Consider the following 288,358-nt stretch of genomic DNA (forward strand, 5'->3'; position numbering starts at 1 on the left):
AACCACGAGTATGGACATATTCAAACCAGAATTATATAGGAGCTTAGCGGGAAAGAATATTATGTCCTGCTGTGGTTTATCCACAAGCTGGAGGGCTGGGCCAATCCTGGAGATTCTAAGGCTGTCTTCAACCCATGAATTCCTGTTTTAGAAGAGCCAAATGACTCTTCTAAAATATTGACAGACAGACCAACTTCCTAAGGTAATGGCCCTACTGTCTGAGCCGCAGAGATGTCAGAGCAGGACTATTTTTTCAGTTTGTAGAATGCTGTGACAACAGATCTCCCCAGGTTCCTGAAATGGGTCTCGGTTCCCCCTCAGGGCAAAGACCTTCCTAGAGTTATTTAAGGATATCATTCATCTTTCATCTTTTTGTGGATTCACCATTTTTCACTCTGGTGGTTAGAAGAGTGTTGTCTGTTGTCAAATGGGCCTCAAGATTCATTGACTGAATGAGACAGTAGGTAAATTTCCCCTCTTTGCTGCTGGCAGACCCCTACCCTGCCTCCGCTCCCCACTCACCACCTCCACCTGGAAAGCTGGGAAGGTGGGCTGTGACAATACGTCTGGGATATCTTTTTGGCCACTCCTCTAAAAAAGAACTGGCTTGACATGTCTGAAATCGTTCATTCAGTATCATCTGAGGAAAGGTCACCAATACCCAATGTGTTGCCCCAGCTGGTCTGAGGCGGTAGGGAAATTCCACCAAGAGCAGTTAGCTCTCTGGGTGAGCATTACCCCATCCCAGCAGTCCTGTTTTCACATGCAACTCCGCTGAACTTCCTAAGCACCTCAGAACCCTCGGGTGTAAAGACAAATTCTTAGAATGTTTTCCTCTAGGAATCTAGGTAAGGAGTCCTTGTAGAGACTGGGCATCTGGAGAGGAGGTGTAGTCAAAGAGAAAGAAAAGTACAGAAAGGAGAAGGTCTTGGGGACAGGAAGGGTCACCTTGCCTACTGAACAATGTGGCTGGGGGAAAGCAGGATTCTGTCACTAACGAGTTTGGGAGGTTTCATTCACAAGTTCTCTGTAGCTCAGCTTCCTCATATGAAAACAAAGATAATGATGCGTGTCCTCGAGTTGTTGAGAAGATGACATGACACGATGGAGAGCTTTCTAAAAGTTTCCACTGAAGTAGGGAGGCAGACAAGGGTGGGTGGTGGGGCGCTTCCTGCAGATGTAGCCCCAAGACCTTCTGCAAAAGTAAAATTTCTTTAAAAAGTTGTATTATAAAAATGTATGGTGAGTTTGTATTCCATTAAAAAATATAGAGGCCGGCCCCGTGGCCTAGTGGTTAAGTTCACGTGCTCCGCTGTGGCGGCCCAGGGTTTCGCCTGTTGGGATCCTGGGCGCGGGCATGGCACCACTCGTCAGGCCGTGCTGAGGTGGCGTCCCGCATAGCAAGCCAGAGGCACTCACAACCAGAGTATACAACCATGTACTGGGAGGACTTTGGGGAGAAGAAGAAGGGGAAAAAAAAAAGAGATTGGCAACAGATATTAGCTCAGGTGCTAATCTTTAAAAAAAAAAAATATATATATATATATATATATATATATAGTTTTTCTCTCCAAATCTTTAAGTAAAACTTTGCCCTGAGATAGCAACTACATTTATTCTATAGCTTTGTGGCTCCCTTGGAACTCCCTGATGGGAGAATCTGGAGCATAATGCATATAAAGCTTCTGGTACAAAGTTGCTCCTCAACACAGGATAGGTGCCAGTTTTTATGACAATTACTACTATTTTTATAAACATTATTCCTTTACCGCTCTGCCAGGAGACAGACCTAGTGAGAACCGACACTTCATCATGAACCCTGGACAAACTGGTTCTGTTTTGTAGATGTTTTTTTATCTCTGGTGTTGTCTTTATCCTGTTTCACTGAGATTAGCTCTTCTTGTGTGTGGCTTTGTTATTAAAATGTAAATTCTGCAGTAGGAGCCTAGAGCTGCAGGCCCTACACTTTTTCTTCCAGTTTCTTCATTCATTCACTCACTCGATCAACCAGTTACTTATTCTGTCAAAGTAACTAAGCCCCTATTTCAGTAAGGTAATGTGAGAGGCATTATTAGAAACACAAAATATGAGATGGAGTCCTCATAATCTAAGAACTCATCATCCCAGGCCTTGTAGGTACAAAGTTGCAGAGGGAAGAAAGTCATCATAACACAAAAAACTAATAAATTGACCATTTATAAAACGAATTGACCCATTTCATCATTTCTCTTTGTTTAACTTTAATAGCTTCCTGCACTCATAATATCAATGTCTTTGTCTAATAGTTTTTTGATGACTAGCTGATATTGTAAACAGCTGAAAATGTGTTGGGAAAACAATGCAAAAACAAGAAGCAAAATTACAAATTAGAAAATATTCAGGGTTTTATAACATTGATGAAATTGATGTTGGAGGCATATTCAATAAGATGAAAGCTTTTGACAAATTAAAATCTAGCAGGGTTTGTCAGTCAATTATGGAAGAAGTGAAAATTGACAAAGGAGATGACATTTTGGCACTTCCAAAGAAAAGCAGTCCTTAGGAAAATTAATATCTCTGTGAATGTTTTTGCAAAACTACTTCTCCTATGAGCATATTGGGAAAGCTAAACATGAAGTAAAATTAATTGTATTGTGCTAGGCTGCAATTTTATTAGATAAATTATGCCCCAAATCCCCAACATTTTATTAATTCTTTATCCTAAGATTTAGCACATAGCCATGATAATAATCTAAAGTTCATTAAACATAAGGTGAATAATCTTCATAATTTTTAGTTTCAATTTTCAAAGCCAAATTCAAATTGAACCTTTTATTTCCCACCATTTCCTATGTCCACTTTTGTCCTGTTTTAGATGGACTCAGTTTAAGCTTTTTCTGGTACTAATTAACCTCAGTTAATTATATAAGAACCTCTTACATATACTCACATGTTACATTTAAACAGAGCTTTACTGTTTGCAAACACTTTTATAGATCTTGTCTCATTTAATTTTCACAAGAACCCCATTGTTAAGTTTCTGTTTTCTCCACCTTACGTAAAATAATATTTAAGATAGAGTAAATTGCCAGTTTTCTTAAATTTTGACTCTTTTAATAACCACAAAAATCTCATGTTTCCTAGAAATTCTGATCTACTCCATCCCTTAAGGTGGGGCGAGCCTTTCACCTTTGATTAAGAAACATCAATACTTAAAAAATAGAGTCAATTTCTGTAGGCACTCTGCAGTCAAGATTTGCTTAAACCTCACTTTCTGTAATTTTTGTTACAAAAATAATTTGCAATTTATTACAAAAATGTTTTGTGTTCTAAAACATAAAGTTACAATATTGAACACATGATTAAAACAATCTGTAATCCCAGGTTTCTGGCCTGTCTTCCTGAGTCATGTAGCTGCCCCTTCCCACACTGGGTTGTAAATCACTTGAGCAAGACCACAGAGCTACCAAATTGCCAAACTGGCCCTTAGACTTGGGCCTCTGACTCTGTCTCAGGGCTCTCGTCACCACAGGATCTCTCTTCAAGGTCTGTGACATGTAGGAGCCACTGTGGCCTACACTGAGAGAGTTAACCCATGGTTCCAGTAAGGCATGGAAAGCTGAGGATACATGAGCCCCTTACAGTCCATGGGTCTTCAGAGGACTGAGATATTACTATGGCCTGGAGAAATTATATAAAAGGTACTTGGACTGAATGTCAAAAGATGAGCATGATTCCAAAGGGGGCAGTGTTTCCAGGCACGAGCATAGAGAAGGCAGAAGAGAAATGTCTAGACACAGATGGAAGCATGATGAAAGCCAGGCTAAGTGGCGCAGACTTTCATTCAGCAGGCTAGGGGAACGTGGGGAGGGCCTGTTCAGGCTTTGAGCAGGATAGCGAAACAATGAAAGTGATCAGATGCTTCTATACAGTGGGGATGGTCCCCACTAGTGTGAGTAGAGACCCATGAGAAGGCTATTAAAATTCATACAGACCAGAGACCCTGAGAGCTAGAAGGGTCTTAGTGGTCTTCTAAAGCAACATTTTTCAGCGCTTGAATCCTTCTTTACTTTCTTCTGTAGGTGACAAAGACCCCAAAACTGGAAGGCACAGTAGGGATGCTGGAGTGAAAACACCAAGAATGTAATAAGTGCGAGTCTCACCACAAAGAAGAGAGAGGTGCCTTCTTTACAGCTAGCAAGGACTATCCTGTCCTCTCTTCTTGCTGCCTTCCCAGCGCCCTTCCCTAGCTCTTTGGAATTTCTCTCTAGCTTCCCCTTCCTCCCACCGGAGTAGAATCCATCCACTGAGGGGCGATCTCCCTAGATTTTTGAAGTAGGTGTTATAAACCTGAATCATACTGTCCACTGACTGAGTATATCCTGGATCTGGGAATAAAATTTGCCAAATAGTGATTGGGCCATTCTTGGAGGTTTGGGGGGGGGGGGGCAGTTGGGCCGGGCTTATCACAATCTTTGCTCACGGGGCTCTGGGCAGGGCTTAACACAATCTGGTAGCTGACATGTCCTGCTTAGATGGGATAGGTCACTAGCATCTGAAACCCCAAAGATATTCTGGAGTTGATGCTAAGAGATTACAGAGACTGCTTCCTTTGCCCACTGCTGTCCCCTGACTTTGCCCAGCTTTCGTTATTATTCTTTTTGAAATTGGAGCCATAAGGAAAAAGGGGAATTGGGCAAATAACACCTGTTTGACCTTTATCAAGCCTCTGACTCTTACTTCCAAAAGCTGTCATTGCATCATGTGTGGGCTTCTGCAGATACATGGCTAACCACATTTTTCTATAATCCTTATTCAGGCACTCGATATTTATTGGATCTTATTGCATGCCAGGGACTGGGGAGGCAAAGACAAAGAGATACCTTCCTGTTCTGAAAAGACTGAAAAACCAGTAGGAAAAAAGACATTCAGAAATGATGATATCAGCATATCGCACTGACCATAATGAAGAATACTTTTAATGTACCAAGTTCATATTTTTAGGGAAAGCCCCCTAGAGTTAAGGGGAATTTTGGTTTCTACTTTAATCTATTTTAGTTACTTGCGACTTTCTTTGGAAAAATGCTTGGGCATACCAAATTTGAGTCCAACGATATTTTTCATGTCCTTTTCTTTTCCCTCCAAGGTGATTTTTTTTTTTTTTCACTTGTAGAGGTAGCAGTGAGGGGCAGGAGGCGGTGCTGACGATGTTTCCATTGCCTTGCCTACTCCATGCGGGGAGTTACGCAACCGTGGGGACCGAGCTTTCCACTCTCCGGGTCCTTTGATCGCTTTTGGTCTTACGTAACTCCTAACAGCTGGAGCTGTAAACTTTAAAATTGGCAGGAACAGAGTTCATATTGCGAAAGGAAATTCGACCCCAGTTTGAAGAGAAACAGCTAGATATTTTAAAAGTGATTCCAGTATTTGTGTTCTTCAACATTTAGTTGAGTGTTGGTGATGTTCGCGCACATTAAGCAAAGCTCCTTGCTCAGAGACGTCGCCATCTTGCCGGACTCTATCAGCTGGGCCTGACCCAGGAGAACGGCTCCTTTCTTATCTTTCTTTTCATCGCCAAGTTCCAATCTGTGGCGGCTCCTCTGCCCACAAATGACCAAAGGAATGCTCAATGTCATATTTGGCTGGCCAGGAGTAGATTCTTACCAGTCTACTCACTCCTTTCCCAACAGCCTCATGGTGCTCACTGACTTGCTTGGAAAATATTTCTGTTCTTCTCAACATCACTTTCTTCACCTCCCTTCCCAAAGGGAACCCCACTACCTCGTTCTCAAATACCCCTTTTCATCCTGGTCTCCCTACCTCTCTTCTACTTTCTTCTCCCTCCTCCTCCTTTGTCTTTTGTATTTTTTAAAGTTTTAAATATGAGCTTGTTATCTACTAAAATGGAAAGAAATCTGTACAAAACCACACGTTCGTTGCTACAACTTTTGCATCACGATGAAAAGTAGTCATCTCAATTAAACCCTACTACTTCAGAATCAATAGCTTCTTCAAAGCTGCATTAACACTTAAAGATAATTAACACCAAATGCAGAAATCTGTTTTTTAAAATGTTATTAAACTTCTAACTTGCTTAAGTAAAATTAAAGAAAGGCAAAATATTGTTTTTCATCATGAAGCAATCCGCTGGAATCAGATACTGGATAGTCATTCAAATATTTAGAGTTTTGAGGTAACAAGAAACCCAGGCATCTAAGGTCTTTCTGTTATCCTCTCTTCCCTATCCAAGAGCCACGAGTGTGTGAAATCACACCCTCAGCAGTGATTGTTGCTTTCAGAGAAACTCCAAATTTGTATCTCCAGGAATGGCAGGTTGCAAGTGAGGAAGGTGACACTTGTCACCTTGATATATTTAGATGTGGTTGCTGGCAGTTCCAGAGCCTGTGCTCTGAGGTACTCCAGGATGTTGCTCTGTGTAGAGAGGCAGTCACCCCCCATGTCCATGGTTTCAGGAGTCAATAGGTACGTCCTATAGGCAACGAAACATGGCTCCCTGAAGTAGAAACCACCTTTGTCTTGACCTGGAGGCCTCTTCCGTCTTGCCTCCAGCCACTCTGAATTCTGCTGAAATACAAACACCAAAGATAAAGGGCTGATTCGCCAGTGGTGAGGTCTTGTTTCCTATTCCCTTGCTGCGCCATGATTCAAACTGCTTCCCCTCTGTTTTTAAGCAAAGCCAGAGTTCTTATTATCCTGAAGAAGCTTTCAGTTTTACCTGCTGCTTCTTCCAATGCCTGCCCATCTTTTTTCTTCCTTCTGTGGTCTGGAATGTGTATTTGCGCCTGCTGTAACTACTCTTCGTGATTGCGGAATGGTGCTCCGTCCGCCTCCCAGCAAGTTTGGAACGTGGAAGCTGCTGATTACAAGAAATGCCTAAGGCACCAGGGCCATCAGGCAGCACTAGGTCTTCTGAATACTGTGAATCACTTGCTAGCCTTCCAGCATCAGACCAGGCTTCTGGAAGCATCTTGAGAGGATTTTCAGGAAGGAAGACGTATGATCTCTAGGCATACATCAAGAAGTTTTTTATCCTTAGTTTTTGAAGAATTTTGATGTAATAAATAGATTAAGTTGAACAAGAGGTTTTTTTTAAGTCTAAATGATATATATATCTATATACAGATATAGATATAGCTTATCCTCGTGGTCATGAGCTGTGTATTTCTTTAATGACTGAAGAGTTAACTATTTTTGGCTATTTTTTCTTCCCAGAGAAATGTTGCAGTGCCAAGCACCGATATATTAATCAGGCATACCTTGGGGCAGAGAAATAGCTCACTAGTCAGGAAATAAACTCTTCATGAGGTTTAAACTGGCAGGTGCTCAATTACTGTTAAATATGAGTAGGAAAGAAACTGACCTCGGTGACCAAAGATGATGATACTTATCGCATAGTGGCACGTGGTGCAGATTTGGGAGCTGGTGATTGACATCACCAACGATAGTTTGCATGCAAACGCAAGGATACTTGCTGCTAGCCATTGCCCCCCACAATTCTTCTACTCAGTCTGTCTATGACTCTTTGCCAGAAATGAGCTACTACATCAGAAAGTTTGCTGGCATTGTTAGAAGTTCATTTGTGACCAGGCGACTTTTTCACAATGGTAGCATTTTTGGCTAAAGGAATAAAGAGCCCATGTGTTTAAAAAGGAAAGGGTGTGCGTGTCCTTCTTCTCACCTACTGGAGAGCTGGTGCTTACAGAAATCTTTGCCAAACATGGTTTCCTTGACGCTTTCTTTTTGTTTGAGGTGTTTTTTCTTTTTGTCCTCACTTGAAAGAATCAAAGAAAGAACTTGATGTGAAGTGAGATTTTTAATATTTTCCATGCTTTATCTTTATTTTCCTTCAAGCAACTTTTTGTTCAGTGATGATCATGATGATAATAACTGACACTCATTGAGTTCTTGTGGCCACATTGTATATTTAATCCTCATAAAACCTTATGCTATAGATACTGCTATCCCCATCTTATAGACAAGTAAACCGAGGCACTGATAAGTTTGTTAATGTGCCTGAGGTCAAATAGGTAATAAATGGTGTAGACAGATTAGACCCAGACATTCTGACTTGAAACCAAGCTCCTAACATGATGCTATGCTGCTGCCTCCCTTTTGGAGCTAACAGTAACTGTTGTTGAGTCAACAAAGATCTATGGAGCTCTCACTATGTGGCGGGTCCTGAATTAGGCACTGAGGATACCGAAATGAGCAGAGCAAGTCCCGTCACTGTCATCATAGAACTTAGAATCTAGATCAACATTAAGCTAATAATTAAACAAGTTATTATATAATTAAAAACTGTTACACATGATGAGAGCATATAACAGGGATCTGTTAGCCTTATGAATAAGTGACATTGAAGGTGAGATCTGAAATAGTATGAAACAGCAAAATGAAAGTGATGGGGGGAGGGTCCCGAAGGAGGTAACATTTGTCAAAAACAGGGGGCTGGCCAGATGGTGCAGCGGTTAAGTGTGCATGTTCTGCTTCTCGGCAGCCCGGGGTTCGCCGGTTCGGATCCTGGGTGTGGACATGGCACTGCTTGGCATGCCATGCTGTGGTAGGCGTCCCACATGTAAAGTAGAGGAAAATGGGCACAGATGTTACCTCAGGACCAGTCTTCCTCAGCAAAAAAAAGAGGAGAACTGGTGGTAGTTAGCTCAGGGCTAATCTTCCTCAAAAAAAAAAAAAACAAAGGCTGATGATTTCCACTGTTACTGTGAATATACAGTGACCACATGTGACACATAATTTCTTTCATTAATACTTCCTTTAAATTATAGAACAAAATTTGAATTTGTTTATATATACGAGATGGTTATAATTAGGTCATATTCCAGTTAGAGAGCCAGTTGTTTCGTCATAAGATTGGGAATGGGTGTCTTATGATGATGGAAGCACGTAAAGGAAGAAATGCTATCGGAATTATTCTGAACAGAAACTCGAAGGAAGCCTGAAGTGACTGCACCCACTGGGAAAAGACACCCAGAGAGAAGATGGGAGTGACACAAAAGCAAAAAGATGTTGTCACATTAAAGTTGTCACTATTTTCTCCCTGTGTCAGAGCTATAAGGTATGATTATTTTGTTTCAGAATAATGCACAAAAATCAAATATTAAATGAATTATAAAGCCAAGTAATTAAATTGTGTGGACTATATAGATTAACGAAATGAATAGGAACTCCAGAAATAGATTCAAATATGCGCAGGAACTTAGTATATGCTAAGAATGGCATTTTGAATCAGTGGAGAAAAGAGAGGGGGAAACTGACCGTCATTTGGTAAAAAAATAAAGCCAGATTCCTAATTCTTTCCTTATATCAAAATAAACTCCAGATGAAAGAAGAATTTGAATATATTTTTTAATAAAAATACTACAATAAAACATGGGTGCATATGTTTATAATCTTTGATTGGGAAATGCCTTTATTAGCATATCAGGCTCAGTTTATATACATCTCTAGATTTGCTTGGCTGTCAAATTCTGCTGAAAGTTACAGACAGCTCTCCAGCTCCAGGAAGGTTGCCTTATACCAACCACATTCTTTTTTTTTTTTTTTTTTTTTGGTGAGGAAGATTGTCACTGAGCTAACATCTGTGCTCATTGAGGAGATTTGACTTCATTGGAGAGAAGCCCATTGAGCCCTAGTACATCTTTAGTCTTGCTTCCTTTTGATTAAAAGCCCCTGCCTACCAGTAAAGCAGTAGCCTACAGAAAAGTCAGAAACTACAAAGTTAAAGTTGGACTCTATAAAAAGGTAAAATTTCTGTACAGCAAAAATCTTTATAAGCAAATGTTTTAGGGCCTTCTAAAGGGAAGTATTGGAGCATAATTCTCCTCTGACTTAACAGTAGTGGTTCTGCCCCTTGTAAAAAGGCTCTTGACTAGGCACTTGAATTCAGAATTCCATAACGTGGATGGGAAAAAATTATATCTTATTTTCTCCAACCTGCAAGAAGTCTAACTAAAACTTGGCGTGTGTTCCAACTATGAATGTAGGCAATGAACTGCATTAGTCTTAGTGTTACCTGTGCCTTTGCCACGAAGAGAACCAGATATTTTTATATTGTGTTATAGTTGTTGGAGATATTGTTCACCCTCAGCACTCAATTTCAAATGTGTTCTAGTTCTTAGACTCGTTGCTAGCTCTTGCTGTTTGATGAGGTAATCAAATATTTATATGCATGTATGTATATTTCTGTATCACAAATTTGTTGTTAGAAACTTTTGACAGGCATAATTTAACATAACTGAGTTTCTTCTGTAATCCTATGTATTTTATTTTGTGCAGCTAAAACCTAATCTGAAAAGGGGTCCGTGGGCTTCAAAGGATTGTCCAGCGTTTCTGAATCATGGGAAAGGTTAAGAACTCTGCCTTAAGGTAACGATTTACACAGGAAAGACAATTGCCCCACATAGGCGTTCTTTATGGCCAGCACCCCCACCCTAAGCTCCACACTCACTGGGTGGGTGTGGAGGGTTTTAGCACCACACGTAATACAGCACGTTTTACCCTCCCGAGGTGAGCCTGGCAGGAGCAGAGAATGCTGTGCAGGCCTGGCATCTCGCATGACAGGTAGTCAGTCCCTCTCCAGCATGAGGGGTCCAGATTCCACAGCTGAAGCTCTTCAGTGGCCTCAGAGTAGTGACTCCTTTGTTGAAGTGACTGCTCCATTTTAGTTGAGGATGAAAATGACTAATTTTCTGGAGTTTTAAGGTACTGTCTTATCCCTTAAGACACTGGCACTGAATCATGGGCTAATAGCCTGAATATACCAAAAGACTTGGAAATTGGCAAGAAAAAGAATACCCCATCAGATAAATAAACGAAATATAAATAGGCCATTAAAATGGCTAAATAAGATAAGGGAAAAAAGTATTTGTTCTCACTAAAAATCAAAGAATTGCAAACAAAAGCAAGATTTTTTAAATGCCTATCAATTTGACAACAGTTAAAAAATTGACAAAACTCAGTTTGATAAAGATATGAAGAAGTAAACAATCGTGCCTAGTTAATGGGAATGTAAATTATTATACTTTTTTTGAAGGTTTTGTTTAGCAATATTTATTAAAAATGTTACTTGTGCATATCTTCTGGCCCAATAACCTCCCTTTTAGGAATTTACCCTTAGAAGCTAATCATAAATACGTAACAAATATTTTTACTACTCCCTTCTTTACAGTAGCCAAAAAAAGTGGAGGCAGACTAAATTTCTTGCATATTGCAGCAGGGTAATTCATCAAGATATTTTGCTTTGTCTTCCTTGTATATTTCCACCGGTTCCAAGAAAATGGGCAGGCTTCCTTGTCTGAGGGAGGTGTGTGCTGTACAGCAGGAAGCAGAAGTTGCCACCTAAGAAGGTCTTCCTTGGCTTCTGCTTTTTACAAAGTGAGTTCATTTTCGACTGGTTAAGGCAGAGAGGAGAAAAGTGAGACAGAATCAGAAAGACAGGTTGGAGAAGATCCTCAGAGAGGAGACAGGGCTCTCCGGGTCCCCTGTGTTGTGGGGATTCATGCTCTGCTCCTGTGCGTTGCCCAGGGAAGGGAAGTGAGTGTGGGCACGTAAGGGCTGCTCAGTCTGAGTTAACTAACTCCACCAACCTCAGCAACAATGACTAGCTGCGAGCGCCGAGGTCACCAGACTTGGAGGAAACTTCAGGCTGAATGGATTTGCATCGCCACGGTGCCTGGAGTGGGTTAAAGATCAGGGGGAATTCTCTGAATACATAAGGTGCCTTGTGTGTGTGTGTTGGGGGAAGTCATGTGGGAGAGGAAGGGAGCTTCAATAGTGACTACGTGTGAATTTTCCCCCAGTCTGGATGGAAGTAGAGAGTAGAATTTAGTTTTCTTCAAAGAAGTAACCAAATGTGGCATTTCCTGTACACCTGAGTTTTCCAACTTGTCTCAAATCTGCTACAATGTATTTCCTACTAATGAAATATCTTTTCTGATAACTGTGGTGAGAGTGCTCACCTGAGGAGTGAGAAGCCTGTGGCTGTCCCATGATACATGCAAAGCCAGTGAGAGAGAATTTCTCCATAAAGGCAATGTTCAACAAAACTAGAAGCAGAGAGAGATAAGAAAGGTGTACTGACGTGGTGGTTACAGAAGCCACGTGAAAACCTGGAGGAAACCAAGGGGAAAATGGTATATGGTTCCAAAGAACTGGGTCTAATGATTACAGAACAGAGTACAACACCTTAGGAATAGAGGGAACAGGAGGTCTGTGGAAACTCTGCATCCACTTTTCACTCAGGAGGCAGAAATTGAGTCAGAACCTGTCCCAACCCAGCCCCCAGGTGAGGGTCTTGGTCTGCCATGGGTGTGCAGTTAGATATTGCAACCGAGCAATCTGCTCCTTTCAAACCAATGGGGCCAAATGTTTGTCTCTGGGGAGTCCGGACAAGCATTGGTTATACAAGTAGAGAGTCAGCAAGCGTTTAAAATCAGGAGACAGTGTGCCCTCTTGACACAGCTTTCTGATGCAGAATTTGAGAACCTCAAACCAGAAAATCTCTTTGGCTTGGTTCTGGAACTAGCCTTCTGGGGTTAGTTTGAACACAGACTTCATTTTCCTTTGCAAACAAAGATGGGTCACACATATCCAAGCCTAGAACCAAAGTCAGGGAACAGGAAAACCTAGTCAAAATATGAAGGATAACTAACATTGTGCTTTTATTTCTTGGTTTGGGGCTAAAGTGAGTAAAATCAGTAACTGCTTTGTTTCTTTATTTCCCATCTACCTCCACCCATGGCCACATACTCAAGCTCATCTCAGTGGAAAAGGAAAGCCACCATACAGTCCTTATGGTCAGAACCACACGTGTAAGAAAAGCTGACCTTTATTGACTTCATCTATTGTGCTAAGAACTGTGCGGGCATCATCTCATTTAATTCTCCCAACGTCTCTCTGAAGTGCATACAGCTTCTTAGAGAAGAGGAACCTGAGGCTTAGCAAGATTAGGTCATTCACACAAGATCTCAAAGCTAGCAGGTGCCGTGACTGGGATGTGAATTCATGTCAGAGCCCAGAGTTAAATCTCTTAACCATTATAGTAAATCTCTTCTAAGCTATCTTTTGGTCCCTTCAGAAAAAAAAAAAAAAAAATTGTTTGTTTTTTCTTGGTGTCCCCCAGATGACTCAATTCTTTACTATTGTGGTAATACGTAGATCTAGAGGAAATTGACTTAACGTTAACCCAGGCCCTTGTGTTTCCCATCCAGGTGCCTCTGATGGCGTACAAGTGTGCCAACGTCCTTATCTCCTCAGTCTTTATGTTGAGCTCAAAGTCAAGGAGCCCAGAGCTCTCAGGTTAGCTGCGTCCCCCGTGAGCAACCTCATCCTTATGTCTGTGTGTCATACAGTTTGATCATTTTCTGTATTTTCTATAAACTGAAAAGGCTGGAAGCCACTCCGTAGGTGAGGTGTTTGCACAAGCTTTTGTTAGGAAGTTGTTGAGATGATGCAGTTACGCCTTGTCTAATTTCTCATAGTCATCTCTGTCTCTCTTATCCCAAGCAAAAGCCCAGTAAGACGACGTTAGGCCTCTACTTTGGCTATCATGTTCCCCAGGTACTTATTGCTAATGCAAATCACAGAAAATTAGACTTCCTTTTTTCTTTCACAAACCATTTTCAATATTCTGATAAGGCAGGCAGCACATAATTTCATGAGAAACCCCACTTACCCAATAAGCTCTCACGAGATGAACTGGGTAGAGGAGTGTTTCGTAAAGATTGACTGATTATCGATTTAGGACATATGGTCATTTTCCTTCCATGTTAATTAAAAATTCCTTTGATCTGAATAGAGTAGAAAGGCAAAAAGATTTCAAACATGAGTTCTTGGTTGACTGAGAGAACCCAGGTCACATATGGGAATATAGCTTTAAACTGAAAATGTTGTAAAAGCGATTTGCATTCTGCATTCTGTCTTCAGCAGAGAAGAGATGCAGTGACGTGTGGTACTGGTGGGGTCACACCTAGGGAAGCTGAGTGACACTTGGACCTCAAGGTTATCACCTCTGTTGTCTAATAGGCAGTAAGTAATGTGGTCCCTGTTTGCTGACATGCTTGGAGATAAAAAGACAAGCCATAGGCATTTGCCACCCAACCCTTCACTTTGTACTTCTTGATTATATCATTTGGTTTTTAAGACGAATTGGCCACTGGAAAATTCAGGGGGAATCTTTGGCTTTATAACTCAATAAAGACATTATCAATGATGATAGCAACCAATTCTAGTTCTTTAGTGGTTGCTAGATACCAGGTATTCTCCTAAGCAATTTACATGTATTAATTCATTTAATTCTGTCATCAACTTTAAAAAAGGATTTATTCTAAGTTGATGATACATAAGCTTGCCCTGGGTCATATGGCCAGTGTGTGGTGGAGATGAGAATCAGCTTCACGTGTGTCTGTCACCAGAGCCTACTTTTTAAAAACCACGATACTCTAGTATCTTCTGTGGGGAATACATTAAACTCCTTCCTTTTGTTTAGGGTTCCTAGTTTCTGCAGCTTCTCTTCTTCAAGCTGTGTCTGACAGAAAAATGGAAATACAGCACTCAAAATTAAATGAGCCATAGTCACTGCTGTGCCTTTTCAGTTTTTGCACTTAAACCTTTAAAAAAAAAAATAGTGAGACAGGCTCTAACTGGGTGGAAAAGGCTTGTCAGAATGTGAGGGAGGATTGAGAGTTTCAGGACATGGACCAAGAGGCCTGTCATATGCCTTTTAGAGGCACGCCTGCTAATCTGCGGCATGTCAGAGCCTGAAGCGCAGTGTGTGACGTGCCTAATCGCTTTACTGGAAGGAATCCCGCATGCCCATCCCTGCGAGTGCTACAAGACCCCCTGCAGCCAGTTGAGCTGGGTGCCAGGCCCCGGACACCAAGGCAGTTTCTACAAGGGGAGAGGGTGACAGAAGGACAATGGTATGATCAGGCACTGGCAGTCTGTGTGAGATCTGAGATTGTCACATAGTTATGAGTGGAATCCGCAAAATGTGGCCTCCTTCACATTCATTTCTTGTAATGCTCAATGACATTTGCCCCAGTGCAGAAGTCCTCCATAAATGTTGATGATTGTGATAGATATTTACATAACAGCATGCTGCACGTGTGTAGCCCCTGCTACGTAAACAGACATGATATAACGTATTGGATAGGATATTTGGCTGAGCAATTTATAACCTCAGAGAAAGGGCTCATAAAATGTTGAGGCTCGGAGGAATATTAGAGACCATAGACACTCCATCTCCCTCATTTATGGACAACAAAACAGGTTCTACAAAATGTGATGACTTCTCCAAGGTCATATATATTTATTTAACGTGAATTTTATATAAACATAAATTTTAAAAAAACATTGGGAAGGTTAGTACTTGTTTGTAGAAAGATCTTTTTGTGGAGGTAGGATCAAATGTGTTATCTGAGGTCCATCAGTTCAGATTTTCTACTCCAGTTATGGACATTATAGGAGGAGTGTGGACATTTCCTGGAGAGTAGCCATCAGCGCTGGGCCTGGAGCAGGTAAGCATTGACAAATATTGATTATTGTTCTCCTTATTATTCCTGAGTGCCTTGCGACTATTATTAATAGAAGTATCTCCAAACATTTTTTATTTTAAAGATTGGCACCTGAGCTAACAACTATTGCCAATCTTCTTTTTTTTTTTTGCTTTTTCTCCCCAAATCCCCCAAGTACATAGTTGTATGTGTTAGTTGTGGGTCCTTCTATGTGGGATGCTGCCTCAACGTGGCCTAATGAGTGGCAGAGGATGGTTGCCTGCTCTTACGTTAGAGGGGCTGGAACTGACATCAGCATTAGTGTGTATCTTTTAGAGGTCATTCTTCCCAGGTGTGGATCAACAACTATCTGATTTTTTAACAAAGTATAGTTTCAGCCATTTTCACCATACCCTCCTGTCATCATAAAATTCTGAGTTAAATTTCTCCTTGGGTTTTATTTTCTATGGGTAGATTTGGTTCTACCTGGGTTTTAGAATCAAGATTCTAGTGGCCAGAGTGGGAAGAACACTGCCGTATGACACAGGTCCTCATGCCTCTGCATATCTCCAGGGCCTGACAAACAGCAGGTGTTTAGTGGTGTATGTTGAACTTTTGAGCTGATTCCACCAGTTCTTTGCAACTTCTCCTCTGCTCTCTGGAAGCTTTTCCACTCCTAGCGCGTGAGTCATAGCAGCCCATGAAGCTATGTGGCTTAGTCTTACTACTTCATGCTCTGCTTCAATCTGGAATGATGGTTTCTCATTCTCTTCTAGTTCTCTCTCTCTCTCTGTTCCCCAAATGCAACCTTCCTATAAATCCTTGCTCAGGACCCACCTCCTCCGGAATCTACACTGCTGGTTGCTGTATTTTGTACCCCTTTTTCTTTTAGTAGTGAATGTGCAGCACCATGCAGCCCCTACTAGTGTCACCTGTTCTCTTGTTCTCATCCCTGGTACGTAGCACGGGTGGGAGACTGTGGGATATATGTCAGCGTGGGAGCCAGGAGACCTGGGGTTTACTCTCAGCTCTTCCTCCAATTAGCTATTCAACCAGGAGTAAATCCTGTGCCTTTCCGTATAATTCTTTCCTCCTTTGTAAATAACAGGATTCTGGCTTTAAAATTCTACTCTTGCTTCCCCAACTTTATTGTGAGGTTTCTGAGGGGAGGAGCCATCTCTTTTGTTTATTTTTTTTTAATAATATCTATGCATTTGACAGGTGCTCTGTGATATTTATATAATTTTGATTTTGACCAACTAAAAATGAACTTCCGATTCTCAGTTTCAAGGTTTAGCACATTTAGTGCTGCAAGACTGTTTGGAGAAAAGGTGCTGTGAACATGTGTGAGGAGGAAGTGGGACACTGTGGCCAGAGCTGGCAGCCTGGCTCTTGTCCTGGGCCTGTCATTCCCACCTCCCTCAGGTATTTACCTCACTGGCCTCAGCCTTTTCATTGGTAAAGCCAGTTGGTTGGAGGTGACAACTACTCTCACTTTAATTTCCCCCAAGCAGCACAATCTTCTAGTCTTTGGCAGCTTCATTCTTCCGGATCTCATCCAGCCTACCCACGTTTCTGAAATCAGGAGTGTCATAATCATGGAGGACAAATGTCGCCAGTGGAGATGGTGGGGTGTGCTTAGAGATACCAGCGCTGTTCACCCAGTGCCCTGGGGGAAGTTGCAAAGTGGCAGGAAATTCGAGGAAGCAACCGAAAGGGAGGGGTGGCGCCCTGGGGGGAAGGGACGGGAACAAGACACAGCTGCTCATTTAGTCCTTCAGCAGATAGGACTGAAACATACTGTTCTGGCAGCTAAGAGGAAGGTGACAAGAAACCTGAAAACAGGAAACTTAATTATCACTAAAGCTTCCAAAGACACCTCAAACCTTCTCATGTTTTCTTCCAGCCTTGATTACACAGCTTAACACTTAGAGCCCTGGTATTGGGTGCCTTGGTTGTATCCGACCCGTAGAAAATTAGGAAAACCAGATTCTTTGTTCGCTCATAAAACCTACACTTTCTCATGAATTGAATCAATATAGAATGAAAACATAGAACTTGAATATTATACATAAAATGTTATTAAAAAAGAGGATGTGAAATGTAGACTGTATTTGGTACTTTTTGTATTTTGTGCAAAGTGAAGCCATTTCTTTATGAAGCCCCAATCCTTTGTCAATTCACTGATCAACACAAACGTTCATACATTCACCAAGCAGACTTTTTTTTTCAGTACCCGTTATGTGTCAGACACTCTCCTAAACAGAAGGGAGACCAAGATGAAAAAGTCTTAGTTGGCCCTGGAGACTCTTACAGTCCAATGAGGAGACACAACAAACAGACAATTGTGATACACTACGATGAGAAATATAATAGAGGTACGTTAGTCTCCACCCCACCCGTTGTATGCTTCTTTCACGGCACCTATCTCAGTTCGTAGTTATTTTATTTCTGTAGCTACTTTTCTATCTCCATCAAAATATAAACTCTCTGTGGGTAGGGATCTTGTCTGATGTTTCCACTCTTGTATACTTCACACCTTCACCAGGGCCTGGCAATAGTAAGCACTCAACAACAGTATTTGTTCAATGGCTGAATGAATCTGTTTGTAGCAGAATTGAGTTGTTGAGTAAGGAAGTCAACAATCATGGCTATTTTAATGGATAGCACTCACTAGAAGATTTTGAAAGCTGAAATCATTATGAACTAAAACCTGAAATTTAAAATTATAGGAGGCACGTGTCTAGATTATACTATAATGGTAGAGGGCATGTATCTGGATAATATAATATGTATACCTCTGGATAACAAATGTCTACTTTCTTTTTCTCGAAAGGAATGTTTAGAATACAAGCTTGGATTAGAGACACCTAAGGGAAGAGAGGGGAAGACCATGACACAGAGTGCGAGATCCTGCTACAAGCCTGACACCTGTTTCCCTGACCAGCTGCCTCGCTCAGCACATTTCAAGGCAGTGGGTTATACACTCTGAGAGGGAAAATGTCTTTGTAATCCTTTGCCTCCCCCCATGGAAAGCCTTTACTGGCACGACATTCATTCACAGTGGGCTTTCACATTTTTCTAGACATTTCCCTGCTTCCTCCTGCCCCACCCATGGGTTGGGGCTCCTGAGTGGGAGTTTAATAAAGCTCACGCTCTCCTGTGGGAGGGACACTGAGCCAGCCAGTCCTGTGATCATAGCCCCTCTGTCAACAGGTGCAACTGGCCTCGAAAGCTTCCTGGCCTGGGGCATGGCAGGGAGAGGACAAGTCAGGACTGCCAGCTGAGAGGCTTCAGCAAACGTGTCCCTTTGTAGCTGTGTGCTTACCACTTCCTCGGGGCGACAGAGAGCAGAGCTTCTCCTCCAGCCCAAGTGCAGGAGACTTATGACTGAGGCAGGGTTACTGCCCACTGGGCACACAGCTCGCTACTGAGGCCAGAGCCTTAGGGGAAACTGATCCTCTCCCCCAAAGCTTGTCCCCAAGCAGGGAGAGGCCAGAAATCAGGGAACCCCGGGGCTGGGGAGATCACACTCATTACTTCTTTACACCCGAGGCTGATGTTCCCACTGGATTCTGGCACAGATGGAGGAGAGCAAAGCGGAGGAAGGGAGACAGTGGGAAAATCATGGTCAAAAGCCAAAGCCAGACATTCTGTGGGGGTTCATGGAAAGCCCGTGGCTCTGCTGTTTTAGGGGCGTGGGTACTACTAGCAATGTGGGCACGGGCCCTAAGAGAATCCATGTGACTTCTCCTTCCTCCTGGTGGAGGGAGAATCTAGGAAGACTGCGTGGATTCTAAGCCCGTTCACACTTGGAACATGTGTATTCTCCAAAACAAAAAGATAAAGTCTACTTCACTGTAACACAGAAACTTCAAGAAAGGTTTTCTTTGTCGTGGATAAAAATTGCTGACAGCTTTGAAATCTGTGGCTACAGAGAAAAATAAGAGACTGAACTCAAAGGCAACTTCGCAATTCCAAGAATCCAAATATCAAATTTAATTCTTCTAAAATTTCTCATGCTTTTCTTTACTCACAGTTCCTCAAAGTTCAGACTTAAATATTTATTGACAATATGAACACTTGTTAATATACATTGGGTGACTATAAAATTGATGTAAGGCCAGATGTTAATGAAGTTGGAATGGCGCTACTCTAGAATCTCCCGCACTGTGCGCTCAAAAACCTCCGAGCAAGTTATGGTGCGTGTTTTTATACATAATAAGTATTATAAGCATCATTATCTTCAAACAGCTTCCAAATGTCCCATGGCTTTCAACTCTATTACCACTTCAGCAATGTTATAAGAAATTCTGGAGAGACTTTGTATTACAAACACCTAGCAAAGCTGCTTGAGACTTACTAACAGCCTTTTAAAAACATAGGTGGTATCACCAAAAAAAACGAGAGCGAGAGAGAGAGAGAGAGAGAGGGAGATCTATAGGGATCCAACCAGAGGGAGCTGAACCAGAGTGATAAATGTATCACAGAGACAAAGCCTGCATGGCAGGGTTCTGCCAATACGAGGAGCTTAGGATCTGGGTTTTAGCAAACGTGGAAGAATGAAAGACAAAGACTATGTCCCACAGGAATTGTGGAGAAAAAGCTGAGAGCGCCTCAAGCCCATGGCCCTGTACTTATGAAGGGTTCTAGCCACAGTGAAGAATTGGCTAAAAAAATCTGTTCCCTGGAAAAAGGAGCTGGCAAGAAATCTTGTCTGTCTAAGGTATTGACTTGGGATTAAAAAAAAATCTCTCTGGAAAATAGTAACCATAATCCTGCCCATGCACAGGTTAGGATTTAAATTTATATCACTCTTACGGCCCAGGGAAATTCAATTCAATAAATTAAATTAAAATCCTTCTGTTTCAGCGGTGCTCTAGGGTGCCTGGAAAAAGATAACACAAATCCTCTCTGGGGGAACGCACCTCCGTCTAGGTCTTCCCAAATTTGTACAGGTAGAAACAGTCAAATACGAGATCCTTGTCAGATTTTTCAAGACGAAAAATGATGGCACAAAGATGGCAGCGTAGGAGACCGCAGCCTGGGTCCCCCCACGAAGAGCAACAGACAACGAACCACAGATGAAAATAGCTATGAGAAAGCTCAGGAGTTCACCTAAGAAGCTTCAGCAACGTAGTGGAGCAAAAAACCTGAAAATAGCCACACAAGAGTAGGAAGAACAGTTTCATTGTGCCTCCAATGTCCCACCCCCAGGCCAGCACTGCTCAGTGCCAAGAGGGAACCTCCGCCCGAGAGAGTGCCCCTTGCTCAGAGAAGGAGAGCAGTGTGAGCTTCCCCAGCCTTCTGGGTTGGCCCACAAAAGACCCACTTGAGTTTCACCCCACCCAGAGGCCAGCGAAGCTGCGACGCCAGGAGACGGTTAAGAACAAGGAACAATGGGGGCTGGCCGCAGCCCAGAGGTTAAGTTTGTGCGCTTTGCTTGGGCAGCCCAGGGTTCACCAGTTCTTATCCTGGATGTGGACCTAACTACACATGGCTCATCAAGCCATGCTGTGGTGGCATTGCACATAGACGAACTAGGCAGACTTGCACCTAGGATATACAATTATGTACTGGAGGTTTGGGGAGGAAAGAAAAAAGAGGAAGATTGGCAACAGATGTTAGCTCAGGCCAATCTTCCTCACAAAAGAAAAGAAAAGAAAAGAGAAAGGAACAAGGGCAGAGGCTCCGTAACAATATAGAGATTTTAAAATATTATGAGAGATTTTTATGAAAATCTTTATGCCAACATATTTCAAATACCATAATGTAATTGACGTTTTTCCCAGAAAAATATAACTATTAAACAGATTCAAGAAAAACAGAAAACCTTAATTTAAACAATAGCTTAAAATTTACCTACTAACAAAAATCAGGTTCAGGTGGTTTTATCACAAAGCTCTGTCAAAGATTCAGATGAAAGTTTATTCTAATCTTACACAAACCAGTCTACGTGGCCCAGCATCCTTTGCTGTAGTTATGGTCACATGACTCAGTTTTTGCAATGGAATGTGGGTGGTTGCGATGTCTATGCCACTGCTGAACCTGGACCTTAGAAACTTCCTGTATGATCCATGGCTCTGTCTCTTTTGCCTTTACTGGCAGCTGGATGCAGGGTATGTAGCAGAGACTTTAGCGGATGATAGATCTACAAACAGGTGTGCACCCTACAATGATTGGACGGACTGAAGTCATTGAACAAAGAAAAACTAATCCAACTTTGCGTAAGTGAGAAACAAACTTTTACTAGATTCAACCACTAGGATTTGAAGTTCCTATGTTACAGATGTTCATATTAATTATTCCAGGTTGTATAAGTATAACGTAACAGAAAATTGTATGCCAACCTCACTCAGGTTCATAACTGCAAATAGCTGAAATAAAGTAAAAGCAATTCACTCAGAATCTGTTTGATTTCCTAGTTCAGCTATCCTGAGTTCATATAGACAGTTTACATATTGTGTATCTAAATCTATTTGATATGTTTCAAACAGAAGGTTAAAGTTTAGATAGTACACAAAAAATAACTATGAGAATTCACAGACAAATGATTAGAATATGAGATATCAATAAAACTGTTGGAAATAAGATAAAAATCAATTACACTTTCCTTCATCAACAGTGTACATTTAGTGAATGTAATTACTTATACATTATTTATAATGCAATGTGCCTAGGATAAAGAAAATTTAAAAATATACATGAGTTTGGTAGATTATATTATCGTCCAGCAAATAGTCACTCTTCTCCCTGTCTGTGAGAGGAATATCTCTTCTTGCACCATTTATGCTGGGCATTACCATGTGGCTTGTGCCTGTTTTGAGTAGAGGCTTTAAGAGTCATTGCAGATTTCCAATAGCCATCTTGTTCTCCTACCTTCTGCCATGAGAACAGCATGCCTTAGAGAGGACGTGCTTCTTTAACGGGATGCTGAAATGAGAAGACACATGGAAAAGTTTAAACTCAGTCTAAAACCTGGACCACAGCTAACCTCAAAACCTGTGGGTGAGACATACATATTGTTGTGGTGACCACCAAGGTATCAGGGTTGTTAGTTATGCAGAATTTTCACCATGAAAGCTGACTAACATATGCCTTCATTAAGAAAAATTTCACAGTTTTAAAATGACATAACATTTGGTCTGTATAATTACTTGTATCAGACCCAGAGGAAGACTCCACTAGCTCTGCTTGGATTCCATAAATACACACCACTGTGTCTAGAGAAAGGAAACAATCTGATTGTGCTAACCCACGATGTTCACTTGACGTAGGGAGTGGAGCATGTTTGATAACGTTGGTTCTCCTGATTGACTCTTTACCTAAATCATATCGAATTTGGGAGAAATTTTCCAAAGGAGAGGAGAAAAATGTGATTAGAAAACATGAGGAAGACAAAACTGTCGCTACCACACACCACTTACATAATTTGAATTTGTTTCTATTAAATCATATATTTGGACCCAGAAGATCCCAAAGTGATACTGGGTATTTAGAAAAATGCTTCATTTTGGTCTGGTGTGGCTGTGGGGGTTTTCTTAATTACCTTTTACCATCTAGTTCTGTTTTATTTAGGAAAGATTTTGTGAAGTAGATAGGATTTCAAGATTAGAAAACAGGGACAAAGAAGTACATGTGATAATATAGGATCTCTTTGGAAATGTGGTAATAGGGAACATGGTGGCTGACATTTTTTCTGTACTTGTCAATTACTTATATTTAAACTATTAGTACTCACTAGATAGGCTTGATACATTGCCTCATGAATTTACAAATATAATAAAGTGGTTAAGCAAAAATATGTTTATGATATGGCTAATAAATATAGATTTATCATGAACATGAAAGACGCAAATTGGTAAATTATTTGTTTCTCTTTGAATTGGTGTCCAAAGTGATATAGAAGAGGAGGAATACATAGTATGTTCCCTTTAGTACACTTTTCAGTCTAGCCAAGGAAAGTTCAGACCATCTTTGCGTAAAATACAAAAGGAAAAACATCAAAAGATAATTGGAGACGTGGGGCACGAAAGGAATTGATTTTATTCCAGAGGACCCAGACTAACGTACTCTGTAGGTCAGAATTAAGGCCCAATTCTCTTTTTTTTTCCTTTTTTTCCCCAAACCCCCCAGGTACATAGTTGTATATTCTTCGTTGTGGGTCCTTCTAGTTGTGGCATGTGGGACGCTGCCTCAGTGCCGTGTCCGCGCCCAGGATTCGAACCAACGAAACACTGGGCCGCCTGCAGCGGAGCACGCCAGCTTAACCACTCGGCCACTGGGCCAGCCCCAATGCCCAGTTCTTGATAGCGTCCAAAACCCAGCCCATGTGGGGATGTGCCAGGCTAAGCCCATCTTACTAAGTACTTTGGTTCCAGGAATTGTGCTGCTCCAAATCTGAGATTCCCAACTGACACAGGTTACAGCTGTGACACAAGACATCATTGTTGCTTTTATTTTTATTTGTTTTGTTGTAAAATACAATACATACAGAAAATTGCTCACACAATAGGTATGTATCTTAATAAGTTATCAAGTAAACACCTTTGTAAGTACTTACACAGGTCATGAAGTAAAGCTTTTTCGGCCACCCCAGAAGCCTTATTGTGGTCATTCTGCAGGGATAGGATAGAGGCCCCCCACCCAAAGTTTGGGGTGGATGTTGAGACTAATGATGCCAAACATGCACCAAGAGGCTTTAAGAAAACTACTCCTATAGTAGGCTTTCTGGGGACAGCAGGGCAGGTGCTCCAGCAGGTCTGCAAATGGCTTGCATAGTTTCAGCTTCCTGTTGGTACCACTGGAGAGAGTGCGTGGGTGCTCTTATCAGCTTGTCCAGATGTGGGGCAGAACAGACCGGGGAGTGGTGGGGCTTAAAAAGCTGTCAGCAGTCAAACATCAAGAGTGGAGTCAGTCTCTTTATTGCACTTCTCTGTGTGTCCAGCCCCATCACGGCCTCTTCCTTACCCACAAAAGGAACCACCACCTTGTCTTTTACAGAAATCACTTCCTTGCATTTCTTGATAGGTTCTTATCATTCAAGTATTCATCCCTAAACACCATAGTTTAGACTTGCCCATTTAAAAAAATTGTGTGTCTTTTAAATCTTTTTAAATACACATATTCTCTTTTCATCTTTCTTTTCCTTCAGTGTTTTGGTGGAGGAACTAGGGCATATGACTCGACAGTTTTCCACATGCAGGATTTTGTTGACTGTGTATTGGTTTCATATGACATGTTTTTTCATTCTCTGAATTTCCTGCAAATTGGCAGCTGGATCCAGGGGTTGGGTCAGATTCAAGTCCATCCCTTTGGCAACACTCACTCGAGGTAGGTAGGTTAAGTCCATAACAGAGGCTTGGCCTACCTAGCAGCATAGTTGCTGGAGGTGGTGTTAGGATAAAAAGAGCCTTGGGAATTCTCCTGTCTCAAGTCCTCAGTCACACCCTGGTCCCTTTGCTTTCTCCTGCATCGGTATTGAGATCATGCAGGTCCTACGGCTATCAGCTTGTACCATATCACTTGCTTCTATTTTGGAGTTTATGGTGAAACTTCTTCACCAATGGAACAGACAATGAAGCCACAGAATGCAAAACTATGCTACATAGTTTTGATGTAAAGGTCAACCATGGATTATTGGTTTTGCCATTTGTTACTCTGTCTGTTTTGACGTGGGGATTCAGAAAGATTTAAAAATTTTGCTGCTGCTGCCACCATCTTCCTGGAATTTCCTCTGAAATTATTGTTTTTAATTAATTCATGATGTTAAAAATTCTAAAACTAATTTTTAAAGCCATTTAAAAATATACAATATCTGAGTTATAATGAAATAATATTTATCTGACTCCCCTGGATACTTCCTAAAGTCAATGGTTTGAAAAATAATTCTTTAGAGCTTGTGCGAGCAATATTTAATACCTTCTATAACATTTTGTATTTTATTTCTTAACATTTTTATATGATATACAAAATGCAACGCGTTTTTTCACCAAGTCTCAAATACATTTCTCCATATCCCCCAGCTCACCCACTTTACCTGAATATGCTTCACAATGATCATTTCCTCAATGTGTACTGATTTGAAAAAAGGTTGAATAACACTTTTCAAAGAGAGTCTTAGTGTTTATCAGAAGAACAGGTTCACAGCTCTTGTCTTAGGGAAAACAATATGATCTATTTTGTTTTTTAATGGACTGTCAAGATGAGGGACACATATTGGTTAATGTGCTCTTGGTTAGGTTATGGTGGAAGGATGGACCTTTTGCAAACCTTCCATATTATAAACCTGATCCCACACACACAGAGTAAGTAAGACACACTCATTATCCTATTATGTTTGGAGAGACTCAGAGACCTTGAAATGCTGATAAAATTTTGCTTTGCTTTATTTCTTTTGATTCTGCTTTCCTTTCTTTTAAAAATAAAACAGGCAATGAAGCCACACAATGCAAATAAAAACAACTAAGCTTTCAACAAAAGACGTAATTTAACAGCCCTTCCATCTTGCCAGGCAGAATAAAAGCTCTTCAAATAAACAAAGATCCTGCAAAAATTGCTTGTCAATAGCATCCATTGGTCAGGGTCCAGAGAAGTTGAAAAATAAGCATTGGAGCTTTCTGAGTGTCCCATGATCCAGTGGCATCTTTTGAAGATGTGCACAGTGCCTTGCTTTCTGAGGCAAGGCGTGATGGATGATGCGTAGTTTCCTAGGGCCACTGTAATAAAGCACCGTATACTGGGGGCCTTAATATAACAGAAATGTATTCTTTCACAGTCCTGGATGCTAGAAGTTCAAAATCAAGGTGTCAGCAGGATTGATTCTTCCTGGAGTCTCTGCGGGAGAATTTGTTCCATACCTCTTTCCCAGCTTCTGGTGGTTGCCAGCTAGTCCTTGGCATTCCTTGGCTTATAACTGCATTGCTCCAAAATCTGCCTCTGTTGCCACGTGGTCTTCTTTCCTATGTGTCTCTGTGTGCTCTCGCTTCTTCTTATAAAGGCACTAGTCATCGAATTTAGGGCCCACTTAATCCAGTACAACCTCAAGTTAATTAATCATATCTGCAAAGCATCTATTTCCAAATAGGCCACATTCTGAGGCCCTGGGGGCGCATGAATTTGGGGAGAACACTGTTCAACCCAACACAGGTAATTTCAACTTTCTAAACAGTGTCTGAAACTTTCAGCCTTTCAAATGTCTACCCGTGGTACTCGTGTTTTGTTATAAGAAACTGAATAGCATGCAGTTTCTTTAACATCTTGCCCTTGCCTTACTTTACTTTTATTTCTTTCATTTGAAGGTCATGTTTCTTTTGTTCCTCTCATTTCTATATATTTCTATTCCCACTGAGGGATGACAAATGTCTCCTAATCAAGGATTCTGAATGATACATTAATGAAAATGCAGACAGTCCTGTTCTTGTAGTTCCACCACTTAACACCACCATTTTTGCCTTCCTACTTGCTGTGGAATGCCTGCCAGTGGCTACATTTCTAGTGGCACCAAGAAAAATGTTGAAACTGGCAAATCTCAAGCACTGAATCCAAAAAAAATCAACATTGCCCATTTGGACTAGAAGTTTATCCGTAAGTATACTGACCTGGAAAAACTTCAAGGATGTTGAAGGAATGATATATTGGTCTCTTCCTCTTATACAAGGTATCATTGTTATGAGGAACTCATTTTTACATTTCCCAAAGCCAAAGATGTTCCAAAATATTAAGTTCTTTTAATTTATCACTCTTCTTCCCACCACTTGACAGCATACTCAAAAATTATCAACAAAATATTTCTGTCAAAATGGTCATGCAACCTCTTAGATAAAATTGCTAACCCCCATGTAGATTTATGCTCAGGTCCTCCAGGCGTAGCCATTTTTTTTTTTCTGGATTGCTAGAGTTAACTTCTGAGCACTATCAAGAAGAAGACAGGGCAGGAGTTAGAAGTCCCAGGGCTTTAGCAAGGTAAATGAATCTGTCTGTATGAGTATGAGAGAAAGTCAGACAGTGAGAATCTATGTGACTGTGCGCATTCGCAGTCTTTCGAATATTCTACTTTTCCCAGATCTGTTCCACAGATTTTGATTTTGGCATGCTCACAAATCTCTAAGGAAGTAAGGCTATATCAGCTGGGACTGGATTCAACTGAATATAACAGAAAACCCCAAACAACTGTGGTTTAAATGAGACAGAAGTTTCTCTTTCTCTTTCTCTTTCTCCCTCCCTCCCTTCCTCTCCCTCTCTCTCTCTCTCTCTCTTTCGCTCCCTTAAAAGAAATTTACAAAAAGGCAACTCAGGGCTGCTATGTCAGCAGCATGATGTTGCCAAGGACCCTAGCTCCTTCTGTCTCTACCAGAGCTATGATACAGCTTTGTTTTTCACGGCCCAAGATTGCCCTTCTTCCCTTCTTCCATCACATCCTTCCCAGACAGCAGTAGGGAGGATGGGGGAGAGAAGAAAAGAGTACGCCCCTTTCTTTTAAGAAGATTTTCTGGGTACATCACTCAACATAAGTTCTCATTGGCTGGAACTTTGTCACATGGTCATATCACAGCCTGAGCCTCGGAAAGGTAGTCTTAGCTGAGTAGAAATAAGCAGTTAGTAGGGTTGCCTGACAAAATAAAGAATGGCTAATTAAATTTGATTTTCAGACTAAGTTTTTTTTTTTGAATAAGTGTGCAATATTTGGGACATACTTATGCTAAAAAAATTGTTGTTTATCTGAAATTTAACTGGACATCCTGTGTGCAATATTTGGGATGTACTTGTGCTAAAAATTTATTTGCTGTTTTTCTGAAAGTTAAGTTTATCTTGGCAATATGTATTTTTATTTACTAAATCTGGCAATCCTAGGTAGAAATCAGGGTTCTAATACTAAAAGGAAGAAGCAAATGGATACTAGCATAGCCATGCACAGTATCCATGGTCTATGGCACAGCTACTTGAAAGGACCTGATGCAATTAAATGTTGTCCAACTAGGGAATGGAAAAGTGAATGTCAAGATAGGAGATAGGAAACCTGGCAACCAGAACTTCTGAGATCGTCTTTACTATCTTTGCTAATAGATCCATACTAATAAAGTCTATGATTGGGACCACCACACAAGATAGGTCACCTCTCAAATCTAGTATTTGTTAGAGCGACTGTAGAGTACTTCATGTGATTTTCTGCAGATACAGTGAAGGATACTGACCTTAAAAAAAAAAGATCTTTGTAAGTTGACTTTACAGTTTTGTAGGTAAAAAGACATATTTTTACTTATACTGAGTCAGATTATTCTCTTCTTTGAGCCTGACACAAGGTGTGCCCATGTTCCTTTCTGAATGATCCCTTTTTACTGGTCACAGATTTTGAATGTTAATTCAGACTTACTATTTATTTAACTCATTTAGTTTACCTTGGAATATGAGGGAGCTCCCAGGGACCACTGGTTTTCTTTTTGGCATAGGCTGCCCTTCCTAAATACAGAAGCACTTTTCTGTCAGATCATAAGGTCATCTCTGAATGGACCAACCTTCGTTCCTGAATAGGTCTTCAGACATCCAGGCTGGGTCTGACTCAGCAGAAAAGGAGTGCTTTGCCTTTCTAATTACATTCCATTTGGTGGAAGCCAGCAAGCTACACCTTGAAGATAAAGCCACAATTTCCTATCTTCACATCCTAGCCCATTCACTGACTGTCAAAATTTTATCTGATAAAGATGTATTTAAACACTTTGTTTTTATTCATCTGCCTCACTTTTTTATCCTTACCTATTCTCTCCAGGATATCTGTTTCTCTAACTTCAACAAGAAAATTTTGTAGCAACTTTTCAAATATAGCACTTATTTTTTGCAAAAAGTAGAGTAAAAAAGAATGACTGGAATATTAGGGATTATTGCTTTTCTTAGCCCTTTGGATTCTGAAAGTACTGAAAGATTCATAATTCATTTCCAGGCATGAATACTATTCTTCTGGCAGCCTCTAAAGTCATGATAAGGAAAAAAAATCTCCTCAGGGAGCAAAATGAGAAGCAACATATTTGTGGCTCAAGCCAGATGAATGGAAAAGAACACTGGGTGGATTAAATAGGATACTGCAAAGCTAGGCTTAGTGATTGAATGGTTGCCCAGTTTATATTAAAGGACTTATTTTCATTTACAGAGTGATTCCCTTTGTATGGTTCAAGGCTTAATATGCTGGGCATCTTCCCAGCTCTAAGCATTTATTTTCAAAAAAGCTTTACATGTCAAGAAAATTCAGGTTCTGAAGTGATAAATTTAATGATGAGATGTCCAACTTGAAGTTCTGGCTAATTTCAGGTGTTGAACATCCTCCAACCATTTTTACTGGAATGGGAGGGATCTGTCAAGTGCCATGACTCAGTTCCAGTTGTGTTATCACTTCCAATCAAATGAAAATGCCCTTGAAGTCGAGGATATGCATTCCTGAAAGTGCTTACATTCAACATATGGCTACATGAGGCCAAACCTCAAGATGAAAGTGAAGGAAATTAGACAGTGGCCCAGAAATTTCCGAATATTGGCAATGTACCTGGATGAATGACTAAATTTTTCACTTTTTATCCACCCCTGTGTGTAACTATCTGAAATTGAAGTTATCTTGATGGGTGCCCTGACTTGGAAATAACAGGCATAACGTGCCCCCTAAGATCATGGCCTGCAGTAATGTAAATACCAATATTAACATATATATATATTTTAAACATTCCTGCTCCGATGTTCTGTAATATACTCCAGTACCACTGCTGGCATGTACTGAGCTTTCAGTGAGGGATCTGATCACTGATCATCTCCAACTCCCAGTTCTCAGTGTCAAGTTTGCCATATGGTTGGCACTCAATATGTGTCTGGTGTATGAAATGAAATGACTAACAGTGCAGTGGAAAACTTAACCACAATAGCTGTTATACTCAGAAGAAATATTTCAAAAACTAAGCCAAGAAAGAGTTTTAATAATGCAGCTCTGAAAAAAGGAGCTAAAACAGATATGAAAACCAAAACATAAAGCCAAGTAAATCGGCAACTGGGCTCCCTTCACACACCTGGTTAGTATCTCATTGAACTTGGGTTTCACTTGGAGGAGAGTGGCGTAACCCCTATAAACACAAAGACCCACATAGCAGTTAACAAGAACAGTGCAATGGGCAACTCTGGTTGGAAAAGAATTCCTGGGGGCTGGCCCCATGGCTAAGGGGTTAGGTTCACTTGCTCCACTTTGGCAGCCCAGGGTTTCGTCTGTTCAAATCCTGGGCGCAGACATGGCACCACTCATCAGGCCATGCTGAGGCGGCGTGCCACATGCCACAACTAGAAGGACCCACAACTGAAATATACAACTATATACTGGGAGGATTTGGGGAGAAAAAAATAAAAAGAATTCCTGGGTCCCACCCCGAGGCCGAGTGGTTAAGTTCATGCGCTCCACTTCGGTGGCCCAGGGTTTCACTGGCTTGAATCCTGGGCGCGGACATGGCACGGCTCATCAGGCCATGTTGAGGCGGCATCCCACAGAGCACAACCAGAAGGACCTACAACTAGAATATACAACTATGGACTGGGGGGCTTTGAGGAGAAGAATAAGGAAAAAAAAAAAAGAATCCTTTCTTTATAATTTTCTGCAAACAATATTTAAGAGGACTTCAGTCCCTATCCGCAGCAATGTTGAAATCTGTCCCTCCACTTTATTTCCTTCACTCATTCGGCCAATTCAGATTCTCCTCTACCTCTTTCAGCCATAATTCCCAAGACAGTACTATTCTTCCTCCCGTCCCCCACAGGGACTTTCTTCCTCCTTCTCCTCCTCCACAGGCTTTTCCTCAGCCCTTTACTGTGTAGATAAACTTAGAAGAACTTCTTTCCAGGCATCGAATATCGATTCCCTTCAGGGAGAGTGTAGAGAAGGGAAATTAGGTTAGAAACTGCAGAATTGTCTTTGGCATGCTAGGTGAGTGTCAAAGTCTGCGCATATTTTCAGATTAATCATTTTTGTCCCAGTGCGCTAGTATTTCCATTCACTTAACAAGAATCAGCCTTTGATGGATAAAGAGAATGAGATCCCATAATGTGTGCGCTATCCATAAACACAATTACTTTTACAGCCATCACAGATATTTCAGGGCATAGTAAAGCTCCCTCTGACAGCTGACTTAATCTGCTATAGTTTGGTAGCAAGTCAAAGAAGTAGGATTGTACAACTTTTACAGTACAGAATTGGTAAAAGGTGTTTTACAGAACCTAGCAGCCTTGAACTTAACAATTTTCAGGCTAAAGCATGTCACGCTTTAGATAGTAGCCCTTACTGGTGGAGGGTGGATTAGCAGCCCAGCTTTATGACAGCTGTAAGCACGCGGGCAAAAGGAGTCGCTCACAACTAAGCTAGGTATTTCCCATGTACTCTGTGGGAGCAGCACATATTCAATGACTATTTCCACTGAAGGCTCTTGCGGAAATTATGTGACTGAGACGTATTGGCTTGACATGTCCCTTTCCAAGGTCTTTCCGGCTCTGAATAAACAACTTCACAAAATTATCTCAACTATAGGTGGTGGAAATGTGTTATTTTTAAGTACATATGCTGTCTGGGCACTGATTGGCTGTTGTTCATACTGTGAAAGTCAGATTAATTCCCAAACAATGCAATAATGTAATAAAGCTAAGCACATAGTAGAATGAAAACCAGAACATTACGTATTCTGGAAGGAATTTCAGATATTGTTGTTTGTGTCTGAAGACTCCTGAGGCTTTAAAAAATATTCATGGATAAGGGAGTTTAGTTGCAATAATATTTCCAACATTTTCTCTCCCTGTTTCTTCTGATACCCCCTTAACTGTGCTCCCCATCTCTTGTCATGGCCATTGTATCTCTGCGGAAAATAGTTCTCACCTAACACGTTTACTTTCAAATTACAAGTGCATCCTATTGGACACTCACAGTGTTCCATTCTGGAATCCTCCTGGCCTAGCTCTTTACTCTGGCCATGGCTGCAGTGGGTGACCCGTTTCCTGCAGGCTTTGATCAGATCAGTACAGCTCTCAGCGGTAACAACCTTCCAGCACATTGTCTCTCTCCCAGTCAGCTGCCTCTTGCTTCCTCTCTAATCCACAAAACTGCTGGACGACCACTCGTACATTCACAACCAGAAGCCTGAGGGCAATGATGCCCGAGGTCTGTCCTTCAGCACTGGCGGATGGGAGCATAAATGCTTAGCTGTTTGCCCCATGAGATCAGTTCTGTGACACATTTTAGCTCTTTCCTCGAAAGGTCCCAGCAGAATGGACCACCAGTTACTTGTAGCAGAAGCCAAGTCTACCGTATATTTTTGTACAGGTTTCCCCTCCTTTTCTGCTTCACTCCCATCTCATGTACCTCTGCTCTAAAGGATTATGTTCCTAAGGAAGCTATATGGGCACATGTGTGTCTGTCTCAAGCTTTCGGGACACACACGCTCACACGTGCATATATCACACTGTTGGGAATCCTCACCTTATCCTTTGCTAAGGAAGAGTCACATAAAGATCATTTCTATGCTCCTTTATTTGTTTGTTTGTTTCGATCGCCAAAAACCATGCCTTGGAGAGGGACTCTATCAAGCTATACTGTTCCTGTTCGATCAGTAGCTACGAGGTACATGTGGATATTGAGCACTTGAAATGTGGCTAGTCCAAATTGAGACGTGCAATAAGTGCAAAATACACTTCAAATTTCAGATAATTAGTACGAAAACAAATGTAAAAGTTTTTATATAGATTACATGTTGAAATGACAATATTTAACATATATTGGTTTAAAAGAATATATTATTAAAATTAACTTGGCCATTTTTTTACATTTTAAATGTGGCTATTAAACAATTTAATATTACGTATGTAGCTCACATTCTATTCTTACTGAACACTTCTACTATAGATGAAAGGAGACCTAAGAAACATATCAGTCGGGGCCGGCCCGGTGGCACAGCAGTTAAGTGCACACGTTCTGCTTTGGTGGCCTGGGGTTCGCCAGTTCGGATCCTGGGTGCGGACGTGGCACTGCTTGGCATGCCATGCTGCGGTAGGCGTCCCACATATAAAGTAGAGGAAGATGGGCACATATGTTAGCTCAGGGCCAGTCTTCCTCAGCAAAAAGAGGAGGATTGGCAGCAGTTAGCTCAGGGCTAACCTTCCCCCCAAAAAAAAGGAAAAGAAACATATCAATCAATTGCAGTGCACTGAATTTGCATGAAGTTAATTGAAACAAAAATTATGGGACAAAGAGGAAAATTTAAAATCTGCTTGGATATTCAATGTAGAAATTATTAACTCGTTTTTAGGGCATGGTAATAGTCTTAAATTATGTGTGTGGTTTTTTTGAGTTCCTATCTTTTAACAATACACACCACAAATATTTTTGAATGAAATGATATGACGTCATGTGCTTGTTTTAAAATAATCAGTGCACAGAGTAGAGGGAAGGTGTGTAAACATATAAATGAAATGAAACTGGCTTTCAGTTGATAATTGGTAGAATAAGATAATGGTAACTGGGAGTCTATTATCCTATTGCTTCTATTTTTGTGTATGTTTAGAATTTTCTACAGTAAAAAATGATTTACCAAAAGAAGAAAAGTTTTTTTAATGTCTAGCGATAGCAGGGCAGCGACACATGGGCTACATGTGCAAGTGATAAAGGCTCCACTTCCCAGGGTTCGATTCCTTCTCAGCTCTTGGCAAGAAGGATGGTACTGCTGCGGTTTTATTACAATAGATATGCACAAAATGCTAGGCATCCTCATTGCCTGGAGACGTTAACATGACTAAGTTATGTGAAGAGAATTAATGAGTATTCAATTCCAAAGTGAACTTGGTACCCTCCAAAGAAAGGTATTTAAGTCCTTTTATATGATAAATATATCATTTAAATAATATATTTGTAAATATATTTATATATTCATTTATATTTATTATTTGTTTAGAAATATGAAATTTAACATATAAAGTATATTTAAATAAATAATATATTTATAGTAAGTATACTATTAATATATATAAATCTATGATTATAAGTATAAAAGGAGCTTCCTTTTATATTATGCCTTGTTTTCTATTCTTCTCCTGTCTCCAAATCGTTTTCATTGAAACGCTTCTAAACTGTGTACATTCATTTTCTCTCCTTGGTGTAAAACTGTTAGAATCTGATGCTCTATCGCACAAGCTTCTCAATGAGTCGATGGCCACGTCGCAATAGTTCTGAGGTAGAGCAAGATTTAATTTAACCATTAAGAAACGAGAGATGTTTGGGTTTCCCAGGCAAGTTCTGTAATAAAACATGTCTGAGCTAGTGGTACTTTGGTAGACTGATATTTCATGGCCCATTTTTTTTACCTTCCAGCATAACAACATGCAGAAGCAAGGTATGGATTGGGGAGTGGGTGAGAGTGATGAGGATGGGGTGCGTCCCTTTTTGAGCTCTGAATCAGAATAAAATGACCAGTAAAGGTCATCCATGCACAGCACTTTCCATCTGCTTTCTGATGCCTAATTGATAAAGCACACGTGACTTCACTGAGCCCCAGGCTGGGAGTCAGGACTCCATCGTGCTCTCTACACTGAGCCTTATTGCACAGACCTCTCAGGCTGCATTGTGCATATTAGATCTGCCAAGAGTAGTCTCCATTGAGATAAAATCAATAACCTATCCTTAAAAGCTGTAATTGACAACACTCCCTGTCACTTTTATCTTGCCTTTTTTGGGGCTTCTCAAAATGAAGAACGTTTTCTGGTCTAAGAACCTATTAGATTGAGTACCTCTCAAGGAATTCAAATTCCAGGACCTAGTGTCTAGTACTTAGCACATAGAAGATGCTCCAGAAATGGTTATGAGTGAAAGAATGATCCAGATTTCCTGGGTTACTGATCTCACATTTTGTACAGTAGAGAGATGTAAAAGTTCTCTACTTCTACTGTAGTACTATCGATTTATAAATTGAGCTGCATTCATATCTCAAAAGAACCAAAATCTGTTTCCCACATTAAACTCTCTACACTCTGAGATTCCTAGAATCATCATACTTCAATGCAAGAAGTTACCTTAGATAACGTCTAAGACAGGTTTTCAAATTGTGTCGTCGGGAACCCCACGATTCTATAATTGGCCTAAGAGGGGACTTCTGAGGAGACACAGCAGAAATCTCCACGTGCCTCCACCTCCGGCGTGAATTCAATTCAAACCTATGTTGGAGTTCTTTGGGAGGAGAATAAATGTGGTTCTTGGTTTTGCAGAATTAGAATATCACTGGTGTTGACCAATTGCTCCATTTTACAGAGAAGAAATTGAATTCTGGAAATATTCAGTGGTAAGCTCCAGCTCTCATTGTCAGTTAGAGCAAAACCAAAGCTAGAGCTCCTGGTCCAGGCCAAACCCCACTCAACCCTCCCCCAGTCAACCATGTTGCTCATGGTAAAAAGTTACATGACTTTTCTTCCTTTTGTGGTCACATTGACCCAAAAGTATTTGAATATGTTTGTACATTGTTTAAAGGGATCTTACATTTCCATCTTGAGTGTATCTTCTACTTCCCAAAATTGGTTGTAATATTGTTGGGGATGGGAACCGAAGCCAGTATGTTCTTTGTATCTTATCTTCTACTCCCAGTGGGGTTTCAGTAAGTATTCAGTAAGTTATTTACGGACTAACTGACTGACAGAAAATGGAATCTAAGATTCACGGAGGCTTGGGAAAACTTGGGGGCTTACCCACAGAAGGCAAAGGTAAGTTTTCTAATCTATCAGACAACGTTTTCTGCTGTTTAACTTGGAGACATGGTTTTGATAAACAGCGGCATGGGTCCATCAGTTTCCTAATGCGTTAGAAAAATTTCCAGCTTTGAGAGGGCTTGGAAAATAGATCACTGGCGTGCTTTATATACTTTAAAAAAATGAGGCCAAGTGCTCATAATTTCTCACCCACAGTGGAGAAAATAGATGAAAATTGAGTTGGTGAATTAATATAGCAATTAATGCTGACTCTGCCTGAGCTACAGTCAAGTTGCTCTCCCTGAGCTTTAAGTGGCCATTTGGATTGTTATTGTTTTCTGGCTTTTAAAACTGTTAGGGAGGAAGGGAGGGTAGAGTGGGTTCGTGGGTGTGCTTCGGAGTCAGTCTGTTTTTGAATCTCAGCTTTGTTAATTACGAGTTGCATAACCTCGGACAAGTTACTCGCCCTGGCTGAGCCTCAGTCTCCCCATCTGTAAACTAGAGATAACACTTCCTCAAAAGAGTTTATATGAAGAAGAAGTGAGATATTGCGTATGCAATGCGTGGCCCAGCACCTCACTGAGATAAGTGCTCACCAGCGGTTGTGAACATTACTACAGTGTAAACTGAGAAGTCACAGGGGGAAGGCAGACCTTTTAGGTTGCCTTTCCACCTATTGTTATTGATATTGTTTCTTAGTTTACAAATGAGGGAACTTGGAGTGGCAAAATGATGATGATTTGCTGCCTTACTTGTGTCAATTGACTTTTTAGTTTGCTACCGATGTGTGCTTGATCTCTTTAGCTACCTTCACGTGGTGTAGTGTATAGTGTGTAAGGTAGCAATGAAAATGCGCCTCTCAGATCTCTCCTGCTGCAGGAGGGCCATGGACTGAAGGCCCCAGCTGCTAAGTTCTGAAATTCATGCTGGAGTTAGTGCTGAGACCACACTTCCCACAGGCTGCTCAGCCAATGACTGAGCACATCAGGGATACTAAGGCAGGGTCATTCTTGGGCAAAGGAGGCCTCCTCTGATGGGCAGCTGTGGCTGGAGGACACCCCCCCATAGTGGCCTGGCTGAACTTCCTTAGTCCTACCCTGCAACTTAAAACTCTTTCAAGCAACCTGCCTTCCTTCCCGTCCTCCTTCACAAGGGTCAGACGTGCATTATGATCTGACAGTTCCCCCAGCATCCCCTGGCTCTCTGCCCACTGTTCCTCACAGGTGTTTGCAGTAAGAAACTATTTGCATGTCTAACCCTGTCTTGGTATCTGTTTCTCAGAGAACCTAGGCTAACTCACTGTGACCTCACAGAGAACAGGGCTAAAGAAAGTAACTTCAGTTTTCCAATACGTGGTGCATCTTGGGTAACTCACTGAGTATTATGGTGATGATCAAAGAATCCCAGAGCCATGAGGGCACCCACAGAGATGGCATGGTTTATTCAGCCTGGTTGTCTTCAGACAGCACAGATTTCAGCTCTTGGGAAGAGAAGCCTGTCTCTTGCTTCAGTCTTCTACCTTGGCCACACATCCTAGATTTGTCTCATGTTCTTAGATGGATGAAACTTCACCTGATGCTGATAACTAAAACCATCAGCTGCTGGATGCTGAGCTGAAGTTAGAAAATAGTTCTTATCAGTTTTTTATCAAAGCAAGCTCTTTCTAACTGACTGGCCAGAGTAAATGGTATTTTGCCTTAAAAATAATCTTTGAGGAAACAAAGCTTTCTTTGTGTTGGGGAGTAGGAGACAGGAAAGAAATCAATTTGCATTTATTAAATATCTTAAAGTATAAAGACATTACACATATTAGCTTTATTTAAAGAGGCCTTCCTTTATGAGGCAGACAGCCCTGAGATCTAGTGGTTAAGATCCAGCACTCTCCCCTCTGTGGCCTGAGTTTGTTTCTGGTTGGGGAGTCATACCACCCAACTGTTGGCTGTCATACTGTGGTAGCTGTGTGTTACTGTAATGCTGGAAGCTATGCCACTGGGATTTCAAATACCAGTTGGGTCACCCACGGTGGACAGGTTTTAGCAGAGCTTCCAGACTAAGGTAGACTAGAAAGAAGGACCTGGCCACCCGCTTCCAAAAATAATTGGCCATGAATACCGCATGAATAGCAGTGGAGCGTTGCCTGATACAGCACTGGCAGGGAAGAGGATGGCGCAAAAAGACTGGGCAGGGTTTTGCTCTGCTGTACACAGGATTGCTGGGAGTTGGAATCAACTCAATGGCACTAACAACAAAAAATGAAGAAGATGTTATTTCCTTTCTCTGAGTAAGGAAATTGAGGTTTAGTAACCTGCTCTAAGTCACAGGGCCAAAAAAAAGTAGTTGCTTCTGAGCACACATCTGTCTCATTCAACAGCCCAAACTGGTGCTTCTGTGTCTATGGAGCTGACTGTTGGTTATTTCCTAGTGTGGACCCAAGAAACTGGACCAGAGATCACTAATCCATGCATTGCTTTTCTTTCCCAAATAGAGAGTGTACTTGCTCATGGCAGGGTCAGCTGAGCACCATAATGATCGTAGGTACGGGAGATTACAGCATGTCTGGGAGAGTGGTGAGGCATCCTGCGTTCATGGGGAGAAATCGCTTTCTTTTCTATTCACCTTTTTCACTTTCACAAGGATTTGTGATTAGGAAGTATTTTGAAAATGTTACCCTGTGGACTGTCAGATGTCAAATATGACCAAGTCTGGATGAGCAGAGTTACAATTATTTAGTTAATTTAGGTCAACTCATGTTTGTTCCTCACTTACTTTAACATTCAGTGAGATAGTGTTTGGGCAGGCGGTAGCAGATATCAAATAATTATAGCAAAGAATACGGTGTTGTAGGAAGAGCGTTTGACTAGAGGACGTGAGCTCTCGTCTTGGCTCCATTGCTAATCATCTGGGAGACTTTGGATAAGCCACTTTCCTTCAGGCTTCAGTCTCTTCATCTAGAAAATGAGAGGGCTGGATTCAATGAATCTTTAAAGTCGTTTCTAACTCCAATATTCTATAATTTGGTGATCCTGGCCCATATTGGCTGAGGACACTTGTGACAGTCCCCGGAAGGTTGCCAACTTCCCCCTGAGCAGTGATCATTTTGGCTGAGCACGCCTCATGCCATCTGTCCTGTTCTATGCCAGTCATAGGGACTCGCCCCCAGCATGGGCCTCAGCCATGTGTCTACAACTGGATGTGCTCCAGGCAGACCCAGTTCTACCAAGACCCGTTTAAAACCTATCCAGGTGAGCAAAACTTATAGGAGCCGTAGACGAAACCATAGGAGCCTGTCAGAACATCTGGACAAATTTCTTCTGGGTACCCCTAATAAAGGTATTTTGAGTGATCACAATAGCAGTATTATTGTGAATCCCAAATTCTCACTCTCGTGTGGAATAACTTTCATGGGGTGCCCTTAATAAGAAGCTGGGGTGGCAGGTAGCGTTCCTTTTCAGGTGCTCCGAGCAAGGTTACTCAGCATCTCCAGAAGCTGCATTTCTGCTCACAGTTCCTGGCAGTGCTCTGGTGCAGAAGACACGGAAGTTGGAGGATACTTCGGTACAATGTTTGTCCCCGTTTATCCCCCTCCTACTGCCATTCGTCCTGTGGCATTTAATGGGCAGATGTGATGGTTCCAAAATCCATACTGGTTTCTTCTTCTCCTCAAATATCTCACATGTATAAGCCCTAATCAGGGGTAGTCCCTAGACACACCACTAAATCAAATGTAGAGGGATCTCAAACAAGCCCCAATGTTCCATGAAGCTCTTTACTGACAATAGGATTTATGCTCGAATCTCTTAGCCCATCACACTAATTTAAAATGCAGATCCCTTTGAATTTAGATCCTAGAACACTTCCTCATCTGCTCTCTCTCTGAAAACTATCCTAAGATCAGGAACATGGCAAAAATGTTTACTTCAATGTTTGCTTTGTTTTTTGTTCTTTTCTTTGAAGTGTACCCTTTCCACTTCGATGCCACATTGTATTGGTATCTTAGCCAGCACAATAAGGCAAGGAAAAGAAATAGAAGATGCTTGATTGGAAAGGAAGAAGTGAAGCTGTCTGTATTCTCAAAAAATATGATTGTCCATGAAGAAAATCTGATATAATCTACCAAAAAACTGCTAGAACCAATAAGTAAGTTTAGTGAGATTAAAAATACAAGACCAATACACAAAACATAATTCTATTTCTATATATTAGCAAGAAACAATCAGAAATAGAAATTTAAAAAAATATCATTTATAATAGCATCTAAAATGTGAAACATTTAGCAATACATCTGACAAAAGATGTGAAAGATCTGGGGGCCAGCCTGGTGGTGCAACGGTTAAGTTCGCACATTTCTCTTTGGCTGCCCGGGGTTCGCCGGTTCCAAGCCCGGGTGCGGACATGGCACCACTTGGCAAAAGCCATGCTGTGGTAGGTGTCCCACATATATAGTAGAGGAAGGTGGGCATGGATGTTAGCTGAAGGCCAGTCTTCCTCAGCAAAAAGAGGAGGGTTGGCGGCAGATGTCAGCTCAGAGCTAATCTTCCTCAAAAAAAAAAAAGAAAGAAAGAAAGAAAAAGATGTGAAAGATCTGTACACTAAAAACTACAAAACACTCCTGAGAGAAATAAGATCTAATTAACAGAGATATTCTCTGTTCCTGGATCAAAATATTCAATACTGTTGAGATGTCAGTTCTCCCTAAGTTGATCTATGGATTCACTGCAATTCCAATAAAAATCCTAGCAGGCTATTTTTGGGGTGGGGGAAGTAAAAATTGACAAGTTGATTCTAAAATTCATGTGAAAGTACAAAGGACCTACCATAGGCAAAACAACTTCGATAGAGAACAAAATTGGAAGCCAGCACTGCCTGATTTCTAGACCTATAATAACACTCCACTAATCAGGACAGTGTGGCACTGGAGTAATGACAGATAAATAGATCAATAGATTTAAATATAGAGCCCAGGAATAAACCCACAAATATGTGAAAAAACTGTTATTCTACAAAGATACGAAGATAATTCAGTGGAGAAAGAATAGTCTTTTTAACAAATCGTGCTGAGACAATTGGATATTCATATTAAAAATAATTTTTTTGGTCTATAGTTCACAGCTTACAGAAAAATTAACTCCAAATGGATTATGGACCTAAACGTAAGACTTCTATAAAATTTCTAGACAAATACATTAGGAGAAAACTTTTGTGACCTTAGGTTAGGTTAATATCGCTTCATCAGCATCAGCTTCAACATCAACACAGGCAACTGTAAAAGACCAAATTGTTCAACTGAACTTCATCAAACTTAAAAACTTCTGCTCTTCAGAATGCACTGTTACGAGAATGAAGACAAGCCACAACTTGGGAAAAAGTATTTGCAAATATTTATAAAAGATATATCTAGGGGCTGGCCCCGTGGCCGAGTGGTTAAGTTCGCGCACTCTGCTGCAGGCGGCCCAGTGTTTCGCTGGTTTGAATCCTGGGCGCCGACATGGCACTGCTCATCAAACCATGCTGAGGCGGCGTCCCACATGCCACAACTAGAAGGACCCACAACGAAGAATATGCAACTATGTCCTGGGGGGCTTTAGGGAGAAAAAGGAAAAAAATAAAAAATCTTTAAAAAAAAAGATATATCTAGAATATTAAAAAAACACTCTGAAAACTCAAAAATAAGAAAACAACCCAATTAAATAATGGGCAGAGATTTAAAAATACACTTTATTAAAGAAGATATACAGAGGACAGATAAGCACATGAAACAATGTTCAGCAGCAGTAGTAATTAGGGATATGCAAATTAAAATTGCAATGGGATCTCACTCCATACTTATAGAATGGCCACGATTTAAAAGACTGACCATACTAGGTGTTGGCGAGAATGTGGAGGAACTGGAACACTATTACAGTGGTAGTGAGAATGTAAAATTGTACAACTAATTTGCAATACGTTTGGCAGTTTCCTAACAAGTTAAACATTTATCTACCATATGATCCAGCCACTTCACTCCTAGGTATTTACTCAAGAGAATGAAAGCGTATGTCCAGGGGCCGGCCCTGTGGCCACGTGGTTAAGTTCGCATGCTCTGCTTCGGTGGCCCGGGGTTTCGCTGGTTGGGATCCTGGGCTTGGACATGGCACTGCTCATCAAACCACGCTGAGGCAGCGTCCCACATGCCACAACTAGAAGGACCCACAACTAAAATATACAGCTATATACCAGGGGGCTTTGGGGAGTAAGAACAAAAGGAAGATTGGCAACAGCTGTTAGCTCAGGTTCCAATCTTTTTTAAATAAAAAGAAAGCATATGTCCATACAAAGACTTGTACATGAATAGTCACAGCAACATTGTCTGTAATAGCTCCAAACAAGAAGTAATCCAAATGTCAATCACCAAGTGGATGAATAAAAAACTGAGGTAAATCCATTCAGTGGAATACTCCTCAACAACAAAAAGGAATGAACTATTGATATATGTTATAACATGGATAAACTTTGTGTAAGTGAAAGAAATCATACAGAAATGATTACGTAATGAGTCAACTGATATAAAATGCCAGAAAATGCAACTAACCCATTGTGACGGAAAGCAGATAAGTGGTTGGTCGCTTGGGAGTGGAAGCAGGAGGTGAGAAGGAGTGAAAGGGGAAAATTACAAAGGTATCTACGAATGTCTATTACCTCCAAACATTTCCTATAATGTGGAATGTTTGAGGTCACAGCTATTTTCATTCTCCTGATTGTGGTGATAATTTCCTGGGTGTATACATATGATAAAACTGATCAAACTGTATACTTTACATATGTTCAGGTTATTATAGGTCATCGATACCTTGACTAAAAAAGAAAACTATACCAACAAAAACTTGTTAAAGATCTGGAAGTTATAATAAATTAGATAAACCCCTGGCAAACTGATCATGAAATGAAGAGAATCATACAATCAATATGGTAGAAACAACAAATTAAAATTTATACTGATAAGAAACATTAGAAATTAAAAAGGTGAATGAATAAAATCAACAATTTTATAATAATACATTTGAAAGCACATAAAATAGATAGCTTTGTAGAGAAATATATATTATAAAATTTACTCAAAATAGAATACTTCATTAGATCAATAATTATTAAATACATGGAGTTATTAATTAAAAATCTCCACATCCAACCCAAAAAGTACCAGGTCCAGATTGTTTTAAGGATAACTTCTTTTGCCAAAAGTTGAAGGAACGAGTCATTTTAATTACTTTTTCCAGAGGACAAAAAAAACAGAGAAAGCTCATTTTACATGCTTTTCTTATCTCGAATAGTAGAGCCAGAAAAGAAAATATAGATAAATCTCACTTAGAGACAAAGGTTAAAATTCTATATGAAATAACAGTAAAACAAATTGTTTTAAGAGATATTTTATCATGACCAAGTAAGGTATATCTTGGGAATGGAACAATTATTCAATATTTGAAACTCTATTTCACCACATTAAAAGATTAATAGAAAAAATCTTATGATCAGCTCAACTGCTACTGAAAAGTCTTTAACAAAATTCGGCATACTGCGGTCCTTTTTTATCCATAGAGGATACCCTCCAAGACTCCGAGTGGATGCCTGAAACCACAGGTAGTATCTAACACTATATATACTTTTTTTTCTATATGTATCTAAGATAAAGTTTAATTTATAAATTAGGCACAGTAAGAGAGGAACTACAATAACTTCTCTTTGGGATATCCAAATTGTCAGCATCACCACTCTTGCACTTTGGGGCCATTATTACATAAAATAAGGGTTACTCGAACACAAGTACTGGATACCACAACAGTCCACCTGATAACTAAGACGGCTACTAAGGGACGACTGAGCAGGTAGCATATACAGCGTGGATACACTGGACAAAGGGATGATTCACCTCCCGGTGGGGCAGAGCAAGATGTGAGAGATTTCAGCATACTGCTAACAATGGCGTGCAAATTAAAACTTATGAATTGCTTATTTCTGGACTTTTCCATTTAATACCTTTGGATGGCAGTTGACTGGGGGTGACTGAAACTGGGAAAGTGAAACTGCAGATAAGGGGGGCTGGCTGTACATTTATGATGAAAAATTTTAGCAAATTAGGTAAAGAAGAGAATATCCTTATTCTAAATCATAAACCTAGGGTTAATGTCATATTTAATGGCAAAACTTCAGAAGCATTCTCTTTCAAGTAGGAACAAGATAAGCATGCTTGCTATCATCTTTATTACTCAATATTGTGCTGGAGGTCCTAGAAACCTCAACAAAACAAGAAAAAGAAATGAAGTATAAAGATCCAAAAAGAAATAATTGAAAATTGTCATTATTTGCAAGCAATAAGTGTACATAAAAAAATCAAAGTGAATCAACAAATTATTAAAACTAATAAGAGACCCTGAAAAGTTTGTAGGATACAATATCAACATTTAAAAACAATAGCTTTTTGGTACATGTAAAATAATCAGGTAGAAAATGAAATAGAAAAGAAGAAGCTAGTCATAAGAGCAAGAAAAAGTATCAGGTACCAAATAATAAACTTATTAAAAATTTTTGTAAGATTGTTATGGAGAAACCTATAAAGCTTTATTCAAGGTTGAAAGAAAAATTTGCATTATTAAAGAGATATATCATATTGAGGTTTGGAAAGACTCAGTATCATAGAGATGTCACCTCTTGCTAAACTCATTTGTAAATTTCATGCAATGTCAGTTAAACTCATGAAAAGATTTTTCATGAAATTAACAATTTAATATGGGAGGATAGCCTAGGCACTTGTGAAAATGAACAACAGGAAAGAGGGAATTGGTTTTTGGTTATTAAGATAAAGCAAGAATAATTAAATCAATATTACTTTGGCATAGAGATAGAAAAATAAACCAGTGGAATAGAATAAAGATCCAAGAAGTATGTATCGAGCCAAGATCCATATATTCCCAGTCAATGGCCTAATTTCAATTATGCTTTTGATAGGAGTGATTCCAAAAAAATAATTTCATTTAATGAAAAATGCACTTTTTGTGTTCAAATGTAACTTGAGTGTGCATGGGAATATTCAATAGCTAGTATCATCCTTATTAGGATAAAGTGCTTGTATCTAATGACCACATCCACCTTCCTAAAAAACTTCAAATTAAGGGAGCTTACTTAGGCTATTTCTTGAGGGCGGTAGATCTCAAACTTTAGGGTGCATCAGAATCATTTGGAAGATGTTAAAACACAGATTGCTGGACCCCCCCCCCCCCCCCCCGAGTTTATAACTGAGTAGGTCCAGGGTGTGAGGTCGGAGAATTTGCATTCCTAGGTAGTTCTCAGTTTAGAATTGCTGCTGGTTGGTGAACCACTGCCCTAAGGTAACATCAGATGCCCAATGGAAGTCAGTACTAATGCACATGACATTATTTTCTAGTTTTAAACAAGCCTAAAATGCAATTAACTAGTATATCCTAGTGGACTACCTAGACAGATGTTAGTACACTCCTTAGAACTTAATATTAGTCATTATTTCTTTGTGAATGGTGCTCTGCTGAGTACTATATATTCAATTTAACTAGTTTACAGCCTGAGGATCTTTCAACTCCTCGAGGCCAGGGGTCATGTTTTGTACTCTATTTTTCTCTCATTTTGCCCCGCCCAGAAGTCAACAAATTAATATCTATTGGGAACCCACTGTGTTTCATGAACTATACTAGACATAAGATATAAGTGCAAAATTAATATGCTCACGGTCTCATAGGAGCTACCAACACATAAAGACATGATTTCAATGTCATATGGTGAATAGTTAGATCACTTGTATAAGAGCACACTGATGAAGAAAGTTAGCCCAACTCAGCCAAAAGACTGAGTCTTAAAGGATGGCCAGTTAAAATGGGACATTAAGAGGGCAGTCTTGGCAAAGGGAATAACATAGATAAATAAGAGATGTGCAACGACCTACGCATAGGGTATCCATAGGACACCGAAAACAATTTGGTGTGAGTAAATTAAAGATCCAGGCAAGTTGGTGAAGGATATGAAGGAAATCACCAGGTCTTAAGGGATTATATATGCTGTTAGAGAGTTCGGAATCTATTCCACAGACAGTGGGAGTCTTCAAAGGATTTTAAGCATGAAAGTGGTATAGTCATATTTGAAGTTTTGATAGCTGCCTTAGTTACAAGGTGGAGGATGATTCATTCAGAAGGGAACAGAAGGCAGGCAAAGAGATCAAGTTATTGCAAAGAAAGTGTGATAAAGTGGATAAAGAAGAAAGAGAACTTTGGATGTATTTTAAAACTAAAACTAGCAGTACCGGATCATTGATTAGATGTCAAGATTGATGGAGAAGGAAGAGTCTAAGATGTTTTCAAGGTTTGGGCTTGAGTAACTACAGATAGTGAGAATGGGAATACAGAAGAATGAGCAATTTGGGAGAGAGCTTGATATACTCCATTTGGGACATTTAGAGATACCATCAAAGTATCTATATGGTTATGTATCTGTTCATTAGATGATTATTGAACGCAGGAATGGATTGTCTTAAATTATTTAACAAAGCAGAAGGCAAGATTGTCTTCTGACAGTGAGGGGGTGTGTTGGGGGGGTGGGGACTTAAGAAGAGGAGTCAGAGGTGAGGCAGAGAAGAAGTTGACCAAGGGCAGGTAAAGGGATAAGCAAGGTTGAAGACCATAGATCTGTGGTGGCATCAATCAACTCAACTGGCTGATTTATGGAAATGAGAATTCTATAAGCATTTAGTGACTAAATAAGTGAGAGGTCAATGGGTTTGCTTGGAATGCAGATGAGGAATCGTCACTCAGGTCCCTTTAGTCGGGACATCTTCTAGGAGAAGGTGGGATTTTTCCAAAAGCTCTAAAGAGAAACAGAAGGCTTGAAATCCAAGAATAGGAAAAGTTTCTGGTGTTTTACCTATGTGAGAAAAGGCATGCACAGGGAAGAGGAAATTCAGATAAAGGAGCAATGAATATGACCATCTAGGAGGCGGTGCAGACCAATGAAAAGCAAGGACTTTGGAGGCAGAAAGTGTAAGTTCAAATCCTTGTTCTACCACTCACTGGCTGCACAGCTTTGGCCCAGTTACCTGCTGCCTTTAAGCTTCACTTGCTTCTTCTGTGAAATAGAAATAATACCATCTCCTTTGTGGCATGGTTATGAGGATTACATGTGCAGTGTTCTTAGCCCAGTGGCTGCCCCATGACAAGGGGTCAATGAAGGTTATATGACGGCTCTCTGGACGGAGGGAAGATTGGCAGGGCTGGAGGAAAGGCTTATCCTGGCCAATGTTACTCAGGGCCTTGAATTAGAGGGCACTGAAATTCATGGCAGCATTTCTGGGAGGGTAGAGATGATTTTGAAGTGCCTAACTTATGTTGCTTCTATTGGTATTTCACTATTGAAAAAAAATTTATCCTATTTTCCATAGAATTTCAAGTTCTTCTAGGGTATGGACAGGGTTGTATGACCTTGGTGGTTCCTATACTTGATGGACACCCAAGGCATTCTTGAGGTCAGGGAGGCTGAGGTGGCGGCAGAGAGGAAGGAGCCAGGGCGAACATTAGCATTCAGGACTTCCTGTAGTCGTGACGGTCTGAAGGAGGGCTCACGGTTGTCCGTTGGCAGTGATGAGAGCAGAGTAAAGAAATCAAATACGAGACTGAATTGAATTGAATACATATGGCTTCTGAAGGGCAGGAGATGGATACGGGGACGGGGGGAGGGGAAGCTTCAGAACTCTATAAGGCTTAGATTTGAGGAGGGAAGGAAAAAAAGGGTGTCTTAATCTGTTTTTCCTTCTTGGAAAAGGTGAAATGGCAGCATCACCCACAACGAAATGGAGCTTGGAGGAGGTGTGTGCTTGAGATTAACGTGGCCGGCTTAGCCTCCACTCTGTGTATCCACTCCCAGACACTCAGGGTCTGCACATCATAATTACAAAAACATTTGTGGAATGTCGTCAGTTCAGATGCAGTGTTGCTCTTCAAAGCAGTCAGTGAAATTCAAGTAGCGTAAATCTTTTACAGCCTATTTTGTACTTGGCAAAAAAGTTCACTTCTTATAATCATAATAGTTATTTCCTCAGCCCTTCCTATGTCCTAAGCTCTAGGCTAAGTACTTTATAAACATCATCTATAATCCTCAAACTGCACTGAAAGTGGGTATTGTGATGTCCATTTTACAGAAGGGAGACCCAAGATTAAGGAGTTTTCCCAAGGCATACACCCAATACATGAAAGGCATGAAATCAGACAGAATCTGCCTGCCACCAAAGCTCCTGCACTCTTCATCACACCTGGCTGCCAATGCCTGCCATCTTTGACCTTAAGATCTAGGCTCTGCATTGTGACTCCCTTAGTACTTACATTTTATGCCTTCGACCCATGATCTTCTTGACTTCTCTGTAATTAATTTTTCCATCTATTTTGGACCTCTCATTTGAATAGATGAACTTTATCCATCCAGAAATCTTCTTTTGAACCTGAGCAGGAAAACATGAATGGGGATGGTGCCACCCCCATATGTATTTTTTCTGGGTCCTGGCTTGTGCTGGCCTTTTCCAGAGGCAGAGAAAGGGGCTCCTAGCCATTTGACAGTGAGAAGCAACAAGGTCAACTTGACAAAAAAATCTTTCTTTGGCAGTTTTCTCTTCCGTAACAATTCATCAAATTTGGCTATAACTTAACTCTCTTGGATTATGATGCTAACAACCCATACAACACAAAGCTCATCTAGAAGTGGTAATTCAATAGTCCATCGTCAGCAATCTAAAAACCTACCTGGAAGTAGTTTGCAGGCTAAGAGGAAGATTCTGAGAAATGTGCAACAATGTCCACATGGTTTGTTAGGAGAGAGGTGAGAGAAAGCCTCGAGCTGGAGACCCCACAAGGGCAAGCCACGGCAGCTCACCTCAGTGCCCAGCTGAGTTGTTGGTCACTGCGTCAGCACGAAGCCTTGGGCTTCCAGAAGGAAGAGAAATAGAAGTGTGCAGACAGGGTCTGGGGGCACCAAAGTCAAGCTTCCCCTCAGGCCAGCCCCGCACTTTACTCCTACACCCCCAACCTCTCTCCCATTAAGAGCTGTTTCTCTTCAACGAGTTTCGTCAGAGTCAAGCAAGAAATGAAATCTAGGGAGCAGGAAAAGCCAGAGGAATGGGAAAGATGGAGAAGGAGAATTTGCAGCCCCTCCCTCCATGCCTTCTTAATAGTTCTCTGTACTTACAGGAACACTTCAAACACGTGCATTTTAACATACAAATACTGAAATGTGTGAAAAACCTCACTGCCAAGGAGAAGGGGAAACGGTCCGGCGGAGTGTGTCTGAGTGAGAATCACAGCCACCACAACAAGGCCACAGACCTGTGAGGGCTTACAAAAGGCTGTGTGATAACAATCCTGACAACGAGGAGGCTATGCGTGTAATCAGAACTGAGTTACAGGGAATTGTGAGGTTTACTGAGCATCAGTCTACCCAGAATAACAAAAGAGAAGAAGGGTGTAAAAAATCAAGACCGTAGACAATGCGGACCTGTGGAGAAGAATCTTTCCTGTCTTTCTGGAATTGTGTGGATCAGCTGTACAGTCCATCCAGGCACAGAAATAGGTGAACGGAAGGCCCAGGCTGGACTCTCCATCACAGAACCCTGACTAAGGGAGCCTGCGGAGCACCATCGATGGGGAACATTCTTTAGGCTTCAAGTGAACTAGACCTGGAATGCCCAAACTAAAGAGAAGAAATGAGCTTAATTTTTATAAAGATACTCAGGAAGGCTAAAACCACAGATAGCCTGAGGGACTCTTTTCACTGGAAGATAATTTACATTATTAGGAAAGTCTTTCCTATTATTATCTCAAATTCTTCCCATTATGGATTGAACCCACATAGATTTAGGCAATAGTAATTCAAGAAGAGCAGTTATAACCCTGTCTTTGAGATGATACTCCTATTATGAGGAGGGGAAAAAAATGGCGTCAAAAAACAGTCTTGTTTTTACCTGGTACCGTGATTATATTTCTAGGTAAGTGAAGGCTTTAAGTGAGAGAGAGGTCTCATAACCTCATGAGATTTATTTTGTTTGTATTCTGTCTCTCTCCACTAGCTTCAGGAGGGAGGGAATTTTTTTTTTCTGTTTTGTTACTGCTATATTTCCAGAGTCTAGATATAGTGCCTGACAGATAACAGATATTCACTAAAACTTTATTGAAATAATGAATTAGACTTTCAGTATCATCTAATCACTCTCCTTGCTTCCCATCTTACTCTTCTACAGTCTACCCTGATCTCTGAAGTGAGTAATTTTTCTGAAGTATGAATCTTGATGACAGTACTCTTCTTTTCCAGACTTTTCAAAGGATGCCCATGGTCTAGGATAAAGACTTTATCCTTTAATAAGCTATTCCAGGGCCTCTGTGATCTGGCACCTGCTTGTGTCTCTAGATTCATCTCCATAGCCTTGGACCTCCTGCACGGGACTGAGATTGTCCTGGCTGATGCATCCTCTCTGCCCAGGACACACTCTCCCCAATTCCCTTCTTCTCTTGGTAAATTCTTATTTGTCCTTCAAGATTCAGAAAGCATGTCCCTCCTCCTGGGAAGTCTTCTCAGACTAACCCCAAATCTGGGTTATTTTGGCACATGCTACATAAATACTTCTAGAAACATGTTTATAATATATTGGGGTGATGGGCTTGTATGCTTGTGTTCCCCTATGACTATGTTCCCTATAATTTCTTCTGGTTAGACACTATGGCTTAGTCAGTCACTTTTGTATCCCCAGTGCCAGATAACGTGTTTGTGCCAAATCAGCGCTCGATAAGTATTTAGGGATGAGAACACTGAAAAGGGACTGTGGAATTAATGGCATTTAAAATTTTCCTTAACCAATTTTTTATTTTGGCTTGTAAATCTTGATGTTATTTTAAAAATTATGTTGATGATCAGTTACTACAGTCTTTCTTCAGAAGGCATTAGTCTTCACTTTTTTATTGTGGTAAAATATACATAAAATTTACCTTTTAATCTTTTTTTTTTTTTGAGGAAGATTAGCCCTGAGCTAACATCTGTGCCCATCTTCCTCTACTTTATATGTGGGACGCTTGTCACAGCATGGCTTGACAAGCAGTGCGTAGGTCCTCACCTGGGATCCAAGACGACAAACCCTGGGCCGACAAAGCAGAGTCTGAGAACTTAACTGCTGTGCCACTGGGCCCGTCCCCCTAACCATTTTTAAGTATACAATTCAGTGGCGTTAAGTATATTCACAGTGCTGTGCTACCATCACCATTACTCATTTCTAGAATTTTTTTCATCACCTCAAGGGGAAATGCTTTACCCATTAAAAAATAACTCCCCATTCCCTCCTGCCTCCAGCTCCTGGCAACCTCTATTCTACTTCCTGTCTCTACGAACTTGCCTATTCTAGGTACCTCACACAAGAAGAATTATGCAGTATTTGTCCTTTTGTGTCCGGCTTATTCACTTAGCATAATGTCTTTAGGGTTCATATACGTTGTAGCGTGTATCATTATTTCATTTCTTTTTGGGGCTGAATGATATTCCATTGTATGGATACACAACATTTTGTCTATCTGTTCATCTATTGATAGACATGTTGGTTGTTTCCACATTTTGGCTATTGTGAATAAAACTGCTATGAAAATCACTGTACGAATATCTGAGTCCCTGCTTTCAATTCTTTTGAACATATATCCAGGAATAGATTGATGAATCACAAGGTAATTCTATGCTTAACTTTTTGAGGAATGGCCAAACTGTTTTCCACAGCAGTTGCAACATTTTGCATTCCCATCAACAATGTACAGGAGTTCCAATTTCTACAGGTCCTCACTAACACTTATTTTTCATCCCCCCCCCGCCCGGCCACCATACATAGTTGTATATCTTAGTTATGGTCCTTCTAGTTGTGGCATGTGGGACGCTGCCTCAGCGTGGCCTGATGAGCAGTGCCATGTCCGCGCCCAGGATCCGAACCAGCGAAACCCTGGGCCGCCGCAGTGGAGCGCAAACACAACCACTCGGCCACAGGGCCAGCCCCTTATTTTTCATTTTTAATAATAGCCATCATAATGAGTGTGAATCAGTGGCATTTTGATGACATGGAAACTTAGGTTCTTACTATATTTATATTTTCAACTTTGAGAATGAAATTTGAGTGATAAATTGTACGCTTAAATTGTGAAAAATTAGAAATCCACTGTTATTTACAAAACTCTATCCCCAGTCTAGGAATAGCTTTGAAAAAAGCGAAAACATAATATAGAAAGTAAGGAGGGAAAATGATCATATTCTCTTGACTTGCTGTTCAGCAACTTCCTTTGGGTTAATAACCTTCACAATGTGGTCCACAGGCGCTTCTGAAAACATATTTAATTGACAAACGTATGAAGCAGGACCATCCTGGTAATCATCTTCAGTGAAATTAGTTCCATATTTTTGCATTGGTTTGAGTATTTTTATGATTTCAAGGATGGAAAAGAGCTCACAGAAAACCACATATCCACAAATTCTGTGAATGTGAAAATATGCATAGAAAATGATGCTTATTTTTATAAAACTTTTTTACAGCATATTAAGGAAAACCAATGTTATGGCAGCATTAAAGTTCAGAATTTCAGCAATCTCTTAAGGCCCCTAGAGGAACATTAGTTACAGCAGGGAACTCCAGCACTTCAGAGGGTTGCCAGTGGAGAAAGACTGTTCTCTCACAGACAACTAAGGGAATCATCTAATAGAAGGCACTTTATAAAAGTGACTTTACAGCATTCTTTGAAGGCAATCAAATACTCAGAATTGATTGAGTTATAGAAACTTAGCCTTGGTATCGTAAAATGAGTCATCAGCAGACAGCAGCATTCCCATGAGACAAGCAGTAGGAAGATGACCATCCCTCACAGTATATGCTGGTACCATATATGCACCACCTCAGTTGTAAGATTCTGTGAATTTCCTACACAGTGTCTAACGAAATTCTCCCTAACTGATCCTGTGAAGTAGTCATTGCTGAGACTATCTCAACTTGTGCAAAGCAAAGCAGACCCTGAAGCCTAGAGATGGTGAGTATCTTCCCCTAGCTAGTTCATGGGCTGTGTAGTATAATAGGAGATGCATGGGCCTTGGAAAGAGACACGGTGATGTTCAAATCCCAGCCCTGGTTTTTCCAGTTGTTTCCTTAGACAATCTCGTTGAGTTCTTTCAGTTTCAGTCTTATCTTCTGTAAAATGGGATTAATATAATCTATGCCACAGGGTTGTTTTGAGAATAAATATTTAATAGGGGGAGTTATTCTGTTACATTTCTCCCACCCATGTCCATGTCAGACATCATTAGTCAATCACAGCACACTTCACACGGAGCACAGAGCAACCTCAGAATCTTTCTCAAGCTAGCATTCTGGGCAGCTGTACCAACTGAACAGGGTAGGCAGTAGAGGTGTGACTTATTTGTCACCTTGGTCCTCAGAGCTTCACTCACTGCTGCCTGTGTTAGTCATCTGTCCCCCAGGAACATTCTTCATCAGAATGTTCCTAGGGGACAGAATGCTTACGTGGAAGTCCAAGACATTTTGTGGTTGAGTCCATATGCTTAGAACTCTCTACTCCTCCTTGCTCTCCTCTGTGGCTCCTAAGATAATCTATTCCCACCTGCCTGTGACCGAGTCTGCAAGAGACAGACAGAAGAGGATAAGTTAAATGGTTAAATGGAGGAGAAGAGTGAGACAGGAAAAAAATATCTAGACCAACTTGGGTCTTTATTATTTGTTTTCTAATTTTCTGATTCTATTGACATTTTTCATTTGAGGAGTTTTGTCCAGTAACAGTATTCGCTGAAATAGTCAAGTCCTTCAATCTGAAGGCTAGTTGTTGCACAAGGATTTGTAGAAAGAAAAATAGAGGCACTAATGTGTTCAAGGTCACCCAGTGAAACATAAATGAAAGTGGCAGACAGCTTGAGTTTGGCACCCCTGATGAATCTGAAGTTATAAAAATGGTTCTTGCATTTTAACCTCCATGTAGTTTTTGAACTAGTCAATTCTTCTTTTAGACTTTAACCTGATGACAAAAAAATGTACCTCTTATTCAATATTTCAGAATTGAAGTTTCATTTTTCCTGAGTGACACAGGGAAGAAAACATGAGTTCTTATTTGTCCTAATGGAAAACAAACAAAAGGTCCCCCCTCCAATCTCTTGGGGTCCAATGTGGCTGAAAGGATTTCACTTAAGCTGTGAAACCAAACAAAAACAGCTATCTCATTAGTTTTACCAAATATTTGTTAGCAACTGGCTTCAAAGCTTCATTTGGAGTTCTTTCAGACTCAGAATTCTTCCTGACTTAGAATCAGTGTTCGGATTATGAGCAGTTCTCTTAGGGAACCCTCACGCAGTGCTCAGTCATCTTCAACCTTACAACCATGCTTTGTATCTCACACTGTCTCTTAGATTCGTTAGTCATCAAAACTTGTCCTGGGCACATTTCCTCCAGTGGTTCCCTACAGAAAACACAGGTGGAAAGTGAATAGAATATTGTCTCGCCGTCTAGAATCATTAATCAGGTCTTCTTCCTGCTACCTATATGTTGGGATGTAGAGCCGTGGGGACAGAGTGGACTATATTGTAAGCCTTCAGTAAATGGCTATAGCTACACACTACCTGGGCTAGTCCTGAACCAACATATTTCATCTGAGAGTCTAAGCGGATTCCTGCCAATGGAAGACCCTAAGACGTCCCTCATAATCTCGAGACCACCTGTTGGGCTGCAGAACCCACTCCAAGCAGTCCTATTTGACTGCCATTTGGCTCCTGTCTACAGAGAACAGAACACTCCAGGGATAAGTAGGGTGTTTTAAAAACCTCATTCTTTTTTCTTCAATGCCGTTATGAATTGAAGGAACATTTAAAAATAAAAACAGACTTTTGTTTCTCAACAGTCACAGGTCAAAATGTCATGTACAAGTCTCCCTGTGGTCATTTTTGAACCTTAAAAAGCTGTTCATGTTGCTTTTTAAACAGAAAAGCAATTTGAAAATGAAGGAAAGCATTTAGCATTCCAAACCAGTGACCCTGAGTGTTGGCGCCCATGGAGCACTATCAAATAATCTTGGTCCACCGGCACAGAAGAGTCAGGGTCTGTGAACGTGGCGTATAGTACAAGACCCACTTTGCAGATGTGAATCAGTTCTGGTTATGATTGGGCTGGACTGGGGAAAATTAGGAAAGACGAATTTATCTTTGGCCTTTCCTGCACTGTGGCATGGTGGAAAAAAATGTGGATTTTGGAATCAGGCAGATCTGGATTTTCGTTCTAGCTCCACCATTTATTATCTGAGGGACCTTGGATAATTATTTAATGTCTTGAACTGCAATTTTTTCAGAGCTAATGGATGAAATTATGATACTTACTTTGCATTCTTTGTGTTACATGAGATATGAGGTACATATATAACATAACTAGCACGGGAAAGGTGCACAGTGGGTGGACATTTCTCTCCCCGGTCCTCTTCCCACCCTCCCCAGCTCCTGAGATTTCCACTCATGGAAGGCTTTTGGCCTTACTTAGCTGTATTTTAGAGTGGCATTCCCCATTAAAATTTGCCGGCACTGTGGTTTGTGTCCTCAGGTCCTGTCTCTGCCTAGTGGGCTCATCAAAACTCTCCACTGTTATATCCTTACATATAGCTCATGGATTGTCAAAATGCATGCCGATGGGTTAACCTCTTACTCCTCCCAAGTAAGCATAACATTTTACCTAGAAGCTTCAGAAAAATAGTGTCTTAATCTAAAGGAATACATGTAACGAGGGAAAATTCAGGTAAAGCAGGGAGTTAGCTTAAGAATACATGTGTATGCTTGGATAGGGTCAGTATTGACCCTCAAAGCACATACACGAGTGTCTCCCTTCTACTTCAACACACAGAGCTGAGCATTGGTGTTGGCACTCTGATATTAATGGTGACCTAATGTTAGATTGCTAAGACTAGTGACCAACTGTTTGCAACGCATATTCTGGATGTCTCGCTGACTCTAGACCACTGCTTACCCTACGCTCTTGAAGCTGGAACACTTAGGTCTCACCAGGTGGCTCAGCCCCAGCCAGGACCCAGGAATTTTCCAGAATTCTAGCAGGGCCAATAGATGAAACCCTACCTGTGGCACTCTCAGGCTCTGCATTCCTCTGGTCCAGCAGCTGGCCCTGCTCAGGCCTTATGCCAGCTTCCAGCCCTGGCCTTTTCTTTTGTTCCTGGATCACCAAGCTCTGCCCTCCCCTCACTTTGAGTGACTGAGTCCCTGTTTGGTGGCTCCACCATGAACTCAGATTCTCCCTGCTTGATATTCCAGTTCTTTCAAGGCTATCATGTCGTTTCCCTTCCTCCTAGTGCAGCCCTCCCCGCTTCCCATTCTCTTCGAGCCTAAGGTTCTGTCCTTGAATTCCACCCCTCCAATAAAGAGCACACTTGGTTGGGGAGTTTGTTGAGTCACCAATGTCAGTGAAAGCATGGGCCAGGCAGATACAAACAAGCAGTACATTGACCTAGCATAAAAATGTACACTGAAGATTGAAAAGGCAGCGTAGCTAATGGTGAAAAGCATTAGCACTGATATCAGAGAGATCGAGGGTTGCATTAGGCACAGACCTACTAGACTCAGCGATTAATTTACCTTTCCCCTCCTCTGTTTTCCTCATCTCAAAAATAGGACTCATAATATTTACCTCATAGGGTTGCTGTAAGGATGAAATCAGAAAATGAATATAAAGTAATTAGCATAATGCCAAACACAGAGTAAATGCTCAAGAAAAATCAGATATTTTTGTTAGTGTTAGCGTGAGGGTTATTTAATAATAGGCATGCGTGAACACAAAAGAGGAGACTTCTGCAGATGGACCTCAACTCTTCCAAAAATGTAGAAGGCAAAGAAAAGATAGCTTATATTCTTAAATAATCATAGCCTCTGAAGTTTGAGAGGAAAACTGGGAGTTCAGTTGACACGCAGCTTCTACAGTGACCACATCAAGAGGCAGCGGCAGTACATACTAGGAGGCTGCCTCTTAGCCGGGGAAGATGCTTCCTCCTCAATGGAGAAGATACCAAGACTAGAACCAGGGATAAAGATTTTGCTTTGGGATGAACACAAAACACAGAAAGAAAAAGAATGGACCTTTGAGATATCTGAAGATGCCTAACACTTCAGAGGAGTTTTTAGCTGTATTTTGGAAGACCACATCCTAAACTTCCAGAATTTAAGTCATTAGACATTTCTAGTCCCAGATACAGAAACTATAAATTTTACCTATGTATTAATCATGTTTTTTCTTTTCTATATTTGTGATGCTTTGATATCTTGGGACCTTGTGGACCTGGGGAGGGACTGCCTGTCTCAGGGTTAGCTAATTCCCAAAGATAGCAAACAACTTGCTGTGAGCGTGCCTTTCGTAAGCAAACCAACTAATCCTGAATCCATCCCCCTACTTCCTTCCTTTTATCAGGCCCTGCAGTCCAGGATACTATCCCTCTGCTGTAAATCACTCCAGGGTCAGAAAACTCCAGAGCACCCCAGTAGCCCAGAGCCTGCCAAAATTACACGAACTATGCAATCCTAACCCTGCTTGGCGGCTTACCCTGCCTCACCCACACAACCACAGTAAAGTTTTGTGCCCATGCTTTCTCTTGACTCCCGCCTCCTGACCAACATGAGGCCCTGCGTGGTGTGCGTGCCCCTTCCTCTTGGGAACTGTGTGTTACAATCTCTGTCTTTCGATGGCAATTGTCTCCTGATGCGTCAGCCTCCCCTTATCTGAGTAAAAACAAAATCCCAGGTACGTTTTTAAACAACCCAAAGCAAGAGAAATTTGCATTTAGAAGTCTCCGGTTTCTGGCTGGATCATCTTGGGCAAGTATCTCCACCATTTAGAGCCTTAGTTTCTTCATCCATAAAACTGAAATAACAATTTTACCTCTCAGAGCCACGGAAGGATTCATTCACACGAAAGCAGCCATCAATCATTGTTCATGTTTAACCAATGTTTCTTCCTGCATTTGTTCACTCACTCACTTATTCATTACTAGCCACCCAGAAACACAATTTATCACCTTGTCTGTGCTAGTTATCCTATAGTGAATCCTGATGTCTTTTCAAGTGTGTCTATAGTTGCCGAGCATTATCATAAAATCTCACTCTTCTTTGCCATGTTCGACCTCATTGGGTCCCCTCCCGTTGAGTCCTCTGCCTGGTTTCTGCCACAGCTGCTTGAAAGCTACGCAGTTTTGGAAAAGGCCACTCTCCCTGGTTCTGTTGACATCTATCAATCTTATCAAGCAATTTCATCTACAAAAGAGGAGCCAAAGACCTTTTGCCAAGCAACAAAAGGAATCACATTTTTGGCAGATAATTAGCAAAATATACATCCGAAAGCAGCAGACCGGCTACCGGCTTTGTGAATGTTTTACCACCTACACTCTTCTAGTTAGGAATCGGGACTGAGAAATGCTAAAGTGGAGAAAGATTTCCCCAAATCAGAAAGCCACTGCTCCCACCGGACTGAAATCACCAAGAGGATCAACAGAAGGAAGGAAGATGATCAGAAAAAAATGAATGCGGTAAAGAGTTTCAGGGTGGGGTCAGTTCTGAGACAGATGGCAAATAAGGCAACTTCCAGAGAGATAGCCAGGCCTGCAGTTTTACTTGTATTCCTGAGGGAAAAGGCCAAGGAGAAAACAGAGCACTTGCAAGAACTGTGCAAAAGGAGCTGGCCAACTGCAGGCTGGGGGCTTGGGGGAGACTGGCTGTGGACAGCCCGGACTTGCTCAAGGGCTCAGGCAGTCCTGCCCACAGTGCCGTTCCTCTGCTTACAGACACGGACGGTTCCGCTGCATTCTTGTGATGGTCATTGGAAATACTCTTTTTCAGGGAATTTTATAAACTCCAAAGAGCTATATAAAAGGGGTTATTATCAATCACAGAATTATTGTGCTTCTGTCTCCTGCTTGAAAAAGTAAGCATGACTGTTTAAAGAACAGGCCCCGGAAGCAGATTAAGTAGGTTCCGTTCTGGCTTTGCTACTTGCTCTCTGTGTGAACTCGAGCGGGTGGCCTGATCTCTTGAATCCTCTGCCTTCTCCCTGCGAAACAGATAAAATAATAGCGCCTGCCTCACTGGGTTCTTGTAAGGGTTACAGGAGGTCTGCCTGGTGCACAGTAAGTGGTCAATAAATATTGCTGATTCATATTTGCCCAGACTCCGCAGGCTCCTGTTGTAAGTAAAACTGCAGGGCTTTTCCAGAGACCCAAGCCTCTGCTGCCCAGACCAGGTTTGGAGAAGTGTGGACGGATCTGTTAACTGTAATGAGGGGTTAAGGCTGACTCGGAAATTCCCATGATGTTTGCGTGTTCCTGCAGAAGATTAGCGTCATTGTTCTAATATCGCGCCATATTTGATAGCGTTATGTTAGATCTTGGATCAGAGTCTACAGTTCCTCTTCTGTGGAGTTATTGGACTCTTGGACTCACCTAGAGATTTCTGGAGTGTTGTATGGATTCCACACCTTGCCTTGGATAATTATTACCTAATTAACAATTTAGTGAACTTTCTTTTTTTGAGTTAGTATGTACTACACGGTATAGAATTTCTCCACACAAATTTGCTTAAGCCTTTTGATGGCAAGCTTGAGGGCTGAATGCCTTCTCATTTATTTATGTTTTTGTTCTTTGTTAAAGCAACCCCCTCTCATGCACGTCTTGAGTGAAGGCCGCTGCCAGGAAGCAATGCCTTTAGTCACCATTCAACTCAATATAAATGTGAGACATTCTTTTGTGCTAATCTTCATATATGTCTCTCCAAGCTGTGCAACTATTAAGAAAAATCAGGTAAAATTCTCTCTGACTTTAAAAGAGTTCTCTACACTGTAGGATTTCACAGTCTTGGAACTTAGATCTTTAATTTCTCCAATAATCAAAAGAAAGAGTTCCTAAAAAAGTGCTTATTACTTTTTTTAAAAAAGTTCTATTCTTTTCCTGCCTTTTGAGGTCCCTAAAAATCAACAATTTTGCAATTAATGCCATCCTCACTCGGCATACTTTTTGCTGATGGAAACACACCCACTGTTAATTAGGTTGGGACAGCAGTCTCATGTGAACAGCTAAAGTGCCCCACCGCCCCCATCAGATATAACTCATTACTTATCTGTGAATAAGAACTCCCAGGACCTGGGGAACAGAACAAAATCAGTGGGTCAGGATAAATTTTGAGCCAGGGCCAGGCTCCCATGCTGCATGGCTGTTTGTGTAAGAAAACCAGGCATCACCAATACAAAGTGAAGAGATGAGAAGAGGACTGAATTTGCCTGGTACCTGGTTTTCATTTATAATGAAGAGCTTTGTGTTCAGTGGCCAAATCATACCGAATGAGATACGTGCATTAACATGCTTTGAACACTAGAAAGCTGTACATCATAAGGGACTATCAAGGCTATTTTAACTGTTGTTATTACTACTTTATTGAAAGCTGGTAGACAAGAGAATTCACAATATGGTTTAGAAGTTGTTCCAAATTCTCTCAGAATGAGGAAGTAAATTGTTATAGTTTTCCAAACATTTTGTTTTCTTTTTTTTTATTGAGGTAATGTTGGTTTATAATTTTATATAAATTTCAAGTGTATATCATTATATTTCAATTTCTTTGTAGACTACATCATGTTCAGCACCCAAAGACTAATTAAAAATATTTTAAATCCCCAAATTATTCTGAAAAATGCATCTATAAAAAAGTTGAAAAACAGTACAATGAACACCCATTTACTCTTCACCAAGATTCTGCAATTGTTAACGTTTACCACATTTGTGCCATCTCTCTCTGTTTCTCTATTTATATTTATTCACTTAAAGTATGTGCAAGTAAATAGCTAATATCATGATATCTCACTTCTAAATATTTCAGTTTATATCTCCTAAGAATATGGATATTCTTCTAGCTAACTACTGTTATCTCACTCAGAGAAATTAACATTTATTCTACATTATCTAATGTGCGGTCCAGATTTAAATTTCCCCAATCATCCCCAAGATTTACTTTATAGCAGTTTTTTTCAATCCCAGACCCAATCAAATCATCACACTGTATGTGATTATTATGTTTCTTTAGTCTCCTTTAACTTAGAAAGTTCCCATCTACTCCTGTCTTTTTGTTTTTCATGACATTGACTTTTTTTTTTTGAGGAAGATTAGCCCTGAGCTAACATCTGCTGCCAATCCTCCTCTTTTTGCTGAGGAAGATGGGCCCTGAGCTAACATCGGTGCCCATCTTCCTCCACTTTATATGTGGAACGCCTACCACAGCATGGTGTGCCAAGCGGTGCCGTGTCTGCACCCAGGATCCAAACCTGTGAACCCCAGGTCACCGAAGCAGAATGTGTGAACTTAACCGCTGGACCACTGGGCCGGTCCCAATATTGACTTGTTTGAAGAGTCCAGGAGCTGTCTTATAGGGTGTCCCATACTCTGTATTTATTTGACTGACTTCTCATGCTTACACTACTTTTAAATATTTTTGATGAAAATACTACATAAGGTGATATTGTGTATGTTTTACTGCTTCACGTGACGGGCACAAAATGTCAGGTTGTCCCTCTACTTGTACTATGATGACTTTAAGACTGAATTTTGCTGAGCGGACTCAGAGAATCCTCTAGGGAGCGTTAGCACCAAGACTCGTCATCATTCCCTTTAGCACAGTGCTCTTCCATAGCTCTCCACTGAGACATTCCCCTGGTGACAATGCTGGGGACCAGATGAGGCCAACAAGGAATGGCCAGTAAGGGTGATGCTGGAGAAACTTCCCTTTGGAGCTACCAGTTTGTATAATGACAGATTGAGCCAGTCCATCCGGGAGGAAGCTTGATTGGCATCCTACCGAGAATGGCATATGTTAAGACTTATCCCCACAGTAGTAGATTCTTCCTGTAAAGATAGCAGGCCACGTACTGGCTTGTTCCCAGTTCTGATGGTGACTAGGTGAGCAGTGATATACTCACTGTAGCATTACTGCCATTTGTTTTTAATCTTTAAAAACATTTATATATCAATCAACAATTAAAGCAACCAGATGACTAAAAGTCAGAGATCAAAACTATAGACAAAGGTGGGAGTTGACATTCTGTGGGCCACCTAGGCAAACATATAACCCGTTCACTGCCAGTGATGCAAACATGTCATTCCAACTTCTTAGCTGGGGGTTATAGAAGCTTGTCATTTTATGGGTCCCAAAGCTCAACCTGCATAAAACTTCGCCAGAACACTCTTCTCTGAAGACAGTTCCCATACAATTACTCAGGAGGGTCAGCCCAGAGAATTTTTCTCATTATGCATAATACATTGAAATGGAAGCCAAGAAGAAAGGCTCTTACTTCGATCTTCCTGAAAAAAGACAGACAAAAAGAACAGAAAATTTCACTCCACTGGAGAGAATTCATCAGAACACATTTGGACAAAGTGTGATTTTCAGGTCAGGCGAATATATGCAACAGAAGATGGGGTTTTGCCCTCCTTGCTTCTACTTGACAAATGGTGAACAAGCATAGCTGTCTTCCTCCAACTTAGCATTCCCAAGGCATCCTAAATGTTTTAATGCTGATTAGAATGGATCCAAAGAAAACACTAAGTGAGAAAAGGCTGCATCAGCACTTTCACTGAGCAGAGTAATAGTGTCTGCACTTTGCAGCTGTGTTAGTTTCCCACTGCTGCTGTAACAAATGATCACACATTTGGTTGCTTCAAGCAAGATAAGTTTATTCTCTTCTAGATCTGGAAGTCAGAATTTCAAAATCAGTTTCATTGAGTTAATGCTAAGATGTCAGCTGTGCTGGTTCCTTCTGGAGGCTCTGAGGGGAGAATCTATTTCCTTGCGTTTTTTAGTCTTTAGTGGCCACTTGTATTCCTTGGCTCGTGTCTGTGTCCTTGATCATATCATCTTGTCCTCTTCTGTACTCAAATATTCCTCTACCTCCCTCTTATAGAGACTCGTGATTATATTTAGGATCGGCCCAGATAATCTAGGATAATCTCCCCATCTCGATATCCTTAACTTAATCACACCTGTAAAGTCCCCTTTGCCATAATAAGTTAATATTACAGGTTCTGGGGATGAGAATGTAGATACCTTTGGGGGGCCATTATCCAGCTTACCCCAGTACCTCACTAATACTAAATGTACCTTTCATATGTATATGTCTTCAGATTCTCGCAACAACTTTTATGGTAGCTGATTTTATTGTCCACTTCATTTTTATGTGAGGAAATGGGAACTCAGAGAAGTTGTATGACTTCTGTTCAGGAAACGAATAGAACTTAGACTCCAACCTAAGTCTTGTGCCTCTTCATTCACTGTTCTTTTGTGCTAACTCACAGCAAAAAGGCAGGAAAATGTCATGAGAGGCAGGGGTCTCCAATAGGCTGGCGTATCAATCCAGGTCCACTCAGGGAACAGAATCCACACCCTAAACACAGAGAACTTGCTATAAAGAATTGTTAGGCAGTCTTTGCTTTGCCTTGTAATATGAGACTGTGAAAAGGATTATGCAAGCTGCAACCACACAAAGGGATCTTAAAAATCAATAGGAAAAATTATGATTGTTCTATGAACTTCAGAAATTTTTGTCAAAACATTAAAAAGTCTCTTCTTGTCAGTTATAAATACGTAAGGAAATGAAAAACATTGTCAAACTAACGTTTATTTAGTACACTGTAATTTAAAGCACTAGAAACATGGAGATTTAAAGTGTTTTATATCTTTGTAAAAAAGTTCTCAAGAATAATTTCAACATTGCTTGTCTTCTTGTCTTCTAGTTTACTATACTGAGCAAGCATCTTTTCCATGCCTTGGCAAATTGTCATAATCGTTTCTAAGTTTGGATCAACTCTCAACAATTTATCTTTCATTCCTTCAATGTCATAAAATATCTCCTAGAGTTTCTTTAACGTGAAGTGTCTTGTCAGTATCCCTCCACCTAGGACATCTTCCTCCTTTAGGTCAAACCCACTTTCCCCATTTATGTTCCTAAGTTTGCCCTCACTAACTTCCTCCGGCTATATACCCAGAGTCTCCCAAATGACGGCAATATCAATGTTCCCCATGGTCCGCTGTTTCTTCTGTAACTCCATTTATGTTCAACTTGAATTTCACTTTTAGTGGTATCACTTTTCATTTCTTCGCTGCATTTTCATCTTTACTGGCCAATTCAATCTTTCAACTACCTGCTTTTATAAAACGTCATGTGGATTTATCACTGGGAGACAGGGAGACAACACCATCACATGCTTTAGTGTTTGTGTGTGTGAACTGAAAAACAGATGCAGAGTGACTGATCCAACGGATTTGGAAAGAAATGATGTGATTGGTCCCTAATCATTATGTGCGTCTGTTACTTACACAGCGATTTGCAGACTAAAGGGCTAACAAGGAAGTTTGTACTTTATGCATTTATTCACAGTTCATATACTATGGTAACTGATATCTGACTGTGTTGTTAGGGGACTCGTCTTATTTACCTCAACTGTGGTCACTGGAACTCATGCATATTGGAACTGTGCAAAGCGAAGACTGCCTGGGTTAGAGAAGTGAAAAGGCGAGAATCTGACCCTGAGATATCACACAGGCAGGCACTGCAGGGGCAGCGGTTACACCCAGAGAGGTGGAATAAAGGGAACTTTTCATATTTTTAAAGTTTAGAGACTTGGCGGAGGGGCCCATGGGAACTGAACTTAGTCTTCTGAAGAACAGCCATGAAGCTAATTCAACTACTGGTACTGGGTAAAGAAGAGATGTTGTGAAGACACAGACCAGAACAAGAAGCAAAGAAAAAAGAGCAGGGCCCGCCTCCCTCCACAAGCCATGCAGCCTTCCTCAGGACCAGTATTAGCAGAAGCTAGCATGGAGCCAGGGGATGAAGGAGGACTGGCTGCAATTTGCAGAGCCACAGCCTCACGAAGCAGAGAATAGAAGGGTGGGTTTGAAGCTGAGACACAAAGCTGCATGATCAACTCAGTCCCCTCTTGGATGAAGATCCCTTTCATGTCCTCCCTTGTGATCGGCTCCTCCTTGAGCCCTCTGCAGAACAGAGGACGACGGAGAAGCGGCAACTGGAGCAAAGTCAGGAGTAGGCTCAGCAATGGCAGGTGGATGTTCTGCTGGCCCTACTACCTGCATGGGATGGCAACTGTGACATTCTAGTTCCATTTGCTGTCTTGAACCCTGGAATGGCAGGAGAGGAGAGGTGAAAACAGCATATATGGTGACCTCACAGGAAATAGGATTGTTGGACACACTGGATAGGGAAAACCAACACCTGGTTAATCTTCGTCATGGTGCGCTGTGTAAGAATGCTCGTGTTGCTGCTGAACATTCACACAGGACTGCTGAATACCCAGGGCAGAGTTCCTCTGTGAAGTCTCAGAGAGTCTACTGTAAATCTGACCAAGCTTCTTATGTATATCCATAATGGACTTCAACAGGTTGCTAGGGCTTGCTCTGGACTTTATTGTTTTCTAAAAATATATATGCTGGGGCCGGCCTGTGGCTGAGTGGTTAAGTTTGCACACTCTGCTTTGGCGGCCCAAGGTTTCTCCGGTTCGGATCCTGGGCGCGGACATGGCACCGCTCGTCAGGCCATGCTGAGGTGGTGTCCCACGTGCCACAACTAGAAGGACCCACAACTATGTACAGGGGGCCTTTGGGGAGAAAAAGGAAAAATAAAATCTTAAAAATATTTTGAATATTTTTATTCAAAAATAAAAGTGTCCTTTATTTTGGCCTTCCTGAAAGGAAGAACTCTATACTTTAACATTTTTACTTATGCTGGGATTTTTTTCTGTGTATCTACATACCTTGAATGACTGATACTTGGTACCTTAACTGTGAATCATCTACATTTCTAGAACCCTAGCAATTCTCTATAGAGTTAAATTAACCTAGCTCTCAATGAGCTATTATCAATGCAGAGGAAGCTTGTTCTCAAAGGGAACATTTTCTCTCAGACAAATGTCTACACCCCAAACAGAAACTACCCATGGGATCGTTAGCCATAGCATGATGCTTTATAACCATTCTAACTTTATTTCGAGCATGAAGGAAAGAGCCTGGGGTCACAAAGTCAAAGTGATAGTCCTCTTCTCTAAGCCCCAGAGTGTCCCCAAAGCACTTGGTCAAATTCTGAACAAGAAGAGAAGACAGTGATGACAATTTCAGAAAGAAGAAAAAAAGTGAAATTATCTCTCTGTTCCCACAGGCAAAGAAAGCCGCAAGGCTAACTTTTCCCAACAATTTAAACCCCACTGTTTTACAGTTTCTGGAGAAACTGCAGGGTGTCTGTGGCAGAGTCAGAAATACAAGCCAGGTGTTGGCCGCTCTGTTTAGTGCTGCCATCCCTCTGTTCCTGGATGGCACAGAGTCGGTCCTTTCCACGAGCTCCTCCTGATTCTGCAACTGTCACACCTGGCAGCCGGGTGTTAACGTGCACTGATTCTGCTGCATTTGATTCCTTTGGATACTGGGAAGGCTTTGCAGTGTGTCTGACATGTCTCCCCACCATGTGTGTGCTGCATGAATTCTGCATGTGCTTTGCATTTACCGCCGGTTCCAGGGTAGTTTTCATCAACGTAGATGCCCCTGCCATCAGAATAATTGTAGAGCTGACCATGTTCTCAGATTGCCAGATCAGCCTTTTGCTGGCCTAGACCTGAAGAGAGAGAAAATATCTGCCTCCTGGATATCTGGGTCCTGAACAGATATAGTCGGTGCACATTTCGTTATGTCAAGTGTAAAGAGCAGAGAATAAGACAGTCTGCTAAGTAAGGCTTTAAGGAAGAGATTTCTCAGGCCGCCGACAGGCAGCGATAAATCAGAGAGGGCGTGGTGATAGAATCTCGATTTCCTGCCTCTCCTCCTGGAACGGCAATCATTGTTGAACACCCTGACAGTTTTCTATCTACCATGTGCTTTCCTACTTTTCCCGCTAAATGCTGGACACTGTTGCCTATTATTCCCGTCACGATCCCTCTCTCAATAATGAAGAAGCTTGAGTGCAAGAACTGGCAAGAATCTGAGGCAATTTGGTCCGCGCCTGAATAAAGGAATCTCTTGGGTAGCAGTGGCCAGAGTAAAATCTAGCTCCCTGTTTCCTAATCAAGATCCCCTCAAACATGCTTTCCCTAGGAACCTTCCTTTTCTTCCCTGAGGATTGGTTTTTCTTCTCAATTACACACACGAGTTGTTCACTAATTTTTCTGTCTATGTAGCGATGCATCTTACCTTCAATACAGGGTCCCATTTCACCAAATCCCTTTCACCAAGTTTCTTATTCTATTTTTATAGTTATTTCATATATTTCTCTATTTTCTTAGCCTATGTGCTCCACTAAAAATGTTTGCTTGCAATTTTGTACATTCTTTGCTTAGAGTTCTGTAAAGTATGTCCTCACTCCAGCTACTGCTGCTCTCCACGACAATACATAAGCTCTAAGAAGGGAAAAATTCTTTTATTTTGACACCAAAAATGACTAGTGCCTATTACACAGTAATTCAAAAGCTTCTTGAGTGAACGACTGGATAATTTCTAAATCATCCCAAAATGTAAACTCTTGACCCGTGAGAGGAGCCAGGGCAGCCAGCCCATTGCCGTTTTTGTCTGTGGGTATGTGGTGGTTGCCTATGGGTTGATCAGCTGGAGAAAGAGTGTTCAGGCTGTCACCGTTATCTCCTCCTGAAGAATTTAGGTATATTTATTAAAACACAAGAAGCATACACACATACATATACACAAAGGATATTTACATTACCAGGGGCAAACTCTAGAGTTTCATCTGTGGACTAAAACCTATGCAATCTGCCATGCTCTCTCTGAATTTCTAAACCATTCAATGTCACTGGTACATAGTATTGACACCAATAGAAATGCATGTATCCATTTTATATGTTTTTCAAATGTTCCTTTATAACCTGACAAGGGTGATGTTTTCATGAGTACTCCGTTTAGAACGAGTAGATGCTAAGCAGATAGATGATACTCCAAATTTTTGCAAGACACCTGTCAACCATTTCAAATGAAGGGTAACTTTCAAGTTATACTTTCCTCCAATTTTCTTTTTACTTGGAATTCTTTTTGAAGCATTTTTTGAGGGGAGGAGGGGGAAGGAGGCTACTGAAATTGAATTTAAAAGAGAGTTGGGCTATTTTCTATGGCAGCATTTTATTTGGGTAAGGTCAGTGAATAGCACCTGCTTTTCCTGAGAATTTGCATGAACAGTAGAGTTATGGATTTATTCCATACCTAATGTCAACACGTTGTCTCAAAAAATGCTCATAGGGAGGGCCCCTCATCGTATGTCATCTGGGGCCTGTCTGCTCTTCTGGCTACTCTGGAAGGCCATCTGGCTACTTAATAAAACCAGTACACCTCTTGGATCTGTTCAGTGATGCCTATATGTAATTTAGCTTTTTCATAGACTTTCACAATATCTGTCTTGACAAGCATACTGTGTGGACACAGAAAATGTCCCATTCCTATTTTCTACTTTCTTTGCTCTGAGTCTCAGAGAGTGTATATAAGGGCCTTAGTGTGTATGAGCAAAAACATGTTGAGTGCATCATAATTAAGCAGTGGGTGGAAGGTATAATATTGTGTTACTGGTCATTTTTGAATATGTTAAAAGCAGAGTCTGTACTTTGTGTTCCTCTGTTCTTAACATGAATAAGACTTGGGTGGGGTGGACATTGGCTACGGAGCGAGTAACTGGTTCCAAGACACTACACAAAGCCCGACTGTACGGCCTCTTAGAGCTCCCTGCAGACTTCCTTCCTGTAAGGCTGGACGGCAACTTGCCTTCAAGGCTCAGCGTGAGGCCCATATTTATTCAATAAATATTTATTGATCCCCTACCATGTGCTACACAATAGACTAAGTATTGAGGAAACGGTAAAAAATAAGACAGAAATTTTCTGGCCCTCAGGGAACTTACATTCTGGTAGGAAATGGGAAACAGGCAAAACAATAAATTAACCAGTAAATGAACAAAACAATTACAGCAGGAACCATTTGTGCCCTCTCTTCTCTTCCCCTCCTCCCCAATTCCCCTTGGCATTTACCTCTATACACAGAGGGCTGTTTCCTGCCAACACTTATGACTCTGCCTGAGGGCTTTTTTGATGGTTAGGAGAGCCTGCTTGGCCCATGCACAGAGCAAGCTGGAAGGGCCAGTGTTAGAAGCCTTCCATCAATGCCAGACTGAAATCAATGCACAAATACTCCAGCTTCCTTGCCATTCAGGTGAGACAGCTCTGAAGCATGTCATACATTGTTGTCAGGAAAAATTGTGAAAGATTTTGAAATGGGCAAAGAATTAACTGGATGTCCTTTAAAGGCAATGCTAAGTGTGGTCTGTCTACCCTTGGAGCATTGTCTAGTCTACAAGGGTGCGCAACTTCGGGTGTCTTTGACTAAACTCTCCCAGTCTGTAGAGACAGACGTTAACTTGTAGAGCATTGAGAGCGAAGCAAATGTTTCCCACTCATGACAAAGTCAGTGGAGTTTGTCCAGCGGAAAATAAGTCAAATTTTCATTTGAACTAGAAACATCTCACTGGTTCCCTTAATAATCGATGAGTTGAACCAAATTTTTGATACATTTTCATTTTATGTTTGCATGAGAGGCATAATTTTGCCTTTTAAAAAATTTTCAATACCATCTTCCTAAGTTCCCGAGCAGGACTGAGCTCCCATTGGCTTCCTCCTTTTCCTGTCTCACTTCTTCATTCTTTATCCCTGTTTCCTGAAATTACTTCCTGAAGGAAAAGTTTCTTTACCTCAGGATCTGCTTTGGGGAGATCCGAGACAACAAGTAAGTCTTACTCGCTGCGTTCCCTAAGTAACTGACACAGCACCTCCCTGACCTTTTCTTCTGCAATACTGCAGTATTCTGTAAACCATTTTGTGTGAAAAGGAGAATATGCTGTTTACTCCAGAGGCTAGGAAACGAGACAGAAAAGGGGGGAGTAAGGAGGGTATAGCAGTGGGAGAGCAAAATATGGAGGACCTCATGATGCAATCCCTCCGCCATGACTCCTGGAATCTTCCAGGAAGTTTCTGAGCCCATGGAATGCTCAGATGTGAGTCAATTTCTGACTCTGAAGGGGCAGAGCTGTATGTTCGGTGATGGCACGGAGACAGAAGCGAAACTGCAGCAATACAGGGCAGAGAGAAGGATAAGGAAATAATCTTCATTTGGGAACCTGAGGCAAGTTCAGTAAAATCTTCCAGAACAGGAAGGTCCTAAAAGGTCAAGAAAAGTCTGGCCCTCTAATTGGTTTGTGTGCATTAATTTTTCTTCTTCAATAGACTTTAAAATGTTAGAACAGGACTATTTTATACCTTGTTCTGTCCCTTTTAGCAACTTAGCACAAAATGATGAATTAGACTGTACAATTAGCTATCAAGAGTTAGTGGTATTAATATACCAGATTAGTGCAGACAAACTAACAGGGAAACACCATTAATACATAGACTCTATGATCCAATGCTGGGCAACAATTTGACAAGGTATAATCCAAAATAAAGAAAAAACCAAAAAGTGGATTGGTTTTTCCATACAAACCAAGTCAGCTTTAAATCATTCCTCTGGAGGTGATAGAGAATATAACATTTTCTAAAAACTCCATGTCAACATTCAGTGGACGTGGGCAAACAGGGGGAGGCTGTAGATGGGAGAGTGCTAACTGCCTAGCAAAGCCAAACTACTTAAAGGATGTTTGTCCTCTTATGTGTTAAGGCAGGCAGCAGCACCAGCCCAATCTATCTAAGAAATTAATCAACTAGAAGACAAATAGAAACAGGGCATAATAAGCCGTTACTAAGTTGGAATGTCTCCCAAGATTGAACATTTGGGGCCCAGCCTCTTTCTGCTTTGGAATAAAAGGCTGACTAGAGAGTAACGAGACCGGAAGGATCTTGTTCTCAACAATATTCTCAGAGGATGAAACATCCTCATCAAGAGAGGAACATTTGGGCTTAGAAACCTGTTTATTCCTACAGTGAATTAAAGATCCAGTGTTATCATTTGGGAAAAAATAAGCTGGACGTGACAGCTGAAGGAATGTCCCACAGATTAATGGATCAGTAATATAGGGAAGAAATAGCTGGTCTCTCTCTTTTAGTCATGTTGTACTTTACTGTAGATCTATGTTGAGGAATCTCAAGAAACTAGAGAAAATATCTTGGCAAGATTGTATTACACCACTCGTGATACATAAAAGTTTTGGTTTTCAGAGAGTTTCCTTTTTCTGCTGGATACTGTCTCAAAATTAAGTGATTGATCAGAATATACAAGCAGGTGACACATTTCACTATAATGGGCCAATCAAAAACTGAGAGACCTGAAGAAATATGAAGAGCTGAAGGGACCAGCTCCTAGCTCAGAGCCTAGCACAAAGTAACATTCAACTAGTCTTTGTTGACTGACTGACAAACGCACCTTTGATCTGTTAGCTATGGAACATGGGCATCCTGACCTGGCCCACTGTTATTGTTATTCAGTCCTTGGAGCAGCATCCAGGCAGGAAATGTTTGGCAAACAGCTAGCTTCATTGCCAAATAAAGAACCATCATTCCTAGCAGGAGAAAGAGCACTTTATCTGGCAGCAGGCTCTCTCACATTCTGGCCTTCTTTCTGTCCCTTGAATAGCCGTGCTCTTCCTGCCTCTGGTGCTGCCTTGAACTTTACCCGTCTTCACTTGAAGATTCTGCTGGAGTGTCACTTCTTCAAGAAACCTTCCCTGACCTTTGACTAAGACAAATCTCCCCATATACACTCTCATAGCACTGAGCACCTCTCTGTCGTAGCACTAACACAGTTGTGATTTTGATGTTTTGGGTGTTATTTGATGTATGCCTTTTCCTTCTGCTAGCTCCATTAAGGTTGGAATTGTGCCTGCTCTTCCTCACCATTGTATATGCAGCACTTAGTATGTTGCCTAACACTTAGAAGATACTCAAATACTTGTGACTAAATGGCTTACTCAGGCTCCTCATGAACCTATCCACTCTGATGTTGCCTTGATACCCTTGAGAATCTCCCCAGATTTTATCTTCCAGCCTCCACTTCCCTTCTTTGCAACTGTTCACTTCTGTAGACCCTTGACCTGGAGTTTCTTCAAAGCTCTTTGCCTAAATGTTCTCTGGCTTCCTGACTTCCTCTTCTCTGCCATGATCAGAATTTCTCCTTAACTCAAGGAAATGCCGTTTGGAGCTAGTACTGATTGGCCAGGTCAAATATCGACCAGACTTTGAGTTTATTTTCCCCGCAATTCAGAGCCCTGCAAATACCAGCAATTTCTGTCCTCTCACCAGCCCAGCCCTCTGATCTGAGATCCCAGTGATGGTCCAAGAAGAATCCTCCTCCCAGGGAAGCTAGTTTCAAGTCCATCCATTTCTTTGTCTCTCTGTGAGTTGCTCCTGAGGTCATTGCTGCTGTCTATTTGATTTACAAGAATCGTTACAAAGAAGATCAATCACTGCCTTTTTTTCCTAGGAACTCTGAGTGTCCTGACCTGTGTTGACCTTAAACAAATAGCCAGTTCTTTCTCCAGCAAAAATGGGTTTATTCAGGATCAGAAAAGAATTGCAATTCAGGATGTGCATGCTATGGCAAATCGCAGGACAATCCTGAATGACAAAGGAAGGGGCTTGCTTTTATAGATCAAAAGGGGGAGTAGAGAGGGGCTGTCCTAAATGAAAGTCCATTGGAGGAAAGAAACAGTTCAGGGTGGCAAAAGCTTCCCATTGGCTGAGCTGCCATGCTTCTCACTGGCTGAGCTATTGCCAGGAGGGGAAAGAAATCTTCCTTCAATAGTAAAGTAGCAGCACTTCCTTCCAGAGATACAAGCTTAGTCTCTTCCTGTTTGGAGTAATTAACAATGTATGACAAGGTGTGAGAGCTCCCCCTATAGGCCTTCCCAACTCCAATTTAGTAAGGGTTTTTAAAATTAATTTCCACATTTTCCCCTTTTGATCAAGATCTTGCTCCAAAAGCATCACTGATCAACAGTCAGGTTCTCTGCATGTAGTGGTCTCCTCCTTCAATGCCAGGAAGGACCTTTCCTGGTTGTTCTGTCCCATATTTGAGGGAAAGTTACGTATTACGTATTGAGAGGTTCCTAAATATACAGGTATATCAAGAAATTTACAAATGGTCTGAGTTACATTGGCAGTCCAACAGATTTTTTGTGTGTGTGAGGAAGACCAGCCCTGAGGTAATATCTGTGCCAGTCTTCCCCTGTTTTATATGTGGGTTGCTGCCACAGCATGGCTGATGGGTGGTGTAGGTCCATGCCTGGGATTCAAACCTGTGAATGCAGGCTGCCAAAGCAAAATGCACCGAATTCAACCACTAGGCCATGGGGCCAGCCCCAACTCCTTTCCTTTTTACCTGAGTACCTGGCAAAGTTAGGTTCTTATGCAATGTGGGAATGTGCTGGGGAAGGAGGAGGAGTATGACTACTGCGTTCATACAAAAGGGCATTCTTTGCTTAGCAGTCTAGTGATAGAGCTAAATTATATAGTGACTTTGAGACAGTATGGAAAGTGGAAAAACCATTCTTACTAATTAGCAACACTCTTTTCACAACTGTAGTTGGAATAATTTTTTTCCTATTTCTACATCCTGGAGTTTATATTTAACAAGACATGATGAAAGATCTAATCACTCTTCTTTAAGGATTTTATTTATTTATTCTGTTATTGATAGGTAATAAGTTACGTGGTTCTTTGAAAAACCAGAGGGAAAAGTCTCCATTATTTCTGCCCTCATCTATTGAGTTGTCACTCTTTCTCCATTATTTGTCTATTATATCCTGAAGATATCATTTAGTTTATTCCTCTATCTCCAATATTCCCTATAAAGAAAAAGGGCTTTGTTAGATTCAGATGAAACATTTAGGGACACAGTACATGACACATGACATAATTTACTTCATACTGCATCACAAATGAATCGCCCCACCATTAATGATGCAAGATTGAGCATGGGTAATGGTCTTATCTTCCATTGCTTAGTTCTCCCCTTGGGTAGTGTAGGGCATTTTTGGGCACCATATCAATGTCCAGTTCCTAGTCATGTATTCATTCACCTGATGATTTCAACCTCAAGATCTTTGGGATGTGATGGCAGATGGAGAAAACCCATCCTTCCTGATTAGCAATTATTGATCTACCTGAATAAAAAATTTCACTTGTGGTTACACAATCATTTTCTAAATCTATTATTATTTTCATATATATCAATTGCCATTCTTCTGTAAAGAAGAGCTCTTCCTTATCAACTGGAATTATTTGGTGAACTTGAAATACAATTTCTCCTAGAAAGACAGGATAAATTCTTAATTTTCTCCTTTTAAATTACAAATTGTCAAAGTTAATTTGGGTCACTAGTGTCCCAAATGGTGACCTCTCTATCTTCTGGCTTTCTGTTTGAATATTTCTATAGACTCATGGATTTTCATAGATTCGGTGTCAATTATAAACAGTGTTCTTTTTGATGCTCAAATTATCATTTTTTGTCCAGTTGGAGCCTCAACAAGCTGGATTCTACACCATTTGGTAAGATTTCATTAATTTTTGAAAGCTTTTTTGCCTATCATCTTGTGCGCTTTCTGTCCCAAAACAGAAATCAGATGTTTCTTAAAGAATCCTAGCTCCCTTTAGGGGGTAATCATATTAAAAACTGAACTCTGGGCATGAGACATGTGGATGCTCCTAAGGTGACCTTCTTTCTCTTAATTTCAGTGCTAGATAATAAGTAATATGCTTTTAAAAAATATTTCCAGTTCATTTTAAACATTATATTGTTTTTACTTAACTTCTTTGGTTTTATAACTGAAATTTTCTTTCGCACTAGAAGATATTTTTCCCAGATAAATGAAAATGTAATTCTAATAACATTAGCATAACTTATCATTTTCTTTATATAAAGGGATATAAAGAAAATCATTTCAAAATAGCAATGCCAATGATAATACTAAAATAAAACTACTGAATGTAGTTTAAAACTTACTTGTGGTTTTTAGCTACCGGATATCTCCCACTAGAAAAGCACCCTCTATCCCATTTTCCTCCACTCCCTATAGGTGCTCATTTTTACTAAACATGTGTTTATACTGCCAAAAAGTAAAGAATTCACAGTTGTGTTCCAAAGTATCACTGTTTTAATTACAGATCTTTCTCAACTTACAATGGGGTTCCATTCCAATAAACCTATCATAAGTTGAAAACATCTTAGTAAAAATGCATTTAAACACCATAGCTTAGCCTAGCCTACCTTAAATGTGCTCAGAACACTTACATTAGCCCACAGCTGGACAAAATTATCTAACACAAAGCCTATTTTATAATAAAGTGTTAAATAGCTTATGTAATTTATTGAATACTGTACTTAAAGTGAAAAATACAATGGTTGTGTGGGTGCAGAATTATTAGAAGTGTATTGGGTTTTTATCCTCGTCATCATGAGGCTGACTGGGACCTGCCACTCTCTGCTGCTGCCCAGCATGAGAGAGAGTATCGTAATGAATATTGCTAGTCCAGGAACAGATCAAAATTCAAAGTTCGAAGTGTGCTTTCTATTGAATATGAATCATTTTCACTCCACCATAAAGTTGAAAAATTGTAAGTCAGACCATCGTTAAGTTGTAAGTCAGTGACTATCTGCATAAGCCTATGCATATATATATATATATATGTATTCTTATCTTCCCACTTTCTTACACAAACAGTAGCATGATACATAACTGTTCTATTCCTTATATTTTTAACATGCTATGTCCTGGAGATTTCTCCATCTTAGTACATAGCAATATAATCTGATTTATTCATTTTTTTTTAATGGTTGCATGTTACTACATTCTGAGAAGGTACAATACTTGCTCAACCAAATACCATATTGCTGCCACTTGGCTGGTTTCCAACGTTTTGTTATTACAGATAATGTCACAATGAATAACTTTCTCTATATATCATTTCACACTTGTACAGAGGTATCTGTAGGCAAGATTCTTAGTAGTGAGATTTCTGAAGCAGAGTAAAGGCATCTGTAATTCTGACAAATCTCACTAACTATCCCTCCTTCGAGGTTATTCAGGTAATTTCAATTTTGCACTTGCACCTGCAATGTATCATAGTGCCTATTTCCCAAGAGTCTCACTGACACAACGTGCTGTTTTGAGATATTTTCCCTAAAACTTGCCAGTGTAAGATTCTATCTCAGTGTCAATTTGAATTTCTCTTATTACGAATGAGGTTGAACATCTTTTCATTTGTTTAGGGCCACTCAGATCTCTTCTTTTGTGTGTATGTGAACAGTTCATGCCCATTTATTTTTATTATCACTGGAATTTTTCACCTTGATTTCTAGATCCTCTTTGTGTACCTAGGGAGATATGAATTACAAACACTTTTCCAAGTTTTGACTTTGCTTATGGTGTTTGCTTTCATGCTGAATTTTAAAAATAATTTATGTGGTTAAATTTACATTCTTTTTTTTTTTTTTTTTTAGTGATTCTGGATCTCTAATTACTCTTAAAGTCACATAGGCATACTTGATTTCAATTCCAATATGTGTTAATACATTTGGGGGAAAAGGTTGTTGCTCATTTAATTTTTGCCTGGACCTTATTATCAATATTGCTTCATACTTTCTATGGTGCTTTAAAAGAAAATCACGTGTAAAACTAACCCTGTAGCTTGAAAGAGTAAAGGAATCACAGGAAAGAGTTGTGTTCCACAAAAGACAATATATATAAATTCAGATGCCTGTGCAAGGACCTAGAGATTGTCTACAGAAGGGATGGCAAAATAGGAAAGGAGAGTTAAGGTGTTAAAACTGCTGAAATTCTTCATCTTGCTGTCACTCAATTCTATAAATCCTGTTGGCATATAATTGCTCATAATAATCTATTATGATCTTTTGTATTCCTGTGGTGTCAGTTGTAACATCTCTTTCATTTCTGATTTTATTTATTTGAGCCCTCTCTTTTTTTCTTGAGTCTGGCTAATGATTTATTAACGTTGTTTATCTTTTCAAAGAACCAGTTCTTAGTTTCATTCATCTTTTCTATTGCTTTTTTTTAGTTTCTATTTCATTATTTCCCCTGTGGTCTTTATTATTTCCTTCCTTCTAGTAACTCTAGGCTTTGTTTATTCTTCTTTTTCTAGTTCCTTTAGTTGTAAAGTTAGAATGTTTATTTGAAATTTTTCTTGTTTCTTGAGCTAGGCCTGTATCACTATAAACTTCCCTCTTAGAACTGCCTTGGCTGCCTCCCACAGATTTTGGACCACTTTGTTTCCATTTTTATTTGTCTCAAGGTATTTTTTATTTCCTCTTTGACTTCTTGTTGTCCCATTGGTTACTTAGCAGAATGTTGTTTAGCCTGTATGTGTTTGTAATTTTTCCAGTTTTATTCTTGTAATCAATTATTAGTTTCACATCATTGTGGTTAGAAAAGGTGCTTGATATGATTTCAATCTTCTTAAATGTATCGAGAATTGTTTTGTGGCCTAACATGTGGTCTATCTTGGAGCATGTTCCGTGTGAATTCATAAAGAATGTGTATTCTGCTGTTTTTGGATTGAATGTTCTGTATATATCTATTAAGTGCATTCTGGTCTAATGTACCATTTAAGGCCAATGTTTCTTTATTGATTTTCTGTCTGGATGATCTATCCATTGTTGTAAGTTGGGTGTTAAAGCTCCCTACTATTATTGTGTTACTGTCTCTTTCTCCTTTTATGTCTATTAATATTTGCTTTAGGTATTTAGGTGCTCCCATGTTGGATGCATAGATATTTACAAGTATTATATCCTCTTGTTGGATTGTTCCCTTTATCATTATATAATTCCCTTCTTTGTCTCTTGTTATAGTTTTTATTTTAACGTCTATTTCATCTCATATAAGTATTGCTACCCCAGCTTTCTTTTCATTTCTATTTGCATGGAATGTCTTTTTCCATCCCTTCACTTTCAATGTGAGTATCTTTAGATTGGAAGTGTATCTCTTGAAGGCAGCATATATATATAAGTCTTGTTTTTTAATCCATTCACCTACTCTATGTCTTTTTTTTTAATTGCAGTAACATTGGATTATAACAATATATAGCTTTCAGCTGTACATCATAATATATTTCGAATTCTGTGTAGATTACATCATGTTCATCACCCAAAAACTAATTATAGTCCATCCCCTCACACATGAGCCTAATCACCCCTTTTGCCCTCCTGCCCCTTACCCTATGGTAACCACCAATCCAATCTCCATTGCTACATGTTTGTTTGTCATTGTTTTTATCTTCTACTTATGACTGAGATCATACAGTATTTGACTTTCTCTCTCTGACTTATTTCACTCAGCATAATACCCTCAAGGACCATCCATGTTGTCACAAATGGACACATTTCATCATTTCTTATGGCTGAGTAGTATTCCACTGTGTATATATACCACATCTTCTTTATCCATTCGTCCCTTGATGGGCACCTAGGTTGCTTCCAAGTCTTGGCTATTGTGTATAATGCTGCAATGAACATAGGGGTGCAAGTATCTATGCCTTTGCATTTTCAAGTTCTATGGATAAATACCCAGCAGTGGGATAGCTGGATCATATGGTAGATCTATTCTTAATTTTCTGGAGATACTCCATATTGCTTTCCATAGTGGCTGCACCAGTTTGCACTCCCACCGGCAGTGTACAAGGGTTCCCTTCTCTCCATATCCTCTCCAACACTTGTTGTTTCCTGTGTTGTTAATTATAGCCATTCTGACTGGAGTGAGGTGATATGTCATTGTAGTTTTGATTTGCACTTCCCTGATAGCTAATGATGTTGAGCATCTTTTCATATGCATGTTGGTCATCTGTATATCTTCTTTGGCGAAATCTCTGTTCAGATCTTTTGCCCATTTTTTAATTGGGTTGCTGGTTTTTTGTTGTTGAGCTGTATGAGTTCTTTGTATATTTTGGATATTAGCCCCTTATCTGATATACGGTTTGCAAATATCTTCTCCCAATTGTTAGGTTGTCTTTTTGTTTTGTTGATTGTTTCCTTTGCTGTGCAGAACTTCTTAGTTTGATGTAGTCCCATTTGTTCATTTCTTCTTTTGTTTCCCTTGCCTGGTCAGACATGGTACTTGAAAATATGCCGCTAAGACCAATGTCAAAGAGTGTATTGCCTATGTTTCCTTCTAGAAATTTCATGGTTTCAGGTCTTACATTCAAGTCTTTAATCCCTTTTGAGTTGATTTTTGTGCATGGTGTAAGTTAATGGCCTACTTTCATTCTTTTGCATGTGGCTGTCCAGTTTTCCCACCACCATTTATTGAAGAGACTCTCTGTTCTCCATTGTATGCTCTTGGCTCCCTTGTTGAATATTAGCTGTCCATAAATGTTTGGGTTTATTTCTGGGCTCTCGATTCTGTTCCATTGATCTGTGTGTCTGTTTTTGTGCCAGTACCATGCTGTTTTGGTTACTATGGCTTTGTAGTATATTTTGAAATCAGGGAGTGTGATACCTCCAGCTTTGCTCTTTTTTCTCAGGAATCCTTTGGCTATTTGGGGTCTTTTGTTGTTCCGTATAAATTTTAGGATTCTTTGTTCTATTTCTGTGAAAAATGTTGTTGGAAATTTGATATGGATTGCGTTGAATCCATAGATTGCTTTAGGAAATATGTCTTTTGATTGGTGCATTTAGTCCATTTACCTTTAAAGTAATTATTGATAGGTATGTTCTTATTGCCATTTGTTACTTGTTTTCTGGGTATTTTTGTAGTTCTTTTCTGTTTCTTTCTTCTTTTCTTGCTCTCTTCTCTTGTGATTGATGGCTTTCTTTAGTGTTATGTTTGGATTCCTTTCTCTTTATTGTTGGTTCATTTATTATAGGATTTAGTTTGTGATTATCATAAAGTTCATATACAACAACCTATGTATATAGCAGTCTATATTAAGTTGATGGTCTCTTATGTTTGAATGCATCTTAAAAGCCCTACTTTTTGACTCCCACCTATGTTTTTAACATTACATTTACTCCTTTATTTTTGTGTATCCCTCAACCTCTTATTATGGATATGGATGATTTTAGTACTTTTGTCCTCTAACCTTCATACTAACTTTGTAAGTGGTTGGTCCACTACCTTTACTATATATTTGCCTTCACCAGTGATAATTTTTCTTTAGTAATTTTCTTTTTTTTTTCCTGAGGAAGATTAGCCCTGAGGTAACATCTGCTGCCAATCCTCCTCCTTTTGCTGAGGAAGACTGGCCCTGAGCTAACATTCATGCCCATCTTCCTCTGCCTTACATGTGGGATGCCTACCACAGCATGGCCTTGCCAAGTGGTGCCATGTCAGCACCTGGGATCCGAACTGGCAAACCCTGGGCTGCCAAAGTGGGACGTGTGAACTTAACCGCTGCACCACTGGGCTGGCCCCTCTTTGATAATTTTCTGATTTCTATTTGTGGCATTTTCTCTTCTGCTTAAAGAAGTCCATTAAAAATTTCTTATAAGACTAGTTTAGTGGTAATGAATTCCTTTCATTCTTGCTTTTCCAGAAAATTCTTCATCTCTCCTTCCATTCTGAGTAATAACCTTTCCGGGTAGAGTATTGTGGTTGTAGATTTTTTCCATTCAGCAGTTTGAATATATTGTGTCACTCCCTTCTAGCCTGTAAAGTTTCTGCTGAAAAGTCAACTGATAGTCTTATGGGAGTTCCTTTCTATGTAACTTGTTGCTTTTCTCTTACTACTTTTAAGATTCTCTTTTTTCTATAATTCTTGACATTTTAATTATCATGTATCTTGTGTGGGCCACCTTGTGTTCATCTTCTTTGGTATGCTCTGTGCTTCCTGAACCTGGATGTCTGTTTTCTTTCCTAGGTTAAGGAAGTTTTCAGCTATTGTTTCCTCAGATAAGTTCTCTGCCCCAATCTCTCTCTCTTCTCCTTCTGGGACACCTATAATGTGAATGTTAGTATGCATGATGTTGTTCCAGAGGTATCTTAAAGAGTGCTCATTTTTTTAAATTATTTTTTCCTTTTTCTGTTCAGCTTGAGTGATTTCCTCTACTCTGTCATCCAGATTGCTGTTTCATTCTTCTGTGTCATCTACTCTGCTGTTGATTCCCTCTAGTAAATTTTTAATTTTAGTTATTGTGTTCTTCATGTCTGTTTGGTTCTTTTTTGTGTTTTCAAGCTCTTTGTTGAAGTTCTCACTATATTTATCTATTCTTCTCCTGAGCTTAATGAGCATCTTTATGACTATTTGTATTCTTTATCAGGTAGATTGCTTATCTCTGTTTTGTTTAGTTATTTTTCTGAGGATTTGTTTTGTTTTGTTATTTTCTTGATTTTTTTCCTGAAAAATTCATATTCAAGAATACATTCCATTGGGTATGTTTCTTTGAAAATTTTGCCTGTCTCCTCTCTCTCTTCATTTTGCCTAAATCTCTGTGTTTTCCTATATATTAGGTAGATCAGCTATTTCTCCCAATCTTGGAAAAGTGACCTTATGTTGGAGATGTCTTGTGGGGCCCAGCAGTGTGCTCCCCTCTGGTCACCCAAGCCAGAAGCTCTAGGGGTATCTCTTGTGTGGGCTGCAGGTGCCTTTCTGTTGTGTTGGGGCTGCAGTTGCTGCAGGCATGCTGGTAGGCAGGGCTGGCCTTCAGGCCAGCTGGCTGTGAGGCCTGGCCCCATGCAACTGCTACAGGTGTGCTATTAGGTGGGTCAGGCCCCTAGCACAGCTGGTTGTGAGACCTGGTGGTGCACAACTGCTACAGATTTGCTCCTGGGCAGGGCAGGGCAGGTCCCTGGCATGAACTGGTTGTTTGGCCCAGCAGTGCAGTGACTGTTGCAGGCATGTTGGCTGGTAGGGCAGGCCCTTAGTGCAAGCTGGCTGTGCAGCTCAGTTGCACGCAACTGCTGTAGGCATACTGGTTGGCAGGGAGAGCCCCCCAGCATAGGCTACCTGTGTTGCCTGGTTCCCCAGACTGCCTCAGGTGTACTAGTAGGCAGGGAAAGCCCCCCTGCTAACAGGCTAGAGAGAGAATTTCAAAATGGTGCCTGCCAGTGTCAGCATCAGCATGGCTGAGTGGGATCACAAAAATGGCTGCCACCAGTGTCTCAGTCTCTGGTCAGTGGGACCCAGCTGCTTCCTGCCTCTCCAGGAGGTACTGCAAGCTTAGTAAGTAAGTCTCTTTCACTTATGGACTGTGCACTTCTTTATTTGGTGTTGTTGCACTGGTTTCCAGGTTGAGTGAGTCTGTGTGTGAGCCCTTTAAGAGCAAGTTTTCCTTTCCCTGTAGTTCTTCTTTTCCTGGGTATATTCCCTTTTGGTTTTCAAAGGCAGGTGTTTTGGGGTCTCCTCTCTCTTGTGCTGGATCTAAGGGCTGGTGTGCCTAATGTGGAGTTCAAATCTCTTGCTCCTCCAGGAAAAGTTCTGTACCTATGACATCACTCTGGAACACGAAACACCATGGTTAAGGTGTGTTTTTTTCCTCAGCAGGGTGTATCTCTGCCTCTTCCACCCCTCTTGGTGCTGTCCCTTGTTGTGGAGGCTCTATTCATTCAGTTTCCAGATCTCCCTCAGAGGATTATTATTCCACATGTAGTTGTAGATATGTTGTGTCCGTGGGAGGAGGCAAGCTCAGGTCCTCCTTTGCTTCCATCTTCCAAACTCTCCTAAGCAATGTCTTTCTTAAGATACTTTATGGTTCCCCTTTGCCTATGGAATAAAGACCAAACTTCTTCAACTAATATATGAATAACAATAAGTTTACATTCACTGAGAAGTTATTTTGTGCCTGCCACTGTTCTAATCTTCATATGTATTATCATATATTATCTCATTTAGTTTGCACAACAACCTTATGATATAGGTACTGTTATTATCTCCATTTTACTTATGAGGGAACTGAAGAACTTGCCCTAGGTGCCATGGCCAATAAGTGATAGAGTAGGAATAGAAATACAGGCTGATTGCAGGGTTATTCTTCCTTTCTGATGGCACCTTGCTAACATTTTTTGGCTTCCTCTTCTGCCTTCCTCTTCTTATTATCAGAAATTCCACCTCTGTGGCACTACTTTCTGAATGTATCACACTGGTGCATGCCTCTATACTTTGTGTATGCTGGTCCCTCTGCTCTTCCTCTCTGAATCTCCTCTGATTTCCAGGAAACTGTTACTCACCTCTTTATTTGAGAAACAATCCATGATCCTTTCCTCATCTCACTAAGTCAAGTTGATTCTGACTCCTGAAGAGTTTTTCAATATGTCCCTGTTATTTATCTGTACTAGCATGGTACCACTATGTGTTTCTAACATGACACTCACCACAGGACTTTGCAATAATTTCTTATATATCCATCTTTTCTGATAAACTCTAAGCTTTTTGAGGGCAAGGACTATGTCCCAAGAAATGTGTTCAATGCATGTTACTTGAATCACTGAATGAAAAACAAATGCTGGTCATTCTCTCACAGCACTAGATATGAGATCGACTCTTGCTCCTCAACTTGCAATGCTGTAAATAAAATTTTATAATAGCACTTGGAAAATTCCAATGCTCCTTCTAATTCTCACTCTTGTCTCAATCTTTGTATTTTATTTTTTCCTCAACACTGACTACACGTTTGAGGAAATGATGTATTTTTTTCCTTTCCTTCATTCCAAGTGAAGTAAATTCAGTCCAATGACCCCTAGATTTCACCACTGATGAAGAGATGGTGCTGATCCATTGGTAAGGGTGAAAGTAAAAGCCAAACTATTCAAGCTTGAGGGCAATTTCCACACACAACAAACACTTTTAAATATCACTACTTTACTTTTTGCAGAAACCCCTTTGGACATATTGTTCTATCCTTTACCATGCCAAATAGATCAACTAATTCTCCTCTAATTTTTCCCCTTTCTAAGCATTCCTTCAGCCTGCCATCATCACAAACCCAAAACTATTTTTTTCACTAAGAAAAAACCTTTCAACTAGTTTGCACAATGTCCCAGTGAGGTCAGTAGAGATAACATCATCCTTGTCATTTTAGGAGTGGGCAGACCCAGCACAGAGACAAAGAGCTTTGCCCAAGGCCTAAGACAAGTCAGTACCAGAGCTGGAATCAGATGGGAGGAACCCTGGCCCTTAGCCCTGGATTCAGACACAAGGTCATGTTAACCTAAGAATTCTTTTCCCTTAATTTCATGCTCTAAGGAAGATAAGAGGGTGAGAAAACAATACAGCTATTAAAGAAAGGGTCTCGTCCCTTACTGCCAAACCAAAACAGTTAAGAAAGTTTTGAGTTAAGCTACAACAAAAGGAGATGGCTATGCTCTACCCCTCTTTGTTCTTTTTTTTTTCCCAAGTGGTGAAGAGGCCATGTCTAGGTCACTAAGGAATTGACACCTCATGGTTTTGGTCCTCCAAAAGCCTGCCTCTAAACATAACTTTCCAGTTTGCCCTTGGAAATGCTTCGATTCAGAGTTTTTACAGTGGGGCTTGTTGGGTTCTGGCCTTTACCTGCAGTAAGAGAAATTATCCTTGGCCACTCCCTAAGCCAATATTCCACCTAGCAGCTGTTTGCACCTTCTTTCTTAGATATGAGAAAGGTGCAAGCGGCTTCTCTCTGTAGTTGCTCTGGGAACAGGGGCCCCAGCAGCCTGTTGAGGAGGAAAGTGTTCTTAAGAGCCATTTCTTGGCAGCAAGCAAAATTTCCATAAAGCTTTTAAATATAATAAAATGTAATTAAAGTGCCACGTTGAGGTAGCTCCCTTTGAAGTTTCACACTTGCATAATAAACCAAGCCATAAACCAGCATTCGAATTGAAGATTTTATTCCTTTTTGCAGATTAATTCTCATTAATTATCTACTTGACCCCTCCTGTTACAGAGAAGTAAGTGCCTGATGCACTATAATTTGCACTGATAAAAGGTAGTAAAAGATGAACTCACCACTAAAAATGGAACTCTCACATACTGAATGTTACTTTGTAGACAGAGAAAATTAGAACCTGTGTTTAGAAATCACATTCTATCAGCCTCATATGACCTCAGAAATATGAGTATATTCTCCGTTTTTTTGTCTTTTTTATCACCAAGCATTTCAATTTTTATGCCAAGTGGTCAGTCCTCTGATGAACAAGGTGGCCCCTTGTAAAGAAGGTGGCCCCTTGTAAAGAAGGTCTTTTGCTACCATGAAGTGCACAGATCCTAAAGCCGTAAATCCAGCCATGAGGCATGGTAGGGGACAGTATTTTTTTTGCACTGGTGTGGAAAAGTAAGGTTTTAGGGCTTCATTTCACTTTATTATGCAATTTTACAAACCTATTAATAACCCCATAGACAAAGAAGGCTTTTCATCAAGACCAGTAAGAACTCGCTGCCTCACAGGTTATGTCACAGAGACTGATTACCTGTGACTCACACTCAATGAAAGCTACGTTCAGTAAACTCACTGAGTCTCAATGCTGAGGATTAATCTGCTTTGTGCACAGGAAGCTTTATTTGTGTCTTGCACACCCATGTGTGTTTAGGCTGTCTGCAAGTAATTTATGTGTCCCTTCTTCCTGGGCTGTGGAGACTGAGGTAACTCCAAGAAGGGAACACCTCAATATAGTGAACGGATGAGCAGAAAGTTGCTCAGAGAACCAGAAATGAATGACTGGTATAAAGAGGCAGTCTAGGAAAGGCCTTGAATTGAGTTAAACTGATGTCTTAAAAAAGAGAATGGAAGACAGTACAATGGATAAAGAAGGCCATAGGTTTTTTTACACAGATTCTTCTTAGCCTTGGGAAAGTGTCTGGGCTTGAATAGGAAGAAGAGACATAAGAGAATCACACAAAAAAAGGATGGATCAGGAGTGTTGAAAATTTAACAACAGAGCCAACCAAAGAGTAATTCAACCCAACCAGCATTTTGTTGTGCTCCTATGGTAAAATCTTACTATGCCAAGTCTCAGGGATGAGACACCTTGACCACACTCAAGGAACTATCAAGTTCATCAGATGCTGTCTGCATCATGAAGCATAACGAGCACTATCTAATCAGAGAAGAGCACATGGTCATAGTAAACAAAGCAGTGTCAGGTTATGTCAAACAACTTAACGTATGCCATAAGAGGATATTTGGAAGATGGACTAGTTAGACCTCTTTAGGTTGTAAATAACAGAAACCATCCCTGGCAAATTAATCACAAAAAGAAAAATTATTATCATAATACAGAATTAACTCTTTGGACCCAAGGACAGGCATCAGTTAGGCTTCAAAAGGGACTGGAAACAGAGGTTGGGACCTTGGGAACCTCATAGGTACCCTGTCTCCAACTTTCATTTCATCTATTCCTCCCCACAAAACTCAACAGCCTCCAGTTTGCAATATTTCCTTTGTCTAGGAGACCAGCATGGCAGAGGCTGGAATTTAAATTCTCAGGATAGAGTTTTTGATGGGCTCCGTTGAATTGGGTGCCCACTGTTGACCAATCAACAGTGTTTGAGAGTGAGTGTAGGAGATGGAGAGAGGTCGGAGTGAGGTCAGGAACCAGTTGCAGAATGTGAATGTGGTGCTGGAGAAGCAACAACAGTTCCCAGAAATCAGGGTCAGAGCGAGTTAAGTTGGTGAAACAAAACCTAGGCATTTACCACAGAGAAATAAGATAGATAAGAGGACTTATGAGAGATAGACAAAGTAGACAAAACAAGAAGAAATGATGGCCATCTATGGATAAACTATATAGAAAAAATTCTAAAAAGGACTTGATAAGATTTGATGGCATCCAGGCAAAGTAGTAATACTTCAATTTTGCAACATTGTTATTTGAATTGGAGAGTTTCTGCTCTTGCCACATTTCTGTTGCTGTTATGAACAAACACCGCTAAGCAGGATAGTCAATGTTGTAGCAGGGTGCCATAGACAGACCTGATGTTTTCATAGATTTCAGCAGGTGAAACCTGGTCTGTTCATCATATATCTAGGGGAAGGGGAGAGGTAGCAATGAGAAACAAAAGGATGAACACTACCCTTCCACTCCTACTTTCAGCAATTGCAGAGTAATTTCTCAAAATGTCATCAGAGCTAAAGCAAAGGAAAGCATTGTGAAGGCAGCTGTGTTGACTGAGAAAATGAGTCTGCTTTTTCACTCACCATGTATGCAGCCTGGCTGAGTGAAGTACTTCACAGGGCTATGGGAATGGTTTCCCCACAAAGAACGTTAGCTTACCCCGGGATTAAAGCCTACAAAGCTGATGTTCTCATACAGAGTTGCAAAAACTAGTGATGGAAGAAATTTGAGGTCATCCCCCCTTTCCTCTGCAAACCAAGAAAGAACTCTCCTCAAAATGCTCCCTGGTGAATTTTTTCTAGTCATTCTTTGAATAGGAATAAAAGGAATACTGTAGGGCTTTCTCAGGTTGTGTACAGGGTGATGCAAAGGTCGCCTGTTTTTGTAGTCTTAAATCCAACCATTTTCCCAGTTAAATTGAATTTCCCTTTTTCACAGTAACTGAATTTGGTATTGGCCATGAGCATGATGCACAACTGGAGAATGAGGGTGGGGGGGAAGGGAGTTGCTGCTGTTATGCACAACAGCAAATGACGGAAAACAGCCAAGAGGCATAGACGATGCAAATGTCCCTCTGAAAATCTTCAGAGATCTTGGAAAGCTTGATAGCACATGGAGATAATGGAGGGAGCCTCTGGACACATTTCTGTGTCTGGCAGGCCTTCGCACCAGGAGATCTCACCTTGCTTTGCTGACTAGGAGCCTGACACGATCATGCTATGTTAAGGAAAAATGTTCTTACCTCTTTCCTCCAACATATTAGATAGACAGGAACAGCCTTCCCTTTAACTTCCAGCATTTAAATCCCTCTTTTATTTGCTGAACAGGGACTAAAACTGGAATAAGGAAGCTCCAGGGAACACAGTGAGGAAAACATATTCTGCATTTTTATATATTCATGATCCCTTTTCTACCCATTTCTGAGAAGAACTTAGCATGAGTCCTATTCCACTAGTTGGTCGGAACTCCAGGACCAAAAATTCTTTCTCGACTTTCCCTTAAGTGATAATTGGCCTTTTCTTTTCCACCTGAACCAATATTTTATTCCTTATCACACACCCTGACACATTTTCCCCCATGAACTCATTGTCTTGACCCAAGAAAAATCCTGATATATTTCTTAAAATGAGTCACAAAGCATTAGGAAACAAGAAATCGTTGAGCAGAAGGAGAAAAGATTAGAGCAGGAAAAACCAAAACATAGGAATCTAAGCCACTTCTTCCACATCAGATGAACAACCCATTCCTGCAAGCAAAACAGACTGTAGGTGACATCCTATGTGCGGCGACCGCCTCTACATAGACTCTTCACTTAGGGAAGGGAAGGCTCTCTGCTTATTTTGGGTTGTTCACCTAGAAGAAAGCCAAGCAGGTGACCCTTTGCCCCAAGGTTTCTCCAGGGATTGCATTGTGCACAGAATCTCTTGGTTCCTTGTTCCAGCCTGGCATAGATTCTTTTCCAGAGCCCTGCCTCTTTCCTGTGCAGGATCAGAGGGGCGATCAGTTGGCACCCTAGGTGGAGCTGGACGCCAAGACAGGCCTACGAGTCTCAAAAATTTGCACTGGGCTGACTTGCTGGAGTTGTGAGGAGCTGAAGAGTCATGAGAGAACAGGTATTTAGAAGCCTCTAACGATCCCCAAATGTCCATTTTACCTTTTCAAAAGAGGTGGCTATGGTTTTTCTGAAGCCTTTATGGGGCGATGATTTCTACAGGCTACAGAATATGGCCAAAAGACTCTCCCTGATAAAATGAGTGTCTGAGACAAAGGCAGCAAAATCGTTTTTTATCTAACCATTTTGTGGTAAAATACATTACTTACATACCACAAGGAAATGAAGTCCACGTTCACACAAAAAGTCTAAAAGAAGAGCAGAGTTAGAGGTAAAATGATAGTTTACCTTCTTCTCCTTCTCAGGAAGGCTCTGAGCTAATGGGTAATTATGGAAGAAAGTCTCTCTCACATTTGCGAGAATGAGTACTGGGAGGCAAGTGCAGACAAGGAGAGGCTCTCATGGCAACAGTGTGCGTACTTGGCTGCAAGGGTCTAAAGTTAAAGAACACTCAGAGGTTTATAGTCTATTGTGGCCTATTGAAATCAGTACAGTCAGCCCAGTGCAAATTTTTGAGACTCGTAGGCCTGTCTTGGCGCCCAGCTCCACCTAGGGTGCCAACTGATCGCCCCTCTGATCCTGCACAGGAAAGAGGCAGGGCTCTGGAAAAGAACATAGGACAAAGGAAGGAGGGGTGGGTTGGGGTGGAGAGAAAAGCATGTGCCTGTTCTTAGTCTGCTTAGGGAACATGTGTTCCCTGAGGCTCGGGGAGCAATGGGGCTTTGCTCACATCTGTATATGCTAATGACAGTGAGCTTGGCCCCATCTTGGGAGAAGAGCAAATGGCTTTGAGAGTGCAAGAGGAGAGTAGGCATACCAAAGCCATTGACCACACATGAGGGAGTGGGTGAAGCCAGCTGCATTTTAGACTGGATAAATGATTTGGACAACTTTCCAACGTCTTTGGTTCAGCAAACCCCAAAACACGTGTCACCAAGGAACTTCATCATTTGCCTTTATTTTTAACCCCTGTGTATTTTTAGGACGATGGAATCCATATGTTCCTATTTCATTTACACTTAACTCATTAAAGCGAGATTCGGTGAGTGCCATTTGATGTCCACAGAGTCTTCTGTTACCATTTTATGAGCAGTTTTTAAGCGTTTGCATTCAGAAACCAGGAGCCAGCTAAACCAGATCTGAACAGGACCCAGTTTGGCTTGAAATTTAAAACTCTTGAGGCTCTGCTGGATCTCATTCTTGGCAAAATCTCTTCTCCTGTCCCAGATCCATAGCCAAGAAGGTTGTTGTAGCAAGCCCAGCCCCAGAAGAAGGGTTAAGGCAAGTGTGTCAGAACACTTAATTGAAACAACAAACTCAAGAAATATCTCAAACAAATTAAACGCCTGAAGGACAAATTTGTTTTAAAATGAGTCTCTATTAGCTCTCGTCAAATAGCAACTAAGAGAGCAAGCATCGGATTGAGTCAAGAAGGGAGAGCTCAATAACAAACCATGAGTGGTTAGGACGTGAAACTCAAGTTTCTGTGCTCACGTAGTGTCCATCAAACACCTTATAACTTTCACTGAAGTAATTGCAAAAATATAGTGTTTCATAGGATCTATATAAGCAATGAAAAACAGAAAAGCGTGTCACTAACCAAAGCCAAAACAATAAATAATTTTTTAAAGATACAATATGGATTAGACTGGATAGAGGCAGATAGACCCGTGTGTGACTCTGTGCACGCTGGGGAAGGAAGTGGGTCCTTCCCTTCCAGGACTCTGTTATATGTAAAAGAGACACTGGTCAGCAAGTTAGGCATGGTCTTGCCTCACAGGCAGCCTATAGTTTAGTGAGGGAGACAGAGAAATTAAGTCGACCATCACAAGAGTAAACATCTGATTATAAATCATGATTGGTGCATCGAAGAAAAAGAAGAGGTTGATAAGAGAGTGACAAAGAGGGAAGCTAATTTAGTGTGGGGGCCTCTGGGAAGGTACCTTTGAAAAAGAGACATTTTAAGAGGATCCATGAAGAATGAGTGAGAATGAGGTGAAAAAGGGGCCAAGCAAAGAAAATAGTAGGTGCAAAGGCCCTGAGCTGGAATTTGGTTAAGGAAGGCAGTTAAGAGGTGGCAAGGTAGGGCACAACCAGATGGCTCTGGCTTCATCCATCTTTAAAGCTGGTGCATTGCATTAGTCTGTGGCAGACTCAATGTCCCATGCTGCATTATCTGCTAGCCTGTGTTATTCTCATTTCATTTTTCCCTTGAAGCTCTGTGCCCTTGCTTTGCAAGGATGTATTTATGTTTTCTTTCTTTTGGTCCTGTTCCAAACATCTGTCTCAGATCTCTCCATCCTCTTAGACAGTGTTTCTCAAAGTGTGGTTGTCTCTGGACCACTAGTATCAGCATCACGTGGAACTTGTGACAAAGGGAAAATGGGGAGGGGCAGTGCCTGACATGTGAGAGCTGGCCTGGCACTCACAGTAGGCATGTTACTCTCCTACTTAACATAAACAACCTCACAGAGCACCAACCCCATGCAAGGTGACTCAGAGACAATGATAAAATGGGACAAAATAAGGCCACCTCATAATTTTATCTAAAGACAGACAAAAACAAGGTCTTGTGCATAAATTACCAAACACCCCCTCTCGGCCAAAATGTGTGGCTGCTACTTCTCTACCAATTACAGCTTCTCCTCTTGCTAGTCTGCCCTCCCTACAGATGAAATTTTTTGAGACATCCAATCATAGAACTGCTCCCAGTTCTGACAGCATCCAATCTACAGCAACTCCACTTGCTTAAACCTTCCCTCAAATAGCTCAACCCGAGCCCAAATCCTGCAATAGGATCTTTCTAACTGCTTCCGACTGAGACATCTAGGGTCCTCATGGTGTGTGTTCTCCTTTGCTGCAAAAAATAATAGATCCAACTTGCTTAACAACAGGTGCGTTCCTGGCAGTCTGTGGCTGAAGACCAAAGACACTCGGGCCATACCCCAACTCTACTGAATCAGAAACTTTGAGAGCAGAGTCCAGCAACCTGTATTTTAATAGGCTTTTCACAATTCTGATGCACACTCTAGTTTGAGAAGCACCCCTCTAACATAATGGTTCTCAGTCCCAGCTGCGCATTAGAATTCGGATGCCTCATCCCCCAGAGATTCTGATTCAGTTGGTCTGGAGTGGGGTCTAGAAATCTGCATATTTTTTAAAGTTCCCAAGATGATTCTATTGTGTAGCCAAAATTGAAAACCACTGCTCTAAAACAGTGATGGCAGCAGGTACACCATTGAAAGACGATGTCTGTATTTGCAATGTATTCCTATCACTAATAGCCACTTGCTGCAGTTTACAAGCTGGGGGAGTCAGTTGTAATTCTGCTCCTTGTTATCCATGACATGCCAGTGTGTCCTGCCAAGAGGGTGAGAACTTTGTTCTAGGGGACTTTGCCTTGGCTTCTTGGTCATATGTCAACAAACTTGCTAGTCAGTCAACGAACTTGATAGTCAGATCTTCTCTGGAGCCTAGCTACCTTCCTTCCTTCTTTGATTACATAGATCATTGCTCAGCCATGCACACAGGAATATCTACTTATACACACACGCTCTGGATATACCGATATATATGTGTGTGTATGTGTGTGTATCTATGCTAATTTTTCAAGTCTCAAATAACAGCTAACATTCAGCTTGCACTGAACTCTGTGCCAGTCACTAGGTTAACAATCTTGATATCAAATCCAATGAGGTAGATGCTCTTATCATCCATCTTTCACAGATGAGAAAACTGAGGCTTGGAAACACTGAATAGCTAGCCTAAGCCACACAGCTGGTGAACTGACAAGCCAGGTTTCAAACACAAACTGTCACACTCCAGAATCCACACTTCCAACCCCCCCTTCTCAGTTTCCTCATTCAAATGGCCGCGTCTCCCAAGTCTGCCTTCTCTCTCTCTCTCTCTCTCTCTCTGTCTCTCTCTCTCTCTTGCATCTCCTTAATTCTCTTTGTCTTTGTTGACTGCCTGCTCAGCATGATGTCCCCAAGCTTTTGTGGGGTAGGGGTGGAAGTGGGGAGGGAAGGAAAGACCTCTAGCATGCTGAGATGTCTGTCCTCTCAGGAACAACAAACTCTTTCTCTATGTTGCCCCTCTCCCGGCATAGAAATGTCCCTCTCTGTCCACAGCTGTACAGCAAGGGATAGTGGTCTTGTTCAGTATTCAAACAGTACAGCCACATTCAAACTGCTGTCTTGGCACACACGGCCTCTTCAGCACTTTGAAATGTTTTAACTGTTTCTTGCCCCACAATTTGTGAGTTATATTAACATCGTAGAATAATTTTGAATGAGAAATGCACTTATTTATTCTTCCCCATTTAGCATTTTAGTAGAACATGGTCTTTAGGTTCACCACCATTCATTTTTTCTTAAATCCTATTTTGCAACTTCTGTCCATATATCTTTTCAGAAACAGTGTTCCACCACAATTACCAAAGGTTACATAATCTTATCTGGGGGATACATAATCATAACTTGTGATGAATCTTGGTTCAAATTTCGTGAATCTTGGACTCAAACTTAGTGGCCTTCTGCCACCTAGTAATAAGATTCCTCATAGAGTAGTGGTAAAGTTTAACTGATTTAACTTATTCAAATCACTCAGAGTTGTGCACAGCATGGACCATATTTCCAATTCTAATATTAACTTGTGTTTCATATTTAAACATCTGTGAAATTTGAATGTGTCTTAGAGATGATGATTGACAATGAAATTATAATTGACATTTTTTGGTGTATCTTTTGATCTTAAATTTGATAAAAAGCATCAGTAAATTCTCAATAAATGTTATTCCTCTTCCTACTTCTCCTCCTCTCTCTCCTACTGTATATGTCAAGATTGCCAGTATTCACCTGGCATCTGAGGATGAGAAATACACAGAAGATCCTTTCCCCAGGTTGCGCAGCCAGGCTATTACTTTTTCCTATAAGCTAAGAGAATAGTATTTCCTGGTCATTTTGTCACCCCTGAGAGAGAAGGTAATTCTCATCCATGTGCCTGGACAACAGATACTGAGCGTCTACTGTGTGCCCTCAACTCTGCTCCATACTGGTGATACACCCCGCCCTCAGGCAGCACACAGAGCAGAAGACGACACAAAAAACAAATAAGAACAGGTGACTGTACCCTCCCCCACCCCCACCTAGGACCGTTATCAACATCCTGTCTACCTCAGATCAGGACTTGGCACTTCCCTTGCAACCTTAGAAAGCAAATGCAACTCCACAACAATAAAGCTTTTTCAGGTAGAATGCGGAGAATACTAAATTTTATACTACATGGCAAACTCAGCAAGAATTTTGACTAGACCTCTTTAATTTCCTCAAATTACCACTTCAACTGCCAAACATTATTTTCCTCACAACCCTTCTTCCATTAATCTCTCAATTCTCTATCTCCAAGCCTTCCCCTCTTCAGGATGGATGGATATCCCCCCCATCTTACTTCCACGCCAAAACACACGCACACACATACGCACACACAAATACACATACATGCATCCCTTCCCCTGTGTCTTTCTCTTTTCTTGTACAAAGGCATTTAGCCCATTTTTCAGTTTCTCCAAATTGTTTACAACATCATGCTCATCAACTCTCTCCCCACCACTCCACCTCTTAACATTCATCTTCCGTACTGCATCAGAGGATTCTAAAAAAAAATTATTATTTAGAATCTAATAATTACTCGTCATGTGACACAAATGTGTGTGTGTGTGTGTGTGTGAGAGAGAGAGAGAGAGAGAGAAAGAGAGAGAGGGAGAGAGAAAGAGAGAGAGAGAACAGGCAAATACAAGAAAATACAAGTGCAAATATAACAAGTAGATACAAGATAACATGAGAGCAAAAGCAAATAAGAGCCGCCCCTTGTCATGATCCCAGAGGAAGGATCAAGGTGTACCAGGAGTTCTCTAGATTTGGGGATGTCTGGAGACATTTTTAGTTATCACAATCCGGAAGACAGTGTGGTGTGCAAGTAACATCTAGGGAGTAGATATCAGAGATGCCGCTAAGCATCCTACAATGCACAGGACAGACTCCACAACAAAGAATTTTCTGGCCCCAGATGTCAATAGTAAGGATGACAAACCCTGAGTTATACATTTCAGAAGTGACAGGTGACGGAAGTTTTGAAGTAGGAGTAGATTTGCAAGCAAATGAGTGGGGACAAGATTCCAGTAGGAAAATCTGTATGACAGAATTTTAGAGGATAGTTTTGAGAAGACTTTTAGAACTGTTCCAAACATTTAGAGGGAGTTCATCTCCATTTAGGATGTGGCAAGTCACAGGAGAACATTGCTCTCACTAAAAAGCCAGATGATTAACAGTATCACTGTCATTTGAAGCCTGTCAGGGAGCTGAGGTTGCAAAGTAACCCGAGGAACTAAAATTCAAAACCAGACGAATCCCTCCTAAGAGACATGGGAACCGTGACTGTTTTCATCTTTGGTAGAACAGAGACAAGAGGTGGAAGTAATTATTGATGTGGGTAAGAAGAAAACAGCTGATTTTCTAACAAAGTTTTGGAGGCCGACTGTGGGCTGAGTATGAGAGATTAGAGTCCCTGAGGCTGTTTTGGTTTTTAAGTACTTTCTCACTTTCTGACCCTGCAAGTTACTCCAGGCTCATCTCGGATATTCCCAGCCTCGGCCATTTCTCCAAGGATTCCTGTTTCCTTTTACTGGAAAATGATATTAGAAACCAAGACCTGAGTGTCCTTATTTGTTTTCACATTGTTGTTGTGCTTTTCTTTAATTCTTTAAATGCATTTATCACAATTGTTTGACATCTTTGCTCATGTCAACATCTGACTGCTTTTTTCCTGAGTAAGGCCCACACTTTCCTGTTTCTTTGAATGTCTCAATTTTTTTGTGGTTGAAAGCTAGATATTTTAGATAATATTTTGTAGCAAATCTGGATTCTAATTTTCCCCCTGTGGAGATGTCTTTTAACCCACCTGGATTTAACTTGTGGAATCTGTCTCTACAACGGTGTGCAACCACTGATGTCTCTGCTCAGATTTTTTATTCTCATTTTTATTTTTCACCCAGCTTGTAGGGGTTGCTCCTGAGTCTGCATGGTGTCTCTTTTGCTGATTGGTCAGCCAGTGATGGGGCTGATGTTGTGCTTAAATGTTCCACGCCTAAGGCACCTTCCCTCTCTTGACCGATCTGTGTGTGGATCAGCAAGTGCATTCAAAGCCTTTGTGAAGTCTGCCTCCATTTCTGTCTTCTTCCAGGAACTCTCAGGTCTCCCCTGCATCTGTCAGTAGTTAGACATGTATGAAGCTGGGACGTAGGAAGAGTTTATACATCCCTTCTATGACTTTCTCTGGAATCTCTTTGTTAAACTTATGGCTGGTCCGCCATTCTCATCAACCGACACTGTGACCTCAGGCCAGCAGATCTGTGGATTTTCTTCTTTTGTTGTCTACCAAATTTATTACTTTTATTGACAACACTGCCAGGCATGGATTTTCTTTATCTGCCCAAATCATATCAGCCAACCAAGCCAGGTGGTTTTCACGGATAGCAGCACCCTTATAATACTCTACCACCAAGTGAGCTGGAGCTGGGCGGTAGATGGGTACAAGAAGGCTGAAGATTCCTGTTATTCTTACCTCAAGTTCTGGCAGTTTTTCTTGTAGAAACATCTTTCAATTTGTCATTTGCCTTTGCTTTGGTCAATTTCCAGACCACTGAAATGGTTGTCTTTTTGACCATTTTGTCCAGTTTCATGCTTTTTGTGGAGGAAAACATTAGCCTACCTCTGCACTGTAGCTAGAAGTCAGTCTCCTCTGATTTTCCAATAATTCTTTTTTTTTTAAAGAAAACTATTATAGTCTCATTTATCAGAGGAGCCCTGGAAGATATGGACTCAGTAAATGTACTGTCCTATTAATGCCAGACACAGTGACCTGATTATCTGATATTTTACAGTGTGAGTGACTTCTCCATGGGAAACTTAGGAAAAAGATAGTAGCTATGTAAAACAAATGTCTTCTTTACTTTTTTCAGAGTCTCAATCTAGTGAGTAATTTCCCTGTTGCATCCCAGATGAGCGTCTAACAAGAGAAACCTATCACCTCCCTTGGTTCACCAGTAGTCCCTAAACCCCCAATTAATTACTCCTTTTCATAGTTGTGGAAAAGGGCAGCCTCAGTGGGTCTTATATCTGGGTCAAAGAAAAGCCACAAAATGGATAGCTGGGATCCTGTCCTGTAGTGGGGACATCCAGTGGTTTCAAGAGTTTCAAATTTCATAGACACATTTTTGGTTTTGTTTTGCTTTAGAAAATCAGGGCAATTTTCACTTTGCCAAATAAAGATGTTTTTAAAAGCAAACATACCTACCATCAACCATCACCATCATCACATAAAAGAAGGAAAGATATCCTATCACCTCCAAAATAGAAAAGTTTTGTTTGCTTAACAATGCTTGTACTTTTTCTGAATAAAATAGGTCTTTTTAGCTGCAAAAACATCTCTAGGAGAGGCATAAAAACATGTTTGTGGCTTATGCGACCAGGGACAATGCCCAAATATACTTCCAGATGACTCCATTGAATCCCATCTTGCACAGGTATTACAGTTTACACTGCAGACACCATACATGGGATCCAAACCCCAGGCCATCAGCCACAGCTCCCTTTAGCAAGACGATTTTGCTAGCTACACTTCTGTCTTATCCAGGGTTCCCTAGAAAACAGAGCCTAAGGAAAACTTTACAGACTAATCCTTTAGGAGTGGATGCGAGACTAATGACAAAAGAGAAGAAAACAGGAAAGTAGTACATTATTGAGCAGGCTGCAACTTTACAAAAATACTCAGTGGTTATTCAGGCACATGGGATGTCTCCAGAAAGGCTGTAAGCAAATACAGTCTTTATTCTTGCAAAATTCCTTGGTGGCAGGGGATATGGGTAATTTATCTGCTGGTTGCATCTCTGGTGAAACGTTCTCCCGTGAATCACTGGGGTTGTGCTACCTGGACCCTCCAGGTAACCACTGGGGAAGCCAGAGTTTTCATGGGTCTAGTAGGTTTGGACCTGGGTCCTGGAGCTGCTGCAGCACTCACCAAGGTGGGGGCAACGGAGGCTGTGTTGGAGCCCAGCGTGCAGCCCTGGGGAAGGCAGAGATAAGGAGTAGCGTTAGCACATGGAGCAGGAACAATGTGAGCTTTCACTGGGGCTGCTCCGGCCAGGAAGCAAGGCAAGAATCTGAACCCTGTGGCAGGCACGTGCTTTCCAACAGCAATTCTCCAACACAAATGGGTGTGCTACGATTCAAGGCAAATCTGGTACTAACTACTTGGAGTTAGCACAAATCCCACAAACTAAGGACAAAGTATCAATTCTAACACTAACCACGATGGAGAACACATTCTTTTCTTTGTGAATATGTAACTGTATTCACGCCTTCAGACAGGGCTGCAATGAAGATAACTCTTCCTTAGATTCAAGGTTCAAATATAAATCATTTGAAGCAAAAGATAATAATACTATTAATTTGTTTAGTCTAAGAGTAGAGTAACAGTCTTTTCACTTAAGGAAAGAAAGGAAGTGTAAGCTATGAAAAAAAGTAAAAGAATTTGTATCTAAATACTCAGTCCATATTTAATGGTAATATAGTTAGTGTCTAATAGATGTCAATCACTCTGTCTCATGTTAATGCCAAATACTCATAGCAATTCTGGGAAGTAAGGATTTTTATTTCCATTTTATAGATGAAAGAACTAAAAGCCTGAGACTAAAAAGTTGATCCCATAGACACTCTGTGGAAGAGCAAGGATTCAAACAGGAGAGGCGACTTCAAGGGTGGTGTTCTTTTTAATGTCTCGCAGTTGTTTTTTCAAATGTAAAGTAGCTTTTAGATACTCCAGGAATCTGCGTAAAGTTTTGCAGCTCCGTCTTCTTTTACAGTTTTATAGAATCAATTAAATATCCTCAAGAGGGAAATAATCCTCTCAAATGCCCTTCCAGGAAGCTAAAGGAGAATTCCTTCCTCCAATTTAGAACAGAGGGGTCTCAAACGCCACTGTTCTTCTAACTTGCACTTAACACACTGTTGTCCTTCTTGTCCACATCAAGATTAATATGGAAACATTTACTAACCTCAGCCACATTCAAGGCTTTGTGCCAAATAGTTCTCATTCAATCTTTCTTTTCTAGTTCATTTTGGCCCTTGCCCACATGCTACTTTATGGTAGGTTTGAATTGTTTGGAATGTGTAAATTTTGTCTTATCAATGGGTTGGTGGGTCCTTGAGTGAGGGGACATAACTGTCACCACAGTGTTAACCAATAGCTTGCATTGAGTCAATACTTTTTGAATGGAGATTCAGATCATTTAATGAACGTTAAGAAGCATTGGACTCATGTAGGAATCATCTGTTTGTTTTCTTTCCTGTGCCACCTTCTCAACCTGAAGATGCAGTCACTTGTCAATAATGCAAAGAACTAGCAGGGTGACCGGTAAAAGAGAGGGTGCAAACAGGGTTGCAAAGAAACACTTTTGACTTGGAAGCAGTAAACGTCTTGGGGCTGTAGCAAAGAGAATGTGGTTTGGCATTGGAAACACATGTATTTCAGCATAATTGTCCCTCTTTACAAGGGACAGAGGGAGGATCATTGTGATTAATCAGTACTTTTTATGAAAACAAATAAATGTAAAGAACTTACAGTCAGAGGACCATAACTCTGCTGGTGGCTGCTTCCGTGAAAAATAGGGAACAGGTTTGAGCTCTGGGAGTTGTCAGGGGATAGTTGCTTTCAGCTTCTTTCTGACCTTCTGTAGCACAAGGTTGGTCTCACCTATGTTGGTTCTTGATGATGCACACTATCTAATAACATCTCACTCTTGCAAGGGTCTCATCACCCAAAATGTGTTTTCTTGAAAAGTGAAATAAGAGCTGCTCCCAGGCTAATGTTAATTGGTGGTGTCTTGCTTAGAATTGTTCAGCTCTAATGTGGAAGTAGGGGGAATAGTGTGGGATAGAAGCAATGGCTGCCCTTCAGCAAGGCCAAGGCTTTTGGGCTGAACACACGGGAAAACACCTGCTTAGGGAGAAGACAGTGTCAGCATCTGCATGGAAACAGATCTCACATCCACTTGGCCTACAAGTCACCTTTAAAAAGCAAGATGTCAACAAAGCAAGACCAATGATTTTCACCAGTAAATGGGAAGACTTAAAAAAATCTCTTTGATGGCTCAAGAGAACTCAAGGAGGAAAGATTAGTCTTTACAACAAATGGTGCTGGGACAACTAGATATCCCCATGCAAAAGAATGAAGCTAGACACCTTCTCAGAAGAAACGTAGGAGGACAAATATAGGAGTAAATTTTCAGGACCTTGGGTTAGACAAAGCATTCTTAGATACGACACTAAAAGCACAAGAGACAAAAGAAAAAGAGATAAACTACATCAAAATAAAAAAAACTTTTGTGCTTCAAAGAACACCATCAAGAGAGTGAAAAGACAGCCCAGAGAATGGGAGAAAATATTTTCCAGTCATATGTCTGTTATATGTCATATGTCATATATCTGTCATATGTCATATATCATATATCTGAGACTTGTGTCTAGACCATATAAAGAACTATTATAATCAATAATAAAAAGACAAATAACCCAATTTAAACATGGGTAAAGGATTTGAATATTTATTCAAAGAAGATATAACAAATGGTCAATAAGTACATGAAAAAATGCTCAACAGAATTAGCCATTAGGGAAATACAAATAAAAACTACAATGAGATAGCACTTCACACCCACAGGGATGAGTAAAATCAGAACAAGAGATAATAACAAATGTTGGTGAGAATATGGAGAAATTGGAACCCTCATACCTGGCTGGTGGGAATATAAAATGTGCAGCTGCTTTGGAAAATGTTGTGGTAATTCCTCAAAATATAGAATTACCTTATAACCCAGAAATTTCTCCTAGGTACGTACCCAAGAGAAATGAAAGCCTGACCACACAAAAATCAGTACACAAATGTTCATAGCAGCATTGTTCATAACAGGCAAAAAGTGGAAAAAACCCAAAGGTCCATTAATTGATGAACAGATAAATAAAACGTTGTATATCCATACAATGCAATATTATTCAGCAATGAAAAGGAATGAAGTTTTGATACATGCTACAACGTGGATGAATCTTGAAAATATTATGCTAAGTGAAAGAAAGCAGTCAAAAAAGACCACATATTGTGCAACATTATTTATTTGAAATGTTCAGAATAGGTAAATTAATAGATACAGAAAATAGATTAGAGTTTGCCCAGGGCCGGAGAGGGATCATAGGGAACGAGTGAAAATGGGGATGGGATTTGGGAAAGGAAGAGATGAAATTTTCTAAAATTAGATTGTGATGATGATTGGATTGTGGTAAGGGCTGCAAAACCTGTGTGAATAGACTAAAAACTATTGACTTGTACACTTTAAGCAGGTAAATTGTATGTAAATTATATCTCAATAAATCTGTTAAAAGTCTGTTTGAACTTACTAGAATAATGCATACCAAAAACTAAATAATCAGTCTAAACAGGAAATTTTATTTATTTATTTGTTTCTTTGTTTTTAAATGACATTGGTGTAATTTTTCTTAACCTAATTTAATAATAATATACAACATAAATAATGCTTCAAATAGCCATATTAAAAGTCAAGAAGATACAGGTAAATGTATTTTATTTGATAATTTGTTATACTTGCATATTTTAATGTACATTTTGTTAGATATTGTGTAATTTTATTATATATTAGTTTATTAAGTATTAAAACATTATTTGTTAAATTCAATAAATATATTATTAAAATATACATTGTATTTTTAATATACAACATATATTTTTACATATAAATATCTGTATAATTTAATAATATATTACTGATAATACATTATCTCATGGATTTTTAAACACACTATTACTGCATTAAGCAATAACATAAGATATAAAATATTTGTTCGAAAGCAAAAATATTCTGATATGAATTCTTGGCAAGCATGTTTGTCTTGTAAAGTAACAAATACAGTTTCTGAGTTTCTGAGAGCAATAATACTTTTAAAAACTTTTTATTTTTAGTCCATGTTTTCTATTTTTGTTATCTCAAGAATGCAGATTGCTGGGAATTCCAGAAGCGTCTGTCTACCTGTACAAAAGGTTTAGCTAGAATCATGTCTTATTGCCTTATAAGACTTTAAAGGCAAGAACTGTGTTAGTCATACATTTGTTTTATATATGGACCCAGGCCTAGGCACAGAATCGATGTTTAAACAATGAAAAAAGAAAATTTAACTCAGTTCCCCAACTCTAATCCTTCAACCACACTCATACTAGCTGGTAAGATTTTATAATAAAACAGACTTTCTAGAAAGCAATCAGGATGTATGCTTCAAGAATCTTTAAAATATCTTAAGGAGATGAATTTAAAGATGTATGTACAAGGAAATTCATAACAACACTATATTCTAACAGAAAAAAATCAGAAATTCAATAAATGTCTATCAAGAAAGAATTGGCTAAAGTATGGAACATATATAATAAATATTATTCAGTCACTTAAATTAATATTTGTGAATAATTAAACTTTTTGGAAATATGACTTCTTTAACAGAAATGAAGGCTAAAAGTTTACATAAATAGTACAACCTCAATTTTGGGAAATATATACAGGTAGACAGCTAGATAGAAATGCAGAAACAATACTAGAAGGAATTAAATCAACATGCAACACATTTATTGTGTTACTAGTGTGAGAATAAGCAGACAGATTAATACAATAGAATAGCCCAGAGATCGTTACCTATGTACTAGAAAAATTAATTAATATTAGAAAAATAGTTTCCCAACTCTTTATAAACAAAAATTATTACTGTCAAAGGGTTAATATCTTAATAGGAAAACTATGAAAACCTTAAGAGAAAAATATTAAAAGGAGATATAGGAAGTTCATGACAAAAAAAATAAACAAAAAGAGAAAAATCTAAAACTTTCAGTTTCAACTATGATGGAGTATAATAGGTATCAATGTTATCCTCCAATTATAAAGAATTACAAGGCTGCTTCTATGCAGCAACTGTTTTCGGGCACTGGTTAACATGTGGCATAGAGGTGTAATATTGAGAGAAGGGAAACATGCAAGATGACCTGAATGTTTACCTGGGCTTTTTGCCTAAAGTCCCGTTTCAAACTGTGACACAAGGAAGTGGAACCACACTGAGAACAATGATCTCATTCAGCTTCAGATCATCAGTCAGAAAAAAACAGAAATCAAAGTTTGTCGCAGACAAGGTGCCTGCAATTTCTGGGGCAGGATATTGGTGACGAAGGAGCCACACAGACAAACAATCTGCCCATAGAGATGACTTTGAGTCTTTGGAGGAATCCCAAGGCATGCATGCATAGGACGAGATTCCACGAGTCCTGAAAGAGAAGCTAGTGGGGGGCGGTGAGTGGAACAGGGACTCAAAAGGTCACACGGGCTGGGCTGGGAAAGATTGGAATTTCCAACAGCCAGAGTAGAGACCTCACTAACTACCCTGCTCATTCCGTTGTGATCTCAATAAACTCATGCCTCAGAAGTGAAGCGGCTCTAGGCTTAAAGTAAAGGTTACTCTAGACTCAGCCTAATAGAGTCTTAAAAATAAGTCTCAACAGGGGCTGGCCCCGTGGCGGAGTGGTTAAGTTCGCGCGCTCCGCTGCAGGCAGCCCAGTGTTTCGTTGGTTCGAATCCTGGGCGCGGACATGGCACTGCTCATCAAACCACGCTGAGGCAGCGTCCCACATGCCACAACTAGAAGAACCCACAACGAAGAATATACAACTATGTACTGGGGGGCTTTGGGGAGAAAAAGGAAATATAAAATCTTTAAACAAAAAAAAAGAAGTCTCAACAGGGTCTGCCAATAAACTAGCTGCCCGCCAGAAAAACGCTCAATATTCTTTAGAGAAAGACAACAAAAATCTAGACTCTTAACAACAGCATCCACAATGCCCAGCATAAATCAAAAAAGTTATTAAACATGAATAAAAGCAGGAAAATGTGACCATAATCAGGAGAAAATCAATGAATAGGAATAGACTCAGATATAACACAGATGTTGAAATTGGCACACAAGGATTTTAAAACAGCTATGATGAACCTGGAATTATACAGATAAAAAATCTCAGCCAAAAAATAAATAAATAAATAAAGGGAAAGTATAAGAAAGAATTCAATAGAAGTTATAATTGTGAAAAATATAAAAACTGAAAAGAAAAATTCCCAGAATGGGTGTAACTGCAGATCGAGTACTGCTGAAATAAAAATGAGTGACCTTAAAGGCAGGGCAACAAAAACTATCCAAATAAACCAAGTGGAAGCAGAGAGAATAAAAAATGAATGGAACTTTAGAGACCTTTCGTACAATGAACTACATACACATGATTAGAATCCCACAAGGAGAAAAGGGAGAAACTGGGAGAGAAAAAATATTGAAAGAAATCATAGGCAAATTCTTCACAAATATAATGAAGACTGCAAGCTGTCAGATCTAAAAAGCTCAGCAAACCCCAAGGATACTGGTCTGAGTGAAAACTACACCTAGATGTATCATAGTCAAATTGCTAAAAAGTAAAAATGAGGAGAAAAATCTTAAAAACGTCCAAAGGGGAAAAAATTACATACATTATATACAGCTTTAAATATAGCTGCACAATAATAATCATGACTACTAACTTCTCGTCAGAAACAAAGCAAACCAGGACACAGAATCCCACATTTAAAGTGCTGAAAGGAAAAAGTTAACGTGAAATTCAGTATTAAGTAAAAAATATTCTTCAAAATTGAAGGCAAATAAAGACATTTACAAATAATTCAGATAAACAATATATGAATTTGTCAAAAGCAGAATTTTCTACCAAAAAAATGACAAAGGAAGTTCTTCAGGCTAATGGAAACTAATACCAGTCAAAAAGCTCAGATTATATACATACATATGTATGTATATATATATACATGAATAAAGATCTCAAATAGTACATATGTAAATATAGAGGATTTTTATACTTTCTAAGTTCTTCAAAAGATATTGACTGTTTAAAGTAAAAAATACTAATGATGTATTGTGGGGCTTATAAATTATCAGAATTAAGACATATGATAACATTAAGACAAAGATCAAGAGAAAATAAACCAAAGTATAATGTTGTAAAATTCTTATCCTATATAGGAAATGGTATAACACTAATTCAAGTTAGACTGTGATAGTTAAAGATGCATATTGTAATTCTTAGAGTAAGCATACACATACACTCACACAAAATTGCGTAATTAAAAAAACAATAGAGGAGATAAAACAGAATAATGAAAAATAATTGATAATTCAAAGAAGGAAGGAGGGGAGAATGAACAAACAAAATCAGATTGGACAAGTAAAAGATAATAAACAAAATAGTGTACTTAAACACAATCATATCAATAATCACACTGAGTATAAATGGATGAAATTCCTCAACTAGAAGTGAGAGATTTTTCAGACTGGATAAATAAAGTAAGCCCCACTTAAGTAATGTTTACAACAGATGTACTTTAATTCCAAAGATATAGATAGCTTAAAAGTAAAATATTTGAAAAGATACAGCATGCAAACACCAGTCATAAGAAACCTGGAGTGACTACAGTAATGTCAGACAGTATAGACTTCAAAATAAGGAGTATCTTCAGAAACACATATGGACAATAAGAAGACATAATAACCCTAAATGTGCATGGACATAGTAACAAAGCTTCAAAATATATTAACCAAAAAGTGACACAACTGGGGGCAGGGAGTGACAGACGGGGAGAAATAGGCACATCCACAAGTTTCATTGGAGATTTTCAATATTCCTTTCTCAGTAATTAATAGAACAAGTAGACAAAAAAGAATAAAACCATCATAGCATTTTAGCTACATTATCAAGTAAATTGACCTAACAGATATTCATAGAACATTACACTAAAAAATTGCATAATATATATTCTTTTCATAAGCATATATTCTTTCCATGAACATGAATTTCTTTAGAGATGCTCATGGAAAATTGACAAATTGATCAAATTCTTGATAATAAAATAATACTCAATAAATTGCTAAGGACTGGAATCATGCAGAGTATGTGCATGATTTCAATATAAGTAAATTATAAAACCATAACAAAAATATCCAAAAAGCGTCCAAATATATGAAAATTAATTAACATAATTCTAACCCATTGGTCAAGAAGAAATCTCAATAGAAATTAGAAAATATGTTGAAATGAATAACAATGAAAATACAACTTCTCAAAATATATGGGTTTCAACTAATAAAGTGACTTGGAAATTTATATCATGAATGCACATATTAGAAAATAAGATTTAAAATCAACAATCCTAGCTTTCACATTAACAAGCAAGAAAAAGGCAAACAAATTGAACCCTAAGTAGTAAAGGGAACATAATAAAGACAAGAGCAGAAATAAATGACACAGGAAATAAATAGAGAAAACTAACAAAACAAAATGGATTTTTCAAAAAGGTTATTAAAATTTACAAATCCTAGAGGGGGAGAGAGAGAGAAAGGCTGAGACAGAGATAGACAGGAATAAAAGAGAACATCACTACACATGATCCGTAAATTAAAAAGATAACAAGAAAGGGTTTATAAACAACGAGCGCTACAAAATTTGAAATTTTAGGTAAAAGAACAAATTTCATTGAAAAATACAACATTTCAAAATTGATACAAGTAAAATATACAAGGAGATATAAGAAATTACAGTAAGAAGAAACAAGAAACAATAAGAAATCTAAATAGTCCCATATTGATTTGGAAATTGAATTTAAAATAAAGAAAAACTCTTCACAGAGAAAACTCCACACCCAGTTGGCTTCCATGGTAAATTCTAAAAATATATTTATGAAGAAATCATACAATTTTACACATATTCTTTTCATAAAATAGAGGAAGAGGGAATATTTCCCAACTCATGTAATGAGGCTGGCATAATCTGGATATTGAAACCAGACAAAGACATTGCAAGAAATGTAAAATTATGAGTGTAAAATTCCACAACTATAGCAACAAGTTGAATCTTGCAATATATAATAAGAATAATGTATCAAGACCAAGAAAATTTTATCTCAGGAATACAAATGTGCTTTAACACACAAAAGTGAAACACTGTTATTCAACCTTTTAAAAGAAAGAGAGACTAAAATATGATCATCTCAATAGATCTAAATTCGCTGCCCGTTTGTTTTTTAAGTCAGAAACTAGATATAGAAAAAAAAACCTTCACAAGCCAATGAAGAAATCTACAAAGAAATTTTGCAGATAATATCACACTCCATGAGAAAACACTAAAGATTTTCACCCTAAGATTGGAAATAAGACAGAAATAAAGTCTCCCACTATTTCTATTCATCATTGTAATGAAAGTCCTGGAAAGTCCACAAAACAAGAAAAACATACTGCATTGATAAAGACTGGTGAATAAGAAATAAAACCTTTTATCATAGTCAATATGATTGTGTAGGTAGAAATCCTAAGGAATATACAAATAAAACAAAAAAGTTCTGCTAGAACTAAGATGTGAATTTAGTAAGTGTATAAATTACAAAGTCAATATACAAAAATAAATTATATTTTCTATACTATGATAAAAATAAAATTTAAAAAATATCATTAAGAATTGCATTTAAAAAACCCCATAAATTCCTAGAAATAAATTAAATGAAAGAAGTATACGATCTCTACACTGAATTCTAAAAAAAATATCACTGAGGGAATTTAAAGAAGACCTAAATAAATGGAGAGAGAGACTCTATTCATGCGTTAGAAGACTCAAACTGTTAAGATGGCAGTTCATCCTACATTCATCTGTAGATTCTAGAATTTCCCAACCAAAATTTCAACAGGATTTCTTAAAGAAATTGGCAAGATAATTGCAAGTTTATATGGAAATGTAAAGGACACAAACTATCCAAAATTACATTGAAAAAGAAGAAACATGTTGAAGGACTTACATTACCTGATTTTAAGATTTAATATAAAGCTAGAGAAATCAAGACAGTGTGGTAGTGGTGAACATAGATGGTAAATGGCAAAGTAGAAACAAATCACTGAAACAGAGAGAGGGTCCAGAAATAGACACACCTATATATGTTAATGAAGCCATCTTTTAAAATGGCCCCCAACAATCCCTACTTCCTGTAATTACACCCCTGTGTCGTCTTTTCCACATTGGATCATGGTTGGTCTGTGTGACTAATAAAATACAGGATTCTTTTCCTGCCATCTCAAATCTGTTTAACCAGTTTTGTGAGTTTTTAAAATTATTGTACCTTACCACCTTCTGCTGTCTAAACTGTGCATGGGTTGAGGAATGCAACAAAAGGCACAGCAAGTCACAATTCTCCCAAGGCTGTCAGTTTTTCTGGAATCTTTGAGATCTCCCCTGTATATATATATAGTATAACAGATGTCTAAGAATGTATGGAGAGTTAATTGTATTTTAATTTAGAATGTCCACTTGTTTTTCTTTCTACAGTTTCTATTTCTTGTTTACTGACTCATTCTTAATATGTTTTCCTTTAACTCTTTAATTATTTTAATAGCTGCTTTGAGGTCTTTATCTGCTAAATCCAATAACTGGTCACACTCAGTCAGTTCTACTGATTTCTTCCCTCCTGTCCCCAGGGAACAGGCACATTTTTATATTTCTTCGTGTATCTGGCATTTTCTTATTAAAAATTGTACATTGTGGATAATTAGTATATAATTCTACAATCTATTGTGTTAGTCTGAGGTTTGTTGGGTTTTTTATTTAAGTAGTTAACATCTTGAATTCAAACTACAAAATCTGTCTCCCCTCTAGTGTGCAGCCACTGATGATTCTGCTTAGTATTTGCGGGAGGAAAGTGGGAGGGTCTGAGTTCAATAAAGGTCTTCCCTGTTCCTGTATAGGACAGCAATCAGCCCAATATTTGGCTAGAGGTTATATTCAGACACCTCAAGCCTTTAAGGCTTCCACCTTCTGCTGTCCAAACTGTGTGTGGGTTGAGGAATGCAATAAAAGGCACAGCAAGTTCACAATTCTCCCAAGGCTTTCAGTTTTCCTGGAATCTTTGAGATCTCCCCTATGAATATATATATAGTATAACAGATGTCTAAGAATATATGGAGAATTAATTTCCTCAAGCCTTCTCTGCCTCCATCTCTCTTCCAAATCTCCTCCTTAAATGTCAAGCTTCTCTGCCACCTGTCCTGAGTCTGCCTCCTTCAGCTGCTTAAGATGTACGTTTTCAACACCCAAGCTGGGTTTGGGGTGTACCAAAATTCACCCAGGAAAGAGGGCCACTAATGGCCATTCATACCCAGTGTGGTGGAAGTTTTTCAGAAGTAAACACTTTTCAAGCTTGTATCTACCTTTGGTCATTTTCCAGTGCCCTGAAATTTTGTCTTGGATAATCTTGTCACGATTTATTCTTGTTTTCTCAGAAAGGAATCGCTCAACAATGTCATGCCACCATAACTACAAGTAAAGTCTCTGTGTAAGCATTTTCATTCATTCATTGAAATTCTAGGAGCTTACCCTGAGGACATAATTGAAAAAATGGCCAATAAAAGGTTTTTTTAAAGTGAAAGAATACATCTAATATCCAGCAATTGATTAGTTGCTGGCTATCTTGTAATGTGTCTATAGAAAATTAATAATTACTTTAGCTATGAAAAATATAGATAAAATTAACTAACTTGGTATAACATTCATGATATGATAGACTGTGTTTATATCATTTAAAAATAGATAAATACACTCATTCATATGTATATATGCTACAGAAAAAGCAGGCATGTAACAAATGTTAAAATGGTTTAAATTATGGTCAGATCATGGCTGGATTTTTTCCTTTAAACTAAACTTTTCTGTGTCTTCAGAATATTCTACATTAAATATATATTATTTTATAATCAGAAAAATGAGTAAATTCATTATGAAAATAAATTAGATCCATAGGACATCCCTTTCCTTATGATTTTAGCCCTCAGATGACTCTCTTCTAGATATGCTTCCCTAAGTATATTTAGGTAAAAATCCTTGTTTCTGCTTGAAATTATGGCATAAAAATATCTATGGGATGAATAAATATGGTAAATTATATTAGAATATTTTAAAAACACACTATAAAGAAAACACAAGTGACAGTCAATTAAGTCATTTCAAATCTTTATGAATCCCAAATTTAAGTATCTAGCCCATCTCTCCCCCAAAATCCAGTCCTAATTGATATTAAATATCTCTAATTGGACAGGACCTAAGTTCAAGATAACTAAAACTTCCCTATTTTTTCCTAAATGTGTTCTTTCTCCTGATTTCCTATTCTTGGAAAATGGTATCATGACCTACCTCATAACCAAGTCCAAAAGCCTGGAAGGCTTCCTTTACTCTTGTCTTTTTACAACTCTTCTTTAACATTGGTCACCAATTCTTATAGATTCTCTTTTCCTAGTACTCCCTGAATCTACCCTTTTTACCCAGTTGCTAAGACTATTGCCTTATTTCAGAATCTCTTCATTTCCTAGTCGGAATACTCAACAGCCTCCAAGCTGGTCTCACCGACTTTAGTTCCTTCTGCTTTAATTAATTTAGTATTTTATTAAGGTATAATTTACTAACATAAAGATCTTAAATGCACACATAATAAGTACTTGATCAATTTTGACAAATGCATGCACTCAGGTAATTCCCATCTCTATCAAGGAAAAAAATTTTTTTATCATTCTAGGAAGTTCCCTTGTGTCTCTTCCCAGTAAATTATCTTCCCACCAGAAGCAACTACTCATGTGATTTCTATTAGAATAGATGAGCTTGTCATATGCTAGAGCTCCATATAAAAGGAATCACATAGTGTGTATTTTTTCTGTGCCTGACTTACTTTACTCGACATTATGTTTTATAAGTATCATTCACGATGTAGTGTTCATCAGTAGTTTGTTCTATGTTTGAGTAGTATTCCACTGAATGAACATAGCTTAATGTCTCTATCCAATCTCTCTTGAATGGACATCTAGGCTAGCTGAAGTTTTTGCTATTATGAATAAAGCTCATATTGACATTCTTCTATGAGCCTTTTTTTTGATGTAGACTTTCTTTTTGGGGGGGTAGAGGATAAAGACCTAGAATTGGAATTGCTGGGTCATACACTAGATTTCATTTGCCTTTTTAAGAAACCACCAAACAGCTTCCCAAGGTGGTTGTACATTTTATACTCCCATCTGCAGCGTATAAGAATTCCAGTTACTCCACCTCCTCTTCAATATTACGTGTTGTCATTTTTTCTTAGATTAACCATTCTATTGAAATAGTTTTTTTTGGGGGGGGGTAAATAAAGTATTTTTAGTTTTTCATTTTATCTCTTCTATTGATTGTTTGCTATACTTTCTTGTGTTGACCTTTTAGTGGTTACAGATTTCAATATGTATCTTTAACTTATCAGACTCCATCTTCAAAAATGTTCAATTATTCCACAAAGAATAGGAATCTTCCCCAAATATACTTGCAACTTCAACTCACCCACCCTTTGTGTTCTTTTTCATATGTTTTATTTCCATATATGCTAAAAGTTATATTACATTTTTTTTAAAGATTTTAGTTTTTTCCTTTTTCTCCCCAAACCCCCCCCCCCCCCTATATAGTTGTATATTCTTAGTTGTGGGTCCTTCTATTTGTGGCATGTGGGATGCTGCCTCAGCGTGGTTTGATGAGCAGTGCCATGTCCATGCCCAGGATTCGAACCAATGAAACACTGGGCTGCATGCAGCGGAGTGTGCAAACTTAACCACTTGCCTATGGGACCAGACACTATATTACATTTTTTAAAATTTTAAAGTCAATAGTCTTTAAAAATTTTATGGTATGTAGTGATTTAAATATTTTTAAAGGTTCTTTTAGATATATTTTGCAACATTTCACTATTCCTGACATTCTTCATTTCTTCTTGCAAAACCAGGTTTCTATCTGATATTTCTGTTCAGACAGTCTAAGCTCTGTTCAGTAATGTAATATTGAATTATAGCACAAAAGAGAAAATAAATATCTATCTCCATACTGACACAAATAAATTATTGAATAAATAAATTTGAAAAACTAGACAAATCTCCCATATAGAAGAATTTCAAATAATTTAGGAAGATATTCCCACCTCGTGAAGGTGGAGGATAACTCCCACACTTAAAGTGGGAGATGTGCATAGTTACTTCCTTCTAAAGAGTACAGTACGGAAAGTTGGAGAAGAGTAACTTTTCAGTGGAGAAACGACACGTATTTCCAAAGCCAGGTGATCAGGTTAATGTCATCAGTGATGTGTCGTGTTAATACTATGTACCCTTGTATGATGTGATGAGAATAACACTTTATCTCTATGATCCTCCTCCAAAAAGCCAATAATTTCAGTCTAACCATGAGAAAAACATCATCGAATTCAAATTGAAGGATAATTTACAAAATTCTAACCAGTATTCTTCCAGACTGTCAAGGCCGTGAAAAACACAAAAAGCCTGAGAATTTGTCATAGTCTAGAACAGTCTAAGAAGACACAAGGATTAAATATAATGTGATATCCTGGATGAGACCCTGGAAAAAAGAAAAGACATTAGGTAAAAACGAAGGAAATCTGAATAAAGTATGGGCTTTAATTAATAATCATGTATAAGTATTGGTTCATTAGTTGTGACAAATATAATATATTAACAATCGGGGGAACTGGGTATGAGTTATATGGGAACTCTCTGTACTATCCTTTCAACTTTTCTGAATATCTAAAACTGTTCTAAAATAAAAAGATTGTTTCAAAAATGAGCACTCAATAGAAATATAGAAATGTAAAAAATGGAAATTCTAGAGTTGAAAAGTATAAATAAAATGTGTTAGCAGATTTAAGATGGTAGAAGAGTGAATCTCTGAACTTCAAGATCGATCAATAGAAATTATTTAATTTGAAGAAAAGAGAGAAAAAATATTGAAGAATAATGAACAAAGCATCAGAGACCTGTGAGACATTAAACATACTGACATATGTGTAAAAGGAATCACAGCAGGAGAAAAGAAAGAAAAAAGTTAGAAAAAACATTTTATGAAAAACACTAATCTGCAGATTCAAGTTCAACAAACTCCAGGTAGGATAAACACAAAGAGATCAACACCTAGATACATCATAGTCAAACTGCTGAAAGACAAAGAGAAAATTCAAATGGCAAGGGAAAAACAGCTCTTTTTTTTTTTTTAAAGATTGGCACCTGAGCTAACATCTGTTGCCAATCTTGTTTTTTTTTTCTTCTTCTTCTCCCCAAAGCACCCCCTACACAGTTGTATATTCTAGTTGTAGGTCCTTCTACTTGTGGCATGTGGGACACCACCTCAGCATGGCTTGATGAGGGGTGCCATGTCCGTGTCCAGGATCTGAACTGGCAAAGCTCTGTGCCACTAAAGTGGAGCACACAAACTTAATCACTCAGCCACAGGGCCAGCCCTGAACAACAGCTCTTAAAATACAGGGCAACAACAGTGTGGTTAATGCCAGTCTTCTCATTAGACCAGAAGGCTATAGAATGAAATACTCAAAATGCTGAAAGGAAAGATTATGAACCATGAATTCTATATCCTAAAAACTATCCTTCAAGAATGAAGGCAAAAAAAAAAAAAAAAAAGACATTCCCCAATAAACAAAGACTGAGATAGTGTGTTGCAAGCAGATCTGCTTTACAGGAAATACTAGAGACATTTCTTCAGGCTGGAAGAAAATGATAGCAGAGGGTCACTTTAATTCACAGGGAAAAAAATAGAGAGCAATGGGAATGGTGAGTATGTGGTAAAACATAAAAGACTTTTAAAATATATTTTTTCATAATTTCTTTTAAGAACATAAAATTATACAAAACAATGATTATATCACTGTATTGTAGACTTTATAATATACATGTATGCAATATATATGATGATAGCACAAGTGGGAGGTAGAATTACACCGTAATTCTGAATAACCAATCTTGAAACAAGATTGCTATAAACAAGATGCTATAATTCTTGGACTTAAGTCAGAATTAACCTGACATAGATTGTGATAAATTAAGAACACATTTTAATCCCTAGAGCAACCAATAAGAAAGTAACCTAAAATATATAGGGTTGAAAATCAACAGAGGAATTTAAATGGTATTCTAAAAACTATTTGTTTTACGTAAAAGAACACAGTAAAGGAGGAGCAGAGGAACAAAATACCTGAGAGTATGAAAAAAAATACACAGAATGACTGATGTAAATTTAACTTGATCAATAATTACATTAAATGTGAGTAGACTAAACAATGGAATCAAAAGGAAGAGACTGTCAAGATGGAGAAATGCAAGATCCAGCCATAGACTGTCTATACTTTAGGTTCAAAGATGCAGATAGGTTGAAAGTAAAAGGATGAGAAAAGATATGTTATGCAAAGAGTAACCATAAGACAGTTGCAATGCCTATAGTAATATCAGCCAAAATAGTCTTTAAGATTAGAAATATTACTAGAGGAAGATTTCATAGTGATAAGTATCAATACATAGGAAGATATAACAGTTATAAATGTATATGCATCTAAAAATAAAGCCTTAAAATATATGAAGGAAAAATGGACAGAATGTAAAGAAGAAATGTACATTTAAACAATATAGTTTGAGATTTCAGTACCTTTTCTCAATATGTGATAGAAGAGCTAGACAGAAATCGATAAAGATATAGACTTGAGCAACACCATTAATCAACTTGATTAACTGATATTTATGAAGGCTCCACTCAAAAACAGCAGAATACATATTCTTTTCTAACATACACAGAATATGCTCGAATGGGCCATATTCAAGAATAAACCATATACTAGGCAGTAAAACAAGTTTTAATAAATTTGAGAGGACTGAAATCATTCAAAGTATATACTCCATCTACAATAAAATTAAATGAGATATCAACAACAAAGAAAATTTGGGAAATCCTCAAATATTTGGAAATTAAACATCACATTTCTTAAATAACCCATGGCTTAAGGAGCAATCACAAGCTTGAACTGAGTGAAGCAGAAAAGAAGTTACATATCAGAATTTATGAGATGCACCTAAAGCAGTGCTTAGAGAGAAATTTATAGTTTTAAATCCCATACTAGGAAAAAAGAAAGGTCCCAAATCAATAATCTAGACTCCTACCTTTAGAAAGTAGTAAAAGAAGAGCCAATTAAACTAACAGTGAGCAGAAGGAAGAAAATAGTAAAGATCAAAACAGAAATCAATGAAATAGAAAATAGAAAGCAGTAGAGAAAATCAATTAAACCAAAAGTTCGTTCTTTGGAAAAAATCAACAAAATTGATAAACTGTTGGCTAGATTCACCAAGAAATTGCGAGAGAAGATACGAATTATAAAAATCAGTAATGTAAGAGGAAACTATGATGCTGATCCAAAAGAAATCAAAACAATTATAAAGAAATAGTCTGAAAAAATTTATGCCAACAAATTAGACAACTTATATTAAACAAATTCATAGAAATACTTAAATAACCAAAACTGATTCAAGAAGAAACGGAAAATTTGAATAGACCCGTACAAAGTAAAGAATTGAATTAGTAATAAAAAATGTAGGCCGAAATGTCTTCACTGATAAATTTTATCAAGTATTTAAAGAAGAAATAATACAAATCCTACACAAACTTTTTCAGAAAAAAAGAAAACTATACACTGATACCCTTGATAAACATAAATGTCAAAATCCTTAACAAAATATTAACAAACAAAATCCAAAAACATAAAAAAGTGTTGTACACCATGACCGAGTAGATTGATCTCAAGAATACAAATTTGGTTTAACATATGGATGTCACGTAACGTAATACATCATCTTAATGAAATAAAGGAAGAAACCACATTATCACTTTAGTGATGGAGAAATAGCATTTGACCCAGTCACTCATTCATGATAAAAAACCCTCAACAAACTAAAAGTAAAATGAAACTTCCTCAACTTGATAAAAGGCATTTTAAAAAACCCTACAGCTAATATCATACTTAATGGTAAAATAATGAACTCTTTCCTCCTGAGACTAGAAACAATGCAAGAATGTCTGCTCTTACCACTTCTACTCAGCCATGTACTAGAAATTCTACCCAGTGTGAGAAAATGTTTAAAAAGGTAAATAAATGGAGAAACATTCAATTTTAATGTATTGGAAGATGATATTAAGATGGCAATTCTCTGCAAATTAATCTACAACTTCAAAGAAACCCTTATCAAAATTTCCACAGGCTTTTATTTTTTTGTAGAAATTGAAAGATGCTCCTAAAATTTATATGGAAATGTAAGGGAACAAGAGCAGCCAAACATTTTGGGAAAGAAAACAAAACAAGAGACCAACTCAGTGGCATTGTGCTTATGTTCCTGTTGTCTGCTTCGGCGGCCCCGGGTTCACAGGTTTGGATCCTGGGCACAGACCTACACACTGCTCATCAGGCCATGCTGTGGAGGCATCCTATATACAAAAGTAGAGGAAGATTAACACAGCTGTTAGCTCAGGGGCAATCTTCCTCAAGCCAAAAGGAGGAAGATTGGCAACAGATGTTAGCTCAGGGCTGATCTTCCTCACCAAAAAAAGACAAAAAAGGAAATTTGGATGACTTTTACTTCCTGATTTCAAAACTATGATAAAGTTACACTAATCAAGACAGTATAGTATTGGAGTAAGGATAGCTATTTAGATCAATGGACACAATTGAAAGTTCAGAAATATAGCCTTACATTTGTAGTCAATTGACTTTCATTAAAAGGGTCCAAGAAGATTCAATAAGGAAAAAATAGTCTTTTCAGCAGTGGTTACAGGAGAATTGAATATCCATATGCAAAAAGTGAACTTAGATCCTTACCATACATCACACGCAAAAATTAATTCAAAATTGATCACAGACTTAAATGAAAACCTAAAACTATAAAACTTCTAGGAGAAAATCTTTGTTATCTTGAGCACTCATGTGACACTAAAATCAAGATCTTAAGGGAAAAAATTGATAAATGGGACTTCTTCAAAATTAAAAACTTTTGCTTTTCAAAAAACATCACTGAGAAATGAAAAGACAAGCACGCACTAGAAAAAAAAAGTGTGTAAATCATATATCTAATAAAAGACATCTCTAGAATGTAAAAATACTCTTACTGTTCTATAATAAGAAGACGAACAGCTCGATTGTAAGGGAACCAAAAGATTTAGACATTTCACCAGAGATGACATATGAACGACCATAGAACATAAAAACATTATCAGTATCATTAGTCAGTAGGGAAATGCAAATTAAAACCTCAAAAAAGAGACCAATGCATACTCACTAGAATAGCTTTAATTAAAAAAACTGACAGTACCAAGTGCTGGAGAGGATAGAGAGGAACAGGAACTCACACATTCCTGGTAGGAATATAGATTAGTGTAGCCAATTTTTAAAAGTTTGGCAGTTTCTTAAAATTCAACATCTATTTACCGTAAAACCCAGCAATTCTACGCATAGGTTTCTATCCATGAGAAATAAAAACATATATCCATCCCAAAACTTGTGCTTAAATGTCTATCAGGGCTTTATTATAGTAGCCCAAAGCTGGAAGCAAGTCAAATCAGTAAACAAAATATGGAAACAATGTAACACTGCTCATCGACAAAATCAAACTATTGGTACGTGCTACAACATCAATGAACCTTAAAAATATTATGGAAGGAAGCAAGGTCAAAGAAGCCAGATTCAAAAGACCACACGTTGCGTCATTCCATTTTAGTGAAATTTCTAGAAAATATAAATCTATACAGAGAGAAAGCAGTCAGTGGTTACCTGCGGCTGGGAGTAGGAGCTAAGACTGACTGCAAATGGGCATGAGGGAAATTTTTGGGTTGGGGAAACGTTCTAAAGCTAGATTATGAGGTTTGTTGCACAACTCCATAAATTTACTAAGAATTATTGCATTGTATATTGCATTGAGTGACTGATTTTATGGTGTGTAAATTATAACTTCAATGAAGTTGATTAAAAAGTGACTATACATCTTTCAGAATCCTACTGCTGCAATTCCGGCCTCAGAGGTGATGGCCAGGGCTTTGCGTAAGCCAGTTAGGCTCTAGATGGAAAGTGTTTGTGTTCTTTCTATCCAAGAGTTGTGGCTAGAATAAAGTCTGTGGGTATACTGAGCACAGTTCTAGTTTAACAAAGGCAATTGGAAATCAACTCATACCTTTTGATAATCATTCAAACTTTTTATAAACTAAACTTTTTCTTTTTCTTTTTGGAGAAAGTTCTTTTAAAAATCAAGTTAAAATGTTTTTGATTTTGTAGCACACTTCAAGAATGAAAAATCTTTGGGAAAAAACGCTTTGGGATTTTTTCATTATTTTTGATTACGTGTGTAACAAAAAAGCTGAAAAAAGAGCTCATTTTAAAGGTAAGACATTCTTTCACTTCACTTTTCCTTTATATGTCCTTTACTCATTCCAACGACATATGTCTGTTTGTATTTTCTAAGCTCTGATTTTTCAGAACTCTCTGCCTTCATTTTATCAAATCTTACTTGTTGGTGGAACATGTTTTTACTATAGTATTAGTTAGGGTTCCCCAGAGAAGCACAACCCAGAGGATATATCTAATGCATAATACATGTATTAGTTGGCCCTCAGTACCCATGGGTTCTGCATCCATGGATTCAACCAACCACAAATTGAAAGGCCTATGATGGTTGCATCTGTACTAAACATGTACAAACATTTTTTTTCTTGTCATTACTCCCTGAACAATACAGTATAACAACTATTTATAGAGTGTTTACATTGTATTAGATATTATAAATAATCTAGAGATGATTTGATGTATACAGGAAGATGTGTAGGTTATATGCAAATACTACACCATATAAAAATATAAGAGAATTGAGCATCGTGGATTTTGGTATCCATAAGGGCTCCTGGAACCAATCCCCCATGGATACTGAGACAGCTGTATATTACGAGGAGGAACTGGCTCATGCCATTATGGAGGCTGAGAAGTCCCACAATCTGCCATCTGCAAGCTGGAGACCCAGGCAAATCAGTGATGTAATTCCAGTCTAATTCTGAAGGTCTGAGAACAGGGGAGCTGATGGCCCTCCCAAGGGCAGGAGAAGACCGATGTCCCAGTTCAACCAGGCAGGCAGTAAGGGGTGAATCCTCCCTTCCTCCACCGTTTTATTCTATTCAGGCCCCAACAGATTGGGGATGTGGTCATGCCCACCTACCCTGGGGAGGAAAATGTGCTACACTCAGTCTACTGATTCAAATGCTAATTGCTTCCAGAAACACCCTCACAGACACCCAGAAATAATGCCTGACCAGACATCCAGGTGTCCCATGATCCAGTCAAGTTGACACACAAAATGAACTGTCATAACTATTCTATATTATGCTTGCCTTCATTACAGACAACAACATTAATTCCAACAGGAACAGGAAATTTAAGATCTGATCCTACTGCTTCTTTTGCTCGCTCTCTGGCCACTGCCCTCATTATCAATTTGGCCATTCCCATTCCGTGCTTCAGTGTTCTCATTTGTAAAATGATGGATACATACAAGTACCTTATAATGTTACTTTGAAGTTTGAAAGAGATAAAATATTTAAAGTACGTAGTACATCCTTGGCCCTCAATAAAGATTGGCTTCCTTTGCCTTTTCAACAAATGTTTGTCAAAAGAATGAATGTTGGGGCTGGCCCTGTGGTTGAGTGGCTGAGTTCACGCTCCGCTTCATTAGCCAAAGGTTTCGCTGATTTGGATCCTGGGCACAGACATGGTACCACTCATTAAGCCATGCTGGGGTGGCATCCTACATGATACAACCAGAAGCACCTACAACTAGAATATACAACTATGTACTGGGGGGCTTTGGGGAGAGGAGGAAAAAAAAAAAAGAAAGATTGGCAACAAGATGTTAGCTCAGGTGAATGTTGAAGGTAGGACATTTATAATAAAATCTCTCCATGGAAATAATATCACACATGAAAATTATTAGATTTTTAGACCTATCTATAAAGACTGGTTTAATCCATTATATTGCTCTGTGATTCTCAATCTGGGGTCTATATATTACAAAGTATATACAATAGCATATAAAATATACAGAAAATCCAGAATAAACATTACTTATGTTTTGGAACTGGCTATTTTTATGAATACAGTCATGTGTTGCTTAATGACAGGGATACGTTCTGAGGACTGTGTCATTAGGTGATTTCATCATTATGCAAACACCATAGAGTATACCTACACAAACCTAGATGGTATAGCCTACTACACACCTAGGCTATACGGTAATCTTTTGGGACCACTGTCACATATGGGATCTGTCATCAACTGAAACATTGTTATGTGTCCTATGATTGTATAAATAATCTAAGAGATTTTCAAACTTAAATAAATATAGCAAGAAGTAGAATGCAAAATACTCATGAATGTTTAAGATAAGTCATAAATCTTCAGAAGAATGTTCACAGAGGAAAGAGGTTTGGGAAAATGAGTTTACACAACCTCTGTCCTTTGATGAGCACTTGGGTGAAAAATCTAATCCTCTCTCGGCCAGCTTCAAAACAGTAAGTTCATAATGGTACTTCAGAGGCAACCTTCAAAGTTTACTATTGTTGCTATGGGACAATATTGCACTGGAAATTAGTTACAGAGACATGAGTCTACACCACTCCCATCTCTACCTCACTACCTTTTCACTGGCCATAACGCACCTTGACTTGTCTCAAACAGTGGGAAAGGGAACCAAATTGAGAGTCCCAAGCTGGAGGAAATGGGAGTTCATGGTTCTTTTTTTTTTTTTTCCAAGTAATTTTTTTTTTCTTTTTGGGAGTTCATGGTTCTTGAGTGAGGATCCTCAGTAGTAGGAGAAAGGATCGAGGTAAAGATCTTGCAAGATTTGGAGGGAGTTCAAGTCTTCTGCGAGTAAGCTCAGAAAGTGAAGTCTTCTCCTCCTCAGGTGAGGAAGAAGATCAGGCTGCTTAGCAAGTCCTTGACAAATGGCAGTGATGGCTAAGGTCTTCAGCTTCAGGAAGCCATCCAGAGATGAAAGATCTGTAGCTTTAAGGACAGCCTGTTGACCCTCTGCCATTATGGGTCATGGGGCAATTAGGGAAAAATGTAGGGGAAGGAAAAACATCTCAAAGAGGATGGAATAGCTGAAATGCTTGATGAGGGAAGCCTGTGGTGGCAATAGAAGTAAAGAGTTACACAGAAGGAAAATGAGTCCCTAGTCAGAGTGGCCCTTCAGAGTGGTCACTTGTAAAGAAGGGATGCTCATATGGCAGACATTCCAAAGCTGGGGACTCCTGTATACATACTAGATTACCTGAGACAAGATAGTAGTATATGACATATATGAATAAACAGTAGGGAGTAAAGATCATGAACTGGAGACGAGGAAGACACAGCTGTCTCTTAGATGTATCTTGTTTGGCTTGCCCATTGCTTTCTAAACAGGAGGGAGTGTCACATACATATTGAGATTTCTGGATTTTACTGAAGAAAACAGCATGAGATCAGATAAAGCGTACTCACATTCCAGCAAGGCAACATCAACTGGAGTGTGCACTCTCCAGCTGTCCACAGTCTCCTCCGTGCCCTATTGTCTCACATTCAGCTCTCTTTACTCATGTAAGTGAATCGTCCAGATCCTGGAGGCATGTAGGATTTTAATCCCTGCCAAAGACTAAGTATTCCAGGAGGCTCCATAGCATTCATTTCTTTATTAGAATTGACTTAGGGAGTCCTACGTCTCGGAACTTGTTTAGCCACCTGTCCTAACTTAGCTATCATTAAATTAAATGAGATGTTATATATAAAAACCACTTACGACAGTGTCTGATGGAGAGCAGATACTCAATACTAACAATAATCATACTATTAACACTTATTATCGCTTCTAGGAAATGAAAATCAATGTTGAAAACCTTCATTCATATTTTTCACTGATTCAGTCCAGCCAGTTCTCACCACTCACTAATACTAATTTTTCCCCTCAGAATCTTTTTACTCAAAATGAATCAAATCCGCACTTATCAATGGGTCAATATGAGCCTGGCTGTCCCTATTGAATTCTACAAAGTACAGTGTTACCTGGTGTTGCTTATTAGCTTGTTTATTAATGACGTGCTGATGGAAGAGGGAGCCTGACAACCAAACTAGATGTTAGCAGCTCTTCTCTGGAGAAGAAGATTGAAACGCAAAGTGAACCATTTTGAAATAAAGCAGGGTATTCCTAGGATGGACTTCAAAAGGAGAGGTTTCTTTGTAATGTATTTAAGGAAGAAATTAAAATAAACTGCATGAATAGGAAATGCAGTCAGAAGTGCTTGGAGCGAGCACAGCCCTAAAAGCTGTGATCATCTCTGAAGACTTTATCAGGGAGTGGCCAGAGAACTCAGCCAGCTGATCCCAGCCTTTTCTTAAGCTGAGGAGGGTGCTTGAGCTGATACCAGGGAATATGGCTGGAGCCAGGGCAGTGACCCACCGGCCCAATCAGGCGAGGGCCCCGTGTGCTTTCTCACAGCCCAGGGCTCCCTTCCCTCCGCGGAGAGCTGCGCCTGGAGTCAGATGCTTGAATTTGTCAAACATAGTGAGGATGGATGCCTTGGGTGCTTCTCGTGCCTCAGCACCAGTCAGGTTTTCATTTGAAGCCCCTCTTCAATGTTTCTGTCTACCCCTGAGCTGGAACTCTGGAAAAGTGCAGGAAAGAGCAGTGACAGTTATTAAGCGTAAGAAATACCCCCTGGGAAGACAGGCAGGAGGATTTGGATGATGTTGCTGGAGGAGGAGAGGAAATCTCAATGTACTAGTCTCCACAAAAGAGGATCGAGATGTCTGTAAGTAGGCAGTTAAGGTGAGGCATAATAAATCAAAGAATCAGGGCTGTAGAACAGCAAAGATGCTTAAACACTGTGCGTTCAGATCCCTCATTTGACTGGGTGACATGGAGGCTTAGAACGCATCAGTCACTGCCTTATCTGCAGGTGGTGTCAGAAACGGGGAAACCTCAGGACTCCTAACCCCTCACCTCCTGCTTTCCCCCTTCGTAAGCCACTGAAAGTATATTGCCAGGGGAAGAAAGAACAAACACAGGCCTGGGAAGATTTTTAAAATCGTCCAAAGTTCCCAATGGGCAATAGATGAATCAGTATAAAACTAGCTTCTACGTTCCCCTCTCTGGCTGATCATTAAATCATTCTTTTCCTCTGAAGCTCTGGTAAAACCTGGACTTTTCCAAACATTTTAAGCCAAAAGCTACCAATCTACCTTGAATAAGATTCCTACAGCTAGTAGAACTTTTAACAAAGATGCTCAAGGTCTCTCTTCAACAGATTTTGCTCAAAACCTTCCAAAAAAAAAAAAAAAACACGCCATTTTCTGCTATGAGAAGATCGGGTTTATTCTTATGGGATCATATTTTTCCTTCTTTTTCTTTTTTGACTAGTGAGAATTCAAGCTTTCCCTATGTTTGGTTGTCCTCAGCTGTGGCAAGGAAACAATAACATTCGATGTGACTTTTGTTTCCGCTCCCTGTAATTTGAGTTGACAGGCCCAAGTTACCTCTGTTTCCATAGTGCCTTCCGCTGTTCCGAAAGACACTCTCGCTACCTGACAGCTCCGTGGCTTGTACCTGGGAGTTTCAGGTACAGAGGCTGAGGACAATGGCAGGGTCCTCCCATTAAGTAATGAGAACATCCTTTCAGCATCTGGTGTGAGGGCCCCTGGCATAGAGTTACAGGCCAGATATGCATCAGGATGGTGCAAAGCTGTCTCCTTCCTTTCTCTTTTCGTTTCTCTCCCTGTCTATCCCACAACAGTCTTCCTCAATAGCGAACACTATCTGAAAGTTTTCGGTGTGCTGTCAAGCTCCAAACTAGAAGCAAGAGACTCTTTCATTTTCTCCCAGGAAACACGGCCAGTATGAAGCCAAGGCCCCAGGTTCGTAATCCTGAAGTCAGAATTATCATCGCAACAGAGAACAGAGAATCAGTCATTTCAGACGGCTTGAGCTCCCAGAGGGTGCTGGGGGGCGCATGGGCTTTTCTGCCCTCAGGCTGCGGTGGGCCTGCTTCTATCATTACCAAGCCAGGGAGGCCTCTCAGGTGACGGGTACACTGCGTTCTTCCTCAAGTTCATCTCCAGATTGCTCTAACAGTTCAGCAACTTACTTGTTTCCTATCGCCTATTTTTATTTTATTTATTTATTATTTTTGGTTTCTTTTTCCAGTCTGGTGTGATTTTACAAAGACATGACAATTTATATTAATAAACTCCTGGTGTTTTCAAGGTTAAAATGAACCCATCAGAACTGATCACTGGTGGCTGATGATGACTTCTGTCAACTCTAGGCAAACGCTTAAAATTCTTAAGGGCTTACTAAGCAAGAAAGCCTGTTGCTTATGCAAAATGATTTAACTAAAAATAACGGGCCAGCGGAGAAAGTGACTCCGAGACTATCAGCTATTGTCTCTCAATTCCATTCCTTTTGATCATTAACTAGTGCATTTCTTTATTTCTTGTGATAAGAGTCATGGCACTAGTGAATTCTTTTTTGTTGCTGTTACTGATTAGTTATGTCAGTTGAAGCATTTTTACTTTCTTCTTAATTTTGTATTTCATTCCTAGTATTCAAAAGTATTTTTCAGAAATGCAGTGTTAGTTACAGAGATTATAGATTGCTGTAGATTATAGACTGCTGAAACTTGAATATAGTGAAAAGAATACATGTTTTAGTAGGGAAGACATATGGTAAACTCTTATTTGCTTTATTCCTTCATATACAAGCTTTATATTTTCAAATTTTGTACAATGGAATGCATCTTAGAATTGATGTGTGCATTTAATGTAGAATTTCTTTTCTCGCTGCAAAGTTATTTAATCAGTGATGTACTTTGATGGCATCTTGCAAATGGAGTCATGTGGTGATTATAATACCTTATATCATGAGCATTATAAAGCACTTTTAGTTCTGCTCATTTGCAGATAATGTGTACATTTTGCATACTTGTGTACCTAAATTCTATAGAAAAATATATATAGGACATCCTGTCTTCCCTTCTCTACTCAAGCGATCAGAATTTCCTAGATAGTAAAAGGGGTCATGTCCAAGAAAACTCAGGACAGATTTCAGAAAAGGATAGAAATAGCAGCAGAAAGTTAAGACTCTATTAAGAAATGCATCTGTACGTGAGACCAGCTCTCCTCTACAACTCCTGCAGGAAGCCACTTTACTTCCAAAGTTGAGCTCTCATCTGTAAAACCAAGACAATAAAGCAACTCTCTCAAGACCACAGCGAACCTCTTGTGAGTTCTCTAAGCTCAAACACAATGACAAAGAGTTAGGCATTACTCAAAAATTTTGACGGTTAATATTTCTTTCTTTAACCAAACTTTAGTGTTTGACCCAATATTGATGATTGATGTTTCTTCTCAGTTGTCTGCTAATACTGTTTCTAATCTCACTCTTCAGAGTGAGCTACACTCTGATCTCTAATGCCAGATGTTATGAAGAGGAATTGCTTAAAAAGCAGGAAGAATAATGTTCTTTTAGGACTCCCTCAGTATTCTTAAGAATACTGGTGGGTAAAGGCAGTTCCGAGAGTAATTTGAAATAACTTAGAGAGAGGAAGTACTGCAAACCCAATATTTCTCTCAGAAGCCACACTACAAGAGTATTTTATTGACCAGAACTAGACTTGTCAAGATTTGGTATTATGATTCTGGGGACACTAGGAAAGAAGAGTTGGAGTCTTTTGGATGGTATCAGTTCTTTCCAATTTCTGTGTGCCCATATTTATCTAAGAAATGATTTCTGTTTTAATTATTTTCTGTCAAGCATAGAGTATTTTCACACGCGACATTGAAGGACCATGGCTTAAAACTTGTCAACACTGCCATTCCTTAGAAAAAATTGGGAGTGTTGTGTGCCTATATGGCTAACATATTTCTCTAGCTACTCATCACATTTCCTATTCCATGGTACTATTCAAATGTCTGTCTTTCCCTTGAATAATCACAATGCCTTATTCAAATGAAAAATGACAGCCCACATGGTATATACATGCTCCTAGTTAAATATTCAGCATTCAAATCAAGATTTAGAGAAAAGCATAAAGATCCTATAGTGTATAGGACATTCATAAATTATGCTTCTGATGAATGCTTGGTCCAGGTTTTTCATATCCCACTGGTCAAAAACAGATTTGCTAAATTTCATCCAATATGGCGGCTCATAAGCAGTGGCGGCATATGTAATAACATGCCAGGTCACCATTGACAGAATATTCCCAAGGCTAGCAGTTATCTTGTCAATAAATCCATTTTGTCCCATGTGTAGCAATTTCCAGAGAAGGCAGCTGAATTTCCTCTGCATTGTGATCAATATTGTGCTGTGACAGGAACAGCAGAGAATGTGTTAATTCTGTTAATGAGAAGCTGGCTCAGAACACAGGAATTCACATCAGGGAATTATCAAAATAAAAACTGTGGTGCAAAATATTACTTTTCCACCACTCCATGTCCCCAGTAAATCTTTTTGTGAGTCTATTAACGCACTAGACTCAAAAAATATAACTTTTCTGCCTGGGCCCATCGTGCTAACAGGGGAGTCATTGTGGTGGGAATGGCTTCTTTCTTTCTCAAGAATTCTACGAGCTGAAAGTACAGCAACAATGAGACACAAAAACATTTTGTGCTGCACAGATGCTATGCCCATAAGAACCAGCCTGAAATGCCTTTCCTTCAAGATTTAGCTATTTCATAATTATTCTAAAGAACTGCCAATGACTCTATTTCTCCTGCCCCACCTTAGACCCCCTCAGTCTACAGGACTCAATGGCTGTTTCCCTGGTCACCTCTAATGAGTGACAGCATGGAAGGTGGCAGGACATCTCAGCTAAGCAATTCAGGCCCTGCCTTTAAAAGCATCTGATTTTCATTTTTCCTCTGGCATTTTCACACATATCCTTTTACAAACTTGATTCATTTCTTTTTAGTTCTGAAAAAAATGTTCTCTGGCTGGAATGAGAAGTCAGGAATGTGGGAATTCATACATTGCGTGCATGTGTGGTTAGTGCTGTGTGTGCCATTTGCACACATCACTGACTGGGGAAGTTAAATCATTTTTGGATACAGTTTGTGGCAAGAGCACCCAATGTGCCAACTCCAGGTCTTTGAAGTAACATTCTGGACAACCTGTTATTGAAGCATTTCTTGCCAACCTAAAGTAGAGGAAGTACCCATTGAAAGAGGAATATTTTCCTTTTCTTGCTATTCAAGCCACACAGGGACATTCTTTCAACTCATCTGAAAAAAAGAACTTCTCAATGTTTTTTATTTTCCTTCCATCTGGTGAGGACATAATGACTTATGATATAAATATTTTCTCTTAAGTTCTCCTCTTGCCTCTCATCTCTTCTAAAGTAGGATTTTATAAACATATGTGTAAATTAGAGATGGTTAATGGAGGCAGATACAGTTAAGAGAAGAACCCACTTCAAGGGGTGAATGACTGGCTTAGAGATAAAAGCTTAGAAGGATAAGTTGACCCTCTCACTCACAGGACTAAGGGTTCCTGTCCCAAGTCCAAGTAGAGGCTCTGGGAACTCAAGCATGCTGCTTCCCCTCTGGACATTGGATGGATAAAATAAAGATAATGACCACTGTGGCGTCTGCCCCTTCCGCAGGGCTGTCCTGAAGGCTTAGCTCATCAAACAGGGGGAAGAGGACTCTGGAGCACCAACCACACATTAACAGTTTGGCTGACAGTAGATTCTCTCCTTTGTTTCCCAGGGTTAATGGATTTGTGGAGAGTTTTTTTTTAACAGTTTGTCCTACTGGGTTTATAATGTGCTGAAAAAGTCAAAATCCACATGATAAGAGAATTTTAAAAGGCCTATCAACTCCAGCTGGTACATCAAGGACATTAGATTTTTACCACTGCTAAGAGTTCTTCAAACCAACAACTGGTTGAAGCAACCAGCAGCCTTGTCCTGGAGAGAGACAGGGTTTCATTTTCATTAGCTCCCTGATTCCCAGCTTTGCACCACGGCTTTCTGATTAACTTCTGGTTTTGTTGAGAGAGACATAGGGGCATCCAGTTTACTTAACTGACTGTGGTTGAGAGTTGTGCCGTCCAGTGTCCAGTGAGGCTGAGGAGCTGTTCCTCAGACCCTTCCAGGCACATAGTTTCTCTCTCTGCCCTCACCCTCACAGAGGCAAGGAAAAGCCTCTGTCACCAGAGCCTGCAGGGGGCTAGGTTGCCCACACGGCAGCCTGGCTGAGCCTCTTCCTTCTAGTCTGGAAACCGAATCCAAAAGGTGCTGACTCTGTGCTCCGGAGAAAAGCACAAAGAGGAGGTAGTCAGATCTGGCCAGGAGCTAAGTGGTTGTTGGAAGAAACAAAGAGACTGACCTACATTGTTCCTGGCTTCCTCATCAGCTCAAAAAGGTGCTGGCTGAGAAACCTTACCCAGACACCACCTGGGTAGCTGGCTGTTTCTTGAGCAAAAGGAAATGCTTTCTCTGAGTATCACATGTAACAATACTGTCTAATGACTCTCAAGGGCACCTGCCATTCACCTGTTTCCTTTAATATTCCATTATCGTAGTAAAATCTGTTCTTGTTTTTTTTTAAAACTCACCAATCCTGTAACCCTATTCTAACCAGTCATCCCCTGGGATTCAGAGAGATGAACTACCAGCTGTGATATAGGGGCACAGCCTAGGGTCCACCTGGACCCATTGTCTCCTTTGCCACTTCTGTTAGTGTAAGGAGAGCTCACAGCGTCTGGATGAAATTTCCACTAGAGGCACCTGCTGACGACGTATGGATCCTTGTTTGCAAATCCCCTTTCTACATCCCTGACATTGACCAACAGATCCCCCTACCCTGAATCAGAAAATGATTCGCAATAGCCCCAAATAAGGGTGGTGATTCTAAGATCTACCTGTTTCTCTCAACTTGTACACATTTACAAATTACCACTAAGATGATAAAGTCGTCTTTCTAGAAAAATCCCAACCCTCTGGCAACTTAGTTGTCCTTGTGTTCCTACCCAGGTACCTAAGATGCCTTTTGCTTTGGGATTCCTGCTGGCTGTAAGAGGGGCCAGCATGCCCTTTGCAGTGTACAGCCAGAATGCGGGTCTTACAGGTGGGAAGATGGTCAGCTCTCCAGGGAGACAATCTAGGCAAGGACAAAGGTGAGTGGAGGAAATAGAGGCAGAGCCTGAAACTCACGCTAGCTGTTCTCTAGCAAGTTCATTAATGGAGTCTTGTCAAGAGATTCAAAAAACTCCAGTGCCAAGTGGGAGCCTCTCTGTGATGCCAGGAGGGCTGCTTCTGCTGGAGGGTGGCGGGTTTCAGGGAACAACAGGAAAGAAGCTGTAGGAGCTGGCGTTGTCAGTCCTATTTTACAGATAAACGACCGGCAGGCCAGAGAGGCTAAGTAACTTGCCCAAGACGAGGCTGATCGCAGGTTCGTAGGAGCAGTGAGACACGAGCTTGGACTCAAGTTCCAAAGAATATGCTTAGATCATGAAACCAGATCTTCTCACGCTTGCTTTGAAGTCCTTCTGGGGACAGAAGAGAGAATTCAAACCCTGCTGGTGGTGGCAGTGGCAGTTGTGGCGGGGCGCCGGGAGTTGCAGCTTCCAGCGTTGTAGCATGCAGTTGTTCAAAGCAAGTGCTAATCTTTAAGGTCTCATGTTTTACCTTAAAAATGAATAACAATGTTGCAATTAATCTCATACTATATATGTTTGCTTTAATAGAAAAATATAAGATCTCTTCCAACCCTTTAAGTATATTTGACCACCCAGAAGGGGAGGAATGTTTTGACCGTCTCCTGGGTACAAATGGCTGTTAAGAATGTATACACTCTGGTGGTACAGGTGTCCAGTTTGAGATATGCCAGGGTAGCCAGTGCTGCTCCCTTACTGGAGTCTACAGTCATAGATGCCCCTGTATTGGGTGTGTTATCAAAGGGATTGGTGCCTTCAGTAAAAGGCTGCACTAGATGAGGCTGAATAACTACTAATTTTCCACGGGACTAACACAATGTAATGATTAAGGGTAAGGTTATGGAGTCAGACACTTCCAGGAACTTGAACTTGGACTCCAACCCCTGCCAGCTGTGTGTTTTGAGGCACGTTACTTCCCTTTCTAAGCCTCAGTTTCCTAAGCTGTAAACAGCTGTGCATATGTTAGGCTCTGGAGAGGAGGGGTGCAGAGGGCAGGTTCCATAGCTTCTTAGCACTTTCCGGTGGAAGATCGTTAGAACCTCAGTGTTCAGCCTTCCAACTGATTTACAAACTCTGTCACTGAGGGACACGTCAGTTGTGTGAGAGGAAACCAGAAGACTTGTTCATAGTTGTTTTTTTAGAGCAAAATTACTTACTATATTTTCATGGCAGGAGTGAGAAAAAGTCTTAAAATGTTTTCTGGTGAAGTCAGATATTTGAACGACAAACAGTTAATGTGTTTTGTAGAGATACAATAAACCAATAAAGGGAAAAAAAAGTTAGAGAGACCCACCCCCTCACAAAGGGTGTTGTGAGCATTAAAATAGGCAGTGTACAGAGAGCACGTAGCTCAGAGACCGGCACCCGTCAAGTGTTCACACACGGTGTTGGTTATTATTACCAAGGGGACTGGGACTGGTGGAAATGGGCGCTCCAGCAGTCTCCTTACACCTCCCTTCCTGCGCTCCCTCCTCCTCCTGCCTTGCCCCAGGAACAGAGGTGATTGGAGCTCCACACGGAAAAAGATGATGGACTGACGATGAGCTGTTTCCTCTGCAGCAAATAAAACGTTTGGGCTCCCTCTTTCCTGCCTGTGGTTTTGCACACCATTGGAGGGATCTCATCCCCACTAATGCATTTCCTCTGCCCTCTCACTGCTCTGTAGGTACCCGATAATGGGCGTGTGGTTTTGGCCTCGGCAAAAGGTGTTCACCAGGGTTTTCTCTGTAGTACATACGTAGCAACACATGTAACAGTTTGACCTCCTTATGTTTATTGCAAATAATAAGAACAAGTGATAAAGTGTGGTAAGGAGTCTGGATTTTATACAGAGAAAGAGAAAAGCCAGTAAGAAAGGACATTCTTTTCATTTCTTCTCAATGAGTCAGACAGTGTAACCACATTTCTAGGCTAACTAGTCATTTGCAATGCATAGAAATTTAGGGTCAGGAAGAGTCTGTCTCCTAGTTTAGCAGAGCCAAAAATCCATCACTTGTATCTGGTGCTGCTTCCCCAACTGAGTCCGGTCCCTAGCCCTGAGTGCGAGCGATCTTCCTGCCCTGGGCTGCATCAGGACCTTCCCCAAATGTTTTCGTGTCTTCTTGTCTTCGCCATCATTATTATTCTTGTTATCATAAAACATTAATTTTGCTTTCTGTTTGCTAGAGTACTGCAATAGGCAAAATTTGTGAACAGTCAGATACCTGCCCGGAATGAATTTAGAGTATAAAGATCACAGCAAGAAGTGGGCAACTCCGAATAAAACATATTTCCAATCAGCAGCGTTACAGTGACTCACTCCTTAGAAGGAGCTGTTCACAAGAGCGTCAGACCTTCAGTGGGAAAACAGGTAGCCAGTGAGTTCCTTACTGTGGAGGAATCTTTTGTTTTTGCTGACCAATTTCATTCCCACAACTACCATTTCTGTGTAGCGAAAGGGGCCAAAAAAGATCTTTCTGATGAAAGTTCATTAAGAGTGTCATTGTAGGAGCGACAAAAATGCTAGTAAGTGGAGCTCCTTATCTGGGGAATATTTCCTCGGGGTGGAAATCAGCTATTCTGCCAAGAGAACCTGGGGAGCGAGTGGGAGGGTTTCACATGTTATGTAACCGAGTTTATTTATTTCGGGAGCTCGGGGTGTGACGCACGGCTGCCTTTAACCACATCTGCTCTATTTCCATACTGGCTACCTCATTCCTGGGCTGAGGGGAACAGGCTGTATTGTACTGGGTAAGAAGGCTTTAAGAGGTGGTGAGCCTCCAAAATTAGCAAGATGCTCCAGTGAACCTTGTTGAACTCTGCCTGGAAATAAACATATTGAACTGGAAATTTAAAGACTCTACCAGTTACACCAATCTATTGCGTTTGGATTCCCATTCACAAATGCATCTGAAGCCTCTTTGCTTTGTTTATTGCAGTTTTCCTTTCCTAGTGAAAGTCTCCTTTTTAATTTTATTCAGTTAAAATAAGTAAACACCAGACTTTCTTAATGAGTTTGTAATGCAAATTCTGTACGCTTCGAACTGAAAACCCTAACGAGTTATGACTCTGTGTTTGGGAAGTTCACATCCCTCCTAGGGTTTCCCCAGCCCTCCTGGCAAGCACTTCTCCCTCCTTTATGTGGCTCTGCTGCCTACATGGTTCTGAATGTATTCCTTCCATCTCCATATAGCTGGGGCTTGATCTGCTTTCTTAAAAGTTTCCTCTTTCAGTTCAACTGACAACTGTGAAAGCATAATTTTCAAAAAGGTAAAAATCACGATTCTCAGGCACATATGAAGCAAGCACATGACAATGATTCTATTTAACTCACCAATTGATGGAGGAGCCAGTAAGATGTTAAAACCAATCCAAAGAGCACTTGAAATGTTACCCGTATAGTCAATTTAACAAAAATATTAGGATAAGTTTTCTGGGTTAGAGACCATACTGGTTAACGTCTAAAAAGTCCATAAACATGGTTCACACTGGCAATCTATTCACTCCCGATGGAAACTATTCCTATCTCTACTGGATGAAAATCTCCATGTTAACCTCTGCCACTACAGAAATGAGGATTATAAAAAGTTGTAAAAGAGTAACCTACCACTCTACTGAAAGGAGACTCAGTAATATCCTTTCCAAATGCTGAGTAACTTTTCAGACACAATCCAGAGTCTCACATCACGCATACACAAAAACAACAAAAAACCCAAAAAACAAAAAACCTCCCTTCCTAGATTCCTCATTTCTAGTCAGCTTTTCCCTCTCTCTCTCATTCCCTTTCCCTGCTAAAGTACTAGAAAAAGTTGTCTAGTTTCATCGGCTCCATTTTCCCACCTCCCATTTACCGTCCAATACACTCCAATGTGAATTTTGGCTTCATCATATTTTTTTCATTTTTTGCTCTGGTTACCAGTGAATACTTGTTTCTAGATTCAAATAGTATTTTTTATTCCTTATCTTACCCAACCTTTCAACAGGTTTTTTTTTCATTTATTTTTTTATTGCAGTAACATTGGTTTATAACTATATAAATTTCGGTGTACATCATTTTTCAATTATTGTGAGGATTACAGCATGTTCACCACCCAAAAACTAATTGCAATCCACCACCACACAGATGTGCTTAATCACCCCTTTTGTGCTCCTCCTTCCCCCCTTCCCCTCTGGTAACCACCAAACCAATCTCTGTCTCTATGTGATGGTTTGCTGTTGCTTTTATCTCCTCATATGAGTGAGATCATATAGTATTTTACTTTCTCCCTCTGAGTTATTTCACTCACCATAATACCCTCAAGGTCAATCCATGGTGTCATAAATGGCCAGATTTCATCATTTCTTATGGCTGAGTGGTATTCCATTGTGAATATATACCACATCTTCTTTATCCATTTGTCCCTCGATGGACGCCTAGGTTGCTTCCAAGTCTTGGTTATTGTGAATAATGCTCTGATGAAAATAGGGGTGCATGTATCTTTATGCATTTGTGTTTTCATGTTCTTTGGATAAATACTCAGCAGTGGAATAGCTGGATCATATGGTAGTTCTATTCTTAATGTTTTGAGGAATCTCCATACTGCTTTCCATAATGACTGCACCAGTTTGCACTCCCACCAGCAGTGTACAAGTGTTCCCTTCTCTCCACATCCTCTCCAACATTTGCTGTTTCCTGTCTTGTTAATTATAGCCATTCTGATGGGAGTGAGGTGATATCTCATTGTAGTTTTGGTTTGCATTTCCCAGATAGTTAATGATGTTGAACATCTTTTCATATGTCTGTTGGCCCTCGGTATATTTTCTTTGGAGAAATCTCTGTTCAGATCTTTTGCTCATTTTTTAATTAGGCTGCTAGTTTTTCTGTTGTTGAGATGTATTAGTTCTTTGTATATTTTGGATATTAACTCCTTATCAGATATATGGTTTGCAAATATCTTCTCCCAATTGTTACTTTGTCTTTTTGTTTTGTTGTTGGTTTCCTTTGCTATGCAGAAGCTTTTTGGTTTGAAGTAGTCCTATTTGTTTATTTTTCCTATTGTTTCCCTTGCCCAGTCAGACATGGTATTTGAAAAACTGCTACTAAGACTGATGTCAAAGAGTGTACTGCCTATGTTTTCTTCTAGAAGTTTCATGATTTCAGGTCTTACATTCATGTCTTTAATCCATTTTGAGTAGATTTTTGTGTATGGTGTAAGATAGTGGTCTACTTTCATTGTTTTTCATGTGGCTGTTCAGTTTTCCCAGCACCATTTGTTGAAGAGACTTTTCTTTCTCCATTGTATGCTCTTGGCTCCCTTGTTGAAAATTACCTGTCCATAGATGTGTGTGTTTCTTTCTGGGCTCTTGATTCTGCTCCATTGATATGTGTGTCTGTTTTTGGGCCAGTACCATGCTGTTTTGATTACTATGGGTTTGTAGTATATTTTGAAATCAGGGAGTGTGATACCTCCAGCTTCATTCTTTCTTCTCATGATTCCTTTGGCTATTTGGGGTGTTTTGTTGTTCCATATAAATTTTAGGATTCTTTGTTCTATTTCTGTGAAAAATGTTGGAACTTTGACAGGGACTGCAATGAATCTGTAGATTGCTTTAGGAAGTACGGACATTTTAACTATGTTAATTCTTCCAATCGAAGAGCACGGAATATCTTTCCATTTCTTTGTGTCTTCTTCAATTTCTTTCAACAATATTTTATAGTTATCAGTGTACAGACCTTTCAACTATTTGGTTAAGTTTATTCCTGGGTATTTTATTCTTTTTGTTGCAATTGTAAATGAGATTGAATTCTTAATTTCTCTTTCTGCTACTTTGTTGTTAGTGTATAGAAACACAACTGAGTTTTGTATGTTGATTTTGTATCCTGCAACTTTACCATATTCATTTATTATTTCTAAAAGTTTTTTAGTGGATTCTTAGAGTTTTCTATATATAAAATCATGTCATCTGCAAAGAGTGACAGTGACAGTTTCACTTCTTCCTTTCCAATTTAGATCCCCTTTATTTCTTTTTCTTGCCTGATTGCTCTGGCTAGGACTTCCAATACTATGTTAAAGAAGAGTGGTGACAGTGGGCATCCTTGTCTGGTTCCTGTTCTTAGAGGGATAGCTTTCACTTTTTCTCTGTTGTGAATGATATTAGCTGTGGGTTTGTCATATATGGCCTTTATTATGTTGAGGTACTTTCCTTCTATATCCATTTTATTCAGAGTTTTTATCATAAATGGATGCTGTATCTTGTCAAATGCTTTCTCTGCATCTATTGAGATGATCATGTGATTTTTATTCCTTATTTTCTTAATGTGGTGTATCATCTTGATTGATTTGTGGATGTTGAACCATCCCTACATCCCTGGAATAAATCCCTCTTGATCATGGTGTATGATCTTTTTAATGTATTGTTGCATTTGATTTGCTAGTATTTTGTTGAGGATTTTTGCATCAATGTTCATCAGTGATATTGGCTTGTAATTTTCTCTTTTTGTGTTGTCCTTGTCTGGTTTTGGTATCAGGGTAATGTTAGCTTTGTAGAATGTGTTAGGAAGCTTCCCTTCTTCAATTTTTTGGAGGAGTTTGAGAAGGATAGGTATTAAGCCTTCTTTGAATGTTTGGTAGAATTCACCAGGGAAGCTGTCTGGCCCTGGACTTTTATTTTTTGAGAGGTTTTTGATTACTGTTTCAATATCCTTACTGGTGAGCAGTCTATTCAAATCCTCTATTTCTTTTTGATTCAGTTTTAGGTTGCATGATTCTAAGAATTTATCCATATCTTCTAGATTATTTAATTTGTTGACATAGAGCTGTTTGTAGTATTCTGTTACAAACTTTGGTATTTCTGAGGTGTCTGTTGTAATTTCTCCTCTTTCATTTCTGATTTTATTTATTTGAGCCTTCTCTCTTTTTTTTTCTTGGTTAGTCTAGCTAGAGGTTTGTCAATTTTGTTTATCTTTTCAAAGAACCAGCTCTTGGTTTCATTGATTTTTTCTTTTTTTTTTTTAAGTCTTTATTTCGTTTCTTTCTGCTCTGATTTTTATTATTTCCTTCCTTCTAGTGATTTAGGGCTTTGTTTGTTCTTCTTTTCCTAGTTCCTTTAGGTGCACTGATTATTTATTTGAGATTTTTCTTGTTTGTTGAGGTAGGCCTGTATTGCTATAAACTTCTCTCTTAGAAGTGCTTTTGCTGTATCCCATAAATTTTGGCATGTCATATTTTCATTTTCGTTTGTCTCCAGGTATCGTTTTATTTATCCTTTGATTTATTCTTTTATCCAATTGTTGTTCAGTAGCATCTTGTTTAATCTCCACATATCTGTGGCTTTTCTGATTTTCTTCCTGTAGTTGACTTCTAGGTTCATATTGTGGTGGTCAGAAAAGATGCTTGGGGGGCCAGCCGACGGCACAGCGGTTAAGTGTGCACATTCTGCTTTGGCGGCCCGGGGTTCGCAGGTTCAGATAACAGGTGCAGATATGGCACCGCTTGGCAAGCCATGCTGTGGTAGGTGTCCTGCATATAAAGTAGAGAAGATGGGCACAGATGTTAGCTCAGGGCCAGGCTTCCTCAGCAAAAAGAACAGGATTGGCAGCAGATGTTAGCTCAAGGCTAATCTTCCTCAAAAAATAAATAAATAAATAAAAGAAAAAAATTTAAAAAAAAGAAAAGATGCTTGGTGTTATTTCAGTCTTCTTAAATTTACTGAGGCTTGTCTTGTGGCCTAATATGTGATCAATCCTGGATAATGTCCCATATGTGTTTTAAAAGAATGTGTATTCTGTTTTTTTGGATGGAATGTTCTGTATACATCTACTAAATTAATTTGGTCTAATGTGTAGTTTAGGGCCAATGTTTCCTTATTGATTTTCTGTTCAGATGACCTTTCCATTAGTGTAAGTGGAGTGTTAAACTCCCCTACTGTTGTTGTGTTACTGTCTATTTCTCCTTTTATGTCTGTTAATTATCATCTTTTATATTTAGGTGCTCCCTGTGTTGGGTGCATAGATACTTACAAGCGTAAGTATCTTGTTGGATTATTCCCTTTATCATTATGTAGTGCCCTTCTCTGTCTCTTGTTACAGTTTTTGTTTTAAAGTCCATTTTGTCTGATATAAGTATTGCTACCCCAGCTTTCTTTTCATTGCCATCTGCATGGAGTAATCACTTTCCATCCTTTCACTTTGAGTGTGTGAGTGTCTTTAGGTCAGAAGTGTGTCTCTTGTATGCTGCATGTATATGGGTCTTGTTTTTTTTATCCAGTCAGCCACCCTATGTCTTTTGATTGGAACATTTAGTCCATCAACAATTAAAGTAGCTATTGATAAAAATGTATTTATTGCCATCTTGTTATGTTTTTTCTGGATGTTTTAGTAGTTCTTCTCTGTTCCTTTCTTCTTCTCTTGCTCTCTTCCCTTGTGGTTTGATGGCTTTCTTTAGTATTATGTTTGAGTTCCTTTCTCTTAATTTTTTGTGTATTTATTATAGGTTTCTGGTTTGGGATTACCATGAGCTTCAGATATAATAAACTAAGTATATAGTAATCCATATTAAGTTGATGGTCTCTTTTGTTTGACCTCTTGCTAAAAGCTCTATTCTTTTATTCCCCTCCTCCCACATTTTATGTTTTTGAAATCATATCTAATCTCTTGGTGTGAATGTGTGTATCTGTTACATTCTTCTCATGGAAATAGGTAATTTTGGTACTTTTGTCTTTTGACCTTCATATCATCTTCACAGGTTGTCGATCTGCTGCCTTTACTGTATTTTTACCTTTACAAGTGATTTTATTGCTTTTTCTTTGATAATTTGAATTCTTTTTTTTCATCTTCTCCCTAATGCACCCCAGTACGTAGTTGTAGGTCCTTCTGGTTCTGCTTTGTGGGACGCTGCCTCAGCATGGCTTGATGAGCAGTACTAGGTCTGCATCCAGGATCCAAACCGGCAAAGCCCTGGGCTGCCAAAGCAGACTATGTGAACTTAACCACTCAGCCACAGGGCCAGCTCCTGATAATTTTCTTATTCCTACTTGTGGTCCTCTCTTTCCCACTTACATAAGTCCCTTTAGCATTTCTTGTAAGACTGGTTTCTTGGTAATAAACTCCTTTAATTTTTGCTTGTCTGGGAAACTCTTTCTCTCTCCTTCCATTCTAGAAAAACTTGCTAGGTATAGTACTCTTGGCTGCAGGTTTTTTCCTCTCAGCACTTTAAATATATTACGCCACTCACTTCTAGCCTGCAAGGTTTCTGCTGAGAAGTCAGCTGATAGCCTTATGGCATTTCCTTGATGTGACTTTTTTCCTTTCTCTTGTGGCTTTTAGGATTTTCTTTTTATCTTTAATTTTGGACATTTCAATTATAATGTGTCTTCATGTGGGTCTCTTTGGGTTTGTTTATGTCTATTTCTTTGCTTAGATTGGGAAAGTTTTCAGTGATTATTTCTTCAAATAGATTCTCTGCCCCTTTGTCTCTCTTCTCCTTCTGGAACACCTATAATACAAATGTTAGTGTACTTGATGTTGTCTCCGAGGTCCCTTAGACTGTTCTCATTCTTTTTAATTCTTTCTTCTTTTATCTCTTCAGCTTGGGTGATTTCCTCTAGTCTTTCGCCCAGCTCGCCGATCCGTTCTTCTGTATCATCTACTCTGCTATTGAGTCCCTTTAGTGAATTTTTCATTTCTAGAATTGTATTCTTCATTTCTGATTGGTTCTTTTTTATATTTTCCAATTGTTTGTTGAGGTTCTCACTGAGTTCATCCATTCTTCAACAAAGAGATCTATCTCCATGCAGAGAAGCTCTCCAGAGTTCAATGAAGTAGCCTTTACAACAATCCACAAAAAAGGTGCTCAATTATTAAATTTTCCAATTGTGCTTGAGAAATGCCACATAGTTTAGATTCTACTGGTTTACTCTGGAAAGTACGTCCTGATTCCAAGAGGATACATATGGAAGTCAGGATTCCAAGGAAGGACCAAGTTTGTTGATCCAAAGAAGGGCTAGAGATGGGCATAGTGAACACACTGTTGGCCAGGTTGGGTTAGTGGTGCTTCTCCTTCATGTACAGAGGGAAGAAATCAGGATCACGTTCCAAAAAGAGCTGAAGCAGACTTGAAGGAGAGTTCCTTTATTTTTCCTTATTTCCTTAATGACATTTACTTTTTTATTATAATTACAAAAATAAATATTCACTTTAAAAACTCTTTTGAAAGCATAGAACAATATGACAAACAGAATGTAAATCAGCCTTAAACTCATCACCTAAATGAAACCATTGTTAACATTTTGTTGTATTTTAAGTATTTCTCTACACTTGTATACAATTACATATAACTAATATGCATTTATATATTTCATTAAAAGTAGGTCCAAACTGTATACAATGCTGAAGAATTCCAATTTCAAAGATAGAAGATCCTAACTTTTAGAACTCATTAATTTTCTTAGAGATTTACCTTTCTAAGGTCTAGATCTCAATGCCAAATTAGGCATACTGGACTATCACCTTCCAATATTTTCTTTTCGGCTTGCCATTCTTCTGCCTCCTATGTCATTGGGTTCCAGTCAAGAACCACACTCAACATCCATAGCACTAATAAGAATAACAAAGTCCTGCCCAGGAGGAGTTTACAGTCAAGAGATAAATAGTCACAAGAGGGTTGAAGGTATACTTGAGACCCAACAACCACAAGCTAACAATAAAATTGACTTTCTTATTTTATTTATTCTTTCCCCTCACCTGTTTAATTTTTTTATTTTATAGTGAAACTAGAAGATGAGATTATAGTAGAAGGAATGGTAGAGATGTGAGGCAGTATGTGTGTGGGTCTGTGCGTGGAGGTGTTAGATGAACACAAATCAAAGGAAACATTTGCAACCTGCTATGAGATTCCATTACATGAATGGGCATGCACCACATCAGATGATCAGAATTATGATGTAGTGAAAACTTGCTTTCAAACCAAGAAATTGTGAGTCCAGGGAATACCACCCCAATCCAGTATTTTTTTTCACCCATTCTCTCTTATACTGACTGTTTGATTACTAATAAAAGTAACAATTTTTCTTAAATATAGCTTAAATTTAAAATAATTTTAAAATAAAAACACAAAATAACTATATCCACCAGCGTTATTTGGTGAAAGACTGATTCATACATTTATTTATGCCTATGTGGGAAAATGTGTTAGAGAGAAGCCCTTACATTTAAGGATTATTGGCATTGCTAGTGATTGCCAATAATTCAGAGTTTATACTTCCAGCTCCTTGTTGGTGTTAATGAAAACATGTAGTCATATAAGAAAACAAGACACAATGCAGGAGTGACAGTATCCGATTAAGTATTTTTGAATTCTTTCCAAGGAAATACCTGTTAAATAGGAGCTCATTTCTTGAAAGCAGCATAACTATCCCTAGGCAGTAGGCTGAGGAGGAGAAAGCTGAGGCATTAGTCACCTGTAATTGCTCCTAGGGAGCTACCTCCATGTCCAGAGACTTACTTTACTTCTTACATGAGAGTCTGGGATAATCACATTTTGCTTTTGACAAATGTGGCAAAGCCTGGCTAAGTATTCACCAAACCCATTTGCTCTTTCTCCTGGGCACAGAACAAGACCACATTTCTCAGCCTTTCTTACAGCTAGGTGTGACCTTCTGACTGAATTCTTGCCAACAGAATGTGGGCAGAAATGACACAGACCACATTCAGGATTGGCCCAATCACACTTCCCCTCTCTCTTTCTCTTTCCTAGTTGGCTGGTTGGAAGCAAAGGACTCTGAACTCATGCAGATTGGAGGAGCCACAAGAGGGAAGGAGCCTGGGTCCCTGAGTCACTTCTTGAAAGATTATCTACTAAATTCCTGCCTTCATCAGCCAGAAGCGAACTTCAATGCTCTAAAGCCACTAAGATGTTGGGGGTATAGCAGATAAGATTACCTTAACTTACATGATTATTAAAGTAATATATGTTTTTTTCCAATACCTGAGTGGTTCAGCATTATCTTCCACAAAATGACATGCCGTCATTCCTGATGGGGCCAACTTTATAGTGTATCTTTATCACTCTCTATTCTATCCCTTACTCTTCCTCTTTATTAGGCAAGTATTTGCTGCTCCCTAAACTCAATACATGTTTAAATTCTCATTACCTTTGTATATTCTTTTGCCTCTGTCTGGGTGCCTTTCCTCAACCTATCCAGTCTGTAAGAAAAAATTATTTTCTTTCTTCAAGAAACAATTTAAATGTCACTTCATCTGTGAAGCCACTCAAATATCTCCATGCTCCTTCTTTGCCTTCCCCTTACATCCATCCGTTTATCCACCTAGGCATTCGGCAAGCATTTACTAAGTGTGACAATATGTTTGGCCCCAAGCAGTTGAGACTTGAAAATGAATGATGACGTCTCTCTCCACAGGGAACACAGGGTCCAGTTTGAGAGGAGAGACCTATAAGATGATACTTACAATACAACAGATAAAGGCAACACTACAGATAAATATTGAGTACTATGAGAGCAAGAAGAGCCTTCATGCGTGTTTCCCCCTCCCCCTGAAACACGCTTTCCCAGATCTGGGCATGACTTCACCCTCCTGTACCTCCAGGCTCAGATGTTCTCTCAGAACCTCAGGCTTATTTTCTCTATACCAATGACCACAAACTGTTTCTACTTTATTCATTGTCTTGTTGGTTTTCGGTTATTGCCCATCTCTCTCATTAGGATGTAAGAACTCTGAGCACAGGATGCAAGCTTTCATTTCACCACCATCTGTCTACATCCACACAGTGACTGGCACATTATAGGTGCTCAGTGAATGCTAGTTGAGTGAATGCGTAGACCCAATCTGCCTGGGGATGGGCTGTTAGGGAAAGATTCCTGAAGGAGTCGGTGCCTGATCCAAATTGTAAGAAGTAAGTAGGAATTTGCCTGGAAAAGGGAAAAAGGGAGATTCCAGGTAGAGGATCAACATAAACAAGAGGATAAAACATGGCCTGATATTTGTGGAAAACTATAAGAAATAGCATTGCCAGAACAAAAGTGGTAAGAGTGGTGGATAAGGCTGAAAAACACATGGTAGGCAGATGATTGCTTCCTCATTCCTCCCACCAGCACTTATTCTGAATTCTGAAATATTTATCATATGACACTTCGGACTCTGTATCGTAACTGCATTTTTTAACATCTCTGTGGGCTTGAAGGGCAGGAACTGATTCTCACTCACCTTGTGTCCCCAGCTCCCGACTTCATCCTTGATGTAAATGGCAGGCAGTTGAGAAGGAAGAGGATTAATTCTGAAAACAAAGATAGAGGATGCCCAGCATAAAAATACAATAAAGTCAAAATTTATGCCAACACAAAGTGTCGTGGTAGAGGGGAAAAAGGATTGATGGCATCCCTTTCCTCTCAAGAGGTCTGTGTGGAACATATTTTGCTGCCCTTTTGTCCCACAAAACACAGGTAACAAAACCAACGTTGATAAAAGTATCAAATCATCCAGCATGGACTTGCGCTGAGCTCCAGCACATCCTCACAGAAACCTTGGGAGTGTGGTGAGAAGTTAAAGACACTAATGCTGTGAAAACACTCATACTGAGCAGACTAATAGTAGGGATGAAGCCTGAAAGGGGCTTTTTTTTTTCTTTGGAGGAAGATTGGCCCTGAGCTAACATCCATGCCCATCTTCCTCTACTTTCTATGTGGGACGCCTACTACAGCATGGCTTGACCAGCAGTGCTAGGTCCACACCCGGGATCTGAACTGGCGAACCCCGGGCCACCAAAACAGAACGGGCGAACTTAACTGCTGCGCCACTAGGCTGGCTCTTAAAGTGGCTTATTTTTTATTTCAAGAAAAGTACAAACAAATGGGCATAATTTAAAGCTGAGTCCTTTAGGATTTTAGGAAGAAAGACAAAAGGAAACTTTAGCCATATGCACCTTGAAACCAAGGAAAGAAATTCCCCAGACCTTTAAAAGATGTTTTTCCCATCCTCTGATTATAAAAATATAGTTATATGTGCTCAATGTAAAGTATTATGATGAAAGAAAAATTATATAAAATCTCACTAACTGGCAATAAACAGTTAATTTTTTTGTTTATACCCTTCCCGATAGTTTTAAACACACACACACAATGAATGCATGCATGCACATGTTTTATAATGGGAATCATTTTACACACGCTGTTCTATAAGCTGCTTTTCTACCTTAATATCTTATAGATATTTAACGTATTAATGATTATGAATATAAATAGTTATTTTCAAAATTTGCATAGGATACAGTCCATTGTATAACACTCCATAATTTATTTGTAGGTCAATCAGTCAATCGACAAATTTTGATTATCTTACTCTATGCCAGCAACACTTCTAGACACTGAGTATACACCAGTAGACAAAATAGAGTCCTTGCCCTTCAGTTACTTATATTTAACTGGGAGATGAGCAACAGAAAATAAACACATAGGTAAATAAGATAAATGCAGGTACTGACGGGTACTACAGAGAAGATAAAAGACAAGAACATGCTAAAGAGTAACTAAGGTTACTTCAGTTTCTGGTGATATGGTAGACTAAATAGTCTGAAAATAGCCTCTTTTTATCCCCCAACACACATGTACAATTTGGAAAGAATACAGAGTCAAACTAGCAAGACAGTAAGGAAAACCCCTGGGGAGCAAATACAAAAAGTAAGCAATTATTTAGACTAATACTTAGCACTGAATCTCCCTGAGGCTGTCTACCAATATGGTGTTTTAATGGCTTCACAAAGGAGAGGAGACAAAGACCGTGCAGCCTGTGCAAGGAGGAGCGTGAGAACTGAAAAGTTGCCTAAATTCAGGGCCCCACAAGTGCTACCCACTCAGTGACAGGGTGGGAGAGAAAAAATGCCCCACACCTTCTGTAGGGGATGGAGAGACAACTTTTCCTGTCTTGGTTTTAAAACCAGGAGTAAGCAAACAATAGTCTCTCTTGAGATGTCATCACCATAGCCCTGCCCTGTGTGGGTTTGAGGTTTAAATTTGTACCACCTGCCTGAGCTGGGAAACCCAAAACTGAGAAATTAACACAGGATGGTCAGTGCCTCGGGCACCTGGCCAAAGCCAGAAAAAATCCTCTGCTGAGTCCGAATGGAACCCCTCCTGAATTCCAACAGATTTCGGTTGCCAAATAGCTCAAAATTAGTGAAAGCCATATGGGAAACAAGCCACTATGAGAATGAGATATGTGAAATTCAAGGGGTGTTTACAATTTTAAATGCTTATAGAAGAAATGGAAAAACACTGATAAAGGTCTAAGCATCCAACTTAAGAAGTTGGGAGGGAAAAGAAAGAAGAAAGAAAAGAAGGAAGAGATGAAATAAACCATAGAAATAAATGGCAAATGAAGATAATAGCAGAAAGTTGGTTTTTTTAAGGACTAATTAAATAGGTAAATCTCACAAGAATGACCAACTAAAAAGGAGAGAAGGTGCAAAAAAAATTAGAAGTGAATGGGGTATGATACTGATAGGGAGAGATTAAAAATATATTAATATCCTACAGTGAATTTGTTTATGCCCATAAATTTGAAAACTTGGGGAAAACGAATAATTATCTTAAAAGCTAAAACTGAAAACTGATTGTAGAAGAAATAGACAACCTGAATAGATCTATAATCATTCCTGAAATTGGATCAGTACTTAAAAATCTACCCACTAGACAAACAAGGCTCACCTGCTTAGCAGCTCCCTCACCGAGGCTCCATGCCTCTCTGAGGCAGTCCGGTCCAGCTGAAACTTGAGTGATGAGAAAGAATGAGCTGTGCAAAGATCTGGCAAACAAGATTTCAAGTCTAAGAAAGGAATGTCCAGTGCACAGTGTCTAAGACAATGAGAGAGACAGCAAAAAGGCAGAAATAAACTAAAAGGGGTCATTTCAGATACTTGTAAACAGCCAGTATTTGTTGAGTTCTAATCGGTGCCAGTCACAGAGCTCAGAGCTTTACATACATGATTTCCAGTCCTCACACATCCCCATTTCATAGGGGAGCCAACTGAGGCTAACTCACGTGACCCACAGACACAGCGCTCGGGAGTGCAGATCCAGGATTCGAAACCACTCTGACATCTGAGAGTTGAACCACATGCTCCGTGCCTGAGGAGGAAGTGCTCTAAACAAACGCCACCCAGAGCAATGGCTCTCCAAGTGTGGTCTCGGCATGAGCAGCAGCAGTGTCACCTGGGAGCTTTAGAAAGGCATTCTCAAATTCCTGGCCTCACCCCAGACCTACTGAATTCAGAAACTCGGGGGGCAGGCCCTGCCATCTGTGTCTTAACAAGCCCCCCAGGTGGTTCTGGACCTCTGATCTAGAACAACCAGAAAGGTAGGATGCTGTAAGGAAAATGCCGTGCACTGTAGAGGTGGACAACCTGGGCTTCAGCCCAGTTCCGCTACTTCCAGCTAGGTGACATTTATATACGTCTCTTAAAAGTTCTTAGCCTTAGATCTCTTACCTGTAAAATGGAGACAATTATAGTTCCTACCTTTGGGTTTTTGTGCGGATTAAATAAGGTAACATAAATATTAATAAATCAGTGCCTGGCACATAGAAAGTGCTCCATAAAAGTTCTCAGTAAATGTTTGCCATTATTACTCTCTCTCCTGTGCCTGGAGTCTGTCTTCCTCTAGCCTTTCCGCAATCACTCTGCACCCTCACTGTACCCTGGAGAGGAGGAGTTGGAAGGACGGAAATAGCTGGAGCCTAGAAAAGCAGCTGGGATGAGGAGCAGGTGAAAGAGACCAGGGAGCTATAGTAGAGCAACAGCGGTGGCCGAGGAGGCAAGCGGAAGCTTCCAGAGCTGTTTCTCAGGAAGCGTGGGTCGACCCTGGTGCCTGATCAGATGTGCAGGAGAGCAAAACCAAGAGTCAAAGATGCTTCTGAGCCTCTAGTTTGGCTGATGGGTCCAGAGTGGTTGCACTGGGAAAATGAATTCAGGAGCAAGAACAGGTTAGGGGTTGTGATAATGTGCTCATATTTAGACAAGTGATTTTAGAGTACCCGGGGTAATAGAGAAGGGCCATTCCAGAAGTAAAGTGCCTGTGTGTGAGAGAGACTGGAACTGTGACGTCAGTATGACAACCTGTTGTTCTCAGTCCTTTGTCATTGAAATTGCTGTTTCCTTCCTCTGGGTACCAATGTGACAGCGAAGGGTACTACTTGCCAGCCAGCAGGGCCTGCTGGTAATGCCACATTCTGTTGATATTCAGCAATCATGGTCAGTGCTAATGACACAAAGACGTGTCATTCAGGAGGCAGAATATGTGGGCAGGGAAGGATGCCATCACTAATGCATAGGCTAATGGGACTTGATGAGCAGTGAAGATCAATGAGCAAACACTGCCTGCCTCAAAAATGAACGAGGTAAGAATGGACGAGCGCCAGACCACAGTTCATCTCAAGTCTGTGCTCAGACTTTGTCACCCAGTGAGACACAATTCACGCTAATCGCACGTTATCCCTGGCATGCTCATGGGTCACGGTCATCAGTTTATTTAATTCTGTAATATTAATAGCACATTTGCGCAGGGCCAGGTACAGTGCAAGACGCTGAGCACTAAGTAAGGAAAAAGATACACATGGTCTCTGCCCTGTGGACCCATCCAGTCATCCCTTCTTATACCAAAAATGAATTTCAGCTCGTTTGGTCCATGACATATAAATTAGATACTGCATGTGTCCTCTTCCTCCTCTTCCTCCTCCTTCCTCTCATTAAAACTACCACTCTTACAACCGTCACCATCATCATAGCATTATCACTATTAACATTATTTTATCACTCTGTATCACACACAAACTACCTCTAAATTTCTGTTGCTGCTTATAACTGCCTATCTTGCAAAATCATAATCTCTATACCCAATTAAGAAACTTTATCTGTTATTCTTATCTGTTGTCTACACAGCATGCGCTGTGTCTAGGACACTTGCTGCCACTTTCTCTTATGCTCGAGCACCCATCACCCCCAGAGCTCAAACTGTCTTGAGCACAGCTCTCAGGCTGTCTGTGGCCAGGCTTCCTACTTCCTCTGAGTGCCTTCAAAGGTGCTTAGATCCGTAGGAATGAGGGCATTGGTGTCGATCAGGACCTGCCGCTCCACCTTCCCACCAACTGAAAAATAAACCTTTCACAGATAAACAGAAAACCCTTTGAGCAGAAGTAGATACTCTTTTGGATAAAGATCCTAAAGGATTCTGGGTTAACAGGATCAACCTAGCTGGCTTGAGTTTTACATAGTGCCAAATAATGGAATAACCTGGATTTGAAGCCTTATAGTCTGTTCCTGACTCTGCCTCCTCAGTAAGTCAGTGAATTTATCTGGGTCTCAGTTTTCTCACCTAAAAAAATGACTACATTCAAAGCAAGCCATATATTTTAGTGTTTAGGCTTCTCCATAATTCAGTTACTCACTGCCTTAAGTAAAGAAGGCATGAATCCATGCTTTACATTTTCAAGAAGGCATTTCCCCACCCAATGCCATATTCCGGGCCAGTGACCCACTGGATTTGCTTGTCTGCATCAGAAGGCTCTAGGCAAGCTGCACAGGCTATTGCTTCATTGCTTACCAAAAGCAGCATGGGACAGTCCTTGGCTACAGAGAAGTGGCTTCTGATACGGAAGCCAAGCCCCTCTCACCTTGCTGTTGTCTTGCCCTTTCTTTAGGTTCCCATGGGTCTCTTGATTCCTGACCATCTACTCTGACATTGAGCAACCTGAACCACCTCATCTATTGGCATTTGTGCCTCCTGGTTTCTAGGCCACTGCTTCCGAGGACTGGCTCTGCATGTGCCCAGACTTCTGCGTGCCAGCCTGGATTTTTGACTTCATGCTTCAACTAAACTTTTGACTTAATGCTCCTGGCTCCCGGTGGCTCCTCACACCTGTCCCAGATCCTGGAGACTGCATCCATTGTCAGACACTTGGTTTTCTCAGGCCTGATACCTCAACCTGTGTTTATGACTCATAATCTCCCGCTGTCCAGATAACACTACGCAGATAGGATTATACGAAATGCTACTTGACTGGCCTGAAGGACGTTGTTTACTCAGTTGGACACTGAAGAGAAGAGACGTCAATGATAATTACTAAAGCTGTATTCGTTTCTTGCAATTTGCTGTGTTCTAAAAACCCTGCAAGGATAAAGGGAAGGAAAGGGTTTGAACTTGCTCTGCCTTTCTGATTAAGGACTTGCTTCAAGGAACTTGCTCTAGTTTGGACCTCTGCGTAAGGCCTAGCAGCTGCTGCCTTTATTATATGAGGCGACTTGAGCTAAACAAAATGAATCAGAATGCACACTGTAAGCAAGGGATATTATTTCTGTCATTTTTGGCTGCCAAGAAAATTACAAATTAATAGCTACCACTGTGAAAGAGAATAAGAAATAAAATAACTTTTTATGCCTAAGGAAAAGCTTTTCATTCCCTCTACTTTTACAGGGCAGCACAACAGCCTTCTGTGGGTCTTGGCACCAGACATCACATCAACAATCATTTGCACACACTAGGAATCCAAATGTGTTCTGTGCCTTGGGTCTGTAGCCTTTACCTTGACAGGAACAGAGAAAGAGTTTTAATCAGATTTATTTATATACAGCAATTGCTTCTTTTGTCAGCAAGAAAGAAATTCAGTTAAATGGATATTCTCATAAAGAGCAGCATAAGCATTTTTTAAATTAAATCACACTTTATAAGACTCGGCCTTTCTTCCCCTTTTCCCACTTCCCCTCAAATTCGCCACACAAACTTGGCAATGACCTGCCCTCTCATTGCTCAAAGCACTGGCGGGATCCTGCAGAGAAGGAGGAAAGTTGTTGTCCAATTAAGCTCCAAGTGTACATGCAATATCTCTGTGGAAAATTTAAAAAAAGAAAAGGCCTCAGGTGGCAGTGCAACATTTAACATGTCTCCACGGCTTTTCCTAATTTGCTTCAGGGTTGAAATCTGTAGGGTCTAGACAGGGCGTTGATGGGGGGTCCCGGGGTTTACAGAAGGTCATCTGTCTGGAGCCAGGAAGGGTCTACAGGCAGGGAAAAAGACCAAATCAGGGGCAGGAGTGGAGGCAGTAACAAAATGTAAGAAATGATTGTTAATTCATTGAGTCAGTTCAGTTTAGGCCCTGATGAGTTCACAGGGGAGAAAACATACCCTGAGTCGTATGGCTCCCTTAGACACTATTTATCTCTAGAGAGCCTGTCACCGGCCTGGCCAGCATTTCAGGCAACTAAAGCAGGAGTTTGCTTCGCTAGGTCCCCAACAGTGAAGAGATTAGACCGTAAGTTCCTCTACGAGAAATAACACATCTGTTGGTTTATTTTTGGCATTGGTGAAGGCCCTGCAGAAAAGCCTGAATCTCCTTATTTCCAGTTCTGAGCTCTTCTAGTTAGGTCATGTCTAGCAGTCAGCACGGTGTTCTGTTTGCAAAGGAGAAAGAAGATGAGAGGTTGAGAATAAAATGTAAATATCTCTTAATGGTGTTTGCCATGAGAAGCTCCGGCTGTTCCTGGGTAAATTATATGGTCGTTTTCATTGGGGTAGATAACAAGTGTCTGTTCTCCGTGGAAAAAATAGACAATTTTGCAGCAGAAAATGTAGATTCAAGTTCTGGTTCTGCCATTTCCTAGTAGTGAGATTTTTGAGCATGTCCCTTAACCTTTCTAAGGTGAGTTTCATTCATCTATTAAATAAGGATAATCCTTACTTGTCTTCTTTTCTCATCTGCTATTTGAGAAGGTCAAAAAAGATATTAAAAGGGATTTGTAAATACATTGTAAAATGTGAAATAAATCCATTCATTCAGCAAACACTACTTGACCAAGATGAATTAAGCAGTCTTCAGCTCTCAAAAGTCACATAGTCCAATCAAATGATCATCTTTATGTGGGCTTGTTTATGAGAGAAAGCACACCCATCGAGGTCTGGGGATCAAGGGTAACTGGTAAATGATGCCAGTGAAGCAATTTTAGAAACGAGCAATAAAATACGTCTTCATGCCATGTCAGGTATGTTAAATTCACCTTAGATTTGGTGCCACAAATCAGGTGTAGGAGTCGGGTGGAGAGTTGGGAGGGCTTCTATCAGAAACAAAGTAGAGGCCTTTCTGCCATCCCTGTATAAACTCAGGCAAAACTCTGAGAGCTCAGCTCCTGCGCTTCTGGTTTATTTTCTAAATATCAGCCTCTCTTCTCTCATTGTCACCTTCTGGGAAGTCCAATGAGGAAACAGACTAAAGGTGAGATTAGAAAATCTCTTGTTTTCAAAGAGAAACTAGGCGGCCTGATAGTTTTCATCTATCTCATGATTCTGGGTTCAAGTATGACTATATAGATATATTCAAAATTCCCTGAAATGTGACCACTCTTTAACATTAATATACAAACGTATACAGTGGTTCTAAACTCCCACCTGCTTAACTGTGAGAAAAGAAGTATTATAAACCCCTCTCTAAATATCTCCAGGAATCCATGGAGATACACATGTGTGCCCAAATCAGACTTTGCCATTTCTTGCCAATGCTGGTCAGCCAAACCAGTGTTTTCGAATATCTGAAGTTAAAACTTAGTCTTAAAACTGTATTCTTATTGTGACAGCTACTTTCACAGAGCTGAAAATCCCTTGTGCTCAATGTGGTGAAACTGAAAGATGGCTGTGCCTCAGGGCTACAGATCTTACCACTGATCTTACAAAGGGATACTCCAGTTTTAAGCTTAGCTCACTGCTTGGGAGGCGTCCCCAGTAAGGGTGCTTGAGTCCCAATATGCCTCAGTATTTAACGCTATAGCTCTTTCGATGGACACACCCACCTTTCTCCCAGGCAAGCAAACACAACCCGAGGGTACCTCGGTCAAGATGACTTATGGTGTCCTTTATCATATTTAGCCTGCGACCTTTACTCTCCTACAGTGTTCAGACCTACTTCTGGTTTGGGTTCAGTTTTTCAAGATTTCCCCCCACTGTTGGGGCCACCCCTATCTATCTGACACATTTGGTGACTGAATCCCAGTGGGTTAACAGGCTTCAATTCCAGAATGTTCTCCAGGCCCAGTGTAAATCAATGGATAAAGATAGATTTGTGGGAGATGGAATGTTGCCTTCCTCTACTCACCAGACCTAGGTGATCCCTAGCTGCAGTGTAGCCAGGGCTCCTGCTGCTATTCTCGTATCACTCGAGCTTTGGCTTTGTTTCTTGGGCGTGGTGAGCTCCTTTTTGCTCCAGGGACTTTGCACCTATTTTTCCACTTCTGGGTACTCACTCCCCCTGCCAACTGCTCATTCATCAAGTCTCAGCTCAACTGTCACCTCCTCAGAGAGGCATTTTCTCAGTTAGTCTCTGTTGTATTGCCCTGTTTATTTCCTCCATAGCACTTTTCACAGTCTGCACTCACCTTGTTTATTTTCTTGTTTCATGGAGGAGCCATGAGAGCAGCAGCCTTGCCTGTCACTCCTGTATCCCTAGGCCTGGCATAGGGCATGGCAGAAAAATCGACAGTAACGGTTAACATTGATGGAGCACTTACAATTTGCCACACATTGTGCTAAGTACTTTTTCGTGTAACAACTCATCTGATCTTAACTAGAAGCCCTGAAGTAAGTACTACTAGGCTCTCTCTTTCTATAGTAAGGGAAACTGAGGCTCAATAAGTGTAGTGACTTGTCCAAGGGCACAGAGCTAGAGTGTTGGTGTTGGGATGCAAACCTGGGCAGTCTGACACCAGAGTTTATGCATTTAACTACTGTGCCATACGGCCTTCTAAATGACTAGGTATTGATGGTCATTTTGCCCTATTCCAGAGATAAGACAAAAGAACAGCATCCTCTACTCAAGCTCACACATGAGAACACTGCCACTTTGGCACACACTCAGAAGGAATGTCTATGGAACACTGTTCTGGTGGAAAATTTACTTGGACTACTAAGTACCTCTAGCGCACTTGCCTTTTTAGGCAAGATATTAAATTGATATTAATTGTAAGATATTAAAACTTACAATTTATTATACATATGTAACTATGACAATAGCACCCAAAGAGGCATATAGTAATGGAACAGAATAGAGAAGATAAAATAGATCCATGTACACGTGGGAACTTAATATATGGCAAAGATGGCATTTTAATTCATGGCAAAAGGATATTTACTTAAGAAACACTGCGGAAGTATCAGGAAGAAAAAAAGGGTAACTGCAATGTAACACATGCAAAAATCAGATAGATCCATGTATCTAAATTTTAAAAGTAAAATAATGAAAATATTACCAGAAAATTTGGAGATTATGCTGCACAAGTATGGGTTGGAGACAGCTTTTGAAGAGGTAACAATGCAGATTCATTAAGAGAAACACTTATCTAGATATATAATATTTTAGAATATGTTGTAGGAAAAGATACAAAAAATTTTTAAAATATATTAAGAAATGCATTTCTTACATGATCTTCTTAAAATCCCTAATATGCTAAAGTATTTGTGAAATAATATCCATATTTCCCTAATGTGCCAAAAAAGTCTTCTAAAATTGACAAGCAAAGACAAAACCTTAATAGATCTAAAGGACACAGGGGTTCCACAGAGAAGGAAATACAAGTAACTGACAAACGTGTTTTGCTCTCATTGACAGTCAGGAAAATGCAAATTAAAGAAGTGAGACACCATTTCCCACCACAAGCCAAAAACGTTTCAGGGTTGATGAGGATCTGAAAAGATGCTGATGCTCATCCATTGCTGGCGGGAAACTAAATTAGACTCTGCTACATGATTGTGAAGACCTCCAGACCTTTGTTAGAGGTAGGAGTGCAAGAGAAGGGTAAAATTGAGGAGAGCAGATGAGAAGCAAGGTAACTAGTAGGCAGTTAGAAATATTTTGAAGGTAGAAATACAGATTTAATACTCACTGGCCCACAGATTGTAGTTGCAGCCACAGATATGTACAAACACACTCAGCAAAGCACGCAGGTAGAGAAAAGAAGGGGCTAAGAATGGAGCCACGAGATCATGAACGTTAAAGGCCCCAGAGAAAATAAGCAGTAAAGAAGGTTGGCCCCCATGGTGTTCACATGTTTCAGTGGTCATTTTAATGGATCCTTCACGCTCATGGTTCATAGAGTTATGAGCAGTAAATCCCTTGTTTTATTCTATTCCCACCTTGCCTGCTCTGCCCCTTCATGAATGCTGATCCCTTCATTAACACAATCCTGTGTTAAAACATGAATGCCAAAGCCACTGCCTGGGTTCACATCATGGCTCTGCCACTTACTAGATGTGCAAACTTGGACAATTTACTAAACCTCTTTGCCTTTCATAGGATTATTGTGAAAATTAAATGGGTTAATACATATCAGCCACTTAGAATATTCAGTAACTATTAGGTCTTATTATTAGTATTTGCAAATCTTCGTGAGAGTAATTTTCAAACACTGTCTCTCTCGTTTGACACCATTGACTCTCACAAAAGCCCTTTGAAGTAGGTACTGTAATTATCCTCTTTTACGGATGAGAAAGCTGGAACTTATAAGGGGTTTAAGAACCCGGCCACATGTCAAGCACTGTAAGAGACGGAGCTATGGTTAGGTCCCATCAGAGGTCTACCCAGTCCAAGCTTTCAGGTTACATTACTCTGCCTCTCCTCATTGGCTTCTAAAGACAGTGGTGGTGGAATGAACCAAGGGCATGATGTGGTCCCAGTGCCTTTTTTCTTTTCAAAAGTTACCTCTGTATTCATTTGCCTCTGAGGAAAACCCACCACTATTTTTCCTTCTCTCCAGCATGACATCTTACTTGGGGGAGAATGTCTTAGATCATCAGACTCATCGAAAGAAGTCTCAGCCTCAGCCTTTGAGACATGTGTGCACATATTCTCTCCAGAACAACTAGTCACTGGTACAAGGAGAACGGTGCTGTAGTGAGATCTCTCACCCATCCTCCAATACACAGATGATGACCAGAGGTTTTTGCCCTCCCCATGAGAAAGCCTTCCTATTTCTCTTCTATGGGTGGCGTCTGTTCTGATATTAAAAAATAATTTCTTTTTCTCATTCTATATGTGTGCGTACACTATGCATGGGTGTCTTCAGTGCCCTCCTGCCACACTGATACCAGCTCCCTCTACACTTATTGCCTATTTCTTGCTCCCACTCTGACAGGGCAGCAGCCTGACCAGACTTGGGAGGAAACGGGGAGAGATGGAGGTTTTTTTGCCTGTGATACATTATGTCCTTTCACCAGTAAGCGGTTTCCCCAATGCTCTCTCCGGGGAACACGTTGCTGCTCTTGCCTGGAGCTGCCCTGGTTACTTGGTCTGGGCTCGTGTACAGCTCTAATTCAATTTACAACGCAGTTACATAACTGTTCCAGTCTCCAGTTGACCTTGATGTCAAGCAGCGGTCAAGTTGTACCAACCCGGAGAAATGAGGAGGACTCTCTGGTCAGCCCTTGAGAATGTTTTAGCTGGGGTTCTGGAATGGAATGTGGCACAGAAAGGCCAAACCAGACAAGCAAATTTTTTGGAAGGGTTGTTGATTTTTGTAGGATGGATGCTGTTGACTTTCAGGGCAATCCTGTGTCACTTGGGACTGTGATAGCTGTCCTCTGACCAAAGATAAGGGGGCTGTCTTCTTTCCCCATGAATCGCTGTCAGTGAACCAGCCTTTTGGCCTCATGGGAAGTGCTCCTAGGAGTGTCTTCAGCTTGGAAACTTCTCAAGGACAGACTGTCAGCACATTCTTTTCCAGAGAGCCCTGATTCTCCTCAGCTCTAAATAGTGACAAGAACAGCTAAGTTTTGATACTTTTACTTCTGGTCTTAATAAAGCCAGAAAAGTCATGGCTTTCAACGTGAAAGCAAAAAATACACAGTAAAAGACGAGCAAATGAGTCAAAATTTCAGAAATTCGATAGTGTGAAAGCTCTCTGAGAGCAGGGGCTCTGTTTATTTTGTTCTCTATTGTATCCTAGCACCACAAAAAGTTTCTGGCACGGCTCGGCGCTCAGAGAATACTTGTTGAAAGATGTCTAACATGATTTATGGGTAGTGGCAATCGCTCTTTTTCTAGTTAATTTGCCCAACGCTATCATATCAGAAGTTTTCAGAACTCTGTTTTATAAATTTATTCATATACGTGTCTGGGCAAATATAATGTTAGATAAATATTGCACAAGTTTATACATGTGTTGTAACTTTATTCTCTCTCTGTATCGTGATTAGTGACCATTAACTGGTTGCTCATCTATGATCAGCGCATTAGTAGATTTTGCCTAGACTTAAAGGCTTTGCCTTAACCACTTCATTTACACTAACTTGGCTCTATCCCCATCGACAGGTCTGGCTTCAGGGATGTGAGACTTGTGTAGCTGGCATAGGGTCTCTGACTTGGAAGGCCCAGGGCTTAATTTAGTGCTCTGCTGTCAGCATCTTGAAATTCCTAGCAATTTTTAAACGGGGAGACCCCATTTTCATTTTGCACGGGACCCTGAAAATCACACAGTTAATCCTGTCAAAAGTATAGTGAGAGCAAGGGTAAATATGTAGCATCTAATATCACCTATACTTGCTAACAGCCCTTGGTGAGAAAACCGGCTGCTTATTGAACACACCAACCAATAGGATAATATACATGGTCAAGAAAGGATAGTTTACTATTTACAAATCATTGAGAGAGAGTAACTGACTTATTAACTTTTCTCATGTCTAGTGCATGATGCCTGTATACTTTGAAAAGGGATAATCGGGGACATAACACATGAATTCGTTGGTAGTTCTTTTCTGCTGGGAACTCTCTCTGCTTTAGCAGTCTTTACCTATCAAAATTCTACCAACTTCTCTGCATCTGTCAGTATTCGTAAATCATCTATGTTGCTCACCTATATATTTTATCCCAACATAAACCTCTCAATTCCTGACTATGCCTATCGCTTACTTTGCATTACATTTTAGAACTTGATCAAAACCAATTTGGCACTTTAATACACGCCATCTGTACTTTTAAAAAAATGTTTCCACATCCAATTATTCCCCAAATTGTGCTTCCCAGGAAGTGTAGATAGGGCAACATACATAATGTTAATTTTTCTAATAGTACCTAGTCTGGGACTGGGCACCTATAGCCAGTGAAGAAATATCTGACTAATTAAATTAAACTAAGTAGCAATTAGTAATTTCCTGTTTACCACACATTAGCATTAATAACTTTCACATATATTTTGAAAGTAAAAGTTAAACTTTCTAAACAGTTGTTTTTGCTCAAAAACGTTTTTAAAGTTGCCTTAATATTAGATTGTAACCCGCACACACTGCTTGTATAAAAATGAATTCAAACCTCTTTGTATGTCCAAACTAGGGAGCTGAAGAAATTTTAAGAAACATCAAGCCTTTGAAACAAACAGTGCGGCTCTCTCGGAGATTTGATTTTCCCAAGGTCTCCCCATTTCAAAGCACACCAACGGCTCAGGCCTTGCTTTGCCAAACCATTTAACATCCACTTGCATCTTATAAAGTTGCTTGTGTTTATAATTACAAAGAATATTTTGTGACTGCTTGAATGCTTATTTATTTACTAAAATGTCAAGTCACTCAGCACGTCAGCTGATCGGCGCACCCTGATTCTCATGCACATCTTGATGCAAAGCAATGAAGTTGCTTAAAAGTCGAGCTGGGGCCAGATCCTCACAGCCAGACAGTTCTTAATTGCTTTGTTTTCTAGATACGGATTCTCTGAAATATATTTTCTTTGCAGTGGAGAAAAAGTTTTAAAACTTTACTTTCACTTCACACTGAGAACGAGAAATAGAGAGATGGAAAATAACAAGTTTCCTCAATACTGTCTTGGCGGGAGAAATAGTTTTTTAGACTCCACCTTTTTCCACATATTCCAGCAACATCAAAATCCTGATTTTCTTTAGTTTGATTCTTGGTAGCTACACTTCACTCCTCTCTGGGTAAAGTGGATCACAGATGCGGTGCCGTCCTATCAAGGTTCCCAGAGAGCAAAAATGTTCTCAGATGTTGACATTGATAGAGAATCTAACAGTTACATTCACACCGTCACAAACATCCTGGCAAAGGGAGTTCTCATTTACACTGTTCTTTTCTAGAGACACTCAAGCCTCTTACTTTCTTTCTTCATTTAAGAAAAAACAAAAAACTATCCCTAGTCAAAAAAAAAAAACAAAACAAAAATAAAAGAACACAATGCTATGATGAGTTACCATATGTTTAGGTTAGGTTAGAGCAAATAATCTCTGAAGAGAGTTAACTTAAAGTATTTAACCAGCTATTAATTTAGTCATGAAAATAATTTAAACCCATATATCCAGGCTTAATAAAACAAAAACATTAGGCCTAAATGGAAATCAGGAGAGATCTTAAAAGTGCTTACATCTCCCATCACTTTCCACGAGGTCTGCTTTTTATAAAACATCCTTGTCTTTGGGACAATTCAATCCTTCATTTGCTGCAGGCAAATAGCTCTCATTTTCAAAGTTCTCAGATTGGGATTCAGCAGAGGTGGTTTCTCTCAGGTCGTTGAGGGTTCCCTGATTTTTAAAACATAGTTTCTCCATAAATGTTCATCTATATTCAAAACATAGAACACTTTCAAGAAATCTACAAACCTACAGTAATGATTACTTGATTAGGCACTCATTCCAAAAAGAAAGAGGAGCAAAACATCACGTGGGACTTGAAGGGATTTGTTAAAGTGGGCGATCCACTAGGATGTTGGGACTAAACGATTCCCAGACCCCAAACCTTGAACACACATTACTCTTTTCATGTGATCTAGGAAGCCTGAAGGACACCGAGCTGAGGAGGGTGGCATGGAGAGGAAGCAAGTGTGTTCCGAAAAGTGAGCAAACCCACATGCGACTCTGACTTCCTGCTGATCGAGTGTTTCTAACCAACTGTGTGGCAGGGTTGATAACTTATCCTGGTGCCATCACGAGTAAACACAAATTTGACTCTGACTAATACTCTAAGATTTAGAGAAATTAAGTGGATTATTAATGACCTTGAGTGACAATTCATGAAGTTCTCAGGACACCATTTTCATTCATTTTAATTAAAAGAGGTTCTACTTCTTTTAAAGGAGGGGATGCAGGGGAGGAGCATAAGGTGAAGGGGAGGAGTCAAGGCAGTGTCGAAAACAAACCTTAATAGGTTGAACTATGACTTTAAATGGGATGAACACAACTAGCTAAGTATCTATCCACTAAATACTGTTTCCAAAGCCTTCATCTCTGACTGTAACCACAATGGCATGTCTGGCCATGGAGGCTTGGGCAGTCAGCTTGGGTCCAACCTGGCCTAAAATCCCAAGAGCCTCAGCAAATTAGGACTGGTCAATAAATGGAAACTAAAGTTAGATTCAGGTAGTAATTGAGAAGATTTATATTTAGATGAGTATCTAGCTATATTTCCATCGTATATTCGTTATTATAAAAGAATATAACTCAGGAACAGCCAGATGGAAGAGATGCACGGGGCAATGTCTACAGGAAGGGGCGTGGAGCTCCCAAGCTCTCTCCAAGGGCACCACTGTCCCAGCACCTCCACGTGTTCACCACCAGGAAACTCTCCACACCATCTTTTTGGGTTTTATGGAGGCTTCATTAGACAGGCATGATTGATTCAATCATTGGCCATGGTTTGATTGATTCAACCTCTAACCCCCCTCTCCCTTTCCTAAAGGTCAAGGGGTGGGGCTAAATTACAATCCTCTAATCAATGTTTGTTCCCCTGGCAACCAGCCCCCATTCTCAGGGGCTTTCCAAAAGTTACCTCATTAACATAAACTCAGATGTGATTGAAAGGGGCTTGTTACAATTAACAAGACAGTCCTTTTACCTTTATGCTCCAAAATGATTTCAGGAATTGAGAACAAAAGGCTAACTATTATGACAAAAGATGCTTCCATTGTGCTTCTGCTCAGGATATTTCAAGGGTTTTAAGAGTTTTTGTGCCAAAAATGGGAAGAAGACCAAATTTATATTTCTTATTATGTCACAATATTATATATTATATTTGTATATTTAATACCTATTTTAGAGGCTAGATCTGTCAGTTAATCATCGTAAGGAAAATCTTTTAAGTCAAAATAATATAAAGCATCATAATTTACTGGGTGGCAGTTAACTATACCTGCAGAAATATCAGTATAACTGAATCGGGCTGATAAGTTAAAAGCATCCCAGGGATGCTGGGGAAAGAGGAAGCATCACGTCTTGTGAGGCAAGAAGCATGTGTAGTGTCTACTGAATGCTGCCTGACTTGGGCAAGGAGTTCCTGCTGAAAGGCAGTGGCTCACAGGACGGTGCACGGAAATTTTTTTTTTTTTTAAATTCCCCCTCCTCCTTGTGCTCTCCTGCCTCCATTATAAATTTCCTTGAACTGAACTGGCAGCCAAATCTGGACAGCACAAAATCCCGCATCTCAGAACGAAAGCTCAAAAAGCCTAACCTCAAATCTAGACTCTGCCACTACACCGCCCCCTTTCCTTCATGTGTAAGAGACAATGACGATGCTCTGGGCAGTACTGTTTGTAGAGTTAAACACGATAACGAACAGAAAATGTGTAGCCAAAGGCTTGGAACAGATTAAACTCCCTTCACAAATGTGATTCCTGCCCCCTTTCACTTTCCTTCCCCCAACTAGGACTGTCTTCTGAAGGACCCCAGGAGAACTTCTCTCTACATCCTTCCTTCCCCTCTTCTCCTGCTACTGAAATCCTTGACTCCGCCCAGGCTGCCTCTGCTGCTTCTTTGCTTGACTTATACGTGGAGAGAGTAGGAGTATAGAGAGCAGACCAGGAGGAAGGAGGATGAGGACTGAAGCCCACAGGAGAGGAGGAGAATGGAGCCTCTCTCCTAGTCTAATGGAATTGGGTGGAGTACAGGGCATGCACCACGCCTTACCCTCTAGTGGGAGGGGTTACTTTGCCTCATACGTAGGGTAGGCTCCACCTGTGTCTTCACTGCTTGCCTCATCAAGAGGGTATGAGAGACCATGGGCATTCTTCTATTTTCTGCCACATGTAAATCATACACCTGGAATGAGGTCCAAGGCCTGCCTTCCAGAGGTCTGCCCAGGCAGGGTTGACTTATTCATTAGGCACATTGGGCATAGCACCTACGGCTCAAAATACTTTTAGGGACCCACAAAAATGTTTTAATTGTTTTTAAAATCAGAAGAAAACAATGACACTTAGGTCAAAATTAATATTTGCCTTTAGATCAAAGATGAAGTACCTAGGGCCCATGAGAATCATAATGAGGCCCAGTGGCCAAGCTCTCAGAGTTTCTTTCTGTTGCTGACCTGGCAGAAGCAAGTCTGCAATCTCCATCTTAGCAGAGGCTGCTCAGCAGCACCGGCCTCCCTGATGTGGGAAGAGTGGTTAAGAGACAGCTCCTTGACTTTAACCCAACGTATCGTTTCCACTCGATTCTTACTAGACATCCCTAGTGTTCACCTACTAAGAAAGCTGATTTTGTTTGGTTGGTTGCTTTTTCTTTTTCGCTTGTTATAATTTTCCTTTTAATTTCATATAACTTTCAATTTCTTGGGTCTATTTTGTATCAAGCTAAAGCTGGTAGGGAGTAGAGATATCTTAGGTCCCCACAATCTCCAAAAGATTTCCTCTGCTGAATGTGATCTGCTCCTTTTCCTTTCCACATTTCCCTTTGGAGATATTTGGTCCTTCTATATTTCCATTAGAAAATGAAGACTTATTTGGAATCCAAGAACTTTATAATCAACCAAGATTTGGGCAAATACAAGGCCTTGGCTTCATAAAAGAAGTGCAGTTGTAACAAATACTCCTCATGGTACCCCTCTCATAGTGCTTTTTGGCTCTAGGTCACAGGAATCTGTTGAGCGGATTTTGTTCCACAATTCTAAGGCATTCCACCATGATTTATTGAATGCTTACTAAGTTTAAGCCCCTACGCCTGACATGAGGGGTCATGAGATGGACCTAGAACTTCAGAAGGGTGCCGTGTGGGATTTAATGACTGTTGGGGTTGAACTGTATCTCACCAAAATTCTTATGTTGAAGACTTAATCCCTAGGACCTCTGAATGTGGCCTTATTTGGAAATAGGACCGTTGCAGATGTTCTTAGTTAAGATGAGGTCACTAGGGTGGGCCCTAATCCGATATGACTGGTGTCCTTATAAATAGGGGAAATTTGGACACAGAGACAGGCACACAGGGAAAATGCCACGTGAAGATGAAGGCAGAGATCAGGGTGATGCTTCTGCAACCCAAGCAATGCCAACGATTGCCAGTGAACCAGCAGAAACTGTGCAAGAACGTGAAACAGATCTTTTTTCACAGCCCTCAGAAGGAATCAACCTTGGCAATACCTTGAGCTTGGACTTCTAGCCTCCAGAACTGTGAGACAACAAATTTCTGTTGTGTAAGCCACTCTGTGTGTGGTACCTTGTATGGCAGCCCTGGGAAACTAACGCTAAACCCCTCACATAAAACAATAGAACATGTAATCATTACTAAGCAAACATGAACTTTTTAAGAGGCACTTATCATACAGAAAGAAATACATAAAAAGACACAGATGCAAAAGCCTAGTAAAGATTTTCGTTCTGAAAAATGAAAGTTGTCTTTTAAACCTTACCAGGGAAATCTCCATTTTGGTTTTGCTCATCATCTTTGGAAGAGAAGGAAGTTGGATTTTTCCATTAACACCTCATGCTGCCTTCCTCTCCAGCCTGGGTGGTGACCACGCGGCTGTCAGACCTCTTCACACCACTCTGCTGTGGTCAGGGTTGGCCCACGGTGCTGAATTTGGTACCAGTGGCCCTTTCAACAAACTCATTTGCTGGCGGATGTCCTGCTACCACAGAAAGAATTTTTTTGACCAGGTTGTGGCAATTTGCAATAAAAGGATAAACATAAATGGAACTCTCTGTACTTTTTCATTGTAGAAATAGTCAATATTTAGTACTTAAATGATACATTGTACTGTTCTCTGAATTGCTCTGCAAAAAGCATTTTTAAACATGATATCTATGTCCCCAAATAGACAGAATGTAATGGCTTCAGATCAACTTTGAAACTGAAAGGAGACTTTGTGGAGCCTTGCACAGCCTCACGGGCGGAGTGGTGCATTGCCCCATCCCATTATACTAGCGACAATAGAGTCTAGAGTGTCTACCCTGAAAACTTGCTGAGAGCAAACCTTCTCCTATCTTAACATATAATTTTCACAAACATGCTGTGTAGGCAGAAAAAAGTAGAGTAACTAAATAAAGGGGAGGCTCAGATTAGGGACGAAATATGCAGAAACCCAGATGAAGAACCAATGTCCTAAAAAAGAAATTCAGGGCAAAAAGCCAGTCTTAGACTAACCAGGAAGACAGGTTGAGGTTAGAGAACCGATGCTGTTCAAAGGAAAAGCCAACCAGGTGCCAGATCTTGAAGATTCGTTCATTTATTCATTGATTGGCTCACTCATTTAGCGCCACCAAATACATATAAATGTGGTAAACAAAATGCACTTAGGCCTGTCTTCACATACTTCTCACAGGGCATGGGAGAAGAGGCCACACACAATCAAGTTACACACAATTAATTACAATGTGGGAAAGTAGAGGCTGTTCCAGGAACTCCTGTTATCTTAATTATGAAAATGCCTCTGGATTTCTCTTAGACTTTCAGGAACCAACTCTGTCTTCACCACTCTCACTTCTACCCTATTGGAAGGATGGGATATTTAAGGTATGTGGAAAAGAAATTTCCAGATACCTGGCATATAATAAAGTGTTTCATAAACTAAAGCACACTCAACACAATCAAACCTTTCCTTGGTGATTCGGAAAGCCAAGCCTGGGAGAATACTGTGCGATAGCGGGTGCAGCGCATTTTCTACCTGTTTCTCAATGGGAGCTAGTGATTCAGTGAAAAGGAAAGTGACATTCTTCAGTTTAAAGTGTCTAGGAATATTTAGAGTTTAATGTGCACTTCCCCTCAACTTCTTTTCATTCATGACTCATCCTCCCTTAAATAATCCACCAACGACGGAGATACCTTCTGAGAAATGTGTCCTTAGGCGATTTCGTCATTGTGCGAACAGCAGAGTGCACTTACACAAACTTGGATGGTGTAGCCCACTACACTCCGAGGCTATGCGGTATGGCCTATTGCTCCTAGGCTATAGACTTGTAGGCAGGTTACTGTACTGAATACTGTAGGTCTTAAGGATTCTCCCTGGGAAGCATATCCTAGATTCCAAATGTTTCCCTACCTACACAGCACCCACTCTACCCTAAGATGCCATCACTCTGCACTGGACTGCTGTGGTAGCTTCATAACTGGTCTACCTGCTTTCACCGTCACCAGCCCCTGCCCCTTACCGATGCACTCGGGAGAGAGATTTAAAAACGCCAACCACACCGTATCAGCCCCTGCTGATAATCTTCCCACAGCTTCTCAACAAGTTAGAATATCCTTACTGGGGCATGAGAAGCCCTACATGACCTAGTCCCAGCCTGCCTCTCGAGCCTCCTGTCATAGAAGCTTCTCCCTTACCACGCTGTCATTCTGTTTCTCTGATACACACATTACTGCCTTAGGGCTTTTCCCTTAGTTGGTCTTTCTCCCCTTAGTTCTCAAATGGATTGCTCTTGTCATTTTAGTCTCAGCTTTGGTGGGGACTCTTCACAGAGATTTACCTGATTCCCCAGTCCCAAGTAGTTACCCAGTTACTGTCCTATCACCACTTTCTACTTCTTTGCATAACACTCAGCACTATCTGCTATCTTTCTTACCCTTTTGTTTCCTGCCCTTCTTCACAAGACTGTAAGTTCCGTGATAATAGAGACCTTATCTATCTTGATCAGCCCTGGCCGCCCAAGCAGAACATGGGCACTTACCCACTACACGACAGGGGCTGATGGGTCCCCAACACCTTGCACATCCCAGGCACTCCATTGCCATTTGTTGAATGATGAAATGTGTTCTTCTTTAACTATCTGCTAAGAATATTGAGTCAGCTCCTTTCAGGTTGCAAGGAACATGTTATGCTTAAGTTACTTTGTTTACCGAGAGCATTAAGGAAGAATAGGACACAGCCTTAGCTGCTCAGCCAGGCCACAGGGACCGAAACGTTCTCCAGAAGTGGTCATAGCCCCAGCAGCCTCATGACCTGAGACTCTCCCTTAGCAGAAGGCATCTGTTCTCCCACCTCCAGGGGCATGGAGACTTATCTACCCTCTTTGTTTCAGAGATCCTGACACTTTTAATGACTCCCTTTTTGAGAGTCCTGCATTTGGGCTTCCTGAGTGAGGACCTGATCAGGGACACTGCTGTTGGTGGAGATGCTGATTCAGGAGTCTTCAAAGGCCATTGGCTCACCTCACGCAGGCTGGAGATCAGTGCCCATCCTCCATGAAAACAGCTGAGGCCAGGAGGAGAGGGATTATGTGGGGAAGGGATCCCTCGAAGAGGGTTGTGGGTAAGACAACCAGTCTGAGCCTTCTCAAAAGGGAAAAACATTGTCATCAAGTAACTCTCTTAGTCTGCGGAATATATTGGAAGTTCTAAAATATATAAACATAAAAATGGACAATGAGGCCAGGGATTGGCCAAGTACCAAAACTCTGGGGCAAATATATTTTTAGGATGAATCCTAATTCTAATCATTTCCCAAAAGTCTATAATTAAGAGGTGTATGTTTGGCCAATATTTTATTTTTCTAAATAAAATAAGTTGTTTGCAAAATACTTAACTATCAATTACAAATTGCCCACGTGCAAACATATGGTGGGCTACAAACTTGAAAGATATAGAATTGTTTGTAGATTTAAGCAACAGTGCTGTATTTTAAGTGTTGTCAGTTTAGGAGAATAATGCGTTTGTTTTTACAGATTTATTTCAATGTTAATCTCAACAGAGGACAGTTTGGCTCAGCGTTTTTCAATAAATTTGCATATGTGAGCAAAACTGTATCTACAAGGATATTCATGGCTTAATGGTTTGTAATAGAGAAAGTCTAGAAATAACCTAAATTCCTATAAATAAGAGACAGATTAAATAAATTACAGTACACCCTTAAAACAGAATGCTCTGCAGCTATTAGAAAGGTTAATCTATATATGTTGATACTGAAAAAAATCTGGGAGAGAAATTTCTTCTCATTCTATAAGCTTTTTTACTATTTGATTTTTAAAAATCTCATTCGTATATTGCTTGAAAAAATAGAAAAAAATGGAAACTCATTTTCATACTGAGCGAAAAATGTATACTACTAGCTTTCCATTGAGTTTAGAAGAAAAAGAGAAGAAATCTGAATATTCGGCATGTCTGACATTGAGAAAATTCATCTGTCAGTACCTAAAGAACTTAGTCTCTGCCATTTTCATTACTCCATTTATATCATTTGTAACAGGAAAGACTTAGAAATGGAAAATCTCTAAATACCGTATAAGGATTAACAGCATTTGCAATGTAACAAAGTACTTAGCACCAAAGTGAATGTTTCCCTGAGGGAGAACCGGGTGGATGTGGACTCATTATGTCATTGGACTCTCCTAGGCATGTAGAAGGACATGCAAATTATGTAATTCTACAATTACCGAAAAGAATGCTATGCAATTCTTTCTACTTCAGCTGTTACAAGAGAAAGAGCAGAAATGGAACAAAAATAGGTGAGATGTGGGGCTTTCTGCTGCTTGCATGACCTTCATCTTTTATCTTTTGCTTTAAGATTTACTTGTACTATCTTTAGTGTTACTTAATGAATTAAGACAGAGCATTAAAGATAAAATTCATACTTCCAGTGGAGATGACTTTGTAAATTCACAATTTTAGACACTCCAAATGTCCCAAACGTATAAAAATAATAGATTACTAAAAGAGAAAAAATTTTTTAAAAACATAGATGCCATTTAAAATAAAAATAAAATAGACATTTTCATGGACAAGAAGAAGAATATAGATTATATAGTGAAAAGGCGGGCTGAAATTGAGAGACACTGGCCTGGGGACCTTGGGGGCTAGAGGTCTGGAAACTGGCGGAGGACACTGGAGATGTTGGTGCCTGTGGGGTAACGGGAAGTAAAATTGCCTGATGTAAGGCTAAGCGATATAAGACTGAAGCCTGATTTACTTCTTGAAATTAGAGGTTTGGATGGGTTGACCTCACCTGTAAAAGAGACCTATTTGCTACCATTATCTCAGGCTACTAGAAAGCTATGTGATTGGTAAACCGGAGGGACAAGTAGAGCCTCAATGCTGGGAGTTGAGCTGTTTACTAGAGTGGGGATTGAATATGTAATATTTTCCATATTTTCCGGCAGAGATTCCCTGAATATCCAATAGAAGGCCTGAATCTGATTTCTGGGTGCTGAGGCAACCACAAAATTGGTAGACAGCTCTAGTTGGTTTCCAAAAGAGAAGAAAAAAGACAATACTATAGTCATGTGCTGCTCAACGCCGGAGATACCTTCTGAGAAACATGTCCTTAGGCGATTTCATCATTGTGCGAACAGGAGAGTGCACTTACGCAAACCTGGGTGGTATAGCCCACTACACTCCTGGGCTACGTGGTATGGCCTATGGCTCCCAGGCTACAGACCTGTAGGCAGGTTACTGTACTGAATACTGTAGGCAATTGTACACAATGGTATTTGTGTATCCTAACATATCTAAACATAGAAAAGGTACAGAAAAAAATACAATATAAAAGATAAGAAATGGTACACCTGTATAAGGCACTTACCATGAATGGAACTTGCAGGACCGAAAGTTGCTCTGAGTGAGTCAGTGAGTGAGTGGCGAGTAAATGCGAAGGCTTAGAACATTACTGTCCCCTACTGTAGACTTTATAAACACTTATAAACACTACACACTTAGGCTACAACCAATTTATTAAGAAACACTTTTCTTTCTTCAATAATAAATTAACCGTAGCTTACTGTAACTTTTTCACTTTATGAATGTTTTAATTTTTTTAGCTTTTTGACTTTTTTGTAAAAACACAGCTTAAAACACAAACGCATTCGACAGCTGTACAAAAATACTTTCTTTGTATTCTTATTCTATAAGTTTTTTCTATTTTTAATTTTGTTTTTTTTTTACTTTTTAAACTTTTTTGTTAAAAACTAAGACACAAACACGCACATTACCCTGGGCCTACAGAGGGTCAGGCATCATCAATATCACGTCCTCCACTGCCACATCTTGTCCCCCTGGAAGTTCTTCAGCGACAATAGCACGCATGGAGCCGTCATCTCCTATGATCACAATGCCTTCTTCTGGAACACCTCCTGAAGGACCTGCCTGAGGCTCTTCCTGAGGAGGGGTCACTCTTTTCAGAAATATGTCCATCGTGGTTTGCTTGGTTTGTTTCTTTTTCTCATCATAGATTTGCTTGAAGCAGATAATGCACAATGAACATTGATCTCTATTAAGGAAACCCTTTCCCTCTTGGGGTCTGTGTTTTCAAACTTGTTTTAATTTTGTTGAGGTCATATTGTTCATATTGATTTATAACATCGTATAATTTTAGGTGTATATTATTAAATATCAGTTTCTGCATAGACTGCATCATGTTCACCACCAACAGTCTAGTTTTTATCCATTGCCATATATGTATGCCCCTTTACCTGCTTTGCCCACCCCGTAAGCCCCTTCCCCTCTGATAACCACTGATATGTTCTCTTTGTCCATGTGTTTATTTTCCACATATGAGCGAAATCATATGGTGTTTGTCTTTCTCTGTCTGGCTTAATTCTCTTAACATAATACCCTCACAGTCCATCCATGTTGTTGCAAATGGGACGATTTTGTCTTTTTTATGGCTGAGTAGTATTCCATTGTGTATATACCACATCTTCTTTATCCAGTCATCAGTTGATGGGCATTTGTGTTGCTTGGCTATGGTGCCACCCGTCTTGGCTATTGTGAACAAGGCTGCCATGAACCTACGGGTGCAAAAATCTCTTTTTATTGTTGAATTCATGTTCTTTGGATAAATACTCAGTAGTGGATAGCTACATTGTATGGTATTTCTATTCTTAATTTTTTGAGGAATCTCCATACTATTTTCTGCAGTGGTTGCACCAGTTTGCATTCCCACCAGCAGTGCATGAGGGTTCCCTTTTCTCCACCTCCTCTCCAACATTTGTTATTTTTTGTCTTGTTAATTATAGCCATTCTGACGAGTGTGAGGTGATATCTCCTTGTAGGTTTTATTTGCATTTCCCTAATAATTAGAGATGTTGAACATCTTTTCACGTGCCTGTTGACCATCTGTATATCTTCTTTGGAAAAATGTATGTTCATATCCTCTGCTCATCTTTTGATTGGGTTGTTTTGTTGCTGTTGTTTAGTTGTATGAGTTCTTTATATATTTTGGAAATTAACCCGTTGTTGAATATATGATGTTTTCAAACTTTTTAAGGAGCTCGTTGAGGTCTGCTAAACTCTTCACTGTGAATTCTCTTGGAGGTTCTTCTTTTTCTCCTTATTCAGCTATGCATTTCTGTTCAAGTTCAAACAACTCCTCATTAGTCAATTCCTCAAGAACCAACTCTAGGAGCTCCTCAATGCCATCCTCATCCACACCCAAGTTAAAGCTGTTTGCAATCTCAGCCACAACTTTGTTGATTTTTGCAACCTTCTCATATTTGGCAAATCCTCTGACATCTTGGATGAAACTCTTGAGTGTCTTCTTCCAGACGCCATTCATACACTCCTTGGTGACATCCCTCCAAGCACAAGCAAGGTTTTTTTATGGAGCCATAGATGTTGTCATCTTTCCAGAATTTTTTCAGTATCCTTGCATCTTCCTCAGTTGCAGCAATAGACTGGGCAAAGGTACTCCTCAGGTAGTAGGCCTTAAAAGCTGCTATAACTCCTTGATCCATTGGTTGGATCAAAGAGGTGGTGTTTGGAAGGAGAAACACTGCTTTGCTATTGGGATGAAGATCATCAGTAAAAGGAGGATGTCCAGCAGCATTATCAACAATAAGCAAAATCTTGAAAGGTATGTTATTCTCCAAATAGTACTTCTCCATTTCATTGCATAGAAATTCAGGAGGGCTGGATCCATCACTTCTTATTGCTCTTGTAGTACACTGGCAGTGTGTGCTTTTTGATATGCCTGAAGACCCTGGGGTTTTCACTGTGCCAGATCATAAAGAGTTTCAATTTGTAGCCTGCAACATTGTCCCCAAGCAAGACTATTATCCTGTTCATAAAGGCCTTGAAACCTGGCATTGACTTGGCCTCCTTATGGATGAAAGTCCTTTCAGGCATGCAATTCTAGAATAGGGAGGTTTCATTTATCTTGAATATTTACTCTGGCAAGTAATTTTTCTCCACAATCAGCTTATCTAGAGTTTCTAAAAATTCTTCAGCTCCTTTCACATCAGCACTCACAGACTCACCCCTCACTTTCACATCACGTAATGAGTAACGATTCTTGAATCATTAAAACTACCCAGAGCTAGCAGCAAATTTTGCATCATGGTCAGGTCTTAGCCTTTTCTTTCAACATAACAAACTTCTTGCTTTGGCCATGATCACTGTGGTGTTGAGAGGGATATGCTTCTGTGTCTAGTCTTCATTCCAGGCCATTAGAAGTTTCTCCATGCTTGATATAGGCCCTTCTTGGATTTTGTTAGTCTCATTGCCTTCAAGGAAGCAGATCCTTGAACAGCTTCCATCACTTTGTTCTTGTTCTTCAAGATCATAGCTATTGTGGAATGGGACATGCCTGACTGACAAGCAATAACCATCACTGATCTTCCACCTTCATAGTCATTAATCACTTTCACTTTCATTTCCAGGCCAATCACTTGATGTGGCCTCTTACTGGCAATGTTAGCAGCGGATTTGCATGCTTAGGGGCCATGCTGAACAAAACAACATGATATTAAATCAAGAACAAGAGAAAATGGTGCAATCAAGAGATGCAGTAATTCTATATATGAGGCTACTGAGAGTGTAACACAGCATAATGTTTTACAGTAAAGTTTTTTTATGAGTAGAAAGAGTAAACTCTAAAATAATGATAAAAAGTATAGTGTAGTAAACGCATAAACCAGCAATATAGTCATTTATTATCATTATCAAGTATTATGTACTGTACAGAACTGTATGTGCTCTACTTTTATACAGCTGGCAATACAGTAGATTTATTTACACCAGCATCACCATAAACATGTGAGTAATGCATTGCACTATGTCATTATGATGGCTACGATGTCACAAGGAAATAGGAATTTTTTAGCTCCATTATAATCTTATGAGACCACCATCATATATATGGGGTCCATCATTGATTGAAATGTTGTTATGTGTCACATGACTGTACTGCCAGTCAAGACGAACCTTCAAATAAAAATTCCACACATAAAAGGAATACAAATGCCAACAAAATCTACACTTAGTAGATGAGTTTACCTAAAGACAAAAACAATGCAGCATCTGAACATTAGTTTAAAATGATTGTACTGAGGATGCTAAAGTGGTAAAGAAAGGAAATACACCTCCTGAAAATACTAAACAAAAACAGACAGATAGAGAATTAGTACATTAAAAGACAGTTCAAAGGAATTGATGTAGAACATAGTACAGAGAGAAAAACAGATTTAAAAACATAGAAGAGCAGTTGAGAGACAAGGAGGATACGATATATCCAACTGGAGCTTTAGGAAAAGAGGATAGAGAGAAAGAGAGAAAAGCGATATTCAAAGGAAGGATGGCAAAAAATATTGTCCAGAATTAAAGAAATACTTGACTTTGCAGATTTAAAATGCACATGCAGCACTGAGGAAAATAAATCCAGACCTAGAAATTGAATTGATATTTTATACATTAAGTATGAAAAGAAAAAATATATGTAAGCTACCAGATAGAGAAGATAGATGACAATTGGAAGGAAAGCAGATTGCTGCCAACAACAGTAGATGTTAAAAAGCAATGGGATAGGAGGATTCTGGAAAGATTACTGATTAGGAAGCACCATAAATTTGTCTCACCACTGAGACACAGTTGCAGTGGCAGAATCTGTCTATTCAACTATTTTGAAACTCTGCAGTCTTTTGAAGGCTTGCAACTTCCATGGGAAGGCTTTCCACTCTTGGTAGGAATGTGAAATGGTACAGCGTCTATAGAAAATGGTATGCCAGTTCTTGAAAAAATTAAAAGTAGAATTACCATATGATCCAGCAATTCCACTTCTGACTGTATACTCGATAGAATTGGAAGCAAGGTCTCAATGAAATATTTGTACATCCATGTTCATAGCAGTATTATTTACAGTATCTAAAATGTGGAAGCAACCCAAGTGTCCATCAATAGATAAACAAACTGTGGCATATACATGTAATGAAATATTATTCAGCCTTGAAAAGGAAGGAAATTTGATACATACTACAACATGGATGAATCTTGAGGACATTATAGTAAGTGAAATAAGCCAATCACTAAAAGAGAAGTACTGTATGATCCCACTTAGATGAGGTACTTCGAGTAGTCAAATTCACAGAGACAGGAAGGAGAATGGTGAATGCCAGGGGCTCAGGGAAGGGATAATGGGAAGTTGCTGTTTAATGGATACAGAGTTTCAGTTTTGTAACTTGAAAAGAGTTCTGGAGATGGATGGTGAGGATGGTTGCACAGCAATAAGAAGGCACTTAATACCACTGAGCTGTACGTTTAAAACGTTAAGGTAGTAAATTTTACGTTAAGTATATTTTACCACAATAAAAATATTGGAAAGGACAAAGATCAATGGGATAATATTTTCAAAGTGCTGCTAAAAAATAACTTTCAATGTACATTCTATAATTAGCAAATCTGTTATTTCAGAATAAGATATAAAGTTTAAAACATTCCAAGCCACTGCTGACAAATCACTAATTGATGCCCTTCACAAAGAAAAGGAGACCCAGAGGAAAGACACGAGAGGTAAAGAACAAGGGTGACTGAGGACACTGATAAACTATATTAGTGTGACAGACTAGATATTCCAAGAATGGTCATAGCAACATTTCCAGTCCACGCTATTGCACAACCTTGCCACACTTCCATCAAGACATTGAGTCTATTTTCCCTGCCCTTGAACCTGAGGTGCTTCCCTAACAAGTAGGAAACAGTGAAAGGGGCGCTGTGTGACTTTCAAGGGTAAGCAATATGGCTTCTGCATGGTTAACTCTTTCTTGGGACACTTGCCCTGGGAACCCCGCCACCATGCTCTGAGGAAGCAAAGTAGCCTGTACAGGGAGCCTACCTGGAAAGGAAGACAAGGAAAGAAACTGAGGCCCCCCTCCAATGGCCAGATTCCAGGGGAGGTCTTACACAACGTGAAATAATGACAAACTGTCTGTAATTTGCCCTCCTCTAATTCCTGACCCACGGCATCCACGTGCATGACACTGATTTGTTTTTTAATGCCACAAAGTCTTGGAGCAATTTGTTACAGAACTATATCCACTGGAACAGTTACTATACTTAACTGTTAACTGTTGAAAACATTTAATAAATTTTTTTTTATTATTAGCAGAGGGAGGGACTACTCCCTACTAATTAAACAAGGAAAATCGAAGGTGGAAAATCAAAGTTGTTTAGGAAACAAATTTCTTGCTTGATTTGGGAGAATGGTAAAGGTGTTTCATAAATTTAGGCTTTGATAACATTTTATCATTAATTTTGTGTGCTAAAAACTTGAAGATAAACATTAAAAAAAATAGAAATTGAATCTATGAAGTCTGATCCAGCAAAGAGAAAAGGTGGGGAGGGAGAAAAATAATGAAAATTCTGTAAATATATACAATCAGCCAAACAACATAACATAACAATAATCAATTGACTGGTTCACAGTTCTTTTCAAATTCCCAGAATTTTAGTTGACTTGGGCTGCATTAAATTAAAAACCCAGTGAGTGATAGGAACAACACTCATATGTCCCAGAGTTTTAGATACAGTAAAGTTCAGGAAGTTTTGTTCTTTTCAGTAATTTTCAGTATCAAACCTTTATACTTTTGAAAGAATGAATATAGACAAAGTCAAAGAATAGAAAAATACATTTCTTATTAGACCAAGTATTATTATGATATTGTCGTTAGAAAATATGGTCACACAGAGATTGTTAAAACTGGCTTTCTCAAATCTCTCTACTGGAAGAACATGGAAGAGAATTATTCCAAATAGTTAATTCTAAACCACACTGCATAAGACAACTGATTCATTAGGAAGAAAATGGAGGTAATCTCCCCTCAGCTACGGATAGTTGTTTATTAGCCCACTTTATATTTTTTTAAACACACACACACAAATAGTTATCATTCATTACAGTCAGTAGTGGGTTCAACTTGCCAACATGTTTTTGCAGTTTTTGTGTTTACCAGTGTTCCCTGCATGTCAGCCCCTCCTTCTGCGATTCCGTGGGGTGCCCTGGTGAATGCCCGGCTGCTTTCTCTGAGACGGGAAAAGAGACACAGAAGTCACAGCTCTGTGCTTTTCAGCTCTGTCCCCTATACTACTCCTCTCATTTCCATGCCAATGGGATCCAGGCCGTGGAGCCAAAGATGGCAGCCAAAACAAAAGAAAGTGGAAGAAGAGACCAAAGACAAGCTATGATAACTTTAATTTTATGTTTACTTCTTTGCAAGACAAGAAAACTTTCTCTCTTCCTCCAAGGAATGTAATAGTACTTATCGAAATTATCATTTATTTGCGTCTCTGGTCAGACGTTGCTTTATATTGATAATTTAACTGTATGTGTCTTATCTCTTATGCACCCTTTGAGGGGTAGTATTTTATTAATCTTAGTATCTCCAGCACTTAGAGTAGTGCTGGCACATAGTGACTACAATAATGCTTGCTGAATAAATAAATGCTACAGATGAGAAATTAATTGTCTCATAATTTCCTCAATAACGAACTTTCTCTGTAAAATGCAATGAAGAGGTCAGCCCAGGGAACTTAGTGACAGTAGCAGAATAAGGAACCAAAGACCTTGCCCTGCCCCCACCGCTCAGAGTCAGTGCCACACTCTGCGTACAGAAAGCTCCTGCGCAGAAGCCTCCAGATTCCTTCCTGGTAAGCCTCTGTCATATCCACCAGGCTCGCACGAGACCATGTCTGCGGCCTCTGCTGCTTCTGAAACATCACACAGTGGCCTGGTGCCTTTAATGCCTACCAACAATCACAGGTAAAGAACGCGGGCCAATGACACAGGCATACTGTGACCACAGTCCTTAGGTGCACTCCTTTTGCACCATAATATTTTTATATGTAAAGGAAACATTTCGCCTTGTCTATAGCTCTCTCTTTCCTTGAAATCGTCCCAAATATTGACTCTAAGAGGTGACCTCCTATTTGCCATTATAATAAAAGTATTCATTTATTTAATAGTACATGCCATTCCTTCATAGTTTCTATGATAATAATTCAACAATCCTGAGTTCATTACCTCCCTGGAGCGCAAAAGTGAGAGGCAATAATTTTTCTCCTCTTCAGCATATTCCTTCCCTATTTTATAAGCTTTTCCAATATAGTATAAGGATCTTTGGGGAACATCAGAAGCAGTTCATGCGGAAGATTGGCACAGATGTTAGCTCAGTGACAATCTTCCTCAAGCGAAAAGAGGAAGATTGGCAATAGATGTTAGCCCAGAGCTAATCTTCCTCACCAAGAAAAAAAAAAAAAAGCAACAGTTCACAATTACTTTATAAGTTATATGTAGTATCAAAATTCCCCAGGTGTTTTCTCAGAGTGGCTTAGATTTTTTTCCATTAGAAAGGTTTATTGATCAGGATATATTATTCTCCCTTTCAAGCTTATCTTTTAAAGGCTTGTGAAGTTTTGCCTTACATTTATTGCAATAAGAAAAGTGATGGCAAGAACAGCTGAATGGAATTGCTGATTATGATTGACAAAGAGCTGCAGTGTGTGAGGGACAAACAAAGAGACTTTGTGCGGGTGGAGGCATGTGACCAGCTGCCCCAGTTCGGCCAGAGCAATTCCATTTGTTAGTCTACTTTTATGGATTTTCTTCAGGCTTCTGATTGAACCTGCTCCTTTCCACAGCCCTTCCCACTCTCCCCCAGTCATTGTAAAGGATAAGAGAAGGAGGGACTCCTCTGAACAGCCCTATGGCTTGTTTCATCCTCGAGGCTTTTCAGCCATTTTCTAAAACATAGTCTCCAAATATTGCTGGTCATGGATTTAATCAGTAAAACATAAGGCCTCATTCTAAATTACATCCATGTACAATTCTGTTGATATTTTGTGTCAATATGTTATATATCTTATAAAACACACAAAAATAAGTTAAAAGAGTGATGGAAACTAGATACAAATAGAATTTTTCTTAATATTTCCCCCTTGCACCCTAATGCCTCATTTGTGCCCTCACAGAGCATTTGCACCCTATTTTGGAGGCTTCAGACTGAAAGACAGCTGCAAGTTGACCAAAGAAAAGTGTAGTCCACTCCGAGAAGCTGTATCCTCCTTTGACATCATTTGGGGATGTGACAACTTAGGAAGCTTCCCAATGCTTCTAGAAACTACTGGGAAGATCATACGAAAAGCACAGGCCAAGTGCACAACCCCAGGGTCTGGAGACTTGAAATCTAGTTCCAGCCCTTTCATTAACCAGCTCTGTGACTCTGGAAAAATTATTTAAACTCTTGAATTTAATGTCACTCATAAAAACAGTAACTTTCTTGCCCATTTCTCCTATTATAAATATCAAACAAGGCAATGAATTTCCAATGGTTTTGTGAGCAATGACATGAAATAGAAATATAGGGCACCATTGATATTCCTTTTTAAAGACCACGGTAGGTAGGGTTATTTCCCCCCATTGTTTATTGCATCAGCAAAACTAATTCAATAGTCTCACCTCCCTTTTGCCCTCCCCTACCATATTAATGATCACTAGTGAAAATCTAAGCCTTTTATTTTAGATTTTAGTGAGTGATTTTCCAACTCTTCCTTTCAAGGATTTAGGGACATAAAAGGTAAGAAGAAGAGAAAATTTTTAGACTTGAAGGAACCTAAAAGATCATCTCAGGTAATGTTCTTATTTTGTGGATGAAGATACGGAAGCTCAGAGGGCTGAGTGATTTTCCCAGGATCACGCAACTGGGAAAGGAGCCCCATCAGAATCTGGGCTCCCTGTTTTGGAATCAACATTGCCCATCGGGGCTGATTCACACCATCGTGGTTCTCTAGTAATCATTTATTCCTTATCAGCTATATGTTCCTTTCAATAGCAAATCATGTCCTGATGAAAGCCAGTCTATGTCTATGCTTCGTCTTGAAAGGTTCTCTCCTTTTCGTATCTTTCAATCTTACAAGTCAATCCTACTCCCCAAACTGTCTCCAATTCTTTCTTACTTCCACTCAACTTTTACTCTGATTACTTTGTTTAGCTATGGGTGACATTTTCTTGTCAGAAAAGGATCGTGGATTAGACACCCAAAGGTGGCCACTTAAATTGTCTAGAGGTATTTGTCCCTTTCAAAGCACTGACAGCTGTCGTGTGAGTCACTCAAAGTAAAATAACCTGCTCACAGAGGGTAAAAATAAGAAGGTAAAAATAACCTTCTCACAGAAGTCTCACACCAGAAGTTGGCATGAATGTTTTGCAGAGGAGAATTTAGAAATGGGTGACAGAGACGACAGGAGCAGAGGCTGGTTAAATGGATGCATGTGCTTCCTGGAGGCTATTTATTTTCTAGAGTTTGCTTCTCTAGTCAGGAGCGCCTTCCTTGTTCTGGTTCTCTCCTTTTCTTCCTTTGGCTCCAGGCAGCCACTCCACACTTCTCAACCTATCTACTCAAAACAATCTCTGATTTAATGGGAAATCGTGCTCCTGTCACATTTTCAGTGGGTCCCATTTTCCCCTGCCTCGGTTGTTTCTAGGTGTTTAATGAAAAAATATTCTTCATGAGTAACATATATTAAATCTCAGGATCCATGTTTCTAATGGGCCTAGTGTATTTATTTAATGAAAATACCTGGAAATGAAGCCTTGACCCAAGTCATCACTATAAGATGAAGTAGCCAGAGATCCATGGAAAAGAGGTGGCAAGATATTCTTGTGATTTCCATTCATTCTTGGCTTTCTTGTCATAAAATATCTACTTGGTGTGTAATAGGATCAGAATGTGAATAACCAGATCACCAGTGCAACTTTTGAGAACAAAGAAAACTTTGTATGTACTCTGTTACCAATTTGTCTTTTCAAAATATCTAGCCGTTTAAGTATTCATGTCACCTTAGTTTGTGCATGGGAGAAAGTCCAGCATTTTCTAGTTTGCTTTTCCCCCAGCTGAGCGTTATCTAGTATGTTTGACACCAAAGCAACTCACAAGACACCTAGGACTGAGCAGGTGTTTCATAAATAATTACTAAGTTTTACTGGCTGGTGTTGAACCCCAGGAAAACCTCCGTCAAGAAGCTGAAATATTTTTTCTTTGTCTAAATGTTGATGTTAAACACAATGTGAGCTCAAGCTTTAAAAAAAGAAATAAGGAAATGGTAGGTTAGAGGAGGGAGAGAGAGGACAGAGAACTCGACATTTCAAAATGTGAAACAGTGAAAGGGCTGTGTTTCCTGGATGTGTAGTAAGACTCCTAAGACAAGAGGTCTGTTAAAAACCACTAAGAAGGAGTAAACCTTGGGCGCAAAGGATGTAGGAGGAAGAGGGGTGTGCCAGGAGGTGCCTGTCAGAGCCTGAGTTGCCCCACCCATCACCTCCTCTTCCTTCCCTGCCTCCCAGACCCCACATGTTGGCTCACAGTGCGGTGAGAGTAGAGGCTGAACTCTTGCCAGGCTCATCAACTGGAGTTCAGCGAGCGAGGAGAAGGAAGGAATAACTCCTTGCTTCTCCACCGCTCAATCCTCCACCCCTGTCAGAAATTAAAAATATTTGACGGCAAAGAAGCAATCTTTCTGACTGCTAAACTCTGGTGTGGCATACAATATGGTTCAAACACTTCTGCTGGTTTTTCCTAGGGGATTTTTTTGCTCTGAAGCCACACATGTCCTTAAGTGCACGTGTGTGTGCATACATGTGGTTATGTGCATGCATGCGTGTGTGTGTGTGCGTGAGCGTATGTTGGTGAGGGGGTGATGAGCTTCACCCTTAGTCCGGATTCACTGTACTAATAAGAATTCTTCACTTCTGAGAGTAACTAGGTTCACACTGGAGCATTTTTCCTAGTATAAATTGTATTGTTGAATTTTCTAAGATCATATATTTGGACACAATGTAAAACAACCAACCAACCAAACAACAACAGAAACCTCCCTAGAGTTTGAAACTTACTTTCAAGGCTACTTTCACATTATAAAAAGATTTCACAATAAAATCAATGTTTTTAAATGGACACAAATTTATTTTACAGAACACCTAGCAGATACCTTCTGCCTGTCTCAATCGAATGCTTTTATTTTTGGTTATTTCACCATCTGAAGACCTTTACTCCTTCCTTTGAAGATCCTCAGAAGCCGGGGCGAGCTAGTCCATTAACTAGAGCTTATAGGTGAGATCTCACAGGCCTAGGTGATTTGCAAAGCTTTCATAAATATCTGCCAGGAATATTCTGTTGCTTCAAGTTCATTTACAGCATTCAAAGATTTAGATGAAAGGAAAGATAAAAGATTTACAGCTGCTGTATCCAACGCAATAGCCACAGGTGGCCATGAACACTTCAAATGCAGACGGTGTGACTAAGGAAATTTTAAGTATATTTGGAACAAGTTGGATACATGAATATACTTTTTCAAGTTTAATTTTAGCAAAGCTAAGTACAGGTCAAGGGTTTCTGATGAAAATTTAGTATCTAAGTTGAGATGTGCTCTAAGTGTAAAACATACACCAGATTCTGAACACTTCGTATGAAAAAACAACCTCATTGATATATATTTGTATTGATTAAATGTGGAGATGGAGATATAATGGGTTGAATAAAATATTTTGTTAAAACTCATTTCACTTCCTTCTTTTTACTTTTTTAATGTGGCTACAAAGAAAACTTAAGCTTACATATTACGGCTCACGTTGTATTTTCCTTTGATAGTGCTGGTCCAAAGGGCAGTTTGGACTTAAATCAGACTATTGTAGTTCACCCACCTGCCTAATCACGGTAAACCTTCATACTTCTGGTAGTAAAACTTAATACTTCTTTGTCAAGCAGGCTTTTTGTTTTCAAATAGGATCGCTTAAATGTTCAAAGGAAAATTGAGGTTGAGAAGGAAGAGAACAAAAGGAGACAAAAGGCTATAGCTAATGAGGTATCTCCATGAAGAAGCCAATGCAACTACTTCTTATGATAGTCTTACAATTTCCAAGTTCTAATTCTTGAATGAAATATATATGGATAGTCACTGATAGAATCACAGAGGGATTTAAAGATGTGGGAGTTACAACAAGGTGGAAAGGAAATTGCATTCTGACCAGTTTTCCATGACACTATATGGGAAAAGTTGGAAATGGGAGGGGGCTGCTTTAAGAAGAAATTTTCATGGTATTGTTAATGGAACTTTGGACTTACAGGAAACATTTCTGATGATATGGTGACTACAGGATGTCAAGCAGTAAGGGTGGGACAGTGGGGGTCAGGGAGGAGAACACCACTCATAACATTTCCAAATCAGACACTTGTCTTTGGATATTTTCACTTTTTTTTCTTTTCAGAAGGCTTAGCCCAACTCCAGGATGAGTTACCGCTGTGCCTTAAAAATCCTATCCTTAAAGACTCTAATACCAGCCCTGAAAATCACTACTGGATATAGTATCCATGAATTCTGGCACCTTGAGTGCTCTGTACCTCGTGGCCTCTTACACAGCATTCACACCTCCAAACACACTCATTCATCTATAGTGCTGAATCCAACGGATAGCTCCATTCTCTACTCCATCACAACATAAAAAACTGAGTTGACTTCAACTGATCCTTCTTCATTACCTCCCCAACATCCAATCAATCAATCAATCACCATGTCTGTAATCTCTCAGTATTTTCCTGGCTCTCTATCCCTACTCATCATCTCTATGCTGGACCCAACAGCCTCGTAGCTCATCTCCCAGTCTTCAGTATTACCCCCTTAGAACGCATACTTCAAAACCTTCCAAAAGTTATCTATCTAAAATTTAAATCTGACCACCTCATTCCCCATTTAAATACATTCAAAGACTACACATCACCTATAGAATTCAGGTCCTTTTTCCTGGGCTGCAAGGCCCTTAGCGCCTGGCACCTACTCACGAACCTCTGCATCTTCAATACTTGCTACTTCTTGACTCACACTTTATGCTTAAATAATACCAACTGTCTATGAATCCCTGTAGACTTGATGCTATTTTATGACTTTCTGCCTTTGCTTATACTCATCCCTTCATCTGGAACACCTTTCCCACTCTCCTTTTTTGTTTTGTTTTGGTTTGGTTTTAGGGGAGGAAGATTTGCCCTGAGCTAACAGTTGTTGCCAATCTTCCTCTTTTTGCTTGAGGAAGAGTGGCCCTGAACTAACATCTGTGCCAATATTCCTCTATTTTATATGTGGGATGCCTCCAAAGTATGGCTTGATGAGCGGTGTGTAGGTCCTTGCCCAGGATCCAAACTGGCGAACCCTGGGCCATCGGGGCAGAGCGTGCAAATTTAACCACTATGCCACTGTCCTGGCCCCTCCCACTTTTCTTAATTTCACTTGTCCTTCAAGACTCAGTTTAGTTACAATCTCTCACAGGATGTCTTCCTTGAACCTCCAGGCTGAGCTATGGGCACTCTACTCTGTATTCCCAAAGCACAGCGGGCAGATTTCTAGTTCGGTACTTAACATGTTGTATTGAAATTACTAAAATTATCTGCTAAGTGTCTGTCTTTTCTGCTAGACTCTAAGACCCCTTAAAGTATGGATCAAAATTTACCATCTTTTTAGGTCGACTGCTAACATCAGCCAACTTTTGGTAAATGTTTGTTGGAATGAATTAAACAAGGGGAAGTGTCTAAAGGGATAGGGGTTGGAGGCCTCTTTGCCTGTAAAGTCAGAGCTTAGACTCTTGGTGGTCTCTCTGTCGACCAGGTGACTGAAATTGCAGGAAAGCAATAACACAGTAGCAGAATGAGAGTGAGAGAAGAAAGCAGAGCCAAAGGCTGTTGACATTAAAAAATAAAAAACTAAATCCTCAAGGGACGGCCTTAGATAATCAGTGAACACATGGGGAGGCCCACACTGGCAGCCTGAAGTCTGGACTCTGCTCCTATCCCTCAGGAAGCATGTAGGTTTGCTAGAATATTGCCTACCTCTGGACATTTAATTCTACCTTTGAAAATTGTTTTATCAGGGGCCGGCCCTGTGGCCAAGTGGTTAAGTTCGCGCTCTCTGCTTCGGCAGCCCGGGGTTTTGCCGGTTCAAATCTTGGGCGCGGACATGGCACCGCTCATCAGACCATGCTGAGGTGGCATCCCACATGCCACAACCAGAAAGACCCACAACTAAAAAATACACAACTAAGCACCGGGGGGCTTTGGGAGAAAAAGTGAAAAAATAAAAAATAAATTGTTTTATGATATTCTACCTGTATAAAACAATTTCGGGCTCAAGGGGTGTAATTTTCCAAAAAGTCCATACAAAACTGACTATATTCATGAATAAAACAAGATCTGCTGGATTTAAGGGCCAGCCCTTAGGAAACCAACACACTGACTGCCAGTATGAAGAAGAGACATAGTTGAAAGCAATATCCAATGGCTTACCCAATGACTGTGTTAAGAAAGTCTTCTGATGACTTTCCCAATTGGCAACCAACACCTCGTGGCCCACCATGTGATAGCTCTCCATTTTCTATCCAGGAAGATCAGTGGGACCCGGAAGATTGAATCAGCAGTCTTAATTTCTGGCTCAGCACCAAAGGCTTTGCCAGATGAGTGATGATGGAGAGGTTGGCTTTCTTTTGTGTTCAGTTACACGTACTGGGCAGTGCACATTTGAAGTGTCCAGGGATTGTGACTAATATTTCATCTTCCACTTTATTGAGATATCACTTTAAATGTTATCTAAGTGGCTGAAACTCAAAAAATCCCCATAATGAAGAACTCCTGTCCAGAAAGCAGCCAGTGGAAAGGAGAGTTGCCTTTTACAGCTTCTTCTCCCATATTTGCATTTGGCTTTATTACAGCGGCAAACCAGTCACCCTAAGAAGAGACGATCTTGTGGCTTGAGATTTTCCAAGCCAGATGTGCAGATGAATGTGCAGATTAACAACGGAAAGCATATTTGAACAGCTTTCAAGTCCACTTGAACTTGCGTAGGTTTCACATGCACTCTGTGAGCCCAAAGCTTATGAAAGAGTCTGTGTTCTTGAGCCATCGTGCCTAGAGGCCTGTGGATGGGCAGGTATTTCCACACCAAGACACTGAGACAACTGTAGCCCTGAAAAATGAATACAGAAGTCTCTCCCTCCTCATCCCACACTTCTGGGCAGAGAAGTGGCCCCAGGAAAGTATAGTGTGAGCTGGGACAGCAGGAAGTGGTAGGCAGAGTGGCAGTGACAGAAGAAAGAGCAACGAGGTCAAGACTAATAGCAGAGTAGCAGAAGGGAGGTGATGATCTGGGAAGAGAGGCAAGTCTGACAACCCTGCATTATGTTGTCACATTCTAAACCCAAGGAGTCTTACTCCCTTTTAGACTGTGGGAAAGGGCGACTATGACTGAGCCTGGTTTCCCACTCATTCTCTAATGATCATACCTCTTCGAATGTTAAGAAGATGAGAAATTACATCGGATGCAAGATGTGCAGTTGAGTCCAGATGCAAAGGGCCTAAGAAAGGAAAAATGATAAGTCTTGCCTATGTGCAACTGCACGCATTTAAAAATAAAACTTCCTTGCAGACAAACTCTTTATACCACGCCATGCATTATGAAAGCTTCTCTATCAATTTCTTATGCTACTAGAAATTTGTTCTTGTACATGACATCACAAGTGTGAATGGCAGAAGTGCACACTCATGTGCCAAATGCCTACTGCATGAAGGGACCAGCTGTTGGTGCTGGCCAGCTGCTGGCCTAGCCCTGTTCTGCACAGGAAATGAACACCTTGTAGAGAAGACAATGTGGCCTCTATTGAACCCCAAATGGACTGGTGCTGGCAAGACCTTCAAAGGAAAATCTCAGCTGCCAAATTCCCTCCTATCCGAACACAGAACTTCTACTCCTTGGTCAAACTGGGTGGCTACGGACAATGACAAGGAGACCATTTCCTTTGTATCCCCTAACACTCTTAGAGGGAGTGGCTGTGTACTCTGTGGCTGCCCTCGCACACCCTTTGGACTCTCTGACCGCTTTCTGGTGGTCGGTATTACTACTTTGACCTTGTCTCCTACCATCTTCTCCCTTTGCCCATCCACTCTCGCTACACCGGCCTTCTTGATGTTCTTTCCTCAGCCATGAGCCTTTGTAATTGTATTTCCTGCCTCACAGATTTCCTCCTAGTCTTTGCAAGGCCAGCTCCCTGGGTTCGGTTTCTGCTTGAACATCACAAGCTCACAAAGGGTTTCCTGACCATGTCATCAACCTACTCCTCCAATCCACTCCCCTCCATCCCCACATGTTCCATCACCTGTCTTATTTTTCTGCAAGTACTTTTAATTATCTATATTAAAAGTTATATTAGTCATTATTTGTTTATTTTGATTTGATTGTCTGTGTCTAAAACTAAAATATAGGATGTGTAGAGGCATGGGCCTTTTGTCTCTTTACTGACTTCGAGTGCTAAGACAGTGCTTGACACATGGTAGGCAAGCAGTAAATATTGGTTGACTGAATGAATGGGTGAATGACGTGAGGAAAATGTACTGCTAACTGGCTTGCACCACGTCACTCCATTAGGCAGAAGGGAGAGGTGACTCAAACCAGGTCTTTGGATTTGAAATTCCGTGCTATTTCCTGTAAACAAAGTGGCCTCTGTTGCAAAACTTACATTTGGTTTCAATGTTTATTCTGCGGAAAAATAAACTAAGCTAGACAGGAATCCTAAGGCCACTGTCACCACTCTCGTGACTTGGAACCGCTCTCACGATTTATTATCAGGCATTTTATTTTTAACCCTTCCAAAGTTGAAAGCTGTGGTTTCCCTAAGAGAGAGCAAAGCTCATCCCAAGACAATAGTTTCTGGAAGAATGGGAGCTACGAAGCCTCAACGAATTTGAGATGTTTCTATTAACTCCCAATAATAAGTGATGTTAAAGGACATCCAGAAACAGAAGGCTCGCCATCTCAATTTCAAGTGAATGGATTATAAATCCTGATCATAGCGTGTTGTTTGAATGGACATTTCAGGATAATAGTGACCTTCCTGACATTCCAGGTCACCTGATGGGAGAAATCTCTCCATGGAGATCTGCAGCCCTTGCTTTATATCTCTTGTATGTCCCTCGTCCCAAGATCCACAGATATAACAGACTACGCGTAATCTAAAAACCTTATTGTCTACTTAGTTAACATTTATGTTACTATTAATATATTAAGTATTTTTCAGATGTAGAAGTGACATATACTCATTATATAAAATTTGGAAAATAAAATTCCTAACTGAGAAAATCATTTATAATCTCACGTAATTTTACAGATGAACTATAGAATCATTTAATCAAGTTCAAAAAAGAAAAATTGTACTGGAATTGTATTTTATATTTCTTTTTGTGATTATATTTCATGAAATATAAATTAACTTGTGAAGAATTGGCATTCTTGTAATATTTGGTCTTCAATTCCTTAAGCGCATCTACAGAAAAAAACCCATGTTTAGTGTTTTAAAAAATATATATGGGGGGCGGGCCCTGTGCCTTAGTGGTTTGGGTTTGACGTGCTCCACTTTGGCGGCCCAGGTTTATGGGTTCATATCCCAGGTGCAGACCAACACCACTCGTCAGCCATGCTCTGGCAACCATCCATATGCAAAATAGAGGAAGATTGGCACAGATGGTAGCTCAGGGTGAATCTTCCTCAGCAAAAAACATACATATACATCTCTCAATATGTATATACACATATGCATTATATCCAATACACTACATATAATATATATTATACATACATCCATCTATACATACATTATAAACACACACAGGACTTATACAAAGAAAAATGCAAAACTTTACTGAGGTATATAAAAAGACCTATGTATCTGAATGATGTATATATATTATATAGAGAGAAATAAATATTTTTAAATCATATATGCATCATTTTGTATATAGTTTTATATTTTTGAACTTGAAAACAAATTTGTTTTTTGGAAGATCAGCCCTGAGCTAACATCTGCTGCCAATCCTTCTCTTTTTGCTGAGGAAGACTGGCCCTGAGCTAATATCCATGCCCATCTTCCTCTACTTTATACCTGGGATGCCTACCACAGCGTGGTTTGCCAAGTGGTGCCATGTCCACACCCGGGATCCGAACCGGTGAACCCCGGGCCGCCGAAGTAGAAGGTGTGAATTTAACCACCGCACTACCGGGCTGGCCCCCAAAACAAGTCTTTTAATAGCTCCATTATTTTTCATCAATTATTGTCACATACATTTTTTAACTGGTGCCCTATTTTTGGCTGTTTAGGCAGTTTCCAAGTTTTTACTCTAAACAATGTTCAAATGAACATCCTTAGGCACCAGTCACTGTAAACATCACTGACTACTTCCTCTAGGTTTTCAGTAGTGGAATTATGAGATTGAAATATATAAATTTCTTAAAGAATCTTGACACATAGTACTAGATGCTTTTCCAGAAAGATTGAGCTAATTTACATGCCTTTGGCATCTCAATTTAGTTTACTATTTTTCTCTTAATATTGGCTAATTTGTAGGCAAACGTGGTATCTAACATTCATTTTAGTTCACATTTCTTTGAGTAACAAGGTTGACATTTGGGAAAAGAATTCAGCGGCGTTACTTATGCTTTGATAAAGTTCTCGGGTTCGGGTCCTGAAATCTGACCTGTTTTGGGGAGATAGTAAGTGTGTGCTGGTATCTTATATCACAGAATCAGACATGACATAAACATTGAAAAAAATTCTCTAATTACTTTTCTGATTTCACTTTGTGCATTTAACTTTCATTCTCTTGGAATTTATTTTGGTGTATGATATGGGTGGGAAACATTTTTAAATATATCACCTACTAGTTGTGTAACTATATGTGAACTATGTACTAGGAACTTATGTCTTTTTACCTCAGTTTACTCCTTTGTGAATTAAGGACGATAATGTTACCTGCTTCCTCAGTTTGTTCAGGGAACTGAGTTCTGTGAGGTAAAGCACGGAGAACAATGCCTCATACCCTGTGCGTGCTGGATGGAGTTAGCTCCCAGCGTCATCATCATTGTTATCACATTATTATTATTATCATCATCTTTACTTTTATGTATTCTATCCTTTCCTTATTGATTTTCTTTTTTCTCTTCTTTTCTTCTTTTCCTTTTATTGAAGATGCTTTATTAGCAAACCAAACAGCTCAAACAAGACTCCATCACTACCAACAAATAAACTGACGGGGTCTGGAGCTGGCTTCCATGACTATAAGCACAGCTGGGAGGGTCACTGTGGAATTAAAGTGTTTCCCTGAGCCATGGGCTGTTAGAGAGACAGTTTTGAGACTGCCGACTTCTACCTTGCAGTTCTTTTTACACAGAAATAAGGTGCTGCAGGAAGCTGTCATTCCCACAGTCTAGACCTAAAGTCAGGTCCTTGACCCGTTTCTCATGGACACTGTTGTGGGTGATTCAGTCCAAGAAAGAGCAAAGAGTGCTGGAGGGCCACAAGACTAGTCCTTTTCAGAAACATGGAACTTCTTTAGGGAAATTTGTTTCAAGTAAACGGAGCTCACTAATTGCCTTACAGACACCTAAGCACCGATTATCAGGACTGAGCCAAGCCATGATTTCAGGGGCCCACAGGAAGGCTTCTATCCCTCCCCAAGTTGCCCGCTGCACACTGGAAACAAAGCATGCTGTGCCACACTTCAATACAGGCATCAGAGAGGCGCTCAGTCAGTGTTTTCTGTGAACGAATGAACACATTGTTTGATTATTCACACAAGTGTTCACGGCTAATCTAAGATTTTGGCTTAGGAAGTAGGGAGAACTGACGGGACTGTCCACAGCACACTTAAAAAAGGAGGGGTCAGTAGAGAGTGAGGCAAAGGGACGGAACGGGAAACAAGGAAGAGCAAGACAGCCTGGACCTGCTTGGGACAGTTGTATCTCATCCTTAAACAACTTCTTGGTTCTGGATAAGGGGCTTCCCGTCAAATGTGCCACGGCTATTATGCCAGAGAGGTTCGTTTGTGAACTCCTCCCTACACAACTCAGAACAAACAAACCAAACTCAGCGGCCAGAATCTGTTGAATATTCTCTTAATTTAACCTTTCATGTCCTTCATTTGAGCCCTTTAGTCAAATGAATGTCAATGGTTGCTCCTTCCAGAGAGGGTTTCCTAGGCTCACTTGGTCTATTTCCGGATAAGAGAATGCCGAAGAACAGCCTTTGTAGGGAGCAGCAGCCTCCCCTGGGGAGAAGGGCAGGACTCTTACCACGGGGCTCTGAGACTGCGGGGCCCACATGGTGATCCTGTCTGAGGGTGCTGCTGGCTGTGGTGAGGCTGGCTAAACGTGACCACTTCTGTCAGTTAGCCTTCACTTATTCTTTCTCCAATGCTCTTCCTTTCTGTGTGTAGATCCAAGTTTCTCACCTCTGTTATTCTTGTCTCTCAGGAGCTTCCTTTAAAATTTCTTACAAGGCAGGTCTACTGGTGATAAATTGCCTCAATTCTTGTTTGTTTGAAAAAGTCTTTATTTCTCCTTCATTTTTTGAAGGATCATTTCACAGAGTATAGAAATTTAGGTTGGAGAGTTTTTTCTCTCAGCACTTTAAATATTTCATTCCATTCCCTTCTTGCTTGCAAGGTTTCTGAGGAGGTCAGAGAAGTCAATTCTTATCTTTGCTCCTCTATAGATAAGGTGTTTTTTAAATGTGGTTTCTTATGATTTTTCCTCTCTTTTTGATTTCCTGCTGTTTGAATATACCATACCTAGAGGTAGTTTTTTTGGTATTTATCCTGTTTGTTGTTTTATGAGCTTCCAAGATTTGTGGTTGGTGTCTGACATTAATTTGGGAAAATTCTCATATTAAAAAATAAGATACAAGTTTGATTCTGAAGCACCTGATGGAACTTGTCTCCACTTAAATTTTAATGGTTTTTTAAAAAAAATTTTTTAGTTGTTCTTGAATGTTTCTTTTCACTTTCAGGTGAATTTAGAATAATCTTATCAGATTTAAAAAGGAACACCCTTTTTGAATTTTGAATAAAATTATGAACTTGTGAAGATGGACAATAATACAATATTCATCTTGGAAGAGGGGGTGTTTGTGTGTATGTATATATATTTCCCAATTAATATTTTGTAATGTTTGTATATATCCTAATTAATGGATATATATATATACATAAAGACTGTTTATATACATTAAAGAATATGTATATATATGACTATGTATGTATAATTATATGCACATTTTTGTGTTTTCTTCATCTCTGATGAAAAAGTGCCTTGAAAATCAAAACCCAAATGCTTTTATAATGGCTTGGCCCTGGCTAAGTGCCTTCTATATTTTGAAATAATGAATCCAGGTTCACTTTTTACATGGAGAAAATAGGCTGGCACAATGTTATACAATGCCTTCCATACTCTTTCCAAGAGCCAATTGGAGAATAATTACTGCTGAAAGTTTATGTTTTTCTTTTTCCCTTTGTATCTTGATTTGAGAGGATGCTACTGATGAAGTGGGGTCAAGAGTATGGGGGAAAATGTTATAGGACAGCTTTTGTCTCATGCACACAAAGGTAACAGACCAATGCATGAAGAACTATGTCAGGAAGTGTCTTTATCCTTGATACATGGAAGAATCTTTGTTCACCAGGAAGGAATATAAAGAAATAGAGAGAGAAATTGTCTGACTGTGGTCAGATAGTCGTTCATTGCAACAAGGGGGATAATAAAGAAACATTATAATTCTCAAATCAATTTGTGTAATGAGGCAGGTTTCAACCCTGTCTCTGTCTATAGAGTTAAAATGAAGAGAAAATTAGACAATTATCCAAGTGTGGATTATCAATATGGATTGTTTAGTCCAAAGGATGCTTTGCAATAGTAATGATTTTTAACTAAATTATCTAGAAAATTACTTCAAATCTAATTACCTTTCCTGATTATTAATAATCAATTCTGCTTTTCAGTTCATTATTTTACAAAATATGCATATTCTTTAAACTCTCCTGAATGTGCTTTAAGATATTTAAGTAATAATATGCTTAATTTAGCTATAATTATTGAAATCACATTGTTTTTACATGTGTATTTAAACTTTTTATCTTAAAACCAATTTAAATATTTTAATTAAAAATGTACTTAGAAAATAAATTAATATAAAAATAAGGTAGTTATTTATATATGTATGCAGTTGAGCCGTATGTTTATCTACTCATGAATAGGTCAAATATATGATTATATGAAAAAAATGTGTTTATTTAAATTTTCTCAGGTAAATTAATTACATAAATATTTTCAAAAAGAGAGTGTAAAAGATATGAATAGATGATAATATTAAATTTTTTCCTATTTTTAATTTTATTTGGTGTCAAAAACTCATAAGAGTTTACTATTTTAGCCATTTCTAAGTGTACAGTTTAGTAGACGTAAATATATTCACATTGTTGTACAACGAATTTCCAGAATTTTTTCATCTTGCAAAACTGAAACTCTGTACCCATTAAATCACAGCTTCCCATTTTCCCATCCCTCCAGCTCCTGGCAGTCACCATTCTACATTCCTTGTCTATTAATTTGACTACTCTAGATACTTTGTCCAAGTAGAATTATACAGTATTTGCTTTTTTGTGACTGGCTTATTTCACGTAGTATAATGTGCTCAAGCTTCATCCATATTGTAGCATTTGTCAAAATTTCCTTACTTTTTAATGCTGAATAACATTCCATTGTAAATACATATCACATTTTGTTTATCCATTTGTCTGTCAATGGACATTTGGGGTGCTTCTGCCTCTTGGCTATTGTGAATAGTGTTGCTATGAATACCAGTGTACAGATATCTCTTTGAGATTCTGCTTTCAAGTCTTTTGGATATATACCCAGAAGTGGAAATGCTGGATCATATGGTAAATCAATCTGTAATTTTTTGAGGAAGCACTATACTGTTTTCCATAGCAGCTGTACCATGTTATAATCCTACCAGCACTAGACAAGGATTCCAATTTCTCCACATTCTCTCCAACACTCCTTGTTCTTGATTTTTTTTTAACATGTAATAGCCACGCTAACGATCACGAGGTAATATCTCATGATGGTTTTGATTTGCATTTTCCCAATGATTGGTCATGAACATCTTTTCATGTGCTTGTTGGCCATCTGCGTATCATCTTTGGAGAAATGTCTGTTCAATGTGTTTGCCCTTTTTCTAATCAGGTTTTTTGTTTGTTTTTGAATTGTAGGAGTTCTTTATATGTTCTAGATATTAACCACTTATCAGTTATGTGATTTGCAAACACTTTTCCATTGCCTAGGTTGCTTTTTGGCTCTGTTGATTGTGTCCTTTGGTGCACAGATGCTTTTAATTTTGATGTAATCCAATTTGTCTCCTTTGCTTTTGTGCCTGTGCTTTTGGTGTCATATTCAAATCCAACGTCCTGAAATTTTTTTCCCTACGTTTTCTTCTAAGGGTCTTATAGTTTTAGGACTTACATTTAGGTCTTTGATCAATTTTGAGTTAATCCTTGTGTATGGTATATGATAAGGGTCCAACTTTATTCTTTTCCAGATGGGTATCCAGTTTTCCTAACACCGTTCATTGAAGAGACTGTCCTTTCCCCCACTGAGTGGTCGTAGCACCTTTGTCAAAGATTATTTGACCATATATGTGAAGGTTTATTTCTGGGCTGTCTATTCTGTTCCATTGGCCTATATGTCTGTCTTCATGCAAGTACCACACTGTTTTGATTACTGTAGATTTATGCTAAATTTTGAAACCAAGAAGTGTGAGAGCTCTAACTTTGTTCTTTTTTTTTAAGGTTGTTTTGGTAACGTTTTTCTTTTTAGTTTCTTATTTCTCATTCTTCTTTTTTGTCCTTAAATTTTTTTTCTCTTAGTATACCACCTTTTCTTATATAGTTTACATGTCCTGCATCCTTCACATCTAGAAGAAAGATGGACCAAGACAGCCTAATTGAGTGGCCAAAAAGCAGTTGTCTAAAGTAGGCAGGGCCTAATACTCTGTGGAATAAATCTCCAAATCTATACTTGGAAAGGAAGTGTGGAGCTAGAATAGAGACCTGAAGCAGGAGTTACAGACCTGCATTCTTGTCCTGTCTGCAATACTCATTAGCTATCTAATTTTGAGCAACCTATTTGATTTCTTTGGGCATCAGTTTTCTCAAGAATCTAAAGGAGGAAAAAGGTTTTTAAGCTCTAGAATTCTACCATTCTTCTGGCAAATCAGAGCTGTCACTTAGGGAGTGCATCTCAGCTAAGGCAATTCAAACCTCAGGAGTTAGGCAGTCTCCGTCTTGTCCTCTCTCATCTTTTCTCTTTTCATTTATATTTCCTCTCTGACTCCACATTGTTTTCCTTTCCTTCCTGAAAAAAATCTTTTTCTCTCATTTTGTCATTATTGTTTCTAGTTTCTCAATTTTACCTTTAAAATTTTTCATTCTGTTCTCAGAAGGATGAAATAAAAGTACCAGTGTTCTAATCCTCATGCATTTAAAGACCATGCCACACTCTATCCTTTCCTGGGGAAAGTTCAGTTAAGCACAGAGACAGCATCCCAAGAAGTAACGTTGCTGAACGTCTACTTAAGATAATATGAGAGAACCGGGAAGATGTCTACCTCTGTCCTCCATTACCTGTACCAGTTTCTAAAATCTCCCACTGGGGTTATGGAGAACAGTGAAAGGTGCGACATTCAAATCTCCTTATTTCTTTGTTCAGAATATTGACCTGTCTTTTCCATCTCTTTTGTCCTGTCTCAAATTCCCTAACATAGTTCTCCTAATTTGAACTACTCCACTAGGCTCAGGCTGATCTCTTTCACTTCATCTTCTTCCTCATCCACCATGTACATCACTTCCAGGCTCATCGTCATAAAACCATACTTACAGTTGTCATCTGCTCAAAAATCTATGGTGGCTTCCTGTTGTCTTTGGTATTAGTTATAAATTCTTCTGTTTGGCTTTCTGGGCCATTCATCATCTGATAGTAACTTTATTTACCAGCACTCCCCAACAGGATTCCTTAAAAGCTCACTTCCTCTCATGTACTCCACTCTTATTTTCAGCTCCTTACCTTTGCTCATGCTGTTTTTCATCATTTGTAAGAATTTCTCTCCTCACCTTCTAGGAATTATTATCTCCCACAAGTAACTTCCCTCAATTACTCTAGACTATATAGATTTTCCTCCTAACTTCTTATTGCTTATATAATCAGCACCATACAGTTTAGCACTTAATTGTTCTATATATTTTTGTTTTGTTTCCTCAGCTGGATTATAAACTCCTTTGAGAATGTGGACTTGCATTTTCAAATTTGTAACAGTGTATGCAAATAAAAGATACCATAGTTGTTTTTAGAACCAAAAAAGTTTCTGTGTTCACTGACTTACATACTCAAGTGCCTGGAATTAATTCAACACACAGAACTGTCACAAGTCATACGCAGCATACCACTGCTCTAAAAGATGATTCCTAGTGTTGATGGGAGCCATTGGGTCTACTCCAGTGAATTCCAAATTGAGTTTGTATTTATCTTTTACGCATCTGAAAATCTAGCAGGTACATGGTATTTCTCTTTTAAGAAGTTACTTAGGGACTGGCCCCATGGCCGAGTGGTTGGGTTCGCGTGCTCGACTTTGGCTGCCAGGGGTTGCCCAGTGCAGACCTTGGACATGGACCTACACACCGCTCATCAAGCCATGCTGTGGCGACATCCCACACAGAACAACTAAAATGACTTAGAACTAGGATATACAACTATGTGCTGGGGCTCTGGGGAGAAAACAAAAAAAAGAGGAAGATCGGCAACAGCTGTTAGCTCAGGGCCAATCCTCCTCACCAAAAATGAGCATACCTTAAAAAAAAAAAGAAGAAATTACTTAAATGAGTCCTTCTAATCAACGCATCCAAGAGCAGGTCAGTGTCTTTCAAAATGACAGTGTTGTACAAAATAAAAGAACACAAAATTAAGCCAAACCAAGAAGAAATTTCTCAGCTTGTCAATGAGATGAAGGAGCTTTATAGTCAGACTCCCCAAACAGCAAGCCTCAAAACCCTTTGCAGATATAAACTAATGTGTTTGAGGAGTCATGTAGCAAAAAGAAGCCTAATTCAGTCATTTTGCAAACCAGATTTCAGTTCCTCCTCCAAGTAGTGTGCAATACATATTCACTTCTTTTCCTATGAATAAGGAATGCCTTCAATGCTGCCTTTTTAATAGAGGTCACATCTATGGTAACCTCATAAGTATGCTGACAGTTCACAATTCTATTAGTTTTGTGCAGCCTCCACCCTCCTAGTTCTCCAGCTGCACTTCTCCTATATTTTGCTCATTTCTCACAGATACTAAAGCCTACCAAATGGAATAACAAAAAGAAGAAAGGCTACTGGCTCACTCACCACTTCAATTTAATTTAACCAAGTAACTAACAGGTAATTTATACAAATTGTATACCAAAAAGACTCCTAAAGGTGTTCAAATTTTTGAATAATATGAGTCAAATACAATGCTAAGATTTTGCAGGAAAACTAGAAAGTTTTACAGACTTCAATAAAACAATGAAACCCTAGAGTTAGAAAGAAGTGAGGCTGTTTGGTGCAACTTCATTTTTGCCTTTGCTGGCAGAAGCTAAAGGACCAAGATTATTTTGCAACAAATACGTTTGTGCACATGATTCTGAATGTCTGCAGAGAAGCACTATTTTCTCTGAAATATGGAGAAAGAGTTGTGATCTCCCGATCAGCATAGGAAAAGGAACCATGTGTTATGTTGCACATGGTCAACAGCTTCTGGTCACATTCACTCATTGCACATTGGGAGGGCAAAGAGAAGTGTGAAATGACTTGGTAGAACAAGGCTTTTTATACTGACAGTGGACTATTTATTTTTGAAAGTTCAGTTAGGAAAGGTCTTCTTTGGATTGTGAAGTAATACATTCAAAAATTAGTTAAAATCAGGAACTCCTGCAGGGGGTCTCCGTAGAGAAAAATCACCCAAAGACCGAAAGTAAATGCTCTATTAGCTGATATGGTTATAAAATGAATTCCTCTGGTTAAAAATATGTTGCAGTCAAGTCTCCATTGTGATCTCTATATTATACCTAGATTTTAAATATCCAGGAATTATGATAATGTAAAATAATGAAGAAACACAAAGGCTGTGATTTCAGAGAATCTGATTCCAAATCCTGGCTACAGCCCTTACTAGATGTGAGATGTTGATGATGTTATCTGCCCTCTCTAAGGCTTAATTTTCATCTCTGGAAAATAGAGATAAACCTGGATTAAATACCATGCTAGGTCATCCACTTCCGGCCAAAATGAAGTTTTGGGGATGAGACTTTCCCTCTTGACTGATATGAAGAAAAAACTAGACAAAGTATATGAAGCATCATTCCCAAGACACTGGATGTTAGACAACGAAGAACAGTGACCCCTGGGATATGAGAAACGGATGAGGTGAGACCTATGATTGTCCCAGCTTATTGCCTTGAGAAGGTTTCCTGGTCATGGAGTAGAGAGAGAAAACCAAGTGTAGTCTAGCAGATCTCTGAGTGAAAGAGAAGAGTTGAGGGTCTAGGAAGAGCAAGGCAGCTAGAGTTCACAAGACAGAGTGCAGAGAGGAAAGTCATGTAAAAAGAGAACCCCAGAGAACTGCACAGGGTTCCCTCTCAAGTTCAGCAGTGTATTGATTAGCACATACATGCAACGAAAGTAATTGAAACTGGGAGAAGAGTCACCCAGAAAGACGAGAGGGAGCAGTACCCATTGCTCACACACAGTCAGGAAGTGTCTGTTCCCAACAGCTAGAGTGGAAAGCTTTGTAAGTCACATAGCATTGGATAGAGTACTAAGAAAGGTCTTGACTCAGTTGTAGACAATAATTAGCCCTAAACTAAACATGGCTCTGGTACTCCATAACAAATCTTAGCAGAAAGACCCAAAAGGATCAAAGCGTTTCCAAATAACTGTGTCCCAGAATAAAACACAAGAAAATCTATAAAAATACAAAAATACCTAACACCTAGAAAAGTAAAACTAACAATGCCTAGCATCCAATAAAAAATTACCAGTTATAGAAAAAGGAAGGGAAATATGACCCATAATGAGAAGAAAACTTAATCAGCTGAAAGTGACTTATAACTGACACAGATATTAGAATTAGTAGAAAAGGACTTTCAAATAGTTATTATGTGTATTTCATATGTTCAAAAAGTTGAGACATGAAAATAAAAAAAGGCAGACCAAATTTTTAAAGATGAAAATTACAATGTCTGAAATGAAAAGATAAACTAGATGGGATAGACTTCAGATTAGACTTGGCAGAAGAAAAGAATAGTGAACTTGAGATATAGTAACGGAAACTGTCCAAAATTAAATACACTGAGATAAAATAACCCCCGAATAAAAAGACTACCAGTGAGTCGTGGAACAACTTTAAGTGGCCGCATATATGTGTAGCTGGAGTCCCTGAAAGAGAGGGTTGATTGAAAATTATTTGAGGAAATGATGGTGGGATTTTTTTTTTCCAAATTTGATGAGAACTATAAGCCCATACATCCAAGAAGCTATGCAATACCCAGCACACACACACACAAAGACTAAATTAAAGCATATCATAATAAAATTGTTCAAAAACAGTGATAAAGAGAAAATCTTAAAAGCAATCAGAGAAAATAGCTGTGCTACATATAGAGGAATAAAGATAAGAAATATAGCAGATTTTGAAATAAGAAACAATGCAAAAAGCTAGTGGCCAATATATTAAAATAAAAAAATGTCAACCTAAAATTCAATGTTCTGGGAAAATAACTTCCATACACAAAAGCAAAAAGGATTTTTTCAAACATGCAAGAGCTGAAAGACTTCATCACCAGCAGAAACACATTACAAGAAATGTGAAAGGAAGTTCGCCGTGCAGAAAGAAAATGACATTGCCAGTAAAGATGGATCTACACAAGGAATGAAGAGCACCAGAATGGGAACAATATGAGGAAGTATACACGATTTCTTTCTTGTGATTGAAATAATTTTTTTTAAAGATTTTATTTTTTCCTTTTTCTCCCCAAAGCCCCCCATTACATAGTTGTATATTTTTCGTTGTGGGTCCTTTTAGTTGTGGCATGTGGGATGCTGCCTCAGCGTGGTTTGATGAGCAGTGCCATGTCCACGCCCAGGATTCGAACCAACGAAACACTGGGCCGCCTGCAGCGCAGTGCGCGAACTTAACCACTCGGCCACGGGGCCAGCCCCAATGATTGAAATAATTTTAATAAATAATTGGCTGTTTAAGCAAAACTAATAATGTAGCATGGCATTTATAAGAGACAAAGTATATTGAAACACGACAATAGTACCAAGGCTGAGAAGGGAAAATGTGAAGTATACTATTATAAACATCGCAAAATATACATGAAGTGGCATAATATCACTTAAAGGTAGACGGTAATAAGTTAATAGTGTGTACTATAAACTCTAAAGCAACAACTAAAATAACAAAATAAAAAGTTAGAGCTACTAAGCAACAAAGGAGATAAAAAGGAATCATAAAAATACTCAATAGATCCAAAACTAAGGGAGAAAAAGAGGAAAAGGCGACGAATGAATGAATAGAATAAACATAAAATAAATAACAGGATGATAAAATTGTACCTAACTACATAAATAATCACATTGAATGGAAATGCTCTAAGCAGCTAATTAAATGTCAACAATTGTCAGACTGGACATATAAGACCCAAATATTTTTAGGTGCGCCAATTTTTATTGAAAATTGCAAACTGATTCAAAAATTCATACAGAAATGTAAAGGATTTACTTATTAATAGCCAAAACAATTCTGAAAAAGAAGAACAAAATTAGAGGATAACACCCCTGATTTTAAGATTTATTGCAAAACTTCGTTAATCAAGACAGGTGGCATTGACAAAGATAGACAAGTAGATCAATGGAACATAATAGGATCCAGAAACAGACCCACACACTTATGAACAACTAATTTTCAACAAAGGTGAAAAGGTAATTCAATGGAGAAAGGACAGCTTTTCAACAAGCGGTGCTGGAAAAATTGCATATCCACATGCAAAAACAAAGAATTTGAATCATACCTTGTATCACATACAAAAATTAACTCAAAATAAATCATAGACTAAATGTAAACCAAATAATAGAAAACATATCATTTGGAAGAAAACATAAGAGAAAATTTTTGTTGTTGGTCAAAGATTTCACAGCTATAACACCAAAAGTGTGATCCATAATATTAAAAACTGATAAATTAGACCTAAGGAAATTTAAACCTTTGAGCTTTTTGATAAACATTCTTAAAAATAAAAATAAGAGATAGATTGGAAGAACCTATTTCAAATCATATACTTGATAAAAGATTTGTATCTAGAATATAAAGAGAACTCTCAAAAATCAATAAGAAGAAAGCAAATAATCTAGTTTTTTAAAAATTGGCAAAAAGTTTGAACAGATACTACACCAAAGAAGATATATTGATGGCAAATAAGCACATGAAAAGATGCTCAGCATCATTAGTCCTACGAAAAATGCAAATTAAAACCTCATGAGATACTACAGCATACCTAGTAGAATGGTTAAAATTAAAGTGTCTGACTATAGCAAATATTAGTGAGAATTTTAAGAGACAGGAAATTCTTATACAGTGCTGTTGGGAATGTAAAACGGAGCAACCATTGGGGATACAATTTCTTTAAAAAGTTAAACATATATCATCCCACTCCTAGACAGTTACAAGATAAATCAGAGCACGTACCGTAGAAAGACTTATACAGGAATGTTCATAGCCAAAGGTTGAATATTCATCAACAGGTAATGGATAAGCAAATGGCAATATATTGATAGGAGGGAACACTACATCAAAGCCCTGGAAAGAGGCAATACTGGTTAGTAGAAAGAGCCTGAACTAGGAATCAGGAGTCTTGAGTTGGAACCTGATTCTTCCACTAAAAAGCTTTGTGAGCTCAGATAAATGACTTTACTTCTTTGGACCTCAGTTTTCTCATCTGTTCACTAAAGCAGAAACATTCAGTGGAAAATGAGGCAGCAGAACTTAAAAAACAATAATAGGCTCTGTTCAATTTCTACTACTATTTGATTGATTGTTCTAGAGAATCTGTGCCTGTGATGGAAGAAAAGTGATCTGATCTGACTGGAAAAGGACTTTTACTCTAGAAGGAATAAGGAGTCAATAGCCCGCTGCTGGCCTGTGAAGTGTAGAACTCAAGGTGTGAGCTCAGAGTACAATTTAGCATTAAAAAACAAAATCATTTAATGATGAAATAAAAGCTCATCTGCTGTTTAGTCTATCTAATCACAATGGTGCCCGTATGTAACAGAATCTACAGAAGAATACAAATCTTCAAAGTCACAGGAAGCCATCTTTATAGTCAAGCTTTCTTAATTGCACAACTGACCTAGAATTAAACCCGTCTTGACATGGTGGTTAGAGGATAATTGGCCATCCAGAAAGCTACATTGCCGTAGAATATTCTACAGGTTCACTAAAATTTCGAGAAGAGTCAAATTCTTTAGCCTATAGGAGGAGATGTTTTAAGCAAGGAGAATTTGTTACACCTAATGGAGTGGGTTACGTTTGGAATTTCCATTTACATGAATCTATACGTACCTATCTATATATAAACATATGCATAGGGATCGTATTGCTTATTCTTGTCCTGGTAGTGGGAGTAAGCAGTATTCTGATTTAGTTTGTGCCTCATCTCTTTAAAATCTTCCATGGTCTATTTGAAAAGTCTTCACATGGAAGAAATTCTATTTTCCTTTTGCTGTCAAAATACAGTCATGTGTCACTTAATGATGGGGATACTTTCTGAGAAATGCATTATTGGGTGATTTCATTATTGTGTGAACATCATAGAGTGTACTTACACAAACCGAGATGGTATAGCCTACTACACACCTAGACTATATGGTATAGGCCATTGCTCCCAGGCTATAAACCTGTATAGTATGTTACTGTACTGAATGCTGTAGGCAATTGTAACACAATAGCATTTGTGTATCTAAACGTGTCTAAACATAGAAAGTAAAAATATAGTATAAAGGATAAAAAATTATCATCCATGACTTTTTATTGCTCTTGTAGCACACTGACAGTATGTGCTTATTGATAGGCTTAAAGGCCCTGGGGTTCTCCCTGTGCCAGATGACAAACTGTTTCAATTTGTAGCCTGCAACGTTGCCTGTAAGCAGAACTGTTATTTTGTTCCTAAAAGCAGGCATCTATTTCTAGAACAGAGAGGTTTCATCCATATTGAATATTTGCTCTGGCAAGTAATTTTCCTCCACAATCAGCTTATCTGGAGTTTCCAAAAATTCTCCAGCTGCCTTCGTGTCAGCACTCACAGACTCACCACTCACTTCTGCATTACATAATGAATAATGATTCTTGAAATGCTCAAACCACCCAGAGCTAGCAATAAATTCAACATCATAGTCAGGTCCAGCCTTTTCTTTCAACATCACAAACAAACTTTCTGCTTAGGCCATGATCGTCACGGTCCTGAGAGGAAAAAGCTTGTGTGTCTGGTCTTCAACTCAAGCTATTAGAGGTTTCTCCGTGTCTGATATAGGCCTTTCTCAAATTTTTGGTAGTCTCATTGCCTTCAATGAAGCAGATCCTTTAACAACTTCTATCACTTTGTTCTTGTTCTTCAAGATTGTAGCTATGGTGGGATGGGGCATGCCTGACTGACAGGCAATAACCATCACTGATTTTCCACCTTTGCAGTCCTTCATCACTTTTATTTTCATTTCTGGGTCAATCACTTAATGTGGCCTCTTACTGGCAACATTAGCAGTGAATTTTGTACATTTAGGGGCCATGATAAACAAAATGACACAAATTTAAATCAAGCACAAGAGAAAATGATGCAATCAAGAAACACAGTAAACATAAGATATAAGAGGCTGCTGCCTGTGTGGCACAGTATACAGTTTCACAGTAAACTTTTTTTATAAGTAGAAAGAAGACACTCTAAAATAATGATTAAAAGTATAGTATAGTAAATACATAAACCAGTAACATAGTCGTTTACTATCGTTATCAAGTATGGCGTACTGGACAGAATTTTATTGCTATACTTTTAAACAACTGGCAGTGCAGGTGTGTTTGTTCACACCAGCATCACCACAAACATGGGAGTAACGCATTGCACTACAATGATACAATAGCTAGGACCTCACTAGGCAATAGGAATTTCTCAGCTCCTTGCTAATCTCATGGGACCACCGTTGTATATGCGGTCCATTGTTGATGGAAACGTTGTTATGTGGTGCACGACTGTAAACTACTTTAACATGGATATAATCCCCTGCAAACACTCACACTTTTAATCACACTCATGTACACCCCGAGTCTTTTTTGACAGCTTGCAAATATCCCTGTTCTGCTTTGCATGCGGCCTTCACAGTTATAAAGCTGAAATTTCTTTGGCCACTTCCTCCCATGTTTATATAGCTCAGCTTTTCAAAAGGTTTTAAGAAATAGTTTAGGCACATCTAAGAAAAAGATGCATTTCTTTTCATTACCTTGGCTAAAGGCCAAAGTTTTTTAATCCCCATTTATCAAGAAAATCGTGCTCTCAAGTGTGGTATGTATCAGCAGATCAAAGACGCTCTTGATGCTCTTATCTAAAGATTCGTTTGTTACCCATAGAAAGAGCTATTCCGCCATCCCTATTCCGCTGATGAACCTCTGCCTCATATTTGGTGTCTAGATGCAGACCTTACCCGTGGATGTTTATTATTTATTAGCCTTGGAAGAACATAGTAACTGAATAAGGATTTCCTATTTTTCAGGAAAACGGTTTGTTCCTAAAAACAGTTTAGTTAATGTCTTAAGTTGTGTTCCCCAGAAGCAGCCCCTGAGTTGAAGATTTGCATGCAAGTGATTTATTGAAAATATGCAGGAAAATTTGCAAGGGAATGCAGGCAGCAGAGAAGGGAAGGAGAAGGAGTACAGCAGAGGTGTGATTCCATGAAAAGTCTTGTGGAGGCTTCAAGTGCATCCTATAGAGGAACTTGGGAGAGTGACTTACACCTCAGTTTTTCTCCTTTGAGGTCAGAGGGCAGGATCTTTGGCTAGGAAGGGTCAGAGAAACATAAAACTCCAGGTGCTTTCAGCTTTCTCAATATCCCAACAATGAGGCTCCAGATGTCCCAGAGGGCCTTCAAAGCAAGCTAAGGAAATGGCCATTAGAAGGAACAGCACACAGAAGCCAGGGAAGGGCCCCACAGTAGCACTAAAAGGATCCTAGGGGATCTGACCAGAGCCCCAGCAGTGTCCCAGCACTTCACAAACATTCATCAAGCCCCTGCTCTGTCCTGAGCACGGGGATCGAAGTCGGGGATAAGGTGGTGAGAAAGTGGACCTGTTGCACATTCCAGCTAGGTTTAAAATGGGACTGAAAGAGAAAAGATGACTCTTGAGCCAATAATCACACAAATGAATAGAACATTACAAGCTGTGAAGTGCTTTGAAAAAGTTATGAGAGCATTTATTAGAGGGACTTGACTTAGTCTTGGGTTCAACAAATGCTTTTCCAAGGAAACGACTCAGTATGTAGCAATTTGGTTTCTTGGCTATATGAAGAAAATCCATATTGTAGTTATAAGTGTTTGCACATTTTTGCTAGGTAAAAACAACTTGCACAATTCTGGGTGTCCTGAAGTAATTCCCAAAGTCAGGATAAACCCCATGGAATGTCTTTAAATAGTGAACCAGTAGGAAGGAGATAATACGAGTGGGTTATGTTGGGTGAAGCAGGGAATATTCGACAGTCCAAATTTTATGTAGGCATCACAATATAACACAAACAACCTGAATAAGAAAGCCATACACACAATCAATGTCGGATTTTGACAGCAAGGACAATTTTCCGACTGAGAATAATGACAGAAATTTCCATGTGGTGAGAATATAACCTGCCAGGCACCAGGCTAGGTGCTCCGTATTCATTATCTGGTTGAGTCCTAAAAATGACCCACTTTACAGAAAGAAAAATAGGACAAGAGAGGTTAAGAAATTTGCCCAAGTTCACGCAGATGCAAAGCAGTTAAGTGGAAGTGGAATGTAAGTCTGTCTGACTTCAAAGCTGAGCCTTAACCAATTTGTTAGACTGGAGAAGCAGAACCTGCTTATGTGAAAACTCGCACTGGAAAAAGAGGTAGAAACCATGGCAGGTTAAATCCAGTGGGGTACTAGGTAATTATCCATTTTAGCTAGAAGACTGGGTAGCTAGCTAATAAGCCCCTTTTCCAAGCTCTGTGGTTCCACACAGGAGTCAGCTGGAGCCCCAGCTCTAGCAACATGCTCCTTGTTGCCTTGTGGGCAAGCATATTGCAAAACTTTCTCTGTAGCCTCAATCACATCATACCTTAGACCCTTTTAGTTCCAACAATTTTTCCAATTTACTTCCAACTGTTTCCAAATAGTTCCAGTTTTTCATCAGGGAATGTACAGGGTCAATGCCTGAAAGTAGGTTCCAGAGGGCCACTAGATCTTGACAACTAGAGTCACCACCCCCAAAAGAGTACGTCTTTTACCACAGCACAAGGCATGGCTGGTGAGATATCACATTCAATGCCTCTATGAGCAATTCCAAAATGTGAATTTCACAGCATGAGTCTACCACCCATAAATAACACTGGGATGACAGCTTGATCTCGTCTTCTCCCATATGGCAACCCTGGGAGATTGGCAGTGATTGGCAGTGGCCGCCTGGAGCACTGTTATGAAGACTCCAGAGGCTGTATGCGGGCTCAGCAGGAGGGAGCACCGAGATCAACTGGTGAGGTCCCTGCTATCTGCTGGAAGTGGGAGAATGTGCAACATTTTGGCCACAGTTGATGAAGCAGTGTTTCCCAAATCTACCCAATCTCAAGAATCACAGGGGACTCTGGCCAAAAGCACAGATACCAAGTCCTGGGCAAAGCCCCTGAACCTACAGGATAGGTGCCTGGGAACTGGTATTTTTAAGAATTGCCCCAGGTGATTCTTAAAATTAGGTAAGTTTGGGAAACATCTGGATCAACCATTCCTTATCTCATACACACTTCCAGTCTTTACAGAGTCAGTCGAAAAATTTTCGTAGTTAAATTTTGTTTGAATTGAACAGCCCTTTCTGCAGCCATATCTACTTGTGGATGTGTGTGTGCATGCACACGCATGCAGGCACAGGAGTATGTAACAAGGATGAGTTTTTCTACGATTCAGCCAACCCAAGAACTAGTGATGGGACCTTCCACTCTGTTTCACCACCCCTCCTCCAGGGTTCCAAAACTCACACCTTCTTTTGAATGTGGCAGGAAGTTAAAAGTGCCCTGAGTAGTTTACAGAGTCTCAGCTAATTCTCAAGTGAGGGCAGACATCCTGCAGTTGTCTGATCACGGCAGAATGCAGGCGAGAAGCTGCCAAAGGAATGCCTTTTCAGCACCATGATGAGAATGGCCCACTCCTCCGCAGGACCAACAGGCACTCCCAGTCCAAAGGCCAGAGGTCTTAGGCACTGGCCCTGCTTCTGACCACTGGCAGTTACAGGCATTCTTTTTGTTAACAGGGTCCTCTCTCTTTGACTCCCCCCAATTCCCCTACTGACTTCCTCCAAGGTACTACCTCACAACCTCTCTTTTCTTTTCAGCACATACATGCCTCATCTATAGTCTATTCTCTTTTGTGTGCGTGTGCGCGCTCAGGAGTGTGTGTGTGTGGTGTGTGGTGTTTGCATCATAAGCTCCTACACTTCCCTCCCCTCAGGGTCTCTCCTGAGTTTCCTGGCTTGGAAGGAATAAAAAAAGAAAAATAACAATAAATGTTTACTGTTTATTTTCTTCTCTTCCTGCCATGACAATTCTAGCTTTCCTTCAAGCAATATGCATACCTATGGCTGTCCCTGACATGATGATCAGGAATTGCAGGAAAGAAAGAAAGGGCCAAAGTTAAATATTTTATGGTCTTATCTTGCTATTTCTACACTAAAATGTAAGCTCCCTGAGGACAGAAACTTTGGCTGTTTGTGTTGTGGTGTTTTCAGTGTGCGGTACATGGCATAGCAAGTCTTAATAAATATTTGTTGAGTTAATGCACGTATGAGCAGGTCTCCAGTCTTAACACCTCTAGTGCCCTTTTTAGGTTCATAACTTACCCATGTTTTCAAGACTTAGCAAAGTCTGATCTCCTCCAGGAAGACTTCCCTGCGTATCCCTACTTTTCTCTAATCCCTTTGGCACTTTTATCTGTATCTCACACCACCTCCTTATTTATTTCTACAATTTTTGGCTTGTTTATTTATTTCAGGCAAATGATATTTTCAATATCTTTACAATAAATTTTGTAGCAATTAAATTTCACTTAAGTTGTTTCCTAAAAGTCCCTCAAAGCAGACCGATGGCATCATTCCAGAGTCTAATTCAAGAAAAGTAAGTCGAGTCAAAACAATGCTCTCTGGGTACACGGCTCTTTGACTCTGTGGCTTGTCATTATTCTTTTATTTTTAATATGTGTCATATTTCCTCCTCACTTCCTCCATGAACAAAGGATTGTGTTTTCCCCCACAGAGAGGAGTGTGGCTCAAAGCACGTAGTAAATTCCCACTGATTGCTTGACTGATTTTAAAGACACTAGGGTTATTTCAGAGACTCTAATATTCTTTACATGGAGAACTTTGTGGCAGCTGTGTCCTTCCTAATTTTCAGGAAGGCCCTCTTGGTCTTATGTTGTGGTTTCAATGTTCTGTGGACAATAAAAGAAAATGTGTATGATGGCAAACACACATGCTTTCCCATCCTCAGTCAGGATACAAATGATAATTAAAGTCCATGAAACTGATTAATTAGACCTTAAGGGGATATTTCTATTTGTTCTGAATGTTGCTTTTGACTAAGAGAGAATTAAAATTCCAGAATGCTTGGGCTCTTGAATGTTCCTTTCCTTTTCAAAACCTTGTCTCAGCTTGTAGCTGCTTTGGCAATATTTTGCCAGCAACTGAAGGAAAGAGAATATTTTTGCCACAGCATTTGTCTCCATTTCAGCAATGAAAATGTAAACGTTCGAAGGCACTGGCAGCACAACTCAGATCTGAGGAGGTGATTTTCCTTAAACACCAATCTTCAGTATTGAAAAATGAAGCAATAATATTGATGGAATTTCATATGAACTCCAGGAAACTGTAGTCTTTTAATGAAAAGAAGCAAAAGATAATGAAAGGAAACTGCAAGCGGGCATCATTAACCAGTGAAGGCTGCATTAAGGAGAGAACAAGCCTTGGCTTCTTTCCCCCAAGCTCAAGGAGGGCTCGTTGGGAACGAAGCGATGAGAGTTTGTATAATACACAGTCCAATCACCGTCTCCTCTCACCACAAATCCCTCATCTGAGAATTTTATATTCTTGAACTCCAGGGTTCTTCTTTGGTAAAGCAAACACATGTATGCTGTTAGTGGTTTCTCTACAATTACAAAGCAATTAGAGTCGTCGAGCACTATTCTAATTGAAGATGTTTAGACATGTACTTTGACAAAGATTAAAAAAGAATTGCAGACATTTAAAGAGCAGTAGCTTTTAAGAGTATTTTCTCAATTTTCTGAAAGTTTCTTTTCCATTGTTTATAAGGATAATACAGTTCTTGGCTTGAAAATGGTTTACAGGGAAGGATCCTTTCGTACGAATGTTCTGGCGTAAAAACTTCATACATTTGGTGAGCGGGCCACCTCAATCCAGATGAATCTTACAAGTATTTTAATTCTCCTAATATTCAGACAGTTTCTCTGTGCCTGAACGTTGGAAAGGAGTACATTGGACTAGGTAGAGAGCATCATTCGCAACAATTTGTGCTCTTAAAGTTGGCCCAGATCTTTTGATTCTTCTGCCTGTTGGGGACTCCAGCCAGGTTTTAATTGGATAGTGTTTTCCACATTCTCAACTCAGCAGCCACCTGGCAGAAGTAATCCAAGACCATTAGCAAAAGAAGTATCATTATCTTTTGGTCAATCTGGATAAAGTGAAAAAGATATAGGAGTTGATGACAGACCACGGGCTTTTTCAAACTGTAGTTAAAGAAACCCTTATTTAGACTCAGAATCACACAGAAAGTTATAGATAACATACTACAGAAAGGATAGCTTATTTTTATTCACAGGGAAAAAAATCACTGTAATGATTTTTCTCATTAATTTTAAAAGATATTTCTGAGAAAAAAAACCCATCAAACTGATTCAAAGCAAAGTTATATATCTAGTACCTTGGGAAAAAGTAGATTATAGTTTCTTCATTGTACCATAGACTGGGCAAAAAAAAAAAAAAGTAAGATAGACTAGAAGAAAGAAAAACTCTTAAAAGCAGGTTTCCAATGTCCTTATAATTAACATGGAAATAATTATACCAGCAATGGAAATAAGCGCTGAACAGGGACAGGGCATGGGGACAAGATCTTCAGAGCATCAGCATGAAATGACAGAAAATTAATAAGGAGGTCCAACGTGTATTGACCCTTAAAGATGTTTGGTAACAATGTCCTGTTCCTTATCTCTATTTTTGCTGAAGATTCACCTTCATATATTTCTTTCACCAACGGATGTGGTGTCATAGAGAGAAGTGTGGGCAATTTGGATGGCGTATGAGTTAACTTAGAAGCTTGGCTTCTGTAACAAAGATTCAAAAATAACAAAGGGTAAACAGGATAGAAATGAATTTCTTTCTCTGATAATAGCCTGAACATAGAGGTAATCGTGTCAGGGACTCAGACTCCTAATTTCTTATTCTGCTAGACTCAACCCTCATCTTCCAGTTGTGTTCTAAAATAACTACTCCAGCTCCTGCCTTCATGTGAGAAAGTGCCTGTCCCTTTTGTTTAAGGACAGGTGTCAGAATCTTTGCATATCATTTTGATTTACATTTATCTAGCCTGAGCTTGGTCACATGACCACACCTTGCTGAAAGGGAGGCTGGGAAATGTAGTCTTTGAGCTGGGAGCTCTGTGCCCATGGTAAAGCTTGGCACGTCTCTTCTTATTTTTCGTGCCCAGTTCACTTACGGTCCTTTAGAATTTCACTTGGCTTTCAGGACTCTTATATTTTAAGGACAAAACTTCCTTCCAGATACCACTTTATGTGCTTTGGTAAGAGTCCAGGGTGCTTCCTATCTATCTACTATCCTATCTATCTACTATCTAATACGCCAATGGTATTATTTGCCCATCCTTGTCAGTTCCTCCCTGATGGGAATTTCTGACATTAAGCTAAAATTTTATTTCATTTTTGCTTGTTATGAAATTTAGCATGAAACTCAAGTCCCACTAAATGGTGCCCTTCAGAGTCTTCAATTGTTAGGTTTACTATTAGAGTGTGTGTATGTCTGTGAGTGAGAGAATAAAAGTGTTATTTTATTGGAGGTGGGCTTGTAATTTGAAAGGACAACTAGAAAAACTGGACAAATTTTTTAAAAATACTTGGAAGGCATCACAGAAAAAGTGAGTCCGTGAAAAACATTGGGGCTCTATCCCAAGAGAAGAAGGAAGCTGAGAGGCAAGGCATATGGGTTCACTTTGCTCCTCAGGTCATCTGCAGATTCTGAAAAGAACCTGAGAAGAGCATTCTTCAGGCTCACAGAATGTTCTCTTTGTGACAATTCCTCAAGCTATAAATTTAGAATTTGTGTACTTTTAATAGTGTGTTATACTTAAATAAAAAATCCAAAAAGTATTTTGAAATAAATGAAAGAAATTATATAGAAAATAATATAACAAACACCTATGAACCCAAGATTATAAGTATTCTATAATTTTTAAAAATTTATTTTTTCCTTTCTATTTTATAAGAAATAAAAAGATTTTAGAGATATAGCCAGAGTTCCACCCCCATCTGCGTTCCCTTATCCTCAGAGGAAGCACTGTGCCAAAGTTTGTGCACCATTCCTGTGCGTGAATTTGTACTTTTACCGTATACATAGTACACTTTCATAATTTTGATCTAGTGGGTTGGGCTTTAAGTTTCATACAGAATATCACCATGTATCTTTTGCAATTTGTATTTATCACAACATATTATTTTTGAGATCTGTGTTGCTATGCATAGATAAAATTTATTCATGTAGACTCCTATACGTAATTTCAGTGTGTGAATAAGCCAACTTACTATCCATTCCCTTACTGAAATGCAGAAAGCTGGTCTCCACACTTGTGCTATTAAAAACATTGCTGCAGTGAACGTCACTGTCTGTATCTCTCTGTTCACATAACAGTTCTCTTAGTAGACGTCTAGGAAGACAAAGACTGGGCAGTGGGGCATACACATCTTCAACCTAACTACATCTTGCCAAATTACTCTCCAGAATGGTTAACATAATTAAACTCCTATGAGCAATGTGGGAAGGGTTCTGTGTCTCTACATTATTGCCAGTGCTTGGTATTATCAGGCTAGTTGTTATCTTATGTTTGGGGGAGTTTGAAATGGTACCTCAATGTTGTTTTAATTTATATTTTTCTGATTACTAATGAGGTTGAACGCATTTTCTTTCTTTTTTTTTATTGAGGTAACATTGATTTACAACATTGTGTAAATTTCAGGGGTACATCATTATATTTCACCTTCTGCATAGATCATCGTTGAACAGGTTTTCCCTATGTTCACTGGCCATTATTTTTTTCTCTTTGTGGAGTGTGTGATAAAAATTGACCATTTGTCTATTGGATAATTGCATTTTTCTTACTGATTTTTAGGAGGTTTAAAAATGTATTCTGGAACTTTATTCTTTGTCTGAGAAGCGAGTTGCAAATATCTTCTCCGATTCTGTGGCAAATCTTTTTGTCAAGGTGAAGCTTTTATGATTATTAAAAGAAGTTTTTATTATTAATGACGATGTAGTCAAATTTGTCATGCTTTACATCTTTGTACTTTTCACTATCTTAATTAAGAAATAATTAATTATTCCAATGGCATTGCTTTTTCTTGTGATACTTTTAAAGTTTTACTTTTCAAATTTGAGTCTTCAATTCATCTGCAGTTAATGTTTGTGTATGATGTGACATACAAGGTAAGTTAGTATTATATCTATAACACCATACCAGTAAAAGAAGATTCCATCTGTTCCCCAGTTAATTGAAAAGCCATCTCTACTGCACATCTAGCTCGAATAGATACATACGTCTTTTTAGAACATACACTGTGTTCATCCTTGCATGAAGGTCTGTTTCCTTCTGGTATCATTTCTCACGACCTTCGAGTTCCTTTAATATTAGTTTCATGTAGTAAAGCTGTGTTGGTGATGCATTCTCTCAGCTTTTGTTATATGAAAATGTCTTTACTTGCCTTTATTTTTAAAGACTGTTTCCACTGGACATAGAATGCTAGGTTAACAGGGTTTTTAAAAAATCTCTTAGTACTTTAAAATGTTATTCCATTATCTTCCGGTTACATTGTTTCTAATGAGATGTTAGCAGATTTTTAAGATCATTTTTTCCCTTTATTTTTTTTTTCTGGCTGCTTTTAAGATTGTTCTAGTTATCTTTGATTTTTGGCCTCTTGATTATGATGTGTCTAGGTGTGGTTTTCTTTGTGTTTATTCTGCTAGGAGTTTTTAAAGTCTTTTAGAAATATGGGTTTGTAATTTTCCTCAAATTTGGAAAGATTTTAGTCAGTATTTCTTCAAATGTTTTTTTCACCCCAATCTCTCTCCTTTCTTTCTGGGTTTCCAACTAAACATATATTTGCTTCTTGTGCCACAGGTCACTATGGCTTTATTTATTAATTTCACTTTTTTTCCTCTATGTGTCTAAATTCAGATAGTTTCTGTTGACCTATTTCAGATTCACTAATATTTTCTTCTGTAGTTCCCAATCTACTTTTAAGCACATCTAGAAATTTTTTTAAATTGTAGACATTGTATTATTTTAGTTTTGGAATTTCTGTTTGGCTCATTTTTGTAGTTTCTGGTTTTCCACTGAGCTTGCCCACCCATTGTCTTGTTACAGCCAGCTTTTCCATTAAACCCTTGAACATAATTCTAATCACTGCTTTAAAATCTGTGTGTGCTAATTCCAACATCTGTCTCACCTCTGGCTGTTTCTATTGACTGCTTTCTCTTGTAGTTTGAGTTGTGCTTTCCCGCTTCTTTATATGCCTAGTAATTTTTTATTGTATGCTCAGCTTTACGGATGCTACATTGTTGAGAGTTTGGCTTATATTGTCTTCCTTTAAGCAGTGTGGAATTTTACGGTGGATCAGCTTGGTCCCGTTGAAGCTTGATTTTAGACACTTTAGGTCTGTTTAGTCTAGAATAGCCCTTACTCTGGGGCTGGAGCGGCTCTGCTCCGGAGGCATGGTATTTCTGGGGTTTCGACTGACTGCCTGTGTTGTTTGTGAGGTCTCTCCACTCTGCCTTGTCAGAACTCCAACGTTTCCTAGTACTCCGTCACTCTAGGAATCCCTCTTTTGTTCACAATCCCCCAGAAGCTGGTCTCTGCCAGGCATCCCAGACTCTTGCTTTCTGCACACACAGCTTGGTATTTGGCTAAAGAGTCCAGAGAAGCTTCTGGAAATTCCTGGGCTTCTTTCTCTGATTAGCTCTCTCCTGATACCTTGCTCCCAAAAATCCCATCTACCTTAGCAGCCCCAAACTCCAATATCTGCATTCTCCATCCAGGCCTACCATTTTTCTCTGACAGGTCCCTGCTTCCCTTTGCCACAGTACGGAGAGTGCCCTCAGGCAGAGAACTGAGTGAATGCGGGGCTCACCTTATGTGCGCTCGTTTACTTGAGGATCAGGGCCTGATGTTGCCTGATGTCCAATGCTTGAGAACAGCTTCCTCATATATTCTGTTTTATAGGTATTTATATTGGGAAGATGAGTGTGATCCTCATTACTCCATGACAGCCAGAATTAAAGATGTCTACTTATGAATTTTGAAGTCTCTATTATATCTGAATTCCTGCCTCTTCTTTTACTTCTAGCATTGTAATTTGTACCATCTCATCTTTTTTCTTGGGTAATCTAATTAGGGTTGACTATTTTTCTAGTATCAATTATTTGTTTTTTTCCTATATTCATAGAAATTACTTGCTCATTTTTTAAAATCTTTTGAGTTGCATGCTTGGCTCATTAATTTTCAATATATTTTTATCTTCTAATTTGTTCATTTAAGACTAGGAAGTTCCTCTAAGTTCCACTATTACTTGATCCCAAAGTTTTGATGTGTAATATTTCTATTATCTGTTCTAAGTATTTTTAATCACACTTTATTTTTGCTTTTTTTTTTTTTTGTGGTGGTGGTAAATAAAATTCGACATTTTAACCGCGTACAATTCAGTGATATTAAGTTCACTCAAAATGTTGTGCTACCATCTCCACTGTTCCTTTCCAGAACTCACTCAACTTCCCAGGCAGAAACTCTGTACCCACTAACCGTAAGGTCCCATTCCCATCCTCTAGCGCCTATTATCCTCTATTCTTCTTCTCTTTGCTTTGTGAATTAGTAAATATGTATGTCTGTGTGTGTGCTTTGATTTACAAACATGGGTTTTCTTTTTATAATTGCTTTCTAATTTCATTGCTATCGCAGACTTTTTCAGTGACCTACCGATAGTCTTTAGGCCCTATTATTTCATTGTGCTCCAGAGAATTTCCAATTGCCATTGTCTGCTTCTTTGAGCCAGAGAGCTTTTTCTGGAACCACGGCAGACTGCTCTGCCCACATATAGGTAGGGAGGAAGTGTTGGAGAATTAGTATTCCCTGGGACAATCACTGGCCAATGACTGATGGGAGTTTGTGCATGAACACCCCAGTGCCTTCACTTTTGGGGTGGGAAAATTTTGAGACATGGTGACGCCATTTACCAGAGTTTCTCTACGAGATTGCCCTCCCTAACGTGGGTGGGCCTTATCCAATCAATTGAAGGCTTGACCAGAACCAAAACGTGCTCTCACCAGTAGAGATTCTCTGCCGGTCTTCCAGCATCAGCCTTCTGCCTTATGCCTTCAGACTCAAAGTTGGACTGAAACTTACATCATTGACTCTCCTGGTTCTCAGGCCTTCAAACTCAGACTGGATATCCTTGGCTCTCCTGGGTCTCCAGCTTGCTGGCTGAAGATCCTGGGACTTCTCAGCCTCTATAACCCCATGAGCCAATTCCTGGTAATAAACCTCTGATGTACATAATATATATACTAGAACCAATATAAAATAGAACCAATAAGATAGCTATGTTTCTTCACTGAATTGCCTTTTCTCCTTGATCAAAGATCAGTTGGTTGTATCTGTGTGGTCTCCTTCTGGCCTCTTGATTCTGCTTCATTAGTCTATTTGTCTATTGCTTGTCTATTCTCTCACCAATACCACGTTGCCATGATTGCTGTAGCTTTATACCAAGTCTTGAAGTCAGGTATTATGAGTCCTGCAACTTTGTTCTTTTTCTTCAGTGCTTTACTTCCTTTTTCCCCTCTCAAGCTCCTGCTCTTTGCTTGCGCTTACTAAACAAAGTGTCAGCATTGGAATCCTCGCCTTGTGTTCTGCTTTAAGAAAGACCAGAGTTATAGATTGAACGTTTGTGTCCCCCCGAAATTCGTTTGTGGAAATCCTAACCCACAGTGTGGTTGTCGTTGGAGATGAGGCCTCTAATGAAGTAACTAAGGTTAAATGAGGTCATAAGGGTAGGGCCCTGATTTAACAAGATTAGTGTCCCTATGAGAAGAGACACCAGAGGTTTCTCCTTCCCTCTCCCTCTGTCTCTCTCTCTCTCCCTGCGTGTATGCATTGATGAAAGGCCGTGTGAGGACATAGTAGGGAGGCAAACAGCTACAAGCCAGGAAGAGAGGTCTCAACAGAAACTGACCCTGACAGCTTCTTAATCTTGGATTTCTAGCCTCGAGAACTGTGAGAAAATAAATTTCTGTCGTTTAAGCCACCCAGTCTTATATTTTGTTATGGCAGCTCAAGCAGATTGATACAACCAGAATAAGACAAAGTATAACTTTTGTAAATATAAAATACCTGGATTTTGTTTTCTTAACCTAATCTGGTAATCCTTGTCTTTTAACTGATGTGGTTAGTTCATTTAAAGTTATTCTATTCCCGATAGTTTTCATTTCTATCACTTTATTTTCTGCTTTCTATAGCCCATATTTTTCTTTTCCTCCTCTCAAAACAAGTATTAGACTGATTTATTTTCCTTAAGTCTCTCTTTCCTTTCTTTGGTTAGGAAATTATGCATTTAATCTTTACGGTTTTATGGTTCACCCTTTCATTTTAAACAGGCATGCCTCTCTAAACAAAGTCCAAAGTGAATCCATAATTTTATGTGGAATGTGAATCCACATTTCCAAATATTGCGAGGACTTTAGAAACTTTATCTCTGATTATACTCTTTTTCCTTATATGTAATTCTCCTCAGATTTTTACTTTAAGTCCGTTCTTATGACCCTTACATTGTTCATAATTATTCTCATTTTTTACACTGTTGACATGTGTTTAGGTTTACCCTGCCCTTGCCAACTGCTTTGCCCACTATTGCTTTTGGAAACTCTTCTTCCTTCTGGGTTCAATTTTCTTCTTTCTGGGGTAAATCCTTTAATAATTGCTTTAGCAAGAATATGTGGGTGGTAAAGTCTCTGTGTCTTTTTTGTCTAAAATTGTCCTTATTATGCTTTCGCTCTTGATTGATAGTTTGTCTAGTTTATAATTCTAGGTTGACAGTTATTTTTTCTCAGCAGTATGAAAATATTGTTCAATTGTGCTCTGGTTTCTATTGTTAACGTGAGAAGTCTATTGTCAATAGTTATTCCTTTATTTATCTTACTTAGAAGTTTTTATCCTTGGATCTAAGATTTCATGTTTTCCACCAATTTTATAAAATTCTCAGCCATCATCTTGCTAATATTTGACTTTTTATCATTTTTTTCTTTTTCCTTGTGAACGTTTAGTAGACATATGTTATTCCTTCTCATTCTCTCCTGCATGTCACAGGATCTCTCTTTCTTGGTTTTAATTTATCTTCCTCAATTGCATTTACTTAATTTCCTCAGGTCTGTCTTCTACTTCAATATTTTTACTTTAGTTGTTTCTAATTGCTCCATAAGCTGTCGATTGCTTAACTTTAAATGTTTCATTTGATTCGTTTTAATCTGCTTGGTTTTATTTGTTTCCCATGTATTTCTTACAGTTTTGATTCTTTTTGTTACCTTTAATTATTTGAACACAATAATTTTATCTTCTCTAGTACAATATGCTATAATGTGAAAATATTGATCTAATGCTGCTTCTCGCCTGTCTTTAGTTTCTCACCCATTTTGGATCATTTACTTGTGGAAGCTCGACTTGAGAGGCACTGTATCTGTGGGAGCCATGCAACACACATGCTGTGGAGTGGTGTTGTCTTTGTGTTTAACAAACGTCCCAGAATTATCATAGATACAGGAGCACATTGATGGGAATTTCTCAGTTTGGGGATTCCTAAACCTTGGGAAACTTGGGAGCAGTGTAAATTTGAACCCCACATTTGTGCATGGAACAGACCTATATTATGGATTCGGAACTTAGGCACAGATAGATAAACTTTCCTGTGGCTTTCTTGTGCCCCTAGGCACAGCTTTTTTAGTCCTGGATTTTACTGAGACACAGCCTTCCCAGGTTTCCGGCTCTCCCCTCATGGGCTTGCATGATTTATTCTGTTATGCTGAGGATCTTAAAATAAAAGCTCTTAGAGTACTTGAACAAGCAACACCCTAACCTCTGTTCTCCCACACACACACCCACCCACCCCAGGTTAACCAACCAGCGAAGCCTCCGCTGTGCCTCACGGGATCACTCCCTGCTTTTCAGATTCTCTGCTCCCTGGGAGTTTTTATTACTTTTCCTGGTATCTCAGCTGTGCATTTTGAACAATGTTCTATTTTACATGCTTAGGGGAAGGAGTTCAGATAAATGAATTCACATTATTTAAGGAATGGGAAAGCCTGAATTTGCTTCTTTAAATGTCTCAAATTTTTAAGAGTTTGATGAAAGTCTATGCCAGATCTGAAGTTCCTTGATTGGTCCACATAAATGACACACGAGAAACAGTCATGGAAGCCCAGTTGTGATGACTACAGAGCAGGGCCTGACGCTTCCCTGGAGTACGTCTCTTGGGAAGGGCTTTCTTACAGTCAGTAACCCTGTTAGTAGCTTGAATCACTGCACAAGCACTCACATTTCATTAAAAACTCAAGTCTTCATGAATATATAGAAACCACACCCCATTTGGGGATCCAATTAAGATGTGGGATACATTAATTAAGTATATTTTATGTTTACTAACTGTATCATACACTGATTTGAGTTTGTGGCTTTTTTGTCCCGAGAATGTGAGATGGGATGGAGTTTCACAGCTGTTTAGTCTCCTTTAAAGCAGCAGAAGTGTATTAATGAGATAAAGGACGATATTGGCAAGAGACAATTCACCTTGAGTCGATAACGCATGGGTCCAATGTCTGTCTCTTCGTTAGTTTATAAGCATTCTCAAGGCAGGCAAAGTGCTGTATTTATCTCAGAATCTCTGGAATAGAGCATCAAGTCTGCCACGTAGTAGGTGCTAAATAACAGTGGAAAGAAGATAGGAGAGAGGATGGGAGGAAAGGAGAGATAAGGAAGGAAGGAAGGAAGGAAGAAAGAAGGGAAGGACGGGGGAAGGAAAGGAGGAAGGGAAAAAGGAAAGAAGGAAGGGAGCAGCTTCTGCCCGTCACTATGATACCTACAGAGAAAGAGGAAACCTAGCTCACTTGCAGAACCTGAGTGTCTAGGGCATAAATGCAGGTGTCCTTAAGAATTACTTCAAATTCTTAAGTTCAGTGAAACCTTGCAGATTCCATCCATATGATTAAGATTTTTAACTGCTTGCAGCATAGATTGCATAAGAATCTCTTAAGCTACATGTCCGAACTGGAGGAATTTGTGTTCTCAGTGGAGTATGGTACTTGCAAGTCGCCATGAGAGTTGAGGAGCATGCCGCCCATGTCAGCAAATCATGTTACTTGGATGAGTGAAATATTTCTGAGCTGCACCCTTGTTTTGAGAGATATTTCTTCCTTTCTTAATGACCTTCCTTTCTTCATTTTCATCCTGACCCATTTCTTATTAGTTCCTCTGTCTTTTCTTTTGGTAAAAACTAAATTTCAGACACAGGTAGAAAGTTCTTGTCTTCTTCCTGCTTTTGCAGAGATCATCGACTGCATACATGTTTCTCTTCAAGGGGAGGAGGTATTATGACTGAATTGTACCTTCAATAAATGTCTTTCCAGTTCAGGAGAAAAATTTCCTTGGTTTAGACAGGGCATTTTAGCCACATCCAAATGAAATAATAAATGTGAAAGCACTTTGAGAGTTAAACGCCCTGGCGAGTCGTTACTATATAAATGTGGTGAGCAATCCACTCTGCACTAGGATGTGGGATAAGGATGGCCAGCCACGGATAGAAGCACAGCCAGAAGCTAATGCAGCGTGGAAGGTGGGATCCTACTCTGCTCAAATTGCCTCCCCCTGTCTTAGTCTGGACTGCTGTAACAAAACATCATAGACTGCGTGGCTTAGAAACAAAAGAAATTTCTCTCTCACAGTCTGGAGACTGCAAGCCTACGATCAAGGCTCCAGCGGATTCAGTGTCTGTGAGAGCTCACTTCCTAGTTCACAGATGGTCATCTTCTTGTTGTGTCCTCACATGGTAGAAGAGGGCAGGGAGCTCTCTAGGACCTCTTTTGTAAGGGTACTAGTACTATTCATGAAGGTCCCACCCTCATGACCTAATCACCTCCAAACACCATCACACTAGGGATTAAGTTTCAACATATGAATTTTGAGGGGACACAAGCATTCAGTCCATAACACTCTCAAATGTGCAAACCACTGCCCAAAAGTTTCAATGTAGAGGGATTAGCAGCAATTAAAAAAAAAAGAAGAAGAATGCACTGTGTTCTGAAAGGAACCCCAAAGGAGGAAAGATTAGGGCCATCGACCAGAGAATACTTGGTTCTCAATTTCTGATATTCCATTTTGAGGACAAGGTGGGAGGGGTAGGGTCATCTGGTCATAGGGTTCCGGTTGCTCCTGATGTCACTTCCAGCCTTGGCAAATTTGGCTGGGAGAATATGTTTGAATAGAAGACCGTGCTCTCTATTTCCCTCATCCCACCATTATTCTCTGTTTCCTCATCTGCCCTACTCACATTTCCTTTAAATGCATTTTAAAAATAATTTTTAAAACAGCTTTATTGGCTTCCCATCAAAACAGCTGTGTTTCTTCAAGTGTGATCTATAAACCTCTGGTGATTCCAGGGACTAGACCATCAATTTCCCAGTTTCAGAAGATAAAGCATCGATAATAAGATGCTAATAATATCACAGCATAGAATGTGCAAGAGCTTGCATAGTTGTTAGCATACATTTTGCTTCATATTTGGCTAAAACCACTGATGAATAGAGTTTGAACCATTTCTCAGCATATGTGGAACATATATGAAGGAGAAGGGATCACCATATTTTTTATTATGTTAATATTGAAAAGCCATGGCATAGGAAGAGAACATTTTACAATAGCTAACAAATAGTTAAATATGATTCATGAAGTAGGTATATTGGCATCAGGACCAAAGGACACCATTCATATGTGCTGCTGTGGACGTTAAAGAAGATTAAAGTACTTAAATGCTGGAATCCTGCTGTTTGCAAAGAGACCAGTTGGCAGAATATTTCCTGATCTTGATCTAATATTGAATATTATTATGTTCTAGACAACCAGCATATATTTTTTGGTCTAATGAGAAAAAAAGTCTAAATAGGCATCTTGTGTTAAAACCTTGCTTCTTTTCGTTAAAGTTGGGGCCGCCAAGGGGAAAGTTATCATAAAAGCTTCTGAAATGAAGAAAGTGAAAATGATCATTTCTCTATGACATTGATGATGTCAATAAACACCAGGTCAGTGGTTTCAAGGGTTTTTTTCAAGAGGCATATCTCAGAATATAGTCAATATCTTGAAATAGACTGAACTCATTACTTGTGGGTTGAAATAGCACAACTTGTAATGCTAAGTAAATGATACCAGGATTTCTGATCAAGATCAAAGTAAGCTAAATATTTGAATCTTTACTGATACTTTATGGCTTTTTTTTTTCCAAGATGGGGCTGGTGTTAAATATTTATGTTACACTGGCCTGTAAGGGTCTTGATGATAAACTTAATAAGTTAAGACTTGAAGGAAGTGAAAGAGCGAGCCATATGGATGTGTTGGGGGAAAAACATTCTACTCAGAGGGAACAGTAAGTGCAAAATTTCTGAAGCAGAAACATGCTTGGTGTCCTCAGGGAACATCAAGGAGATCATTATAGATGGAGTATAGTGAGGAAAGGAGAGATTAATAATTGATGAAATCAGAAGCAGCAAAGGATCTGGATATAGTGAGCACTTTTGCTTTTACTGTGAGATGAGAAGTCGTTGGAGGATTTTGAGCAGAGGAATGTTTATTTCCTTCTTAACGAGTTCACCCTGACTGCTGTTTGAGAACAGACTGAGAGTGGCAAAAGCAGAAGACGGGAAACCAACTGGAGGCTATTTCAGTAATTGAGGCAAGAAAAGATGGTGGCTTATACCAGAGCAGACGCAGTGGAGGTGGTAAGAAATGGTTGGATTCTGGACGGATTTTCAGTCATATAGTCAATAAATGTTTATTGAACATTTATGTACCTGGTCCTATCTTGAGTACTAGAAATGCCATGCTGAGCCAAAAAAAAAAACCCAAAAAACAAAAAAACCCAAGAAAACAAACCGCCATGGTCTCTATTCTCCTTGAGTTATGGTCTGTTTGGAGATGGGAGGTTTGGAGTGGAAGCAGCAATATAGACGTAAACAAATAAGCGAGATTAATTTCCGAGAAGAATATGTACTGTGAAACAAGTTAACCAGTGAAATATGAAAGAGTGCCTGGGTGGGGGGTGGGGGATGGACTTAGTTTGTATGTCCAGCAAAGGTCTCTCTGAGGAAGAGGTGACCTATCCTCTTGGATCCGAATGATGAGAAGGAGGCAACCAACTGAAGATGTGGTGGATAACTGTTCCAGGTAGAACTAACTACAAGTTCACAATCAAAGAGCTTGCTCAACAAACAGACGTAAGTCCAGTAGCGTGGCTAGAGCATAGTGAAGGAACGGGACAGTGGTGGGAAGTGAGACTCGGGAGGAAGATTCTGAAGGAATCTTGAAGGCCATAACAAGGAATTTGGATTTTATTCCAAGTATTTTAGAAAGCCTTTGTAAGGCTTTAAATAAGGAAATGGCGTGATCTACTTTACATTTTTAAAAGATCTCTCTGCCTACTTTGCAGAGGATTGATTCTATTGGAGACATACAAGTAAAGAGCTCAAGTGAGCAGTAGGAAACACGAGTCTGAAGCTCAAGAGAGAAGTCAGGCTTGAAGAAACAAATCAAGGAGTCATCAAAGTATGGATAATATTCAAAGAGAAGGAGCTAGGTGAAATGACTTCCAGAGCGAGCGTAGGTGGCAGATTCAGGACCTAGAGGACTGCCTGGTCCCCTTCCAGAGACCACTGATTTACCTGCCTCTTATCATGGCAAGACTCTCTGGTTCTTGTCTCCCATTCTCCCCTCAACTCACTCCAGTTGGACGTCGATCCCCACTGCTCTACTGAATCTGTCCCTGTTATGATCACCATTCCTTCCCCGAAGCACAAAGTGAATGGGTTTCAGGAGGAATAGCGGGCAGGTTTTGAAGGGACAGCAGGCAGGAGATTTGGGGAGAATTAGAGCAATACTCAGTGATAGGACTCCAACAGAGAGAGAGCAATGCCTCCCACAGGTAAGGAGTGACAAATTAAAGTGTGGAGGAGAGTTTCCACCATACTTGAGAGCAAATTCCTTTGCTCCTTGAGAGCAAATTCCAGAAACATTGCAGCTTGGGTCTGACTTCTCAAATTTCAACTTCTTGCTTATATTTCTGGTGACCATCTGCTCCCGGATTCCGTAAGGCCAAGCTCCACTATTAATCCCTCTGACTTCAAGTTGGGGCCCCCCAGTGCTATGCCAGCCTGGCATGCCACCTGCCATCTATTGCCAGGTCTTACAGATGCTATATTCTGCCTGCCTCTCTCTGACTCCTACAAATAGATAGGTTTCTTTCCTTTCACCTCTTGTATAGTTCTAGTCCCAATTCCTGACTTCTTTCGTCTACACATCTTGCAATAATTAATGAGGTTTTGGTCAGCCATGTCTTTCAATATGACATTTACTATAACTATTCCAACTTAGTGTCCTCTTACAGTATTCTTTAGGGTCTAGAAGATAGCTTACGAGCACTGAATTTTAAATCTCTCACTCAATGCACTGTAAGAATTCACATCCCTTAAAAGACCCCTGGGCTCAGTTTAGTACACACCTTGTGATTGAGCCAGGTAAGTCCCCCAGTAAAGGTTGTGCCCCTCTGTTAAGCACACACTCTCATATGTTTATCAAAATTCATAGAAGCAGAAAAGGGAAGAAATAGTGACCAAAGAGAAGAGAACTTGGTAATAAGGTCTTTTCCATATCTTTTACTGGGAAAGCCTGGCCCCAAATTTGGTGGACAGTAAGGTCTTTCTGCTAATTATAACTCTTCTTCCTAGAGTCTTTCTGGGGGAGTTACCAGGAGTCAAAAGCAAATGTCATTCTAACCTTGAAATTCCAACTTCTCTACTCTATTATTTTGAACTGACAATTCAATATATTTTCACTGAATTACGTAGTCTGTTATTTATTTAAAGCTTGTTATAGGTTGAATTGTGTCCCCTCAAAATTTGTATTGAAATCCTTTTTTTTTTTTGCTGAGAAAGGTTAGCCTTGAGCTAGCATCTGTGCCAATCCTCTTCTATTTTATATGTGGGTTGCTGCCACAGCATGGCTGACAAGTGGTGTAGGTCTGCACTCAGGATCCAACCCATGAACCCAGGCTGCCAAAGCGCAACGTGCCAAATTTAACCTCTAGGCCATGGGTCAGCCCCATATGTTGAAATCTTAATCTCCTGTATCTAGGAATGGGACCTTGTTTGGAAATAGGGTCATTGCAGATGTCATTAGTAGGGTGGGCCCCTAATCCAATATGACTGATGTCTTTAAGGGGAACTTTGGACACAGACACAGGGAGAATGCCGTGTGAAGATGAAGGCGGAGATTACAAGCCAGGTAACACCAAAGACTGTCAGCAAAACACCCAAAGCCATGAGCGAGGCAGGGAACAGATTCTCCTTCTCAGCCCTCGGAAGGAACCAACCCTGCCAACACCTTGATCTCAAATTCCAGCCTCCAGAACTGTGAGACAATAAACTTCCATCGTTTAAGCCACCCAATTTGTGGTACCTTGTTATGGCAGCCCTAGCAGAATAACGCAAAGCTTGAGCAGACATCAATTACATTCTCTACAATATTTTAATAACGTTTCCATCTTGCATTAATAAAAGTACAGCACAATTTGTGTGCATTTCGGAATTTTGCCAGCACAAACCCTCACCTCATCAAAGTCACCACAGGGAGGAAGCAAAAACAAGCCGAGGTGTGTGTATGCAAACACAGGCTCGCTCTTCTGAAGAAACTGAAGGAGCACTTCTTAATTTAGGCACATTTCCAAAGAGGCTAAAGAAAGAAAATCACATTTAAAACAAACATTTACCCCTGTTGCTAAGTAAATGCCTCGCAACACTACTATAGTATCAGACATGAAAATTAAGCCCAAATTATGCAGTTGAGCCTAATGCTGTCTATTCAGGCCCTAGTGACAGACAAAGAGAAACAGTTGCGTTTGGGTATGATAATTGGTTGGGGATGTGCAGATTGCATTTAAAAGTCATGTCAGGACACTTTTGCATATCAGGAAACAATCTCATTAACACATTTCATGAGACACTTGTGTTGTCAAAGAATCTTAACTATCCCCAAGACCTTGAAGGAAGACTAGAATACAAATCACTTCAGTAATAGAAAAAATCAATCATCTTTGTATTGCCATTGGTGTTGTCAATCTCATAATTTTATCTTTATTAATATTTCATCATCATTTTATTAGAATAATTACAACTTTACAGTAAAATAAAAATATGTGCTTATGGAAATATGGAACATGGAAGTATATTTCTTCCATTCACAGTGGAATCGACTGAAATCAGGAGTGAAGGAGTGAGATGGAAATAGGATGTGAAAGAAAAATACTGATTTCTTGTTTGTTGTTTTCAAATTTATACAAAACCCAAAGGATGAAAACCAGCCCAAACAACAGGTAATCTCCCCAAACTTGATCTGATAGTTTGGCTTCTTGAAGCTTGTACTGAAAGAGACATTAGGTTCCACACAGCTGACTTTGGAAATCACTGCTCCTGTTCTGACCCCACATTCGGGATCTGCCCCACCCCCACCCCACCCCACCCAGCCCCGCAGAGCTCAAGACTCAAGACTCCTCCTGAGCAATTCAGACGGGACCAAGCAGCGTGTCGTGTCCACCCAGCCGGAACCTAAGCAGCCTCATTTCCAAAGCCTGTCTGTTAGCACTAAGGTCAGGGTGAGTCATGGGCCCCCCTGCTCACCACCCAGCCTGTTTAGGAGCATTGCTGTCATTTTAACAGCTAGACCTGCAGGCAACACGTACTCTGTTATGATAGGACACAGAGTGCTCACCTCGTCTAGGATCTGATTGGCAGAGCAGCCTTAGTACTTAATAATAGTTCTTAGAAATGTTTACAGGACACCGTGTTTTGCACCACCGTGTAAATGAAGCAAACTGGGAAGCCGTGCCCCGGCTGTGCGGAGCTGGAGGACAGTCGGCAACTTCAGGTTTCCCAGGAAGGGGCAGTCTCTCTCTTTATTCTAAGCACTAGAGAAGAAGCCTTCAATTTCAATGGGACCAAGAAAGATGTGGATGAGATTTAATGAGCTTAGGGTTCTAAAACAAGAAGAATGGTTCGTCTTTCTTAATCGAATTCAGAGTCTCCTTGGGGAATTTTAAACAACGACAAGATAGATTTATCCTTCCCCCATTTTGGAATACTTAGATTCAATGCACCTTGAAAGACATCAAAGAGATGTGTAAGACCAACAGGTGCCTCAGGATTTCAAGACTAGGACTTGCTTGTTCACTTCTGTTGTTATGAAATCTCTGTGGATGTGTGGGAAAGAAATTAGTCATTCCAACTCTTACTCGATGAACACCTCACATCGCACCTGTGGGTGTTCTTCCTTTGGGTGTTTTTTTGCTGCTAATTCTCTTTAATCTCCTCTTTCTTCTCTGTGTTTGGCCTTCCAAAACTGGCTCTGCACTATACATTCAAATATTCCAATTGTGGACAAAAAACTAAAATTAAAGAAAACAATTTGCTTCCAAAGACAACTTAATACTGGGCCGGGCCGGTGGCGCAGCGGTTAAGCGCACACAGTTCTGCTTTGACGGCCCAGGGTTTGCCAGTTCGGATCCCGGGTGCGGACTTGGCACCACTTGGCAAGCCGTGATGTGGTAGGCATCCCACGTATAAAGTAGAGGAATATGGAGACGGATGTTAGCTCAGGGCCAGTCTTCTTCAGCAAAAAGAGGAGGATTGGCAGCAGTTAGCTCAGGGCTAATCTTCCTCAAAAAACAAAATAAATAAATAAAACAGCTTAACACTTTCTTGCCTTCAAGCTTAGTAAGTTCTCATACAAAGAAAGATCCGAGAACTCACCCCATTGCTATACTTTATCTTAGTTTATTGAACATGTTAATTGAAGGAAGCATTTTCATGTTCAGACATATTCAGGAATAGTGAGGGAAAAAGAAATTTGGATTTGAATAAGGGCTCACTAAAAAGGAAACGGATGGAAAAATCAGCTTAGTATGAAGTTATGTTAATTTCAAATCCAAACTCAGAAGGGCAATACAATGCTTTAATAAACTGGAAGTTAAGCTTTGAAATCCCTGAATTCTCATGTTCCCAATTAAATTCCAGATTTATTTGTGATTCCGTGATTGGTCCAGCTTGAGTAGAAGTAGGGACAAGGAGAAACGACATTTCTGTTCTCATGTTTCTCTTCCTTGTGAGTCTCAGTGATGAGTAGTGGGTGTAAGAGGGCAAATGGTTTTGGCCAATAGAAGAAAATTTGGAAAGCTTCTTGTTGTCCCCTATGTCTAGTTTTTAAATTATTTCATTCAATGGACAAGATTTGATAATGATCGTTCAAAGAGACAACCCTTTTCCCTCCCAGATGTGCCAGGAACTCCCACAATCACAGTGTCCTTAATTCAAATGTCATTATTAAATCATCTTTTCAGTAGTGCCACAAAAATTTGTTGAGCACATACTACGTGCCAGATATCATTCTAGACCCAAGGTTACAGCTGTGAAACATTTGAGGAAGTGACCTTCTATTTCTTAGTTTCTTGAATGTTTTTATCATGAAGGGGTGTTGAATTTTGTCAAAGGCTTTTTCTGCATCTATTGAAATGATCATGTTGGTTTTGCCCTTTATTCTACTGATATTATGTACTATATTAATTGATTTTCACATGTTAAACCAAACCTAGATTTCTGAGATAAATCCCACTTGGCCATGGTGTATAATTCTTTTTGTATGTTGCTGGATTCAGTTTGCTAGTATTTCATGTGTGTGTGTGAGGATTTTTGTGTTTATATTAATGAAATAAGGTCTTCAGATTTTGTGTGTGTGTGTGTGTGTGATGCCTTTGGTTTTGGTATCATTGTACTACCGGCCTCACAGAAGGATTTGGGAAGTCTTCCCTCCTCTTCTATTTTTGGAAGAATTTATGAATAATTACTAATAATTCTTCAAGTATTTGGTACAATTCTTCAGCGAAGCTATTTGGGTCTGGGTTTTTCTTTGTGAGAAGTTTTTTGATTACTTATTCAATTTCTCTTCTTGTTATGTATCTATTCAGATTGTCTATTTCTTCTCAAGTCAATTTAGGTAGTTGTGTTTTTCTAGGAATTTGTTTCATTCAAGTCATCTAATTTATTGGCATACAATTGTTCATAGTATTCTCTTATAATCCTTTTTATCTCTGTAAAGTTGCTAATAATGTCATCTTGTTCATTTCTGACTTTAGCAATTTGAGTTTTCTCTCTATTCTGTTTTTCTTGGTCAATCTAGCTAAAAGTTTCTCCATTTTGTTGATCTTTTCAAAGAACCAACTTTTTATTTTGTTGATTGTCTCTATTGTTTGTATATTCTCTAAATGTCTTAAAGTGGATGTGTAGGTTACTGATTTGAGATATTTCTTCTTTTTTTCTTTTTTTTTTTTTTGTGAGGAAGATTAGCCCTGAGCTAACATCTGCTGCCAATCCTCCTTTTTTAACTGGGAAATATTATCCCTGAGCTAGCATCTGTGCCAATCTTCCTCTGCTTTATATGTTGGACACCTGCCACAGCATGGCTTGATAAATGGTGCACAGGTCTGCACCTGGGATCCAAACCTGTGAATCCTAGGCTGCTGAAGTGGAACACACAAACTTAACCACTACACCACTGGGCCAGCCCCTAAAGATATTTCTCCTTTTTTAACATATATATTTATAGCTATAAATTTCCCTCTAAGTACTCCTTTACCTGCATCCCATAAGTTTTTATATTTTGTGTCTTTATTTTCATTCATCTCAATGTATTTTCTATTACTATTTCTGATTTCTTAATTGAATTATTGGTTATTCAAGAGAATATTGTTTAATTTTCAGATCTTTATAAATTTCTCAAATTTGTTTTTGTGTTTTGATTTCTAATTTTATTCCATTATGGTTGAGGAGCATACTTTTATGATCTCAATACTTTTAAATTTTTTTAGAAATATTTTTGATAGACCTTCTCAAATAGCTCTCCCAAACCAGTGCATATCTTCCCATTATATGACTGTTTAAAATATTCAAATGATTTATAGAAAATCAAAGTAAAAATAAAATATCTTTTATAATTCCCTTTTTGAATTTATTTCGTTAATCATTAAAATTAGCTGAAATTATGGTCCTCTTGCTGAGATCATAGAATGATAATTAAAGGTCTCACTTAACACCATGGTCTGTGAAATGTGCTGTGTAATTAAAATATATTATGTGTAATCCTCTTATAAAGTAGGTATTAATAGTCTCGTATTGGAAAGGAGGAAATTGAGTCTCAGATTATTTAAGTAACTTGTCCAAAATCACATCAAAAATGAGGAAGTGTTGGGAGCAAGACCCAAATTTATTTTTATAATCATACTCTTCTCCTAAAGCCCAGGAAAAAATTGTTGCTCAGAAACCATGCTTTTCCCTCGTCTTTTCTTGTTTCTGTAATACCCTAGGACCCATCAAGAGTCATATTCAGACTATTCTTGGCAACTATGAACTTTCCTTTTCCATTTCTACTTTTACCTTTTTTCTGTTCCAACTGCATCTTATAATTAGACAACGTGCTGATTGGCTTGTTCCCAAGTGAATTGACTAACAGGCAAAAGGGATTCGGATCCTGTTACATTTAATGCAAATACAGTGATATTTTCCTCATTCCAAATTAGCCCCTTCTTTTCTTTTGAGTTAGCAGGTGCCGCACAAGCATGGTTCTGATTGTGCTGCTTTTACTTTCTCCATGAATCCATCAGAGGGGGAAAGATTATGTCAACGAAAAATAAAATCATAATGACAGCTGTGTGTGTAAAGCTGATAAGCAGAATCGGAATAAACTAGATGCTGCATTATACAAATTCTTTGGAAAGAAATTATTTTATTTTAAAAAGTCACTCTGTATACAGCCGTGTACTGGGGGGGCTTCGGGGAGAAGAAGAAAAAAAAAGAAGTTGGCAACAGATGTTAGCTCAGGTGCCAGTCTTTAAAAAAAGAAAACAGGGACTCTGTTTATCCTATTCAGTAGCAGTTAAATGTTAAGAATGAAATATAAAAAATGCTGAATAATTTGATGGTGAATCTTCGTGAAGGCAGCGGCTGCACATGATCTGTTTTCTATCCCCAGTGTGCTGTGTAGGACTTAGGATCTAGTAAGGCCTCAACATGTGTTTGCCGGATAAACCAGTAAAAAAATGAAATGATTTCAGAAAATAATGTTTTTACTATGCACAACTAAACATGTACCCCTCAATATCCCACCTGAAGAGTTTATTCACACATCCCACAAATATTCATTATTTGCCTGTTACATGCCAGACACTGCAAAGGAAGTGGGGCCCCAGAAGTGACCTGGGCAGATGCAGGCTCTGATTTTGTAGACAGTCAATCATTAAACAAATAGTCATAGGAATGATTAGATAAAACTGTGATAATTGGTTCAATGGGAAGTATCTGGTGCTGGAATATCATATAACAGGAGATCCTCATCTGGTTTGTGGAAGGTTTCCCTGAGGAAGTGACATCTAAAGAGATCCCAGAAGGAAGTGAGGAGCTCTATGCCAATGTGTTCTCTCAGGTCTGCACAGTGGATCTTTTTTTTAACTTTTTTTGGCCAGGGTGGGGGGGAGGGGTAGGAAAATTAGCCCTCAGCTAACATCCATTGACAATCCTTCTCTTTTCCCGAGGAAGATTGGCCCAGAGCTAACATCTTATATGTGGGATGCCTGCCACAGCACGGCTTGATGAGCGATGCCTATGTCCTTGCCCAGGATGCAAACTGGCGAAACCCTGGGCCACCAAAGTGAAGCGTGTGAACTTAACCACTATGCCACTATGCCAACCCTGCACGATAGATTTTATGAGGGGGTTTGTGGGGGTTTGTTTGTTTGTTTGTTTTTAAAGATTGGCACATGAGCTAACAACTGTTGCCAATCTTCTTTTTTTCCCTTCTGCTTTTTCTCCCCAAGTCCCCCCAGGACATAGTTGTATATTTTTAGTTGTGGGTCCTTCTAGTTGTGGCATGTGGGATGCCACCTCAGCATGGCCTGACGAGGAGTGCCATGTCCTCGCCCAGGATCCCAACCAGTGAAACCCTGGGCCTCCGAAGTGCAATGCATGAACTTAACCACGCCATGGGGCCAGCCCCGATTTTGTGTTTTAAAGTATTGAATTGTGCTTGCTTTTTAGATGGGGCATCCACTCTCCAGTAATCTATCACGTTCACAGTCGGTCTGGCTGGTACCTGACCTGTGTAAAAATTTATGTTGCCTGTCTGACCCTGTAGGTCTCTGAATATGTGAATATTGATATAGAACCTTGGAACTTGTGGGTTTTTTTAAAACTCAATCTATGGTAAGAAATGCATTCTCGATCTTGGTCCAGTACACACTCTTTTCCTATATGTGTATGTGAAAGAACACATCCTGACGACCAATGTGTTCTATTTCATTATTTAAAAAACTCTAGACATGGTGCAATAAGTTCCTTTTATTTCATGAGACAATAATGGGCTATAATATGTAGTTTAAAAAAAAAAACACTTATAGTTTGAGAACCAGAAGAAAACATTAAACTAGGCCAGCTTTTCATTGCATACTAAATAATAATTACTCACCATAAAGAAAAGGAGACATTTTCTTCCCCCTGTACCTCCCAAACTCCGAGGTCAAACCTACTATAATTCTTGTCCTCACAGCCAGCTCCCCCTGTGCTTGACTACTTTGACCTCTAGAAAGCCACAACACAGGAAATGACGAGCAACAACTACGCCAATTATCCTACTCAATTGCACATAACCTTTCAGAAGGCCCTCTGACTGGACTTACAGCACTCCCCCTTCATATTGCAAGTCCCAGTTTAGAAGAAGATGCCATAAGGAAAATGAAAGGCCAGGCAGGAGGGGAGGAATCTTAGAATGAGACTTGGTTGGGCCTTTGGGCCAGCTGGTCCTCCTCAATAAAGGAGTTCCTTCTATGGCATTTAAGAGATTAAATATTAAAGTTCTGAAATGGGCCTTGGACCAGCCTGAGCTTCCTGGGGGGTGGAGGAGAAGCCAAAGAATGGACAGTGACATGAGTGAGGTGAGTCTAAAGTCCAGAAACACAGAGTTTGTGACAGGCTACAGGGCCCAGATGCCCATCAAGGGGCACTTTGGGCAACACTGAGGCAAAAATCAGCATGTGATGCTGCCCCTCTGGGAGAGGCCACAATGATCCACCTCCACTATGAGTATCTGGAAACCATTTTCACATATCTGCCCCCCTCACCAACCCTAGCCCCAACCACCCCGTGTTATTGCATTATTTAATGGGATTAAGAAAGCTGGTCTAACAATGAGGCATCATTCAACACACTCTACTCTGAATAAAAATGTAAAAGAATAATATTTGGAAGGGACACTTTCTGGGTAACTTTAGACAAACAAAATCACTTAATAACCCTCGTGGAAAAGGTTACAGTAAGTTACAAGAGTAGAGGAAGCCATGGTAATTTGGAAGCAATGTATGTTTCTTTGAAACAGATTTAACTAGCAGAAGACACTTGATTTTGTTGGTAATATTGCAACAAATTTCCATGATGAAGTAGGTGAAATGTTCCCATGCTTGGAATTTAGTATAGAACTGTTTTAACACGTTGACTTTTCCTTTGTTGGTATTCTAGAGTCAAAACTCAGAGTTTCTCTACAACCCTAGCAGGAACACTTGTATGGAATTCAGGATTGCTGAGGCTCAATTAGACCTCTTTTCAAACAGTCAGTTACTGCAAGTATTAGAAGGATCTTGATATACACAGCCTCACCCACACCACAGGAACATAGCCTCTACCAAAAGGTGGTTTCTATCAGTTTCTGCTTAATAGGTTTACGTGTGTTTATGTATAGACATGTATAAACGTATGTGTGTGTGTGTGTATATATATATGTAACATGTATATAATTTCAGAGCTCTCCCTGAAGCATGCATGAGGTCCTACTTGACCTTTGCACAGTATATGGTTAGAGTAACCCATTAGGTTGGGCTCTCTGGCAGCCTTCCTTGGTTTTCTGGAGTGAAGTCATCTGCTTTTGCTGCAATTTAGTGTTTATGATTAGTATAACTTGGAAATGTAATTTCACCATTCCAGTCTAGGTGTTCCCCCTGTGTCCATGAACATACACCCTTTCTGTGGCTTTGTCATACCCCTCCTATAGGTGATGTGCTTTGCTAAAGGCAGCTTGTCACTTACCTTTCGTTGTTCTCAGGCAGTTTCTGTGCCTCTTAGAATAATTGAGAACCAGCTGGATTTGTGAAACAAAGTCCATCGGCTTAGCTTCAAATTCTTCTTGCATTTTTCCTACAGGGGATGACATTAGGAAGATGATAGTGATAGCGGAGCAACTCTTGTACCCAATAGCCTAATGGCTTAGCTGCAGGACATAACGACTGACATGCTCTGCAGTGACGTCCACTGGCATGGGGCAAGGCAAAATGCTGTCCGACTGAGACAGATAGGCCCCCCACTCTTGGAGAATACACATATTTGCTGGGTTATTGTTGGAATAGCTGTTTGAAAATTCTTTAAGCAAGGGGTGGGGCTGGTGATCCATTGCAGACATAGTGCCCAATGGGTCCCTACCTCCCCAGCTCATAATTCTCACAGTTGGCTGCAGATGAAAGTCCATAGAGACAGAAGCAGAGATAAAAAGTGCTGGCTAGTTGGACCACTCCTTCCTGTGAGCTCATTCTGTGCATAACGTGAGAGAAAACCTTTATGCAAACCCCAGACTTTAGGAGCCACAACCACACGGGCATTCAGAGTCAAGGAGGACCTGCACCTGGAACCACAGCCACACTGCACAAGCCTCTCACGCATTCCCCTGACTTCTTCAACCCTAGAAATAGAGCATCCTATAGACAGCAGCAGCCAGAGCTATCAAGCCAGCCTTCTAGGGGAGAACATGCCTCAGGACAGGCAGATTCTTAATGCAGGAGGTTAGAGGGCGAATGCCTAAGCCGAGTCCAGCATGTCCACCTTACTGAGCTTCCATCTGTCTGGACACCCCCTCCTGTCACTTCCCTGTCTCCAGCCATTGTTTAGACTCCTTACTGAGCTCCTCTCACTACTCTCTCTTTCTTACTCCACTTGAATACTCCTCTTCGAGTGTTACTGGTGACTTACAACTTTACTCTTTCTTCAGCTTCATGCACAAACGATAAGAGTGAAAAATCCACGGGATTTGGAGTAAGCCAGATCTGGATTTGATTTTTAGCTCCTTTGCCTATTTGTAGTGGCAGCTTGAGCAAGATGCCTAACTTCTCATCTGTAATCCTTGCAGGATGACTGGAAGAATTAGCTCATCCTTTCATTTAGCAAATGTTCATTAAACTTCCTAAAGCAGGAAAAGCCGGAAGCACAGTGCCTGGCATATATTAAGTACATGATAAATAGTAACTGTGCTTATTATGATGAAAATAATAATAGACGCACAACTAGTCTTAAACACCAATCTAACCTGGGTCCCACATCCTTAGCCACTTCATTCTGAGCTCAGTAAATATCTATCCATTGACTATTGTTTCTAGGGCGTTTGTTGAGCTCTTAATTTCTAGTCCATTCTCACAGTATATAGTACTTCTTTCTTGGCTTGGCCCTTGCAAAGTTCTCAGGTTGTAGTCTTGTCTTTTTCTCTATAATACAGCCACCTGTGAGAATTTGAACTCTTTCACAAGCTTCGTGTATCAAATGACTCTCAGTAGAAGAATTCCTGTGTTGCGGAGACATTGGATGGCATCCTGAGAAATCTCCACCTGCCATATGGTGTGGCAAATGTCATGAGGTAATTGCTTCCTTTATTTCAGTCCGGCTTGCCAGGAACCTGATGTTACCTCCGCAACACACAACACCAATGGCTTAACTGTGCTTAGGCTCCAAAAGCAACTACTTTGAACGTTCTAACCCCTTGGATTCTCTGAAGTCTCCACAACCCGGCAGAGCTTGGGTTTCCTGGGTCCATCTTCCTAAGTACTGTTCTCTGGGTTTATATTAATTGTGCTTGTTCTTACTGCTGGTTTTTGGAATTGGTTCTAAATTAATGAGAGTTCCCAGTTTAATTACCAAGTGACTGTTCCATTAGCATTTGTGGTTAATAAGCCCCAATTGATAATCTCAAAACTTGAAGGAACTTGTTGATAACTGTTTACAAATGTTTTGTTTATCTTATTTTCTTTACTTAGAACAAAATTCCAATAATTTTTTTTTATTGTTCTACAGCTTATTTATGTCATTAAGTGGCAGCTTCTACAACATGGGTAGCTAGAGGGTATTGTCTTTCTTTAGCTGAATATATTGTCTAATTTATTAACCACATGTATGGATAATTGGTCAGATTAGTTGCTTTATAGAAGAGATCTTGTACAACAAGGTTTTTATTTAGTTTATTTTTCTTGGTCACATCCTTAGGGTTAGGTAAGCAATATCATAATTCATCCTTAACTTCTTGTAACATTTATTTACTAATTACCTCATTAGCCATTTTGATATTTTTTCCTAGGGTTGCAAATTCAAGTCCCTAAATGGAGTGGGAAGGGCATGTGGGCGAGAGCTGAATGGAAATGGCAAGTCTGTGCTCCACGGGGGCATGCCTAGTGCTGTCAGGGTGTCTGATTTTTCAGAATATTAGTAAACTAGGTACTAGAGGCCAAAAAACTAGCAATGGACCAATTGCTCAATTTATGGAATAGCAGTTTACGACCCCTGATTTACTGTCTTAGAGTTTTTGTTTCCGTGAGTACTTTTTATATAATAAAGGCCAAGGTACTTTGACATTTATGCTGTCAGAGGCTGAGCACATTTCGTTATGCTAAGAACAGTAATTATTTTTATTTTATGACTTTAAACATATTTTAGGGTTTTTAGAGTGTCATTGGTTAATCTGTCAACATTTCAATTGCTTCCAGAGAATGCGTGCGTGTAAAAAATAAATGACCCTCTTCAGTAATGTATGTAGGCATTTTCTTATTAGCATAATGTGTATGTAATTGTAGAACTTTGTTTCTGCATTCATATAATGTCTCAGAGTGGCTTTAATGCCACAGTTATTAAAGCCATGGAGATTACATAATTCAGATTTTTCCCACAAATCTTCAAGATCTTGGCAGAAGAAGCAACCCACTAACATTTTGGTTGACAGGTCCACAGGTTTGTTGCTCACTACTGGGTAAGCCTCTCTCCCTCTGGTTGTATATCATGTTCCCCTGACTTTCGAAGTGTTAAAATGTTACTAGATCTAAATTCTTCATTTCCTTTTTCATCCATTTCCTTATGGTTTCTTGACACGGTCTTAATTTCATCCTAGGAAAAAAACAGCTTATGGCTCCTGTGGACAAGCCCCAATCTCTAGTGGATTATAATGGGCTAGGGAACCTGAGAGCATCTTAATAGACTCGCATAGACATCAGTGCTTATGGAGGGGGAAGAATTGAAGGGGAATGCAGAAGTGAAGGAAAAAGATTTCATCCTTCATAGAAACTTGGTGATAGCTTTAACAAATACAAGTAGCACTTCTGCTGGAGAACAAATGCAGGAGTGCACAGTTCCCCAAAAGAGGCTCTGCCCTCCCTAATAGCCTTTACCCCCACCACCTGCCGAGAGCTTTTTTAATGTTTCAAAAACATACTTCCTTTTCAGAAGTCTGGGCTAATTCTTAAATAAACCAGAAGAAATCTGATCCATCTCTGAACAAAGATTTTGCTTATATTGCCCCAGCAGGATATTCTCTTACTCCACTAAATTTCACATTCCAGGGCTGCCCACATGGCCGAGTAGTTAAGTTCACGCACTGCACTTCCACAGCCCAGGGTTTCGCCAGTTGGGATCCTGGGCGCCGACATGGCACTGCTCATCAGGCCACGCTGAGGTGGCATCCCACATAGCACAACCAGAAGGACCTACAACTAGAATATACAACTATGTACTGGGGGGCTTTGAGGACAAGAAGAAGAAGAAGAAGAAAGAAGATTGGCAACAGATGGTAGCTCAGGTGCCAATCTTAAAAAAAAAAAAATTCACATTCCTTCTCTTTGGCTGACTTTTTCAGTAAATTTTTGGTCTTAAAATTCAACAGAAGACTAAAATTGCTGTAGCATTCATTGGGATCTTCACGTTTGATCACAATGTGGTGGATACTGCTGTGTACCACTGAGATGTCCCCTTCAGGGCTAAGGCATTCATTTCCTCAGCTGCCAGGACTGTTGGGTGCTCATGGCTCACAGCTGAGTCTCAGGTCAGCATTTGCCCGTGAATAAAGGGAGCTGCCTCACCCAAGTTAACACACTCTCCCTGGAGGCAGCTGGCCTCCAATGACTCGTTCCAGCGGCCACCTTGCCTTGGTCTGGGAAGTCTCTGAAGCACCATCACAGTGCCACAGATCCCAGTGAGACCAGCTGAGGCCTCTGTTGCAACCACATTGTAGTTCAATTTCTCCTTCTCACAGCCCTACTTCTCTCATTTTTACCCCTGTAAGCTTCCTGCATACAACTCTCCACCTCAGAGGCTATTTTCTGGGGAACCGACAAAAGAGCATTGATACCGAGAGCAGTCCTAGGAAGCAGACTCTAAATTGGAATTTTTGAAATAGATTATCTGCCAGTCATCTGGCAATGAGAGCTCCATCACGAGTAGTACGTGGTGGCCTAGTCAGAGTACTAGTAGCCCCTGGTGTGCTGTGCTGGTCAATCATTAATGCTATTTCCAGCGGTGAACTGGAATGGGATACCAGCTAAAAAGAGTGCACTGGTTGGTGCAATATCTGAGGAGAGTTTGAGAAGTATGGGGGAGTAGTAACCACAGAGATTATGAAGTTAGGTAGCGGCTCTGGTGCTATTGATGTATTGGATTAATACGGAAAAATGCTGAGGAAGATCAATCCCAAACATAAAAGAAATGAGAAAATTAAAGAGTCTTATTGGCAGCACAGAAAGAGACTCATTTCTAGCAACTGTGGGAGAGAAAAATCTGAGAACCAGGCCCAGAACCTAATTATAACAGTAGCAGAGCTCCGAACAGGTTGAATTCTCAACCCCAACAAGTATGATTCACAAAGATCAATTTCTGAACTTGAGCCTCTATCTCAGATTTGAACTCACTGACAGAAAGGGAAGCCGTGTTCTGTGAAGAAACCTGCAGCACCATAGCAAGAGTGTACAGGAATGAGTCTCCCAGTCAGAAAGGAACAACAGCCGCTTCCTTGGGTAACCCTACACAAGGAATAGGGAATAAGCACATGTTTGGAGGACTCTTTGGCAAAGGTTCCATGTTAACATTGCTAGCTGAGGACTTAAAGCCACATCTTAGGCCCTATTAGAGTGCTGGTATCTGAGAGCCAGATAAAAAATGGAGTCGTGTCCCATGTCTGGCTCACAGAGGGTCCACTCGGTGGTCATTTCCCCATTCATCGTGGAGGGTCATGCTTAGTAGTTGACAGAAACCCTACAATGTTTCCTTGGCCTGTGGTGAAATAGCTATTACAGCAGGTAAGGCAAAGTAGAAGTTTACGAAACTGCTCCATCCTCCATCCAAGAGAGTGAATCAAAAAGAGTTTTGCATCCTGAGTAGAATGTCAGAGGGTAGTGTCACCCTTAAAGACCTAGAGTGGTGGTCACCTTCGTCTCTCCATTTAATTCACCAGTCTGACCCCTACGAAAAGCAGATAGATCCTGACTGATGATAGTGGACTTCCATTGACTCAGCCAAGCCAAGCATTAGCCCCAATTGTAGGTGCTGCGCCAGATGTGGTTTCCTGCTCAAGCATATCACCCTGGCCCCGGGAGCATAATGGGGCAAATGCCTTCTTTTCCATCCCTACCAAGAAGGAGGATCAGAAGCAATTGACATTCATGTAGAAAGGACAGTATTTAAGATCCTGCCTCAGGGCTCTGTCAATTCTCGAACTCTCTGTCGTAATGTGGTGTGAAGGGACCAGAACCATCCAGACATTATATCAAATATCACATTGGTCCACTATGTTGATGGCATGTTAATTGGATCTGAAGTTCATCATAAAACACTTTTGCTCCAGAGAGTGAGAGAAAAACTCTATGAAGATTTGAGTTTCTTCCATATCGGCAAACTTTTTAAGAGTCCGGAGGTCCATTGCATGCTTAGACATTCCTCTAAAGTAAAGGACAGTTTACTGCATCTTGCCCCTCCTGCCACTAAGAAGGAAGCACAGGTTCTAGAAGCATGATATTTCACACCTGAGAATACTGCTCCAATCCACTTTCTAAGTGATACAAAGGCTGAGAAGGTTGAGTGGAACGCAAAGTAGCAAATGCAGGCCATAGTATAATCAGCCCTGTACCTTGGACCATAAAATCTAGCAGATGCTGTGTTACTAGAGGCATCTGTGGCAAAAAAAAGAGACATTCTGTGGAGCTTATAGCCAGCCTTTATAGGAAAATCACAATATAGACCCCTACAGTTCTGGAGCAAGGCCATGCCATTTGAAGTCTAAATCACATACACCATTCAAAATACAGCTCCTGCTTTCCTACTGGGCCCTGGTAGAGATCAAGCCTTGGACCTGGGCCATGAAGTGACCATAAAGCCACAGTTGTCCATTATAATTGGGTTCTATCTACCAAGCCATAGGTGGTGCAATCTCAATAGCAACCCATCAGAAGACGGAGAGGGAGCATCCAGGATATGAAATGAGCAAAGCCAGAGACACAAGGAAGCTGCACAATCAGCTTCCTCATGGCCCAGGCTACCATGTCATCCCTGCTATTTCACTGGCTTCTCTCCCCCAGCTCATGTCTGTGACTGCATGGAGGTCTTTCAGACCTGCTGAAGGAGGAAGAAAAATACTGAGATTATTCATAGATGAGTCAGTTTCAGTGTGAGTACAAGCTGAAAATGGACTCTTATTGTGCTATACTCTTACTCAGGTGTGGTCTAGAAAAAGGGCAGTGAGCAAAAATCCTGCTAATGGTCAGAGTTTGGGGCAACGCGTTTGGTCATTCACTTTGTGTGGAAAGAGAAATGGTTGAAGGAAGAATAGATGTGGATTCTTGGGCAATAGTGAATGCTTTAACTGATTGCTCAAGAGTCTGGAAGGAATAATATTGAAAAATAAAGAAGTAGGTATGAGGAAACAGCATGGGGAGAGATCTATAAGAGCAGGCACAAAGGGTGAAGACCATTATTTTGCCTGTTAACATTCCCCAAAGAGCATCCACCCAGAAGAGTGCTTGCCACGGTTCTAGGAAGAGAATAAGTACCCAAGAAAGATGTACTAGTTGGGAAATAAGAGATAATGGTGGTTGTCCCCAGTAGAATGCAAGGGGTAAAATTGACTGTTCAAGACATATAGAGGAATGAAAATCTCCCCAAATTCTCGTTGAGATAGTTTTTAAAATGTATATAACTAGAAGCAAAAACGGAGTGAAAAAGCAACTTCGAGTACACTGAAATCTTACACTGTTCTGCACCAATAACTATCAGGAGGGCAGGATGTTTTCACTTGGGGTCAGTAAACGGGCCTCAGGATTTCAAGGAAGATTTTTGTGAAGCTGATGGGTGTTTGTGGGTGTGTTAAATAGCAAGTGTTTCACTGCTTTAAGAGACACTGGCCAGTTCAAAGAGCACTGGACGTGGAGCCATGGGCCCTGCATTCAGCCTCCTCTCTGCTACGAGCAAACTTTGAGACTTGAGTCTTTCTAGACATTGATTTCCTCATCCATAAAATAAAGGGTCAGACTAGATCAGAGGCTGTTTTCATTTCTCCTGCTGTAACACGCATGTGCCTGTGTGCAGCCCAGGACCATAAAGGATGCTTCCACATGTCCGCCCAGACTTTGACAATTACACTGCAGCCCTGATAAACTGACCATTTTAGAAATTTCCACTCCTTAATCACTACAAGTAGGAAAAGCCTTATCAATAATGTATTTAAGTTCCTGTTCAATTAAAAAGTCTATCTTTTTTGATACAGCTTATAATAATAGAAATCATTATATAAGAGGTAACCACTAAGTTTTTTGTTTGTTTGGTTTTTTTGGTCTCAGCTCTCGTGCTTCTAAAATACTCCAGTACCTACACTTCCCTTTTTAATTGCCAGTCACTTCTTGCTGAGCATGTCTTCATCTTGGGCAGAAACTTAAAATTAAAAAAAAGAAATTTATAATGTACTCAGTTTTATGCTCTCCATGCTTTTCCTCTAAATCCACCAAATATTTCATTTGTGACAAAATTCTATAGAAAAACAAAAAGAGCAAATAACAAGTCAATTAGAAAATATTATTCTGCAGAGAGTGTGTTAAGTAGTTAAGAAGACATGTCTATAGTAGTTTAAATATATGAATTAGATAAGAATAAAAAGTAAAATATGAACCCTCCCCCAGAAGGCATTTTGGCACATACAAGTGTTTTTCCAGAAAAAAACATTACCTTGGGATATACTCCAGCAAGATTAAAAAATAATAGATTAGTCATGAGGGAAATAAAAATCAAAATGACAGTCAAATACTACTTTATACCCACTAGGATGGCTATAATAGAAGATAGATAATAACAAGCATTGGTAAGGATGTGGAGAAATTGGAATTCTCATACACTGCTGGTGAGATTTCAGAATGATGCAGCCTCTTTGCAAAACATCCTGACAGTTCATCAAGGATTAAACATACACTTACCCATAGACTTACCATATGACCCAACAATTTCACTCCTAAGTATATAACTAAGAGAAATGAAAATAAAGGTCCACACAAAGACTTGTACAGGAATGTTTATAGTAAATGTTATTCAGAATAGCCAAAAGAAGTATAAACAACCCAAATGTCTATCAACTGACGAATGGATAAACAAAATGTGGTACATCCATACAATGGAATATTATTCAGCAATAAAAAATGAGTAAAGTATGGATTACATGCTGCAACATGAATGAACCCTGAAAACATTATGTTAAGTGAAAGATATCAGATGCACAAGGCCACAGAGTGTATTATTTCATTTAAATAAAATGTCCAGAATAGGCAAATATATAGAGAGAGAAAGTAGATCAGCGGTTGTCTAGGGCTAGGGTGGGTGGTGGGTGGGAGGAAATGGGGAATGACTGCTCCCAGTATGGAATTTCTCTTGGGATGACGGAAGTGTTTTAAAGTTGAGTGTGGTGATGGTTGCACAACTCTGTGACTGTAGTCAAAATTATTGAATCCATGAATTGTATGGTATGTGAAACTGCTATAAAACATGATAAAAGAGAGAGAAAGACTCGGAATATAAAGTATAGTGCACAATGCAATGGATAAGAGAATTCAAGAAAACCTACCATGACAATGATGCAGCAGGCTGACGAGAGATGGTACATATTAGAGCAAACAGGGCTACAGGAAGAATATCTTCAATAAGAAAATAGGAGTCATTACACAAATCACGTGACTTGGAAGTACAATGGGATATGGACGCAGTGAAGGCATATATCTTTTCTGATAAATAAGAACAAAGAAAGGCAACTGGAAGAAAGACATACAAAAAAATCATCACCCAAGCAAGGCCTGATCTTTAGCAAATGATGTCCAAGGGAAAGTGCTGTCTGAAACACAAAACCCTCCACAGGCCAAGTCATACAGGAGTGAAATGACCGACAGTCACTCAGAATTCGTCTGTGATGTCTTTGGGCGAAAAGGAAAACAGCTCGAATGGTTTCCCTGTGATAGGCTTGCATTTCTCCTGGAAGTGATTTGTCACTTTGAGAGCATATTTGTTTACAGAACAGTCTTTCCCTCCTAATCATTTATGGAAAATCATCCAAAAATATGTTTGCATCTTAAAATTTGTTTTTCCCTTATAAAAATAAAAGTGTTTACAGAAAGGATATTTTCTGACTTTTTCTTCTGACATGTTTTTAGAGACAATTGATCAAGTTTTACCTTCTGGAAAATTTAAACTTATTCTCATGTAAGAAACATGTAGCTTAAAAGATAAAACAACCCGAAAATCTTGATGATTTTCCTAATCTCGTTTTTTAGGATCCAACAGCTCTGGCTTTGCTCTAACTTTAAAGAACTTTTGGCTGAAGTTTAACATTTTATAAAATTTCAACTCAGTTTCTTTTCATTCTATGCAGTTCAAATATAACTCTATCAGATTATTCCTGTTTAAAAAGTTAAAACAATAACTACATCTAGCTTATGTGATGTATAATAATTACTATTTTCTTCTTTCTATTTTTCTGTATTCTCAAGTTTTTCTGAAATGATCATATGTTAGTTTTAAAATAAGAAAAGTACTATTTAAAAATCTAAGCCCTTCAAAATTATCTTTGAAAATATTAATATGTAATGTTATGTTATTCAATAAATAGTATCAGATTGACTGGCTAATTACAAATAATAACTTTCTCTCCATCATACCATACCTCAAAATATACTTAAGATACATTAAAAGTGAATGTTAAAAAAAATAAAACTCTTGAAGTACATTCAAAGGAAACAACACAGTTTATTATACACTAGTGTATACGGATGAGGAAAGTGTTTATAGGCTTCACGTCAAAAGCAGAGCCATAGAAAAAAGTAATAGATTGGTCAACATAAAAACTACATTTTTATATGTGAAATAACAATGTTAGCATCAATGAAAGACAAAAAGAAAATAAAAAAGACGTAACATACAATGCAGTTATTTTTTAACTTAAAAAAAGGAGATAATAGAAATAAAGGGGCAAAAAATATAAATAAGTTCACAAAAGAAGAATTACGAAGGAACGATAAAATATCCACTCTGTCTAATAATCAAAGAATGCAAATTAAAATGCAAATGACATACTGTTGTTCCCTAGCAAAAATGTTAAGATATTTTATAACAATAGAAGTGTTATATATATATAATGTAATAATATACTGTATAATATAAAACTTTGTATATTAGCAGGCCATAAATTTGCTGAAAGACAAGACTTTTGTATGAAAATAAAGAATGAAAAATAATCATGGAAAGCTCTTATTCCCTTTTCTAAATCAAAAGTTCTTTTTAGAATAAGTTCGGAGATGTAATGTACAGTGTGATGATTATAGTTAATAATGCTGTATTATACACTTGAAAATTGCTAAGAGAGATCTTAAATGTTCTCACCCCAAAAAAAGAAATGGTAATTATGCGATGTGATGGAGGTGTTAGCTAAAGCTATGGTGATAATCCTTGTGCAATATGTAAATGGACCAAATCAACGAGTTGTACACCTTAAACTTACGCAACATTATATGTCAATTGTATCTCAATCAAGCTAGAAAATAAATAAATAAATAAACTTCCTAGTTAGGGAGTTTCTCTCATGTATCACTGAAATCTATTAATCATCACACTGCCTGTCATTGAACTTAAAACCAAACACAGTGGTTAGCAATTAAATATTTAATATTTATCTGCATGAGTCTATAATGATCTATCAGTTTAATAGAACTCCAGTTTTGGGTTCCCAGAGTTCTTTGTTCTGCATGCCCAAGTCTTTGCCCACAGAGCCTCTCGCTTCTCAGGCAGTGCACGAGGATGCTGATCTTGCAGGAGAGGTGGGTGGAGATCTTCTGTCAGCCTACAGGGCCGTGAGGAAATGAGGCCATGTGCTGTCCAGTCCAGGAAGGAGCAGCAAGTCTCAGCAGGCCTGACCATGGTGGCACCATTCAGGTCAGCTCTCCCCGGGCTCAGCTGGTAATGCTTACTAAGTCATCATGAATTATTCAAAACTAATGCTAAAAGATCTTCCATTTTTCTACTCTAACAAAAATAAGGTTGGAAGCCAAACTTAAGCTCCTATATTATAATCAACTGTGTCAGACAGCTTATATTTAAGGCCTACAGGTTTCTATTTATTTAGGAAATGAGATTGTATAGACTCAGAGGACCAGGTCCCTAAACAGGATTGTCCCAGACACCACTATGAAAACATCAAAGGAATGAATATTTAATCAGAGCTAACGTTTATTAAGCACATAACAAGTTCCAGATATTGTTCTAAATACTTTACATATGTTAATTCATTTAATTCAAGGAGAAAATTTTACAGTTGAGGGAAAAAAGCCTCACTCAAAACATAATTGACTTGCCCAAGGTCACTGTCCACGAAAATAATCCATAAATGAAAATTTGGGAGAGTTTATTCTGAGCTAAAATGTGAGGACCATGGCCCGAGGCCTTTCTTCCTGCAGGAAGAAAGGGCACCAAAAAAGTGGGGTGCACAGAGAGGTTATATACCCCCAAAGAGGATATTTCACATATGATTGAAATGTCCCTTTTACAATAGTGGCAAGACTGCTCTGTTGGCACAGCGATTAGGTCTGCTGTCTCGGTGGACACAGCAGGGTGGCAGGTCTGTTGTCTCAAGCTGGGTGGTCACAGGTGACCTGGGTGGTCAAAGGTGAGCACAGCAATCAGTTCCTAGCCTAAGGAAAGATGCTTATCCTTAAGGAAATGCCAGTGTTGGGGGAAGTTGCACCTTTATCTTAAGGGCATTTGTTCTTGCCATAGTAAACGTTTAAAGCAGATATACAATGCATGCTCGATGGCCACAGTCAGGCCCTTTTGGAAAAACAAAGTCAGGCCGAATTAGGTTTACACCAAATGGCTTCCTCATATACTCCAATATATCCTACTGCTTGCCATTTCTATTTGTCATCACACAGCTGAAAATGGCAAGGTGAGAATTTGAAGGCTAGTGATAGGATTCCTGAGACTGTGCTCTTAACTGCCAAGCTATTGATAAAGATAAAAGGAAAAAAGGCTGAATATGGCAGAATATTGGCTATTTTTCTGATTATAAATTGTTCTAGCAAATACGGAGTTGGAAATTTATGATGTGCCTAAGAAATAAAATTACTGTCTCAAAGTTTAAAAGAGAACCAAAAGGTTTCAAAGTCAGGTAGGCTCTGGCTTGGATGGTGAGTTAAGCACCATGTAGTTGAATTGTGATTGCTAGCAATTTGCGTCTTTTAAGGAGCACTGAGCCAACACCTTAAGCCTCATTACCTCAGTCCTATCGAATTACCTTTGGTAATTTAATGAAATGTGAATTTAGACCATGAAGTGCAGTCATCAGCTCAAAGTGCTGATGTGTCCTCTGGCAAACGATCAACTGGGCAGACTCGATTTTCAGTCATCCCCACTGACGGAGGGGGTCAGACCATGACCCCGCCACATTTGGGCCAGAGTACAAAATGCTTCTCTTCCTACATCTTTTCTTAAGGTGGTAATAAAATAGACAAACTGTATTTTTATTTTGATATTTTATTATTTTTTTTCTTTTCCTTTCGATAAGAAGCCCATGAGTAGAGAGATTGCTGGAAAAGTGTAGCCCAAGATTTTGAAGACTCGAAAATGATGCAGAGTCTTGCTAAGAAGGACAAGGACAGGTTTAGTGTCAACACAGTAGAGACCCTTAAGTGTGCTCGTAGGGTTTTTTTAGAAAGATCCTGGTACTTTGGTAACTAGATCCTGTTACATGAGCTGCAGGAAGAACCTGCCTCGTGCCCAAGTTGTTTGTTTCTTTTGTTTTTTACTCTTTGTTTTTATATAAGAAGAGGATTTACAGTGAGGTTTCAGAGCACTGTGTTGAACTGACATTCTAAATGGCCCTTTGAAAGTACAATAAAGGCAGGCTGTTAGAGAAAAGGAGGAGAAAAGGATGGCTTATGCCCTAGAGTCTCTTCTATTTTCTCTCTGGTCAATTACTCCATGAATAAAGGAAAAGAATCAACAGGCTTCCCTCAAAACAGTGGTTCACAATATCTGGTCCTTTGGCCATCAACATCAGCAAACACCTGGAAATTTGTCAGAAATGCAAATTCTCAGGTCTACTGAATCAGAAAGGCTGGGAGGGGGGCCCAGCAATCTGCTGTTTCACAAGCCTCCAGGTGATTCTGAGGCACACTCCAAGTGTGACAGCCACTGGCTCAGGCTGCTCTGAGTCTTGCACATCTGTCAATCCTTAATGGTCGACAATTAACATTTTGGGAGTAAATAATGACGTTAACAAATGTACAAAACAGGGGTTATAGACATTATAAGTTGTCTCCTGATCCACGCAGCTGTGTCAGGTCCTCACCTTAAGTCCCACTTGGTGTCCTAACTCGGGGATCACATCCAGAGTTGTGAGTGACAGGAAATAAAATCCAACATTCCCTTAGCTGTAAATACCTTTTCAAAAATAAACATTCTTGCAGATTATCTTTGTACCCTTGCCAATTTATTTACTTAAAACATACTACCAGAAGTGGATTTTCTGAGATAAAGACCACGAATATTTAAAATTGTAATCTATTTCGCTAAATCGTTGAGAACATTGTAATAATCTAGACTCCCATCCCACGGGTGCAACATCATTGCTTGGTTCAATCTTTCCTATTTTTCCCAATTTAATTGGCAAAAAACAGATGGCATTTTACATATGTTTCTCTCCATTATCAATGAGATGAAATAATCTGTCAGACGGATTTACTTGTTACCTGTATTTCTTGTTTGAATAGCTTTTCTTTGTTCTTTTTTATTTCCTCATTTAGTCTCTTAGAATATGCCAAGTGATACTGATAGATCTCTTGTTGCATCCTAGGGATAAATTCCAGTTCGGCATGATACATATGCACATAAATACACACATTCACACACTCAAATGCACACATTGGATTCAATTGATTAAAGTGTGTTTAGTATTTTTCATCTACCTTCGTAAGAGTAATGAGACTAGATGTTTTTTCCTATACTTTTCTCATCTGATTTTGATACTAAGGTTATCCTACCCTTACATTTTTTTATTAACAAGTTTTTATAATATATGGATTACCTGTTTCTTAAAGTTGTGATAAAACTTGCTTAAAAACCTGGGGTCTGATGGATATTTTTTGTGAGAAAACTATCTTTGCTATAATTTCAAACTCTTTTTTTGGGGGGAGGGGGAAGATTAGCCCTGACCTAACATCTGCCAATCCTCCTCTTTTTGCTGAGGAAGACTGGCCCTGAGCTAACATCTGTGCCCATCTTCCTCTACTTTATACATGGGATGCCTACCACAGCATGGCTTTTGCCAAGTGGTGTCATGTCCACACCTGGGATTGGAACCGGCAAACCCTGGGCTGCCAAGAAGCAGAACGTGCGAACTTAACCACTGGGCCACCGGGCTAGCCCCTAATTTCAAACTCTTGATAGTTATTAATCAACTGATATTGTCTATTTCTGAGTCAATTTGGATAATTCCTTTTTTCCAGAAGAATAGCTTGCAAATATTGACTCAAAAATATGGGGGAAACCTGATGAACCAATTACAATCAAGGAATTCAAAGGCTATTGAGGTCTCTATAACCTAATACATAAAGTCTGATTTTTTTAAAAATTTTTTTAAAAAGCGTAATTTTACACTTACAGAATAGTTGCAAAAATGGTCCAGAGTTCCCATATGCCCTTTATCCATTCTTCCCCTAACATTAACATCTTACATTACCATAATAAAAGTATAAAAACCAAGAAATTAACATTGCTACAATACGATTAACTAAACTACAGACTTCACTTGGATTTTTATTAGTTTTTTTACTAATCCTGTTCCAGGATCCTATTGTGGGGGACTGGAATTGGCCACCCCAAGATATATCTCTTTGGCATGAGGATTATTTTGGGCTGGTTACTTTTAAAAAACCACAGACTGGAAAGAAACTCTGAAAAATAGAATTTACTTACCCTTTGTTAAGATAGATTTACACTTGTAAAGGAAATCTCCGTCTATAAAGGTGTCTCCCTCTCTGTACCAGGAAGAAGGGGGGATGACCTTATCTCTAGAAACTCATCAATGTGGAAGGCAAGGACTCAAATCTGCATAATAATCTTACTCTTGTTTACTGCACTCGTCTGGTAACCTCCTGTAACTGACTCCCCCACACCCCCAACATCCTCCTTTGTCTTTAGCTGAAGATGATATTTAAGGTGGTGGCTTCAGCCATTGTGGTAAGTTTCTCAGGTTGCCTGAGCCTCTCCCGTGTATACATGTTATAAAGCTTTGTTTAATTTTCTCCTGTTATTCTGTCTCATGTGAATTTAATTTACTCTCAGGCCAGAAGAACCTAGAGCGGGTAGAGGAAATGTCTTCCTCCCCTATACTATTCAGGATCTTGATCATTGCACTTAGCTGTCTTGTGCCTTCCAATTTGTGAGAGTTCCTTGGTCTCTCCTTGTCTTTTAGGAACTCGACACTTTGCAGAGCACTGGTCAGGTATCCTGTAGAATGTCCCTCAGTTGGGGTTTATCTGATTCTTTCTGAGGATTAGATTAGGTTAAGCTTGTTGAGAAGAGCACCGGAGAGATCAGCTTTTCACAGTGTATTAAATGACAGCAATATGTCTTATTATTGATGATATTAACTGTATCATTTAGTTAAGGTGTTATCTGCCAGTTTTCTCCACTGTATTTTGAGGAGATACTTTGAGCTTGTTCAATATCCTGTTTCTCTTAAACTTTTACCCACTAATTTTAGTCATCATTGGTGGATCTTGCCTGCAGCAATTATTATGCTGTTCTATGGTGATTTTCTATTTTCCTCATTCCTTCTACAATTATTGATTGATTTAATCTGCTCTAAGGGAGAGTAATACTTTCTTCATCTCTGTTTATTTATTTATACCATCATAAACTTATGGATATTTATTCATCCTCCCCTAACTCTGAAATCAACCACTTCTCCAAGTAGCCCTGGTTACTTTTATTGGAGAATGGTATTTTGAAAACAAGTTCTGCATGGTAGATGTTTTAATCTTATTTTATAATCTGTGTATTTTAAAAAGTGAGTTGAATTCATTTATATTTTCATGGAGATTGACATATTTGGAGTAATTTCTATATCCTTCTTTTAATGTTTCTGTTCACCACATATTTTCTTACATTCTTTGCATCATTCCTTCTATAGGAGAGGAAGACATTTCCTCTACCCACTCTGGGTCCTTCTGGCCAGACAATGAATTAAATTCATATGAGACAGAATAACAGGACAAAATTAAACAAAACCTTATAAAATGTGTACAGAGGATAGACCCAGAAAAACTGAGCAACTCACCAAAATGGCAGAAACTCTCACCTTAAATACCTTCCTCAGCTAAAGACAAAGGAGGACATTAGGGGCCGGGGAGTCAGTTATGGGGGATTACCAGAAAAGCACAGTAAACAAGGGTAAGGTTATTATGCAGATTTAAGTCCTTGCCTTCTGCATTGATAAGGGTTTCTAGAGATAAGGTCATCCCTTCTTCTTCCTGGTACAGAGAGGGAAACACCTTTACAGATGGAGATTTGCTTTATAAATGTAAATGTCTCTTACAAAGGGTAATTTCTGCTTTGCAGAATTTCTCTCATGTCTGCAGTTTTTAAAAGTAACCAGCCCAAAATAATCCTCATGCCAAAGAGACATATCTTGGGGTGGCCAATTCCAGTCCCCCACACTACTTTCTATTAACTTGATGAAATTTTCTTTATTCTCTATTTTATCTTCTGCTGACTTCAAAGCTGTACAATGTATTACATATTTCATTATTACCATTAAAATTTTAATATGAACACTTATCTAAAAGTTTTTCTAGCAAAATCCAATGTTATTCAGTATTTTTAGCCCCCTCCTAAACAAGGCATCCATCCACAGCATGTATACACTGAATCCTCCTCATCTTCAAGGATTGCTGTCTCTAATTTACTTAGACATTTAAAATACTTTTTATTTGAGTGTACATATCATAAGTGTATAATTTGGTCAATTTTCATAAAATAAATAATTAAACACACTGTATAAAATGCATGCAGATCAAGAAGCAGTATTACCAGCACTCATAGAAGTCCCCACTAGTCCTCTCATCCTGGAATCACATCCTCCCCATGACTCCTGCCCCAGGTAACCATTACTCGACTTTTGGCAGCACAGATTTGTTTTGCCTTATTTTGGTTTTGTCTTTTCTTTTTAACTCTTCTTCTCCCCAAAGCCGCCCAGTACATAGTCGTGTATTCTAGTTGTAGGTCCTTCTAGTTCTGCTATGTGGGATGCCACCTCAGCATGGCCTGATGAGCAGTGCCATGTCCACGCCCAGGATCCAAACTGGGGAAACCTTGGGCCACAGAAGCGGAGCATGCAAACTTAACCACTCGGCCATGGGGACAGCCCCTATTTTGTTCTTTCATATGACTGGATTCTTGCAGCATTTAGTCCTTTATTTTTAGCTTCATTCATTCGATATTATTTTTGTGAGATTTACTTATTTGTTTGCATATAGAAAATAGTTCAGTCTTGTTGCTATATACTATTTTGTTCTGTGAATACAAAACTTCTTTATACATTCTACTGTTAATAGGTATTTGAACAGTTTCCAGTCCTGGGATACTTCTGCTCTATCTTTCAGTGAACACGTTTAGAATGCTGAAGCCAGCATGATTTTTATCCTGTTTTACGTGATCTGTTTCTTCTGTCTCAATGCCTTTAGAACTCTTTGCCTTTGAATTTCAGGATGTCATTAGATATTGTTGATTGCTTTCCAATAATTTTACCTAGTAGCGTAACTCTTTTTACTCTGCACAGTCAAAAGTTCTTTCAGCCCAATTATAATTTATTTTTGCTTTTTTAACTCTTTTAAGTACTTCATTCACACTTGTTATTCATATACAGTATCTCTGTTTTTGCATTTTATATCTATTACCCTCTGTTTGATTATTTCCAGCTTTCTGTCCTTTCCCTATGCATGCTTTAGAATTTCCTCCTGCTCATCTTCCATGTTACTGATTTGTCCCTCTGCGTTGTTGGCTCTTCTCTCTATATATATTTATCTTTCAACTTATAATACTGTTTGCAATTTTGAAATACCTTACTTGTTTTCATAGCTAAGCTGGTACTTTTAAATTTTAGTCTATTTATTTGTTTCATCTTTTATCTCTTTTCTTAGAGTTCATGTTTTTCTCTTTTTTCTATCATCCCTTTAAAAGGAAAGTATTTATTACCCGCTTTTTTTCAGTTTCCCGAAATAAATATTCTCAAAAGTTGTGATCTTTGTTGGAATGTGGTATGTATCTTCCTCTTTTTTATTACGAATCTTTTTCAAAAGTCTCATTATTTTCTCTGCTTGAGTTAAAAAGGAAACAAGGCTATCTGTAACTGCCATTTTTTAATAAATAAGTAAACAAACAATAAATAGTATGGATGGATTCTTCTTGTACTTCCTCTGGTTGTACTTGGGTAAGTTTCCTGTCTCACCTTCACATCTAGGCTGAATGCCTGGCTGCACAAGCTAATGTCGTTCGTTTGGCCATTTAAGTCATCCAGCAGCCTTTGGTTGAGGAGATAGCTGGGAATTATGAGCCACTATAATTAAAGAATTTTATGATTGTAACCTTTTTCTATATGTTCTTGAAACTACTCTACCAAGTTCCAGTTCCACCAAGTTGGGAGAATATTCTGTTTAACTCAGTAGATTCTGTTTTATTCAGTAGAACCTTACTGGTATGAGTTTAACATCAAGAATTCTTACCTCTATGTCCTTTCTTTCTTTCTTTCTTTTTTTTTGAGGAAGATTAGCCCTGAGCTAACATCTGCTGCCAATCCTCCTCTTTTTGCTGAGGGAGACTGGCCCTGAACTAACGTCTGTGCCCATCTTCCTCTATTTTATATGTGGGATGCCTACCACAGTATGGCTTACCAAGCAGTGCCATGTCCGCACCTGGGATCCGAACCTGTGAACCCTGGGCCACCAAAGCGGAACATGGGCACTTAACTGCTGAGCCACCAGGCCAACCCCTCTATGCCCTATCTATTTGGTAAGAGGGCATATATTTGCTTTCTACCACCAGCTCCTCTCCTTCACATATTAGCATGCACTTAACAATTGCGATACATAGCAGCAGAAATAGCTCCAAGTGAGGCAACTGCCATCTCTTCAACAATCCATCTGTTAGACACTACTTCTTCAGATCACCATTGCTACTAACCTTCTGGGACAAAGAATACTGGGGGAAAGATCCTTTGCTTTCCCCAAGGGATCTATGACGTCTAAACACAGCACAGAGATGGCTGCCAATCACAGCAGTTTCTCTCACAGCCTCCCAACTCTTTCAGTCCTTGACTTTCAAACTAAGGGCTATTTAGAGGAATTTTCCAGAATGTTCTCTCCTTACTCGTCACAATTCACACTGCCCCACTATTCTTTCAGTTGTGTGGTAGCTCACTGAATCTTTCTCTGCTTTGATTCAAAGGTCATTTTTTTTCTGATAGAAATGTCAGAAATTTTATAGTACCAAATTGAAACCATTGCAAAGGTTAAGTGTCAGCATAATTCTATTATGTATTTTTCCCTCTCTGTAGTCTTTTAGTTGGTTTTGATGGTTAGTAGGGAAGGACTGATAAAGTTGCTTTCACTTCTATTTTCTGCTAAATCCTTGGGTTTTCGATATTAGAAGTTCTGGATCTTTTCTTTTTTTCCTTTTTCTTTTTCTTTTACTGAATCCTGTATGGATCTAAACCTTATAGGGTATAATGTCTTGGGACGATTCACCACTTTCTTTATCTATTTAATTAATGTGGCTTTCTATAAGTTAGGTTTAACACATGTGGAGTTTAACTCTGGTTATGGCCACAGACTTCCCAGTTTGCTCACTTTTTTCTTTTCCTCTTTTGATTCTGAATGAGGCAATCACACTCTTTTTCACATATGCAGAATCCTTCTCCTGGGAGTAATATTGCAACTTACTCTGCCAATAAAATTTCTGTTGCAGCAATATGGCAAAGTAAAGCATTTTTTCCATAGGAATTCAGTTTTAGTTAATTTCTGTAAGGTTTCCATGCACATATTGAGTACACTACCATCTATATATAAACAAGAAAGCTTTTGAAATTCAATGGCAAAAGATGATGAGAGATACTGTAACGCTGCCCTCATACAACCATTTTGCTTTAAAACTTCCTTTGCTTGGTAGAGTGGTATGGGGCTGTGGGAAATGCCAATATAAAGGTAGGTTATTAAAAGTACCATTTTGTGATCTATAAACCTCTTGTTTCCACCTCTTTCACTTTCTTTTAAGATCAAATATGAATCAAAGGCTGTCAGTGTTGGCTTTCTAAAGGAATGGTGACAGCATTCACCAAGAACTTAACTGAATAGAATTTCTTGAATAGGAAGACTCAACATCATAAGAAATAAATAAAATAACTTAGAAGCAGTGGGGCTGCTCCTTGGTTTGTCCTTCTGCAGAGGCATCATCTACCTGAATTATTAAATCTCTTACAAGAGTTCGTGAATGTGGTAGATGAAAAAGTCTACGGTGCAGTAAGTAAAGATTGGATTAGGAGTCAGGTGATATGGGTGTAGTCCTGCCCTTAACTAGCTGTGTGGCTTTGGGCAGTCACTTTACCTCTCCAGTCATCTTCTTCCCAATCTGTAAAATAAATGTGTTATACTAGAGGCCCCCAAGTTCCCTTTCTTTTCTCAAATTCTATGAAATACAAACAATCTCAGGTGCAGAATTACAAATAAGAGGTTTTCTAAAAAAAGAAACAAAAAAGGGGGTCTGACCGCATGGTGTAGTGGTTAAGTTCACACGCTCCACTTTGCAGGCCCAGGGTTTGCGGGTTTGGATCCAGGTGCAGGCCTACATACCACTCATCAAGTCATGCTGTGGTGGCATCCCACACATAAAGTAGAGGAAGATTGGCACAGATGGTAGCTCAGGGCCAATCTTCCTCCAGCAAAAAGAGGACGCTTGGCAACAGATGTTCGCTCAGGGCCAATCTTCCTCACCAAAAAAAAAACCCACTTTACTGAGATATCACAGTCTCCAGCACAGATAATGGAGTCTTCACACAGCTCTGGCCAGTGACTCTGAAGCTCCTGGACATGAACAAAAGCAGTCACCTAGGCAGGAAGATAGAAATAGTTTCAGTAGCCCCTAGGATATGCTTAGATATTGTCCAACTCAATATTGTGGGAGTGACATTTTGATCACCACACAAATCACTAGAAACTCATTTAGTCAAATACTAGAATGGGTTTGACAATTTAAAACCAACCACACCACCAATATTGATTGCTGGCTTAGACGCATGGCAGATATCACTCAACATGTCTGAGCATGACCACTGAACCTGCTCCTCCCACTCGCTCTCCACGGAGCATTCCAGAACTGACCCCAGTCAGTTAGGGTCAGCATATAAGACCTGCTATCTTAAACCCTAAAGAGTTCTTCAATGCCCACAGTAGCTACACTGTAGGAATCCTAAGGGAACTTGCAACACCCTACACTGCTTGTCAGTTATTTACTGGAAAACCTCCTGCTGTCGTCCTTGAAGACGCTACACAGCTGAAAACACTTTGAGAAAATTTGGGGAAGCAGTTTCTATTAAACATTCTTGGCTTATGGAATTCAGTTTTATCTCGACTTTAATTTTAGTTACAATTGATCTATTATAAGGATCTGATATTAATTCCTTCTTACACGGATAAGTCTTGAAAAAGTGGGCTCAGAGCTCGAGAATTTTGTCCTGTGGTAGAAGGGGTGCTGGAAAATTTCCAAGGCAGTAGTATCCTGACCGAGAGTGCCCTGTCACAGGAGGACACTCAGAACGGCCTCAGTCAGGACTTGCCAGCACGCTCCCCGCCAAAGTACACGGCTACATCTGGAGAAAGAATGCATTTTTAATTGCCATTTTCTCCATTTATATAAGAAATAAATACTCAGTGTCAAAAATGGGAAAGGAGAGAGAGAGGATTATAAAGAGGAAGCAAAAATTACCTGCTATCCTGCTATCTGGGAAAAGCTGCTGCTGATAGTATTTATATGCAGGTATTTTGAATACAAATTGATAATCGGAACATATAACTCTGTTTTATTCCTACTAGAAAGGCCCATTCTTACAGCCTTTCCCAACCCTCAAGCACATTTTCATTTGTCAGCTAAAGGTTTTGGATGTTGCAAAGTTTCAGTTCGCCTCACTGAGTCCCTCAAGCTCTAAAACCATGAAAGAACAAACCAGGACACAGCTTTTAATGCTCAGGTTTGTGTTCTTTGGATTCCCCATTAGAAACAAATACATATTTTTATTTGGAACGGGACCCAGAAACTCAAATCAGAACTCAGGAAATGTCCCAATTTGTCAGTCTCCAGTTTACTTTAGAGTTTCAGGGTTGGTTTGGTGTTTTTTTTTTTTCCTAACATTTCCATTCTATTCTCTTCTCCCCTCTACCCATCGCTGCGTAAAGGATGAGCACTGTTTCAGTATGTCTCTGAAACAATTATGCCATCGCCCAGAGCCAAGTGCCAGCAACCTGACATTTACATCAGTGTTGTTACAACAATGAGCGTTGAAGTGGAGGAGAAGGAAGATATAGCCTGAATTTTACTATGATTTCTAACGCTTTTAGTTTTATTGGCCCACCTGCAGGAAGGATAGGACTTGAGGAATTGTGTTTGTTTACATTAGGCAACTGTTCTGACTCTTCCTCCAAGGAAGGAAAGGTTCTCCTCCCCTTTGGAATGCTGGCCAGTGCTGCATCCTTTCCTCCACACAGTAAAAAACGTGAACTGCCCACTAACCCTACTCTTCAGGATCGGGGTGTTTTCTGAGGAGTGGCCATGTGCTCCCTACCTGTTGGGGATCAGAAACCATGTGACTGATTCCAAAGAGAACCCACAGGAGATTGCCCTTCTAGGAAAAAACATCTTCAGTGAGAGAGTTAAAGAAGGAACCGGATGAGTAAACTCGCGCTGAAGGAGTGAAAGAGCACACGCAGCCAGGACGCATGTCCAGTGTGAGTGGGTGGAAGACGCCACGAGATGCTTGCTCTCCTCTTGCTGAAAACCCAGCGGACAAAGAAGGTGAGAGGACAGTTCTGGCAATGATTCCATGAGAGTGCGTGAAACCCTGAAACACCAGACCCAAAGAGAAGAACTGCCAAACCCTTGAGAAAACTACAATTGTCCACAGGGACTCTTAAAGCATTCAGTAGGGCCCCTCCAAAAAGTAATATTAAATCCAGCCACCAGGTTAAATTAGTTATGCATCCTACCGTCATCCTGTTACCTGGGAATCAAGGATGGAGCCAAGCAAGGACTCAGTTAAAACAGAGGAGAAGGAAAATTAAATTGTCTCTGGTTTATCTTCTTTCAGTAAGCAATGAAACAACTGTGAGGCATATACTGCATACTTCGTGTCTTGGATCAACAAGGAAGCCATGCCAAATGTCAGATTAAATATTCCACAGCTGAAGTGCTTGCATAACTTTTGGTGGCTACCATTTAAAGAAAGAAAAACAGGGATGGTCCTTTAAAAAACTATTCCCTTAACTTGTCATGCTCACGGTGTACTGCCAGCAATTGCTCTCATCTTGGAAGACGAGGCCATGCATATCTTGTCTCCGGAATGTCGTCGCCAGCTGGCAAGCGCGGCCCTGTGTTTCCATGCGCTGCAGGAGCATGAAGCCCCACTGTGCGCCGTGAAGGCCACAGCTGCACTGTGGTATTGTTGAACTATGTCACTTTGGCTAAGAAGCAAGTCATTTTAAGAAGGAATTTCCTGGTTCTTGAAGTGTCTGCCGTGTTTCGACAATGAGTTTGCGATCGCTGCGTGTGTTTTCAGTTTGGGTTGGCTCTGCGGGTCTGCTGAGGAAAGTGGAGACAGGTCTTTTATTGAAACAAGTAATAAGTCTGAACAAATCAGCTTTATTGTCATTGGCTCTGGCACGGTTTGGATTAATTTTAACTTGATACTTCTAAAGGATTGCTCAAGAGGTGACTTTCTTCCATCCCAGGTTATATGAGAGAAGGGAGAGAACTGAGATCCTAAGCGCCTACCAAGTGTCAGGTGTTTTTCAGGTATTATCTCAGTGGCTTTTCCTAACAATCTAATGAAGTAGCTGTTCCTCCCTTCATTTCACTAGTGAGGAAATGGAGGTGCCGGGAGGGTGCGGCACTTGCCTCAGGTCAGGCAGTTTGGTTAAGAGCACAGGCTGTGAAGTCCAGTTGTTTTCTTTCATCCCAGATCTGCCACTTGACCTCTCTGCTCCAAATTCCTCATCTGGAAAATGAGAATAATAATGGGACTCTTCCATCCAGGGTTAAATAGAGTAATGTGCGTAAAGTGATCAATGCAGTAACTGGTCAATAACCTCAGCCATTGTTACGCGACGGAGGGCAGAGATGTCAACCTAGCGCGGCTCCTTTCCAGGCTGGTGCTGATGCCACCTCACCACTTGGCCGGTCCGTGCCACTCCTCTCCATGGGGAAGGTTTAAGTCAACACTAATATTCAAGAGACTCAAAGTAGAAGGCAATTTAACATCCTCATTTAAAAATTATTTTCCCTATTGAGGCAAACAAGGCCTGTAGGTCTGGCTCAGGCTCAGGCTTCTACGAATGAAGCTCTCTCTGAAAAAGAATCAGAAAGAGAGGAGAACCAATGGAAGATGTAGAGACTGGAGGGCTCTGTCATCTCATTGTCCAGGTCAGTGGCTTGGATTCAGAATTAAAAAATAAAAACTTACCATGTGGTGTGTTTTCTCATGACAGCTGATGTCTGCTCTGTTCACTGCAGTAAAAGCAGAGCTTAACTGGTGATGCTAACTGATAGCTATGGTGTCTGGTACCTGGTATCAATCAAGCCATGATGGTGCCTGTGAGCCCGGTGCTCAAACCCCTCCTGCGCGCTTCCTGGTGCCAAGCTCAGTGTTGGGCCCTGGGATGCAAAGACAGGTAAGACATGGTCCCTGTCCTTGCAGAGCTCCAGACAAGTGATCAAACGAGGCTACATAATGCAGAGACCTTGCTTTCCACTGAGGTTGTTTAAATTCTAGACCCTCTGGAATTCATGCAAAAGGAAGCCTTGCAGACTTCCTCAGCTGTCCATAACCAGAAATTTTTGAAGGTTTATGAAGAGGCTTAGGTAAGTTTCTTTAATAATCCTCAGTGAGAAAGCAAAATCCACGAGTAGGAGGGAAGCCAATAATGCAGCCAACTTGGTTAATCCCCTGGAAGTTTTTCCAGTCTTGCAGGGATTTCTTGGGCATCAGCTACACCAAGAACTACCCCAGGGAACTGGAATGAGAGGGCCTGAATGTGAGTTCCAGTGCTGTCACTTGTAAGCTGTGTGATTTTAGCTGACATCACTCAACCTGTCTGAGTCAAATTTTTTATCTATAAAATAGAGAAGATGAATAATATTCAGGCTACAGGTTTATTATCAAAGAGTGAATAGATTGTCTTTGAAAGCCTTTTTATGTAGGAAAGACTTATAAATATTTATTCTTGTTACTTCCACTCATTTTCACTTCCATTCATTTTGGACAAACTTTGCATAGCGTGACTTTTAGGCTGTAAGTTTCTTGCTTTAAAGTTTGATGTTTCTGAATATTTCCATAGAGAGAGGGTGAAGAAGAATAGCACCAGTGAGCAATTTTCCAATACCACAGCCACAAGGGGCGATAGGTAAAAAGAGGGCATCTCCCATTGGCTTTTTTTAACGATCATTTATGCATTATTTACTTTACGTCAGGTATTGTGCTAAATACTGTGTGTGTGTGTGTGTGTGTCTGTATAAAATCTCAGTTTACTCTCACAACAGACTCATTAGATACTATTATTATTTCCATTTTACAAATAAAGAAACTCCGGTTCTGACGGCCTAAGCAATTTTGTCAAGGTCGGAAATCTGGCGAGCAGTTGAACTGTGATGTGAACTTCTGTCTGCTTGACTCCAAAGTCTGGCTTCTTAACTACAATCTATTCTGTGTCTGAAGATGATGATAGTGATGATAATCTGAAATGGGAAAGGGATGACCAATAGCAAAGTCCATTTTTTATGTTTATAGGAAACTGAAATGTGATCATTCACCGCTCCCTTTGAGAGTTGGATAAGAATTATAAATATATTCCTAGCGATAAGAATTTATGAGATGTGATCTAAGAAAAGGCAAGTGAAAAGCATAAAATACTGTGTAAATATGCAGTACTTTTATTCCTTTTCCAACACAACTTCTGTCTTCCCCGGACTGGCAGGGAGGGTCTTGTGTCATTATCACTCCTTAGCTGGAAATAATCTCATCAACTCTGAATTCACAGAGCCTATTAGAAGAATCTTTTTTATGGTTAACATTCCTGCTTCAGGGCCTTTGCACATGTAGTTCTCTCTGCTTGGAACATTATTCTCCCAAAAACCTGCTCAGCTCATTTGCTTACATCATGGAAGTATCTGTTCAAATGTCCCCTATCAGACAGACCCTCCAGTCATACAGAGCTGACTAGGTCCTCATCACACTCTACAAAATAGCCACGTCCCCCTCATCACTCTTTATCCATTGCCTTGCTTTATTTTTCTTCAAAGAAAATTTTCTCGAAAATTTACAGAGATTTTTATATACAATGTCTCATTTGTGACCTAACAACTCTACAAAATAGGTTGGTATTTTTAGTCTCATTTGTCTTAGTGTGCTTGGGCTGCTATAACAAAATACCATAGACTGGGGGGCTTAAACAACAGATGTTTATTTATCAGTTCTGGAGGCTGGAAATCCACGATCAAGGTGCCGGCTGATTCAGTTCCTGGTGAGGACCCTTTTCCTGGCTTGCAGACAACCGCCTTCTCACTGTGTCCTTACATGGCAGAGTGAGCGTGTGCTCTGGTCTTTTCCTCTTCTTATTAGGACACTAATCCCATTCATGAGGGCTCTACCCTCATGACTGCATCTGAAATGCACAACCTCCCAAAGCCGCCACCTACAAAAACCATCACATTGGGGCTTAGGGCTTCAACATGTGGACGCTGGGGGAATACAGACATTCAGCCCCCGAAACCATCCTACAGATGCGAAACCGTAACTCGTGGAAAGCAATGATTTTTCCAAGGTCAGAGATAAGGGAGAAGTCATATTTCAAGCCCAGTGCTTTTTCCACAAGTCTGGGAGTCTTTCTTTGAAGGACCACGGCCTTGCCTTGTGTTAGAACCCACAAATTACTGCTGAACCAGGAGTGAAGAAACGGCCACTGAAGCAGAGCTCCCCTCGGAGATGCAGAGACTGGCTCTTCACGAAAATAAACAGCTTCTCATATAGTCAGCAGGAAGGTAGATTCCACTTTCCATTAAAAAAACATTTTTTAACTAACTACGGTTTTGAAAGTTTACCTATACTAGGAAATCAATGCTCACAGTGTCACCTGCTCTCCTTTAAGCTGAAAGAGTGGAGGCTCTATGAGAGAGAATGAATTGAGTAAGCCACACGGTAAGTAAGGTGAGAGAGACAAGACTTGAACCCAGGCCAGGCTGTCACATTTTTTACCTGCAAGGGAGCCCAGTTCATAATGTGGCCACTGAGAAAACATCGCGTGCCCTTCTGTTTGGTCTGCTTGCTCCCATGGCGTGGGTCAGAATAGCATTCTCTCCTCCCATAGAAGTGAAAAAGATATAAGTCTCTGAAACTTTAAAGCCTTGGCCATTCATTCTTCTCTCTTAAGGATGTATACACATAAGTGGGTTTTTTTCCAAAAAATTCCTTAAAGGCCATGCATTATTTTCTGGATTTGATGAGCTCTTTAATCCCCAAATATTTGTGTAATCTGTCATTAAGGCTCAGAACTCCTGGAACCCTCATGTGAAGTCAATCCAGATTTCAAACTTAATGAGATTTATCCACCACTAATCTCTGAATCTATTTTTAACAGAAATATTTATTTTCAAGACAGAACACATCTCCATATCATGCCACTGCAGCAAATTTTGCATCCTCGGAGATCAGAGTATAAGACAGAGTGGAAAGCTAGATCTCAACTCAGGAACTCTTTTGTGTTTTATTTTTTAGGTAGAACCATAGATAGAAGGAAGAACTGTGTGGTTTAGACATTATGCAGACTAATTCAAACTCAAAGCTAAATTTAAATTTCTATGCCTATCAATGCATGACTATGCTTCATAATTTGTAATTTCATTCTCTGTTCTATCCCACACGGGTCAAAGCAAAATGAATAAAAACAAACTAAAAAAAAAAGAAAGAAATCCCAAACCTGCTTTATCTGATGACAATAATAAATGTGGAACATGCTTTCAATTCACATGATGAGCTGATTTTCCCTGGGACCCACTATACATAAAAAGTTTAAGGGGCCAGCCTGGTGGTATAGCGGTTAAGTTCGCAAGCTCCGCTTCTGTGGCCCAGGGTTCATGGGTTCGGATCCCAGGCACAGACCTACACACTGCTCATCAAGTCACGCTGTGGCAGCATCCCACATACAAAATAGAGTAAAATTGGCATAGATGTTAGCTCAGGAAAAATCTTCCTCAAGCAAAAAAAAAAAACCAGGAAGCTTGGCAACAGATGTTAGCTCAGGGCCAATTTTCTTCATTAAAAAAAAAAAGATTGCATGGACCTAGTGTAATGTAAGACAAGAACCTTCAGGGAGCCATCCTAGAAGGCCGATACCACCATCCCCCTTTGGAACTCTTCACTGAAAGTGGACCCATCTTCTAAGCTTGACTTGAAAAGAAGAGAAGAAATGCTGGGCAGACAAAACTAAGATGCCCACTGTAATTTTTGCATCTAAAATATGAAAGATTTAGACTGATTATGAGAATGCTATGACCGATGAAACTCCAATCATTCTCTGATGATCTGATTTTTCTCCACATAATATGTTATTCTGCCAACTCCAATCATATTTCCTTTCTTCACAGACACCCAAACTACTTTACATGGAGCAGGCTGCTTAATATGATTTCCCTGTAGGCAAAATAAAATAACTTTTTTGAGGTTCAAAATGGATTCACAGCAACTCAGTCAATAGGAAGATAGAACAGTTAGCATCTTCTTTCCTCTCTTATTCTGGACTCATGAGCCACACAGCACTTCACATGAACTGTTAGCTGTTCATCCTACTTTAACTGGCTTCAGAAATTGTCAAGGGACTGGCCCAGTGGTGCAGCAGTTAAGTGTGCACGTTCCACTTCGGCGGCCCAGGGTTCGCCTGTTCAGATCCCGAGTGTGTACATGGCACCACATGGACAGCCATGCTGTGGTAGGCGTCCCACATGTAAAGTAGAGGAAGATGGGCATGATGTTAGCTCAGGGCTAATCTTCCTCAAAAAAAAAAAATAGAAATTGTCGAGGGCTAGACTGCCTGTGGTAGAACAATAATGAGAATATAGGTCTGTTGCATTTCCAGCAAAACCAGAGGTACTGGGAAATAAAAGTTTCAAACTTTAAAATGACTAGAGCTTGCTATTTAAAGTATTGACATGGCAAAGAATCACTTTCATCAGCAGATAATCACTCTGCCAGCTATTCTGCTTGGCAAGTCTAAATTTTCATAAGTTGGATTTATTTAAAGTGACTACACCTGTGAGTTAATAGAAAGCATTAAACTCAGGAGTGGTACAAAGCTCCTGGTGGACTGGCTGCAGCTTGTACACAGCTGCCACAGCAGCAATATCACGGGGCTCCTGGTTGTCACGGCATTTAGACGCTAAGAATCTTGGAAGTGACATTTCTTAAAAGCACATATTTATGGCACCCATTTGTCTATGGCTACGCAGAATGCTATCACAATACCTAAGCAAGTTTAATAGAAAACATTGCAAACATGAAGTCTTCAGAAGATTCATTCTTGAATGTAAATAAAAATAAAGTGTAGAAAATAGTAACTTAAAAACAAAAAGGATGGCTGCAAAAATTAAGATGTAGGGCATGTACTCAGAGTATTTTCTGAAATGGAGAGATGCAGAGGGCTTTTTCTCTTCTTCCTGTGAGCTTTGTACTTCTAAGCCTTCATTTAACTAAGCAGGGACTGCTTTGAATAAGAACCTAATTTGGGGATGCCACAAAAGCGTCATTTTATAATGGCACTGAATCTAATACAATTCTCACCTCTAGCTCTTCCTGGAGGACACGTGAGCAAGGTTTTTAGGAAAATGCCCAGTGTCCACAGCTTCAAGAGGCACCACTGGCAGGGTAGGGCTGTCATCAGAGTGAATTTTCACTTTTCACTTCAAGTGATGTGGAGGGTGCCTTCTAAGCCAGCTCAGAACCGTAGTGTTACAGACAGAATGTTTATGTCCCCCCAAATTCACATGTTGACGCCTGCCCCTCAGTGTGATGGTATTTGGAGGTGCACCCTTGGGAGGTGACCTGGTCGTGAGGTGGAGCCCTCAGGAGTGGGATTAGTGTTCTTATAAAACAGACCCCACAGAGCTCCCTTGTCCCTTCCACCATCTGAGGACACAGAGAGGAGACGGCCACCTATGAACCAGGAAGCAGGCTCTCACTAGACGCTGAACCTGCTGGCACCTTGATTTTGGACTTCCAGCCTCCAGAACTGTGAGAAATAAATGTTCCTTGTTGAAGACAAGCAATCTATTACGGTCTTTTTTTACAACAGCCTGAGCTGACTAAGACACGCAGTGAGCCCTGAGGTCCCTGGACTGCACTCCTAAGAAGGAAACTTCGTAAACTTCCATTTCTTTTTCCAGAACTTCCTAACATTCAATGAACATCTCTATGCAAAACACTGTGGAGCATCCAAAGTTGAAGCAGACTCAGACACAACTCTCATTTAGTTTCAATTTATAGGAAAGATAAAACATTAAAAAATGTGTTACAAGAAAAGGACGAAAGAAAGCGTTAGATGTCGGTAGCAAGTTCCGAGGAAAATGATATCGGTCTTCCCAGGAGACCAAAAGAGTCTCATGGAAGTCATTTTTGGATTGAGCCTTAAAGTATTCTTTGTTAGAAAATTTTAGTGAAAATAGTATATTTCATTTTTTTGATGTCACAGCCCCAACGAGTGGTTTTGTACCCAATTTAATGGCAGTTACACAGAATGTTTTGTGCAGAGGAGGAAGGAGAAAGGAAAGTAACCACAAAATTTTGAAAAACAAAAACAAAAACAAAATCCTGGCTAACTTTCAGCATCTGTTCCACTCCCACATTAATAAAATTCACCTGGGAATTCCGAATAAAAGGACAACAGAAAACAAGAACGGAGGGGAAGGCAGGGCATATTGGCGAAGAAAAAGTCACGGTGGAGAAAAAAGCCACAGACCATCCCAAGGACAGAGCTCGCTCTGCATCCCAAATCAGGAGGACGCTCAGCAGGGAAGATTTGTCTCCCCCAAATAACGGAGTACTGCAGTGCCCAGGGCGAAAGAGAAGAGGGAAGCAGGGCCGGAGCAGCCGGGGATAGGGTGGGGAGTAAGAGAAGGAAACGCACTTCGAGGCAAAGACAGCGAAGCGTGATTAGAGGGAGAGACAGTGCTGAGGAGTACTAAAACTGAAAAAGACACGTCCTGAGCTTATTCCCTTGGCACCACATCCAGTTCCATTCTTCAGCCTCATGCTCCCATTTGGCCCAAGAAGTGCTTGAGGGGCATGGCTCCCATTCTTGAATCACAAGGCAGGGCTCTGGGACTGACTGACCAGCTCCATGTTCACTCTGCCTGGAGAATTTGGAAATCAGGTGAGGGTTCCCAGATGGGGAAGTCACCCTACAGGGAAGGCCTATCCCCTCCTGCCTTGACTTGGCTTTGACTCTCTTTCGTGGTGGAGACTTCCTCCCGGAGTTCAGGGTCACTAGAATGCACTGATTGAATTCCTGAGCTTGCAGTCACGAACAGGGACAGGCTCTCTGAGCTCTTCTTGGACAGCAGCAGAAACAGCTGCTGAGGCAGTGACAATGGCTGGCTGCTTACTGGGTGCTTCCCTCCTTGCCGCCGCCTGTAGGCCTTGTTCCGCTTTGTTTTCCTGTGTGCTGGAAGTGGGTCTTGCGGCGCCAGCGTTCTCTGGGTGTGCCTCCTGCTGCCAGAGGAGAACCTCGCATCTCAAGGGCACACAATACACAAGGGTTAGCACACTGCAGTGCTGATCCTGGGGCTCAGGGATCAGGAGCAGTGACCCCAAAGGCAACCCTCACCTTTCAGGGCATTCAATTTGCTCTTTGTTTCTACATGCGGACACAAAAGAGCTTTCCAAAGATGGTCTTTGCCTCCCAAACAGAAGTGAATTTCTAGGTCAAAATCTGGCTGACATCAGCTAGTTCCACATTCAGCCCCTGGAGGCGGGGTGGAGCAGGGAAGTGGGTGGGCAACATTCACCCACCCCCAGCTCTTAACGTGTTTAACCACTGGAAGGGACCTGTAAAGGAAGCATATGGGAAATAAACTTAGAAAGATAAGTGGTGACAAAGTTTAGGAAAGTTTTAAATGCTCAATTATAAATTTGGAGTTTTTTGGTAAGGAGTGAGGAACTACTGGAAATTTCTAAACATGGGGTTAACATGATCATGACCTGGCTTTAGAATGATTCACTCTCCCATTATTGTTTAGAGGAAAAAGAGTCAAGATGCTTTCAGATACAAGCAAGAGAATACCCAACCAAGATGGCTTAGATGATAGCGATTTATTATTTCATATACCAAGAAATCCCATCCATAGCTATAAAGAGAGATTTGCTTGCTTCTCAGAAAGCAATGGCGATATTTGAAACCAAGGAGTTGGCTGAGGGTGTCAAGAGAGGCCATGGAGACAGCAACAACAACAAAAGTGAGCAATAATAGAAATTTAGAGAATGTCAAGGAGGAAAGTTAGGAAGAAGAGAAACGAAAAGTAAATTCCCTATTATCTAATTTTTTGCCACTTATAGTCTAGCAGAAAAGCTCACCTCTACCCCCTACATGATTATTTTTAAATGAAAATAATTCAACATGAACACTCAAGTCTCTCAGGAATATTACATTCTCATTCCAGAAAACCAACTTAGCCAAGCATAAGGATAACTGAGTCCTTTCTCTATAGAGAGCACCTCTGATCCATTTCAAAATAGTTTTATTTACTGTCACCGAAAGTAATTAGAACATTTGTCCCTGGTGGCCACTTGTCATCCTTTGAGAAGTTTCCACATTCACAGTCGGAGCACCCACTGAAATCCATGAAGAAACTCAGCAACCCACAGATCAGTCTCCAACTGAAAAGAGGAAAGGTGCTGTTCACAGACTTGCTAAAACTATCTATAACCAGGCCAGGTGCTCACCTAAGAGTTGCAGACATGAATGCCAAAGGAAAGGGCAGCTCTTCATGTGTCTCGGCAGAGTGCCCCCTAAGACATGCTAATAATCACCATGAGATTCTATTCTGCACAGCAGCATAAAGGGATGTGGACTTGAAATTTAAAAATGAAAAGACTATTTCCCATCTTTTGCTTTTAACCTAACTTAGTTAAGTATATCACCTCTGTCATTCTTCTGTGCACTCTAGGTACATGTGACAACACCCAGCCAAGGCAGGTGTCCTCAGTACTTTGCCACCTCATTGTTTTTTCTCACCAATAGACCACAGAACCCAGTCATAGAAAATGGGCACTAATGACTCTGTGAGGAAACCAAAGAGAACAATGAACATCTGTAGATAATGAAGTAGATGCCAAGCAACCTGTCCTTATAGATTAATTCCACTTCCCACACTGAAAGACTCAACTCCTTGTCCCTGGGGAAATATGCTTTTGCCACAGAAAATAATCTGTCTAACTGGAATTTAACAGTGATACATTCTTTAAAATTACACCAGACCTTTTAATTTAAAAAGCCCAATTGTGTAATTTTTAAAAACAGCCCTCAGATACTAGACATTTCTGAGCATATTTGAATGGATGAAAGAATAAGTAAACATTTATAGATGTATATATAGAGATAGCATTTATTGAGCAAGTAGCATGTGCCAATATATGTCCATATATATTAACTCATTTAAACTTACGGTAGGTACTGTTAACATCTTATCCTTTTTGTAGATAAGAAACAAAAGGAGTAGAAAAAGGTATTGATAGATGGGTTGCAATGAGTTCCAAAATGAAAGTAAGAAATATGATGCAGTGATATTTGCATATCCCCCCTATATACATATTTATTTTTTCTTGGTTTCCTTTCTCCTCCCAGCTACATCACACAAAAGATTTTTTTTAACCCATTAATTCATATTCCTTCAAAGATGCTCTGTTCCACCTTGGAGGTGTAACACCCCTGACAGCAATTCTTTGGCTATCAAGAATAGATCACCTAAGTCAAGGTGGTGGCATAGGTGGACTCTGAACTCACTTCCTCCCATGGGCACAATAAATTTACAACTATGCTGGGAACAATTACCCCGATAAAGAACTGAAAATTGGATAAAAAGAACCTCTGCAACAAGGGACAGTCCTGACTGAGGTGGAATAGGCAGAAATTCCTTTCTGGAGAGAAAAAAAAAGCCACTTTCACAAGCAGCAGTGCTTCATGGCTGCCCAGGAGTAATCCTAAGGTACATAGCCTTCCCTGGAGGAGTGGGGGACCTCAGAAGGGAGTGCAACTAAGCGTCCTTTGGACTCAGCACAACTGAAACAAGTGTCATAATAACTAGCTTTGCTGGCTATAAACAACAACAACAGGGAATCCCCCTAGAAAAGCTGTTGGACATAAGAGAAAAAACAGCAGCTTTTAAAGGACCCACACACAAATTCACCAATTTTGGAAAGCAACCTAAAATCACAAAAAAGTAAGGTGCACAGTACTTGATGTAAAGAGACTCATCTGATATGCTCTGGTTGCATCTTAGTGAGAGGTGAGACCTGTCCAGGGACTGAGATATTGGTGGCAGCCATTATTGTGACCTAGTAAAGGTGTGCTAACACAGATTCTGGCAGATGCCATTGGAGTTCTTCCCCTGGCCTGTTAGCCCAGGAGATGCCCCACTCACTAGAGTGTCAATTTAATCCAGCTCAGCCAGGGCAGTCAGCTCATCCTAGGCACTGGCTCCACCCCACTCAGGCAACTTGTAGGTCTGCATAGGCTGGGTGGCTAGATCCTGTGCATCCAGGTGAGTGGGTCTGCCTCTGTGTGGTGGGGCTTGTGTGAGGAGTGAGTGGAATGTGTGGGATATTGGTGGAGTGTGTGAGGCCTCTGCAGTGGGGTAACTGGGTCTACTGCTAGGGGTTGGGGTGTGCACATGTGGCAGGACTGTGTTGATAGTGTGTGTGGCCCTGAGGGTGGTGGGGCTTGTCAGCTGCAGAAGACTGTGCTTCTCAAACAGCCACATAGGGGATCAGCCCCACCTTCCAAAGCCTGAAACAATTGGGTGCTCCCTTGCGTAGGGTCAGCCCCATTCAGCTGCAATCCAGGAAGAGCTGATAAGAGCCTTGCAGGCTGGAGGTCTACAGCAATTGTAAGTCCCTGAGCCTTAGCAACCAGCAAGGCTTGGGGCCTACTCATTTAACAAAAAACTGCAACAAGAATGTGCTATTAGACCTTGAAGCCAACTGTGCTGGGGCTTCCCAAACCCAATGTAGTGACTACAGTGTCCGTAGCAGCCACACACAGCTGAGCATTACAACAAGTTGGCCAGGGGGACAGCCCTGCCTCCCTGGGCATCTACAGCAAAAGCAACCCCGCCACAGCAGAAAGACACATGTAGCCCACACAAGGGTCACTTCTGGAACATTTGGAACTGGTGACAAGAGGGAAGCACACTGCTGGGCCTCATAAGGCATCTCTTACATAAGGCAATTTCTCCAAGATCAGAAGACATAGTTGACTCACCTAATACATAGATATAAGCACAGAGAAAGAGGCAAAATGAGGCTGCAAAGGAATATGTTCCAAGTAAGAGAAACAGGACAAAACCCTAGAAAAAGAACTAAATGAAACAGAAATAGAAAATCTACCTGACAAAGAGTTCAAACAGAAAGTCATAAGGATGCTCACTAATCTTAGGAGAAGAATGGATGAATTCAGCAAGAAGATCAACAAAGAACTGGAAAATAAAAAAAAAAATCAGAAATGAAGAATACAACACTAGAAGTGAAAAATTCACTAGAGGGACTCAATAGCAGACTAGATGATCCAGAAGAATGGATCAGCAAGATGGATGAGTGACTAGAGGAAATCACCCAAGTTGAACAGGTGAAAAAAAAAGAATTAAAAAGAATGAGAACAGTCTAAGGTGCATCTAGGGTAACATCAAGTGCACTCACATTCCTATTACAGAGGTCCCAGAAGGAGAAGAGAGAGACAAAGGAGCAGGGAATCTATTTGAAGAAATAATAGCGGAAAACTTTCCTAACCTAAGGAAGGAACAGACATCCAGTTACAGGAAGCACAGAGAGCACCAAATAAGATAAACCCAAAGAGGCTCACACCAGTACACATTATAATTAAAATGTCAAGAATTAAAGATAAAGAGAGAATCCTAAAAGCTGCAAGAGAAAGGCAACAAGTGACAGACAAAGGAGAGCCCATAAGGCTATCAGCTGACTTCTCAGCAGAAACCTTACAGGCTAGAAGGGAGTGGCACGATATATTTAAAGTGCTGAAAGGAAAATCCCGCAGCCGAGAATACCCTACCCAGCAAGGTTATCAGTCAGAATGGAAGGAGAGATAAAGATTTCCCCAGACCAGCAAAAATAAAAGGAGTTTATCACGAAGAAATCAGTTTTTATAAGAAATGTTAAAAGGACTTATTTAATAGGGAAAGAGAAGACCACAAATAGGAATAAGAAAATTATCAAAAAAAGGCAATAAAATCACTGGGAAAGGCAAAAATATATAAAGGTAGCAGATCAACCACCTATGAAGATAATATGAAGGTTTAAAGACATAAGTACTAATATTACCTATTTCCATGATAAGAGGGTAATGGATACACACACATGGTAAAAAGAGGTTAGATACCATATCAAATACATAAAATGTTGGAGGAGGGGAGTAAAACAGTGCAGCTTTTAGCAGGAGGTCAGACTAAACAGATCACCATCATAATATGTATTGTTCTATGTGTAAGTTATTTTATGTGAACCTCATGGTAATCACAAACCAGAAACCTACAATAAGCACAAAAAAAAATGAGAAAAGAACCCAAACATAATACTAAAGAAAGCCATCAAACCACAAGGGAAGAGAGCAAGATAAGAAAGGAACAGAGAAGAACTACTAAAATACCCAGATAAAAGTAACAAATTGGCAATAAGTACATACTTATCAATAGCTACTTTAAATGTGGATGGACTAAATGCTCCAATCAAATGGTATAGGGTGGCTGATTGGATTAAAAAAAAAAAGATCCATATATATCTTGCATACGAGAGACACACTTCAGACCTAAAGACAGTCACAAACTGAAAGCGAGGGGATGGAAAAAGATACTCCATGCAAATAGCAAGAAAAGAAAGCTCTGGTAGCAATACTTGTGTCAGACAAAATAGACTTTAAAACAAAAACTGTAACAGGAGACAAAGACAGGCACTACATAATGATAAAGGGAACAATACAACAAGAAAATATAACACTTGTAAATATCTATGCACCCAACATAGGAACACCTAAATATATAAAGCAATTATTAACAGACATAAAAGGAGAAATAGACAGTAACACAATAATAGTAGGGGACTTTAACACACCAGTTACACCAATGGATAGATCATCCAAATAGATCAATAAGGAAACATTGGCCTTAAACGACACATTAGACCAGATGGACTTAGTAGATATATACTGAACATTCTATCCAAAAAACACAGAATACACATTCTTTTCAAATGCACAGGGAACATTCTCCAGGATTGACCACATAATAGGCCACAAAACAAGTCTCAAGAAATTTAAGAATACTAAAATAATAAAAGCATATTTTCTGACCACAAAAGTATGAAACTAGAAATCAACTACGGGAAGAAAATCAGAAAAGCCACAATTATGTGGAGATTAAACAGAATGCTACTGAACAATGATTGGGTCAAAGGAGAAGTCAAAAAATATCGGGAGACAAATGAAAATGAAAATATGACATGCCAAAATTTATGGGATACAGCAAAAGCAGTTCTAAGAGGGAAGTTTATAGCAATATTGGCTACCTCAACAAACAAGAAAACTCTCAAATAAACAATCGAACAGCACACCTAAAGGAACCGGAAAAAGAAGAACAAAGCCAAAAATCAGTAGAAGGAAGGAAATAATAAAAATCAGAGCACCAATCAATGAAAAATGAACTAAAAAATAATAGAAAAAAACAATGAAACCCAGAGCTGGTTCTTTGAAAAGAGAAACAAAACTGACAAACTGTTAGCTAGACTCACCAAGAAAAAAGGAGAGAAGGCTCAAATAAGTAAAATCAGAAATGAGAGAGGACAAGTTCCAACAGACACCTCAGAAATACAAAAGATTATAAGAGAATACTATGAAAAGCTATATGCCAACAAATTGAATAATCTAGAAGAAATGGATATATTCTTAGAGTCATGTAACCTTCCAAAACTGGATCAAGAAGAAGTAGAGAATTTGAATAGACCAATCACCAGTAAGGAGTTCGAAATACTAACAGAAACCTTCCAAAAAATACAAGTCCAGGACCAGATGGCTTCCCTGGTGAATTCTACCAAATGTTCAAAAAAGACTTAATGCCTATCCTTCTCAAACTCTTCCAAAAAAATCAAGTTGAGGGGAAGCTTCCTAACTCATTCTACGAAGCCAACATTACTCTGATATGAAAACTAGACAAGGACAACCAAAAAAAGAAAATTTCAGGCCAATATCATTGATGAACATTGATGCAAAAATCCTCAACAACATACTAGTAAATTGAATACAATACATTAAAAAGATCATATACCATGATCAAATGGGATTTATTCCAGGGATCCAGCGATGCTTCAACATCAACAAATCAATCAAAGTGACACACTACATTAACAAAATGAAGAATGGTAATCACATGAGCATCTTAATAGATGCAGATAAGGCATTTGACAAGCAATAGCATGCACCTATCATAAAAACTCTGAATAAAATGGGGATAGGTGGAAAGCACCTCAAAATAATAAAGGCCTTATATTACAAACCCACAGCTAATATCATTCTCAATGGAGAAAAACTGAAAGCTATCTCTCTAAGAACAGGAACCAGGCAAGGATGCCCCACTCTTATTTAACATAGTATTGGAAGTTCTAACCAGAGCAATTGGGCAAGAAAAAGAAATAAAAGGGATCCAAATTGGAAAGGAAGAAGTGAAACTGTCACTATTTGCAGATGACGATTTTTTTTTAAGATTTTATTTTTCCTTCTTCTCCCCAAACCCCCCCCCCAGTATACAGTTGTATATTTTGTAGTTGTGTATCCTTGTAGTTGTGGCATGTGGGACGCTGCCTCAGCATGGGTTGATGAGCAGTGCTAGGTCTGCACTCAGGATCCAAACCAGTGAAACCTTGTGTCACTAAAGCAGAGCGAGTGAACCCAACCTCTCAGCCATGGGGCCAGCCCCAGAAGACATGATTTTATATATAGAAAACCCAAAAGAATCTATCAAGAAACTTTTAGAAATAATAAATGAATACAGTAAAGTTGCAGGACATGAAGTCAACATACAGACATCAGTTGCATTTCTATACATTAACAACAAAGTATCAGAAAGACAAATTAGGAAAACAATCCCACATACAATGGCTACAAAAAGAATAAAATACCTAGGAATAAACTTAACCAAAGAGGTGAAAGATCTGTACACTGAAAAGTATAAAAGATTATTGAAAGAAATTGAAGAAGACACAAAGAATGGAAAGATATTTCATGCTCTGGGATGGGAAGAATTAACATAGTTAAAATGTCCATACTTCCTAAAGCAATCCACAGATTCAATGTAATCCTATCAAAGTTCTACAACATTTTTCACAGAAACGGAACAAAGAATTCTAAAATTTTTATGGAACAACAAAAGACCCCAAATAGCCAAAGGAACCCTGAGAACAAAGAACAAAGCTGGAGGTATCACATTCCCTGATTTCAAAATATATTTCAAAGCTATAGTAACCACAACAGCATGGTACTGGCACAAAAAACAGAAACAGATCAATGTAACAGAATCGAGAGCCCAGAAAGAAACACACATATCTATGGATAGCTAATATTCGATAAGGGAGTCAAGGACATACAATGGAGAAAAGAAAGTCTCTTCAATAAATGGTGTTGGGAAAACTGGACAGCCACAAGCAAAAGAATGAAAGTAGACCATTATCTTACACCATACACAAAAAATTAACTCAAAATGGGTTAAAGACTTGAATGTGAGACCTGAAACCATGAAACTTCTAGAAGAAATCATAGGCAGTACACTCTTCGACATCGGTCTTAGCAGCATATTTTCAAGTACCATGCCTGATCAGGCAAGAGAAACAATAGAAAAAATGAACAAATGGGACTACATCAAACTAAAAAGCTTCTGCACAGCAAAGGAAACCATCAACAAAACAAAAAGACAATGTAACAATTGGGAGAAGATATTTGCAAACCAGATATCTGACAAGGGCTTAATATCCAATAGATATAAAGAACTCATACATCTCAACAACAAAATAACTAATAGCACGATTAAAAAATGGGCAAAAAACAGACATTTCTCCAAAGAACATGTACAGATGGCAAGTAGGCACATGAAAAGATGTTCAACATCATTAACTATCATGGAAATGCAAATCAAAACTACAATGAGATATCACCTCACTCCCTCCCATCAGAATGGCTATAGTTAACAAGACAGGAAACAACAAGTGTTGGAGAAGATGTGGATAGAATGGAACACTCATACGCTGCTGGTGGGAGTGCAAACTGGTGCAGCCACTATGGAAAGCAGTATGGAGATTCCTCTAAAAATTAAGAATAGAACTACCATATGATCCAGCTATTCCACTTCTGAGTATTTATCCAAAGAACATGAAAATATAAATGTGTAAAGATACATGCACCCCTATGTTCATTGCAGCATGTTCACAACAGCCAAGACTTGGAAGCAACCTAATTGCCCATCAAGGGACGAATGGATAAAGAAGATGTGGTATGTATACACAATGGAATACTACTCAACCATAAGAAATGATGAAATCTGGCCATGTATGACAACATGGATGGACCTTGAGGGTATTATGATAAGCGAAACAGGTCAGAGGGAGAAAGTCAAATAGCATATGATCTCACTCATGAGTAGAAGATAAAAACAACAACAAAAAATCACATAGAGACAGAGATTGAATTGGTGGTTACCAGAGGGGAAGGGGGGAGGGAGGAGGATGAAAGGGGTGATTAGGCACATGTCTATGGTGATGGATTGTAATTAGTCTTTGTGTGATGAACATGATGTAATCTACACAGGAATCTACATGTAATGATGTACACCTGAAATTTATGTAATGTTATAAGCTAATGTTACTGCAATAAAAAAAAAAAAAAGAATGGATCACCTAGAGCAAACCTTGGAAGTATTTAGAATGTTCCACAAAAGGGTTTAGAACCTGGACAGGCTGAGTAGCTATCTTCAAGATTGTAAAGGAAGCTGCTGTTAATTAACAGAACATAAAACACTCCATCCTCTTCTGGAACAATGTGTCCATGGACATCTGCCCTAGAGAGGTAACTAGTAAAGAGCTCTGTGGTAGCTCTTCTACTTACTTCTTCGTACTCTGCAGTTACAATACACGTGCAATTCAGTGTGTTAAATAATTAGTTCTCTGCATCCTGTGAACTGAGGACTTATTTCCAGAATGATTTAGAGTGGTTTCCTCTGAAGTCTGCACTGAAAGGGGAAATAATTAGGCTCAGAAGGGTTTTTACTTAAAACCTCATGTCTCACTTATCTAAAGTGACTGTGCTAATTAGGCTTCTCATACATTTCCCTGCCACACTTCACTCTGAGGACTCAGTCTTCACCTCAAGGGGTCTTCACTTCAGGTGTTCCCTTGGGGTCTGGCATGGTACTGGAAACCCACCGAGGTGGGAATCGCTCAGTCTGGAATCCCTGCAGATGTGTAATTCACTTAGGGACACAAGGCTCTTGTATGGCCATATATTCAAATGTGAGTCTTTGCCTTAGTCACATAATCAAGTCAACCTGCTGGAGGTTAAAAAAAAAAGAATTGGTCCAAGCACAGCTACACCACGTGTGGTCTGTGGAGCAGCTGATGGCCTGGGGATTGTTACCAGTCCATGGAGCAATAAGAACAGAACTTGGAAGGAAGCGTTTAGAAACTTTAATGCAATTTGAAAGAGTAATTTTTTTGAGTCTATTAAATCTAATAATTTTTTTTAAAGGGACATATTTTGTATGTCATTTATTTACATTAGAAAAGAATCAAAGGGGGATGTTTCATTTTTATTATAATTCACCTTCTAATAGTTTATTATTTTTTTCCCTGCTTATGGATCATATTTCCTGCTTCTTTGAATACCTGGTGATTTTTTTTTTTTTTGGATTGTGGAGAGTGTGGATTTTCGCTGCTGGGTGCTGGATTTTGCTGTGTTCCTCCACATCGTGGTGGACTTCGTTCTGGCAGGCAGTTACATTACCAGGGATCAGTTTGATCCTCTAAGGTGAGCTTTAGGTAAGCTAAAGGCAATCAATGGTAAGCTGAGGCAAGAGTAGGATTCACCTTATTTGTTTCCCTTCTCTGAAAGGATCATAACCCTAAAGGGACTTTTGTCCGACAGCTAAAAACCATTGTTTCATCTATTTTTCTGGTTGTCTAATTGTTTAAGACGGAAGAGTGAATTGATCCATTTTACTTCGTTATGGCTAGAAACAGATGCCCTAGGAATTCATCTTAACATCTTTGATCTTGATATCCAGTAATTCACTGATAGTGATTTTACTTGATTTTCTAACAGTATCAATCTGCAATGGAAGAGAAGTTACAAAATAAAACAAAATAAAACAAGAGAAAAAGCAGACAACTCAATTAAAAAATGAGCAAACAATCTGAATAGACATTTCACCAAAAAAGGTATACAAATGGCCAATTTTGAGCATGAAAAGATGCTCAAAATCAGTAATCATTAGGGAAATGCAAATGAAAACCACAATAAGATACCACCTGGTACTCACTAGGATGGCCATTATCAAAAACATCAACAAGCCCTGAGAAAATAACACGTCTTGGTGAGGGAGAAATTGGAACCCTTGTCCATCACTAATACGAGCGTAAAATGGTGCAGCCTTTGTAGAAAGTATGGGGTTCCTCAAAAAATTAAAAATAGAATTACCATATGATGCAGCAATTGCACATCTGGATATATACTCAAAAGAATTTAAAGCAGGATTTCAAACAGTTATTTGTATACCCATATTCACAGCGGTATTATTCACAATAGCCAAAAGGTGAAAGCAACTCAAGTATTCAAGGACAGATGAACAGATTAAAAAATGTGTATATCCATACAATGGAATATTATTCAGCCTTGAAAATGAAGAAAATTTTGATATATGCTGCAACTTGAATGAACCTTGAAGATACTATGTTAAGCGAAATAAGCCAGTCACAAAAGGACAAATACTGTATCATTCTACTTACATGAGGTACCTAACGTCAAACTGACAGAGTCAACAGGTAGAACGGTGATTGCCAGGGACTGGAGGGAGAGGGAAATGGGGAATTATTCTTTAATGGGTACAGAGTGTCAGTTTGGGAAGATGAAAAACATTCTGGAGACAGACGGTGGTGATCGTCGCACAATAACGGGAATGTACTTAATGCCCCTGAACTGTACACTTACAAATGGCAAAATGGTAAATTGTATGTTGTGTGTGTTATACCACAAAGAAAGAATACTTTTTACAAAAAACCCAGCAACTCTTTCTTCGCTTCAGATAGCTTGAGAATCACTGATCTTCAGAGGCTAGAAGGTAGGAAAAGGCCTAACTGAGGGAGAGTTGGATGAACTTTCTTCCCAGGATTGAAGATGACAAACAATAGTCTTTCAGGCCACCCAGGGACCACCCAGCCAGGGAATCAGGAAGGTCTAAGTAGGTCAAATCTATGGAGCCTGCCAAGCGGGTGTCTTTGTACTACCTCAATTGGCCATGAAATCTTTAACAATGGTCTGCGCTGTGGGCTTCATGCACCGTGAGGAGAGTAGAATCTGGTGAGGCTGCAGTGTCTTCTGCAGCGAGTCTGGGGAGAGACCTCAAGAAGCTGGGGAGGTGGCAGCTGCTCTGAAGAGGAGCAAAAGCAATTAATTCCCTAGAGTCGGAAGGGAGGAAGAAGGACAATATCGGACCAGGATATATTGTTTATCATGAAAAAGAGAACGCTATTAAACAATACACATATAACATGATCCCATTCCTATATATTGGGAAAATAAATATACATTTCTACATATATATGTATAGAAGAAAATTCCCCGGAAGGATATAAACCAAAATATGAACATTGGTTATATCTGCGTGGTCGAATCAGGGGTGGTTTTTATTGTCTCTTTGTAAGTTGTTTTATTATCTGTTGTTTTCACAATTGGTAGGTAAACTTTAATAATCAGGGGCAGGAAAGTAATTTTTATTTAAAAATTAGAAAAGGATCAAAGAGCGATGTGATGTGCCCCAGACTTGAGGCACTTTTAATTTTGTTTTTGGAGATTTATGCATAAATTAGTCTATATTTCATTATTTCTCATTCTGTTTTTGTTTTTAACATCAGAGAGCTGACCAGCAATTTACACATTATAAGGTAACAATGCTTACCACTCTATGCGCTAGAAATGCATTTCGTTCATCTAGGTCAGATAAGATTAGAGTAATTAAGGTCAGTGGACTTTGTCATGTAACAAATCCTTAAATCCAGCTCTAATCTCATTCATTAGTGCCACGAACAAAAGGGTTAATTGCTAACATAAAATGTTTCATACTCATCTGGACACAAACGTCATACTATTAAACATTATTAGTGCCTTGTTTTGTATCTTTGGAGGGGCAGATATATTCAGCGCTCTGAGAGTTACAGATTTATTAGTTCTGAAGAGGTTATCCCTGGGGTAACTCATTATTGCTCATGCAAGCACTGAATGTTCTGTGACAGGAGAATGTCCAAGATGAAACAATCCAATTAATCAAGATGGGGCATGCATGTGGTGACTATGCAAGACGAGCAGATGCTGTCAACTCCTGAATTGTCACCGTGCAGCCTTGTGCCTGAGGCGATGCCCTGGCTAGCACAGGTGGCTGCTAGTTTGGGAACCCTGCTAGCCTCTTGCCACATCAGACTCATGCTCAATTGCCTCGCTTCAGCTCTGAGCCAGCTGGAAAGGACAATCCTGTTGTCTTATGATTCCCCTGCATCAAGCATTTTGCCACTTTAAAAAGAAGATGAACAAACTGATTTGAGTCTTAATCTCTCTCTCTCTTTTTTTTCTTTTTCTAATTCTGACAAAGGTGCTGAGAAGGAGTGAAAGATTCTAAGGGCAGTCTTGAAAGATCAGCCCCCAAATGTGTTATCTCAACGTTTAGAATCTTACGCAGCCATTAAAAATGATGTCATAAAAAGGTTTTAAAGACATGGGAATGTATTCACTTCACGTTATTATGGTGAAAAGAGCAGCATACAAATGTAACCTTATGAATATAAGGTATGATTCCAATTTTGTAAACTAAAAACATGGAGAGAGCTTCCATCTACTGTAAAAGATGAGAAGGAGTAAAAGATTTAACATCAACATTAGTTGGGAGAGCAAAGTGTTGTTGGTTTTGGGGGTTTGTTTTTGTTTTGTTTTTTTGCTCTTTTTTGCCTATATACTTTCTTACATTTTCCAAATGTTCTACAGTAGAAATACATTACTTTCTAAAAAATAAAAATGACTCTCAACAAATGTTATTTTCAGGGTTATTATGTAAACCAATGATAGAGTAGCTTCTACTTCTTGGTATTAACTCAACAGCAACATATATTTTCCCATAAATCTCCCTCATCTTACTATGTTGGGATGAGGCTTAAACAGAAATTGTTCAACTATGCCACATTTTTCTCATTCTAAAATCTTACATGGACCTTGACTTTCTTGACCACAAAATGAGAAAACTTATCCAGCAGGAGGAAAAGACACTGCCCCATCAGCTCTGCTTCTTCTCAAAGCTCTACAGGAAGATTAACAAAGAGGCTGCCTTGGGCCGAGGGGTCACGTCCTTTGGGACTGCTTTTCCCTCTCCTTTCCCTGACATCAGGAAGGAAAAAAAATAACAATTGGCATTCATACTGTGCTCAGAGCTTTAAAAGTACTTTCACATATAATAAGAAGAATGCAAAGAGAAACTCCCTCCAGAACAGTCTGATGCTCTGCTGACAAACACATCCCTTACCAGAGCACGTGCTAACTTGGGTTACAGTGGCCGCAAAGTGAATCAGAGGCACAGGAAGAGAGAACTACGTCTTAGAGCTGATGCTATACCAGGCACTGTTCTAATCACTCAACATATAGCATTGAGTCCTTGGGACAACACTGGGAGGAAGGTATTATTTACATCAGGGATCAGCAAACTACAGCCTGGGGGCCAAATGCAGCCTATAGCTTGTTTTTGTAAATCAAGTTGCATTGGAACACAGCCACACCCATTGGTTTATTGCCTATGACTGCTTTCTTGCTACAATTGCAGAACCAAGTAGTTGGAACAGAGACTATTTTTCCTGCAGAGCCTAAAATATTTATTCTTTTCCTATTTACGGAAAATGTTTGTCAGCTCCTGATCTATATGATACCTATGAGGAAATGAGGCTCAAAGAAGTTCAATAATATCTCAATGTCACTCAGCTACTTGCTGGCAGGGCCAAGATAGAAACATGCATCTCTCTTACTTTAGGCCCATATCCTTTCATTTCTCCAAATAGAAACTTAAAGAGTAAGACCCCAACTTCCTTCAAAGTATATTGTGCGTGGAGCACATTACAAGCTGAGAAAGATGAGACATGAAAAACTGTGCTATTATTCTTGACACATTATGAGATGTAATAACTGTTGGATTTCTTACGCTATAGAAAGAACACTCCACTGTGTCATCTTTTTCCTTCAAATTCTAATTTAACTCTACAGCAAAGAAAGACAGACCATTTGAAAAAAAAGAGAAAAAACTAGTGGGATTTCATATGCAAAATTGGTGTTAGGTTTCATTGTATAGCTTTCAACATTAAAATGGACCCTAAAACATTTCACTTGCTCCCTTAGTGCGCTGCATACCAGCTATACAAACTTTCCAAATTCTTCCCAGCATAGACAGGTAGGGGTAGGGAAACGAGTGCTAAAAGTCTAACCTATTCTTCATTTTTAGCGTGACTTTTGTTTTAAACGTCAATTTCTCTTTCAAAACCTCTTTTTGCTCAACTCCTTAAACACTCAATTAGTTGAGGCGAGGGACTTCACAGAGACTTCTTGTAGGTACCTGATGGAAGAAACTGCTGTGGAAGAAATTGCTGCCTCTCGCTTCTCACAGTACCTCACCCATGGCTCACATAAAGGTACAACATGTTAAAAATGAGCTGGCTTGTCCCAGTGGCCTGGGGGTTGAGTTTGCATGCTCCGCTTCAGCAGCCCAGGGTTTCACTAGTTCAGATTCTGGGCGCCGACATGACACCGCTCATCAGGCCATGCTGAGGCGGCGTCCCACATGGCACAACTAGAAGGACCCACAACTAGAATACACAACTATGTACTGGGGGACTTTGGGGAGAAGAAGGAAAAAATTTAAAAAAAAAAAAATGAGCTGACTCAATTCACACCAGGGTCAGCAAATGCAGGAAAAGCAGCATCTCCTCCAGATCCTACTCTTTCCTAGACAGAATCCAGTGGTTTTGTGGAGGAAAAGTAAGGGAAAATCTAGAGGATGTGTCCTTCCTTGGCATGCTCAGTGGCAAGGAGGACCTGGTTCATTTTATTTCTTCCCACGAAGAAGGAATATGTCATGACTGTGAAAAGGCAGTTTCTCTAATGTTTACAAAAAGCCATGGAGATTCAAGTGTCTTCTGGGAGAAGCCAGCAGGGGCAGGATGCATATAGAAACATAAAGTGATATCCTTACCATGGAAACAGAAAGGAGGGAGATTAAAACAATGTGGTGGAAGTAGGAACAGCGAAATCATTTGAAGCCTGTAAAATCTTAAAGGAGAGTTCACAGAGGAAGCTCCTCTCATACAAGGAAAGTAGAAGCCTCAGCTGCCACTCTCATCAGACATTAAGGAGAGTTAGCAAGAGACTGAAAGTGGAAAGAGGTTTCCCCTTTAGGTTCCCACCAGTAACATAAGAATTCCTGTTGCTCCACATCCTCACCAACACTTGGTATACTTAGCCTTTTTAATTTTAGTCATTCTAATAGTTGTATAGTGATACCACCTTGTATTTTTAACTCACATTTTCCTAATGACAAATGATGCTGATATCTCTTCATATGCTTCTTTGCCACCTGTATATCTTCTTTGGTGAAGTGCTGCTCATATCTTTTGCCTATTGTTTAACTAGGCTGTTTATTTTCTTATATTGAATGTCACGTGTTTTTTAAATATTCTTTGTCTAAGTCCTTTATCAGATATAGGTTTGCACGTATTTTCTCCCAGGCTGTAGCTTGTTTTTTGTTCGTTAGCAGGGTCTTCCAAGAGCATAAATTTTTCATTTTAATGAAATCCAACATATCAGTTTATTCTTTTATGGATTACGTTTTGGTGTCATAGCTCAGAAATCTTCGACTAATCCAAAGTCACAACGGTTTTCACTCATGTTTTCTTTTAGAAGTTTTATAGTTTTAGGTTTTATAGTTAGATCTATTATCTATTTTGAGTTTATGTTTCTATATGGTATGAGTTGTGGATTGATTTTCTTTTTTTGCATATGAATACCCCATTGTTGAAAAGGATATTCTTATTACACTAAATTGTTGTTACACTTTGTCAAAAATCAGTTGTCCATATATATGTGGGTCCATTTCCTTCCTCTCTATTCTGTTCCATTGACCTATTTGTCAGTCTTTATATTAATACCTCAGTGCCTTGATTACTGTAGCTATCTAATGTCTTGAAATTATATTATTTTAGCCCTCCAACTTTGTTCTTCTTGTCAAAATTGTTTTGGCTGTATTACATTCTTTGCATTTACATGTGAATTTTAGAATTAGCTTCCTAATTACTGAGGTTTTGATGGGGATAGCCTTGACTCTATAGATCAGTTTGGAAAGAACTGATGTCTTAACAATATTGAGTAATTCACTCATGAATATGATCTCTCTCTCCGTTTACTTAGGTGTTCCTTAATTTCTCACAGCGTGGTGTTACAGATCTTTCTTGTCTTTTGTCAGATCTATCCCTCAGTATTTCATCTTTGTGATGCTATTTATTAAGTGAGATTTTTCACTTCCATTTCTGCTTGCTCCTCGTGAGTTTATAGAAATACAATAGAATGGTTTATATTGAGCTTGTATCCTGCAACCTTTCTAAACTCACTTGTTAGTTCTAGTAGCTTTTTTTGTGGATTCTATCAGATTCTCTACAGAGTTGATCATGTTGTCTGCGAATAATGACAGTTTGACTTCTTCCTTTCCAATCTGGATGCCTTTTTTGTTCACTCATTCATTTTTCATCTTATTGCACTATCTAGAACCTCCAGGACAATGTTGAATAGAATGGAGAGAGCAGGCATCCCTGATGTCTTCTTGATCTTATTCCTATAGATAATTTTAAAAGTAGTTTTTAAAGTAGAAAGGAGAGAAATGCAAGAAGTGGGTCAATATCATTCAAGCAAAGACTTAAGAGGGGAGAAAGAGTAGGGCAAGGGAAGAACAAGCATGTGGGGGCGGGGTTCAGTAAATTCTCTGGAAAGGTCCAGCATTGTTCCAGTCTTGGGGGAAATCTGATGTATGTAAACAGCATTTGAAATCTCCATAGCTGGGCCCCAGTGCAGGCAAGCTGGAAGGGCGACCATCACCACCTGACTCCTCTAGTGATCATGGGTTTGTCCCTCCAACATGCTCTTGCATCGCAATCAGGGGAGACCACATTTTCACACTCAGAGTAATCATTCATTCATTGGCCAGTAAGATTGAAAATATACAAGCCTCAAATCCTTAGTTGCAGTCTCTAGGTTACTGGGACCTGACTCAGCTTTTGGATATTACTAAGCAGGAAAAGCACACCTGGATAAAGTGACCTGGAAGAAGGCAGGCAGATCCAGGCCCCAACCCAGCAGGAACTGAGTTCTTACCCACCCCAGCTTGATTATTGACTTGTTTTTCCCAGTTTTTTGTAGGATAGCACCCCGTGAAAAACAAGTGGAGTTTAAGTTTAAATAATTGTGCCTGGAACGGAATCAGACCTGTTCTCAAAACATGGGCAAAGTTTCATGCTCTTTGCAGAGATTTTGCTGTTTGCGTCTCTCTGTACTATGATATGTGAACCCGAGCATCACCGGTTTGTATTCACATAGGCAAGTAAGCCTGGTGCCACAAAAAGGCCGCTCAGTCAGGAGTCGGGAGATTTGGACTCTAGGTTCATAAGACTTTTAGAAAATCATAGAAGAAATGAAGAGGCAGACATGAGCAGTGGGAAGGAACACTGGAGTGGGTGGAGTCAGAGGGGAATGGGAGGGGAGAGAGAATGACGATTAGAGGGGGTCCCGTCTACGTGGAAGATTCGTGTGAGATCTGAGCGGTAGAGCGGGAATGAGGGCCCTGGGCTCGGCAGTAGGGGAGACATGGGTTTCAGTTCTGGCTGTACCACACCCCGGTCTGTTAACTTATGTTCTTTACTTCTCTTGCCTTCATTTCTCATTCTTTTAATTTAGGATGATAATAATGCCGGCCACATAGAGTTTTGTTGGCTTAAATTATGCCACACAAATATGCAAACCCTTATAAATATGCCTGGAATATGAAAGTATAATCTGATGACATTATGACTAAGGTGGCTTCACTCATTCAACAAATATTTACTGAGCGCCTACTCTGTGCCAGCACTGTTCCAGGCACTTAGGGAACATTAGTGAAAACAATAGGAAACTCCCTGCCTTCATGGTGCGTACGGTCTAGTGAGGGTGATGGACAGCAAACATGATAAATGAGAGAATGGTACAGTGTGATTAGACATGACACGCATTCAGGAGAAAAGAAATTGAGCAAGTGAGATGTTAAGGGGGCTTGAGAGTGCTGGAAAGGCTCAGTTATCATAATAAAGGGGATGGTCAGGGCAGGCCTCACTGGGAAGGTAAAATGTAAGAAAAGATGAAGTGGGAGAGTAGGGCAGTCAGCCACGTGGGAAGAGCATTCCTGGCAGAGGGAACAGCAGGGCGAGGCGCTCAGGCAGTGGTATGCCTGGGGTGTTTAGAGAACAATGGGGAGTTCCGTGAGCGGGGTGACTTCTAAGGGATGAGATACAGGTCAGGTCATTAGAGCTCTGTGGGTCCTGAGGAGGACCTGGGCTTTTCCGCTGAGTGAATTGGGAAGCCCTTGGAGAGTTTGGCGTACGGGGTAATTTGATCTAATTTCTGCTTGAAAGGCTCCTCCAGCTGAGAATCAAGTCTAGAGTCACAAGGGTGTCAGTAGGGAGGCTATTGCTGTAACAGAAGGGGAGGCCATGTTAGCTCAGATCCAGAGTGGTAACCGTGGAAATGACGAAAAGGGTTTTGAAGGCAGAAGCACGAGGATTTGGGGGAAGAATTGGATGTAGAGTGTAAGAGAAAGAGAAGAACCGGGCGGATGCTGAGTTTTCAACCTGAGTAATAGGAAGGCTGGATTTACCATCAACAAGACGGGAACCAGGCTTTAGGGCCAGATTAGGAGCTCAATTTGAGGGATGTTGTATTTGAGATGTCTGTTTGTCTATGAGTCTATTAGTGATGCTCAAATGAAAAAAAGTGCGTAATATGGACGAGTCCTTAAGCTGTACCTGGGAAAGGAAGAAGCAGATGGGGTAGGTTATGCAAAGAGAATTTTACTGCAGAGAATTTCACCTTTGGGCCAGAAAATGTGAGGTCACCTATTATCTGCTTCCTCTCTCTGCAGTCACTGTTTATACTTAAAACTATTTTAAAAGTTATATGAAGTCACGTGACTCCCAGATTTTTCTTTCCACTTTGCCTGTTACATTTCATCTAAAATGCTCATTCTGACCTTATTTCCTAATATGAAAGGTGCAAGACTGAAGTTTGGCTGTCACCTGGCTAGGTGACAATGAGAATATTGGACCATTTGACAACTCACCCCCACGTCATCACCACATATATCATCACATGTCTTACACCTGGACTGAGCCAGGCGCTACATAAAAGCACCCTTTCCTTTCTTCTCCTCTCTCCCCAGGCCTGAAGCACCTACATATGCCGTGCTGGGTCTCTCTTGAACAGGGTCCCACTCCGGCAGTCTTGTTGAGAGGCCTCCCTGGGCAACACTCTGGGGACGTGTTGCAGGTGCTCTTGTCTACAAGAAGGAAGCCGTGCATTACATGAGGCGAAACCACATTCTAGCAGCCACACGAGTTATTTGAAAAGATGACCAGTCATCTGGAGTTTCCTGACTGCCCTGAGAACTTGAAATCTGAGCAAGCGGAAATAGTAACGACAATATTTACGGCGTTTTCCCACAGCAGTGCTGGTAGCAGGTCGCCACTGAGCCTTGTTCTCCTGGGGCGACAGATGTGTGTTTTGGTGATTCATAACATCAGGAATCAAGGAGACGCTTTCCTGTCCCTCTGTTCCATTTTCATGTCCTTCTCCTGTAAGCCCCGTCTCTGGAGGGCAGATGGCAGGCTCCGGGGAGTTACCCAAGGGAGCTCTAATGCCATTGCTGTATGGGCCCTTCACTGGACACTCCTTTAAAGACACCAGGTCACCTCCAAAGCCAATTTCGGACTCATTTTTTCTTAACCACCAAAAAAAAATTTTTTAATGTTGTTCATTAGATGAACTGAAGAAAAGTGATAAAAATCAGAACAAAGTTTAGCCCGAGATTCAAAAGAAATGAGGAAATATAATTCTTAGCTTAAAACCCAAACTGTTCTTTTGAAATCTATTCAGCGGTGGGGGAAACATCGATATTCTGCTTCAGTGCCTTAGTACTTAAAAGGGATATATTGGGCTCTATACTTTAACTGCCAAATCCGACATTCATATCCATCTGGACATTTTTAAAAGGATCCTTGAGCCAGCCAGAGTTGGCAGTTGGCTGTATAATCACACCTGCATATGGCACAGGAGTTTTTTTAATGGGCAACAGTTAGAGCATGAAAGTATTGCATGATATGGCTTCGTTTAAAACCCACACTTCAACATGTTTGCACATGTGAGTAATTATATTTTAAAGCTCTCTGTTAAGCCTTTGTTCTTTATTTCCTACAGATCAAATTAGTTGGGGACCCAGTTTATTTTGAAATTATTTGGAAAATGTTTTGGCGTTCTAAAATTTCCTTTGTACAGAAGTTTTGCGAAGTTAAAAGGCAAGCCACAAACCTCCACAACCAGTGGAAGAAAAAATGCATAAAACCACCAACAAATTAAATATGACAAACACCCACGAAACAGGAAAATGTCAGGAAAGCTTGTGTCTCTAAGTACGTGTCAACCTCCATGTGGGATTTGGCTCCAACTCACTGTACATGGAGATAATCTTTAATGCTTATAAATCTGGAGAACCTGGCTTCACAAAGATCATATTTGTCCCAGTGCAATGTAGGCTTCCAGGGCTCTCCTTCTACATCCCTTGTAATGTAAGTCTAACTGTACCTTACTGCCAGCAACAACCAGGAGTGAAGCTGATGTGTAATCGGGGGCTACTCTTTGAGATGATTTTCAAAGAATGGTTAAAGGTAATGAGGAGGGAAGCATCCTGACTTGGGAGAGCCCAAGTCAGAAATTGTCTTCAACCACCTACCCTGCCTTCTTTGCCAGTACACAGAGCCCAGTTTGGGAAAGGCAATGAGATAATCTACAAAATCACTTGGGATGGTCTTGTTAAGGATGGTGCATTGACTATGGCTAGCTACTCTGCTTCTTTAGAATAACAGTCACTGTGTGAAAATCCTATATAGAATGGTCACTCATCCCCACGCAGGAAATTTCACCTAAACAGCTTTTGGCACTGCTTTAATTACTTCCAACCACCAACATGGAAGGGGACATCCAACACATGGAAGATTAAAAATTGCATTTAAAATGCAAGGTGGGGGCCCATAGGCAACTTCTTTCTCACATGTGATGGGGATTCATGGCTGCTTTGGCTGTGCTGGGCCTTCCCTCTTCCTCAGTTTCCCAGTTACCATCCTCTTTCCCCTGCTTCCTCCCTTCCTATCCATGCCCTTGCTGGACCATCACTTTCTGACACCATCGTTAGCCTTTCTACATAGAAAATACTCTTGAAAAATCAGAGATGCCTAATGTAAAAGACTGCAGTCATCACAAACATCATTTGAAAATAAAATCATGTTTCTAACTAAATTTGATTCTCTTTCTTCAGTGGACATAAAGCAGACACATGAATTTATAGGATAAAACTCATGCTTGGTTTTGACTCCTGAAATAATGAAAAAAAATCATTTTCTATTTCTTAGCCAGGCAGTGAAGGAATCATTCTTGCCTTTCCAAATGGGCAGGGCTTTCAAGACTGACTGGGCAAGGTCAGTACATAAGATTTTGTAATCATCACAAACATGACTTGAGCACTCAAGCCTGAGGGGAATGCGTGCTGGTGGGAAAGGTGGGGATAACATTTAGGAAAAGAGCTGTGCTTAACTAGGATCATAAGTTTGGATTGCATAGTAGTTTTTTTATGACTATTTTTTGTTTCTGAGGACAATAATCCAATTCCTAAGTGGAAAGAAAGGGACTCAGATTACACAAAGCATGGCTCAATTCAGCCGCTTCACGAACAATCAATGATTGACGTGAACATGAATTTATATCTTACATAGGTGGGTCAGTAAAAGTTCAGTAGCAGGTAACAAAACAGCTGCACCTGTTTTAAGTGGAAAAGGATTTAAAAGGAATTAAATGCTTACAAAATAGGTAGAAGGGCTCTAGGCTGACTTGCATGGATGACTTGTAGAACAGCGCCACAGAACGTGCTCACCAGAGGAAGAGCTCTCCATCATCACCAGGTACCCAGGAAAGAAGGAACGTCTGTTCCAACTTCAGGCTCTACTTCCACTGCACCTCTGTTGAGGTCCATCCCAGGAAAATGGATGCCCTTCCTCTTGACACTTGTGAAGCTAGAGATGAACACTGGGATCTCTGAACTGCTTCTACAGGAAAACCACAACTGCGTACCAACAGAAAGTCAGATTCTGCTTTGCATATGGCTTCCAACCCGTGTTCAGATACACTTGCTTGGAGGAAGATAGGTTATTTGAAGACATAAGATAGCTGGAAAATATATTTCGTTTCCCAGTCTCAGGATGACATAAGGCGGTGGTTTGTAATCCAGGTTATACCTCATAACAAGTTCTTAATCCAAATAGCCAGGTTATACCTCATAACAAGTCAATTTAAATTTCTGTGACTTCAATATTTTTTTAAACATCAAAGGCGATTTCAATGTGCAGCAAACATTGAACCAGATACTCGAGACATGGCTTCTCAAACTTCATTGTACTCATCGATAATCTGAGTATTTTGTAAAAATGCAGAATTTGATTCAGGTGGTCTGAGTTGGGGTCCAAGAATCTGCATTTCTAACAAGCTCTCAGGTGATGATAGGCTGATGCAGAGGACACTATGAGTAGCAGAAATGTACAGCAGTAGTTCTCAAACTTTAGTGTGCATCACAATCACCTGGAGGGTTTGTTAAAACATAGATTGCTAAGACCCACCCTGAGAATTTCTGATTCAGTAGGTCCGGGGTGGAGCCTGAGAATCTGAATTTCTAACAAGTTCTTAGGTGATGCGGAAGCTGCTTTTCTGGGGACCACAGCACCACTGATGCAAAGCATGCTTCAAAGGGGTTGGAATGGAGTTCAGCGAGCCAACAGCTCTATCTGCAACAGATGGCCACCATGTGGAGTTTCTAATGAATTCAAAGAGTTTATATTCCATTTGGATCCAGCAGATAGAGAGGGACTCAAAGAAGAAAGTGAAATGCAATTATTTACACCAAATCTAGTTACCTTTCTCTATCTTCCTTCCATACATGAAATTACGGTGAGTTAGCTGGGAGACCTCACAGAAATGTGTAACTGGATGGCAGAAGCAAAGAGAAGAGAAAACATGAGTCTTCTATATCCACTAAACAGACAGGACTATTTATCTCCACATTTTACTCTTTGCAAAATCAAGGAAATATATCTGAATGTTAGATGGGTGGTGGAGATAAACAATCTATGGCTCGTGTGATTCCCATGACAAGAGATTTCAAGTAATGTCAAGCTTACTGCTGGTTCATTAGACACACATCACATATTGGGTGTTGTGTCTTCACTGCAATGCACTCTGGGGAATAATCTCCTGAATGCATCATCAGTCAACAGCTTTTGAAAAGAGTTTTATCACAAGCCAGGAAAATAAAATTAGTATAAGGCAATAACAGTCTTCAAATAATGTTTCATCGTAATTTACCACATTGAATAGAATTTCACTCAAAATCATGGTTTTGGATCATTGTTTACACTTTATTAGAATACCTCCTATTTCCCCATTTTCTACTCCACATTCACAGGCTGCTAGATTCCAAAAATGGAGGTCCAACCTCTCGCTCGTGGTTCCTGTGTGAACAAAATGAACCTGAGAATACTATCATGACCTGAGCCTCCAAGACCACTATTTATTGAACAATTGAGATAGCTAAGCACCTAAACTTACACAAAATGCAAGAGCCTCCAATACAGAGGATGAAAGCACCCCATGTGAGAAGAAAGTTTGACTAGTAGTTCCTGACTCTTTTTCTTGAGTTTCAACTCAAAATGACCAGAATTCTTCCCTTAATGTGCCCCTAGTGGTTCAAAGCATTTTCTCTGGCGCTAATAGAGAGTTTATCAAAACTACTGAAATGCATGGTATACTCCTAGGCCTTGGGAATGCAAAGATATACATGATGGTGAGCTGTTTTTATTCATAACTCTTCT

The sequence above is a fragment of the Equus quagga genome, chromosome 9 (assembly GCF_021613505.1).
Source record: "Equus quagga isolate Etosha38 chromosome 9, UCLA_HA_Equagga_1.0, whole genome shotgun sequence".
NCBI classification, from domain to species: Eukaryota; Metazoa; Chordata; class Mammalia; order Perissodactyla; family Equidae; genus Equus; species Equus quagga.